The following is a 288358-nucleotide window of genomic DNA, read 5'->3' on the forward strand; positions in this document are numbered from 1 at the left end:
AATAATCATCAAAGGCAATCAATCAGTCAAGCCATGGCCAGTTATCCTTATTTCAGCTGCAGACATTCACACCTACAAAGTTTATTCATCTGCCTTATGGCTTGGTATGAAATTAGTTTATTCATATTAGTTAGTATCAAGTCAGTCAACTGAGTGTGCTGGGGAAGGAGGCAAGGAGACTGTAAAGCCTGATCTTTACAAATAATATCTCCCCCATACATAACTTAGGAGAGCATTGAAAAAGCAGTTATCCATACAGTGGCGGATCTAGGATTTTTAAAGGGAGTTTCTGAAAGTTGGTAGCTATAAGGCACCTGATGACATTTCTTGAGAAAGTTTTGAGATGTTAGAAGCTCTGAGAGTGGATTTTAGGCTACTTTTAGTTAGCAATTACAATAAATGCAATGCTTTAAACTGTAGCTAGAGGATTCCACGAATCACAAACCGCATACTACCCCGCATACGCTAAAAAATTTCCCGGTTCAGATGCGCTCCTGGTATAGCGCACCCTCTAGCGCACTATAGCAACAAACGTTCTCAGCCGCCCACGCGCTTGATCACGCTAAGGAGTACGAGTAGACCTACTAGGTTAGGTGACTAGTGTGCAGAGATCAGTCTATATAGTAGTGTAGTTCTATTCAACGATTTATCAGGGAATCAAGTTTTTTAGTTAGTTGGACCATGAGTGGCTTCGTGGGAGACTTATCGTCTGAACAAAAGGCCGCACTTACACAGGTTAGAACATGTCCTATTATAATCGTATTAAAGTGTACTGAACTACTGCGTACTGGTTATGTTACCACTCCCATAGTCACACTTTACATAGTGATATATTAAGCCTTTCATGTGGGAGTAGCTTTGGCACGGTAGACTATATACTAATTCATGATGTACAGTATCTATTGCAATTGTGTCAAGTAACCAATTCTTTGGTTGAATTCTCATGGACACATCAGACAAATATGGAATTTCTTTGCTCAGTTATGAAGCCTTGGTCAGTTCTCACTTTTCCTGCTTGTGTCATTCGTTAATAATTTAATTATCACACAATATTGAGGTAGCTATACTGTCTTGAACTTCCTATGAAACAGTACAGTTATGTCTGATGCAGGTAATGCACTTTTAAGTTTGTTCTAATGTACTGTTGGTTAGTCTCGTGTGGCCAGACCGCTTTTTGTCCATGTATTGGGTGGGGAAAAAAGGGTCTGGTGCAACTCCAATAGCAGTTTACTTCTGAGCCGTCCCCAGACACTGGGGACGCTAATTGAATAACATCGGCCGTAAAGGAGGCGTCGATGACATCAGTAAGTAAACTTGAGATGGCTTTGATCCGTTTATCCTTTAAATGAATCTTAATTTGCTCCGATGTCTCTTTTATAGCGTCTTGAAAGTTCATCCTCATCATGTAACAAGACTCACAACCGGAGGAAGAGTGTACGAATATTTCATTGTTTTACTGACGTCATGGTGCCTCCTTTGTGGCCAATGTTATTCATTTAGCGTCCCCAGAGTCTAGGGACGTCTCAGAAGTAAACAGCTATTGGAGTTGCACCAGACCCTTTTTTTCCCATCCACTACACGGAAAAAAGTGGTCTGGCCACGCGAGACTAACTGCTGGTTGGGGTGGTGGTTAACAAAATTTAGATTCAGTACGGTGTTTTAGCAATCCCAATTTTAATATGTCATGGCTTAATGTGTTTTTTTACCAAGTCCAAAGTTACAGTAGCACTGTATAGTAGGGATCTTGGAGGTTCGGCTTTCTTCACCCCCAGGCAGCTTGGCAGTTTTGCTATGCATATATAATCAAACCCATATTATATGCTTCAGAGCAATCCAAAATACTTTCAATAAGTTTCTATGAAAAATTAAATATTTTTGGGGCGAGTCTGAGCAAACTATGTACTGTATGAACATTACATGTACAAATGTGACTGAATTTGACAAAACAAGGCTTCGATGCACAAAGCTTTGTTAGGAGATATGGCGATTTTAAGGAATCATTGTGTAATAACTTCCCAGTGCCTACAGCTGTGCAAACAAAATTTGCACCAATTGTTCATCTGTTCACTAGCTATCACTGAGTGGGTGTATACATTTCTGATACCCAAAATTTGCCCTGTTTTGAGCAGCTTTTTTCGAGTGGGTAATAATATCACAGGTGGTAGTAATAGGGTGGGAGGGTGGGGATGGACGGTGGTCTTAATATACGGGTATAAAATGAAGTAAGAAGACGATTGGAATCCAGAGGCCAAGTTTGGGCTCTCCATGGCCCTCAAATTACTCCAAATTGACTGAGAACACCATTGGCGAGCTCTCTGTGAAGTCCCAGCTCACTACACACCATTATCACAAAGCCATGGCCATTTAATGGTGCCAATCTCACACTCGTGGCTTTGACAGGGTCGGAAGAAAGCTGCTACAGAAACCAGACTTGCCAGTGCTGAAGGAAGTACAGTGTGAAATATGATAGTGTATTAGACCAGCAATCCATTTCTGGTAAAATCGTAAGTTTGATTTTGTGTGTGTGGAAGCCTTGTTATATGAAATCCGGTCACAAATATTGAAAGATGAAATGCAATGATCATGGTATACCTCAGGGAGCTTTGGTTGGGCTAAACTTTGGCGAATAGCAAGCAAAATTGCTTTTGGCGAGCGAATTCAAGCTATATGTTTAGCTATAAAGACTTACTTTGTCCTCCTTTGTGCCTCATTTCTTACTATTCTTCATTTGTACCACTGTATAACAGGTAGTGAAAACAAAACGAAACTGCCACTTCTTGTTTCAGTAATAGTTAGGTGGGCTGCATGGTCATCTCACAATCAAGTATTGTAATATTGGTCTGGTAACATTTTTGATGTAGTATGCAATGAAATATCGGCATGTCATTGCAAAATAGGTAAACAAACAAGTGTGAGGAAAGATTAGAAATTTTACATTTGAGTAGCGTCATAGAAAGAAAGAGCAATAAGCAAAGAAGGTCTGCAGCTATACTAGTTACTAGTAGTACCTGCAGGCATAGATGACCTCCCCTCTTTATTTTTTCTTGCACTTGTTAGTATACATGTGGTGGCAATGCATTGTGGGTTTGAGTTTATTATAGTTAGGCTAAGTGTTTTCAAGGGAAAGTGCTCTCAAGTAAAGCGTTGGTAATCATATTTTAGCAGCTAGGCGTCACTGGCTAATCGTTTTCATGTTTTACATGGCACATTTCAACCACATGACAAGGTGGTTCAGGCATCAGCAACAGCACCTTAGCGAGGTTGTTTGGCTAGAAATTGTACCATTAAAACTTGTTAGGTTAGGTAATCCAAAGGCTGCAGCACATGTTGCTGTCAGACCTTCAGTGCTGGTCACTGTAAAGTACTACTAATAATAAATACTTAGGTTTAAAGGAAGAAAATCCAACCCTCTTGGAGGAGACTGAGTGTGGTGCTCAACTAGACATTGGGTGGCCTGCAGTTCGAATCCTGGGGTAGGAGGGATTTTTTTTTCCTTTCTTTGGCCCTTTTCTGTTTCACCTTATTGTTAGCTAGGTTAAGTAATCATTTAAAGTCTCCAGTTCTTGTTAGGTTAGGTAATCCAAAGGCTGCAGTACATGTTGCTGTCAGACCTTCAGTGCTGGTCACTGTAAAGTACTACTAATAATAACTAATAAAAACCAGCAAAACCCACAGTCACTTTTTAGAAAGGGATTGTGTTCAGGTTGTATAGCATAAAAACGAGTACCATACCCACAATTTTATCCCACAATCAATGTTTAGATACCTTTGTGTATAACTAATGGGATAATTGTATTTCTCTTTTCACTCATCAGGTGTGCATGCCCAAGTGGTATATGTATGGTATATATTACTTATATCATTGCCACATGGGATTCACCTGATATGCCTAAACACTTGTGCCTTGGGCTTGGGCATATGTATCATGTGACCATGGTATAACTATTACACAAGCTCTAGTATACGCCCCAGTAGATAATATCATCCAAAAACACAACCTCACCTTATAGCTCTGCAATATTGTTTAGGCATAGCCAAGCCCATAACTGTCTTCAGACCAACTATAAACCCTTCGAACTAATTTCTATGAAATTTCAAATGACCAACTGATTTCAAGCCTAACTTGACAAAGGATAAGGCTACAATTGTAGAGGTGCTTCTTGTTACTGTTATTCATTTGTAATGCTGTATAATGGGTGGGGTTTTAGGGTAGGGCTGAGTGATTTAATGACATATCACAATGTTATCAATATTACAATATTTTTTTTAATAACTATGTATTGTAACTATATACAGTATCTGTGCATCAGTGCCATTTTAAAAACCATTTGTAATGCATATCTTCAAAGCAAGTGTTACAATAACTGTTACTGTAAACAGACAGAAACTGCAGCACCTATAGAGGCATACTGAACAACACGATATAGCAGTATCGCTTAGCCCTAGTTTTAGGTGGAAAAGAAACAGAATGATGACTTTGCATTTTAATGGCACATGATTCTTTTTATGTAATATGTGATGGTAATGAATTATGTTACTGCAAAAGAGTAAACAAACAAGTGTAAGGAAAAAGTAGAAAGTTTACATCTGAGTAGGAATCATAGAAAAAAAAGCAGATATAAACTTGCAGCTATACTAGTTATACTCTCCCATGTGGGAGGGTATTGTCTAACTTGTATTAAAGTGGTTTTGTCAGCACTTTCGAGATGGTGGTATTACTAGGCAAACAATTTGTCAGTACATGTTCCTTATCAAAATTTGGTCTTATTGTCCACCAAGATTAGCCTGCGTTATGATTAATAATGTGGCATCACAAATTTCTATCTCCTTTTCCCTAACACTACATGAATACAACTCGATAGTCTTTCTCTTACAAACAGCTTTATTCCATTTGGCTTAATCACTATCCAGCTCTGAAGGTGGCCACTTCTACGTGGCTATTATACAGCTAGTTTATATAACTCATGGTTGACTCTTGGAGAAGCAAAGTGTTTTGGCTACTTGTCCAACTTTGGAAATTGTCGAATTGAGATCTTTCAAAATTAACTAAATATAGGATCTCTTTAGCTCATACAGGCACTTACCGGTACAGTGTAATTAGTGCAACTCTATAAGTACTCCAAACATATCTAAGGATAGGTGAAGCATTTGACTTTGGAAACACTAGAAGGCTAAGTTCTGTGTAAAGGGAGCAAGTGGGTGTGTTCTTACTGTACAAGTCAACAATGAATAACAGGCAATCAAAACTACTCCATGCAATTGTGCAGCCACTTGATTGCCAGCTACATTACATTACGCCAAGTGAGTCTTACAAGCCATGCAAGCAAAGTGTTTCATTTTGAAATTGTGGTCCTTTGCTTCTTTCAATGTGTTCAATGACTACAACACTAGGTTGTTAATCAATAGTGTTGTTAATATAGAGTAACTGAAGAAATTTCTTCAGAGCTTGTCAATCATCACCAACTAGATCACTGGTACATCTGTATATGAACAAAGTTAAATACTTTTCAAAGTTCTCCAAGAAGACTAGACCACATAGTTGTAGTGATTCTGTTGAAATCATGTGCTGTTTTATTTTGAGATTCAATTTGTATGTGATTGAAGGTGTGGTGTAAATAAAGGTACTAGGGTTTTCCAACACATGATGATGTCAGAATATCCAGATCAGGATACTGAAATATTAACAGTTTCAAAGTTAGTGTGGTCAATTGTCTAAGGAATGAGATGATTGTTTACAAGAAATACATAGCTATTAACTATACGTAGTTTCTGCATGTCTTCATGTGTGCACAAGAATGAGTACCTTTGATCATTATGAAAATTGTACTGTATGCGACACAAACTATAAGCTACACTGCATGCTAATGGTGTAAGAGTATCTGCACTTCACAAGTTCTTTATTGACATTTAATTCCATATCTACAGTATTCTATTGACAGGCTGAAGTACCTGTATGCCAGCTAGTATAGCTGCAAGTATAGATGTTTCATTGCTTGATCCCTACCTACTCAAATGTAAAATTCCTAATTTTTCCTTACATTTGTAGTTTTACCCCTTCAGTGTAGAGTGTACACCCTGTCCAATATAATCACTCGCACATACAATTACGGTAGCAATGTGTTTCATGTTTTTTCCTACCATATTGTACATGGGGGTGCTCTATAGGCTACAGAAACAGACCATAAGTATTCAAGCCTATCATGGTTAGCTAAAGACAATGCACATTTCATCAATTTGAGGCTTAATTTACTGAGTAACAAAAGCTTACCTATTTTTGATCAACTGGTCACATATTATTATACTCACAGTAGGGATGGCACCCATTAACTGCCTGCTTTACATTATGGTTGTTTCTTATCATTATGATTGGATTCTGGTACTGTATATACTGTACAGTGTACATATGATACAAGTGTGCTACTGTATATATATACATAGTTTCGAGCTGCCATTGCTGATCTCAAGACACCAGAAAAGACGGACAGTTACTTGCTGACATGGCTAAGAGGTAAGTAGATGCTCTGTAACAGTATACTAAATTGTATAGACAATAAAAGTTTGGCAAGACTACAGTACTATGGTACTAAGCTGTATAAAATGGTGTGGTCTTAAAGTTGGGAAATCAAAGGTGGTAGCCATTTAAATCTTGGCTGCTTCTTTTAATTTCACAACTTTTTCAAAAGTAGACCAGCTACAGTCAAGAAAATTATTAAAGAGGGTGCGTTAACTATGGTAGTACTGTTTACCGAAAAGTGATGTGTCCCACCTAAAGTGCTGCCTTTAAAAACCTTCCTAGAGACATGGTGCATGACGAAAATCACAATATAGGTTAAGTACAACTTAAAAAAACAAGAAAATACTTACAGGCGTCTGGATATAGAATTTTTTTTAAAAATCACAGAAACTTGTATTTCGTCTGCCTGCCTGCCTGCCTGCCTGCCTGCCTGCCTGCCTGCCTGCCTGCCTGCCTGCCTGCCTGCCTGCCTGCCTGCCTGCCTGCCTGCCTGCCTGCCTGCCTGCCTGCCTGCCTGCCTGCCTGCCTGCCTGCCTGCCTGCCTGCCTGCCTGCCTGCCTGCCTGCCTGCCTGCCTGCCTGCCTGCCTGCCTGCCTGCCTGCCTGCCTGCCCACAGTTGCAAGGCTGGTGGCCTAACGAAGCAGCGCACGTCCACCATTTTTCGTCACAATAACAAACTCACCCACCTGTAGCTTGTGCCTTTTGGGGTTCCGATGAGTGTGTGTCCTCTGTGCCTTGTCTTTCCTTTTATCTTAATCAGGCTGGTCGTTTTCTTGATGCAATGAAACCATATTGAGGCATGTAATTTCACATATAAACACCTTCCTTGAGCAGCATATTTAGACGCCACAAAATAATTTAAAGCGCTTAGATAGCTGTAACTTCGAGTCAACGCCCATTATACCAATCTAGTAATGATCGAGCATGGGGACCATACCTCTTAATAATCCATTTACTTGATCACGATGACCACATCCTTGGTCTACCTGTATTCACAAAGCTAGCACAGTAAAAATATGAAATAATGACATGCCCCCTGGTAGGTGAAGGCTGACTTGGGATACTCTGATACATAAATCACCCTAATAGAACAGTCACACTTGTATAGTTGTATGCTACAATATAGCAAAAAACCAAACTAGTAAATTTGTTAATTTAGAAAAGAAGTAGGGATCCAAGCGATAAAAAGTAGTGAAACAAGAGATGAATGATGGTATTACAACAGCATAGCTTGGTGGGAAATCCCTTTTTGTCATCAAACAAAATTTTTTGTTATAGCATGCCAATGTAGGGATTTTCCCACCGAGCTATGCTGTAATACCATAATTTATCTCTTGTTTTTCTACTTTTTTATTGCTTCGATCCCTACAGTATGTATTAGTTTACAGTATCATGTACCACGGTAGTGGTACATAATAGGGATCAGGCAGAAATTTTTCAAAACACTCTAATAGAACGCACGCCAAAAGCAGCCTTCCGGGCTTTAGATTTTATTTCTAAAACATTCTAGACCTTTCTTTTGTGTTTACAACACTAGCCAACAAGTATTAAAAGTAAGGGAAATGGTTTTAGGTGTTTTTTAAAATTTTGAAAATGGTTAGATTCTCCATCTTCTTCTTTCTTTCTTCTTTCTTCTTTCTTTCTTGTTTCGCGCGCCTACAGCTCGTAGGAAGTAGATATTAGCCCTAAAAACGTATGGCGTATTTAAAAAACATTCGTACCCAGGTCTGTGTGGTATTAAAATCTTCCCTCTCTAATGCGATTGCGAGATATAGAGCAAGAATCACTCTTCGAGACGCCATTCGATCGAGAAGCCATACAGATGATAATATAGAATTGTTTAAAATTCCATTGCTTTAGCTCACAGGACTAAAATGCATCAAGTTGTATCACACTAAACATTAAACATAACTATTGTTCACTGAAACTCGGGTTTTAGACTTCCTTCATTACGAGACAGTGAAGGGGGTGTGGCCCGCACCTCGTCACTTAAACTATTACTGTACGCCTTTCGTGTATACTTTCTATTATATTCTTCAGCTGTTTACCAGCTAAGAGTCGACATAACAAGGCTTGTAAGCTATTGGAACACACTGGTAAATTTCGAATTGAAAAGGGGTGTGTCCCTTCCGTACGCGATTGAAAAATAAAAAGCGGGATACTCCGTATACTCAGCACTTTAATTGGAGTCGACCACGTTTTGTCAAGCGTGTGTTTTACTCGTGTTGAGATTTCGCACCGCTTCGTTGCAGTAAACGGTCACACTAGTGGATTTATCTACTCGTCAAAGGAAAGTGGTATTGTTTACTGTATTGTTAACTGTATTGTTAACTAATTGTTTATTAAACTTATTTATGTAATTGTTTATTGCCAGTTGATATTACAATGGGTTTCTTTATTAAACAATCATGTACTGTTGAACGTATATTTAAGAAGTAGTCCATGTGCATGGACATGAAAAAAATCATGAAACTAGTGGGGCAAAAAAATTGTTAATTTTCAACAAGTAGAATAGGGATCAAAGATTTGATTTTGAAAAAAACTGCGTAAACAAGAAGTAATAGGGATGATAATCCACAAAATTCTATGCATCATCAGTTCAAAGCAAGTTATTTGAATAGTGTACACTCAATTTGCGATTCCTATTTCAACTTGTGGTTAAATTTTGTTAAAATGTTGAAATAGGAATCGCAAATTGAGTGTACACTATTCAAATAACTTGCTTTGAACTGATGATGCATAGAATTTTGTGGATTATCATCCCTATTACTTCTTGTTTACGCAGTTTTTTTCAAAATCAAATCTTTGATCCCTATTCTACTTGTTGAAAATTAACAATTTTTTTGCCCCACTAGTGTGATTATGTATTGATGCTATTAATATACAATTATGTCTTTGACAGCACGGAAGTTTAATGTTCTAAAGGCAGAGACTATGATAAGGAATGTGAGTGATAAGCTAACAGAGGATGCACATGCATTATATCATTCTGTACCTGTGCTAGAAATGTGGTCTTTGGATAATTATACTGTGTTTGTATCTCAGCATACAGCATGTACAGTATCATACTGCTTGTACAATATCATAATATGCGTAGCAGGCATGAGCCAAGTACATGAGCACTAGAATTTGTGTTCTTACTATTAGTATTTAGAAAAATGTGATTTGCAACATGCAATGCAGATTTGCTAATGTACTGTAACTATACAAGTCAAGCACAGGGACAATTAACTCTTCATATTTCCTATTCCTTGTAAACATCTAGAATGCAGTACTTGACAATGTACTGTACAGTACTGTATGTACAGTACACTGTACTCCATTTTAAACATTAGGTAAATATGTGCTTTGCTTTTATTGTACCAACATAGTTTGTACTGTACTACCTGTACTCAAATTTGGTGAAATCCCACTCTTTATTAAGTACATACATGTACTGTAGTTTTCACATGCCTGGTGCATACTGGTATACATACTGTACCATAAATATTTGGATGAGTATCCACACTGCATTCTTAGATTGATAGCATGTCATGTAGCTTTCAGTGAATTATGCAATATATGATGTATACAGAATCATAAAATAGACACTTTATATCTATTTTATGATTGAGAATCCCAAAAACCCCATTATAAATTGGTTTTTTAAGATTCCCTAATTGATAAGTAAATTATCAATTTTTGTATTATGAATGGCAAGTTCTATTCTATTGAATTGAATAGAATTTGCCATTCTGATTTAATAAATGGGTATTGCATAGCCATTTATTAAATCAATGAATGGGAAATGGATAATCTTTCATGTACACTGTGTGAGAAAGAGAGCAAACGTTGTTCTACCCCGTATCTGAGGTCAAACTTTTTATCTGCTGTTCCATTTGTTTATTGCAAATGTACAGTGGAGTTAAATATATAATTAATTTTAAAATCAAGTAGGGATCCAAGCGATAAAAAGTAATGAAACAAGAGATGAATGATGGCATTACAGCATAGTTCAGTGGGAAAATCCCTACAATGGCATGTTACATGTTTCTAGTAGCGATGCTATGATATGAAAATTTTAAGTATATGTTAAAGCATAGCTGCGAGTGCTTTATTTTTCATATAGCACGAGCAAGGCAATGCTTTAAATGATTTATGGAACTTTCTAGTCTAGGACTCGTAATTAACACATGTTGCACGAATTATTAGCAGCCTGAACACACACAAACTAGTTTAACAAAGTAACTCACGCGTAGTTCACCATAGTTAGGTATGGTAGACGTTCATCGCGTATTTTGGCAGGTTTTGCTCGCAACCCACATTCGATTCTATTGTGAGTCACATGGTGAAGTATTTCCGTGATATCTCCAGGACTTGTCCGTTTACATTAACAAACGTAACAGCAACATTACCTTCTCCCACCCATCATCGAAGCATTTAGGTATGTCTATAAAAGCAATCCAGTGGTATAACTCGTATTGGCCGGGGTGATTGATCACTCAGCGCAGCAAGGCTATCAGCCTTCACCGGCTTGGGTGATTAGTTGTACTGGCGCACACCCCGCAGGCCATTAGCCTACACTAAGGCACGTGGGCAACTGTGCTTTATTCATTCAATAAAGCACTCTTTGTGGTCGATGAAGCACTATTGGCCGGCTGAGAGTGTACTTTATGAAATTTAAAGTACACTTTTTCCTTTGATCTCGCCCACACAAAGTTCTATAATATCACGATATTATGTGACTTAAATCACAATAGTCACTTTAAATGAATTGAATATGTTAATGTTTTCACAGGACAAGTTTCATTCAGTCAATTATACTGTACTTTTTGTATAACAATGATTTGACAAAGTTGAAATTTGTTGTTTATTCTTCAGCACATGTAGCCAGAGTAATATCCTCATATTTCACAAATATCAAGTCACTTTTTACAATAATAATTTGTATCGCAATACAGCTTTTCCCTATCACAAATGTTCCTATCATGATTATCACAGTATACGATATATCGTGGCATCACTAGGATGGTGTTTAAAGGTGGCATTTTTGGCAGCACATATCACTTTTGGGGAATCCCTACTTAAACAGCACAAACTTACTGTTTGATACACACAAAACACGCATAAGCAAGCAAGAGCGCGCGCGCACACACACACACACACACACGCGCGCGCGACTGAAGACCACCAACTCATGGCGATGTCTTTCTACTATGTATGGTAGCAGATGGAATCAATCTTCAATAGTTTATGTACACTTGTGTTCACGTACACAATGTTAATATTTATAATTTCTTGCAGAGTATGGCGTTCAGAAAAGAAATCGGAGCTGACACAATTCTTGATGATTATGATCCTCCTGAGGTGTGCACATATACAGTGTACATTAGTTGTATTCTATGCATGTATCTGTACTCTGTAAACCATATTGTATCAACTGTACATAGGTCTTAAACTGTGTGTCTGTTCTACTGTGTATTGTGCCACAGGCTAAAATAGTTGTAATCTGTGGTATATCAAGACACACAGTAGTGTGTCGTCCCAAGAAGCTCGCGTGCCACATCATGAGACAGGAAGAAAGAAAATGCAATTTTCACACATACAGTATGTAGTCCATAATCCCTTAACCGATTGGAACCAGTTGTGCATTAGAGTTGCCTGCCAGGTAGGGAGAATCCCTTTGATAGCCCCTTTAAGTGTAACAATTTTCAGCTTTGGGGTATGTGTTTGTGATTTATGGTGGATTTTGCAAGGCATGTGAAAAGAAGTAAAAACCTCCCACCCACCTGAACTTTGGCCACACGTATCTCAGAAATGGCTGAGACAATTTCCTTAAAATTTGGTATGTGGACTCTCCCTCAGTGTCAGTTGTGGTGCAGGGTTATGGCCAATTATTCGCCTGAAATAAGATCAAACTTTTGTCACACCAACAGGGTAAACTGCTTTGAGAAATCAGTTGAACATTGGTCTGTAATTAGAGTAACTATCGTAGGAGTACCGTTTGATGATTTTGAAAGAAATCAAGATTAAGACTACGAAGATGCAACACAAAAACTAACAGTGTGTAATAATCATACGATCGAGTTTTGTTAATAAAATAAATTTTGTTGCCATGCCTAAGAATGAGCTGAAAATCAGTGCATGGATGGATTAATCATCGTGGAATAACCTTTCAGTAGTTTAGAAGAATTCACAGCACAAAATAGTTATACTGCAAAATCCAACAAATGTATCAATATACCCCCCTGTACTCTAATAGTGCAGTCACCCTATTAGAACATTCAGTAAGTACTGTAGCAAGTAATTCTGTACAAGGTTCAGCTACCCTGTAGAGAATTGTTCAGCTAGAAACAAGTCACCCTGTAGAGAGCACAGCTAGAAACATGTAGAGTTCAGCTACACCTGTAGAGAAGTGGGCAGCAAACAAGTTGCTCTGCAGAGAACAAAAAAGTCAACGTGTGAATTAAAAGTCACTCTGTAGAGAATTCAGCTATGCGTTAAAATAGTGAGTGCAGGTACTAACAAGTCATTCTGTAGGAAGTTTAGCTACATAACAAGTCACCCATAGAGAGTTCAACTACAAACTATTCACCTTGTAGAGTTTAGAGAGTTCAGTTGCCTGTATGTATGTTACAAGTCACTCTGTCTGTGTTACAAACCACCCTGTAGGGAGTTTAGTTAGTTTAGTTTTATTACATTATAAGTTACCCAGCAGATACTTCAACTATAAACAAGTCAAACTGCAGAGCGTTCAACCATGTAAAAAGTCAACAATCAATTATGTAACAAATCACCTAGTAACTACAGTACATGATTATCATTTTAAATATACAAATATTTTAATTAGACACAAAGGTATGCTTTGTCTTGTTCAACATTCCTGCAGTAAAGAGGGAAAAAAAACAATTTAAAAGAAGGCCCCAAAGCCAGCTTAATGCCAGCTTTTGGCTTGCAATTGCAAAAAGAAGTGATATCTAAACCAAAACAGCCAAGCTGTAAAAGAAAGGCATGGCCCTAAAAAGGCTAGGGTGAAAAGGTTATGAAATCGAAAGTGGCAGCCAAGGAATGGCTGTGATGGTAGGGTAATGGTAAAATTTTTAGTAATGACAATTCAGGTGAATTTTCACCTGTAAATAAAATACATTACGTAGGTACAGTATGGTATACTGTATTTACAATATGTTACCATTGTCACATCTAGGTATTAAAAGAATGCATTCCTGGTGGAACATTTGGAGTAGATCGAGATGGCCATCCAGTATATTACTATGCCATGGGGAATCTCGACTTCAGAGGTGATTAAACAAATATAATTGAGTGTAAATTACAAGGGGATGTGCGTGTGCATGTGTGTGTGCGGGTGCATGTGTGTGTGTGCGTGTGCATGTGTGTGTGCGGGTGCATGTGTGTGTGTGCGTGTGCATGTGTGTGTGTGGTTGGTCACCTTAACAAGTTACTGTAGGACATGAATACCCATCATGTAGATGTGTTCTGATTTTATAGTATAAGGCTTTTCTGTTTATGAACCCATTTCCTTTAGATGTTTGTACTCTGTTGGTTAAATACCTTTGGTTTGACTTGTATGCTGTAGGTCTGCATCGGTCTGCAAAAAAAGAAGACATGGCTAAACATCGCATTCAGACGGCAGAACAACTGCTCAAATTATGTGACCAACTTTCTAAAGAGGTACAGTGCGTAACAATTAAATAGATTGGTACATATATACAGCACTATACAGTACCTGCATTGTACAATATTCTATGCATACATATGTGTGTACACCAAAAGAAAAGGCATTGGCTGCCATGTAACATACAGTCATGTCTACCCAATCAAATAACATGTGCACTAACTCCTGGGAAGCAGGGCTATATACATGTAGTATTTGAGGCTATACTACTGTGTGTCTTGTGGATGAAAGTTATATTTCCAAACATCAATTCCCTATTGATACAACCAAGAGTATATAATGTGGGACTCCCACATTATATACTCTTGATACAACTGAGTAGACTGGATCATGGAGCAGTGTGAGTAAAGACTTGGCCATTCATATAAACAAACATAACAACATTACCTGCTGCTAAATGTCATTGAAGTCTTTGAATCCAGTGATTGTACTTGTAGTGAATGGTCACCCGTGCTATTAGCCTGCAACGGCTTGGGTGACTGGTCATTGGCATGCATTTCATGACCACCACCTTTGATTTTACAACGTTTATCACCTTAGACTTTTTGAAGGTCACACCCTTTTTATACAGTTTGGCTGTTTTTGCATGGACTTTACTTCTTTTTGTAGTTTAAATATATACCCAAAGCCAACCAAAAACTGGCTTTGAGGTTTGTTTTTATACAGATCATTGTTCTTATCTACAAATGCAATGAGTGCTCTACCAATACAGAAAAATACCTACTGATCTGATACTAAAGCCAATTTATACTGATATAATTTTGTGCTTGCTTGTTCATGGCTATATAAAGTTATAATATATATGTAGTGCCTGTATTTATTTGCAATTACAAAGTTAATTCCTTCCAAGTTAAGTATACTATTTGTCTATTAAGATTTTGCGGTGATTGTTCGACTATTAGTGTATCTCAATTTTTCATGCAAAACATGATAAGTTGCAGTTGCTCAATTTTTACAAAGCAAATCCTGCACCATTTTTGATAGAATACAATTTGCAGCCTGTTTTATTATGATGACAATTGGCGTGAGTAGGTCTTAATAGTGGTGTACTACTCTGCCGATGTGTACCAAAATGGCTATAATATTGGCTTTGATTTGATGGAATACTAGAGAAGTTGTAATAGTATTGTATTACAGAGTGTACTTTTGTATTGCTGTAATAGAGTGCACATTTTTATTTTGAAGATTTCTAATAGATTTTCCATTGGTAGATCTATGAAATTACGAGCTTTTACTATTTTTTGGTTTTGCCTTGCAACTATAGTTGTCAATGCAACTTCTTTTAAACCACGAAAGGTTTGAGTTATGATGGTTAACCTACATGCACATGCATACCGATTTTAAGTTACTCCCATAAGCGGTTTACCCTGTAGGCGTGACAAGTCGGCCTATTTACTGCAAATATTCATCCATAGCTCTATGGCTATTAATCAGATTTGCATCAAACTTGGCACGTGGTTGTGCCGCAATACGTTCTTAAATTGTACCAAAGCTCAAGAAAATTGAACTACGCATTTACATTTTATAATGGTTTTTGTAAAATGTGCGAAAAGAATAATCTAAGCCCCCTGAGCCCCCTAAACGAAGAAATTAAGCCAAATTTTGAAGGCTTATATTTCATGATTGCATTAGGCAATCTTGCTCGAATTTGGTATGTGGGATGAGGACATTTGTAGTTTCTTGGCCACACAACAGTGATATGTAGCTGGCAGCTCCTTTGAAGTTTGACATCATCAGAAGCACTATGTGCATATTCAAATGTGCATAATACATTATTTTATTAGGAATTCATATGCTGTATGAAATTGATTGTTGTTGGTGTTTTACTGTACAGCATGTACAGCATGTACTGTATTTAAGAAAGTAGCATGTAGGGCTGCACCGATTCTAGTATCGGTATTGGTATTGGGCCGATTCTGCTGTTTTCATAAAGTATCGGAGTTGGCCATTGTACTGTTGCAGATACCTATTCTTATCACGTGTGAAAATAAAGTAACGTTTGTTTGTACTTGCTTATTTTACTAGCACAATGGACGTCTAAAAGCATCAAAATAACTACCAGCAAAATTACTGATCTATGCTGAAGCTTACGTACCTGTAAAATCACTGTACTGAGAAAAAATCGATATACTCTAATAGAACAGTCAACAACTCTAATAGAGCAATCAGGTAGAAGTGACTGCTTTATTAGAATATTGTGTTTTTGTAAGCACCATTATGAATTTATCCACACTTATCCAGCTAAAGTATAGAAGAATACTGGACTATCCATTTAACTGGTTTGCATTTCAGTGACTTTTCTTTGTGAATCTTGATTGACTACTTCATCATAAACATGAATCATAAAAACTTGTACAAGAATACCATGAAATACACTACATGTATATATGGTGTTACTAATAAATGTGTGCACTATGAAATAGCTACATAAGGTACTTGGTATCGATACTTGTACTAGAGTTTAGTACAGAGTGTTATTCTGGATCCACCACTGTACATGTCACCAGAGCTTGCGGACTACACATGCATACAAGGATCAAGTATTGCTCACCTACAGTGGAAGCTTGATTTAACCGAACACCAATTCAACTGCTAAATTAGGGTATTATCAACAAGTGTATGCTTTATTAGAGTAGTTGAGCAAAGCTCTGTATATAAATGTATTGATGTTCGATTTTACATACTATTTGATTGTATGAACACCCTTCCTCCCAATTAGTTCAGATAATTGAGGTTACCCACTGGTTTACAGGATAAATATATGATAGGATTCAAATTGCATACGTACTTACTTAAGGAGGGTACTAAGATTTTCTGTGATGTAAAATTGCACTAATATCATTGTTGTAGAAGGAAAGAATAATAGACAATTGGACGATAGTTGTTGATCTGGAGAACCTCAGTTACCAACGACACTACTATTGGCCTAGTGAGTTATGTATGGTCTTACTGTGTACATGTATGTGGGTGTGTGTGTGTGTGTGGATGTGTATGATATTGTTTCTTACTTCATTCCCATGTAGTGATTCACATTGTCAATGAGGTCAGTTGATCAGACTACACTGTATATTAATTGTACACTATACATTTGTCGGCAGTCATTCACCATGTTTGATGCTAACTATCCTGAGAGGTGCCGGAGGGCCATTATAGTAAAAGGTAATACTTGCATGTACAGTACAGTGTGTGACATCCTCAGTTATGACCTTAGTTACAGTAAGAGTTCTTTATTGTCTTTCATGTAATGTTTTTCGATATCTTTTTTTTTTTCTACTGTACCAACAGCGCCAAAAATATTTCCAGTTGCTTACAATATTGTAAAACATTTTATTGATGAGAACACAAGAAGGAAAGTGATCGTTGCAGGAGGTAGATTGCAACTTGTAACTTGTGACATACTGTACTGTTACTGTTGTACCTTAGCCAGCTGGAAGGAAGAACTACAGAAATACATCAGTCCTGATAACCTACCAGAGTACTATGGTGGCACTAGAAGAGAACCAGATCCCACATGTAGCAAATATGTATGTATGTACTGTAGTATTTATAGTAGTGTAACGTGTTGCAATTGTATGTATTTAACAACCTGGGTATGAAATTTAACAATCACCATTTACATTTTTTAGAATCAGAATTATATCCAAGGCTTAATATATATATTACTTTATTTCAATATTGGAACAATTCACAAGTACAAGGAAAAAGTAATTGATTTGGGATCATAGAAATAAAATGCAGTGAAACGAGAGAGGTCACCTACACCTGCAAATATAGTAGTAGTAGACATCTGCAGATGTAGGCAACTTCCCTTGTTTCACAACTTAGTATTCTATGATCCTTAATCAAGCTTAAAATCCCTTATTTTTCCTTGTACACTGTATATGCTTCTTCACTTTTTTGTAACTTAATTATGACCAGTAAACCTGTGCTTACACCATCAAAAGAAAAAATAGTGACAGACATGCTACAAAATTAATTTTACGTCTGAACATGAGCCCAATTACTTGGAAATGAAGTGGCCATTATGCTTCATTTTCAACTATGTTTAGGCCATAACACAGCATTGCAAATGAAGGACAGTATGAAAAGCATCTCAGCAAACAATCTAGTTACTACAGAAAATACAGATGATTCACCTTATAAACATGATAGCTAGTTAACACAACTACAGGGAAACCATGACATAGTATTCAAAGTTTACACCATCAGTGAAAAGAAATAGGAGGTCCATGATGTGTGTAGATTGTACATACTTTGGTATGCCAATGAAGCAACATCTAACAGCGAAAAAATCAAGCCCGCATTAATTTAACTATTATTGAGTTACAGTACATTAGCTTGTCAGAATAATTAGTCAGTCAGTCAGTCAGTAGAAAATTCACAGAATTATTTTTTATAACATCATAACTTATATCAGATTAAGCTGAAGAGACTTTTGGGCTTGGTCAGTGTACTTTCCAAGATAGTCTTGTGTGGCTAAACTACTTTTTTTTCCTTTTTGAGTGATGGTTTCACCCGATTATTGCTCAAAAAAGGAAAAACAAAGTGATCTGGCCATGTGAAACTAGCTGTCAAGCCACCATGAAGGTATTGTAAGGCTGGTTTCTGACCAATGCTTTTCAAACCTTCTATTAGAGTATTTGATTGTGTTTTATCACCATTTGCTTTTTGTTTAACTCCATAGCTACAGTATGTATTGCCCTGATTAATATTTTATAAATACAGATTTTAAATAGATAAATCAAACTGTCCTTATCGCAAAACCTAATCTCTAAGAAAATGTTAGGGAGTTACTGTGGCTACTAGGAACCCCTTGAATTTGTTTTTAAAACTAGCCCTCTTAGTATTATGCTGTATTTATATACTTCATTGCACATGTACCATCAATAAAACACATAGATTTTGCTATTGCCAAAGTGCAATCAATAAAATAAGATGTGTATTTTGTTACAGATTCAAATGGGTGGAGATGTTCCTGAGAAATATTTTCTCACAAATTGTCTTGAAAATTCTAAGGAAGACATGGAAGTGGCTGCAGTCAATCGAGGCTCTTCCAGCCAAGTACAATACACAGTGGATACTCCTGGAACAGTCATAAGGTAACTACTGCATGTTGTATGCACATAGAGTATTATAGTTGTATTCTGAGAGAAGGAAAGACAGCACGCCACACTGTGAGGATATTTACAAGAAGAAATAAAATACATAAGTGCTCCCTTCTCAAATTGGGATTATTTTTATACTGCAAACACGCCTTCAGCACCCCACATACCAAATTTGAGCAAGATTTCTTTGAAATATGATCCTTCAAAATTCAGCCTAATTTTTTCTTCTTTCTTTCTTCATTTAGGGGGCTTGGGGGACTTAGATTATTCTTTTTGCACACTTTACAAAAATGCAAATGTGTAGTTCAATTTTCTTGAGCTTTGGTACACTTTAAGGATGTTTTGCAGCACAATCACATACCAAGCTTGGTGCAAATCTGATAAATGGTCATAGAGTTATGGATGAATAATTGCATTTAAAAGGCTGACTTGTTGTCACACCTACAGGGTAAAGGTTAACCGTCATAGCTACAACCTTATGTGATTTAAAAGAAATGCATTGACTGCTATAGAGTTACAAGGCAAAAACCGAACAACTATAAATTGCAAGGTCGATAGTACAGTCACCATGGGGTAAAAAAAGGTGCATGGAAATGTTGAAAAAAACTTACCTGTGTTTGAACCAGGGACCTCCATACTGAACACCCATATCTTTAACCACTGTGCCTCTGCTATCACAGCTGTTCACCTCATTTTTATAAGAAACTTCTAAAATCTACTCAATAGTAAAAGTTTGTAATTTCATAGAGTTACCAATGGAACATTCTACATGTGTTGTGTTGGAAATCCTCGAAAAAATGTGTGCACTACTAGAATATTACAAAAGTAAACTCTGTAATGCCATACCATTGTAACTTCTCTTATTCCATCGAATCAAAGCCAACATTGTAGCCATTTTTGGTACAGATCAGTGGGGTACTATTAAGACCAACCAACTCATGCCAATCATCATCATCATAGTCATCACAATAAGTGCTATGCTAAAACAAAACTTGTTGTGACAACAGGCTGGAAATAGTATTATAGCATAAAAGATGCAGGACTTGCTTTATTAAAAATTGAGCAACTTCAACTTATCATGTTTTGCATGAAAAATTGGGATACTCTAATAGAACAATCACTGCAAAATGAAATAGTACAATCATGTATACCTAACTTGGAAGTAGTCCTGGGCGATACTAGAGCTGTGAAACTTAACCGGTTAACTGATTAATCGACCAGTTATTTTTAGAAAGTCAGTTATCAGTTATTTTTTCTCATAACTGGATAACCGATCTCTAATATTTTCACTCAAAAATGTATGGTTTGGACATTCTTTTCATTCTTCAACATTGATAACCACTCTTGTTGCTGGATTCAGCTTTAGCTTGTTGCCTACTATTTGGCCACTACAAGTGCAATCTGATAAGTTATACTATACGTTTTGAGGTGCATGTAGTTTGTAATGCCCAGCATTAAAAATTACAGAAAATTACATTCAGTTCAGTTAACTGGATAACCGGCAGTTATGATTTGCCCAGTAACCGATTATGATATTTTGTCCAGTTTCACAGCTCTAGGCGATACTAAAAATAATTGTATTCGATATTTTGACAAGCTTATATTCACGATATGATTAAATATTGAGTATAATTAGATTTGTCAAGCAGTGAGACTATTAACATTACATAACACATTATTGCATCACATTATATCATAAAATGTGAAATGGCGCCAGACAACAGCTGGAATTTACCCATGATCGAATTGCCTTTCCTTGTATTATGATTAAAGTACTTGGTAAAGGCAGAGCCTGTATACCAGAAGGACTTATAAAGCCCTAAGATGTTTATGCTAACTTCACTAAGTATGTTTGAAAAGTAGGAGAAAGAAGAAAAAGTGCTGGTCACTGTAAAGTGCTAATAATAATAATAATAAATCCATGAGCAGCCTTGAACCTGCAGCCATCCGATTAACGCTCGAACACTTACAGGAGTCTGCCAGGTGGTCAGGATATTTTCTTCTTACTATTTTTATGTATTTGTATTGTAGGTATATAGCAAGTGCAAGAAACATAACCACTAGTCAGATGTAATTTGGCGATTATATTGTCTAGACGATATTATTGTGGCTCTATAATTTACCTCGTTACGATATATTGTGTAGTTCAATATTGCGATATTGCCATTATATTGAAATATTTCTCAGCTATATCTATACCAAGGCAGCCAAGCTGTAAAAAAGGTGCAGCCCTCCAAAAAGACCAGAGTACACGAAATCAAAGATGATGGGTAAGAAATGACCGTGACAGCACATATGTTAATGGAAAAAAAATTTAATAATGATATCTAGGTGAATTTGGTGCCGAATCCTTGGAGGAGGCAACACAAATTCAGTCATTTGCCATTAACCTACCATCACAGCCATTTCTTGGGTGCACCTTTAATATCACAACTTTTCACACTGGCCTTTTTTCTTTTTTTTTTTTGAAGGGGGGAGCACCAGATACTAATTCGATTGGTTAAAATGGTAAATAGTATGGCATGTAATTCAAGTAGAAGCATAGTGATAGATACCTCTTAACACGACAAAATTGTGGTTGCTAGGTAATTGTTGTTATAAGGTGAACATCATATTGGTGCCATAGCAATGGTTGTTAGTAACCCTTAAACCAGAAAACTGGATTTAAACTTAATAAATACACATGCCTTGCACTAGAGCTGTACCAATATGAGTTTTTGGCATGTACTGATATCTGATATGGATACCACCAAAAGATGCCGATAACCGATAGTCGATCCGATATTTGCATTACAAACAAAAGTCATAGATAATCTATGCAAAAGTGTACATTTACCTACTCTACAACAACATGTGGATATATTCATTGCTCATCTATGCCTGTGGTGATAGTGACTTGGTTTCTATTGTGCAATCCAGACAATTAGGCATCCACAAACATTTTTATGCATATATACTCCCATGAAGCCTTAAACGGATATTTCTGCATTACTCCGCATTTTTATTGGCTTGTGTGAAGGCTGGTACAGTAGGTTTCCTTGGTTATCCTGTGACTGTTCTTTACTATATATAGTATATTAAAAATTATAAATTTAAAAATGAAGTAGGGATCCAAGCAGTAAAAAGTAGTGAAACAAGAGATGAACGATAGTAGCTATTATAGCATAGCTTGGTGGGAAATTCCTACTTTGGCATTGGACACAAAATACTGCTTGGATCCTCACTTCATTTTTAAATTTATACTTTTTTAATATACTAGTTTGTTAAATTTTTTCTTAATGCATACAGCTAGCTATAAACATGTGACTGTTCTATTAGGGTGACTACTGTATTAGAGTATCTTGAGTCAGTCTGCAAAGATGTGCGCTTGCCCAAATGGGGCATGGTCATTGTGATTTCGATCTTGTGATTTCGATCGATTATTAGAGTCAGCCTTCCAACTTGAAGGTGTGTTTCAATCGATAGATCGATAATGCGTAGAATAAAGAATGGGCGTGATTATTTGATCTTGTGACCTATCGTGAAGATACAGGTAGCTATCTAGTACCAGTACCTCCATACAATAGCATAGCATAGTCTAAGCGCTTTAAATAATCTTGTGGCGTCTATTATGTTGCTTAAAGAAAGCGTTGATGCAGAAAATTAACACCTCGATATGGTTTCGTTGCATGAAGAAGAAAGAAGAGATAAGGCGCAGAGGACCTACACTCGTCGGAACCCCAAAAGGCACATCCCACTGATAAATTTGTTATTGTGGCGTAAAATGGTGGCCATGCGCTGCTTCGTTTGGCCTCTAGCCTTGCAACTGTGGTCAGTGAGTGAGGCAGTGAGGCTAAAATTCGAGTTTTGGCAATTTCTTAAAATTTTATATCCGGCCACCTGTAAGTGTTTTGTTGCATTTGATGCTGTTTTATGTATTATATGGACTAGTACTATTCCGTAAAGGTGATTTTGGTCGCATAAAATGTCTCTAGGGTGATTTTTAAAGGCGGAATTTTGGGCGGCATGCAAAAGTTTCACTACAATCCCTACTTTGTTTGATAACTGCTTCATTTAAGACTGATAAGCTTTTCCAGCAACAAACACTAGAATTGTGTGTATTTGTATGGCTTCTTGCAGCATAGCGCTTGCTATAAAGTGACCAATAAGCCACTGCCACTGAACAGCCACATGTGTAACGTAGAAAACCAATATTATAATCCATTTATGTACAAACTATTGCTGTATATATCGGTAGCAATATCGGTCCTCCCACTGTTCTGTACCAATGCCGATATTGGTATAAAATGCCATATCGGTGGCCGATATTTTGGCCGATCCGATTTTTGGTACAGCTCTACCTTGCACAAAGCACTGTAACTTTCGATCTTATGGCTACGCAATTTATGTCGTTCTACTTGTGATGTAACAAGGGTTAAAATGATACCTAGGGTTTTACCCTAACGCTAAATGATGAGGCCAAAACTAAATAACTTTTTGGTAAGGAAATAAACAAACCCTTACATACCTTTATACAATTGTCTATATACTGTAATTTGATGGTGGTTGCTCCTATCACCTTGTAACAACTCCATTCGATTCACTGTTAAATTTTATCAGGCCATATATGACTAAACCCTCAATCGAAATTAAACACGTGGCAAGAATTTTGAAACACGAAGACGTGACTTGCTGTTGTTGTTCATCACTTCATAAACAAGTAGGCCCTGTAGTTACAGTGTTCATTTAAATTTCTCCAAGTAGCCCAGTGAACAGACTTTTAATGAGATGTGTAGTTTTAGGCTAAGTTATCCCACCTAGTGTTGCCATGCATGCCCATATTGTGTAAACACACTTTTCCCAAAAGTTCTGTGCGGTTTTAAGAGTCAAAAGTGATTGGCCGTTCTCATTCTGTTGCTTAGTAACAATTGCTTTGGTTGTATAAAATAGGATGGCTGGTTGTGGTATTCAGAATAGTTCTCACATTGTCAACAGTAAGGAAATAGTGCTCAGCTTTTCCTGACTGTTACCCTATGCTTACACTATTAATCTCAAATGTCACAGCCAGCCATCCTATTGCAGATACTTATCAAAGGTTGTTGCACTTTGTTAACAGCAATACTGGGTGTATGTGTAAACACCACTTGTATATACACTTGGTTTGTTTTCTCATCATTGTATCATGGATAAAGTTACTATATTTCCTGTTTTGTTAGATGGGAAATAGTTACCAAAGGTTATGACATTGGATTTGGTCTGTTTTACAAACCATTGGGTCAGACTGAAAAGCTACATGCTGGAGAAATGGAAGTCAAGGTAAAAGTATGTTTGCAATGTGCATGCATGAGCAACAAAAAGATAGTACAGGCAGTTGATAAGCAATACTTACAAGTTTTGAACAACTTTTAAAAAAAAAAACTTTTGAAAAGTTAGAGACATGTGTGACTATGGCAAACTTTGAGTCTTCCTACACCCCATCAGCTTTGGTAGGAGAAGAGGTAGGAGGAAGTATCTTTGAGTTCTAGTAGTTAGAATAATAATCCACTAAAATGTTGATATACTCCAATAGACACTAAGTCCACAAAGTAAAATTTTATTGCATGCAATATTTGGCAAGTGTATGTAAATTAGACTCTCCACAATAAATACCTGTGCTTATTGCTTCACACTGTAGTGTTACAATCAATCCATCTTTAAAGCTTCAATTCATTTCATATATTTATGGCACTTTATACATGCTAACTTGTACTGTATCTGATATCAGGAGTGTATCAAATCCTATGGACAAGGGAGTGTGTAACTCCGTACACTACCAACACTACGGACGAAATTCAAACATGGCGTCCAGTGTTACTATGTATATAATTGGTTACATCATTCTTACGTGCAACAGGGATACACTGAATGGGCTGCTACTCCATCGCCTAGTGTGAAGGTAGTAAAGCAGCTTTGATAGGAAGATTGTCGAGTCAAAAGTAAAGCTTGGAATAGTCAAACAGAGATTTTTGCGTGATTATCAACTGTAGAAAGACTGTCCTGCTAAGCCTGTGCTACTATTCCTTCGTCGTGCCATTGAACTTCATTTCCATAGCTTCGCTTCGTCACAGTGGAAACGTGACGTATTCGAGCATGCACCTCCACATAATATCCTAATTAGGAAATTTTAAAAGTTACTTATTATAGTACACGGCAACCATGTTTGAATTTCACTCTTTATGAAGGTACATGCTCCCTTGTCCATAGGATTCGATGCGCTCCTGCTGATATGGAGTTACTGTACTAGCTGGTTTGTTAATTTGCTTGTTTGTTGTTCTTGTTGTATTAGTTAAAGCTTACAGGGGTATACTTATGTTGTAGTTAAAGCACCGCTGTGCGTGTGTACGGAAAATACAGTACTAGGGTGCGTGTCGAGAGGCTAATACAGCACGAGGCAAAGCCGAGTGCTGTATTTGCCTCGAGGCACCCCCTGAGTGCTGTATTTTTCGTACACACAAGCATAGGCGGTGCTTTAAGTGTTATATTGTACTTCCTGGCCATAGTCTGGCTCAGAGCGATTTTCTCTAGTACTCAAACCACTGCGGTGATCAGGATATCAGTAAGTGTTTATATAATCTATTTCGAGTCGTACAACGAACTAATAGGATTAGTCAGGCTAGTTCTAGCGATTTACAATGTCACGTACGTGCTGTCTTAGTGGAGTCGTGTTTAAATAGCTTTGTGATCAGACGATCAGTAAGTGTTTATACAATCTATTTCTAGCCGTAGAACGAACTGGTAGGATTAGTTTGGCTGGTTTTAGCGATTTATAGTGTGTTGTTTTTGTAACATTCTGTAAATAAATTCTCCACATAACTGTACTGTATTTGCTCAAGTGTACTATTTGCCCAATTAAGCACATAGTTATGTAGCTAATAAGTACTGTATGAAGAATACACTATGCAGCATTGCTTTGATCCTCCCACGCAAAGTACAATATGTGACCAGATTTTACAGAACCGATCCAAATCGCACATCAGGCAAAATCAAACTAACACCACCAGTGGATAGCTACACTATCGTACTACAAGTTTTGACCCTCAGCACTACTCAAACTACACGAGGCTGGTTTTTACACACGTCTTTTCTGGGTGGTGTGGAGTGCTCAAATGGCGGTTTCAGGCCTTGTGAAGGACCTGGCTTGGCAAGAGTCAGTGGTTTACTGGTGGACAGCCTTATATTGTTGGCCAGACGTGTTCTCTGTTGATCTTGCTACATATCAGCCACTAAGGAGCCAGCACAGCCCTGTAATCTCGTGTCTGGACTCCAATCGTGGTCTGCCTCCATTTTGAGGTCTATCTCTTGCCCTCCCCGCCACCCCCCAGCCTCCACCCCTTTGTGAGCACTCGTGATACTATTTCGTTCGTCCAACTGCTCAGATTTTCTATCTTATTTGGCGGGAAACTGTACAAGCAGCTACAAGTACTGGAAGTGGCTTGAAAGGTAACAGATTGATGCATCTTTTGTGTAAATTTCATACGCGTGCTTGCTATCCTTGGAGAGTTATGCTGGCTTCAATTCTTTAAAACCGTTTATCTCGGAACTTCTAATGTGCGATTTGGATTGTTTTTCCAAAATCCAGTCACATATGTATTAGTAACTTGTTTAATAGTTGTGCATGCTCTACTTTTGCTTCAAATTCAATGTCATAATACCTGTTCTTGGATGGGGTAAGCATGCTCCAAAACCCCATACCAAATATGCTTCACACTGAGTGGCACTTTTTTTGTTTATGCAAGTCAATGCCTGTCTTAGAAGTGAACAACTTTGATTTTCCCCCTCAAAGTTAGAGGTCTAACAACAAAAAAATCACTAGTGTGGGTTATACCAATAGGTACGTACAGCTGTACGGCCATAGATACAGTGTATATGAATGAAATTATAAACATCATTGTAAAATTATTTAAATTACAGACTGTATCAATACAATGATGTACATTTGATGCTTAGATTGCTTTTGCCATTTTTAAGTATTCAAATTTCTAAATTTGCATGCTCCTAGATCTCAATAATCTATCATTTCATTGCTAAATCCAGCCCTGTCTTTGTAAACATGTCAGTTACCTGGTTAAACATCATTGACTGTTCCATTGAAACTTTTTTTAGCAAGACTGTATGATTACATTTACATGCAGATTCCATCAGACCGAAAGGATTCTCATATAATCCCTGAGACTGGACTATACACTTGCACTAAACCTGGGATATGTAAGTTGGTGTATTACATACAGTACAGTACAGTAGCACAGAGACATACAAAATGTAGAGCAACTTCAGACTCCCACACAGTGGCACACACTCACACACACAAACAGGGGGTGGTGGATATACATGTACATATATTGCTGGAATGCATATCACACATACACTATGTACAGCAGTGCAAGTACAGTACATACTGTAAGTTGTGTGATTGTATTGTATGATGCAAGAGTATTTTATAGTATCTTTTCTTAAGTTATGCATATGCCTGTCTAAACTTTTCACTATGAAGCTGTGCATGTATCAAGAGCAATGCTAAGTGGGCATTCCACACGGGGTATGAGAAACTCTAAAATTGTTGACAATGTACACAATCTATCTAATGCATGAAAAATGCGTAAACTAGGTGTTACCATCATGTATTGGTTACAAGCTATTTGTTTTGAATTTGTACAGATGTTGTAAGATTTGACAATACATATAGTTGGACAAGAGCCAAGGAGGTCTACTATTCGGTTAAGCTATTCCCACCAGACACAGAAATATGCAACACCACGCCAGATGAAATAGCTGATGAAGTACGGAGGATATCTGTCACATCAATAGAGAGTGTAGCATCTGACGACAGTTTCCATTCCACAACAAGCCAGGAGGGACAAGATTTACTAACTGAAGACAACACATTAAAAGGGCTCACAACAACTGTGTGATGCTATTTTAGTGTACTATGTAAATTATTTATTGTATAGACTTTAATAACTGGCACATGCATTGGTACCCTGTACTTTAATAAAATAATTATATAAGTCACTATAATTGATAAGTACTGTACTCACAGGGTTCTGTAATTTACTGAGTTACAGTGTATGTGGATAATATGTAATTGACAGAGTGATCACTGGTACTTCCTCTTTGTAATTTATGAACAGCTGAAGCTAGTCCTACAATTGCTATAAGCATTACATAACATTGTTGCTCAGCTGACAGATATCACTCAAGAGTTTTTGTACTGAAACAACACTACTAGTATGATTGTTCTATTATACCATTGAATGTTGTACTATAACTGTGTAGTGCATACCGGTAATTTGATGTGATCAGGACACGTACGGCCACGAAAGCTGGCACACCACACCATGAGTATATTTACAGGAAGAAACAAAACGCGATTTTTACTCATACATAGCTCTGTGCTCCCTTCTCAAATCGAAAATCATTTTTATACTGCAAATTCCCTCCACCCTCAGCACCCACATACCAAATCGTGAAATATAAGCGTTCAAAATTTCTACATTTTTTTTCCCTTCTTCATTCTTTACAAAAACCATGCAAATGTGTGGCTCAGTTTTCTTGAGCTTTGGTACAATTTAAGAATGTATTGCAGCACAATCATCTATCAAGTTTGGTGCAAATCTGATTAATAGCCATAGAGCTATGGATGATTATTTGTATTTAAAAAAAGGCCTGACTTGTTATCATGCCTACAGGGTAAACTGCAACTGAGCTGCTGCTATCACGGCTGTTCACCTCACTTAATTTCTACTTTATAATAATGAATAATGAAAATTCCAGCTAAACTCTACTCAATTGTAAAAGTTCATAATTTCATAGATCTACTAATGGAAAATCTAGAACTGTGATCCAGTCTGGGAAAACCAGTCTTATCGCCTATTTAAAAGTATTGAGAATTGCTGGTTTTAAGTATTTAGTGTGCTGTAGCTCTCCAATGGTTGAAGCTATTAGCTATGTGTACCAAATTTTCACACGTTTTACACCAATTTCTTACCTTCCAGAGCATTCACTGTGCAAGTAGCCAACAACTAAGTTTCCCACCATTTTAGATAGTGGAGTTGCACAGCCACTTACAGCTATCCCCAGGGTGACCAGAACCCCAAAAACCGTATGTACAGATCACCACTGGGCTTGGGAAAAGCAGCCAGCAAAAGCACACTACTTGAGTCTAGCTGATTTTGATAATGAAATTAGATTGTTTACTCATGTAGCTTTGTGTTCTTGGCAAAAAATTGAATCTGCTGACATGGATGATAAGACCGGTTTCCCAGATCCAGTCACATTCTATGTGTGTTCTATTAGAAACCTCAGAAAAAAATGTGTGCTCTATTAGATCATTACAAAAGTAATCAAACTCTAATATAACAAGTGGAACAAAAAATTAGGAATTTTCAATATGAGTAGGGATCAAAGTAATAAAAAGTACTGAAACAAGAGAGATTATCTACCACCTGAAGTCATGCTAGTACACACGTAATCCCTACTTCAGTGCCATTATATCTTAAATCTTGGCAACTGAAGTAGGGATTACGTGTGTACTAGCATGACTTCAGGTGGTAGATAATCTCTCTTGTTTCAGTACTTTTTATTACTTTGATCCCTACTCATATTGAAAATTCCTAATTTTTTGTTCCACTTGTTTGTGTACTTTTTACAAACATTGCATGAATCTTATCTTTTATGTGCATGCAGTTTCTATTACACAGGACACTAAAGTTACTTTTGATGGTAGTATTCCCTTTGCCTTTCCGCTGACTCAATGCGAGACTTTGCCAAATCTTTGTTAAAATGATGTTTTGGTGGCTTCAGCTGATTTCTCACGCGACTCTGTTACATTTTTGTAGTACTCATTAGCATGACGCTGTGATCGGCATTCACTGCTGTACTTGTCCTTTCTCTCTGAGAGTATAGACTCTGTATGAGCTTCATAGTACGCCCTGTTATTCTCCTTCTTTCTACTCTTCCGCGCCGCTTCCTTCGAAGGCATTGCCGCACCCAATATTGCCTCAGAGAAAACACACAAAGCAATAATAACCACAATACCCTTAGCTAACGCTATTTTGCTACGAATTATTTCTAATATCGCTCAAATACTTGAGGTAGATACATTGTTTACAGCAAAGAAATGCGTTTACAAACGCAAGCAATATTAATTTTGCCGGTTAACTTTGCCAGAAACAAAAGATATAAGTCGCTAAATATATTCACTTACACGTACAAAGCTTCCCGATTGTGAACAGCTCGCTCTTCCTGCTCAAAATTAACTTCGAACTTTCAACCACGTGTATTCGAATATTTTACCGCGAAGATTATGATTACTCTATTTAGCGAGCACTCTTATTGAAACGGACGGCGCCGTACATTGAAGCATAGAAGCCATTTGTGGAATTATTAACACTACCTGTAGTGAATCCAGGACGATGGCGACATTAAAGAACGATGAAAGGTAAGACCCTAGCGCAAGGATTGTATTTCTATCGGTCTAGGAAAGGTTTAATCTATAGGCAAAGCGAGCCGTTTTCATGCAAGAAGTAGGACTGTAGCTGTTGCCATCTTCCCGCTAGGCCTGGCTGAAGGCATCAGTTAGGGAGTCAGTCACTAGAAAATTCGATCAGATAGAATTTTTTTAAAAATTCGTGGAAACTCATAGGATGCATTTCGTGTCGTTTTGAAGGCGAAATCGTGCTTCACTTTTGTAATACAATACTGCTAAATCGCCGAGATGGTTTTGCAAGTCTGCTTTTGGTGCGTAATTTTTTGGCGGGAAATCGTGAACCTTGACGATCCCTACCATTAAGTACTAGCGTACTTAATGATACTATTGCAACTTGTCTAGTATTCTATCGAATCAAAGCTACTATGTGACCGAATTTTGAAAAATCACCCTTATGTGGGTGCATTAATAATACAATTACTTTACACCACACTTGTATGACCAATTCTAGACTATGTTTCTATCATATGGACTCCTCATCAAATGGGAAACATCTGTGAGCTGGAAAATATTCAAAGAAGAGCCACAATGTTGATACCTACCCTTCAAACTTACCTTAGGCTGACAGACTACAAAGCCTCCACCTGCCTAGTTTCGTAATTATGACATGTAAAATTTTGAATGGAGCAGTATTAGTAAATAAATTTATTTTATTTTTACAATGAATAATTGAGTACCAGTTACAGTACTAGATCTAATGGATTTATGATTTATAAGAAATTTATAATTAATAACTGGAATTCTTTTACCCTATGCAATTGCCCTTTCCCCTAATGTACTAAGCTTTAAGACCAATTTAGATCATTTTTTTTGTATAATCAACGTTTTTCTTATGTATGGTGATTTAATTGAGATTGGTTCTATAAGACTCTGTCACCAATTACACATTATAACAAAAGCTCATCGAGATTCAATGTGCTCCTGATAATAATAATAATTAATTCGATACACTAAATATTTAGTTCTGAAAATTGAATTCCTATCTGTAGAATAAATTTTAGATATCTTGAATTACAAGAAAAATTTAGAAAGTGTTTAACAGCACAATGCAACTGACCCCAAACTATTCTGTACTGCCCTCTGGCACTTTCTTTTTAAACTCATTGTTGCTTTGTATTTATCTGCTATTGTACTGTTTTATTTGTTTTTATTGTATTTGTGCATGTCCTTGTATCTTGTACTGTTTTATTTGTCCTTTCGGGGGCACGTTTGCAGGCCCAGCCTTTTGTGCAACCCTTGTCATTTGACTAAAATTGATAATAATAACTGTTGTCACAGTCCCAAAGTCATGTTTACCTTAGCAACCATATTGTTGCTATGAGGCATCTACCACTATGGTAACACTAGTTGTCAAGTTGGACATTTACTTCCAATAGAAACCACTATTTTAGTCAATCAGATTAATATTACAAATTTTTGTCAAGGGATCTTGACAAGCAAGTGTAATACTAATTCCATTGGTTAATCACTTGACGTATTTCACAATAATACGTGAAGGTGCTATTGAGAGTATTATATCGTAACACATTCATTCAGTTGTCGGATTAATGTTGAAAATTTTAACCCTGAACAAAATCTGACTAAACTAGCTATAGCGAGCCATGTAAGTATGGCAAGAACTGCTCATTATGGCTAGGGTGTCAACAATCTCAGGGTTAATCTTTATTATGATGAATCTGTTACACTATAATATATAACAATCCATAAATGGATTTGGAAAAAAAAGTACATCAAGACACACAGTAGTGTGCTACGTAGCCAAGAAAGTTGGCGCACCACGCTATGAGTATATTGACAGGAAGAGAGTAGTCACCATGGGGTAAAAAGGCACACAAAACTGTCTGAAGAAAATTACCAGAAAACTTACCAGAGTTCGAACCAGAGACCTCCATACCTAACACCTGCATCCTTGACCACTGAACCGCTGCCATCTTGGCTGACCACCTCACTCAATTTCTGCTTTATGATTAAATCTGCTTATAAATAAACGTTTGTAATTTTATATATCTACCATGGCAGTACTAGAACATTCTATGTATGTTCTACTACAAGTCATAAAAAATGTACACTTTATTAGAGTATTACATAATTTGAAGTAAAATTATGCAATAATTCTACCAAAAACGTTCTATTAAGTCCTCAAAATGTGCACTCTATTAGAGTATCACAATAATATCATCAAATATTGAAGTAAAGCATGCAAAACAATACATTTATAAGTCTGTCTTCAGTAATCATCATTATGTCTATATAGAAATGAAGAAAAAGAGTAATAACAAACCCCAAAGTCTAGTTTTGGGGCCATATAAAGAAGCAAAATCCACACAAAAATGATCAAACTGTGAAAAATGAGTTGTGATCATGAAAAATGTCCTTGTTGTGTACAAGTCATTTTTCCTTTGGTTAAATGAGAAGCAGGATGATATTTTCTAGCTATATACTAGACATATAAAAAAGAAATAGGAATCACTGACAGGGATCACTCTTGGAAATAGTGTTGACAACAACTGTGGTTGTATCATGTAAACCCACAAATCCCTAGGCCTATTTTTAACACTAATTATTATATTAAAAATAATATTTAATTAAAACAGGGAGTTGTGGGTTTACTTGACGAAACCACATTGTTGATCTACTCCAGTGATCTCTTCTTCTTCTTCTTATTATTATTATTTTTTCAGTGATCCCTATCCCTTACTACGTGTCTAGTTTATCCACACAAAAACAGCCAAGCTGTGAAAAAATGGTGTGGCCTGGGTGAAAAGGTTGTGAAATCAAAGGTGGAGGCCAACAAATGTCTGCCATAATGTTAATGCATAAATAATTTTAACAATGCACATCATTATTAAAATTTGTTAACATTAACATCATTGCAGCCATTTCTGGCCACCCAAAATAGATCTTTGCAAGCATCTTGTGTGAAGACTCATGCAAGAAAGGTGCTTACAATCTACACTTGCATTGCTTGCAAGAATCTTGCTTGTAAGACTTGCAAGTCTTGCACATCATTTTCTCCCTGGGAAACCTCAGTTAAATGTGAGAGGTTTCAATCTGTTGTGTACAATTAAAAGAAGGTGGAGGAGGAAATACATCAACAACTTGTTTGTACTTCTCCTTCTTTTTATTCCCAAACCAGCCACTTATTTTTCTTTACATATTTTGTGACACAATCTCCACTTGGTTCAATTTCTGATGCATATAAGCACTTTGAGAGTTGCACAATTTTATGGTCGCTTGTTTTCCTTGAGTTGTGCTTATTTTCTTCATTTGTTCAGCAAAATTTAATAATGATGAACCTAATGACTAAGGCCATACCAATTGGTTATGTTTCTGGTCCTTTGAAAATCATTTTTAGATGCAGGTGGGTGGAATTCAGCAACAATGAAGTAACTGCTCAATTAGAGTATTTTTATGGTTTATTGTAAACTGATTGTTTTATTAGAGTATATTGATCATACTATGCACTGTGTCTATTATTTTCTCTTGCAGGTTTTTACTGTTAACACTAAAACAGCATACTTGCTGCAGCCCAATATGTATTTCTAAAATCTGGCTTTTTTCAAAAAGCTGATGCATGCAATTTCCTTTCGTGTGTTGTACACCAAGATGCTCAAATTTTTATTATTAATGCCTTTCAAGGAAGTATCAAATTGTATCAAATCAAAAACTCCAAGCTTTTTGATTATGGGCTTCAGCAAGAAATTCATAATAATACACTCTGATTACTGTGGGTTTGAAGTTGACAGTCACAAAGATCACCACATCAACACTACAAGCTGACATCAGAGTCACATATTTAGTGCATTTGCATTAAACCTCTACATGATCCATAGCTGTAAGGATGCTAAACAAAAAAAACAACATAGTGTCTACATGGGCTGCAACCACGTAGTTCTGGTCTTTCGGATTGTTGTCAAATCTAAAGGGGAACCACTTAACTGGTACTCTTCACCTGTTTCACATCTGTCTGTCCTGTCACATACAGCAACTTTGAGTTTGTGGCAGCGTCTGCCACCTGGGATATAGTCAAGTAATCTTCCCCAGCATCTTTGCTTGCTATAGATTTATAGCAAGTGTACAATACACAAACTTGTACACAATTTCAAGAGGTAAACTGAAGACCACAGAACACCTTGTTGTCCATAAAAACAATCAATGAATCATTTGAAATGAACACAATCAATAATCACCACAGTAATAGTTAGTTCATGGATGATTAAAGTCCACTATTTGTAAATATGCTTTTTGTATATTTTTGTGTTATAACATTTTTTCAACAGTGAACTGTATGGGGAACATGATTTTTCGAAGGCTCTCTTAGCCCTTGATAATAGCTCATACAAAGTGGCTATGTTTACACAAGTGGCGGGGGTTTAGGGCTACAATGGGAGTTATTACAATTATGTTTTACTGCTAAAATATAGTAGTATATGGTGTTTTACTACTATATTTTATCATAGTTTTACTATGATAAATCATAAGTGGAGGATCTATGTATAAATTCACCACAGCAATATTGAATTAAAAGGAGCGTTCAACTAAAACCACAGAAACTCACCACTGATCTGATCTGCATCCATTATCAGTAGAGGCATGGTGATGGTGTGGATATGATAAAAAATAATCCTATGGCTGTGATTTTGTACAGACTATACTGGCATTGACTCTCTCCCTAGCCTGCACCATGGGTCCCCTGTAATTATTATATATGAATTTTTGAGCACCCTTAGTACAGATTGTCTAATGTAGAGATTCTTAGGGGTCAGCCTGTTCCTAGTATCTAGGGAGAACATTCAGCCAAATCCTTGATCAACCACTGCATTAGTGCTGCGACTCTGGAAAAACTCTATATCATATAGCTATCACCAAGGTTTTGTCGCGGTAATTATGAACATATATCACGACATACAACTAACTGTAACAACTGCAAGCCAAACATATATACTCCTAATTGTAAGTTAAAACTTTAGTTGAATGTATACCACAAGTAAAAGTTACTCATGGTAACTAGGTTTCAAGTATATTTTACTACTGCTATACGGTTGAGAAAAGTGGCTGGCACTGCATAGAAACCTTAAAACCTCACAGTTTACTTTGAGGCTGGCCTGTGACCACTACAGTACTACACCATCAACACATTACTTAATTAAATGATCACACAACCATCAATATAACTGATTGGCTATATCATACCATATCACCACCTTGTTATATCGATACTATTGATGTATTGATATACTATTGTGGCAGCACTATGCATATTATTTGATGTGTATGCAAGATATGCTAGCTATAAATAAAGAAGGTAAAGGAGAGAAGTGCAGCAAATAATCTAATAGAATAGTTTTTAGCAAGTTTTGAATGGTATCAGAAACCACTCAGTTGGATTTCAATGACCTATCCACTGAATAAACTCAGAGTATTAGGACATTTTGTGCCCATTAAATCAATACACATAATCTGTAGAGCCTGGCTTCCTAAATCTTCACATGTCACCAGGGTGCACCCCAAACTTATCTACCTCCTGGATACAGTCCTGTCATTCCCAACTACAAACTACAGGGACATATTGAAATGACTAGTGACATATATTGAAATGTGAAAATGTTTGTAATGTCCATGTTTACAATTGTTACTCACCACCCAGTTGATTTAACCGATAGCAGAAATGACATTTAAAAATGTCAAATATAATAATTCACTGTATGTTTACAACACGTCCATTAAAATATATACAAATATGATTGAATAATCTGTATGGTTTATGGTGTGCATACCAGTGATAATTATACTGATGCTAATCCACCATTGTTGGCATTCGTTGTAGAGCTTTGTGTACTCTAGTCTTCTGTATTTGTGGATTACTCTTTTCGTGTATGATAAATCGTGCATTGGCTACCCGACACTTTGGGACGGTCTCAAACAGTGCTGCTCTGTTCTGCTGCTCACCACGTTTCACCCAGTGTCCATACATGCCAAATGCACATGTATCCAACGACCGTCTGACATACTTAAACTCATATGGGTTGTTAGACAGCATTGCCATGTTTAGGATGACAACTGGCTTCTTGAGAGTTTGTAGAAATAAGCAGATGTAAATGCAATGTACCATAGCCTGTTTGTGAAGTGTATACAAAGCACATAGCACCTAGATTAATTAACATACCCTAAACTTTCTTCTTGGGTCAAATGGAAGTTCCTACAACAAACATGTACACAAAACAGTTTAAAAAATGGCCAGATTTCCAGTAATGCTGTCATTGTATAGAAAAGAAATATTTTTATATTCTCACCATACATATTCAAAATGATGTCATGTAAACCATGAAAGTTTAATGATACACGAGGGTTACATGCATGTGAGGCACATGTAATCTACACAATACAGTGACACGCATGTTACAGTAAGGGTGCTATAAATTTATGTACAACTAGCTACGATACCTGCCCTTTGTGCAGGTTGTGCTAAATGATTGATATAATAATGTGCCTGTTGTATTGTTTGCATGTACTTAACCATACATGTACGGCTGCAGAAGCAAAATACACTCTAGTGTACATGTCTGTGATCCATTTAGCTCACCAACTGTAACTGTAACACTAATAATATTATTGATGCAGCTGGCATTCGAGTTGATGTATAATCTTTCTGACATTCACACACACACATGCACGCACGTACACACATGCACGCACACACACACACACACACGCACACACACTCGCACATTATAAAAAATAAAACAAACAGCAATTGTACATATGTGGCATATGGAGTTGGTTTGTGCGTCCATGTGATTGAAGGTGAATTAAAGTTGCCAGCTGATCATGTGATTAAGGGTATTAAAGCTAGACTAAAGGCGGGCCTGCAAATACTCGTAGTTTACCCATCTGCTGTGCCCAAGTGCGAACTACAAATTCCATCCTACTCACTCAGTTTCTTGGCTCACTCGTAGCCTCGACAACTCCCATTTGCTTCTTTTCAGCTGCGGTACCTGCCCTTCGTGCAGGTTGAGCTGAATGATTGATATAATATTGTGCCTATAATGTATTGTTTGTACTTAACCATACATGTATTGCTGCAGAAGCAAAATACACTCTGGGGTACATGTCCATGATCCATTTAGCTCACCAACTGTAACAATAATAACATCATCGATGCAGCAGGCATTCAAGTTGATGTATAATCTCTGACAGTGACTCACACATGTTGTAAAAATAAAACAGACAGCAAGTGTACATTTGATTCTGGGCATTAAAGCTAGACTAAAGTGGGCCTGCAAATACCCACAAGTTTACCACTGTTATCCATCTGCTGTGCCCAAGTGCGAACTATAAAACTATCCACTCACTTGGAAGTTTATTACGTACGGTAACTCCAGTTTCTCGGCTCATGCCTCACTGTTACTCTTGTGATTCACCTATTTACCATTCTAAAAGCACAGAAACTCACTTTCCTTCATTGAAGATTGTTTAGAATTTTTCAACACGTCACATGTGTCTGACGTCATTACTATTGACATAGCAATGGGATTGCAAGGTAAGCATATTTCCGTAAATTCACGTTATATTATACTTCGACTTTCCTGTCTGTTTGCTTTCTTGCTGAATTGTTAGGTTAGTTCACTAGTTGTTGTCGTGAACTGACTATTATAGTTGTAATTGTATTTTTTATGTAATTATGTTAGAATAGACGTATGCGTGTATGCTAATGTTTTTGGGCTTTTCATGAAGAGTAGTAATGACTCTCCTGCCTACTGCTTCTCTCCTGCTTACCGCTAGATCGGCTTAATCTCTCCTGCCTGCTGCTTCTCTCCTGCTTACCGCTAGATCGGACCTCTCTTGGTGTTCGTCGGATCATACACGACATTATTTTTGGTTCTGTGACCAGGATTTTTTTTTTTTTAATTTATTTTTTATTAATGCTTTACAGCACAAGTGCTGAAGGTCTGTAGGACACCTGGTCCTACAGCCTGCTCAAAGACTTTAGCTACTTAAGGTGTGTTTGAAAAGTTAGAGAAAGGAGAAAAAATCCATGACTGGACGTAGGTAGCCTCGAACGGATTGGTTCACCTGTGCTCATAACCCAAGTCACAAACGTCATTGTACCGTGGCACTGATAACAGTACCACAAGAGGTAAGCTCATCGTTCAAGTAGTACGTATTTGTTGTCTTTGTTCACAGTGAACCAAGATGGAGAGAGTGGCCAAGCTGAAGGCATCGAGAAAGGCATTTCACTCCCATTTAACACGTATCTACGGAAAAATTGAGGAACTAAACTTGACTAAGAAGGACGAAGAAACTACTACTCTCACCTTATCCTACATAGATCAGTTACAACGGAAAGCGGAATCGATCGATGGTCTAGACTTGAAGATAGCAGCTGGAGTCGAACACCCTAAGGATTTGGAACGCGAGATATTCGAAGCTGAGGAAATTAAGGACACTCTTATTGAGAAGACCACCTGCCTGAAACGTTATTTGGAGTTACACAAGACTAGTAATGAACCTACTCCTCCGAGAAATGTAGCTCCATCAACATCTGCAAGTCGTCTCCCTAAACTGAATCTTCCCATGTTTTCTGGGGATCCAATCAAGTGGCAGTCCTTCTGGGACTCTTTCGAAGCTGCTGTTCATACAAGCAGGTGTAGAAAAGTTCAATTACCTGAGAGCACAACTGGAGGGTGACACTACTCGAACTGTGAGTGGATTTACTCTAACAAATGCAAATTACAAGCAGTCCATTTCATTACTTAAGTCCCGATTTGGCAAGAAACAACGAATTGTCAATGCACATCATCAAGCTCTGCTGGATCTTGAAACCCCCACCAATGCTGCCCATAGCCTTCGGAGATTTCATGACGCAATTGAGAGCCACATACGGGGATTGGAATCCTTGGGGAAATCCAAGGACTCGTTTGGAGACTTCCTTGTGCCCATTGTTTATAACAAGCTACCCCCAGTAATCAAGCGAAATCTCACTAGAGACCACACTTCTGATGAATGGACCATTGACGAGCTCCGGGTTGCCATTGACAAGGAAATACTAGTCCTTGAATCAGGATTGGACAGTTCAGGTGAACGCAACTACTCAACTGTTACCAGCTCATTCCACACTGGTATCCGAAAGGGAATTACAGGAGATAAGAAAGTGGTGAGTACTAAACCAGTGTGCTTATATTGTAAGGGCTGTCATGTGTCGATTTGTTGTGATGTGGTGACTGATTTAAGGGCACTAATGGATATCGTTAGGAAGGAAAGTATTTTAACTGTTTAGGCAAACACAAGGTTTCACTTTGTAATTTGAGGAACAGATGCAAGAAATGCCATAGAAAGCACCACACAAGCCTTTGTGATATGAATACTAGTAGTGTTAATAGCCCAAGCCTTACAAGCCCAAGCCTTACAAGCTCAACCACACATGGGAGCCAGTCAACATTACAAGGGAATCAATCAACCTTACAACAGAGCTCTCAACCTGTCAGTTACCTTAGAGTGATGACTGAGTTTAAAATGAGTGAGAAATAAGTATGTAGGAGTGAGACATGCTGGTGAACATCCGACAGTGTGCAAAACATACTTAACTAAGGGGTCTGGTGGCCATGTACCCTGGGAAAATTTTGAAAAATAGCTAGATTATACAGATTTGAGAGCATCTTAAAATATTATTATTAATGTAAGTGATAAAGCAGTAAAAACAACTCACTTGCATGGTACAACTATACTATTTAGCTACAGTATGTAACATAGTCTATAGAGTTATTGTTTGCTACTGTGAGCTTTATTGTATTCAATACACAAAGAAAACACCATAACCGGCAATGCTGGCACAAAGGCCACTGTGAAAGGGGAGTAACTTGTACTGAGCTAACCAGATATTACAAGTAAACAACCACTGTGAATAATATTGGATGCTATTCACTATAGGAAGCCTTAGAGATAAAAATTAAATTTGCTGCAGCATCACAGTGCAGCTGCACGTGTATTTGCATGTGATACAAGAGAGCCAGCGCCGTTCACTACGAAATCTCAAGTATGAAAGTATACGGATCGTTGTCGCGGGGTACAAAGATTGTAACGGGCTTGGATTGTAAGTTAATAGAGACTACATTATAAAGCTAGACAGTCTGTTTCTGAAAAATGCGTGAGATTTTTGCAAAACCATGCGTGAGTTGCAAAACCAAGAGTGAGATTGGAGTCAAATGCGTGTGTCTCACGCGCAATGCGTGAGAGTTGAGAGCTCTGTTACAAGGAAATCCATCAGTCTTACAAGGGGGAAAATCAGCAACCGCACAAAGCCCTCTACAGCCCACAGCAGCAATTTTTGTTCTCATTCAATCTGTTTCTGGTCTAACAGATACCACACAAAATGTTGGTTCTAATTACAGCCCCACATGTCTCCTAAAGACAGCCATAGCAACAGTACGAGTTGGGTGTACCAGAGCTCAGGCCAATATTTTATTTGATGAAGGGGCTCAAAGGTCCTTCATAACCCAGGCTTTAACAAACCAGCTAGGATCAATTCCACATTCCCAGGAAAATGTGCTTTCTCGTCATTTGGTAGAGATACCACTAAGCAACAAGTAGGAATTGCTCGTCTTACACTTGAGACTAATGTGGGTGATGTTAATATCTCTGCTACGGTAGTACCCACTATTGCTGCTCCACTTCAGGCTCTAAGCAATTCAGACGTTTGTCTTCTTCCATACCTAAGTGGTGTGAAACTTGCTCATCCAGTCAGTGCCACTTGCAAGTTTGATATTTCCCTGTTAATAGGAGTGGACCACTATTGGGAGATTGTTGGGAACCACATAATCAGGGGAAATGGTCCCACTGCCATGCAGTCTAAATTAGGCTATCTACTCTCAGGGCCATTACCACAACACTCCCAGTTGACAACTGCTGGTGTGCTACATACTTCAATCACACATGACACTACTGGATGCTCAGCCATAAATTCTACCATGTCAAACTTATCAGTCGATCCCCTGGATTCCTCACAAGATTTATCACAGTCGTCTGAATCATTCATGGAATATTATCAACACAATCACATATCACGAGACAGTGATGGCTCTTACATAGTCAGCTTTCCGTGGAAACAAAACCACCCCACTTTACCAACAAATTTGAATGTCTGTGATCGTCAGACACGTTCCCTAGCAAGGAGGTTGGGACGTCATCCTGAGTTACTCAAACTCTATGGCACAATCATAACTGAACAAGAGAAACGAGATTTTATCGAGAAGGTTCCACCATCAGATGTACAGAACAACAAGGTACACTACATACCACACCATCCAGTACACAAAAACTCAGTAACAACTCCAGTTAGAATCGTGTACAATTGCAGCTGTCGTCAATCTAAACATGATGTCAGCCTGAATGATTGCTTGACGATTGGTGATACACCCTTAAATGATATTTGTGGTATACTGATCCGTTTTCGTGCACACCATTACGCCCTATCTACTGACATTGAGAAGGACTTCCTTCGATCATGTTAGACTAGATGAACAAGACCGCGACTTCACCAGATTTTTATGACTATTGGGTCCCAATGACCCAGAAAGTACATTTACCACGTATAGATTCAAGGTGGTACTCTTTGGCTCAACCAGCTCTCCGTTTATGCTTAATGCTGCCTTGGATTATCATCTGACCTCGTACAACTCGACAGTATCAAGTAACATGAAAGTAAACCTATACGTAGACAATATCATATCAGGGTGTCAAACAGAAGAGGCCATCCTACATTACTACACAACAGCTAGAACTATCATGAAAGATGCCAACTTCAACCTGCGATCATGGGCAACAAACAGTCACAAACTACAGGAGAGAGCCTTTGCGGTCCAGACACTAGATACTGAGACAACTGTCAATCTCTTAGGCCTGAAATGGAACACTTGCACAGACACAGTTAGCCTTGTGAAGAAGCAAATTCAAACTGATGGTGAGATAACTAAGCGCAGTGTGCTACAAGCAGCATCAAGACAATTTGATCCACTTGGGTGGCTTTCCCCCATTACCATACGAGCCAAATTATTCCTCCAAGAGCTATGGAGAAAGAAGGTACAGTGGGATGATCCACTAGAGGAGGACCTACAAGACATCTGGAAACAAATAGCCACTGACATGGAAGAAGCTGCTGATGTCGTACTAACTTGAAGATATTCTGCACTATGTACCAATTCTCCATTATTTCTCCACGTGTTTGCTGACGCAAGCACTAAGGCTTATGGGGCAGTGACGTATCTCCAAAGTTCTACCCATGTTGCCGAAGTCTCACATTTCATCTACGAAGAACATCACTTTACCCAGACTAGAGCTTAAGGCTGCGGTAATAGCTGCTCATCTTGCTAAGTTTATATCTACGACACTACAACTTGCCTTGGAAGTAAGACTGTGGAGTGACAGCCAAATTTCTCTCCATTGGATATTTAGTAACAAACAACTGAAACCCTTTGTTGCAAATCGAGCCCAGGAAATCAATAACCTTTTCCCTAGTAACAAGTGGGGATATTGTCCCACCACAGACAATGCAGCAGACCTCTTAACGAGGGGCATTACATCCACTCAGTTCCAATCATCGCAGTTGTGGGTATAAGGTCCACCTTGGTTACCATTCGTGAGTAATTGGCCTACATGGTCACCTGCATCTGTACTTCATATCACTACCTCTGAAGAGATAGAGACCAATCATACAGATGCTGGAGGATTGGTCGACACAGAGCCCGGAATACAGCTTGTTGTTAACATTCAAAGACACAGCAAACTGACTAAACTTCTCAGAGTAACCGGGTATGTCCTACACTTCATACACAATGTAAGGCATCCATCGCAGAAGGTGACTGGTCCACTAACTTCTAAGGAACTACACTATGCACAAAGGTTGTGGATAGGAGCTGTCCAGAGGGAAATATTTGTTAAAGAGTACGCAGCCCTCAAGTAAAAAACACCCACGCGACTTCTGTTAGTTCGTCAACTACGTCTCTTCCTGAATAAGGATTCTCAAATCTGTTGTGGGGGGAGGATACACAACGCTCCAGTTTCAGACTCAATGAAGTTTCCCTGCCTACTCCCTCGTAGACACCCACTTACTGAACTGATTGTCCATGATACACATGAAAGGAATTTTCATACTAGAACAAACAGTACTGTTGCATACCTCCAACAGGCTTATTGGATACCCTCTGCCAGACAATGCGTGAGGAATATTTTAAGACATTGTGTTGTGTGCAATAAACTATCTGGAACCCCTTACAGGGCACCGAACCCACCACCACTACCAAAGTGCCGATTACAAGAGATGGACCCTTTCAGTGTCACAGGCATAGACTTCACTGGAGCACTATATATTAGAACACCAGAAGGGGAGAATAAGGTGTACATGTGTTTATTCACCTGTGCCAGTACCTGAGCTGTCCACCTGGAGGTTGTGAATGATTTATCTGAGGAGACTTTCATGCAAGTCTTTCGACGCTTTTCCAGCAGGAAATCATTGCCAAAACTTGTACTGTCCGACAACGCATCAACCTTTATGTCAGCTGCAGATGACCTGAAGGCATTATTTGAATCAAGAGCAGTAAAGGAAACCCTAGGCAACCAAGGTGTCGAATGGAGATTCATTCCTCGTCGTGCTCCATGGTATGGCGGATATTGGGAATGCCTTATTGGCCTAACCAAGAATGCCCTGAAGAAGACACTTGGTCGCACCTTTGTAACACTGTCAAGCTTACAGACGCTGATAGTTGAAATAGAAGCTCATCTGAATAACCGACCATTGACATACATTGGCACTGACTTAAATGAGCCTACGCCCTTGACGCCTTCTCATCTCTTATATGGGAGGATGATCAGTACTGTACCACACCCAACAGTTATGCAAGATGAACCGAATGATGAAGATTATCATGACAACAAGAACCTTCACTACAGCCTCAGTAAGAAGGCCAAAGCCCGTTCCTTAATAATTGATCACTTTTGGACGAGATGGAGGAGGGAATATCTTACCTCACTGAGAGAGGCTCACACAAACAACAATGGATCTAATACGGAAACTATAAGGGTTGGAGATGTGGTAATCGTTCATGATGACTGCCCACGATTGAAGTGGAGGTTGGCCATAGTGAAGGACTTGCAGCGTGGTGGTGATGGGTTTGTAAGATCGGCCAGCATCCAAACTGCTAGTGGTCACATCGATCGGCCTATTACAAAACTCTACCCATTAGAAGTCAACATTGAAACTAGTACAGATATCCACCCAGTGAATAACAATGCTCAAGAGACTTACCAACAGCCTGTAGATGACACCGGAGTATCCTCCCGTCCAACAAGAGCAGCAACCATTAAGGCCTGCACACGAATGACAGAGTGGACAAAGATGTTGCGGCGGCCGGAGGATGACTATTATAGTTGTAATTGTATTTCTTATGTAATTATGTTAGAATATATGCATGCATGTATGCTAATGTTTTTGGGCTTTTCATGAAGAGTAGTAATGACTGGCGTGTTAATTGTATCGGCTTAATCTCTCCTGCTTACCGCTAGATCAGACCTCTCTTGGTGTTCGTCGGATCATACACGACAGTTGTAGGCATGAATTTCACCACTGGATAAACAATTTGGGGTAAAGAGTAGGCATGTAGAGTTTGAAGTTAATTACGGATGAAATGTGGGCGTGTCACGTGTCAGTAAATGTTCAAGACTTTTATTCCATTGTGACGTTGTAGCGGTAGAATTCGCCATGTAACTACCACCAAAAGGTATGTATTATAATGTAGATCAATGGCATAAGGCTGCAATCGCCATTGCATTTAGTGGGAAGTAGCTGTGCTCGAAATACCTATTTACGAAATTGCGGTAATGGCGATTTTTCAGCGCTGTACAGCAAACGGGACATGCTACAACTTCTATTAATAAACTCCTTGGTGCCAGCTAGATGGCAATTTATTAATATGCAGCAAATCCGGGGTCAATCGGTGCTACTGTTCAGGAGTCACAGACAGACAGACAGCATTTCAGCTTTATATAGTAGATGACATAATTTGTTGGTGATTTTGTGGTATCCAGCTGTATCTGGGCGAGGTTCAAGTGGGATTTCCAGTGTTCACCCATAAAACAGCCTCCTGTGGGTTACTAGTCCTGAATAGATTTGCATGCATTGACCCTTAGCATCTAAATAGTGCAGTCTTTCTGGACAGGCATGACCATGTATATGGCAGTCAAAGCCTTTGCTTGTGTGTGTGTGTGTGTGTGTGTGTGCGTGCGTGCGTGCCTGCACGCGTGTGTATGCATATGCATGTGTGTTGGGGTTTAGGGGAACAGTATCAAAGTTCACCTGAATTGGTCGGATTTGTAGCCATGGGTGTTGTAGAGCTTCAGTGGCTGTCAGTCGTTCTGATGGATCCAACACAAGCAGCTGACGTATCTAGTAAATACATGTAAGGAACGTACACCACAAAACACATAGAGCAGTTGAAACCCACCAACTCTTTTGGTCCCTCAGAGATGTCATCCCACTCTGGACTGACAAACTCATACTGACACTCCATGATGCTCCGTAACATCACCATTCTCTTGCGGTGCCAAAAAGGTGGGAAACCAGCCAATCTGGAGTGACAAAGGTACCCAATATTATCAGCAAAAGAAATGTTGAGGAAGTTCCATACAAATGTTCATTCATTAAATTAGTGCACACAAGCCAAACATTTACTATTAAAACACATGCCTTGAGTGCAGCCTTCAACATACAAACAAAACTTCCCACCCAGGAATTACACAGTACACACAAACACATTTTGTTACGACTACTACTTACACCACAGACAACACTTACAGGGTATACATGATAACCCCGCACGCCCACCTGTGATGAAAATACAATGCAACTAATTGGAAAGGGATTGTCACAAATACTCACATGTCTATCTCTTTGCCATAACCCTCAACTTCTGGGTTGCCAACGGAAACCTGTAGCATCTCAGGTGCCAAGTAGCCAGGTGTACCAAGTAATTCTGTAAAAGACAATTTTTCTGTTTTACAATTCTTTCTAGAAATGACATCAACTAGTTGTGAAAACTTTTTCTTGACATTTCCACAGACTCAGTTGTGTGCTTGTACATGCAATGTACATACCATGATCCCTGAACTTTATAAAATTAACCCAAATACAGACAGTAAACAGAAGACCATAGAAGCCAATACAGTCATCTAAAATCCTCTATGACACCAATGTATGTAACTCCTCCCTCTAACAGAAGCCATAGCGACCTGCCAACTAAGAGCACTGGCTTTTGTTTAGGTAGAATAATCAACAAGACAGGTTGACTATCACAATCTTGCTAGTCAAATCTTTCTACTGCTATGGTATGGTGGGAATCAACAATGCAGTGATTGTTATCCATATAGGTATCACTGGGCACAAATTTTGAAGTGAAGTGCAATGCATCAATTGTTATAAAAATTTCAGTATGGATATTGCTTAAGTACAGATTTTATCAAGATGTCATTAATTTTCTATGCATGTTATTCAAGTACCATGTACCTGTACTCATATATCCCAATGCGTGGAAAGATCAAAGTGCTATATTGGCTGGGTGATAACTAACTTATCACCCCAGTGTGTGGGAGCAAACCTCAAAACCAGCCATGCCATGTAGGCAGAGGCAGACTGGGTAAGATAGATACATTGTTAGCAATTACATAGAGTGCCCATGATGTATATGTGTTTGTTATACTTCTTGAGTTGCTTTGTGATGAATGAATGATGATTTATGGATTGCGATTCATGATACATCGGAATATATCCCGGTACAATTGGGCAAAATCATAGTTATCCTTGTACTGGGGTATAACTAGTACATCAAGACACACGGTAGTGTGTCATGCGGCCAAGAAGCCAGCACACAACACCCGTGAGTATATTGACAGGAAGAAAGAAAACGTGATTTTCGCATCTCCGTAACTTTGTGCTGCCTTTATGAAACAAGACAATTTTTGCTGTGGACGCGCCAACGTCAGTACTCCACATTCCAAATTTGAGTGAAATCACTTCAAGCGTTCCTGAGATATTCGACTTCAAAAATTGGCTTAGTTTCTTTGTTTGTTTTTTTCCTTCTTTTTTCTCTGTCTTTTCACACACTTACAAGAACTACCATAAAACGCAAATGCCATATCCGATTGCTTTGAAATTTGGCACACAGAAGGGGGTATAAAGGCACATCTTGGTACCAAGTTTGGCTGAAATATGATAAACAGTGAAGGAGTTATTAGCAATTATTCACGAAAAAATAACACCAATATGTTGTCACGCCTACAGGGTAAACCGCTTATGGGAAGAAGCTGAAAATCGGTGGGTGAATAGGTTAACTATTGAACCTCAAACCTTTTGTAGTTTGAAATAAATCAAGCTAAACACCACAAAGATACAACGAAAAAACCAACAGTATGTAACAATTATGCAATCGAGATTAGCTAATAAAAAATGACTACTTGCCACACCTACCAGATAAACCGCTTGGAGTAGTGCTTTGAAAATTGCTGCACAGATGGAGTAATCATTTTAGAAAGGCTCTTCGATGGTGTAAAATTAAAGCCACAGAGTTATAACATGAAATCCAACTTGGTGTAGCAAGTGCGAAATCGAGATACTCTAATAGAGCAGTCATCCTAATAGAGCGGTCACCATGAAGAGAGATCAGCTACAAACAAATCACCCTGTAGAGAGATCAGCTAGAAACAAGCCACCCTGTAGAGACATCAGCTAAATACAAGTTACCCTATACAGATTGCTGGAAACAAATCATGTAGAGAGATCAGTAAGAACAAGTCACCCATTCAACTAGAAACAAGTCACCCAGTAGAGAGTTCAGCTAGAAACAAGTCACCCAGTAGAGAGATCAGCTAGATACAAGTTACCCTATAGAGATCAGCTACAAACAAATCACCCAGAAGAAATATGTGCTGGAAACAAATCACCATGTAGAGAGATCAGTTAGGAACAAGTCACCCAGTAGATAGTTCAGCTAGAAACAAGTTACACTGTAGAGAGATCAGCTACAAACAAATCACACTGTAGAAAGATCAACTGGAAACAAGTTACCCTATAGAGAATCAGCTACAAACAAATTACTCTGTAGAAACATGTACTGGAAACAAATCACCATGTAGAGAGTGCAGCTAGAAACAATTCACCCTGAAAAGAGTTCAGCTACAAACAATGAGAGCTTCAGCTACAGTTCAGTTATGTAAGAAGTCACCTTATTAACTACAGTATGTGATAATCATTCAGTGTTAAATATACAAATATTTAGTTAGACAAAAAGGTATACACACAATTACTTCTTTTGTTCCACAATTCCTGCAGTAAAGAAAAAAAAAAGTTAAAAGGAAGCACCAAAGCCAGTTTAAGGCCGGCTTTGTGGCTTGCAATACAAAAAGAAGTGATATCTAAACCAATACAGCCAAGCTGTAAAAAAATAGTGCGGCCCCCAAAAAGGCCAGGGTGAAAAAAGATGTGAAATCCAAGGTGGCAGCCAAGAAATGGCTGTGATGGGAGGTTGATGACAAAAATTTTAATTACGACAATTCAGGTGAATTTGGCGCTGAATCCTAATGGAGGAGGCAACGTAAATTCAGCTGAATTGTCGTAATTAAAATTTTTGCCATTAACCTACCATCACAGCCATTTCTTGGCTGCCACCTTGGATTTCACATCTTTTTTCATCCTGGCCTTTTTGGGGGCCGCACTCTTTTTTTATACCTTGGCTGTTTTGGTTTAGATCATTGTTACAAGTGTTACCAGCAATTAACACAGCTGAGTGATATGTTGGAGTGCAATATAACCATGATAAAAACTAATATTTCATGCCACACAAGTGGGCACTTTGGTAAGAGCACAAACAATGACCCCAAGAGGTACATAAATACTGAGGAATTTCTGTTATTTCAAATCTGTTCTCTCTGACATATATGTAGTCAACTACAGTTAGCACTTTGTGTTTACCATTTAGTAGTTCGCCCTCTTTCACAATAGTAGCAAACCCAAAATCAGATACCTTCAACACCAAGTCATTATCCAACAGGATGTTTTCTGGTTTCAAGTCACGATGGACCACGTTGTGATTGTGTAGGTGTTCCACAGCTGAGAACAATTGTCTCATCAGTACCCTGTGTATATTGTATTATTACTGTATATAACACATGTTACTCTAATATAACACACATAATGCACATGGACACAGACACATGCACGCATCATATCACAGTACACACAGAGACACCTTGTTCTTTTCTCAGATAACTTCACATATTGGGTTAGATAGTCAAACAGTTCGCAATTAGCCCTGACATAGACAGATAGTATACTGTGTACAGTAAAATTGATTCTTACAGTTCAAAGACTAAGAACACAAAGGCTTGTGACTGGAAGATGTCTTGCAGCAAAACTAAAAGGAGAATACAACAAAGATTAAAGATCAACTGTATCTATACATTACGGGAGAAGATTCTTGTTTCATCAACGATTGGTAGGTATTACAGAGCAGTATTCTGGATTATAGCATGTACGATTTGCCCATTGAGCTGAGCCCCAAAAACAACAGCTAAAAATAAAAGTGGATTTTTCCTCAAGAGAAATAGTATTTAGCCAACCAGATAATTACACACGACAGTAAAGGTGTCAAGAGCAGACATCTACAATTTGACAAGTTTGAGAAAGGATTGCAATAGACTATGCACTTTTATAGTTTCTGAGATTGATCATAAATAATGGATGAAATATTCTTAGTGGTACTACAAATAAGCCAAATTTCAAGAATTCATGTCACTGCCAGCCACTGTGGGCACATCCTTGACATATTATAGTCATACGTGCCACAGACTTAAGTGTATACAAAATAAAGAACACACTCTAACTGAAAACAAAAGTGCTGCCTATGTATTCTACTTAGACAAACTACAACACTACTGGTAGTTCCCTCATGATGAAAACCCTGTCAAAAGTCATAATTTTATTGGGTGTCCAAAAACATCCAACGAAATTCAAAAATTTGTGAGAAAAAAATAAGTACAAGACACGACTTACACAAAACTAATGGTGATATTTTTGCCAATGCTTTTCTTTCTGGCTAGTCAATGGACAGGGGTAATCCAAGGGGTTTTCCCTACGAGTAACTCAACAAATAACAGGAGGCAGTAGGATCATGTGATTACAACCATTAGCAATCATCTAGCCGCATGGATACTGCTTAGTGATAGTTCAAACAGTATGGAGTACTTGTTAAGTCAGCAATTTTTTTTTTTTTGTTGTTGTTTCTAGGTTAATAAGTCAAGCGGCAGGACATAGTTAATATGTGATAGAAGACTAAAAGCACCTTGTGCTTTAATTCAAGTTTCTTCCTAGTGTGGCATTAAGACACATGCAGAGATGTATGTAACAAGCAAGAAGGCCAATAGCTAGTTAGTGTTTGCTTCGAGTAAGGTTGCTTACATACAGTAGTGTAGGTAAATTATATGTACGCAGTGATGCATAACACATTTTTAAAATGCTGTATTGATGTACTCCATATAAAGATGGGCATGTGTATTTGTGTTACTGAATGGCTAGCTCACCCAGTGTGTGGGCATGGAAAAAGTCTGCATGGCTATACCACTGGATAAGAAAGCAAAGTATACTTTAAACTTGAGTTGTATTTTAATACTTGCTCATGTACTTGGCCTATAGTAAAGTGTGCTACATTATATTGGAAGGATGGGACAATTGGATAAACAGTGCACAATCACCATATATAACCACTTCAGACAAAAAATTCAACATGGGAAGATCAGTAATATAATGTCAATCGTCTGTGGAATTAGTTTCAAGTACCCTTGATAAATAACTAATTTATTACAAATCTACCGGAGAGCAGAACTAACTGATGTGGGGGTGTGGTGGTAGGTATCGTAACATTTCCACTTCAGCCTTGATCGACTCTGAGATGGCATTATCAATTGATCGATCTATAATCTTCACAGCATACTCCTTCCCTGTTTCTCTGGATACACACTTTCTTACTGTACTGGACAAGCCTCTGTTAGTGGGTGAGAAGTAGGTCACGTGATACTACAAAGCACTAATAGTACCCTCTTACTTTCCTAGCAATTCCAGTGGTTCGTACTTGGCATAAAACTCCTCTTGTTGCAGTTCTTCGTTATCCATGGCCACGTCCATAACGGCCTCTCATGCTGGAAATTACTACGGGTTGGTGCCCTAAACAATTAGAACATGGTCACATGCTTAGGCAGGAATGGATCGAGGGTATGATCGCGAGTTTATTATCGTGGATAGGACGAAGTTGACGAGAGAGGGAGACCAGTTTAAAGATGCTACCGTATTTTACCACCACCCCACCAACTCTATGGCCGAGGTCTGTTGTTTGCTGCAAGTATAGCAGGAATAATACAGCATACATCATGAATATACTCTGATATGAATGTGTGCAGCACGCATACAACATAAAGAACACTTGTAAACTATTGTAATCTTTCGTAGCTGGAGGTTGTGGACAAGTATTCACAACTAGTGGGACTGGTGACGCTCCATTATGACTGGTTTGGTAATTTTCCATCCTACATCAAGATACACCCAGTTGGTTGTGCAGTGAAGCAGCTGGGCCAGAAATATTTAATGGTGAGAGAATGTCACCCTATACATTTTAGAGTGGAAATTGGGTCTAGAAATGCGTTTGCACTTGTGCAGTGTGTACATGTTAGGAATTCTAGCAGGTGTCCATGTTGTTTATAGTGGAAATTTGCAGTTTGTAGCATTTTGCAATTTTCATATAACTTAATACCATTAATTGATCCATTTGTTGTATATTGACTTGAAAAGATAATTTTAACCATGCACTGTGTGTCTGCGTGCATGTATGTATGTGTAGCATGTGTGAGTGTGTGTGTGTGTGTGTGTGTGTGTGTGTGTGTGTGTGTGTGTGTGTGTGTGTGTGTGTGTGTGTGTGTGTGTGTGTGTGTGTGTGTGTGTGTGTGTGTGTGTGTGTGTGTGTGTGTGTGTGTGTGTGTGAGTGAGTGAGTGAGTGAGTGAGTGAGTGAGTGAGTGAGTGAGTGAGTGAGTGAGTGAGTGAGTGAGTGAGTGAGTGAGTGAGTGAGTGAGTGAGTGAGTGAGTGAGTGAGTGAGTGAGTGAGTGAGTGAGTGAGTGAGTGAGTGAGTGAGTGAGTGAGTGAGTGAGTGAGTGAGTGAGTGAGTGAGTGAGTGAGTGAGTGAGTGAGTGAGTGAGTGAGTGAGTGAGTGAGTGAGTGAGTGAGTGAGTGAGTGAGTGAGTGAGTGAGTGAGTGAGTGAGTGAGTGAGTGAGTGAGTGAGTGAGTGAGTGAGTGAGTGAGTGAGTGAGTGAGTGAGTGAGTGAGTGAGTGAGTGAGTGAGTGAGTGAGTGAGTGAGTGAGTGAGTGAGTGAGTGAGTGAGTGAGTGAGTGAGTGAGTGAGTGAGTGAGTGAGTGAGTGAGTGAGTGAGTGAGTGAGTGAGTGAGTGAGTGAGTGAGTGAGTGAGTGAGTGAGTGAGTGAGTGAGTGAGTGAGTGAGTGAGTGAGTGAGTGAGTGAGTGAGTGAGTGAGTGAGTGAGTGAGTGGTATGCACTTGTTACAACCACCTATTCCATAGATGCTGGCTAGTAGGACAGAGGAACCACAAGAAATGACAATGGAATATTTGAATGTTATCAATGATTTGTTCACATTTTATCACCAGTCAGTGTCTAGAATTTTGAAGGTGTGTCCTCAAAATGTAGAGTTATTAGCATTAGTTATTAAGATTTTTTTCCTTGTGTCTTGACTTATTAGCTGGCCAGGAGAGATTGGGATCAGTTTATTGTCCACATGGAGGAGATCTTTGCCACCATCATTGCTCTAGTCTGTCATGTGCCATTTCTCATTCCAACGGTCTTTCATTCTTTACCCTACCTTGAGCTACCAAAGGTTTGTTTACAGTACTATACATACTTGTTTGTTTACTACAGTATGCTGGATGCATTGACCACTCTGACATGTATGACCACAGATACAACCACAATATACTTACAGATGGTATATACTTACACAAGCTAGTAGGGATTGTTTCAATATCAAGTGTTTAAACAAGGAGTATTACATTTGGTGATGATCCAAGCACTTTAATTCTAGTACTATAGTACGTTAGTGTATATTATTTTTCTAGAAATCTTTTTTTATGTGTGTGTCCTGAGCCAACACACTGATCCAATATTTGTTTTGTGTATCTTGTGTGTGCCTCAAGTTGACAGTTCTCTATAAAGTTAAAGCACTGCATAGGCTCGTGTTATACATCAAATATATAGCACCAAGAGTTAATATTAGTGGAGATGCTCTCCACTATTTGGTAACTCTTGATAGCACTCAAAGAGTGGTGTTGAGACTAAATATAGTACTTTAACTCTTACATACGTATATGTATGTATGTATGTATGTATGTATGTATGTATGTATGTATGTATGTATGTATGTATGTATGTATGTATGTATGTATGTATGTATGTATGTATGTATGTATGTATGTATGTATGTATGTATGTATGTATGTATGTATGTATGTATGTATGTATGTATGTATGTATGTATGTATGTATGTATGTATGTAATGTATGTTTGACTTCCATTACAGAAGGGGATGCCTCTGTTTGTGTCAGCTTCTCGTTTACTTCGGGAGTGTCAGTTGAATCGATTTGTGATTGGAGGCTTGATAGTGCATAATAAAAAGTTTGTAAATGAGCATACACCATGTGACATGACTTGCAAACTCAACATGCAAAGTGTTAACATGTGTTACACATACTGTACATAGCACTCAAGAGATTGTATTTGTGTGTATATACACTATCCATAGTGTTATGATTTCATTTTGATAATGAAAGCTGTGGCTAGTTATTTGTTAGTGGCATATTGATATGAAAGGTGCACCGATTTCAACTTTCATATTGGTCTAAAACAATCACAAAAAGTTATTCTCATACAAATACAAAGTCATAGACAATCCACCATTCATATTCATTGAAATCACACTATTTATGACTGTTAAAACACACACACACACACAGTGGTTCGATATACCATCTTGCGTACTGGTTATTTCACCCACTAGAATTGTGTGTTCTCAGCTGCCAGCTGCCATAGTGAAGAAGTTATGTTTAGTAGCACAGGTAGAATATGATGTACGACACTCTGGCTTAGTCCATGACATGAGCAAGGTGAGTATTACATGCCATCCTTGCACTATTAAATCATCATGGGTGCATTATTACAGGTTTTCAAGATTGGACTGGAAGGTATGCATTTAAAATAGTTTGATTCCAAATGTATCTATGTTGCGAGTACGATATGTAATGGGATAATTCTGTAGGTGATGTTGCCCTAAAGCTACACAATCTGTGGGTGCTAGAAGTGTTTCTAACAGAACAAGAGGTAGCAGACATCAAGCAGTGCCGTGCTAACTTGCTTGAGAGGAGTACAGCAAGGCATTCGGTGATTGACAACACCAGTAAGAGGTTGGAGAATACACGGTCACCACGTCCTTACGGTGCATGGCGACGTAACAGAACACCTACTTTTAGAACAGGTATGGTGAACACTGCAGAACAAGCAGTTGCTGAATATGGCAGTGGACGAGGCAGCTTGACCTCCCCCAACTGGATACTGCGAAGAAAAAATATGGATGCTACCCCTTCCCCAGTTCAGGGCTACCACATTGAGGCAGAACCACAAGAAAAATCTCCAAAAGAAACAACACCAGCAAGTGGTGAACCAAGTACTGAGCCAACCAATAATGATAAAGTTGATGGTAAAGCAGACAACAACAATGCCAATGCAATACCTACTGCTCGACCACCAAAGAATGGTAATGAAGGATTTCATACACCCCCTTTGGTGACACCTCCTAGCCATCATTCAATAGTAGCTGAACCAATTTTGGAGGCTGTGGAAGATGTCACACCTGATGAACAAGCCAGTGACTTGTTATCAAGCATGGAGGCCCGCAGCACTAGTACCTTAGTGAAGTCTGCAGAGGTGCCACACATAACCTCTGGAGTGTCTAACACACACCATCAAGCACAACATGACAGTAGCAATGAAGAAGATGATAACATGTTAGCATCACCACTACCACCTGAAGACTCAATTAGTCTGGCCACAGCAGAAGATGGCAGTGTAGATGGTGACAAGCCTGCTACTCCTGTTGGCTTGTCAGAAGAAACATCCAAACTCAAAGTAGATAATGATGATGCAGACACAGCAGTCAACTCTGGTGTTAAAGTGTGTGTGGTTCATGAGAATGGATGGGCTTCACTGGATCCTGATAGTGAAGAAGTTGGCTACCAGGTAGAAGCACACATGCCATTGTCAGTTACAGAAGGTGAAACTAAACACATTCATCCATTGCCTAAAATTGTCAACAGTCCAATCTCATCATCAGAACTACACGATAATGGTGTATCTCATGAAGACATGAAGGCTAGTGAAAATCTACTGCCTGTTGACAGGTATAATGATGACCCTACTACACTATCCAATGGTGTAACCTCACCAAGTATTACATTAACTGAAGGGGATCTCCCTGATCGTTGTGTTCTCCCTGAAGGAAATCTCCAAGTTAAGACTGATCATGATGTTATTGTGGATCCTGTTGTTAGTGGCAACAGCGAAGATGCAGGCGTGTCACCAACGCTGTCAAGTGTTTCATGTAGTGACAGTCATGCCAGTTGTCATAGTAGCAACTTGTATACCCCACAGACTGCCAGCTCTGAAGTGCAGGACAATGAAGTGAGTTGGCTGATACTAGACACATGTACTGGAAATGCTCCCGTGTACCTACCTGTACAAGAGGCATCAGTTTGTACCGGGTGTTTTATGGCCAAAACAACAATATTGTAGCATAATGTACATTCATTTCTACACTATTACTCTTTTGCAGGCTTCAGATGAAAATGACAATTCACACCTTATCCAGTTGTGTGCATATGTTCAGTGTTATCAGGACACTGTCACCATTCTGTTGGGAGACTCAGAGCTGTCTGAGGACATTAGTGGACTGGAAGCTTTGGTAGGTTTATAATGCATGAAATTTTTATGTATATAGAGAATGCCCAGTTATGTTGCATGTGTATCTGACATTGTAGTGGAAGAAGATAATGCCAACACTGTATAATATGCAGGCAGAGCTGAAAGACTTACTTAATGTGTCTGGCCAAGAAATGGCATCATTGGTTGGTAGAGTGCTGTTTATGTATTTGTGCATGTGTGCATGTACTGGGTGTAAATAATTTTCAGTGACATTAATTAACCCACTGTAGGAGAATTGTGCTGTCAATGCTCCATTCTGGGCTATCTCCTATTATGACAAGTGCAAGAGGTGTAAAGGTAACAAACAGTACTCGAATAACCTGCAGCATTCTTAATGCATCCTTTCCTTACAACAGCCTCCCCACCTGTGGTCTCCTTCCAGTTTCGTCATGCTGTACGAAGCTGCCACTTGGAATATAAAAGTGACCCAAGCCTAGCTCAGGTCACATTATGGTATGTGAGACTGAGACCCTCATGATTTAACCATCATGTGTCAATATTTGCAATCTTTACAGGAAGGATCAGGGTAGGTTAGTCAGTCAGAGGGTGAAAAATTGTGAGCACTACTTCTATCCCAATACTGGCCTGTACAATGAGCACTCTTCAACACATCCCGTCACTTCACATGTAACTATGGAAAGTCTTGCTAAAGTAAAAGCCAAACAAACCAATAAGATTTTTATATTGTGAATCGCTTTCGTCTCACATTTGTGCATATTTTTATTGTAAATGAAAAGATCACAATTTTAATTTTGTATGACATGCAGGTACCATATAGGCTAAGAGGGGTATTTTCGAGGTTAAGCAATGTACTAAATCTCAAAATCTGGAGGTCTAAAATATTTCAAGGGATAAAATTTTCGCCCAAAACTTTACGCCCCTAATGACTAAGTGGCACTAGTTAGAGCAGTAGTAGTCTCGTGCCCAGACCGCTTTTTTTCCTTTTGTGTGGGGGCGGGAAAAAAGCCCCCACACAAAAGGAAAAAAGCGGTCTGGGCACGAGACTAGAGCAGTAGGCCCTGCGCTATAAATACACATTCGCGGTACTCTAGCGTTTTCGGCGGTGAATCCACGATGTGCGGAAATTTTTGGAAGTCGTCCCACTACCAGCAATGGATACTAGACGGACAAGAACTAGAACTACACAGACGCCGTGACCTACAAATGGTCACGCTGGAGGAACTCCAAAAGACGCACATCTTCCTCGCTAACTACATCAAGGCATTGGGGGAAACTCTTAAAATGAGACAACAAGTGATAGCCACAGCAACCATGTATTTCAAGAGGTTCTACTCTAAACACTCCCTCAGTGACGTAGATCCAATGCTAATGTGTCCAGCTTGTGTCTACCTTGCATCCAAGGTGGAAGAATGTGGTGTGATATCATCAGTCAAAATGATGAACGCATTACGGACTGTAGTAAAGAAAGAGTATGCTTACATCCTTCCTGATATACCATACAGCATGGGACACATCCTTGAATGTGAATTCTTTCTACTAGAAGTCCTAGATTGTTGTTTAATAGTCTACCACCCCTACCGCTGCCTTACTCAGTACATTACTGACATAGGACAGGAGGGTACTCTGCTAGCTACAGCATGGAAGATTGTAAATGATTCATATCGTAGTGACTTGTGTTTGTTGCTGCCACCATACCTAATTGCACTAGCTGCTATCCACATGGCTGCTGTAATACAGAAAAAAGATTTACGGCCATGGTTTGCTGAGTTAAATGTAGACATGAACAAGATCCTAGAGATTACTAAGACAATGTTGGCACTCTATGATCTATGGAAGAAGTTTGAGGAAAAGAAAGAAATGCCAGAGATCTGGGCTAAAATAGCCAAACCTAAACTGACTAAATTGAAAGACCAAACTCAGGCATCCTCACAACCAGATAACCCAGATTCTAACAAACAACAGCAAATCACATGATAAGTTGTGTATTATATTACATTTTATTGTGCTTTGAATTTTTCTGGGAGTTTGACTTCCTGTAGATTATGCATCCCAGACTCTGGTTCATCAGCTATTAATATGTCAATACACTTGTGACATATGGTGGACACTTCTGTGTCTTTTTCCCATTTGTGCAGTTCTCGCATGATTATGTAGGTATGTTTCTTTTTTATGTACAGTCGTCCTTCCCTTGTTGAACACAACTATGTGAAAAGAATGAAACAAAATATTTTAACATAAGCTTAACATCACATTCACATACAGCTGTTATGGTGTTAAGAGCCCATAGTGAAGGTATCATATTACACAAGTTCTTAGAAAAATATCCCTTTACACTACTCACTGTAGGCAATCTACACTATCCGTTGTACAGTACATACTTGCATGACAGACTCAATGAGCATCTTGCGGATATCAGGGTCTTCCTCCCTCTTCTTATCATCTCCAAGATATTGCAGGTCCTCAGGTAATCCCTCCATTTCATCCTCACTGATCTCCTCTGATCCAGCTAGGGGTAACAACAAGAATGGTAAGATGTCCACATCACTGCCTAGCAACCAGGAATGGGAACCTAAGAAAGAATACAAACATTATTGACTACACTATCAATGAGTACAGAGGTTTGTCATGCATCATAGCCCTGATGTGTAATTGAGCAAGCAAACATGGCACCTTGAAATTCGTAGTATGTATTTTTGTCACATTTACAAGTATATATAATGTAGCATTTGTTTTCTTAGCTAGGAAACCCGCACAAAGTGTTGGGTGGCTCAAAGAAGGGCTCTGGTGAACCATAATTCATTTGAATAGTTTGTATTGTTGACATTGCTGCATACTCAAAACACCCCTAAGATCTATTGTATACATAAAAAGTTTCGAGGTAGGTAGATGAATGACTATGGCAAGATTCAGAGGAAAACTTTTGTAGCTAGGCAGTTACTATGGCTAATCATCTGCTGGATTCGGACATGGGTGAAAGGTGATCTACCAAATTTTCCACCTCGAAAATTTTTATGTATGCGGTACCAATGCTATTCATAGTTTGACCACTAGCTGGTAAAGTCAATGGACCAAAACTTTAGAATGGTTATGTCACAATTGCAGGTAGTATACATCATAATATCACCAACAGTGTGGGATCATATCCCTCTGGATTGGAAACTGTGCTGCACGTCCATACATTTTGTACAAGAACCAGTGTCCTTAGGCTGGTTTCACGCCTCAACAAATTTAATCCTATTACAGCAGAACAGTGGCGTTACGAGAATGACTTGTGGTGTTGTTGTGATAATTGTTTTGGTTAGTTTGACCAATTCCCGTCACTTTTGGTTGGAAGGCTTACAATGGTGGACTACATGCTTTGTTGGAAGCACATTCTTGGCTAAACCAAGTGCTGTGGGTAGAAAAAGAAAGTATCACAAGGTTAACTATGCTATAAAGAATTGCCTCGGCTAAATAATATGCCTTCCCATAACTTCTTTGGCAGTTTTTTGGGATGGTATTTTTTGGGAAAACTGGAAGCACATTCTCTGTGATTCTAAACAGTATCACTACATAATTTATACTACGAAGTCATCAAATAATGCTCCATGGTATGGTCCGAGTGTGAAGGGCGTAGCGTACAGGGTTTTGGTGTTTTCCTTGAACGTGTCCAAACCATCACATCTCGTGTTCAGTTTTGCTTCTACCATTCGTACAATAAAGAGCCAATTTGCCTCGAAACTTGCTGTTGGCTTCCAAAACATCTTGAGAAAGAACCCTTTACCAGTGATGTCTTGGTTTGCCCACAGAAACTTATCTTGTTATTGAAGGGGGCGCAAAACCAGCCTGTAACCAGTGGTGCTTACTAGTTTCCAATCCAGGGGGGTATATTATCTATGGTGGGATTAAGAGAAGTCTAATATACAATGAAGGCTTTGTGCAATTAAGTGTCAGTCAGATGATAGAAGTGTTTCTGGATTATTGGCTTCACCACATACATGACACTTGTGGCAATCTGGGTGCTTGTAGTTTCTTTTGTTACAAATTCATACTTCAGTACAACCTTTCATAAGATTCTCACAAACATACATGGGATACCTGTTTCAAAACACAAGTTTCTGACAAGTCCAACGATTCCACCTCGTCGTATCAGGGAGTCTTGATAATGTATAAATGGCAGTAGTCTTTGCAGCAGACATTGTTGTCTGTCTAAAAATAGTTTACGTCCACTTAGTAGTTGTGAAATGTTTGAAAATACTGTTGCCATGTAGTGAAATTTTGCTGCTCTGTTTGTACAAAATACATTGATTAGTTGGTGTAAGTTTATTGTAGAATTTTCATCCTGCAACACATCCAGGACTGTCTTACTTCCTTCACTTGATTGAGTTAAATTTGATATAACCATTACTACATGGTTCCCACATTTGAGATTCAAAATGACTCCCAAAAGTTTAGGTATCACGTGCAATGAAATTAGCTCACGAGCCAGTGTTGTGTCTGCTGCTATATTAACCAAAGAAAGGTAACTATCATTCTCTACCGCCTCTAGGTCGTCTTCTGTTAACTCTAGAATAGCTGGTAGTATAACCTTCCTGTGCTTGAGAATACATTCTAGTCCATCTGGGCTGGCCGTTAGACCCAGTACATAGCTTAGAGCAGAGACTTTCAAGTCCATTCTAACGTCCTTTTTGAGGAACGCTGCAAGCTGTGAAACCTCGTCCATTCTTTTCGTTTACACGTGATCCTGCTTATTTCGCGGATATTAATTCGCGAGTTTTGTATAGTCCACTAACTACTATTACATTCACACAGAGAAAGCATTAACTTTCTTAGTTCTTTAATGAGTGGTTTCCTACACCAGCTAATCCCATGTACCGATCCCTCAAAACAAATGCTGCACTCTTTGGATGCCTCTGACGTGTTAATACTCCCTTCTTGTTGCCAACCGGCCTGTCATCCTCTAAACAACATGAAAACCTTCAAAAACTTTTAAAATCATGAATTGAATTACTTTGTTCTGTCATGAAGTCTGCAAAGTTCCATATTAGTTCTCCCACAAGGAACTGCTTGCTATACTTGTCAAATACTGAGAAGTGCTGCTCCAGAACCTCAACCTAAACAATGACAACATCAGCATGTGTGTACTGCCAGACTTCCTGAAGGGGTTCAAATGTGGTGGGAACACAACTACAACAAAGGAACCTTGGAATTACACCTGGCTGACTATTTCATATATGGTAATTACATAACATGTCTTTTAATGGCTCCCAATCAGCATAAGTGTTTTGTGCGTGGGCAGAAAAGAAAGGTCTGGTGAAAATAGTCCAAAACTGTTGTTCTGTGGCTGATAGATTCTGAGGGCTCTGTATTACCAGTGTTGTTGGTCTACTCTTGATTTCCGAGGTTGAGGGCCTCTACAACTGTTTTGTCCATATTTTGCCATTAATACACTCTTACTCTTTGAGAGCTCAAATGATGTTTCTCTATTGTCAACTTATCACTTCAATTCTTCCTGCCCACACAAACTACTTGAAGCTACATTTTCTCACAGTATACCATCATAAACACAACAGGTACTAGTAGCCTTGTTATTATATTCACTGTTTATTATATTATTGTAATATCAAGAGTTCATAATATTTGTGAACTCTTGGTAATATCGATCATCAAAAAAATGAGGCAGTGGCAGATCTAGGATTTTTAAAAGGAGTTTCTGAAAGTTGGCATAGCTGAATAAGGCATTTGATGACATTTCTCCAGAAAATTTAGAGATTTTAGTAGCACTAGGATTGGATTCTAGGCTACTTTTAGTTAGCAATTACAATAAATCCAATGCAGCTAACTATAGTACAAAGATAGTGACTATAAGCTGTAGTTTTGATTGCTCTATTAGATTAGAGTAGTTACTTGACTGCTCTATTAGAGTATCTCAATCGTTTTTAATGCAGTGGGAGTTGGCAAATGAAATGTTGCTGAGGGTTTAATAGCTATAAATGGTGTTAGTTAAATGCAACTGCGTGCACTGTACTAAAATACAGTTGTTTGCTATGATACATTGTCAGTACAACAATGTTTATGTATTTAGACTGCCACTGAGCTAAATTTAAAAGGGGGTTTCTGTTGAAACCCCAGAAATCCATCTAGATCTGCCACTGTGAGGGGTACAGTTATAAAGTACCCAAAATATGACAGCAACATTTGAACAAATTTTTTTGGTCAAAACAGCTGAGCTATGGCGGTATTATGATGAACAATTTCATCATTTTGACGCTTTAAAACTCAAGAGCAGAAATTCCAAATGATAAGGTAATTTTAGTTAATAATTGTTTAATGGATCAATTTGCACATATTTTGCAAGAAATTATCACACAGCTATACCCCAGGCCTGTGCATTCACAGCAACAGTATACTACCAGCATAATGTGGTTTATACTTTAATGTCTAAGTAGCAAAACTTACCTAGAACCACTACATAGATCATGGGAAAATTTAACACGTGGGTGGCCCTGTAGCACCTTGGAAGTTGCCACAATTTATGTTATACAAACTCTTGAGAGCACATAATTTAAGTATCTTAATTATACACAATCATTTTTTTGCCAGGTTTCCAGCACCCCATTACATATACCGGTATATACTTACTAGACCTGTTATATATTCCTGCTAGAGAAGTATACGTGATCACAATGTGTGGTTACAATTGCATAAACTTAGGACATCCTGTATGATTCTTGTTACCAGACAAAACCACATGACCACATTACCTGGTATTCTTCTGTGAATGCAGTGGATGGGTTCTAACATTGTAACACACAAATTAAACATGGGTACATTTTATTTTGGTTGCTCCCACACCTCATGGAAGCCAGCAATAGTGCCGGCTCCATATTCTGATATGATCATTGGCTTCTTCTCAATGTTGTGCCACTGTTCAAGGTCATAAGAGAACTCATAGGGTATCAGGTTAGTATAACCCATGTTCTTGTACCAGCCATAGTAACGATTGATGCATATCACATCAGCAAATTTTGTCTGAAAGAAATTATTGTGAATCAACAGCCAAGATACAAGACATTGATGAGAGGAAACAGCACTGTACAAACTCCAAAAAATGTTTTCTCCCATCAATCGCTTCCTCTATACATACAACTAAATCTGTATCATAATCATGGCTGCAAGTAAATGTTAGTGGTCTTGTGGGGTCCAGCTTGTGAGCGTGTTTGAAGACTGTCCTGGACAGCAAAAGGAACACTAATAGAGTAAAACTATGAGAAACAACTAACTCAAAGTATGATTCAGATTCTTTCAGACCAGAATTTGGCTCATTGGCTAGTGACCACATTACAACCGATGGGTGATTCCTATCACGAAGAATCAGCTCTGTAGTTACTTGTAGATGATGCTGTAGTGTTTGATTAACAAAGTTGAAAGCCCTAAGGGATAAACAGTGAGTCTATTCTAACACATCTATGAAGGGAAATCAGTGGCTAAAAGCAAAAGTACTGCAACACAAAAACAAGGCCAACATACTCATGCAAGCCAACAGCTGGTGTCTCATCGATCACGACTATTCCTTCCTTGTCACAGAGATGCATCAACTCCTGAGAATATGGATAGTGACTGGTACGGAAAGCGTTTACCCCTAGCCACTTCATCATGTTGACATCTTTTAGTATCAGTGGAACATCATAGCCTTTCCCACGGATCTACATGAAACCTGATATGATAGCAGACACTCTATTACACATGATATTTAAATTACATCAGCGTCTTCATGTTTATTGACACCATGAAAGTAGAATGGCTTTCCATTTATGAGGAACTCTGTTCCCTTCACCTCTACTGTCCTAAATCCCACTGGCTGGCGATAAATATCTTCTCCATATTGGACCTTCAGACAATTGATTTTACAACGATGCACATAATTACTTTAGCACACACACAAACATCTGTTATAAGAGTAAAGCTGAAAACATAGCCACTACAAGCACAAATCAATAAAAATAATTTACATGTAGAGTGTAGAGGTATGCCACTTCTCCATACTTAGACATTGTCCATGGCCACCACAACTTGGGGCTGTGTACCCTCAGCACAAAATCAGAATCATCTCCACCATACCGTGCAATCATGGTCCCATTTTTGTCCAATAGTTGAACATCAAATCCTCGTGGTCCCCCTGTCACATTTAGACTACAGTTAAGAATCCATTCTGAAGAGCCTTCACTGGTTGGCATAGTAACCAGCAACATGTCTTGAACACGAGCTGCAGACACTGAATGCAAGAGAACACGATGTTGGATGCCGGCATAATTGAAGAAGTCAAACTGCAAGTTTTGAATAAAAAAGCCACCGGGAGGATACCTGCAACATGTATGTCAATTAACACACAAAACAAAGATATATAACAAATGAATTTACTCATACATACCCTGAAATACAATTTCCTGAATTTTAGCACGAAGTGTGCTATTGTCTATAAATCATTCATAGCTTCATGAATGTATTAACTATAAGTATTTGTTAATTGGTACAATAATTAGAGAGCACATGTGTATGTGCAGATGTGCACACACATGTCTTGCATCTGTTTGGATGATTGTATGTGTGTAAGGTTGTAGCCAACAAGTGGTCTATAGAAAACATACACACAGTATTAAAATACTACATACATTGGTCCACTGAGATATTCCACAGTACCACAGGGTAAGGTGGTAGGGGTCAATGTATTGTTCACGGCAACAGTAATACGATAGGGAGGTTGCTGACTAAATAAAATACTTGTTACATCGGCCTCAAATGGTAAGTGAGCTCCTTCGTGAACCAATATCTCCTGACCATTCAACCACTACAATGTAAAAACATGACAAAACTGAAAACTGTGTTACTTACAAAATTACATTTAAAGCCTTGCGCTGAGAGGCAATGAAATTGTGGTAATGCCAGATACACACACCAGCAAAACAGGTCATACAAAATATATCTAATTCCTCTCAGTCAAAAAAAGCAGAAACAGAATGGAGACATGGAGATGTATACTATCTAATATAATATATACGTATATTAGTGATCTATATCACTGCAGGCAAACCACTGTTTCAAACTCTCAAAGTCATGAGATATCATGCTTAATGGTAATCATGCCTCTATGTTTGTGTGTACCTGGTATTTAGTTACACTGAAACTGCTAATAACAAATTTGTTGTACAATAATAAGCAGATGACACTGAAAATAGCAAGTCATGCTGTAGTTACTACAACAAACTGTCACAACACATGACATGCACATCTGGTAAGAACGAACACATAACAGTGAAATTTCTAGACAGCTTCATGTTAATTGTAATGAAAAAGCCAAACACATATGTGCCATGAAACTCTATAACTCCAATGAATGCCAGGTACATCATGATGGTCTACCTTTACTGTTGTTATCTGCAGAAGATCACAGATGATAACAGTAAAGGTGGACCATCATGTGTGTGCAGTGTACATAATTATGTCTGTTGTGTGCAAGGGATCAATTAGTGCACACTCACAACTATGCAATAGTAGTGTACTCCTTCAAATCTCAGGTAGAGTCGTTGGTCAGCAGCTCCTCGTGGTTGTTGATAGAAGATACGGTCATACCATACCCACCCGATGTGATCCCTAATACTACGATCTTGCGTTATGTCATTGTAACTGGATGGAACTGGCATATCAATAACCGGACCAGCCTGTAGTAACATCAGGCATGCCGATTACCATGAGGATAATAATAATAAATCAAATCAGTCAGCAAGAATAAATACCTCAGAGAGCGGTTGCATGTACCATTTCTCAGTAAATCCTTGATCAGGATCCGTGGACACCCGGAAATTCCATATCCCAGCCAAATCAACTATGATTCGACTTTCTGATTCCTGTGGGTACAGACCGGCTGCGGAATTCGTTATCAGACCACTGCTTATCACAACCACAAATAGCACTAATTTTACAGGGAATTCTTCCAGATGTAACATACTCTCGTACCAACTGCAAATTATTCGGTCACAGTGGGGCGCGCGTAAAAGGTCATAATTATTTTATGCTATTTGGTTATTTGACAGCTAGCTATTAGTTTGCATGTCAGTGCATATGGCTTCGTATTATGGTAGCGTGACTTCCTGAAAGAAACCCGAGACAGAAACCCTTTGCCCTGATAAATAGTGTTTGAGTAGCATACAGTGGCAATGTCTATGGACAAGAACGACTCTTTCTCATCCCTGGATAACCTGAATATTGTTGAAGAAGACGAGCCAACAGCAGCAATGCCAATAGTTGTCACAACGGACAGCGCCTTGACTACGTTCATGTCACAGTCGCCGCTCAGCCAGGGATACTTGTTCAAAGAGTCCAGCGTGCACAAGGCGTTTAACAAGCGTTATTTCGTACTCTACCAGCATTTGCTGGTGTACTACAGAGAAATGGATCAGTTCATCAAGGGCAGTACTCCTGAAGCTAGACTGGTAAGAACAACGAATGCATTTTACATGTTGTTGTTGTTGTTTTGTAGTTAAGGTAGCTAGTTTTGTAGTTAAAGTACTTAGTTTGGTAGTTAAGCTAGTTAGAATTTTGTATTTAAAAACTCTTGTAATGAAAGTTTTTTTTTTTTTTTTTTTCAGCTTTTACATGTTTTATAAGCTTTTTTGGTGATTTGTGTGTATGGTGTTACCCGGTGTTATATAACCCAATATGCCGCCCAGAAAGGCATTGTTTTTGCACACAGAACTACTATAGGCGTGGCGATATCACTTTGCTGTGGTTGTATGCGGAGATCTGGGTCGTTAACTTCCAAATTATGTATTGGTGGTCAGTGTAGATTGCATTTGTATGGTTTCTTTGTTATCAGTATAGACACAGTCGTTTTTGTCTGTAGAAACATGCCAGTGGTGTTATCTACTTGTACGATTGCTACCTTACCAAGCCAGATACATTACCTTATGGAGCAAAATTTTGTTTCATTTTACACACACCTCACAAAGAAAACAAAAGAAAGTAAGGCTGTTTGTGATCAAAATAGTCTTGTTGAATTGATTATCCTTTATACGTTTTAGGTCATTCAAGTTAGTATCAAAAACTAAACAAGACAAGCACATGTGGATTAGTTTGCTGCAAGCACAGAATCCCAAACTGTGTTGTGATCCATCCTCTACAACACATCAGTTTCAGCAAGTTTTCAAACAATCTGCATCAGTGTCATCTATTGATTCAGATGACTACAAAGAACTTTGTATTAAAGTGGAATCCTGTCATATCAACCCTCGTACACATCGGAGCATGTCTGAAGTACTTATCAGGAGAAAAAGTACAGTGCAAATTCGACACAAATCTTCTGACTGTGGAGCTTTATGATTATTTATATTTTTATATTCTATTAATTTATCACTTATTATAAATAGTGAATTGTGTATTATTCGTAACTGGATTTCTTGAATTCTTAACGTAAATTAAAGCGGAAAGGCTAGCTTCCTATCGTAGTTCTAGTTAGAACTGTAGCTTGTTCAGTAGTGTAAAACAGGCAAGGATGGCGCAGTCACAAGGTCATTGTTCGCTGCCGTCGAAAAAGATGCCGTTCGACATCCAGAAACCAATCGTATGTGGCCATCTTTACAAGCAGAACAGAAAAGGAGGCTTCTTCAACAAACGGTATTTCGCCCTGTATCAACACTATTTAGTCTACTACGTTCACGAGGCAGATTACAAAAAGGATAAGGAGTCAAACACATTACAGGTCTGTCTGAATGATTAACACATATTAAGTTTTACACACGTTGTCCTTACAGCACAGACATGGCGCGTACAATTTGGAAGGAGTTTTCTTGGGGCACTGCGAAAAGAAGCCACAAGGCGCCAAGTATTGCTTTATCATGCACACCCCTGCTCCGTGCAATAAGAGACGGTAAGAATGATTGTACGCGATGTCACTTGTGCAAGTCTCACTGTATGGGAGCACAGTTTGAGAACATTTGTGTGTGAATTGCGAAACATCAAGTGGTGAATTGAATGTAGAAATGCCATAAGGCTATAACCAAATCAACTGTGAGATGGTTACTATTTTTTTTTTTTTTTTGCAGTGAAGTATTGCTAAATTGCGGTTCTCAAAGTGACCGTAAAATTTGGATGGAGAAGATCCAGGCACAAAACGCCAAACTGACATCACATCATCATGACTCATCATCAGGTTCTGATAGCTCGCTAACTGTACCAAGAGGTCATCAAAGACAGCCCTCCGTTGGTGGTGAAGGTAAGGCCACTCCAAATGAATTCTCTGTTTCCCATTCTGGACTCAGGCATATTTGTATACGGACAGGCGGTCCATTTCCATTATAAGATTGGCAGCTTTACAAGCCATTATTTTCCTGGCTTAACCATGCATAAAAGTATTCTTAAGCTTTTATTAAGTTGCAAAAATAGTACAAACATGAATCTGCACCAACTTGATAGAACTGCTGCCACTTTTACAAGATGGGTTTTACTGCAAGAATAACTTGAATAATGGAATATTTAGAGCTGACAGTAACCAGATGCGGGTGGTAGACAGGAAACAGAATTTATTTGAAGTGGCCTAATGTATAAGTTGTTTGAAAACTGGATTGGTGGTGGTGCCCTATTCAATGACAAAGAGAAAAGGTTGTTTGGCTACAAGTGCACAGTAATACATACAAGCCATTGTGTCATCTCTACCAAGTTGTAAAACTGATCCCACGCTACTGTCTTTGTATAATTGTTTATGTCCCATAAGGCCATAACATTGTGTTACCAGTATATAAATATAATAGGCTGGGCTTTTCCTGATATGAGGACTTTTGTTTCCTTCAAGATAAAATTTAACACCTTGTAACTATTGCAGTGCATTTTATGCTACCACAGTAGTGTCTAAGTTGTTTACCATTAGCTATTTGCTTCCTTTGGGACTTCCTTAGTTATCATCTGGTGATTGGTCTTCTATGTATTTGCAGTAAATATGTTGTATATGTAATTGAGGTAGTAACAGCAGATCCTAATTACGGCCATTCCAGTTTGCAGTGACGGTATAACTGGGAAATATCTAATGATAATAATTCAATCTCTATATCAAAGCATTTGTAATAACATTTGAGAGTATGAGGTACATTGGAGCAAATCGTTGGACTGTCCTTCACTGAAACTTTTGCTGTATTGACATTATATGCATTTGAATCCTGGATTTTTTCCTTTCCTTGTCCCATTTTCTGTTTCACTTTACTATAGCTACTGTAGATTAAGTAATGTTTAAGTCTATAGTTTCAGCTTGTTAGGTTAGGTAACCCAAAGGCTGCAGCACATATTGCTATCAGACCTTCAGTGCTGGTCACTGTAAAGCTCAATAACAATAGCATACATGTACACAAAAATAGCAGAAGCCATCTACTATACTTATTCTAATCATTCACTAGAGTGAAACAAATGCCCACTTTATAAAACAATACATAACAGCTCCATAAATATAATACCTATTGTCTCTTTGTAGGTGATATGAACGTGCAAGATGGTGACAGTGATGAGGACTCAACACAATGTCAACTTGAATAATGTGCCACAACTTCCAATTATTTAACTGACTAATTTTTGTATTGATTTAAAAAAATACCTAACATTGTACATATAGTGACAGTCAATATTATGCATCATGTATTGCTAATCTAATCTCGTCCAAGTTGGTGGGTTTCTTGTGGTCGATCAACCCGGTATATTTTCTCAGCCAGTACTAAGATGGCATGGTACTCCACTTCTTCTGGGGTGGTGTCATAGTGGTAGTGGCCTCCATCACCATGGTTACTGAAACAGTGTGTGTGTTCAATCCGCAGGTCAAGATCCTGCAACAACAGAAAACATGTAGCTTAGCTGGTTTTTAAACCCTAGAGTACTTGAGTTGTCCTGTGACTGGCTGAGTGAAAACCAGTTATTTTCACAAAATTTTATTTTGCTATAAAAACATATTGAAATAAATTGGGTAAAAACACATGTGCTACATAATTTATGAATATTTTAATTGCTTTAGCATGCACTGAAACTGAAAAAAAAATCTATATGCCAAAGTTGCATGCACCCTATAGAAAGTTCAACTACATTACAAGTCACCCTGTGGAGAGTTTGTTTTGTGTTTGTATAGCAAGACATGTACACATGAACTATGGGGACTCATTTACGAAGTACCCGAAATAAAGTTTAACGTCACCATTTCTTTGCTAGAATGGCCTTCTTTGTTCACACAGGGAAAGCTCTATACCTTAATTGATTTTCAAGAATAGAGAGCTATGTCATGTCTTTGTAGCTTGTTTCAGTTGTGAATTATGATCAGTTAATTAAGCACCTGTAATTTATTTACTGTATTGCTGCTGTACTATGACTTTTCCAACTGTCAGCACTATAAGACTATTCATAAAGCAGAATCTTTGGCTGTCCACTCCTTTGTTAATATAGATAACAGAGAAGAAAAAACAAGGAATGTGAGAAAATGACCAATTTTCGCTCAGCCAGTCAAGTTCAAACATTCATTGACCTGAAATTGACAGTTGTTTTTCATATACATTTACTACAATCTCTGGACAAATGTACGTCTCAGAAATGTTTTCTTAAATGGCATGCCGTTCCTAATAATGGTTTGTATGGTGGTGTGTTCATCGTGTTTTCATCCTAGCAGTAATTTATTTAACATGCCAGTCTGTATAGCATAAATGCACTAGTAGCAAGCATGACATTGCACACTCCTATACATTGCCTTTTTTCCATGCCACAAAAGCTGCCTATTACAGAAATTAAGCATTACTACTAAAAGGCCTAATAGGAAGTAATGGAGATATTCATTGCTCCATTAACTATGTATGCATGCATCACTAAAACACCAATAAGCAGATAGAAATACCAGTATCTTAGCAATGACCACCATGCTGTAATAATGTATCATATCCTTGTGACATATGTTTTTTATACCACAAAACACATCACTGGTGTGTTGATGTTCTGACTAGTAATACAATATTAATAGTTTCAGTGTAAATGGGTGGGTACGTTATGTGAACTGTTGTTTATAAGTCACTGCTGAACTCTAATCATATCGAACTCACTATCAGAAATGCTATATGCACATACAAGAAAAATTGATGTACTCATATTTCAGTATGAAGGGCTTTTGTTTGGAGCATCACTACTTACAACACCTACATATCTAGAGTTTAATCCTAAGGATAAAAGATGGAAATCTCTGCCCTAAAAGTGTTCTATGTCGTCTGAATAGCACCAACTCAGTAACCAACATATAAAGTGTCACAAATCATTGTTGACATCACAGTCAGATTTCCCGAACATTTCTCATGTAATTTAAGTTGACAGTGATGTACTTCTAACATCAAACCATTTTAGTGCAGAGAACAGATTGTACACTAGTTAAACAGAATAGTATAATTCTACCCTATGGCCGAGAATGTAATTTGGTAAACCTGATTCGATATGCACCCATCCCCATTTGACTTTCCTGAAAGTAAAAAGAGTCTATTCTTACCAGTTAAAATAGCAGCCATGTACTGGTCAGAAGTGCTTTTACTACTGTCACTACTGAGATGCCTGGTAGATAAATTGGTATTAAGTGACACTATAATTATGATGACATGTATTTCCATCAGAAAACATTACAGTGCTTCAATGATGTGATCATGTTAACTAACACAATTACTGTAATTGCTGTAATGTTGGGTGATACTGTAATTTAATACTAACAGTAAAATACACATAATTACAGTAACTTCCTATAGTTATGTGCTGCTTACCGGGTCATGTGATACAAACTCACAGAGACACACCAATGGGGCGGACATGTCATGGAAGGTTAGCCACTTGTTAATCTCTTCGGCAGTATTCAATGGCTTGTCTGAAAAATCTGGCTAAGTGAGGTAGACAAGCAACAATACATTTTGCACAAATAACTGTATTGTAGACATACTGTACACTTTGTTACAGTACAATTTACACCACTTATCCTCACCATGATGTGAAGGTTAGCCTTGCCTTTGGCAATCAGAAATACCCCTCCCATTGCCACCGGTTTGTCACCATAGTGACTGGCCAACTGTTTTCTCATACAAGTGATGAAATTTTCTGGACCAGTCCGAGACTTTACCTTCACTTCCAGTACCTGGTGAGGAAGCATGCAATTATACAACTATGTGTAAAAACAAGGAAAAAAGTCTTACAGTGAAGCCTCACTTAGTGGCCACCTCGTTAATAAGGCCACCTTGTTATAGTAGCCAAGTCCAGAAAGTCCAGATGTATCTTACATACTATTCCAATGATTTAATTTTTGTTAATAGGGCCACCTCATTATTAAGCCCAGTGGCCACATACTGCAAGACCAAACTAGTAAAACTAACACAATATTCCCATAATAAAGGGGCCAGCTGAACAGAAAGTCAACGCATCACTGCAAAAGTTGCTGCTCGTGCTTCATGCTTTTAGCAGCCATTATCCCTCAAGTAATGAATGATCCTATCTGCATATGAAACCTATAGCATATGTATATAGCTGTTACAACAACTATATAGCCACTGCCAGGTGTTGATTTGTTGCACTTTGTTTATGGCTGGATTAATGAGGTTTTCATTAATAAGACCACCTCACTAATAGGGTCACTTATTGTGGGTCCCAAAGGTAGCCTTGCTAACGAGGTTTCACTGTAATGTTAAAAATATACACCATATGTGAGCGATCAAAACAACTTGCAAATTAAAGAGTTTAGCACCCAAGTATCTTTCCCAAATGAAACAGGATGGATGAATACTTACAAGTGAAATGGGTTCCACACCCTTTGATTAACAAGTTTTTTTAATTGCTTGCATTTAAGTTTTTTTTTTTTTTTGGAAAGACAATGACAAGCAGAGTAGGTAATTGCAGATGTTCCATAACACAAACATCATAGCTAAATAAGCATGCATGCTTATGAAATTGTCTGTTATATGTAGGTACATACTGTATAGCCAATGGAATTACATATGCTGCTAGTTCCTGTGTTTGTTGCATACTATACAGTGAGAGTAGAGATGGTATGGATGTAAATCATGAAAAGATAAGACTAGACATAATGATGGGTACACAGCTCAATAGTAACAATGGAGAACACATGCTCAATTATTCACCATCAATATGGACAGAGGAAACGATATTAATTCAGGCTAGCCAGCCAAAGGCCAGCTATGGGGCATGTGCCTGGTTGCTGGAAAAGGTATGCGCGTGTACGTGTCTGTGTCTATGCCCTTCTGCCCATGTAGGCAAAAAGTTTGTGGTAAATACAGCCTGCATTTGAGAAATGAAAGCTGTACAGCACCAATATTAACCTTCCAGATACGTAGGTCCCAGCAACTACAGGTATCAATCTAGTAGGGTTAGGGTCAGGTTCAGACTTTTGGTTTCTTCTTAACCATTCTGCATAGGTAGTGGCCAAGGGTAGGGGATCTGCTTTAGTCAAACTTTTCTTTTCCATTTTCCCTACATTTTTGTTGGATGATGTCAATAGCTTTTGTTATAATACCAACAATCAGTGACAATAGTCTCAGCCAAATAATAAACACTATCAGCTCTCTCCCCTCCACACACACATGCATGCACACACACTTGGTACCTACTTGGTACTTGGTAGCTGTCCACTGTACAGTGTACTGTGATAGCAGAGTTCTAGGATTCCTCCTAAATTAGTGACGTGATGTGTCTAGTTAAATCAACCTGTCTCCACCACAAGGACAACAAAAAGTCCATAAGGCCAAATATTGTAAATTGCTTGTTTTGCTATCCTAGTCAGGCAAAAATACCATGCGGGCGGGCGGCTATTATTTATTATATTGTTAAAATCTATTATTTAATATCAAGGAGCCCATTAACTCCTAATTGCCTTTTCTCTCAGATTTAGTAAGATTTGTTGTGATTTCACTGGGATTCATCAAGATTCAAAGATTCGAAGTGTTGCAGACCCCTCATTTTCTCTGAGTATGCAGCCACCAAATCATGAAGGCTTTTATAGAGTTTGCTGGCTGGGTGTATCATTCTTGTGGTACTAATACCATCAACTGCAACAGTACGAAGTTTCCATATGTTCCACACACGAGATTGTCAGATGAGTGGGACTCCTGTTCATTAATGTATCTCGTTCACCAATGGCTACTTGAAGAGATCCGGTGCTTGTAAACAGTTGGAATGGATTCAAACTACGTTGTTATCCATGCTTTTTGGCATTAAACCACACCAGAAACTCACTACCTTTCCAATAATACACCATGTGCTCACACTAGTACTTATAAACAAAGATAATTAGGCCACATGACTATCAAATGCAATAATAAATTTGTATGCGGCTATAAAATTACCATGCGGGCAGGTGACAGGAAACAAGGAATCTACAATTGGTGGCCTAAGTTGGAAAAGATGTTAGCAGCACAGGTCATTGTTCCTCTGTTCTGTGCTAGAACATCTACAGCACTGGAACACAACTCCTACCACTGCTTCACCAACAAATACGAATATCACCAGAATTTTCCACTAATGAGTGAATGTTCCAGGAACAAATTTGTCATTTCTAAAACGTTTCCATATCATACGTAGTTAGACAAAGGTTAAGTAGTAGGACTAGCCACTCTCTTTTGCAGACCAATAGTTTTCTTTGGAATGCAAGGCCAAAGGAAGAAAACCACAATTGGACACTCCACACGAAAATTATGGCTTGTTGGCTTTAGCCAGTATCTGCAAGGTAGCAGAAACTGTTGCCCAGGAGTCACCACTAGGAGGCACCAACAAACAAGTCTGTAAAAAGACTGACCCACACACGCATACACACGCACACACACATTTTTGCTTGCACATATGACGCACACATGTACACACACATACATATACAATCAACACACATACCATGCCTTGTTTGCCTTCTGAAGCAAACAGATTCATCAGTGGTCCTCCTTCTAGTGACTGGTAAGACTCTACCACGTACTTAGTCCTCTGCAGACAAACACAAGCAGTAAACACACTACATTATACTGAAAATCTCCTAATATAACACATGCTTATTCACTTAAGTTTTGTATGGTGGATGGTATCTCTACAGCATACATTGTATCAGTATTATAGCTGAGTAGACACATATCCCTATGGATACCTAATGATCCAGGTACCTCTGAGATACATAAATTACAAAGTTTGTCTTCTGGTCTCCTAGTTTTTCTGTTCCTTTCAAAGCTCACAGATGATTTAAATTTGGAAGGTAACAACTTCCAAACTTTGGAGAGAATGATTTAGGCATGAGGCTACTATACTATGCTCAACATTATGCTTGTCAAAATCACCTATTATGCTTTTGAGAAATGCCCATTATTCCTAAAATTACATACAATATGTCACCATCTTTGGCCAATAATGTCAGTTCATTGCTACATTAGACCATGTACATTAATGTTTCAGCTTCAAATAGTCTTCTATTCTAAGATAGTCTTTTATTCCAAGTATTTCTTGGATGAATGTTCTATTAAAATTTTAGAATGTTTCATTAAAGTATTTTAATCTATTTTTATGGAATTGCGCAAATAGCAGATTTTCCTACTTTTATAATTACTTCAAAATGCCATCATAATTCCCAATTCTCACACATATGTGACTGTCTCTGGGAAAACCGGTCTTATCGCCCATTTAAAAGTATCGAGAAACGTCGGTTTTAAATATTCTGTGTGTTGTAGCTGGCCAATGGTGGTAGCTACGCATACCAAATTTTCACACGTTTCACAACAATTTCTTACCTTCCTGATCATCCACTGAAGAAGTAGTCAACAGCTAAGTTTCCCGCCATTTTAGATAGTTTTTAAACCGAGCTTGTCTGTATCAGGCGAGCTCCAGAAGGGGTGGGAGGCGGGGGCCCTGGAAGGCGGGCAAGATGGTGTTCAAAAATTGAAAAGAGACGTGCTAGGATGAATTAGGCCAAGTTATAGGCCATTCAGGGCTCAGAACTGGCTAAAATGAAAGGAAATTTACAGCACAGGTCATTGTCCAACACCACAGAGCTGTACAGCCACACACAGCCATCTCCTGGTCGGCCAGGGCTCCATCAATACCCCAGACCACCCGTACGGCTCGCCACTGTGCTCTAGAAAAGCAGCCAGCAAAAGCAGACCACTTTACTCTGGTCGACTGTGGCAGTGAAACTTGATAGTGCATTCATTAAGCTTTGTGTTTGTGTGAAAAAATCAAACTTCCTGTCTTGGGCGATAAGAACGGTTTTCGTAGATCCAGTCACATATACTGTACTTATTATTCCTGAAACCATGTCGGCATAATTGCTCCATATCTAGAATGATCAAATTAACACTTTGTTGGTTACACATATATGAGACTTTATACAAGTTGTCACAACTACTGGACAAATGGCTAGTAAAAATCTTCTGAAGATGAAGAAGTTATGCCTTACAACATGAACCAAACGTGACTTGATGATGGATTTCATGATGTTAAATTTAATTTAATAATCACAGCCTCATGATGAAATATATGATTTGACTGGCATAAACATCATTGCAGTAGTTTCTTGGACTAACATCTTTGAATCTCACAACTTTCGTAATTCAGGATTTTAAAACCCACACTATACTGTAGTTGCTGGACTGAGAAACAAATGAATCAAGGATACAGAAACGTCAAATACACTAGATTTCACCCCTGAACTTGGAAACATTTCTTCAAATATCAAGTGCACCAATGCACACAAAAGTTAATAACTTGAGTGGGTATAGCAATGTTTCTGTGGTGACAACTTGTAAGTGCGATTAAAACCATTATAACAAGTGCAACATTGCTGAAATATTGATTTCTGATTACTAATGAGCATTTTCAAAAGCCTGTGACTTTTAAGATGTTAGTAAAAGCCTAAACTGCTCAGTGATTTAGTATAGGTTTAGAGGTCCATCGTTAGAACCGTGGGACAGTTTTTTATTGCTTGGTTTGGTGGCTGTACTTAGTGTACCTTGAATGAACAATTGTTAAAAATAGTCTGATTTAGCATAGAACTGTGTGAACTCTTTTAAACCATCAAAAGACATTGTTACAATGGTTAATCAAACAGTACACTAGTACTGTTTAAGTAGGGATCCCCCCAAAAATGACGTGTGCCACCTAGAATGCTGCCTTCAAAAATCATCCTAGAGACGTCTATGCCACAAAAATCACCTTTACGGAATAATATTAGTCCATCTAACATGAAATACAGCATTAAAAACAAGAAAACACTCACCGGTGACTGGATATAGAATTATAAAAATATCGTCAAAACTTGAAATTGGGTCTGCCTGCCTCACTCACTGCCTGACCACAGTCGTAAGTTTAGAAGCCAAACGAAGCAGCGCACGGCCACCATTTTTACATCACAATAACCAGTGGGATGTGCCTTTTGGGATTCCGACGAGTGTAGGCCCTCTGCACCTTGTTGTATCTTCAATCAGGTTGCTTGTCTTCTTCTTCATCCAATGAAACCATACCGAGGCGTTAATTTTCCATATCAACACTTTCTTTCAGCAGCATATTTAGACGCCACAAAATTATTTCAGAGCTGGATTTCAAAAGCACTTTAGTCATGGTGCTATTATAAGAGGTATACTAACTAGATATCTGCAATTTCACGATTGGGATCCCATTCGCGATAGGTCCGTGACCACACCCATCAAATAAAGATCTAATAGCAATAGAGTGTGGAGACTACAACCTCTTAACAATCTAGCTATTTACTTAACAGTAAACAAGATGACCTCACCTCTATATAGCTAGCTGCACCTTGGTTGACTCAAGATACTCTAATAGAACAGTCACTCTAATACAATAGTCATGTGTGATATTCTAATAGAACAGTCACAAGTTACACTGTAACTAGCTGTGCTACACTGTAACTAACTGTGTTACAGCAAAAAACTAAACAAGCTAGTATTTTAAATTTTTTAAATTACTTTTAAAAATCTATATGCAATAAAAAGTAGTGAAACAAGAGAGGAATGATGGTATTACAGCATACCTCTGTGGGAAAGTCCCTACTTTGGCACATTATATAATGTGCCAAAGTAGGGACTTTCCCACTAAGCTATGCTGTAATACCATCATTCATCTCTTGTTTCACTACTTTTTACTGTATATAGATCTCTACTTCATTTTTAAAATTTTATAATACTATCTATCTACAGATTCAATAAGAACTTTAGGCATTAAAAAACCAGTGCTTTAATACTCTGGTGAAGGTGGAGGACATTTGAACTGCAAAAATTGTCCCATTTCAAGAAGGGATTGTGAAGCTATTACATTATATGTGTGAAAATAGCAGTGTTGTTTTAACACACTGGTATAGTGCCAGACATCATGTTTCCAAAAATGCGACGTGCTATATAATTTGATGGACCACTATGGTTATAAACAAAGCTTCAAGTGTTTATCCTATGACTATATGCAATCAACATCATTTTACTTGTGATGTAATAAGGATTAAAATGACACCTAGGGATTTACCTACAACGAAAGCATGAGAACCAAAACACACTGAGAATACAAAGTTTAGTTTATAAGCATGCAAATTCATTACATAATGATCCATAACTCATTCCCAGTTGATCCTATTCACTCCAAACAACCGTTGACTGATTTGCCATTCAATGGCAAGGAGGCCATGTATAGCTCACGTGATACAAATACTAATTAACATGGTGGATGAAACGTGGAATGTGGTGTTATGATAAAACCAGTCCCTGTTCTTCATTACCTTATAACAAGTAAGAGTCCGTTTGGTAAAAAAACGCATTCCTCAAAACTTTTGTGTGGCTTTAAGAGGTTAATGCTGGTTCCTCTTATGTTTTGAAACTATTACTCTTGACTAAATTAGATTTTTAAAAATCTGTTCTTGTACATTTTTTGTACATGTTTCATTATGTCTGTGTACCAAAACTCATAGCCATTGCTGTAAGTTTGGCTAAGAAAAAGTGAAGTTTGTGTTATCCTTTAATGCATTGAATTAAAGGATAATATCATAAAGTCCATTCTCGTAGAAATTTAAAGCTATCACTGTACTCCTTTCCCACCAAAATTCAGCTGTGTAGTTTGCACCAACATGGAGAAAAAGTTAAGAATGTAAATTACTGCATCTAAGTAGTTATTACATCATTGCGTGAATATTTCACATTGGTATGGCTTCAACATTAGTTTGTGTGACCACAATGGGTACATGTTTCACCTGTCCAAATTTCAATGATATTGACCAACCCACCAAAAAGTTATGGCATCACAAACACAAAAATAACTTTTGGAAACTTATGATGTCCAGCACTATATAGCATACCAGTTTTCTTGGCCAAACAACACACTAGCACGTGTTTTAACTAGATAATGTCACTGTCCGAATACTGAAACTCTTAAATTATAGCAACCCTAACATTTAATGCATTACATTTCACTTCCACCAGATTATAAACAAACCCTTCTAATAGAACATTCACCTATGATTAATTAAAATTGTACTACACCCTTGAATAGTACCACAATGATAACCGATACCCACTCTCATGATTTACTCCATCTTGAGGCATTGCTCTGGTAAACTTAAACAGCTGTCACATAATTGAATTCCAGATATTAGTTAGTACACTGACCGCATAACACGAGGTGTGACGTGATTAATTGACTGCGCTATGATGACAGAAAAATCTTCTACTGTATATAAAACATGCACAGTAAGTTATAAACCACAGTATAATGTTATAGGATAGGTATTAGTAAGCAGTGGTCTTATTGAGAGTTTGCTGTCTTGTTCTTACTAGTTCCAGGGCTCAGCAGTTATAGTTTGTAATTTACTTGAACCAGAGCGGTGTCATGAAACCCTTTTGGCCAAAACTTGTAATGAAGATTCCGTATTTACTTGATTTGTACTATTATTTTTTTTTGTATAATAATTCTCTAACTCTTTTCCGGCACTGCCCCGTCGTTCTTGGTCGGATTCCAATCGGATCGGTACCGTTCAAATCTAAAATTTGAGGCGAATCTTTTGATCCGGGATTGGTGACGATTCGTTAAACTACGGGAAATATCCTTTAAACCACCGTAGCTACCCGAGGAAGACACGAATGTGTCCAAAACTTTCTAGAGACCTTTATCGTGTTACCAGCCTTCCCCATCCCAGCTTACACCAGACGTTTCTCTCCCCCTGTGGATGACAGAACGAGAAATGGAAAATCGAGGCCATCAAATTTTTAAACAAAAACTCCCTGGTTTTTCCCCCGATTAGCTTCAAACTCGCTAGACCAACTACCCGTCCAAAACAATGTGGTTTTCGTGTCTGTCATTACGTGCTAACCTTGTTTGCGAGATACTTATCACTGTCAATGGCCATTATAAGTTTACGATACGCGTATACGGCGTTCCGGCATACACGCGTTGCCAATAGAAAATCAGATGACGTATTGGTCTAAAAGCTTACAATGAAATAGGATCAATCACTTTTTCATGATTTAACCAATCACATCAGCGAATTTGATTATGTGATCTGGTGTGTACTCTATCATCCAGCAACTAAAAAATATTTTATTTTATCACACCCACCAGTATAAAAAGAGAGTTTCGTAGTGGGTGTGACAAGTCTACGAGCTATGATCGGGCTACTTGACAGTCTACAGAGGGAAGACTCGCCGGGAATACACACTCTGCACCCTGCTGTGCTGTCCACTACAAGGATAGAGAAGTGTCAGCTACTGCGACACGAATATAAGCATGTCAGGGACTATAGACAGACCTAAAACGGAGGATTACCAGCAACACCACTGTAAGGGAGAAGGAAACAGTCGAAGTAGGTGTGGCAATTTAACGAGCTATGATCACTCCAATCAGGCTACCTAACAGACTACACAAGGAAGATTAGCCATTATGAGAGATGAAAAACGGGAGATTACGTTCAACTACTCTAATAAAACATACATCTACCTTACCAGGCTACGAATCGTGGACAACATCATGAAGTGACTGTTGCAGTCTTCAATGTGTAGGGAGACACAAGACACGTTTTCACTCCTTGGTAACTCCACAGGGACAGCTGAAACTTCTAGAAGCTCTATTACTTATCTCCGTTGAACTACCCTAATAGAACATACATCGCGATATCTACCCTAATAGAACACACACAACCTCTCTACCAACAATCAATAAATCAACCTCTCTAGAGTAACCACTCTTCATATGAAGGATTCATCTTGGTAATGCACCTTGATTCAGAAAGCAACAAAAGACAACTCTTCTCTATCCAAATCCACATGGTTGTGTTGACCTTGCTCAGTACAGCTGATAAACTTGAATACCCATACTCAATACTGTACTGCATACACACTTGGTCATGCGATAAGTAAACATTACAATACCATGACTAGGATGTAGAGATAAAACTACAATTCAGTTACTCAAATTGACTACATAAATATACAAAAAAATGAATGTGACAAATGCAAGTTGAATTAGAACATAGCTCATTATGGTGATGCACCAACTATTGGTAAATTGATCCTCATATCACACTCAAAGACTTTATGTTAGTTCATGCAACATCACCGAAATGAAGTTGAGTACATCCCTGCCATTCAAAACTAATCTTTTTCATGTATGTGCATGGTTGTAATGGGACACATCTTGATACGCCACCTTCATGAGAACTGTGTTCTGCATGAGTACTGTACAGATGTGCAGAAATTCCAGTGCACAAGGCCACCAACATTATAACTAGATGTCAGTGCCACACACAATTGAGGAAATTATGTATGCACATCAGTAGCTATGCGTAATCATGTCTTTGTTGGTATGTAATGATGTGATTACTCCTTGATCATTAGTAATGTTCAAATTTAAGTGTATTCACACAGTAGGACATAACAATTGTCTTAGTATCACGCGCATTTTGCACGGGTAACACTAGTAATAATAATAATAAGGCTTCAAATAGTGTGCTACTACAGTACTATTTTAAATCTACCCATGCTCATCACTTATGTCTCAGCTATAGATATATCTGTTACCATAAAACTAAACTAGTACTGTTATGTCTGCATACATGAAAACTAAAAGGAATACAGATATGGATAGGACACCTTGATTAATCAGTACACCTTTCCTACCCATAAGTGCCCATAAGATCCTTAAGTAATTAGACACTTTCCCCAAGTATATTTCAAGACAGACTGGTCATGAGACCTGCTCCTAGCTATCATACCCATATGGTAAGCATGACACCTCTTCCTAACTCCTATATAATCAAGGTCCATATCAGACCAAGTGGTTTATTATCTCACCACAACAATAACCATTACCAATGGTGCTGTGGGAAACATCACATTTTTCACATGATAGATATACGTATATGGAGTTAAGTATCCCATTGTGTATATATCTATATATGTGTATCAGTTATCACTATCTCACACACATAAGAAATTACTGTAGCCAATACAAAGATGGGCAATAGACTTGGATATTGCACACAAGTGCACACAAGTACATACCAATTACAGTATTATAATAAGGAACTGACATACACATAACTCACATCATTGTCATCAGGCAGCTTGGCTATCCAGCTCTTAATATTATCACTCCCACCTCCATCCCCAGCCAACTTGGCATTGACAATCATCTAAAGGAAGTGAGATGAGCAGTGTGATATAATGTATCATACAGTACTAATGAATCATCCAAATTCTGTCAATTATAAAGAGTCAAACAATGTATATACCTGCTGGCCAGCTGGAAACATATATTTTATGCACATACACTCACACACACACAATTCTCCCCAGTTTTTACTGGAACAGTATACCATATCATGCACTTTCAAATTTTAATTAACTAAAAAGAACACAAATGTGTCATATGAACACAAATGAGAGTTCAGCCATGTGATTGACTTGAACAGTGCTCATGTGTAACTTGTACACAAACACACACCTACTATAGGAAGAAAGGCCATTCAATGACAATACAGAAACCAAATAAACAGGTAAACAGGCATAGTCAGATACAACAGCAACCCACTTATGATAGTCATACCCTGCATGATAAATCATGTTATGCACCTCCTTACCTCACAGTTCTTTCCCACCACGCGAGAGGATCCTGCCCCTGGACCAATGATGAAGGCACCAGGAAGGTCAACTAGTCGAGCAACTTCAGCCAAGTTGTATAACTACAGGAGATGAGCACAACACTTCAACATTTTTTCTCTCAATGTGAATTATATTGTTCATTTCAGCACATGTTGTATTAAGATCAAAGGAATTATATGTACACTGACAAGAAGATCAGCCTATGAGTGGGTTTGGTTTATTAAACTATCATAACAGTGTGTGTACTTCGGGGCTATGTATCAAGCTTTTCCTTAAGAGTTGCTCAGGAATGGTAAATTTGTTGTAGTACTTGTAGGAGTAAAGTGATACACACCCCAGGCATTGAGAACATTCTTTCCTTCCTTATAATCATGATGTCGATGTTATCTTTCTACTATATATTGCGGGGGGATATCTGATATACAACCATCTTTCTTTAATAACCAAATAGAACATATACCCTTATTGGTATGTCTCTATTATATAACCTATGCACTACTATAAATACACCCACACCATTTTCTAAGTCAGTTAGAGACTGCCCACTCAGGATTTTAAAAACCTCAGCTTCATTCGAAGATCCTCATGGTAGGTCTCTAACTCAAATTCACAAAAATGCCATTTTACATAATGGAATAACCCACTGTAAATAACTAGTGTTCTCAATGTGCTGACATATTTCAGGCAGAAAAGTAGTTTTTGGAATTAGGTATGCATCAAATATAATCAACAAATGTACAAAAGATGGTAGCCTTAGTGACATTAATATGATCGCCTTTATCACAAATACACAAAGTCAGGGTTCATGCTAATCAAATTCATACACACAAGCCACATACACACACACAGAGGGGAAATCAATAATAAGAAACCATTGCAATATCCACAGGAAGCAGGAAGAGCTAGTATAAGGTTATCATGGCTGAGTGTTTCTCAGGATTACAACATGTGGGGACTCCCACCACACACAACAGATAATGCCTAACCAATGAGATGTTTACGCTATCATTACAACAGGCCTGCCAGCATAATAAACAGTTGGCAGTACCACAAAGAATGTATTCACAAACATGGAGAGTGAATGATGATATTATGCATCACAAACGGATGATATGCATGCCCACATTGAAAGAGAGTTAAGTTCTTAAATCCCTCCTTTTATGGTGTTACAAACACATGCCATATGCTTCAGAATTACACACACAGGGGGATATGCTGTTAGGTACATGTCAAATACAGAGATTAATCACCATTTAATGGTAGCTCCCTAACAAGGATATCCAGTGTAGCTGCCATAGTAGTACCAGCCTAGTGGAACCTCTAAAACATGTCCTTATTATATATAGACAAACAAAGCTTGTGTTTTTTAGTTACTTGCCTTACTGAAACAGCACAACACACTTACTTTAAGTGAACTTGTTGTACACATGATTCTACAACACTTGAATAGGACGAACACATAGCATATTCGGAAAAGTATTTAGTGAAATGTGTAACCATGCATTATCTCAAACTGTTGGTATACAGTATACAAGAAACAAACTATATGTCCCCACATGATGATGGAGGAAGGACATGTAACATTAACAACTGTCACAGTAAGATGTTCGTGGCCGTGGATGAATTTTGACCAGATAAATCACGTGAACAGGTTCCGTGCTCAATAAATATCCCATGCCAGCACAATACATTGGGAGGAGTACCAATTCTCTTATGATGAAACTTCACCACATGAAATTATTATTACTCGACAATAGGTAAGGGAAAATGGTAACTCTTATTCATAGAGTGACCACCAGAGCGATTGTGACATCTTGCTACTTTCATGATTGTAGGATGCAGATTACAATAACTATCACAATGTTATAACTACATCAGTACCATAGTGTAAGCACTACTTTGTATGTTTTAACAATACATGGTGAAATTGTGTACAACTGTTAATTCAACACAATTAAGGCCATAGGGAGTTACAGTTTAATACAAACAGCATAATGAATTATAGTATCCTTAGAAGTTCAACGGTTTCTAATAGGTACAGTAAAGCCTTTTAACTACGTAGTAAGACTGTTGTTTAACTCAAGGGACCACTCTGCAACTGATATGGCTTGTATCTTCAAACTGGTCGTAACTAGACTATTCTTATGGGGTGGGTAATAATTTAACTTCCCAGGATTGCCCTATGTGACTTTATTACTGTACGTGTGTGAATAATCCTTGTGTGCAGTTGATTCTCTTGATGGCTTCATGCACACCTATAGTAATTGGCATCTTATTGCATTCCAATCGTCACGTACTTTATTGCTAGCCAGATGGGATGTGCCTGGCTCATTAGTGTTGAGAGTCCTGTGGAAAACTGTGTTTCCAAACAAAAGAGGCCTATTGCACAAGACACAAAAAGGTGTGGTGGAATTTTGTTGGTTGCAGAATCCTTTTTTGTAAGTGGTCCTGGTAAAATGTTGTGAAACAATGACAAGAGGTAAAGTCCATGTTATACACATGATGTAGATTATTATAATTATAAACTCAATACAAAACTAGAGGGACTAAATTTGGCATTTGGAACATTGTACAGGAAATTTTTGAAGCCTGTGAGTATTGCTTTCTCCACCCAGGCACATATTCTGCTGTCATACATGTAGTTGCTATATACTGTGCAGCGGGTGGGGAAAAAGTTTTCATTATTGATGTTCTGTTCATGACATTTTACTCAGGAATTGTTGCTACTGTAGCTGGTTTTTCAGTACACTATTATAAGCTGTTGGTACTAATGATTCGTAAATTTTGACCAAGTATATAGTCCATTGTAGCACCAGTCTTGTGGTATTGTTCAGTTGATCAGCTGTATCTATATCACATTGAAGGGGGATCCCCATGGCAGTTAGTACCATTTTAATATCACCCATTTTCCATCCTGTGACTGGTCAAGTGGTATGAATATATATACACCTGTACTTATACCAACAGAACACTGTGAACTACACAGTATCTTGTGGTTACATACTCTCTTCTCTGGTATCCTTACTGGTTGTCACCATGTAAGCCTATCAACTAGCATGTACTGTAACTGAACAACTTGGTGGTAGTGCTGGGAGATTATACTGATTGTGGGATTAATTGTGATTGTTGCATCATGATGTTGATATGTATATAATTGTGATGTTGTGACTTCACATGCAAATGTATTTTGGTAATGGTGGCACATACTGTTGTGGAAGAACACGATCTGGAAACAAGCCTACACTTCTGAGACAGATCATTACGTAAATTACTGCTGCATGCTTGAGATGCATTGGACATGGCTACCCCCCATATTATGTGCAGTAGGTGAGGTTTCACAGAGATACAAGACTATCATCTTCCTTCCATCTCCCAGGTACTGTGCAATGTGCCATGACAAGACAATACAACTCTGCAACATAGCAATTCTTTTAATTTGTAGCCAGTAACCAAGGCAACTCAATATTTTTACCACCCTACAACATACTGTAGCAGTTAATATGATGGGAATTCAGACTGGAAATCCATGCAATAGTTTTACATGCCAACACTAATAAGTACAATTAAAATGCACATACTGCACTGCAACGATGTACTGAGTAATGCATAACATACACCATATATATAGTGACCTATGCCCCATTAACTAAGCAATAATGAGGTCATTTACACCAACAATATTACAGGATATCTTATCACAGTTATACTGGGTAATATAATGATATATATTGACACTGAATCTAGATACTTGTCACCAGACAACACTCATCAATATTTATCATTATTGTACATAGTGATAGTCACACTTTCTGGCTTGGCAAGGACACACAGCATATACACACATAGGACTGTACACACACTCTAGCAGTGTACAAAGTTATAAAAATATGCACTATTGATTTACCTTGGATTTATTTGGAACAGGCATCAAATAGGGCACACCTCCAATATCCACTATCCTAGGGGAGCCACAGATACCTGTAGAATAAGATTATGCACTCTGGTCACAACAAAATAAACTGGGCTACATTTAACACAGTTAGGTATCCATATTAGTACTGTATGAATGGGTTATATCAATGAATGGTATAGTAGGTAATAGCAACCATGCTCAATACATACGGGAGGATGTTCAAGGGAACATTATGGGTTCTATTTTACCTAGTGAGGTACTAGGGATTTGTACCTACTGTATTGTGTATCTATTCATCTTACCATTAGATAGCTGTTGGGGCTTAAGAACAATGACAGGAACGGGCGCATGCATGCACATCTTGTATTAGAGATCACAGCAAGGATTGCATGCACCATGACACTATTATGAGATAAAAGTTTTACTGAAAAATTACTGTATAGTGGTCAGACTCTGTTGAAAACAATTTCTAAAAGTTTCTAGAAGATAAAGATTACATGTTTATACTCCACTTTGTATCATGAAAATTTAATATAATTATTATAGTGATACAATGGAAGCAACACAACCATTGTTGCAGTTCTACGTTGTATGGATGTACATGTGTACACATATCATTTCTCTCCTTATATACATGTATATGAATTATCAAGCATAATTCTGTATGTACGTAAGCATGCATCCTACGTATACAGTGTACTGGGCTTGCAACATATATTGAACTTTAAACAGTACGCAACACCAGTTTCCCTGAGCATGCATGAACTTATACTGTATAGAGCCTGACATTACCCTTGTAAAGACTATTGCTTGCATGTTAATAGCCTTCTGCAAGCCTGTCAATATTATATGATGCATTCCTGCGGCAGATCTCTCTGACAGAATTGCTGCAGGACAGTTGCTATACATAAAATGTAGCACAGGCCTGTTGTGCATGAAGAGTCCAGGACTCTCATTTAGTTGCATGGGGTGATAAATTGTAAATAGTTGTTGCCACACATCTCTGAAGGTTTGGCTTCGTCAGTGAACTAAAATATAAATATGAGACTAAAGTAACTAATATTGGTTGTTGCCAAATACCAGATTCTGCTACCTGGTTTGGAAAGGTCATGTGTAGTTATATCAGCTAATGCAGCTCTCAGTATATTTGTGTTTGTCAAATATAAAGTTTTCAGAAAAAGCAGCTCAATGTGAACAACAGAACAGCTTTGGGCACAGTGGTTAATCTAATGAAGGTAATGGATTTCAAGAAGTGCTAGCGCATAAGTCGTTTCATGCAAGTTTACACCTCAGGTTGAATGAAGGCTTCTCTCTCTACACCAGTCTTGCTCAAGCTATACGAGAAAAGTAGTTCCCAAAGAGTGGTCTTGAATATAGTGCTCGGCTTTACCCTGGGCTGTACTTGTCTCATGCCCACTCTTTTGCACTCTATTTTTTTTTGCATACATCACTTGAGGCAATGCTTTAACAACACCAACAGGTGTCAGCTACGTACTTTTGCTCTTAATAATGCCAACCTGCAACATTATTGGTAGATTTACCTACACATGCCCATTGGCTGCATTAATTAGTCCAAAACCACCTGTCTAAAGTGGTCACATTAAATGTCCAAATACATATAAAACGAAGCATTATTGTGCAAAAAACCCTGGGGAAATCGAATAAACATATATAATGAATGTATTATCTCCAGATTTGTAGTGCCAGGCGACAACACGTGGATCAGCTTTGCTACTTTGTCCCGTCTCTATAGTAGGGCCACACTTGATTAGCATACAAACCTAATGAACAACTTACAGTAGCTTTAGCAGCAGCGAATAGCGTAGTAACTTGGTCTATGTGATACAACATGTGGACCATAGTCTCGTTAGACACTATAGTATGTTCACGTTGAGCTGAATCCTCAAAAACATTTAATAACTCATGGATGCAATTACACATGATCTTGAAATTTGGCTCATTTGTAGTACTGCTTGACCCGCTAAAAATATTTCAAAATCTTTTTGTTCAAATCTTTGACATAATATTTACAGCCAATCTAAATTTTCACAATACATTTCTTATGGGGAAGCCATATAAGTACAGTGTCTATTACAGCCCTTTCCGGAACTGGTAATGGAGCCAAACCATACGTGTCTGTTGCTGACACCTTTGCTGTTACCAATAATCATCTGGTTGGCTGAAATGTTAACTCTGTTGAGAAAAAAATCCAATTTTAATTTTTAGCTGTTTTTCAGGATTCAGCTCAACGTGAACATACTATAGCCTGTTATAGCACACTTTACATCGCGTGATCCATAAAGACTTGTTAATTTAAAGAGCCAAGAAGCTTCTAGTCTAAATCTGAGGGATCCACAAGAAGCCTGGTCTGAATGTTGTAGATTGCTGGTAGACCAAAAGATTGGCAATTGGATTAAACACCTACAAGTGCATTACTATATGCAGCCTGCACAGTCTAATATTTGCGACACCGAGGTTTATTAATGAGCTTTCACAGGGGATTCCAGGAATTTGTGTGAAGCTGCATACTAACCCAAAGTCATTTCCCACTTGTTTTGCAAAGATTTCTGAAAATGTCGATACAAAGGGTTTTAAAATAATTGAGCTGGGGTTATTACAATAATACATAGATCTAGAGGCTTCTCCATCTGTGGGCATTTATCTTTGTACAGGGCTGGAGTTTTGCATTACAAGATCAGTTTTCCATTACAAGATCAGTATAGCTACCAGTTTTGCCTCACAACTACTACTGCTAGCAGTTACAATACTCCATACAAACATGACACCCACCAGGTGATGCTAGATCCCATGGTGACTGGGTGAGGTCCGGGCACGTGATAACGTCCACAGACGCGACCATGAAATTCTTCTTCAGTCCATCCAGTAAAACTGAATTTTAAATAAACAACCAAACAATCAAGGACTCGTAAACCTTTTTTGACTTCGTGGAAGTCTGGCACGTGCGTGTCCTTGAACTGCAAGGGAAAAGATTTCTCATCGGGTTTCGCCATAGTTGATTATTGTGATGATGACGTAATAGGAAGCCTAATAGGGTCTTTGTGCAGTTCATTCACACCCCAAGCCTCACCACAGGCAGTCTTAGTTAGCACTTAGGAGTGTCCGGTTAAAAACATGGCCGGTAAAGGTGTAAGATCGCGGGTCCTCTTTGACTACACGAAACCAGAGCTTCATGGATACATGTACAAGCAGGGTGGTGTTCACAAGGCGTTCAAGAAGAGATATTTCGTGCTGTACCCTGGTTATTTAGTCTACTACACTGATGAAAATAAATACAGAATAGACGTAGTCAAGGGCAGCCTACAGGTAAGTACTTACGTACACGTGTATATATTTATAGCTCGTTTAGCAAGTGATTGAAAATGTGGTAATTCGTTTCTTTAGCATGCATGACTTCTAAAACGTGTATTTGCATTGTGTAGAACCGGTTACACGCTGTTCGTATAAGAGGCGGAGAGTGCCACCATGCTAAGGAGTCGAAGAGTGCACCCAAAGGATGTAAATTTGGTTTTATTATCACCGCTCCTGACCCCATAAACAGGCGACAGTAAGTAGGCGTGTACCAAATATGCGAATTATGGTTTGCGTGCTAAGAAGAATCACAGCTAGAATGTACTCTCTTCTGCAGGAATTATTTGCTGAATGCTGCCAGTCGAGAAGAGAGACGAACTTGGATAGATGCTGTTAAAAAGTGTTGCCAACCAACATCACCCAATTCTTCACCAAAACCAGGTCGACATGGTCTAGTTAGCTCTGTGAGCACTGAAGAAGAAAGTTCAACTCGTCAAGTAGTTGATAGTACTACCAGTGAAGATGACAGCTCCACTGTTGATAACACTAGTATGTTATGTATGACTGTACATACGTACACCACATGCACACATGGTGACACAAGTTTTCTTTGTTTAATCACCAGCTAACAACAATGGGTCACCATCACTTGAACGGACCTCACCCAATAGTACCAACTACCCCAATGCCATTCGCAGAGAAACAGGAGTAGCAGCTGCTCTGATACCCATAGCCAAAGATGATAGTGAAGATTCAGATAGAGAGTTAACCTCATTTGACGGTCCCTATGCTGATTCGGATGATGACATAGGTAAGGTAACCCATACAGTATGCAGAAGCCTCTACAATGTCTATATATGTGACCGGCTAAGCAAAAACTGACTGTTTTTGCACATTCCTCAAATTCCGCATCTCTGTAATCTATAGTAACAAAAGAGTGGACAGCCTAAGTTTCAGCCTTTTATGATGAATGGTGCTTTGACAGTTGGAACAGTGATAAACTCGATTTGTACAGTAAGTATATGGGAAATAAATTACAGGCGCTTAGATAATTGATCATAACTTATGACTGAAACAAGCTACAAAGATGAGACTTGGCTCAATATGTGCACCATATGTATGAACTGGTAAATCAATCAAGGTATAGTGCTTTCCCTGTACTCCGTGTTGACAAAGAAGAAAGCCATTCCAACTAAGAAATGATGATGGTGAATGCCGTTTTTACTGCATCATAAATAAGCACCCATAACTCACGTATCCTTTGCTGTGTGAACACAAAAAAATCATTTTCTTACTCTCCATGAACAGGAGAATCCATTGGTGTATAGGTTTTATTGATTTGAGCTTCATTTCAGTGTATACGAATGCGATTATAGCATGTATAAATTTTTCATGTAGCACGCGTATTGTATTTCAATAGTTTTTTTTGCGAAGATGGCTGGTTTTTGCTCAGGTCTGGGTCACATATTATATTGTATGGTTTTATTGATTCTAGGACCTGATCCAGAAATGTTGGATGGTGAAAATTTTAATAGTAGAAAAAGCAGCAATGAAGGTCCACCACTGCCAAAGTCCAGTGACATCAAATTCAATTCTTTGCCCAATGGTCATGCTGTAACAGAAAGCAATGAAATGACGCAAGATAGTGCATCATGTGAGTCATGGATTGTATTGGTATTATGAGCTATTAATATTGATACTTAGTAGCACACACTACATCTCCTGAAGGAGACAGTTTAGTAGCAGCTGCAAAGGCAGTAACACCCGATAACACATCGCAGTACACAGTTGCTGCAGCTACAAACAGCACGTCAGAAGACACGGATGATATCACTCCCCTACCTGTGGGGGGTCACGAAGACAACCCATCAGACTCAGGTACTACCTCTGATGATGAAGATGAACCAAGTAACACTACAGAGGTAATCATGTAGTTACTATAATAATAATAATACAGTACCACTATATTGCTATTAATTTTGTAAGATTATATACAGTACACAAGGTTAAGTTACATGTTGTACTTTTTGAGATTGCATTTCAGTAAATAACAGCAGTATATTTGATAGTGTAACATTGTGTCCTGAATACTAACTAAATCAGAACTGTCTTACAGACAGAGTATTTGACCAATGATAACCTAATCTATGTAGTACAGCTTCCAATCAAATTATCAGTACTTTAACAATAGTAGCACATCACTTATTAACATACAGTAAGTCCCTTAAGTGCTGAACTTATCAATTACAGAGGTAATGTGTTGAGCTGGTAGTGAGATATCCATGCATGTGCCACTGCTGATATATAACTTTGTATTGACCACTTAAATATCTTTGATGGGTATTTTATACCAGTGATAACCAATAACAACAGGTGATATATTTCATTACTGGCTTCTTTGATCCCCTATTTAACACATACCGTAAACACTTCACAAGTTGCAGTCTGTTAGTATGATGTGTATAATGGCTCAAGGAATAGAAAGTGTTTTCAATGGTTGAACAAAAGCTCACAATAGTATATTATAATAATAACATGCTTTTGATGGCAATGGATAGGGTGTATCAATACTGTACATTATACAAGAGCATGCATGCACGTACGGTACATGCCACCTGATGTGTATGTATGTATGTATGTATGTATGTATGTATATACCGATTTAGTGTGAGTGTTCAAAGGCACTGCTTGGGGTTTAACTCTCATATTGCGTGGAAACATGGATTGCTCATGGCTTGATGCTCAACCAGTTCAAAGATACTGTATGATACGCTTTAACTTGTTATATAGTGAGCGACACTGAGCATTTAATTATGGCTTTGGGTTTACAGGTTAGGCTAGGCTCAGTGTAGTTGCTAAGTTTTGACAGTCACTAAATGATGTATGATCAAAATAATAGTTTGGTCAATGCGTGGATGCGTTACGAGCCACTGAGCAGACCACAGAAAAACGCAGACAGACAAAAATAGATTTAATATAGGTGAGTAACATATAGTCCTAAATACTTAATAACGTATTGACTGTCCCAATAGCAAAGTTAGTAGGCTTAACGTACAAAATGCTAAAACTAAAAAACACTGGATCCCACAATTGCAATATTTTGTAAGCATAATGACATATAAATAACATTCTAACAGCTATTAGCCCACACTATTAAAGCCACTATCGATCATCAGGTACTGATGTATAAAAGGAACAGGGTGAGCGTTCTGTGATTCTTTCACCCATCAGGTAAATGTGCCTAGCATGATTATATCACTTATACCATGACTGCGTCAGGTTTTGCTGATATATACACCCTTAACCCTCGGACCTGCAGCCCTCATGCTTCTGGTGTATATATCAACAAAATACCTCGTTGCTGTGGTATAACTATTAAATGTGCTGTGTACAGCTGTACATGTAGTATTTGTGTAGTGGCATGATATGTATGTCGCTTTAAAAGTTGTGTTATGTTAGCACCCTTTTTGCATACATTTACTGTGCAATGTGTACATGTACAGTTACACACATGCATTGCCTTTTTCCCTGCCTGTCTGACCACAAGGGGGTAGGACAAGCCCACATCAATCCGTAATAGCATTATGTAAGGCCCTTAGCGCTACTAAAATATATTCAAAAGAAACGGATTCTTCTACCTCTCTATAGGGATATATCCAACACAGACGATTGTTTGTGGTTGTTTGATAAATGCGGAGACTGTTAGTGGCGATTTGGTGATCGCCACGTGTTGTCATTTCGGAACGCTGATTTCTTCGTAACGGTTTTGTATTTCTTCACAAAAATCACACCTTCATAAAGTACAAACATGGTAGAACTCAAATATCTATTGAACCTTGTCAAACCTTTCCATCGATATATTGTACAGTAACCATTCACTCACGTAAAATATTTTCAAGTATCACTTAAATGCATTGCGTAATGTACATCAGTTCACGTGGGCTTGTCCTACCCCCCCTGGTCTGACCAGTTCTGCATTTGTATTCATCTATGGTATGTACAAGTTGAGCTGAGCCCTAAGAAAACAGCTTTAAAAAAAAGTTTTTCTCAAAGGAAATAACAGTTGTGATATGTACTTTTATGGCTTCAACATGGTGAAAATTATGTGGTAGCCATTTGAATTAAAATATTTTGCAATATTTTTTAGTGAGTCAAGCAATACTACATATAATTTCAAGAACTTGTGTGATTCCATCTATAAGTTGTTGTTTTTTTTTGAGGGCCCAGCTCAATTACTATACCCATAGTCCCATATGTGACCATCTCAGCGAAAACCCGTCTAGTTCGCACAACCTCCGATATTTTTTAAATTTCTCAGCGCTATCTGCATTGTCCAAGGAATGGTTCACCAAAGTTTCAGCCTTCTGTGGTGAGTAGTTTTGGAATTACAGCGCTAGAAAGTAGGAAGAACAAGGAAATTGATTTGTACAGTGACTATACTAAAAATAAACTACAGGGTTTGCATTCGCAGCCATAACTTCCCTTTGGATTAGTCTACAAAGTTGAACTTTGGCTTACAATGTTCATTAGATCAACCAAGGTATAGTTTTTAGCCCTGCAGTCACTTGTGCATAGGCGTATGAAGGCGGTTTTGTTGAAGAAACGGTGACGATTTTGTTTACATCTACCACATCATAAACAAATGCACATGACACGCAAACCATTGGGGCTACAGAAATGAAACAAAGATTTTCGGACTCCCCATGAGTAGGCGATTAAGATGGTGTATAGTTTTAATCGATGTGAGTCTTCCTTCTTCGAGTACTGGCCCCATGGCCCGAGAAAAAACTTGTGTATTTTTTCTTATAGCATGTGTTATTTTTACAAAATATTTTTAAATTTTGATTTTCTCGATACGCATGCTTGTGCAAACTAGATGGGTTTTCGCTGAGACGGTAACATATACATACTTGTAAGCTTTGACTTTAAGGACCCCGGAGGGCGGATAGGCCACAGATAAAAGCAGAGACCTGGGTCAGTGTCCTGGTTGGAAGTAAAAATCATCTCCTACAGTAGAATTCATGATGTATTGTGTATGTGTAATGTAAGCTCCATTGACTAGTGCCCTGGCCTTTCCTTACTCTCCACCACACGGTCAGGGACAGTGGTACTGATATCACTACCACAACTAAGCACACACACACGCACGTGTGCAAAGTAAAGCCTACGGCAGCCGTGTGAAACAACTATTGCTGCCCAGTGAGCCAGCACTGGGATGCCTTCTCAGACACTTGAGCCTTGTGCAAGCAAATCCTCCTGGGGCAGGGCTAGTATCTCACAGGAGGACGGTCCAGGTCTCACAGAAAGAGGCCGTGGAACCTGAAGATCCACAACTACCCCAACACCACTAAGCAAGACAAGGACAGCTGGGCATTTGCATCTCCAGTAAACACCAAGTACCCATTGATGTTATAGCTGGGTGGGATGCTTCCCCAGATGATACCAGGCCCTTACAATATACGGCTGAGTAGACTGGAACAATGTTATTAAAATTCTTGCTCAAGGAAGCAGCATCAACACTAAATTGTTATAACCAGGCATTGAACCTGGAGCCTTTTGATTACTGGCCTAACCACCTGGCTAGGCTGCCACGCATGCATGCACACACCCACACACACACACACACACACACACACACACACACACACACACACACACACACACACACACACACACACACACACACACACACGCACGCGCACACACACACACGCACGCGCACACACACATTATGTATATATTTTGTTGTTATTGTAGGAGCCAACACCTAATATCAAAGTGATCAACCCATCCATGCAAAGGAAACTAATGCCATCTAATTCATCTCCATCTATTCCTGTTGGCACGGAACCTATACCAAAACCAGCAGAACCTGTGCGAAGAAGTACGTTTATAGTTTGTTCCTTATTGGTATTTTGGCAGGACAAAGTGTGTACCTACTGCAGTACTATAATACAAATAATATTATTTCCATTAGATTCTAGACATCTCATGCCTGTTCAAATGTTTTCTGTTACATTATTACAATGAAATGAGATGCAGCAGAACAAACACTTTGGAACCAAGAGTTTTGGTCAAAAGATGCCTCTTTCATTAAATATGAAGTAGCTTTCTTTTGGGTCCTTGTTTCATTATCAGTGGTTTCTGCCATTTTGACTAAAGCTAAGTTTCCAGATATAGCTGAAGGAAAAGTAGCATACTGCATTTATTACACACAGTGAATACTCATGTAAAATACTTGATGTAGGTTCTGCACCATTCATACAAAAGACAGGATACTTACACAAGCGAGGTGGCAAGCGGCAAACTTGGAAGCAGCGGTACTTCGTCCTCACTCCTGGGATGTTTGCCTACTACAAAAATGAAGTGGTGAGTGGTTAAATTTTATTCTTCAATGGATTGAGTACTGTGAATGTATTTTGATTTGATATGCAGCAAAGAAATAAACCTATTGGTGAAGTTAAGTTAAAAAATAGCAGTGTTCATCTACCAAAGCCAGGTACATAGCGTTATAGTGCATGTGTGGGTTGTGTGTTTGTCCATGCATTCAATGTTTATATCTCCTTAGGTGAACACAAAGACCAAACCTATCAGTTTACAGTACACACAGAGAGCCAGTGGAACAAGAGAGCGTAAGTAAATGAACATGTTTGTCCTTACACTGGCACACATTATTTGCTACAATGTACAGTACATAATATTTGCAAGTTGATTGTGTGCACACAAACAGTGGCAAGACATCGTCTTAATGCTGGAAATGTTTGTGTACTGTAGTAGCAATATGAAGCTAAGACTTGAGAAGTCTTAGACTAATGTGTATAGGAATTTGTATGAGGAAACCTTCACCAAATTGTGTTCTGTAGCAACAACATGGATTAGTTTAGGTTCTTGATTTATCATGTTCTCCTCTCAATATTCCCTCTGTACATTGTGTACTTTCCTTTTGATCTTAAATCACTTTTCAAGTTAGGCTACTGGAAGTATATGGAGTACAGCATGACATAGCTAGGTTTCAAGTCATTGTCTTCCCATTAACTTGATTTCAGGGAAAACCGTGTGTCACATATTTGTCGTATTTATATCTAGACATTAAAAATTATCAATTGAAGGAGGTAATTAATCTTTATTCACCAGTCTGTGAAACATTAATACTGGAAGCCCGTCATGTGTATGGGAGAAGCTTTAATAAACTATCAACTTTTAGACAATTTCCTGGTAGAGTGATATTTGTGTTTGCATAATACACTGTACATGGGCTTGGCAATCATGCTGTATAATATTCTACACACAATCTTTAGTATTGCCTTATATACAGTGTACACATATGGTAATTCCTGTAAGTCGGCCCATTACCTCAGAGCAGGTGTATAATGATATCAAGTGTAAAATCTAAATCATTAATGGGGTCAGTGAACTGTTCCCAAGTGAGACATGTAAGTTACAGCAAATTACTACACCGTGTATATCATGCAATTACCTTATTGTAACCTTTTTATGTGTTGTGTTTTGTGGACTGAACTCACGGACTCGGCTGAAAACAGCCTCTCAATAAATCTATCAATTATCTACAGCTGTAGCACTTTTAATTCTGAAGCTAGCACCATGATCAAGAAACAATTGCTGATACTGCTATTCTTTATGGATCCGGAAGATCACACGAACACCAATTTATTTAATATTTATAAAATCGCATGACTGTGTAGTTGAGTTATATACGGTGTATAGCCTTGTAGGGTGGTACGTGACTATTCCACATGGTTTAGGCAGAATACTATTCAGTATTGAGCGGGCGGGCATGGCACAAGACTACGTGGTTATATTGATCTTCATGAAAGTCACACGTGCACTAAATTATAATGAAACGTACACTAGTAGTGGTAGAGGCTATTGTTGTATTATACAATTAATTTCTTTGTTGCTACAATACTGGTAAATCCTAATTTCTATTGATAAGTATTGTAGCAACAAAGAAATTAATTGTATAATACAACAATAGCCTCTACCACTACTAGTGTACGTTTCATTATAATTTAGTGCACGTGTGACTTTCATGAAGATCAATATCAGTAGTTGTAGCTTGATATTGGTGACTTAAGAATTACAAGACCAGATAGTGTTTCCATGCCAGTCTGTGAGTCCAGTCCACAAAATACATCAGTCTGTGTATATGAATTATAGCATAAATATTTGGTTAACTAGTACTCAAAAGTGTACACTTCACTTGTTAGTTGTCTATTTTTACTTCTAGAAACTACGTCTTGGCTGCCACTTCAGACTTCGAGATGAACCAATGGGTACAAGCTTTTAAGGTATGAATGAATTGATGGCTTCTACCATTCTAACACTTTCTTTCATCCCATGCAGGAGGCAGGCCATCGAGTGGTGATGAGAGACTCACTGTTACACACACCTGAAGAGAGATCTAAAGATACCACTCGGTAAACAAGTGACGTCATTTTATCCATGCAATCAATTAATTATGAACTTATTTTACGTCAATTTTTACAAGTTCTTGTAACCTGAGTCTCACTTGTCATACTTATATCATAATCTATATTATGTGTATTTCATGTGTTGTGTGCACATGTAGATGTTATTGTTTAGTGTTATATTTCACTTAAAAGTATGCACAGAGACTGCTTTATTCTTGCGTATGTTTTGAATGTACGTATAATTTATTAGTATAAAATAAGGGTTACATCATATGGGGGGAAGGGTGTACTTTTATACGTAGGAGGTACTGCATAGGTTGGGTATGCATGTACAGTACACATGCATTGCACTCCACGTGGGCAAATGTATGTTGTTCACCACACTTATATGCTTATCACATACTCACATTACATATATACAAGCAACAGAATTAGTAATATACAGGGTGTAGGGTTGTTAGGGAGGAGAGATGCTGGAAGGAGTCAGCAGTGTTTCTTCCAGGCCTCCTCAGAAGATAATTGCCAGGAAACTATCCATCACTTTAAAATGTATTGCATATTTCTTCCTCAAAAAATCAGAAGTAGCTTTGGACTAACTATAAGAAGTTGCTGAATTATAATCCTCTGGTCAGGATGAAACACTGCTGTTAGTAACAGAGTGTGAGTAAACTATGCGTCTGTCTGCATATTTGTATTGTACATTATACCTGTTGGTTGTAGATCCCATTACTTAACACATGACTCTTAAGAGGCTTAAGACACTTTATCACTCTGTACTTACCAGTCTCATGTTACACTGTAACCATAGGACAGGGAAGATCCACGCACTTAACAGATTACTAGTAAACTACTTCTATTTTATGGATGCCTTCTAATTTCTAAACATGGTTATGTAGTAATGTGGTGATTTGTAATGTACCCATCTATATACACATGTGTTGTCTTCTACAGAACTGACATTGTGAATAATTTGGATGGTGATCTGGATGACGGCCACACTAAAGATGATAGTAAACCCAATTTCGAAAGAGTCAAGTTTGAGAAGGATGATGATGATGATGATGATATAAAAGATATTGATGATGCTGATATTGATGATGCTGATACTGATGGTGATACAGCTGATGAACTTGAACAGGACACTGAGCAACAACAGATACAAGTTGAGGAGCACCGATTAAAGGATCGCAGTGAGAGTAGCTCTAAGAAGAGAGGCAAAATAAGCATGTGGATGTCACCATTCCGAGGTATTTAATTCTTCTTTTGTAATTGTGAAAAGAAAAATGAAAATCATTCAATGTATCACAAAGTTGTAACAAATTTCAACTCTGCGCTAAGTACAACATGTACATAAGTACAACATGTACATACAGTGTATGTGCAAGTTACATGTATATACTGTACATTAGATGTGTGTATACAGGCATTACTGAATACTAGACTAGAGTGGCATATTTTAAAATATTCAACTATATGACAAAAAAAAATTAAGACAAATCATTGAAAACTCATTATTATGTGTAATTGCCAATTTCAATTGTCATAATTTGATGATGTGATTGACATTGCCAACAAAATAAACACAATTATCGTGATAATTAAATAATTTCCCATCCCTATTCTACAACACTTATACACTCTTTACCCTCGTTTATAGTATTGCTGCAGGGAATGTGTTAGCAAAGGTAACTTAATTGTTCTTCAAATGATATAGAGCAATGTACTGAAACTCAAGCCATCCATCGACATTATTACATACAGTACTACTTACTAGCTAAACTTCTTTTTAATATACAAAATCATGACACAACTGTAGGGTTTTTTCTGCCATAGCAACTTGCATACATGTGCTAGCTGGCTTACTACTGTGTACAGTGTATGTGACGTACAAGGTTGCCATGCTATCATTGGTTAACCATCACTCGTGTTCCCTGCAGCTTTGCTACATACAAGGTAAGAAATCTGTCAGTGATGTAGAGCACATATAGTAGTGAAATTCTTAGAAGACAAGTTTTTTGTTTGTTTGCTCCACTGGTCATGTTCAGCTTTTAGCAGAGCCCCTGAAGGTTCTTAGCTAGAATGATATTCATTGTATATTCAAACTGTAATCCATTATGTATACTAATAAGTCTTGTTACATTATGAGTTGTACAAACTGTAATAAAGAGAGTAAATTTCGTCGGAAACTGTACAATATTACACATTAAAGTGCCATTTGTCTAATTACGTCCGTTATCATACATATGCATTTCCTCTACATGCATGTTCTAGAACGCAAGTCATCCAAGTCACGTGGTGGCTCTCGTGAAGAAAAAAAAACAATGGCTAAGAACTTGCGAGGAATGGTATCCAAGCAGAAGAAGCGTTACCAGGACAGCAGTTATGACCTAGATTTATCTTGTATCCATTTTCACATATGGTATACTTGTAATGAAGTCACAATAACCTTCATATTCAGACTGAGATTATAAGTAGTACTGTATAGTAGGGTTTGCATTTTTCCTACCAAAATAATTAACCAAAAAAAAAAAAATCACTGCCTTCATGGTGCCATGGCCATATTGGTTACAAACTCAAATGTACCCTAGTAACGAGACATACAGTATCCAAAATACTTAATAGAATTTTCTGCTGACTGACTTGCTGTATTGTAACTAACTGATGCTTTCAGACAAGCAATACACCCTGGAATATTGGTTAACACTACACGCTTGACTTTTCTTTGTTAGACATTGTTGACACATGCATGCCTTTTGGCATCACAGGAGGTATGTACAATGCAGATGTCATCTTTGTATTTCTGGTGGTACAATGGTGCATGTACATACAGTAGGTATACACCTGTAGCACATCAAGTGTTATCATGTTTAGTCATCTGTATGTACAGTAGGACTGTGTAATGGGCAGTACAGGCTCAGTGTTGGCAGGATCACTGAACTTGTAACAAAACTTGAACTGAATTGAACTTGAATTGGATCACTGAACTTGAACTGAACTTGTAACAGGTTTGGCCAACAAGGTTCAGTGTTGGCCGGATCACTTTTCAGCTACTTGAAATTTGCAAAAGATCAAAAATACTGTATTCTAATAGAGCAGTCAATGCAATAAAAGTAGTCAGTTATAAGTTTTATCTCCGACTTGCACTAGCTGTCAGAATTGCTCAATCTCAAAGAAATAAAAATTTCCTTGAGAGGTAGGAGGGCATGCCCCACATGCAGATACAGTATCTGCCTCTTCATTCACAACACAGATGATAACGGCCTGACTACTTTTTTCACCTTAGTTATGTCTGCCTATTCAGGTGATGATCCTAGGCCTCCTAAAGCACTTTTATTTTATAATAATAATTTTAATAGTCTGATTAAAGTGCAGATGGAGGTATTGTTTAAATTATAGTAACTTGCATCCCATGGGGGGAGAAAATACAAGAGAGTAGATAAAAACAAATGAATAGACTGTGTATCCTTAATATTGCCCACTAGATATCACAAATCAGATTATTGCAATGGGGTTTCCTTCAGAAGGAGCTGAGAGCATGTACAGAAACAAGTTGTCAAGTGTGGTGTCTTTTTTGGAGAGCAAGCATCGCTACCACTACAAACTCTATAACCTGTATGTGATGATTTTAATAGTTTCATGCACAATGAAGATGGTGCTTTCACTGCTTTGACAGGTGTTCAGAGAGGGTTTATGCAGCATGTAAGTTCAAGAACCGTGTAGCTTACTATCCATTTGATGATCACTCTGCCCCACCGTTGATGTTGATTGAAGCTTTCTGCATTGATGTTGTGAGTATGTCACATGTAGCTTTGCTTTGGAATGGCAACCTCTCAAAATGAAACAAAAATGGTGTAAAGAACCTTTTTTTTATACTTGGTACAAAGTTTTATTAATTATACCATATCTTTAAGATAGCATGACTTGAGTGTGTTGTACTGTATTTGTAGGTTGCATGGCTAAAGTTGGATGAGCGAAATGTTGCCGTGGTTCACTGTAAAGCTGGTAAAGGTCGGTCTGGTTGTATGATAGCTGCTTATCTATTGTATAGCAAAAGGTATGTGCATTTGTTGCTAGTGTTCACAAATGTGTGCATGTGGTGTTACTTTCCAATCTGTTGTCGAAAGCAAACTCCATGTATGCTCACCAGCAACATTGAATGTGTTCTAGATACGTAGTAGACAGTAATCGAAGGATGAGCCATTCACCATCCTAAATTACAGTAACTGAATATATGTCAGAGTCGTATCTTCACTGATACTTTATCCACCTAAATATTGAACATTCATTGCACATGAGAAAAAATTGCATTTCTGTTTGTGACAACGGATTGGAAACCTTCCAATCCAGATTGCCATGGGTATGGTGTGGCACATGTGTTTTGGTGAGCACATGTGTTTTGGTGAGCACATGTGTTTTGGTGAGCACATGTGTTTTGGTGAGCACATGTGTTTTGTAACCTGATGACCTATGGAAATATGTGTTAATTGTAACACATGTACAGGTGTACATATATATCTTGTTTCATCTTGGTAACTAGAGTGCTTATCCAGTACACCAAGAGAACATTTTGTAATGTCTGAAATGTGCCACTGTTGCTAAACAAACCTGCAGGAAGGATAGAATTTCATACAGTAGAAACTTAAAACTTGTGTCATTTTAGTAGCTTCCAGAGTAAGTTAATGATAAAGTGAATGATAAAAGAATAATTTTTTTTTAAATTTTTACTCTTGATAACAGTAATTTGTGTTCACTGTTGGATGAAGTCTTGGATGAAATCTTGCGTTCTCGACTTGTGAATTATAATACCACCAAGTTGTCTCCTTCCTATACATACCATGCTTATGATCAGCCACTGATCTCTTGTATTTCACACAAACTGTTATTCCATTTTAACAAGTATATAAAAGTACTAAGCTAAATAGCCCTTGATTGAATTGTTTACTGATAGCTACTATAAGAGTTGTGGGACATGCATATAATGTGTTTAGCGTTATTGAAGGCTTTTCTCCACTGTAGTGTATGTTGGTGTTACCATTTGTCCTTACATGATGAGCTCATCTCCAATTCTTCTTGTCATCCTCATCTTGAGAGGAAACCATACCAAGGCATTATTTTTATATATCTACACATTCCTTATAGGTGCATGTATATATAGACACCACAGGTTATTTGAAGCACTTACACCAATATGAAAATGAGTAGATAGCTTCACTCTGTCACTACAAAAAAGCCGGCATTGTGAGTCTTTGTGACCATAATTTATCATGGGAGGTCCAGAGATGACATGACCCTAGATCAGGATATACCCCTTAAAATGCAGTCACTCTAATAGAACAGTCACAATTCCTGTAACTACTGTAAGTGTACAATCATGTCTCTTTGTTATGTCAAACTTTGGCACACAAATATTTTAATTTGTTATCAATACCTGTGTCCAAGACAATCGGATTATAAATTTTTTAAGACTTGATCCACATGAGTAACATGAGTCTGTGCTGGATTGTGCATATTGATTATAATATCTTGCTTGACAGTGACAATGAAAACGTAAATCCACAAGGTACTTAGAAATGAATCAATGCTAGGTAAGCTAGTACTTTTCAGTAATACTGACCTTAACCACTTTAGAAGAAAATCCCTACTTTGAATAGCTTGTAGCTAGTAGGGTACAGTCTTCTTTGTACTCATGTGGGTGCAAAAAAACAGACATGCACACACACAACACACACACATGCATGCAAATGTATGATATTCCCAAAACAAGCAAGCACACACCCTCAACTAACCAGTAGTTGAATAGTGTTGCTCATGTGTTGCAACTTTGACAATATTCCCCACACATGATGTACTTCTTATATTTAACTAGCCATTCCTGTAAATGATAAGCCCCAGATATTTGTATTCACTATACATATCTCCCCACTTTTGAGTGTTATACATGATGCACTGTACATTTACAAGACTTCATGAAATACTGTAATCTAAACCTTGAATGCTCAAGCCACCACTGTGTATAGTACTGTAATACATGTAGTGTTATTATGGCACTCACTGTTATCTGTTTTGTGATTTCAAGCTGTGAAACTGCTGAAGAAGCAATGAAATTCTTTGGGGAGATGAGGACTCACAATGGCAAGGTGGTTATCATTGTTTTTGTTGGGAATATCAGAACAGCCATAAAATTACTATTGACATGTGCAGTCATTTACATATTGTACCCTACAAGTACTGTTAGATTGCTTGACCCAGCATACAGTACTATAATATGTACCTCTTTAGTGTGGGTATTTAGAGGCACTACTCAGGGTTTAACTCACATATTGCCCAGACAATATCATGGAGAAAATGGTTTACTCATGACTTCGATGCCCACCCAGTTCAAAGATATGAAATGCTTAGACTCGTTATATTGAGTGACTCAGAGCTTTATATTAATTGTGGACTTCAGTTAACAGGTCTAGCTAGGCTCAGTGTAGTTGCTAAGTTTTTATTACTGTAGTTGATTGTTACTACAGTAACTATGATGAATGATCACTAAAGTAATCAGTTGGGTGGTGCATTGAGCAGACCATGGAACAACAACTAAGATATTTAATATAGTGGCTTACATGCTGTCCCAATTGCACTGTTAGTGGGTTTAATTTAGAAATTCCTTCCCACTATCATAACTTTTCTAGTGCTATTTTGCCCAAAAGCCATTCTCTTTACTGATTAATTACGGTAACTTACTTTGCCTAAATGCATTATAGGATTTGTTACATCATTAGTTTGCAATAATAGAGATCAATAGAGCAAAGATCAAGATACTCTAATAGAACGATCACTTATTGTACTGTAACAACTCTAATAGAACATTCAGTGGTAACATAAACGTTGGTTGTACCAGTGCATAATCAAGGGCATGGGTCTAATTCAAAGACCTTCACTTGCTGATGTAGCTATCTAGTCATGCTGTATTTCGATGATAGTCACTATCATCAAGAGTTCATAATATATATACTGAGGAGAGTGTCCTACTCTCATATACCCCTGTAGAAGGACGTATCGTGAGGTTATGATGTAACGACAAGATGTTGTGGTTTGTGACGTATGGGCAGCCCTAAAGTGCAAGAATCATTAGCACCATTTCACACAACGCTCAGGATAACCGTATTCGTGAATGGCCTAGCAAGAAACGCCTACGAAGCGGTCTTAACCCATGAAGGAGCGATTGTAGTTTGGTGAGAAACGCTTAGAGCTGGAATTAATTTGGTTGCTAGCGACGTTGTTAGGCACACGTTCAATTGATACCATGTTCAACTAATGACATCATTAATTATACAAAGAAAAACGGGCAAACTCAGAAGTGCTACGTCATAACTTCACGAATGCCCTTCTACAGGGGTATATGAGAGTAGGACACTCTCCTCAGTATATGTATTATGAACTCTTGTTATCATGTAGGAATACTCTTATTCAAGTACAGTGGAACCTCTTTATTACGGACATTTCGGGACCAAGAATTTTTGACCACGTTTTGCTGCAATATAGAGTTTTTCCTCTTTCAGAGGTAAAAAATTTATTAACCAGACCTGTTGGGACCAAACTTTTTGTCCTGATTATGGAGGTTTTTTTCTATTGTGTCCTTAATTTGGGGAGTTTGTTAAGAGAGGTTCCACTGTACACATGTACCACTGAAAAATTAGTGAAACTGCTCTCAGATTCACATTCTGAAAGCGATCGAATTTTAAACACATGTCCTCAGACCCCTGATAGTATGTTTTGCCTGCTAACAGTCACAAAAGACAGCTACCCCAGATGACTAGCCCTCCCCCACTTTGGAGTACTGTTCTCTGCCCCAGATATGTAGTGTACGATAACTTTTATTGATTCACATCATCAATATAGTATTCTACATGTTTGCTTATTGCATGTCTTGATATTATTTTAAAGATCATCTTGTTTGTACAGGGGGTGACAATTCCTAGTCAAAGGCGATACGTCCAGTATGTGGAGAAGGTATTATCGTCACCTGATCTTTCCTTTTCATCAAAGTCATTACGACTACTGTCAAAGGTGGTTATGCACACTGTTCCTAATTTTGACACAGCTGGTGGCTGCAGTAAGTAAACTATTTTTTAGAACATTATCTTAGCAACTCACTGTATGATAAAATATTTTCAATGCATTCTCTGTCTTGTTAAAAATTCACTATGTCTATTAAGATTTGCAGTGTGGCTTTGTCTGTCAGGGATGTGTTTAATGGTACTAAATATAAAAGCTTGTCATGTGCAATGACCCTACCTCATGTATGGGTCCTCAAATACCATCTTACATGTACAGTTTTGGTAGTCAATGTGAAAGAATGCTGTTTGATCATTCCTTCTTGAGTATATCAGAATTTTAATATCCATCCTTAGTGAAATGTACGACTTAATTATTATTAGCAGGCTTGTATTTACTATCTACTTTCTGTGACTGTTGGTAATATATATATATATTTTAATTGTAGATCCTTACATTGTCATTATTTGCAACCATGAAGAAATATACACATCCAAAGTGAGTATCATACTATGTATTTGCTTGCTACTTGGAAGGTGTTGGTATTTACAGTACTCTATGGCACTGCACAGGAGCAGTTCTAGGGGGAGAGAGGGAGGGGTCACCAGTTTCAGCTTTTTAGCACCTTTAAGACTGACATACACTAATAGAACTGTCAATAGAGCAGTCAAGTACTCTAATAGAACAATCACTCTATGACTAGTGGGGTAGTTATTTAATGGTAAGAATTTACAGTTTTACAGCTGTAGTATGGGGGTAGTTATATTTTTGAACTATTGTACAAAGGTTTTTAAAATGGACCAAAAGTCAAGTTGAGAAAACTCATACCCTGCTCATAATGTTATCGTGTGTAGACTAGGCTTTGGGTATTCTCACTTGTATTTTTGAAAAACAGTTAATAGATCTTACTTGGGAATTTGTTATGGAAGAGAAAGACCTCAATATCAAAATAATAAAAGCCCTTCCGAGTAACCTGCTGTACTGTGGGCAGAAGTTTATATCATGTATTTGATCACACATCTTAGTGTATGCAAGCAGCAGTTATCACATGATAGTCATGTTATGTACTAACTCAATCCTTTTCTTCCTTGCATGCTTATGACACAGTAAATTAAGTAACTATTGTATTTCAGAAGTAGAACCAGTCAACAACATTTCTTTAACTGTCCCTGGCAATACATGTATGTAAGTCATCTCCTTGATTTTGTCTCTACAGAAACCAGATAGTAGTGTAGAGAAGAAAAGGCACGAGAATTTTGTTGTGTGGCAGTGTGCTGTGACATTAAGTGGTGATGTTCGTGTGGAATTTTGGGATCATGACAGATTTAGTGATGTTAGTGCTGACCATACACTGTGTGTGTTTGTGTTCTTGTGCAAAACATCATGATCAAACACATGACTCTTGTGATATATCTTGTAATTAAAATGGTTGTAGCTAACAGCTCACCAACTGATGCTGAAAATGATCTTACAACGACAGTCAAAAATGTGAAGGATTCATGTAAAATATGCACGTGATTGCATTTTATCATGTACATTTTTCACAAGCATCCTAAAAAACACTGCATGTAGTAGAATCAGTTATTCAAATCCGAGGCCCAACTGATATTTAAATAACTAAAGTACAGCGTAGGTATATGAGGTAGACATTTGTCAATTCGTATAATCTCAGTGATTTATGTATTTCATGTACTTTATTTCACTGTCTTAGGATGACCTCATGTGCTGTTTCCACTTCAATACATTACTGATTGATAATGATAGGGTAGTTGTAACAAGGAAAGAGGTGAAGCATGCATACGTCTACGAATGATTTAACCATCCTATTTTCACAGATGGATCGTGCTTGCAAGAACAGAAAAAGTTTTTCAGACTCTTTTGCTGTAGAACTGATATTTGCTAAACAAATGAAAGGGATGTTTAGTAAAAGCACTATCAATATAACCTGATGATTTTTAAATAAAATTTTTACCATGGTCATTTGTACAATATTTTTATTTTATTTAAAATGGACACTTTTAGAGCAAATGATTATTTTTAAAGGCAGTACCAACTGTGTATATTATCAATGAATTTGAATGTTAAAGTAACAAGAACAATTGCACTGGGACTTGCTGAACCTCAAAAACAGAAACAAGTGTTCAATCTAGCCAAGATTAATATCAACTGATGCATAAATTCACACAGTTGGGATAAAGATTGTAACAAATTTAGGTGGAGTCAAAACAACACCTTTGATTTGTTTCTGAAGGTAAACTATTAATCCGTCAGTTGAACACATAATTATTTGCATACTTATATAAGGTAGGTAATAACATGTTTGTTAGAGAGTTTATGTACAGAAAATAGTACACATCTGTCTCAACTAACTTGCTTTAAAATTCCTTCTGGTCACTTCTCAAAACTGCAAGTAAAGGAAAAACCAACACCTAACAATAGAACCCACACTATCCTGTAAAACTGACAGAGAAACTTCAATATGAATTGAACTTGCCTTTAACCCTACAAGGATCATGTTTTAAGAGAAAATGATCCAGTGTATCCCAGCCTCCACCTACTCTCACCATTATCTTGTCCCTAAGAAACTGCAGAAGAAAAAAAGAATGCTGACTAGCTAGACAACCAAGACTCACTCTGGCAAAAACAATAAACTCTTTACCCTGTCGCTCTAGACGGAATTTTCCTTTTCCATGATGCTCAATAAATATCTGTGGATTGCACTGACACTCCTTGATAACCTTGATCACCTGCAGAATATACAGGAAGTGGCCAGTATTAAATAGTGTCCATCTAACAACTTACACTATCAACAAGGTTGGGAGGTAGTTTTCTCTTCTTTGCTGGTGGAGTCTTAGCATCGGGAACCTTTGGAGGAGGAGGAGGTGTGGCTGGCGCTTTGATGTCCTCATCATTATCAATGGCTATTTCCATCATGGCGAGTTGGGTGCTCTGCATACCAAGCTTAGCTATCCGCCTAGCCACTTCTAGCAGTGTTAATACCACTAGCTTCTCATCCTTGTGCATCACCAAGTCATCTGACTCAAACAATATCGCTTCTCCTATCTTGTATGTCCTGCACCATTTGATGAAGTTTGCTGCATTGTCCCGTGCAAAGAAAGACCCGTGCTCCGCTGATTCCTTGTATTTAATTGCTGTCATGGGCACCGGCTGTTCCAACTTTGGTTGTTCTAGTTTACCTTCTTTCTTCAAGCTCTCCGTGTGCTCTTGTATGGCTCCTACTAGACGGCATAACACCACGCCAGTATCTAACACTGTCATGAAGTTCTCTGCATTAATATTGATCTTAAGTAAATTCGACAACCACTCGGAAAGATCTTCTTTAATTACGGTTAACGATTCAGCAGCCTTTACAGCAAGTCCTTTCTGCAATAACGGTGATACGGCATCCACTTCGTCCTCGGCTTCGTCACACATGTCTTTGTTGACTTGAGGTGCGACAATAAATTATTCAACGAACCGTGCAAATCAATTTCGATTGTGGTATAGTTACGGATGTGGGGTTTCAGCTATTCTGACTTGTCTGTTTGCAGCACGATCTCTGTAATTTTGCCGTGTATGATTTTATCCGTTGCGTTTTGTTGGTTAGTAAAGACAAGGCGTGTTGGCGATGTACGGATATCTTCGTGTCCCAATCCGGATTGTGCTAGGTGCAAGATTATGCGCGAGTTTGAGCGGACTAGATGCGCAATGAAAACCAAACTATCAGATCTGCTCCGTGATCAACCAGAAATGGGCTCATCGCTCACCAGAATCCAACCAATGTTACATCAGTCTAACAATAACAATGTGTGGTGCTTGGATGGTCTAAACCCTCCTCCATGGGTATGCCAGGGTGTGAAGGATCCTGATTTACTAGAATTGCACCAAAAATTAAGTTCACTGTTTCTCAGTAGCAAATTCCCGAAGCTGTTGTTACTAGACTATCATCAAGCTGAACAAAATGTTGACAAATGGAAAGTGAACAATGTGCCAACTGGGAAGTGGAAAGTTTATCACTTAATGGACCAGGGTGTTTGGCAAGGGGACAGAACTAGTTGTTGTCCCAATATTATGCAGTTACTGGGGAAGATAGCATCACAACTGATGGTCAATAATGTTTATGGGAACATATTGTTATCAGTGTTGGAACCAGGAAGTAGTATTGAACCTCATTCTGGGCCATGTAACTACAGACTTCGGTGCCACATTCCCATACTCCCATCTACTGGGTTCTATATTAGGGTGGGCACAGTAGTTCATAGTTGGGAAGAAGGAAAGTTGCTACTATTCAGTGACCACCATGAACATGAAGTCTGGCACAACCAACATGCAGGCAAGGAACCTACTTCACGAGTCGTCCTGATTGTGGATATCTGGCACCCTTCAATTACAAGTGAAGAAAAACTCATACTTAATCAGTTATTTCAAGTTACAGCTATGTAAAGCAGACCAGCCATTGATTTCAAAATGATTAAAATTTTAATTGTAATCAACTGTACAATTTTATAGGTATTGTTCCATTGGGTTCAAAGGTCACTGTCAGAGGAGGTCTCTTCACCTGACGCAGTGTCTCCCTCATCAGCAGAGTCCTCAACACCCTGTATGGATAGTTCCATCAGTACATTGTCCAGGTAATTTGGATCAGGGTAACCATGACCAGAATGATTAGATGTACTCTCTGTCTTGTGGTGTATTTCATTCCACACTAATGTATCTGTAGCACCTGTTGTAACTGATGTGCCTATTGTGAAGGTAAGCTTTCTGTCCCAGGCCTTTCGCAGTAGTTTCAACACCTGCGGATTATGTTGACAATAATTGATACTATTTATATATGGAGCTACCTTTTGTCCACGTGGTGAATCAGGTAAATAGCATGTTCTGGGAAATCCATTAGTTAAATACCTTTTGCCATTCTGCATAATAAAACCTTATAATTATTCAACAGTTACTCTCTCCTTACATGCACTCTGCTATGAAAGTCGTACACTATTTGTATAGTGCCATGACCATCGTGTCCTGGGAGGGAACTTGACACATGCGATACTGTCATTCTGCCAGGGGGCATGTCACCAGTTTTGACACCATATATTTTCTTGCATGTCGGACATTGAAAATTTCCCTATAAATATACTAAAACCTAAAACAAATATTGTAAAATACTTAACCTTTGAAAAATTAGAGTTTTCCACATAGGCAGCCACACAAGGGGTGTGCATGATGTGTCCACACTTTGTCAGCTTGTAGAGTCCACTAACATCATCTGTCGACCCATCTGTGAAACCTGACATTTCTGAAAGTTCTGACATGCAGATGGGACAAGGACCATCGTCTTCCTTCTTCAACTGAGAAACCTTTCTGAGATAAGGCATCTCTGGAGAAAACACCTTGTCTGTTTGGAGAGAACATGAAATTTAAAGTTTTCCTGTAAAATTACAACTTACTGTTGGCTGCTGGTTTTTCAACTTTTGCTTTATAACGCTTTGCAGGTGACTTTGCTGTTCTTCCAGTGGCCTTTGATGGTGGCTTAGATTTTGATTCTTTTGCCTTTGAAGCAGTTGTTGTTTTGCTAGTCCCTTTACGACCTTTGCCATGTGAAGTTGTCACACCAGTTGTAGAACTGGCCACTGTAGCAGTGGGACCTGCAGGAGCTGAATGTGTACCAGTTGACGTTAAACCAAATTGTGATGTGGTACCAAATGTTGTAGTAATACCACTGGGGTGTGGATACACACTTGGCATACTTATAGTATAAATGTTTGGTGTTAAGCTATTGAAGGGTGTACCCAGTGGTGTACCATGAAGAGGAAAAGTAGTAACAGTGCCTAGTGATGCAATTGCTGGAGGTCCTGATACCAAAGGTGATGCTGAACAGCCTAAAGACTCGGTGGCCAGATAGAACTGTAATGGTTTGCTCAATGCAGTCCTACGTATTTTCCTCTGTGTATTGTAGTAGTGTCTAATTTGGTACATTCTATTGAAGTCAATAGTGTAAGGCAGTTGACTGGGCTGTTGTGACAAGTCCACTGAAGGTTGTTTAAGACTATATGCTTCTTCAATCTCTATCATTGCATTGATACTGTATAAGTTATGATGTAGTGATCCATCTTGCCACTCCCAAACTGCATTACACTGTGTTCCGGATATTTGTATAGGACTTCTCCGAATACTCCTAACCATACCAGTGTTCGATCTTGTTTGGGTACAATTCTTCACGTCTAGCTGGTAGGGAGATAGCTCCTTCGAGAGTGTCCCTAAGTGTAGGGTATTTTTGCCATTCTTTCGCGCCTCTTCAATAGCGTGGCTCACTTCAGGATGGTAAGGAGCGTATCCCCCATCGTCTCTTTGCCATTCCCAGATGACTGCATTGAAAGTCGCCACCGCCATACTTACAATTTAAACAAACTGAAAAATTCCCCTTCGAAAGAAAATTCACGTGATATAACACGTGATGCCAGGTCAGCGTGCCAATGCAAGCGGTGGTCTTCTTACTGTAATCGCGACCTGTACATTGCAGTTATCTATTTAAACGACACCATGTCAAGAAGTGAGTTAATGTAGTCCATTATACGGTGTGCTTATCAGCGTTGTTAAGGGATACTTGGCAACGCACGTGATAATGGGCAATGGTGCCTTTTAATTAGAAATTTGCATAACTACTTGCTTGTTTCATCAGTTACAGAAGAGTTAGTGAGAAAACGAGCCGAGCATAACAATTGTGAAATATCCACCCTTGAGGAGATTTCACTACATCAACAAGATATTGAAAGGTTGAAGTACTTGTCATTTTATTAAAACATTTAGCTATGCAATCCTTTAGGATAGAACATCTGGACAAATGGTGTAAGGATTTAAAAATATTGTATTTGCAGAGCAACCTTATTCCAAAAATTGGTGAGTAATACTGTGCAGCAATGGCATTGTACTATAACCCATATAGAGAATGTGTCCAGACTGAAGAAATTGGAATACCTGAATCTTGCTCTGAATAATGTAACAACAATTGAAAATTTGCAAGGTTTGTTTTGAGGATATGAACCACCTTACATTGCCCCTCCAGACCTCTATATTTGAAGTGTTCTATTCATTTAGGCTGCGAGCGGTTGCAGAAATTGGATCTCACTGTTAATTTTGTTGGTGACTTGTTGAGTATTGAATCCCTCCAATCAAACTTACACTTACAGGAAATGTAAGTAATTTGGGTGGGAGTTTGGCTGGTTCAAAGTGTTGTGACTTTTAACGCACGTGTAGGAATTGTGTATGCTAGTAACAGTTCCTGAAACCAACTTAGAAATACTGAAATGTCTTATAATTATATTGTTCCTGATTTAGGGCACACGGTGAGATGCTCATGTGATCCAAGAGGCACTAAAAATCTCCAGTAACAAACTCATGTGGTGTGCATACTTAAAAGAGAACTGACTAAATATCCTATGTCACATTGACCACATCAGATTAAAAGTGATCAATGGCATAGAGTATAAAATGGGAGGGTATGAAAAGCAACTCCCCAGCTCATTGTTTGTTGAACATTGGTGATGGGTCCCTTGACATATTATTTTAAATGGCTTCCCCACACTTTGCTGATACACATGACCTTATACTCACTGTTTTCTTGCTCAAATTTTACCTTAACCCACTACCTGTAGTGGGGAATATCAGGACATCTATTTAACCTGGTGTACTATGTTTGGTCTAATGTCCTATTTATATTTGTGTGTGTGTGTGTGTGTCATTTTTAATGGATTATTGGTAGGTTTTTGACAGGAAATCCATGTACAGATTATGATGGTTACAGAGAATTTGTCATAGCAACACTCCCTCAGCTGCAGTGGTTGGATGGCAAGGAGATTAGCAAATCAGAAAGGATCATTGCTATCCAGGCAAGCGCCTATCTAGTTAGTAAAAGTAGAATAAAAATCTGCCCTCCTGCACTGCTATTTTGAGACTATTTGAGTATAAGAGTATGATAATCTAATAATTAAGTTTATGTGACTTTATTGTTATATTTTGGCACATTTTACTAAGGTTTGCAGATAGTAACATCTCCACAAATTTTGTCTCTTGAGATCTACACTGTATGTTATTTGACTTCTTTTAGAAACTGCCACACTTAAGAGAGAAGATACTGGAACAACAAACAGCTTATGAAGTGAAACGGGTATGTACACACATTATTGTTGATCTAAGAGTGGACACTTTATTTTGTGTACAGTTGTTTTTTTTTTTTGCCAGCTAGCATTTTGCACTTATTACAGTACTTGTAGTTGATAGAGGGCTTAAGAATGACTATGTACCACTACATGTTAATCCTTTATACAGGCTTTGGAGAGAGAGATGGAAGAAGAGAAAGCTAGAAGAAGAGCTGAAAAGCAACCTGGATTTGATGGCAGGTGGTACACTGATGTCAATGCACACACAAGGTTTGTTACACTTCACCATGTTATATTGTCACCATACACTGTACATGTGTCTGTATCTCCTATAGTATTGATGATGATGAGGTGACTGGTTACACTCCAGAGTCACGTATAAGCACACACCGCCACATTGCTGAGAAGAGAAGTGAAACAGGACAGAAGAGGACTGAGTAAGCTAGCTTCTGCATGTGAGAATTGTCACCTTGCTAGTGGGCACATCTGTAGACCACAGCAAAAGAAGAAAGAAAGATTACTTGTAACAGAAGATGGAAGAATTCTAAATATAAATGAAGGAAAGTAAGTTCTTGTATTGTTTGCAGTCCCCTGTACAGGATATATATGCACCAATATCTTGTACTATATAAATAGGTTAACAATTTCCTCGAGCAAAAATACACCAGTACTTATTATGTGTTCTATTAGAATATTTGATGATCCTTTTGTGTAGTGCATGTGCTTAGTGCTGTTAATCTGTTCCAGGTATGACTTTAGTTTGAAAGACAGTAATGATGACAATCAGTTTGAGCTTGACCTGGAGTGCCCAAGGTTGGCCCATGTATAATGTATAATGACATGACTTTGCTGTGTTCAGAACTACATAATCTTTTGCTTATAAGTGACAGAGAGAATTAGTAGTATTAGTAGTTGTAATATTCACTAAACTAATGGCACAGAGAGAGAGGGGAGAAGCAAAGCCTTCAGCTGCTGTGCTAGCATGGTCACACCTATCCAGTGGATCAGCACTGGGACACCTGTGCACTACTCAGGTACTATGATTCAGCGTGGGTAAAATACTCCGCAGGAGGCTGTGCTGTGTCTCACAATTGAACCTTCACCCACTATGTGAGACATGGACAGGTAGCATCTGCTTCCCCTGTGTACTGGTAATTGAAAGGTTCCCCCAGTTATGCCAAATCATTGAGCAAGAAACTACATTGCTTCATCTAGATGTTTAAATGTCAACAGGGGGACCCCCCTCCCCCCCACACACACACACACACGTGCATACAACATGTACATGTATACTGTACGTACCATATATAAATCATACAGTATATAGTACTGTATGTTAGGGATCATTGAGATGTTGCTTCAGCCCGACATGTGCCTTTTGGTATGCAGCAGTAGCATACAATGCATACTTTATGGACTTATAACCTTTGTCCTCCTTTGTTATTTATGTTCGCTAACGACCCAAGGTGTTATTTGCATTTACTGTATGCATGGCTTTCATGTGGCCTCACCTGTGGCTTTGCTGACTAGCTACTGGGGATTTCAATTTCGTTTGAAAATAATCAGTTTGTGTTTAGTAATGTAATGTAGTTGTTAAACTTGTTGACATCATCACACAAACAGCATGATTTTCAAATGAAACTGAAATTACCAGTATTGTGGTTATTGTCTGTATTTTCCATAGTGATCAGATTAATTGCAGAGACACTTCTTGTACTGTGCAGAGACACTTCTTGTATTCATAATTGTTCTTCATTTAGACTAAACATAGCTGAAAATGAAGCGCAATGACCACTTTACTGCTCAGTGATTGATCGTTGGGGTGCACGTTCACATGGAAAATTAATTTTATTGCATTTCTAGCACTATTCTTTCTTATGATGTAGTATGTGTGGGTTCACCAGTCCATAATTATATTACAGGAATTTTTTTAGGAATTAGGACAAGGGGGTTGCTTATACTTGGTACACAAATCTCTAATTCAGTTTGGCTAGTGAAGTAGGAATTAATTTTTTTTTTTTATTAGCTAGTGGTTCTGAAAAAACAAAGCTTATAATACCACACATTACAATATAGTAAATCTACGGAAATGTCCTATAGTGTATATCTGCAAGTGTATAGGCAACCTACTTTTATATCTGTGAACTTGGAATTCCTTGCACTTGTATATATATTATAGAGGGAAACCTCCACATTACCTACTGTAATGTACTTCCTTATGAGACATGTATTTATTATGTACAATGCTGTAGGTTCATGGATACTTCACTGATTGACTGTGTTGTAGAGCCAACTCATGTCAGGGTGAAGTTAAAGGGAAAGGTGAGAATGTATGTAATAGTTATACCATGGCTGCGAGGGATTTTGCTGACATATACACCCGCAGCCCTCGGGCCTGCGCGAGGGATTTTGCTGACATATACACCCGCAGCCCTCAGGCCTGCGCGAGGGATTTTGCTGATATATACACCCAAAGCCCGAGGGCTGCAGGTGTATATGTCAGCAAAATCCCAAGCAGCCATGGTACAAGTGATATATATCACTTGGGGCGCACTCACCTAATAGGTGAAAGAACTAACGAGAACTCATCCCATTTGTTTTATACAGTAGCATCTGAAGATCGATTGTGGTTTTAATAGTGTGGGCTAATAGCCATCAAAACGTTGTCCATACGTTAAAACGTCATTAATACGTTACTATGCTTCAACACACACTGTTAGAAAACTTGCGATTGTGGGATGGAGTTTATATTGTTATCATTTTTGTACTAAGTTAAGCCAACTAACTTCGTTATTGGGACAGTAAGTAAGTTAAGTACTTAGTACTGTAAGTTACTAACCTATTTCAATGTAGCAGTAGTAGCTTTGCTGTTTCATGGTCTGTTCAAAGGCTGATACGCGGTGGGTAGAAATATGCATCCACCATCGCCCAAACAATTATTTTGTGTCTTCATTATCCTTTAGTAACAACCAACTACTCTATCTTAGCCTATGTACTAAGCTTAGCAACCTCTACAAAACCGAGTCCCACAATACAAAGCTCTATGTCGCTCAATATAACGAGTCAAAGCGCATCGATTCTTTGAACTGGCTGGGTATCAGTCATTGGCAAACCGCTTTCCCATGAGCTAGTTAAACACTGAGCGGCGCCTTTGAACGCCCACGCTAAAGTGGTATATATTAGAAATGATACCAGATAAGTGATGTTCGACTGTAGACAACACAGTGTTCATCACACGGGAGGAAAATGCGTTGATAACTCTTACTGATGAGAATGTTAGAGCATAAGACCACATAACTTATTGGCTTATCATCCACGAATAGCAATGCAGGAAAACAGATTAAAATTTTATTTTTTACACTAACTACGTAGTGGAATTACATAGCTCACCTAACCCGGAATGCAATTTTTAAAATCTATCAGCTGCATGCAACCAGAAGTAATAAGTTTATTGATGCAACAACAATGAGAATGTAAATATTGCATTTATGTGGCCTAAAGTATCACTATTTTCTAATTTCCGAGTAATCCAGTTTTCTGCAGCAAATACTATTGCAAGATTTCTTCTGTAGTAGTAGTATACTCCTGTCTATTCTTTCAATGTGCATATGTGCAGATATTTCAGCTGGTACTACCAGAAGAGGTCTCACCTGACAGCAGTTCAGTGAAACGATCACAGACCACTGGCCACTTGCTGATCACCATGCCTAAGGTGGGTGAGGCTTATAATGGTTGGGCTCACCAGACATGTTGCTTGTTATGCAGGTACGAGAGGTTCTTAAACCAGCCAAGGTGGTTAACAAAAGGCTGCCAATGCAAGAAACCAGGTACACACTATTGAATCTGTTTTTGTATTATCAACTCAATGATGTCATGGTATAGATTAATAAAAGCATATCAAACGGTGGTTTATTTACTGTAGGTACTCATACTCTAGGTGCTAGTTATGGACTAGTGGTCTGAAATATGTCTAAGTGTTTGGGCTTTATTCTGTCTGCAATCAGCTATACTGTAGTGTAGTAAGTATGTAGTACTGTTTAAAGGGATCCCCCCAAAAATGATGTGTGCTGCCTAAAATGACACCTTTAAAAATCATCCAAGGAAACACAGGCAGCCAGATCTACAGGTAGGGTTTTTAAAAAATCACTGTAGCTCAAATTTTAGTCTGCCTGCCTGACCACAGTCACAAGGCTGGAGGCCAAACAAAGCTGTGTACAGCCACCATTTTACACCACAATAACAAAACTCACCAGTGGGATGTACCTTTTGGGGTTTCAATGAGTGTGCCTTCTGCAACTTATCTTCAATCAGGCTTGTCTTCATTCTTCTTCATGCAATGAAACCATAATGAGGGGTAATTTCAATACCACAGCTATTAACATGATCTTGGTTGATTAATAATGATCAAGCACCAAGACCACGCCTCTCAAAAATCAGTTTACTCAATCACCCTGTTATTATTGGTCTAGCTGTGTTCATAATGCTGGTATATGAAAATGTGACATACCCTGGTAGGTGTAAGGCCGACTCGAGATACTAGTATATTAATTTAAAACGTAGGGATCCAAGTGATAAAAAGTAGTGAAACAAGAGGGTATTACAGCATAGCTTGGTTGGAAAATCCCTACTTTGGCACTGAACAAATCATTGCTATAACATGCCGATGTTGGGATTTTCCCACCGAGCTATGCTGTAATACTGTCATTCATCTCTTGTTTCAACTTTTTATCACTTGGATCCCTACTTCATTTTAAAATTTTAATAATCATGCAGGGATGTAGATGAAGTTAAGATGAACTACTTAGAAGTTGATCCCTCCCTGGCAGCAAAGAAGCCAGACATTTACAATGTGGTCAACTCCAACTCATCCAGTAACAAGACACACAATGGTTCAACATCACAGTCCTCGGAACAATGTAGCACTAACAGTAGCAATGACACCTTTGTTGACAATCCTGAAGTGCCACCACTAATCTAGCACTACATGTTTATGTACATCTTGTCCACGAATCACTTATTTTGTATATAATTCTGGTATTTGCTATATTTCTTTCAATTTTTCTTCTCAAATACTCGACCTTTGCTAAGCAACAATTAGAACTGCTGGGTAAGATAATAGCAGTTGGTGGGAACAGTTTAGTTTGTCTAATTAGGTCTGCATTGATAGTCAAATAAAGTATATATGCAAATCTCCCTCCTGTAATTCCCACCCTGTTATCATTAGAAGATGAAGTGCCAATGGCACCAGCCTCATCACTGTGTTTAAAAAAGGTTTTGCTGTATCAAAACTACTATTCAAACTGGCATTGTGACTGAACATACGTTAACCAGTAAATAACACCAATAAAACAGTTTACTTCCACAAGCAACATACACAAAGTAGTTCCACTGACAATCCAACAATGAACACACACATTTTATAGTATACAAAGCTGCAGGAAATGCTATAAACAATCTATTTTCTTCATGTATAAACTGTTTGGGGCTCTTTAAAAATTTAAAAGTCTTGTGCATCACCTTCTAATGGCATTAATAATGCTACTCTTCATCAAATAGATTGCAGCATGACCTGATGGGCCAGCTAATATTTCAGCAAACAGTTTAGAACACAAAGACGGCTTACCCAGCCGCAGCAAGATATAATCAAGTATCAACGGAGGCATGATTTTGGCTTCATGCATTTGACAGTAAGCAAACAGGCTTGGCAGGTCAATGTCACTACTGTCCAAAGGAAGGCACTCACAAATTCTCTCCTCACATTCAATACAAAGATTAGTTAACAAGAATTGATTGGCACAAGCAAGTGTCTCTAAGCATTGCCTGGCTTCTTTATAACATTTCTTCTCTGTTCCTTCTTCCTGTTTGCTGGGAAAAATGCATGATAAAAGATTGTCATGTTCTAAAGGACTACTAGGAATGTTATCCATCTTTAATGAAGAACAATTGTTGACTGTACTGTTGTTATTAGTGTCAAACCAAATGCAGTCCAGGAAAGTATCTGACTCTTGATTTAGTTGTTTACAAAGTTGACAGCAGCCGTACAAGTGGTGTAAAATGGCAAGGAAGGCATGAGGAGACACACCCTTAAGAACAATCCTTTGTGACTTGGACTCGGCAAAGCTGCCCCCTAACATGGCAGCAAACACATCAGAGAGTTTTGCAAGTAGTTCCCTGTGTGCTGAGAATTTGTAACCACCTCTATTAGCTCCACTTGGGTACACAAGGATCTCTACATCAAAGGGATTTCCTGAATTAGACACATACTGGCATTCTGAACTCTCCGTAAGGTTAACATTAGCACTTTTACCTGTAATACAATTATTACATCATTGCAAACATGTACAGTAACATCAAAAAATACAACAAACAGCCTTGGCGATCAAGTGGCAACATCAACTCCAAATTTTTTAATAATATTATATGCATCTTTACACTTTATTTACATAGTCCAAATTGCACTGTAGACAGGAATTATCATTGTCTACAGTAGAAGCAGTACTCCTCTTTCCGTTTACAGAGGATCAATCTTTGCCCTTCTCAGCTGTGCATGTTACAGCACATTGTTCTTTAATGTTGACATATATACATGTCAGCACATACTGACACCAAAAGTAGACATGTAGGAGCCCTAGGTGCAGAAGTCCACAAGTGTTGCATGGTTGCAAATTTGAGTCTTGTGTGCTTATTATGGGCTAGCATACATACATGGCACTGGAACATGCAACTGGCATGCATGTGTTTAGATATTAGACACAACTGTTGTTTAAGTGCAAGCATCATAGGACATGGATGTTATAGCGAGGGGCATATGCATGTACTCTTGATTTAAAATGCACTTATGAAGATCTTCAAGTCCACTTAAAAGTTACATACCACACAGTGATTTTGAACTCACTGTAGCTGTGTTGCAATGATGACTGACTCCTGACTGACTGTAGCAGGAAGACAAGTGATGATATGGCGGTCTGTTGGACTATGTTATCATCTGAATTAGAAACCAAATCAATCAAAATGTCCAATCCATCATAGTCCAGCATTAGTCTGCGTACTATCTGTACAGAACTAACAAAAACAGTGATGGGAATACAACTTCTAAACTGCAACCTTTAAATGGTTATATTATATGAGGTAAAATTAATGGTAGAGGGAAAGGGTAGATTATATATTACATTATGGTTAATTCATTAATCCTAACACCCCTGCAAATGCACATATCAGATGTGAACTTTACTTTGGGTGGGAAACATAAGACTGCCACACCTATAACATGTTCCAGTACAAAACAGGTCAGTGGAATGATATGAAATGATTCTGTAATGTGTACCATTAACATCATGAACATATGTGACCCAGTCTGAGAAAGCCGGGCTTATCGCCTCTTTAAAAGTATCGAGAAACGCCGGTTTTAAGTATTTAGTGTGTTGTAGCTCGCCAATGGTTGAAGCTATGTGTACCAAATTTTCACACGTTTTACACCAATTCTTTACCTTCCACAGTATCCACTATGCAAGTAGCCAACAACTAAGTTTCCCGGCATTTTAGATAGTTTTTTAACCGAGGTTGACTGTATCAGGCGAGCTGCAAAATGGGTGGGAGGTGGGGGGGGGGGGGGGGGCTGGAAGGCGGGTAAGATGGTGTTCAAAAATTGAAAAGAAAGGCGTAGGGATGAATTGGGCCAAGTTTTGGGCTATTGAGGTCTCAAAATTGGCTAAAATGAAAGGAAATTCACAGCAGATGTACTTATTCAACACCACAGAGCTGTAGAACCACATACAGTCATCCCCAGGCTGATCAGAGCTCCATTAAGGCCCCACACCGCATGTACGGATCGCCACTGGGCTTGGGGAAAAGCAGCCAGCAAAACCAGACCACTCAAGTCTAGCTGATTTTGATTGTGGAATTAGATAGTGTATTCATGTAGCTTTGTGTCCTGGGTGAAAAATCGAATCTGCTGATATGGGTGATAAGACTGGTTTTCTCAGACTGGATCACATATAAGCTTGCACATACTCTCCTGAAAACGTTTAGTGACTTCTCAGGAGCACAACATTATGTACACAATGATAACTGGAGTATATGATCCACACAAAACAGCCAAGCTGCAAAAAAAAGGGTGCGACCTTCAATAGCCTGGGTGAAAAAAGTCAAAGATGGCAGCCAAGAAATACAGTAGCTGCGATGATATAAATTTTAAAAACGGCTGTTTTTTCCACAGCTTGGCTGTTTTTTTTTGTGTGTGGATTTCATTTCTTTGTGTACCCTATATGGCCCCGAGCTGGCTTTGGAGTTTGTTTTTACCCACACTTATCTACAGACACAATGATGATGATTGTATATATTAATATTATTGTAGTACTCTAATACAGCACACTTTTTTGACAGAATGCACATAGAATTTTCTAGACAATTTCCATTGGTAGATCCATGAAATCATAAACCTTTACTACTAAATAGATTTTAGCTAGAAATTTCATTTATAAAGTAGTGAGGTGAACAGCCATGATAGCAGTGGCGCAGGGGTTCAGCATGGAGGTCCATGATTCAAATTCTAGTAAGTTTCTGTCATGCACTTTTTTACCTCATGGTGACTGCGCCCACGATTTACTTTGCTTTGTAACTCTGTAGCTGATACTTATTTGTTTTTCTAAAGGCACTGTTATGATGGCTACCCTATGTACACACCAAATTTCAAGTTATTCCCACCCTGTAACTGTGACAAAAATTCAATTTTTAAAATGCGAATAAACATTTATAGCACTGTAAATATTTATCAGATTCCTTGCAAACTTAGTACACAAATTCAACTTTATACATACTTTGTCTGTACCAAATTTCAAGGTAATCGAATTATGCATTGCATGTTATAAGTGTCTAGGTCCAAGTAGACCACTTACAAAAAAAATTGAAACTTTGGCTGCCCATACATCTCATGATGGCTGGAGAAAGTTTAATCAAATTTGCTGTGCGGCCTACCCTCCCTGGCAGACAGCTATAATGCAAAAATGGTGTGCTTTGGAGAAGGGACCATAGAACTATGCAGGCATGTAAATCATGTTTTCTTTCTTCCTGTCAATACACACACTGTGATATGCACTGGCTTTCTTGGCCACATGACACATTAGCATGTGTTTTGGTCTTGATCTATGCTCTTGCTAACAGTACTATTACATCTACAGAACACCACAGTGCTAATATACTGACTTTGTATTATAAACACTGTACTGATTTCACTTACTGGCACATGAAAGGAATAGCAGACACACAAGCTTCCTTCTCTCTACACCCTCCCCTTAGTAGTATACTGGAGAGCACGCCAGTGCCATATGGAGACTCTGCCACCTTGTTAAGCGTTAATAACAAGTCAGCCCCTCTGTATTGAAGTGAAGTGGAATAGTCGACAAACACCTGATCTTGTTGTTCTTGCTGGGGTGGGGCATTAACAAGTTTTATGAGGTAAAACAGAAACACTTTTGGTTCAGAAACATTTCTTTCGTCAGATTCTAATGATATATACTGCAGATTTTCTGAACAGTTTTGTAAAACATTTTTTTCTTCAGACCATGGAAACGTGCACATATCCCTCCAAATGACAGAAGGAGCAGAGGCAAATATGGCCTTCTCAAAACATTTTGGGTTCTTCAGCACACGGTGCAGAATCTTTAAACAGTATGAGCTTCCAGGTGAGGATGTACAGAGGTGTTTAAGAATTGGCATGATTGTTTCAGATGATGCAAGAAATTCTTGACACTGTGATATAAGTGATATCCGAGATAACAATAAGCTGACCTGATAAGAGGATGAGTAATTGTAGCAGCCAGTTGGTGAATGTAACAAAGGACTCTTGTATGCCTGAGGGGATGACAAAATCGATTCCACAAAGTTTGGTGGAGTATGAATGGTGTTATTTATGATATCAATATGTAATGGTTGCTTTTTTTTCTTTGATGATGGCATTGACGATGATGAAGAGTTTATATTCAAATCATCAGATAAAAATGACGCAGCAAGTTTTTCACTCTCCTCAGTTTTAGCATGTGATGTAGATGATTCTGAGCCTAGTGAATTCTGAGCTTTGTAACTCAGTATGGCAAGGTTGGAAGGGAAAGTACTAATCTGGTCTTTTGACAGATCATCTTGTAGAGATGCCGGAGTAGACGAACGGCTTGCAGGAGATGATGGAGAGCCCAGTGTTAAACTGTATGGATCATCAACACTCATCTCATTTTCACTGCTGTGCACACTACTCTTGTCACTTGTATCAGCAGTGTCTGCAGTGCTTAAACAATTAACAAGAGTTTTATGCAGATCTAGTCTCTCCACCATGTACCTGATAGTTGTTTCATCAAAATAATAATGAGTTATAGCTGATAAAATGTTAGTACGCAGCTGCACATATTCACAGTCACTCAACTTTGCGATCAAAAGTTCAAGACCACCAAAATCCTTCATCTTCTGTCTACCAATCACATCATTACATGAAGTACAAAGTATTATCAGCATCCGAGGTAAAAAGCTATTGTATTGAGGGTCACTAGACATCTTTATCAATGCTTCAATTGCTCCAGAAGTTCCCACATCCCCCCTGCACTCTGGCATACCCACACATACAGAAATAATGCTTAGAGATGGCTTAAAACATTTTGACTGTTCAGTCATCAGCTTTACAACTGTAAGCATTCCACCATTGGTACACAATTCAGTGGCAAATTCTGGTTCTCTACTAGATAAGAATGATTCAGTAGCCATGAGAGCTGCTGTAGTAACCTTAACATCTTCTGACTTTAGACACTGAAGTAAAGCATTAAACCCCTCATTGTCATAAATAACTTTTCTACAATTCTTATGCATCGATAAAATGTTGAGAGCTCGAATGATGCTCTGTTTGCAGTCAACATCTTCACATATTGTAAGGCCTTTAGCAAGTTCTGGCAGTACTTGGGATTCTTGCAATGCCAAGACATTTTCTGGGTCCTTAGCAATATTCCCAATCAAGCGAGCAAGACAGTTAAAAATTTTAGTTGAAGTTGTGTTTTTTAGTAGAGTTGCTGTAAAAGGTGGTTTTAAAGAAAGCAGTCTAAAGTACAATATGCGTTCTTACCAAACCAGATCAAATCATCTGAAGCAACCTACATGGTACAAGTGAAGGATACAAACCATGCATTCCACACTGACCTTGGTTCTGGCATCCTTGCTAAGTGCACACACATTGGCAAGACATCCAATAGCTGTTCCCAATATGCTATCTTTAATACGCCCACACAACTTCGTGACATTAACTAATTCCTGTAATCCTCCGAGTTCCACAAATTCGTTAGCACCATTGCTAGTCCTGAGCAACTTATTTTTTAAGTCCAATATTATTACCTTTAACTTGCCGGTACATTCACTAGTCTTGTTAGCGCTCAGTGAATTCCCAAGCTCTTCGATAGCTTCTTTTATTGTGGCTGGGCGGCGCCCACGTGATACGTCGGCCATATTGCAGTCGATGCAAAGTTCACGTGAGTACGAAATGCCACAGGGTTTTTTGGTGTAGCTCGTGGTAAACTGTTCTCGACACTGTTTGGACAAGAAGTGACCGACGAGGACGTTTGAGCACATTGGACTGTAGAAACATAGTACCAGTCTACTGCATTTTCGACGGGGCATGGCTACTTTGCAGCTGGAAAAAGGTGGTCCAGATTTAGAGGAAGAAAGAGCGTCGACTCCATTGTCCTTGACATGCAAAGAGGATTATGCAAATGCGACGGACTGTTTGTCTGAAGGAAGGTCGACGTCAGTCAATGCTGCGGTTGATGGAGATTTGCTTGTGAGGTGGGCCTATATATTCCCCGGCCACGTAGCCACTTGTGGTAAACTCTTAAATAAACTAAACCGCATAACACCTTCCCACTTCCGAATAGTGCGCAAGCCGTGTACGAGAGCGTAAGCCGTTTCACCAATACTTTTGGCATATTATAGAGGGTAGGTATGTGAAAGTGAGAAGTGGTGATATGTTTGGTGCTGTGTGAGAAAGCGGGATAGCTACCAACTTGGATGCGGAAACTCGGAAATTCATATTCTTTGCTCCTTGCAGCTTTTGCGGTTGTGCATACTTGAGTCAGATTATATATATATATTATATGCTTGAGCATTATTTTATGCAGTGCTAGCATAAGTTATAACAAAAGTGAGTACACTAATTGTATGTAGGTATAAAAACAGTATTACAAAAATGGTTTTAAATGAATCCTTTTGTAATATCCTCCATTTAGCTTGATACGCTGTTACCATGGTGCTAAGGTAACATGTTGAAAGCTAATCTGTTGTAGCTCTATGTGCATGTTGATTTTAGCTGCATGTAAGTATGTTATATATCCTTAAAGTGATACAGTAATGTGCATTGTACTAGAGATCCCGTACATCAGACATTATGACTTGTTCTCATAACTACTAGGATTGTGTGAAGTGTTGAGTATTAAATAAAATGCCTGTCTGTGTAGTTAACTACACCTTTGTTCATACAAACTTACAAATTACATGTTTTTTACACGTACACACATTAGGACATATATAGTATACTGTATACACAACATGTATACACTCATGCACTGACCAGTCATCTTCTGTGTACAAACTTGTGTATCTGATCAAGTACATAGAAGCCTGTATGTCTTAAGTCCCAGAGAGACTGAATTGTTACTAATCTGTGTGTGTGTAAGGCCATGCCATGTATTGTGAATATGAGTATACAAAGCTGATGAAATATGTTTAATGATGGCTCGTTTTAAGACTGGGCCCATGCAGTGTTAGAGTATGTTAGAAGAGTTAGGAATTCAGTGGGCCTGTAAGGTAGCACATTAAACCCCCACTGGCTCACCTAAAATCAGAACGTGTGCTACACTGTAATTTGCACTGACATCATCCCATTCCAATCACCATTATCATACTGATCTCACGCTGGTACTTCCTGGTGATCACATCCCTAATTTGCAATCCTACCTCAATGGGGGGGGGGGGGGACTCTCCATCTAGTTCATGGAAACACCACCATGTGCATAATCTAATTACACGGTTAAAACTAGAACTGAATCTCTTGTTGTAGTATAGTTTTAAGTGGTAATTTCCTTTTGTAGTGGTGATGTGCCAGACACTACAGTGGTGGAAAAGAACACTGCTGCTACTAGCTCACAACAGTTAGATGATAACAGTGAACTGCCTGGCGCTCTCAAGGATTACTACACAGCTGAGAAGAGTCTTTCCCAGCCAACTGTGAAGGTCGAGAAGGATGATGATGACAGTGATTCCTTTGCCAACTTTGTGGCACAAGAGCTTCATGAGCATGAAGATGACAACACAACAAGTGTATCTTCAACATCTCCAGCTGCATCACCGACCATCCCTGTGACACAGACCGAGGCACTTCCTAATGGGTTAATCAGCAACCTGGCTGCTGTAGGTGGTATAGATATAGAAGCTCTGAGGATCCCTGTAGAGGAATGTATAGCAACAGTAAGTGTCTGTGTATGGGACAGATATCTTTGCATCAGTGGAGTGTGACCACAATGATGTTATGTGTTCTATGTTTGTGTTTGTCTGCAATATACTTGTTTTGGCTGTGGTGTAATGTATTTAAGTGGTCTCTCTTCAGTCTACTTGGCCCCAGAACGTGACATCTGTTTAGTGTTTTTAGTACTTGTAACACAGTTATAAGATACTTCAGGTCCCTGTGTCAGATTTGTTATAAATTGACTCTTCCTTGTGGGTGGACATTATTGCATTGTGTGCGTAAGTAACTTAGTGTGTTCTTGCTTGTTATAGCCAATGGATATGACTGCAAAAAATTTTCCCAAACGTAGCAAGTAAGAATCATTTGTTTGCTTGTTTCGTCTTTAACACTAAAATTTATTCTTGTATCAGGTATGCTCACCGTGCAGCCATTTCAGCCATGCATCCTTACAATCGAACCAGGTATGTGTCTGTGTCTGTGTGATGTTGAGTGCAAGAGATAGCAATTATTGTGTTTTGCAACTCAGAATGATGACCTGCCGTGTACCAGATTTAGCACAGGACTGTTTTTTTCATTAACTCTTAAATTACTACAGTTCTGTTTTCAAAAGTTGTGAGCCTCTGAAAGAAAAGGAATGCTAGTCTCGAGTGGCCAGACTACTATCTCACTTCCTCTCTTTTTTTGTGACATCATTGGTCGGTGAGTTAGGGTATGGTGAATTAGCATTGACTAAGTTGTATTTTGCGGGTGAACAGTTACCATAGTTTCTTGCTGGGAAAATGCTACGTAGCAACAGTATCAGCCCTGGTCGAAGTTTGGTAAACTTTATGTTCTGCACAGCCAGCCAATTAAATCAAATCCACCGAATTTCACAACTTAGTCAACACTAATTCACCAGACCCTATCTCACTGACCGATGATGTCACAAAGAAAAAAGAGCAGTCTGGCCACACGAGATTAATGGAATGCAACTTGCTATTTGGCTGAAGGAAATTTCAGGTGAATGTTGATGTTTGAATCACTACTGAGTTTGAAAAGCCATTTTCCTGTAGTAATTTACTAGACCCTGCAAGTGACACTTTCTTGAGGTGTTTTATGTTGGTATTCTTTGGTTGGCATGATGTGTTTGGCCATTTGGACGTCTGTTTTGGTGGTTTAAACATTTGATGAGTGTGGCTGCAGGGCAATTTCAACCAATCCTATATATGTGGTTTTGGTATGCTGAAACTATGAATCATCCATATTTTTCGTGTTGGCTGGATTGATTACAGAGGCGCTTCTTCTGCTGTTCTTTGTTTGTAGCACTGTGTAACAAGCTGAACATAGCTGAAAGTGAAGTGTAAAGGCCACTTCCACTTTTGACTCAGTGATTGATAGCTGAGGCGCACGTTCAAAGAAAACATTTTCTGGTGCCATTCTTTCTTTTGATGTGATATGCAGGTCACCAGTCACAATAATGTTACACAAAAGTAAACAAACAAGTATAAGGCAGAAGTAAAAGTTTGATTAGGGATCATAGAAAAAAATAGGGAAACAAAGAATTAGGGATTGAATATTCACTAGTATATCTGCAGGTGTAGGCAACCTCCCTTGTTTCCCTACTTTTATTCCCTAATCGAATTTAAAAATTCCTAAGTTTTCCTTTTACTTGTTCAAAATAGTAGTGCAGGAGAGCAGATTTTATTTTTATTAACTGGATAGCTGAATTAGCGAGCTAAAAGGACTCAGAATGTTATGCTATAGGTGCCAACTTTAGTAGGTACTGCATGACTGCACTCTGCCACTGGTGGTACAAATTCCTTGATGCGGTAAGGAAAACAGTGGTGTGGGTGGGAATGAGAAATTAATAAGTTTATGTAGCCTAAACAAACTACACAGTACCAACAAAAGTTGTCAGAAAATTGTATTCCAATGTTTTGGCCATGGTAGGAATAGTCATTGCCAAATACAATTCAATTACCTGCCTGGTAGCTAATATGTCCACAATATTAAGAATAGCAAATAAGGGATCCTAAAACTTGAGGTATGAAATTGCAAGACTTTCGGAGCTAGTTAAAGCATTGTGATTAATCTTAATGTGGGCACTTTGTTTTAAAAGTCACAATGTTTGTTTGTCTCTTACTGCACTTCTTAATAGTTATGGACAGCTAGTTCATATGATGACATGTCCAAGATCATGTGATTTATTAACCAGAAAATATTGATTCTGGTTGGTTGTCCACGCACTCCAGATATTCAAAATGCTATGTGTATCAATGAAGGTGAGCATTTAAATTGAATGCTACTGGTAGTATTAGCTACTTTAAGGCATATGATTTTTTTGCATTTGAATTTCGTGGTCTACCATCCTGTGATCAACTGTAATGTGTTTGATGAAAAAATCAGGGCCTACTGTAAGACTTGGTGGTGGCATGTAGTGTGTTATGGCTTTTGGCTTTATCCTTCGTTTTTATACTGACTACAAACTAAAGAGATTGTAATTTTATGAAAACTGGTACTTAAAAGGGGTTGAAGGTTTATATAACGCTAGTTTCATGGTGGCCATGTATGTGCAGTCGTATTATTGTGTAAGACAATTCTCTACCAACCATGGATATGTATTTCATAGCCATGGGTCTTGTAGTTTATCTTATTGTTATCTGTTGTGTGACTGCAATGATGATCTCTGTGCGTTACTTCTTCACTTAATGCACTTTCATTTATCTTTCATTGGGACCAGACTGGCCTACAATATGTGGTGGTCTCAAATTGGACTAATAAACAGACTGTGATGGGGGTATGTACACAAACAACATTTGGATACCATAATTATGTGAATGCGACACAGGCAGAATTAAAGCTACCTGTAGATCAGACACACTCCTGCCTTGTACTGTTTGGTACATTCAAATACCAACAACAATGAGCTTTTTGGAGGAAAACAACATCTTTATAGTAGAAATTCCTACCAATTGACTCATTGAATTAAACTGCTTTACACTGGTATTCACTGGAAGTTGTGAAAAGATAAAATAGTGCTACAACTAATGGCAAGTTGATCAATTTGTAACTCATCCAGTTAAACCCCTTGGATTTATGATGATTAAAGGAGGCAGGCACATACTGTATGTGGAACAAAACAATTTCATAAAGAATGGGTTTCTTGAAGCTGGAATTACTGCAGCCTTATCTTCACGCATACCTCCAATATAAGCATTACAACCTTATGTAAATCATGTAAATTACGATTATTGACTATATATATATATATATATAGTGAGACATTATTTGCAATCCTACATTATGTACACAGTTTTTCATAATTTACAGGACAGTTGGGAATAATTTAAGTATCATTTTAGATAAGCTACAGAGGAGATGTTCACATATTGTATTAACCAGACTTAGACTCTATTTAGGCTGTTTTGGGTGGGTAATAAATCTCTAATATACTCCACGCCTTCAGGCACAATATAACATATTCAGAACTAGGTTTATCCAATCAGTATGCATTTTTCATGTGCAGTGATATAACGAGGGCACTTATTTTGTCACATGAGCATGTATAGTTGCCATGGCGTTAGTATTATCGCAAGAAAACCAGCCGCTTTTGCCAAGCCTACAGCAGAAGCAGCTGTGGATGAGGTAAGTAATCTGAGTGTAATGTGAAATAGAGTCTAAGGGCACAATGTGGAGTCCATGAAATTTATAAAACCTCAGGCCCTTAGTAGCACCCTCGCTTTGCTTGTGCGCTACAGCCCAGGCCTTCGAGTTTATAAATTTCATAGACTCCACATTGTGCCCGTATAACTATTATATATATACACTGTACCAAACTTGTGCTATTGGCAATTGCACATTCACTTTCCCTCCGCTAACCCATGTGACACTGCTCTTTAGTAGTTCTGATGGTCAATTGGCTCAATCTTTACCACTGTAGCTACACTAGTAGATGCAGATGCGGTATTTATTAACCATCGTCCAGGTCATTAAATTACTTGTAACTGTCATTGTCATACTTGTCAGTATTACTAGTATCTTTGGTATCATGTAGGTTGGCAGCACAAATTTAATTCTTACTGAGAATTATTTGCAATATGTTCACCAATAGTCCAATACCATCTTGTTTGTCATTAATACAGCGATGAGATTTCTTGGTTGGATTCTCCCACCAGTGAATCTGTACATGCAGGTTAACTCTAGATCACCTTTCCTCGAGTCTGTAGAGTATCTTTGTGGTTCGGTCATGGTGGCTTCACTAATGCCACTCTATCATAGAACTAGAGAAGAGGGTGCAAATCCACGAAATTGTACGTGTAACATGGCTTACTGTACCACTACCAGTTTATTTAATGCTATAGCAAAAGGATTGTAAGAATGTCTTTTCTCCACATTTCCAACTTACCACTCATCCATGTGCTACAGGATCAGGCCAAACATCCCTGTAGATGTGATATCCACATATCAGACTAAACCTGGGCATATCTTTGCTACATGTGTCAACACTTGTCCATTTTCATGGGATGAAAGTTCTAACTAAGAGTATATAATACTACTTCTAATACGATTCTAAGGTGTTTATTTATAAAGCAATTCACACTGAGCATAGTTTCTTCAAATTGCTGTTTACCTCCATGTGTAAAGAAATGCATAGACACCACATCCTGTCTTAAAAGTAGCTCTCCAATGACAGGATGTCATACCTACTAGTCTTCTTTTAACATTTCCATACTCTCATGAGTTGCTGCATTTGGCGGATCAAAGATTGACAGATTATGGATCACGTGATGAACATATTCCACTGCTCATTGGAGATGTTTTACAGCTAGCTGCAGCCCATGCCGCAGCTGTAATCCTATGATCATTCTATAATTTACCTTCTTTTCTCATGGGAGGAGAGTGTGCCATAGGACCACTGAATTGACAGTTAAGAATCTTCACTTCAATAAGGAAGATTGTCAACAGCTAATCAGCTCGCCAAGTTAACTTACTCAGAAGTCAATAAAATCCATAGTCTCCTCAAACACCTGCCTATCCATGGCTAACGATGAACATGTGCAGTGATGGCTAATGAGGCCTGTGATTTCTATAAACGTTTAGCTTCCTTGCTCTGTGAAAAATGGTCTGAACCTTATGCTGATGGCTTCGATGCTGCTTGTCTTTCTCTTTGTTACGTTCTACCATCCGATGTGTGAGAGGAGCTCTTCTGCAGGCTCCTTTGGTAGACCAGTCTTGACAAGCTCTGTGGAGTTGGTTCAGGTAGAAACAGGACTCACTTCTTTAATCTCGTAATTGTTGTTTATTTTTGTGTGCTATTGTTTTTATGTTAATTTAGCCAAAAGGGAAAAAAATCATATATTATACATATGACCGTAAATGGCCGTAGGTAAATCTGGAACCGGTGCGTGGGAATTTCAGTGATGAAGTGAAGTGTGCAGCGTTTTGTCATCATTAGTAAAATAATTATTATACCAAGTATACTACAACACATTCCAATGAGCAGTCATGGAATGTGTTCATCACGTGATCCGTAATCTGTCGATCCGTGATCTGCCAAATATAGCAACCCTACTCTCACACAGTAATATGTAAAGGATCTGTTTACCCTAGTAACTGGGACCCTGTGGACGTGTTGGTTTCAGGGTAATTGTACTGCATTGTTGAATGCAAAGAAACCTCGTGTGAAATTGTACTCAGTGAATTTGTTGCTAGATTAATCTGCCATGAGATAGAGTGTAATAGCTAACTGTTACAATTAATTTAAGAATGAAGTAGAGTTTCAGCAATAAAAAGTAGTAAAACAAGATATATGAATAATCTGTTCGAAGCCAAAGTAGGAATTTCCCACATAAATATGTTGTATCTTGTTTCACTACTTTTTTTTATCACTGGAACCCTAGGCTACTTCATTGTTAAATTAATGTACTAGTTTATTAACTTTTTTGTTGTAGCATAGCTATGTTATACATGTATGGCTGTGACGTCGACTGCTTTATTACAATATCTCGATTTCCCTGATTGTCTTGAGTGATATTAAGGGGTGTGGTTTGCCTGTCTAGATGTGATTTTTTTTAATGTTGAATTAGCACTAAGACTATTCCACAAAAGCGATTTTCTTTGCATACGTGATAGTGTTTAACTGTAGCACTTGGGTGGCGCTCGTAATTTTAGGGCACAACCTACTAAACAGTACTATTGCACCGTTTGACACTGATTACTATTAAAACAAGTTGATGTTGTGCTACTTCTAAAAACAAGGTGCTATGCAGCTAGCTAACTCATCAGGAGTTAACCAAGTATGTATTACTATGTTGTTATTGTAGCTATCTAGTAGGTTTCAATAATACATCAATTAATTAATTCATGAAATTTTCAATTACGTTGCTATGCATTGCTACGGAAGCACTTGTTAAACAAACTGCTTTTAAAAACATATTACGCACAGAAGTATCTTCTAAACTGTTTTATATATGTTGTTTTTTCCCACAAATTCTCTCCACAAAGCCTCAAAGCTACTCTTCATTTTTGTTCATGTATGGAGACACACTTCCTTTCAACTTGAAGGGATATAGGCTATTCCTGGTAGTCTACGAGGCTTGCACTGTTGTTTTTCAATTGTTAAATGCCAAAGGGAAGGTAATTCGCAAGGTTTGAAGAAAGTACGCGCACGCACACGCACACACACACACACACACACACACACACACACACACGCACTGTACATTTTTACGAAAACAATTTCAGTAAACCAGCACGTGCCTGGTTTAATAACATCGATTTGATATTGATCCAAATTATCAGTGAAATGCTAATTAAAACCCAAAATTTATATCGTTTGCTATTATCATAAAGAAATTTCTACATGCGATCATATATTCCATATTTTAAGGATTTTAAGATAGAAATAACTCAACCATCCCACATATTATTAGTTTTAGTAAGAGTATATAATGAGGAGGGACAATATCGAACTACAATATAGGCTGTGAAAAATGAGCCTGTAAAGTAACCCACATACCTTGTTTCTTCTCGTAAACCTGACTGCTGTTGATTGCTCAGAGTTAACACCTTAAATGTTTTGACAGGTGGTCCACATGGAATTGCAATGGCTGAAATTCCATCACTTTCGCTAGAACTGTCAAGCGAGATAGGGGTTGGCAACCATGATGAAATTTTGACCTCGCTCAACCATGATGAAACTTCCATGTTTGCTTTCCAGGTTAGCTGCTTGTGTCTTTCCCTTTGTACGGTGAGTACCTCTGCATGATGTGCCATACTTTTCTCGAGTACACCGTTCTTTCACTCAGTCAGTACTATAGTCATGTATGCAAAGCGCACCCTGTGCGCTTATAATTAGTCACCAATCAACACAAATCACTGAGTCATTTGAACGAATCCATAGGACTTTACGGGCTCATTTTTCACAGTGTATAGCACAGTTCGATACTCTCCCTCCCGATTATATACTCTTGGTTTTAGTAGGAGCTCATCGAGTCCGTAGGATGAGGGAGCATGTAACTCCGTAAACGGCGAAATTCAAACATGGCATCGCAATTTATTAATAGTAATTTAAACAGTAACCATATAAGGATAAACACATACCGCGCATGCTCGCTAAACCCATTACTACTGGCACAATACTGTAGTCTTCTTGCTCCAGCAGTGAGCGATGAAACTCGATTCCTTCAGTATTTACTGCAGATACTCTGTGCTGCCGCCGTGGACTGATAGCCGGCCCAATTACATTACACGGTAAGCAAGAATGTTTCCTAGCAGTCTCCAAAACATCTTGTCACTATTTCATTCCGTTAGTTAAGCCCTTTCCTCGACGTTTCCTTCCTTGCCATCTCTTTCTTTCATGAATTAATCCAGGCGCTGCATATTTGTGGCACGATTATTACGTAATTCTTTACCCTACGATATAACTTTTACTATATAAGGAATATACTATGTTAAGATATGTCCGCCATGTTTGAATTTTGCTGTTTACATTGTGAGTATGCGGAGTTACATGCTCCCTCGTCCTACGGACTCGATGAGCTCCTGGTTTTAGTCAATGAAATTTCTGATAATGATGAAATATTTTTAAGACTTGCTTTATAAATGACATCATCTTATGAACACCTAACATCAGTACAGGACACCATTCAAAACTGTTGTTACTTGCACGCACCTGAAAGCTCCTCATAGCGGTATACTACAAGGCTGATGTAAGGGAAGCAGCAAAGTTACTGTATTTTGATTTCGCTGTGCTGCACTATTTGTGCTCCAGTTGTGCCATTCTGCAAACCACTTTGTTAGTCTGGAACAGTGATGAGGCCTCTAAAAAAGAAAACCCATAAGGAAGGCTAAAATTATGTTCTGCAGCTCTTAGCACTACTGGAATTGATCACATGACACACGTTAAACCATATGTGTGTATTCTAAAAAAATTAATAGATTACCATTTAAGGAAGGACCCCACACAGTGTAGTAAAAAATGTATGATGTCAACATATGTCTTAAAATTATATTATATAAAAAATTTTTATGATGCTACCTAACAATTAATATTCTTATTTTGCAGAGGGGGTGGTGTCAGCATTGTGAAAACGCTGGAACTTTTGAAGGCTGTTCTGCAGACATCCTTCAACCAGGAAGTGAAGCAACTCTGTGAGAGCTACTTGGATGTAAGCAATTCCAGCTGTTATTTACACTTGTAGTTCTTATGTTCTGTTTGTTAGTAATTGAGTGAATCATACAGTACGGTAGTATTGTATAGTAGGAATCATGCAGAACTGGGCTTTTCCAGCCAAGAATATCACCTTAAAACCAGCCTCGATTTCCCTTTGCAACTTAGCGGTATTGGTTAGGCACAGCCAAGCCCAAAAATGTCTTCAGATCAATCCCCAAACCCTTCCAAAAAGTTTCTATGAAATTTTTTAAAACTTTCTATTTAACAGAATTTTATTCTGACTAACTGATTCCTTCAGCCAAGCATGACTCGACAATGGATATAGCTATGGGCTTGATTTAATTTCTTTACTGTTCGATGTCGCTTCATCCCAAGATGTGCCTTTTCACCAACCACAGTACGTATAATACACACATCATGAACTTTACTTTGTCCCCAGTTCTATTCGCTGACAATGCAAGGTGTTCATTTATTCACTGACAATGCAAGGTGTTCATTTATTCGCGATAGCACATTAGTGGCTTCCTGCTAATAATTTATTTTGTATGTGTTGCTGAACTTTTTGTGCTAGCCGGTATGTTTGTTTCTCGTGTGTTTGAGTTCAACTGATTGTTCCAGATGAGAAGTGTAGGATAAGAACTTGTTTTAAGCAAAGAACAGACACATGCTGATTAGTTGGCACGGTTTAATCACTTGCATTAACGCTCTGCTTTGCTGCGTAAGTTCTTTGTACTAAGGTATTTCATTCTTTGAACACTATTGATTGTTTCTTTCTTGTGTGTTTAAGTTCAACTGACTGTTTCAGACGATGGGTGGATAAGAACTCGTTCTTAGCAAAATAGAACAGGGACATGCCGATTAGTTGGTATGGTTTAATTGCTTTCATTTCTTACAGGGGCGTGATGATGGGGGGTTTCCAGGGGTTTCAGGAACCCCTGCTAAAATTTATCGGTAGTAAGTAAAGCCCAGGCCATAGTGCTACTGTTGATTTAATTTGTTTCCAAACAAAAAATACGAGTATAGCTACATCATGTACAATAGTGCAGATCCATGCAGGAGGAGGGGGCACATTCCCTCCCCCCAAAATGGTTATACAAGATTGGAATACTCTAATAGAACAGTCACCACATATAATACTTAAAATCCTCTACAGTTGCTTATGAAAACTTGCATCAGTCTGCAGCAATATCCCATTAGCCTGCTAGGATTATTTTTTGCAAATGAAATGTACATGGTCCTTTGTACATATTGTTTCTTAACTAAACTACATGTGTACTCATCACTGTCACTGATTACCACAGCTCTTGATATACTGCATGGGTAAAGTATTGTAATGTTAACTGGTACTCTGTATCTAATCTGTTAGCTAGCTACTGTAACTATAGTCAGAGAACTAGGAATATTATACATGTATTTTACTGCACAATATTGAAGGAGGCACAATTATAACTGCTACACTATATTCTTTATGTTATAATAACTATGTCAATGATACAAGGTATGTGTGTGTGAGAGAGAGATTGTAAGATCAGGCAAATAATTATATGTCAGTTCAGCAGCTAAAATAAGCCATTATTTGATCTAGCTGCCAGCATTGCAATATTCTGCTCATACAGAAATTTCAATGCTCGCTCCTCATGAACTGTGGGATCTGTCAGATCTGTTAAACTAATTAATAATTGATATATGTGTGTGTTTTGTTTCTATTTGTGTGTGTGTGTGTTTGCCTTGCCAGGGCTCCAGCTGCTTTAAAGCTTCTTGGTACCCCTGCGTCTAGGCCCCTTATTTATTTCCTGTACACTTGTCTTAAATCATCAGTTGTATAAATCAATCAATTAAATCAATTGTTGTAGAATATCAGTACACCAATCTATGTGCAAAATCACAGTTTATGTTCAACGAAACAATTGATGGCGTCTTCTTTGATTGACTTCCCATAGCTACATCAATCTCATCTTTATGAAACAATCTGGTTACGTAGATTGTTCACCAGTTCTATGAAACAAGTATAAGAAAAAATTAGGAATTTTAAACTAGAGTAGTATATGGTGCAGCAATAAAAAAGTACTGAAACAAGTATATTATGACAGCAAGTTATTGTAACACAAAAAGAAGTGAATATCCCTATTGTACATTTCAATTATGGAAACTCCATAGCACAGTAGGGATATTCACTTCTTTTTGTGTTACAGTAATTTGCTGTCATAATATACTAACTCAAACTTGTTTCAGTACTTTATATTGGTGCACTATATTCTAGTTGATCCCTACTCTAGTTTAAAGTTCCTAATTTTTTCTTATACTTGTATATTAGAGCAGTGTGCTGATTCATTTTGGTATACAGAGCACTGTTCATTTACTCTAATACAACATACATGCTAGAGTTGGAGCTAGTAGAGTGTTATGATCTATTGATGTGTTGGAAATTGGACTACTGTGCAAAAAAATTATTGTTGATGTGCACACTTTTATTCATACAGTGAACTTGGCACTATTTTTTATTGCTATCTTTATGTTGTTCCTGTAGATATATAAGCTAGCAGCTGGTAATATCTATGATAACACCAAGGATATGGTACCAAGGGAGACACTACGTACTCTTGTGAGCAAGATGTTGGATGAGGTAAGTATCCCCAGTTGCTTGTTGGGGTTAGCTAACTCAACAGATCAGTATTAATTTAAAATGCCTTGATTTTCTACAAGTCAATTTACAGGCTAAACAAGTGGTATAATACCTTACCTAAGTAGAATGATAACATAGCTTCCCTTAGGCCATACCAATACTATTTTACCCTCTAGTAGTGACCCAACAAATATCTATAGCTGGCTGTTTTATTAGAGTATTAGTTGATACATTTATGCATAAGCCTCACGCAAGCCTGGTGATTTCAAAGAAGGATTTAATATACATGTGCTCATATTTTAAACTTATGAAAACAATACGTTATAGTTAAAGCACCGCTGCGTGTGTATGGAAAATACAGCACGAAGGTGTGTGTCGAGAGGCTAATACAGCACGAGGTGAAGCCGAGTGCTGTATTTGCCTTGAGACACCCCCCAAGTGCTGTATTTTTAAAGCATAGGCAGTGCTTTAAGAGTTATATTGTACTTCCTGGTCGTCTGGCTCAAGCAATTTTCTCTAGTACTCAAACCACTGCGATTTTCAGTGATCAGGATATCAGTAAGTGTTTAACTAATCTATTTCTAGTTGTAGAATGAACTAATAGGATTAGCTATAGTTTGGGTAGTTTTAGCAATTTACAATGTCACGCACATGATCAGTCATGCTGTCTTTAATAGTGGAGTGGTGTTTAAAAAGCTTCGTGATCAGATGATCAGTAAGTGTTTATACAATCTATTCCTAGCCGTAGAACAAACTCGTAGGATTAGTTTGGCTGGTTTTAGCAATTTACAGTATGTTGTATACGTAACATTCCTTAAATAAATCCTCTGCACAACTGTACTGTATGACTCGTACAGTACAGTTATGCAATTGATTGGTACTGTATGGACAATACGATATGTGGCATTGCTTTGATCCTCCCACGCAAAATACAATATATAATATTAGAACCTTATCGTGTACTGTTGGTACTAAGTAATTGTACAGCAGTCCAGTAGCCTTATTGCTAGCCACCATACAACAATGGTCATGAATTCAGCTAGCTCCATGTCATTTTGCCCACGTGAGCAAACAGTTTTGTGGCCAAAGCAGCCTGCATAGTGAGATGAAGGCTTTGTAATACACTTTCAAGTAGTTAAGCTTTAAGCTGAGGCCACTGTTTCGAAATTTGAGTTAAAGAACACATTGTGAACAACTTTCCTGATGGGCTATATGGATGTAATACAACCAAAAAAAAATAGCATACGGCTTTGTAGGATACCAGAAATAATGAATTCCTTTGAAGAGAAAGGGGGCATGTCCCATCCTTACGCGAACAAAATGAAGGGCAGCCTTGGGAAGCAATTTGCATGAAAAAACACGATAGATACAGTTAAGAAGATGCTTCTGTGCGAAATTTGTGGTTTTTAGAGTTACGCTTCCTTAGCAATGCATAGCAACGTGATTACCAAATTGCAATATAATTCATGAATTACTAAATTACAGTATTTACAAATTTAATTATAATCATCTCTCTCTTGCTTGCATGCACGCACGCACGCACGCATGCACACACACAAAGCAAAGCCTTCGGCGGCCATGCTAGCACAGTCACTCGTACCCAGTGAACCAGCACTGGGACACCTGTGCACTACTCAAGTGCTAGGAGTCAGCGCAGGCAAATCTAGAGTAGGACTAGTAACCTGCAAGAGGCTGTACCATGTCCCACAGGTGAAGGTGTGTGCATGCGTGACACACAAATGTACAGTAACCAGGTGCACGTCCTTTAATCAAATACCAGTGCCACCAATAGTGGGGCTGTGAAGTCTGATTGCTTACATTGTGAATAACCTGAGATACAGATAACCTAATAAATACAGATAACGATAACCTGAGACTCCAATACTACTGCTTTCTCATATGGCATTTCTCATATGGCATCGACCATACTAAGGTATGGATCACTCTAGAGGTGTACTGAATAACCACTGATTTGGAAATTTACCAATATTCCAATAACTGATGTAAGTCAAATCCATGTGATCACCTATACTGACTTTTAAGTACCTTGTGTCCTTTGAACACTATCAGCTTATATTTTGGATAGGTTTTAAAGTGCACTTTGTTTGCTACATCATAACTCGTTACTTTTATCCTTGTAACTTGGTAGCAGATACTTTTGTAAAAGTAACCAGTGGATAAGTTACTCGTATGCTTATTTGTTAATGTTTGCATGATTATTTCTACTCAGATATGCCTTGCCAAGGGAAGCATCATATTAGTTACCTACAAGCTAAGTGGCCATTTTCAATTAACATCCTGAATCATGAAATATAGTACATAGAGCATATCTACCTAATTTGGCTGGAGCATGTATGATGCAAAACATTGCTGAGCATTTTAAAGCATAGTAACCTGCTACCATGTAACTATTGTAACTATAGTTACTGTTATACTTGACTACTTCCTGGACAATTGTAACTAGTTACAAGAATGTAACTACTTATGTTACTTAGTTACTTTAAAAGGAATATATTACATAACTTAGTTACAAAAGTAACTAGTTCTAAATTCTTAATACACAAAAAATGATCACATTCCTGTGGGCTTCATATACTGTAACATTGTGAGTAATCATTGATCAAAATTACACAAATTTCTATAAGCCTTTTCCATAATGATGTCACTATCTGAAATTGACAACCTCTATTGGGGCACTAATGTTTTCAAGTATGTGATAAATGAAAATCAATTGTATAGAGAAGATATGGAGCTACAACTAGCAGGTATGGGTATGAGTGAACAAAATTAAATTGTTTTAGAATTTCAGCTGGTATTGTAAGTTGAATGGAAATAGCAGTCCTTTGTGTGATAGTTGTAACGCACCTGGTTGCTTTGCTTAAGTATTTTCTTTAAATGACTCATTAAAAATTTGATGTCATAGCAAACAGTACTTGAAGAGTCCCCTATGTAGAGAATCAGTGTGACGTCATTGTGGAAAATGCATATATAACAGCTGCTGTTGAGAATCCCATAAACTTTCATAATAAGTTACTCCCAAGTGCAGCAGTTTCTTCTTAATTGCTCGCTTAATGGCTTAACTGCATATTTGTTCTTATAATGGACAAGTCAGTCTCAGGAAAATGTGTGATTGGCTATAGTGACCACCACCTTTCATGCTGTGTATAGTTATGTAGCAATGCACATCATTTCAAAATTGGGAGATAAAATGTACTGAGTTGCAAACAACATGGTCGAAGCCATAAATGTTACCTCTTTCAAGCAGTTTCATCAGTTAACTCAAAGAACAAACTAGTAATTATCAAATGGCAATTCGGTTTGCCACAAATTAGTATTGCCAGTAGTAAGAGTACAAGTCAAATAAATTATTTGTTCCTGTAGCTATGCTGAAAAGAGCCAATTATCTATAAACCATTTTAAAAAGTGACATAGTAATTATATACTAAAACAACAATAGAAGCCTTTTAATTACAGCAAACAGTGATATTTTAAGGCTCCAGGCATTTAAGTGTTCTATGAATGATGCTGTGCCACACAGAACTGGATTGAAATGCTATGTGCAATTCTGGCTGTGTAGGTAGAGCTGCAGCAAGGAGCTATCAGTCCAGTGAGAAGTTTAGCTGATTCCATCAAGTTCTTACTCTGTTGTCTCCTGACATAATTTTTTGCCATAGCTGTATCTGTATAGTACGTGTACTTTTGACTTGACATGGCACTGAAGCTTGATAAGATACAGTAATATGATGCTCCATCTGCCCTATGTGAACACTAAGTGACCTACCACACACCCTATCACCTCTGCTCTTTTTTTGAGTAGCTGTTTAACTTTGTGACAAACCAACTTGGCCCACTTGTGGAGCAGTAAATGTTTCAAGTCTCAAGTAATTATCTGGCTTGCAGGACTCTATTACAACCAACACTTCAAGAATTAATCAGAGCTGTTAACATCGCTTACTGAGATCTGGTGTCATTTATTTATCCCATCATTTCATCATCATTTTTGCATTTCCTATGATTTCATCTTTCATCTTCCTTTATGCAAAAGTATTAGTTGGCAAGGCAGAATGTCTTTGATGGGACTGTGTTGTAAACTGACATCTGCATGTTTTGTTGTGAGGTTGTGGTGTATGACTTTGTACTGCTTGAAACCTTTGTCTGACAATCATTGAAACAACAGTATCCTTATAACAAAAAGTATCCAAATGACTGATTATAGTTTTCTCGTTTTAAATAACGATATGTGTGGACGAACCTCATGTGATTTATTGCTTTTAGTGTCTAAAAGAATATGACATGGAGAATGCTAATATCTGAGTGTGGCATATGCTTGATGCAGTGGTTGATCATGATTTGCAATTGGGACTTTCACAAATCTTAACTCATGTAGCTGTTGGTAATAGCCTGGTCAAGCATTTCACCAAGCTCTTGGTGTATGTGCAGTTTTATGCCAAGAACTTGCTTGTTTTACTGGGGCCAGGCTTTTACTCACTATCTGTATCTGTATCTATTTATGTGTGGGGTAGTGCTAAAAGCTGGAACGGAATGGAATAGAATGGGGCGCGCACCGAGTTAATTAATTGTTTTTGCAGATTGTACACTGTTTCTTACTATCACATAGTGACTAGAATTGTGCTGAATTTAGTTTTCTTCTACTTGTAGGCATGCTAGAAATCGTTTGGTCGAAGTTTCTATTTAATTCCCTCTGCAAGAATGCATTTTGCAATCACCTATGCTGAAAAACTATCATTTAACCTGCTAAACTGTTATTTTGTAAGCACTGTAAGCATATAATTCACAGCCACTAACATACACGTGGTTATAACTCTCGTAAATTATTGCCAATGCTGGCGGACTTCAGAAAACCATCCTCACTATTACTAAAGACTTGGACACTGAAAATACTACAGTAGTTTACCTTTCAGAATGATAAGGAAGTAATTCTACATCAGGATTAAACAGAATTTGATGGGTTGGTAGGAATACAATGTGCCACGTGGCGGGCATTAAATAAAAACTTTGATAGTGCAATTCTAGCATGCCTATAAGTAGAAGGAAACAAACTCTAGCACAATTCTAGTCACTGTGTGGCAGTTGGAAACGATGCAAAATCCACCGCAAACGAATTTTCTTCTTGGCGCGTGTCCCTAATTGGTTGCATTCCATTCCGTTCCAGCTTTTAACACTACCCTCATGTATGTGATCCATCTATGTACGAAGCCTAATAGCTGCTGTTTAGTCAGAGTGCAAAATCCATTGTCAATTATGGGGAAGTGTGCTCTCCTGATTTCCTGAAGCTGTTTCTGAGAAAGCTACAGAGGGAAGACTGTTGTATAGTGAATGCTATACATGTTGTATGAATTGACAGACAGGTAGGTATTGCTGTGAGAAAGTTCCTTTGAATCAGCTTCAATAGTTGGTGTGGTGGCTGTTTCTGAGAATGTGTGTAGCTTCGGTTGGTATGTGTGCGTCACTAGCCATTTAGGAATAAAACCAATAGTGGGTGTGATGAGTGGTGTTTTCAGTGCTTCCATTGTGGTTAATTTAAATGAATTTCATTTTGTCTTCAACTTGTCACTTACCTTACTACATACATACATACAGTATATTATGCAGGTTCTCATGTGTGTACTGTTCAAATTATTATTATTAATTTTAGAAGCATGTTTCATTTTAAATTGTGCTGTTTGCACATATTTAAACTCCTCAGGATGAAATTTTGTTAATGATGTCAAGTTTGCCTATGTAATTTTGGTCACAATGAGATCTTGCATGCAGGAGAAATACTTTTTTGTGAAGCAAGCAGCATCAGGTTATCTTTTATGTGCTGTTTTGCTTATGTGTATCTCCTAGCTAGGTTGTACAGCAGGAAGTTGTATGTCTTTAGAGTAGATAGGTATTGCATGCTGTCATTAATTCATTACTTTTACACACTTATGGTATCTTTTGTTTCCCAGTCTTGTTCTATATCTTATTCCATTCTGGACACTATATGCCTGCCAGTCACAATGAATGAGTTTACAACATGCCAATAACTTTGGGAGTTACAGCCCTACAAAATAACAACAGAAAGATCAATTTGTATAGCAAGTCTAGGGGAAATAAATTACAGATGCTTACTATAATGATTGCAACTTATGAGCAGAATGACATACGAAGTTGAAATTTGCACCATCATGTTTGCTATGAATAAGGAAATCGATTACTGGGTAAGTTTTTTACTCCTTGTATTACCTTTCTTTATTACGCACAAAAAGGAAAACGTTAGTGAAGAAAGGTAGATCTTGTACTATTGCTTCGATGTGACATAAACAAATGTCTGTAACTTACGTGTACTGCAAAGATTTTCAAGCTCAGGTGAATAAGATGATATACAGGTTTTTATTGTTACATCTATCAACAAAGTGTTCAAATATTTACAGAATTTTTGCAAGTATTTTACCCATTGTATTCAGCGCTTTATACTGTAAATTTAGGCTTGCACAATTGTGTTGAATTTTTGCAGATCCATTTACATAATAGCCTAACAGTAGGCTCAGTATAAGAGTGGTGTTAATAGAGTGGCAGATATATGTGTGCAATTGTGATGTGTGCTGTAATGCTGTTCTAACAATTTTTGCTTGTTTGCAGGCTGGCCAGTGTTTTCATACGTCACGTTATGAGCTGACCAATGGGAGGGTAAGTTATTGTATGTTTATATTGTTTTGTTTTGGTAGTAGCATTGGTTATATATAGTAACTTTGTGATGTTTAGTTACCAAGGAATGATAAAGTTACTGAGTTGTCTGGATCACCAATGACTGCTCGAAAGGTAGTTATGCATAATATGTATGATATGCATGCGTGCGTGTGTTCGTGTGTGTGTGCGTGCATGCGAGTCTGTGTGTGCGTGTGTGCATGTGAGTCTGTACGTGCGCGTGCGTGTGCGCGTGTATCTATGTGTATGTGTGTATAAGTATGCATGTGTGTGCTTGTGGGTGTGCGTGCATGCATGCATGTATATATTTGGTATATCACTTACACTGTGTCTATGTGTGTCTGTGTGTGTCTGTGCATATATTTGGTATATCACTTACGTACACTGTAAGGAAAATGGAATACTGTGACCACAAAATATGTATAACTATTTATGGTCAGTGTCATGATGTCATGCCTTATGATGTAAAATGCTTAAGGCTTTTTTTTGTTATTTGAGGTGTTTTATCATACATATCTTTGATTGTGTTTGTATATGCAGGCCCTAATAATGTTTGCTAGGGCTTGTTTTTGCCAGATTGCTTTCTAAAGGTATGATGGTACAATACAATTACTTTGTTGTGTCTCTAACTCATTGAACGTTGTATTAGAGTATATGACTGCTCTATTAAAATATTGTAATTGCAAACTTTGTTATGTATGTCTGGTTTCATGTGGGTAGCCTGATTCTTCTCCGCTTAAAGGGTGTGTACCTTGACTCTTTATTGATGTGTGTAAGAAAATTCAGCAACCTGTAGTTTTCTTGAGTAATAGGTAAGACAAAAAAAATTATCCTATTTTCTGATTAAGGATATGAGAGTTATAGTGATTTGGAGTAGTTACAAGAAGTAATAAATATAGCAGTAGTAGCAAGAGGTCATAATATACATACTGAGGAGAGTGTCCTACTCTCACATACCCCTGTAGAAGGGCGTATCATGAAGTTATGACGTAGCACTTCTGGATTCGCCCATTTTTCTTTGTATAATTAATGATGTCATTAGTTGAACATGGTATTGATTGGACGCGTGCCTAACAACGTCACTAGCAACCAAATTAACTCCAGCTCTAAGCGTTTCTCACCGAACTACAATTGTTCCTTCATGGGTTAAGACCACTTCGTAGGCGTTTCTTTCTAGGCCATTCGCGAATACGGCTATCCTGAGCGTTGCAAGTGTGAAATGGTGCTAGTGATTCTTGCACTTTTATGGCTGTCCATACGTCACAAACCACAACATCTTGTTGTTACGTCATAAATTCACGATACGCCCTTCTACAGGGGTATATGAGAGTAGGACACTCTCTTCAGTATATATATTATGAACTCTTGGTAGTAGTGGTGGTAAAAGGAAAGTTCTAAATGTGAAGATGTTTGAGATGGCTGAGCTGATTGGCATGGAAAGTGCCCAGATACAAATTCCACTGGTTTCTTTAATTTTTTTGTCTGGATATAAGGCACATAAAAATCTCATTTATTTCTATGTAAATATGTACGTGTACTTATCTGTTACAATCCTGTGCCTGCTTCCTTTGGTGACTAACATATTTATTATGTTATAATTTTCTTGATACGCATGACATGTTTAATAGCACAAGATGGACAGGGATGTTAATCACAAGAGGCCTGTTAAAAAGGTAATGTGATCCACTTGGTGACCTTGTTGTAATGTGCTTTCAATTTGCATTTCATAGCCAAAACGAAATGTAGAGAAGTACGAAAGGTAGGGCATATGTTATTTAACAGTCGTATTATTTATTGATGTGTTGTGTGATCGTAAGAAAATAAATATATTGAAACAAAGAACTTTTCTGTGTGGTATTCCATATTTTAATCTCTACTGCATGTTCAACTAGATGATTTCCACTCAACGTTTACTCGACATATCGTGGATCACCTGAGCCATTCCTAAGAAATTTGCACGTCTGAAATTCTTATTGTACAGTATAGGAATCTACCACATATTGAAGACTGAATACATTAGTAGAATTCCTTGAGTATTATGTGTAGAAACAATCGGACTACAAAGAAATTAAGCCTAGTCCCAAAAGTACAATTTGAATCTAGTTGTGACCTTAAAAAAACAGGCAATTTTAAAAAGATACAAAAAAAAATCAAGGACAGCAGCCAAGGAATGGTTACAGATATGTAAGCTTGAAAACCTATTAACGTTATTGCCTTTTGCTGCTGCCTTGAATTTTGCTTCTCTGCTGTTTTATATATAGCTGGAAATAAGGAAAGTTAGAGAAGCTTTAATTTTAACAAAGCTGGAGTATACATGTAATAGTTGTAACATGGGCATGAGGGCTTTGCCTGATATGTGGCCTGAGGGCAGAGGGCATACATATCAGGCAAAGCCTGAATACCCCGTGTTACAGTTAATATGTAACACTGACCAGGCTGATAGCCTGTACAGGGCGATCAATCACCCAAGCTAATATGAGTGCAGCCACTGGATATATTGTATATGCATACCTAAAATTTTCGATTATGGGTCAGCAGTTAGTACGTTCTGGTTATGTTCGGTTATGATGTACAGACATATCCTAGAGATATCACGGAGAATTTCGGTTACGCGAGTTTAATGTTTTTATCAGTGCTATTGAATCGTTTATGGAAAAAGTACAGGGTTCACTAAAGGCCTAGATAGGTAAGCTTGCTTGTAGAGTGGTTACTCCGTGCAGAGTGATAGCTTCAAGATGGAGGCGTGTCCATATCCAGAAACATGTGGAAACAATTGTGAATAAGCTATAGCACTAGTTCTTACCTTAGCCCAACGTTTTGACTCATATGATGGCGAGGATAATAAAACGCTCTCCGTCTGAGTGGTTTTCATGGCAAAATCCAAGTTGTGCATCCTAATCACATGAGTATTAATCGATCCCCACAATCGATTTCGGCCTCAACATCTATGTAAATACTGCCCAGTTGTAGCCCGGCTACATTTTGTATGTAGCCTGGCTAGCTGGGCTACATACGAAATGTATCCCGGGCGGCTCCTTTGATCTGAGGTGTGAAAGTGTTACATACAGTACATAGCAATGCTTGGCTACTGACACAGAAAACTCTGGTAGTTTTGTAGACAAAGGTGCTATGGTCACCCGATATGGAGCATGCCTCCAGCCAGTCACAGTTTCACAATTTTGTAAAACTTTTCAGATCTTAGTATACATAGGTTAGGAACCCAGCCCAAGATTCTTCATGGTTTTAGAAACTGAGGCGAACCCAAGGTTTCTAAAATTATGGATAACCAAGGGTGTGATTAACCGGCTTAAAACATGGCTCGGTTTTAACCACATTATATTGTTTGAAACCCACAATCAAAAGCAAATTTTCATAAGTAAGTTTTAAGTACATTTTGCTAATTTTCATACAGTGAATGTGCTTGAAGTCTGAATAAATTACTCAGCAGGTATTCAAGGAGTTTTTAATATGCCAGGAGGTTTCTTAGTGATATTAGAGAATATCAAAGATCAAAGCATACTATGCATGTCATTTTCTAAATGGGCTTGTTAGCCAACACAGGTAATAGAGTGGCCAGTGTTCCAGTTGTAAGTTTCACTGCTTTTTTTTTTTTTTTTTTTTTTTTGAAAGGAGAATTAATAGAATTATCCTATTAGGTAAGAAACTATTTCAGCCTAGGTGGCTTAACACTAGATTATTAAGCTATATTGAAAACTACGTTATCTTGTAATTTTCTAGTTAATAAAGTGTGATGTTCAACAAAACTTGGTGTGACTATAGACCCCAGTTATTTAGTTGTAAATCACTTTGTACACAAGTAAAGGTGTGGGACATCCAAAAATATACGTCATTAACTGTATGACTATATGTAAACCTGTGACTTATATGACTTTGCATCTGGTTGGAGGTAGAAGATTTGGTCACACAAAAACTGATTGGAAGTTCTTGTACTTTAGTTTAAGGCATGTGCTCAGAATTAACTGTACCTAACCACTACTGCTTAATTTCAAAAACAGAATTTTCTGGTTGTCATATTATCTCATCTCTTAAGTGTTACCATCGAATGATCAATTTGCTTATCAGGGGCGTAGGAGAAATTTTTAAAGTGGTAAGGCAAATCCAAGTCTCTGAAGACCCTGTGCAATCGTATAGCTTAAATTAGGTAAATTATGTATTATAAGAGTTGCCTGTGTCTGGGGGCATGCCCCCCCCAGGAAAATTTTGAATTTTAGCTAATCTGAGAGTGCATTTTGGACCATTTCTGGGCATATTTTCCTGCTACTGATTTAGAATAATAGCTGTATGATTATACCTAATTGCATGCATTGATACATGCTTATAGTATTATACTAGTAGGACATGTTAGTTAAGAAGCTAACTAGGTTATAAAACAGTATAGTTAATTAGCATTATGTATTCAAAGTTAGCTGTGCATATAGGTAGGATGAATACTTTTACTAGTTCAGGCCGCATACACGTTTATATTATTTTTTTATATACAGAATAAATGATGTGCTGCTTAGTGTGCATTTGAATAGTCAACTAATAATAGCTTGGGGAATCCCTCCCGGGTAATCACACTAAGTGTTAATCGAAAACCATTTGCGTGACCCTCGTGCGTAAGGCTTTCTTGCCTCAAACGATTACTTATATCACCTAACAGTCCTTGAGTTTTGAATCCTACCGATTGTTCTTACCGATGCGTATTCTAGCATAAATCAAAAGTATGCGTATGCTATGCTCCGCAACACTAGCAATACAATTTCCGGATATTTCTAAAAAGTGGATCAAAATGTGATGAGGCTCTTGCCTCACTTGTCACACTGCCTCCTACACCCTTGAATATAGTATATCCAGAAATTGTTTTTGTGGATTAGTATTTAGTATTGGATATGTAGCACCTAAACCATGTTAATAGAGTACTAAAGTGAAACATTACAAACACATTAAAGTTTAAATTTTTTTTCTAATGTCATTACCTTATTATTTTTCAAAAACCAATGGGTACATATGTTGTCAAGACCCATGAATTTATTATATACATATGTTAGATTGTACATATTTTATCACAGTGTCTATTTGTCCAGCAGCCAGACAAATTGTCTTCATCTAGCAGTCATTCATCATAACTTCAAGTTGCAAGAAAACTATGAAGGTAAGTTTTTGGGCAAGTTCAAGGTGAGCTAGGGTTGGAAGGTGTAAAGTTAACCCTAGATCACCTCAAACTCACCAAAAACTTACCTTCATACAAACGGTGAAAGATATCATTACGTTTAACAGGTAAACCTCAGTTAGCATTAGGATTAGAGTCTATGATTTCTTCTTCATCTTGGTGTAGTTCTTATATAGAGGTTTCTTCTTGTTTCACATTTGAAACCAATAAGGGTGGGTAGGTTTAGCATAGTGGTGGATTCACACTCAGGTTCAGTCCTCTAGTCTTAATCACATGACTGCTGGACGATAGACACAGTGTAAATTTATAAATTTTTATGTGTATAATCTTTTGTAGTATGTACATACATACATACATACATACATATCTACCATGTTGCAGAAAGTTTGGCATTGGAAATGTTTGGTAGAATTTTCTGTGAAGACCGAGATGAGTTTTTGAAATTTATGATCAGTCTAAATGGGTTTGTAACAAGTTGGACAATTTTCGAGTGCTTTTTCACTTGACAACGTTGAAGCTTTTCTGCCATGCTTTCCTGCTGTATGGTATCTATGTATATATGGTTGTTTGAAACTTGTAACACACAAACACACACAAATATTTTGTTTTTTGAAAATTGGTTACACCTTGTTTTGGTCTGTGTTTTTGCCAGATCATTGTGAGATGTAGCCGATGATGAAGAAGGCCATTTCATCCTTGGATTAATAGAGTAATTTTCAGTTGTATTTATTATGTTTGTTGTTTTAACAAAAGCTAGTAAGGTTTTTTCCTCCAAAACTTCATCACTTTTATTTGCTACTATTGTTGTATATTTTTATTTTGTCACATTTCTGACACTGGTATTCTGTAAATAAATTTTTAATATGTGTGTGTTTGTGTGTGATTTTAAATATTTTAACTATATATAAATATTCAATATCTTAATTAATGTGGAGAGTGGTATGGTAAGCTGTTAGTTCAATAGTGAAAGTTAGCTTGCTATAATTTTTAATGCTTCCCATGGAACTGATATAAAACAAATTTTATAGTTGATTAGAACCTTGTCTAATGGTGCTGTGTATGGTGGGAATTTCAGCATTGGTTTGTTGACTTTTTGTGAAATTGCTTAGGTTGCACAATTTGGCATATAAAACATTGAGCTTGCTGTTGAAAAGGAAAACGTGGATTTAGTAAAATTGAAAACTGATTTTTTTGCCCATTGAAAAATTTTCTCCATGTGATAATTGACTTTAAAATCAGCATTTTTTGTTGTTCATTTTCTTTCTTACTGCTTGTGACGTAGACCAGGTGGCCATTTGGATTGCTTGAACAAGCAGCTGTTAATTTTAAACTCACGCTTAATTTATTCTACATGTAAATGCCATGTTATCTAATGTTTATTTTTATATGTGAAGTTGCGTGTGTCTGTTGCTTAGTTCCAAAGTTTTGTATCAGTCATTACCACTTGTATGATAACGGATGTCTAGGCCATAATTAAATTACTATCAATTTATCTTTGTTCTATAGCCGGCAATTTGCTCAGGCTACAACCCACATGCATTTAAAGTAAACTCCATTTTTATTGGTAGTGGGACATGTTTATTTATGTGCCATACATCACAACATTCTTCACTGCTCCTACATGTTGTGTATTGACAAAAACTATCAAATTTGGCCTTTGACAATTATGGGATTGTATGCACAACATGTTGATGTGACATAGTCCTAACCACAAATTTACAGTGGAACAACCCCTCTGTATAATGGGACCAGCTGATTTTGATGAAATTTCACTATTACAAGTTGGTCAGAGGTAATATTGTACTGGTAGACATCTACAGGGACATCAAAAACTGTCCTTGTTAAATGTGCAGTGTCCTTTACACAGAAGGTCCTTAAAAGAAATTCCACTATACCTGGTATATTGTATCAAACATTCTTATGAATACATTTTCATACATGTATTTCATTATTAATAAATGGTAAAGTTTCCATTGCGTATACCAAGTTCCTGTACCATTAAGAGTATTATGCATAGCTATGAGTGGTGATGTCATTCCCAGATCTATGTTAGATATAGAAATGTGTTTGAGAGGATTAGTTTACTGTTATTGATTGGCTAAAATGCTTGAAACTTTTTTTCTGTTTGATTTTCCAAGTCTCGCCTATCACTTCAGTTTTGTGTGTTAATGCCAGTGGTCAAGAACACATACAAAAGTTGTTTAAAATGTTGCAAAGTGAACGAGATGAAATATGCCTTCTTCAATAGGTCACTAATAACTAAATCTTCTAGATTTAGGGATTGTAAAAGATTTGTAAATATTGAAGGTAGGAGATATGAGTACACTTAAAACTTAGTATTGGATATAACAAGTATCTCTATCAATCTTGTATTCATCTTAGCCTTAATAAAACATTGTTGGTGAAGCCATTCGGTTAATCTGCAAGGCAAACAGTGAACTCAAAGGGAGGATGTGTTTATTTAAGTAGTATATATACACTCTGTGGAATCTTGTAGATATCAAGGTATTGTACCCTAAGGCAAAAAATGATCTTATGCATAGGTTCTGTAACAATGGTAAGTGCATGGTCTATGATATCATTGTTGATGGAATGGGGATGAATAGCTATGGTTTAGACCTCCATTACATAACATATGGCTCATGCATAGTTTTAAGGTTGCGTAGCTCGTGGGTATACTGGTACATGGGGGAATTTGTATGCTACACATAATCCTGACATGGTGGTCATAATGGAACTAGTGTTTGTAAAGGGTGAGTTGTGCCAGACTGTAGCATTAAAATATTTTGACTAAGCATGATGCGATCTGAGGTATTGGAAATAGGAAACTACTAGATGCATGCTTTTAATACCATATTTTGTTTCTGGAATATAATTAGTTAATAACACATGGTGTTCCTGTGCATTTTAGCCATGTATTTACATGAATGTGCTCCAAAAAGTTGTCAAGTGTCAAGATCAGCTTGCAAAAGTTACGTAAAGTTTGGACCAGAGCACTTCTCCGGCCATAAAACTATTGTTCATGTGTTTTATCACCAAAGCTACTGATAGGATTGTATTAGCAAATATTCCTAACATGTAGTACCTTGGTATATTTGTTGTGTGATTTTAGTCATCATGTGGCAGAGACAAATGTAACATTTGCAGTAGACTGGTCATAATGTCCTGTCATGTGCAGGCTTGATCGGTCAGGTAGGACAGAGTGGGACATTTCAACTAGGAGTTAGATTGTACATGGTTATTAATTCTGGTATCAACTGTTCACATCATTCATTCATTGCTCTTGTGAGCTTCCTATACCATTGCTAATCCAGAGGTTGCAGCACATGTTGCTGTCAGAACTTCAGTGATGTTATATAACTTCAACCAAGGGCCTACATTCTGCTATAGTACTACTCTTCAGTACATTTCTTCTTAAATCATTGAATTTCCTATTATTATTATTATTTTTATTTCTTGGTTTTTAATGACAGTGCATGGATATGTCTGGCCTGACTATGTATAGGATTGATACAAATTATTTTCTTAATTCCTAATTAATGATGTAAACTTATCCACCATCAGTTACTATTCTGATTATTTTGGTATCTGATGTGATTTGTAAAGTAGTACCACCCAGTACTTTGCTAGTTGCTATAATATGTCATCCTCAGATGTGTACATCTGTTTCAGTAATAATGTGTGAATATATGAGCGACATGGTACAGGTGAAGCCATCACTGTTAAAGGAATACTGAAACTAGAAACAATCATACTGTTCATGTGGGATTTACAAAAATAGCTAGTAAAATATGTGACACTATCAGCTGTGCATCCATTACTATTAACTTCCAACACAGGCATTAATTGTACTCGCACTGAGATCTCATGTTTGTTGGTACCATTGATCCTGATCTTTTTAAAATATAAATACTGCAACAGCTGTTGTAATGGAAATTCAATTCTATAAATTTATTGACTATATAGTTATTAAATTTGACAGCTTGGTCACTGCATATTAGTTCTGTCATGATTATAAGACCACTCCCTTAATAGCTATGTACTAAAAGTGCTTCCAAAAACTGCCAAGATACTGTACCTATAATGAAGCAATGCTGACATTGGTTTAAAGACCCTATAAAATATTTTACTCACCGAAAGATGTTGACTTTATGATAACTTTTAATGTAATGGTTTAAAATAGTATTTTGTGATGAAGTATATGATAAGGAAGATAATGCTAAATTTTCAGGCTTCTAATGTCTTTTTGCTTTGACTCAACTTGAAGTACTTTTCATCTCAATTAACTGTAGTGTCTTTGTGACAGTAAATGGCTTCTAATTGTTGAAATCTAACTTGAAATTAGAAGTTAAAACTAATGTGTTTTGTGTAAACATTCATTTTAGTCTGTAATAGTAGATAGTGTTGTGTTTTATTACAGAATCCATAGACCTTTCTAGTGTCATTGCTTGCATAAATGAAGCAAATTGTGTCTACTATGATTATTAGGCCTTTTGTTTTGTATGGAGTGTATTTGTACATGTTAATGTTGCTAGGTCCATTCCTCGTGCGATATTGGAGAAAAGAAGGGCTGTGGATCCACATAAAGTAAGCATAAATATGCCTTCTTGTAATTGATCTGCGTAGTCAATTCTTTGTGGAGTTAAATATGTATTGCATGTAAAAATAGTATTTTACATTTAACTGTTGTTATAGTTACAGCAACCTTGTTGCACCGTGTATTTGCAACTACGCAAGTGCTATTCATGTTGCCATAAAATTGTCAATGGTTAGACAGGTGTGCGTGTTTATGTTATTACTGCGTTTTGTATTGTCCAGACTTTCCCAATTTATTTAGTTTATTAGTAACATTAGTAATTTACTTGCATTTGAAGTGGTAGTTATGCAATAGGATCAAAGGCAGTTGCTCTTCTGGTGGTGCAAATACGATAACGACATAAGAATGGTTGTTGTGCATGGTCCATAATCTCATGACTTGTATTTACTCATTTTAGCTTTTTCTATCTGTGAGTTTGGTCTTGTGGGAATCCCTCTTCTGGCCACTAGTATGTGTTGTGACTTTACGATGCTTGTTTGTACCTGTCTGTCTCCTTAGTTTCCATGCAATGTTGTTAATTACCCCCCACATTGGTGTTCTGTTCAATATGTCACTCAATTTTCAACAAATGTCAGGTAGCGTTTGATGGATGCATTGATCTGTAGATCTCCCTGGTTACAGTGATATGTTTATCATTGTTGTTATGAGCGTCTAAGATGATGTACCCTGACAGGTTGTGTGCCTGTTGAAAGAGTCTCCGATGATTTCACCATCATCAGGTGTTATAGTGCAACTAGTATCTTGGCTACACAATTTTAATAGTGACATGGCCCTCTGCAAGAATGGTACTTGCTTGTATAAAGGAAGTACTTATATAATTATTGAAGCTTAAAAATGCTATACTATATGGACTGGTAATGATTCTGTTTGCTTTGATTAATATTATGCTAGTATCATAACACTAACATCACAGCAGAATTCTGCTGAATGTGCTGGTTTATCATTTTACAGTGGCAACCAGATCAGATCAATTTGGAGACCTTATTTGTTCTGGGTGTGAATGCCAATAAGTGAGGTATATCATACTGTAGTGACTTGTTGTGATTCATGGACACAGGGCACTGGGGCATGGAGCAAGCCGTGGGAAGATCTACTATGCTCATCCTGAGTTATTCAAAGTAATTTATGTTGGGTACTTTAACATTACTATTTCATCATTACCATTTCATCATATTCATAGTATCCTGCAGATGGTAATGACAAGACATGGCTGTATGATAACAAACATCTTCCTGTTCACGGTGGAAAGGTCAATTAAATATAGTTTTGTAACTGATATTAATTATTTTTCATTGTGATACTGTGTATAAGTAGTATTGTGAGGTTTACATTTTACAGGCATTTCTGATGTTTCTTGATGAGCTTAAGACTATGGTGGAGTCTAATGACGGATACAAGTTAGTAATTAATGCAGCTGGTGTTGGAATGTCAAATATATATAACACATTATTAGACAGCAGTTGCATCATCACTTCAGGGCTGGGTCAATTATTTTTTGTAGGCTATTTTTGTGCAAATGACTGACTAGAGAAATATATTTTATATGATGGTAGATGTAAGATTTCTGTCTCCCTATCGTATTCACTTACTAATGGTGGCTATAATACATGTATATAGCAACACCGTATGTGTGTTGTGTGTTTTCTTGTGTAGGGACAATGAAAACGTTCATGTACATGAGATGGAAGGCTTCAAACTGCCACCATTCCTGCTTGCAAAAGTTCAGCATTACATCAGATCACTACAAAGTAAGTGTTGATATTCATTGAAGAAAAAGAGGAAGTGCACCAGAGATACCTGCGCATGTACCAGAGCACGTATCCATCCATGCGTAAAGGAATTTCAGTGTGATATCGCAGTTGTAGTTATGACAGCCGTTGGCTAGGGTAATAATGTATGCGGTTGAAACAGAATAGTGTCTGAAAACAGAACTTTGTATTCGTAATATGATTATAAGTGTAAAGGAAGTTCATGGGTGCCGCTGGAAACCCTTTACAGTAGACAACACCTTGATATAGAAATTAAACATTTACTGCTATTATTCTGAAAGTAAGGCACATTTGGACCATTCACGAGATACGTCATGTTTCAAAACATTATACTAATTCTCAATGAGTGCTGATTACTACAGTTACCACTAATTATACTTGGTCCATATGACTTAGCAGAGAAACTAGTATATACTCAGTTTAGATGAATAGATACTGTAGCATTATAATTGTCTTGGGTATTGTATTGTGCTATGTAGTCTACTTCAAGTTACATCCAACATTGTTCCCATATTAGTGATCTCTGAGGTGTGCGCACTCATGTGATCGACACTTATGCAAACAATATGATGGACAAGTGTTGAAGTACAGTATATACGCGGTTGAGGAGTGCTAGCGGTTATGATTGATGTGCAGTTTAACCACTAGGCAGCTGTTAAAATGATTAACACCATATAAATAGCTTGCCATTGGTCACACAAACAGTTTTGACATTTTGAAATTGAATTGAAACTGAATGTGGAATGTTCAGTGGTATTGAAAAATGTCATTGGTTTGTACTATGGCGTCGTCTTGCCTGTTTATGAGGAAGTTTTACAATCTCATTTGTAGATATAAAGCTTTATAAATAACTTTGTAAGCTGACCAGCTATATTGCTATGAGGTACACCACTAAAGTTCAACCCATTAGCAATGGTTGTGTGGTAGTACAATACAAATTATAACTTCAGTCAGACAAGCAATGTGCTTACACATTATACATAAGGATGCTTCATGATCTGAAGTGGGGATATGCAGCATTGTGTTTCATTAAGTGCATGTTTATAACTTTGATATTTAGCAAGTGAAATAGTTCACCTTTAAATGAACAGTTTCTGTGAGTAAATTGAAGCAAAGTTGTGCAGGATTGTTTTACCTTTACGTCTCACTTTGTAGAAGATTATTGTATTCACTGAATGAGTTAATTCACTTTAGTTGGGTGTGATTGAATTCCATTTCAATCCTGTAGAATGAAACTGGAATTCACATAGCTCAAAGAATTTTTCTTTTCACAAAACCTTATAGTTTTAACAAACACTATAGTGAATCTATTCATTTAATTGGAACAGTGCATCATGTATTGTGCACAATGCTTTGTACTATAACCTTGTACTTTTATAAGGTATGAAAATGGATGTTCAAATAATGCTCTGAGTTTCAATCCTTGTTTGGCTTGGCATGTTTAGTTAAATAAAATAATAATGTTGCAGCCTATAAGGTTTGAAGAGTGCATGTTAATGGTATTCATATAACAGAGTATGTTTATTTTGTAATGAAGCGTTTCATTCTTATATAGCTATTCTTGTATTCATTGTAACTAGCTCTGGCAGTGGTGACCCAACCACCCAAACTGTGATGTGAATTCATGAATAATTGTATGCTTGCTTGCTTGCTAGTATTACTAGCTGTAGATGCACTTGGCTTCAAATTTATGTCCAGCACATTCCTGTAATATATAGAAGTATTTCCTTGTATGTGCTGTCTGCTTGGAGCAGTAATGAAGTTTTTGACACGTGTGAAGGGTCATTGTGTAATAACAAGGAGTTCTGTTAATAACATCTTTTGGTAATTGGTTTAAAGCATGTTAGTGACTTCGTACTCTGGAATCCTTCAAAGAAAGCACCCTTAAATTTCCTTCATAAAAGACACACTTGAAAATTAATGTACATAACTTAATTGCTACTTGGAACACGCAGCTGCACAGATAGTGTAAACCTTTTGTAGGACACTTATAGAAAAAGGGTGTTGCTCCCTGTATGCATGCATGCATGTGTGCCTATCTGTTGCAATGAAATACCATGATTCTTTTTTTTCATACTTGTTGATGTATATTCTAATAGTAATTACAGCTATGGAATTCATAACTTTGTTAAGGTGAGCAGGATGGGTTGAACTTTCATTTGTTGGAACCTCTGAAGCCCTCTTAAACTAACTAACCAATGATGGTTTTTCTTACTTTGAGTGGGCACATAAGCTGCAGACCAATTTGTCTTGGCTGTTTTCTTTTTTATTACTCAAGCTTAGTGTAAGGTTGCAAATTACAGCCTATTAATTTGAACTGGTGCACACATTCCATCCTGTTTGTCACGGTATACAAGACATTGTACAGTGTTTTATAGAATATCATGTTGACATAATTCTTGTTGTTTGGGCACATAATGCCAATTTCAGGTATAATTGATGATGGACATGTAAAGATAGTGTGATTCATTCCATCTTTGTATAGAACACCACAGTGAGAGGACCTTTGAGAAAGTGCAGAAGCCGTCATCTTCTAAGGCTTATGAGGACCCAGACGAATCCATGGAAGAAGCAGAAGCTGTGTAACAAAGTGTAGTGGAAGGACTTCATTCAGTATTATAACTTCAGCAGTCATTCATTGCTATAAGCCCTCATATCATGTTGTAATATATACCAGTATATTCATCATATGTAGCTATATATCTGTATATATCTTTCACCAATTATACTCACCATAATTGTTTATGTACCCCTCACAGATACATTTATCAATACAATTATCATGACTTTGTTATATTAATGTACAGGATCTTGTGGCGAGTTTATAATATATACAGTATGAGATATGGTTAAAATAAATTATCCACAGCGGCATGATGTTGCTGTCATTTTCGGCAACTCTATAACACTGTGATTACCATGTTCATCTTGTATTAAAAGACTAACTGGTTCATAAGAGGCAGGTGTACAGCATGGTGATGATGATGAATGTATCTCTGCAAGTGATTCAGAATGTGAGGTTGTTTTGTCGGTGCCTAAAGGACACAGTCCATCACAGTAATTCACATGTATGCTTTCAGGTAATTTCACGAATCCCCATCCTACTTCTGCAAAGTTAAATTGTAACTCTTTTAAACAGCAGGATTTGGTAGTATTTGCATTACAAAACTGGAATCTTCCATTATGGTGGTTACTTCGTTTTCTCCTTGCGTGCTGTGGCCTGATATAAGTCTCTATTATAAGGTGAGGTTGTCTCATTGGCTTAGCACTTGTATTAAAATGTACCTGCAGCTCAGTTCCCAGATCACACTGCCAAGAGTTGATACATTTCACTGTTAGTGCAAGGTGAATTTGATGTAGGCCCTTTTGTATCCATCTAGTTGCAGCTCTTGTGACATCAAACCTTATGTACCCCTGCTGGTCAAATACGTTTACGATTCTTACGGCTACAACTTTTTTTGGATTCCATCTTTCTGTAAACTCAACTAATTGAAACAGATCTGTGTTACCATGGAGTTTTGATCTCTCTTTGTACACTAAAAGTTCTACTCTGTAAACATTCTGTGGAGAAATTTTGGTATCAATAGTGAAGTCGATATTGTAAGTTGCCAATGTAGTATCATCTATATTGTGATCTCCAGATGCTACATGCAGTTGAAAAAAATTCAATGACATGAAAATTCATGTTATGATAGTATTAACGTCACCTCTTTTATCAATCCCCGAGCCTGACTCACTGCTACCTTGCAAACTCAGCGGCTGGCCCCCTATTGTAAGGATACTTTTTGCGTGTGGATCTTGTTCACTACATTGCTCATATGTACCATCTTCTCTGTGCATCTGCATACGATACTCAGTTAACTTATCTTTAGGGGTGTCACTCTCAGAGGCATTTGGAGGAGGTTGGCTGAAGTCTAGTTGATTCAATATATACTGTGCTACTTTTTGTACCTTCTGATTTCTATCCACAGATGCACCACTTCTACTCACCAGGAAACTGATGATGATTAACAAAACAACATTACCACGCAGCATTGCTCTATTATAACGACTGTTAATAAGAATGATAGTAATTGACCATGATCTTATATAGCTATTCCATTATCTAATAAAGGATGTCACGTGATTCAATACTAAACATTCCAGAGAAAGTTAAACAGTATGAGGTTTTTGTAAACGACAGACAGGGCTGATTTGAAAACAGTTTTGGATTGTAGAGACAAGTTGGTAACTCAGATCGCTTCATACCACAACCTCAAGACATGTATAGAGAAAATAAAACAAGGTGGGGATGAAGAGATGAAGATGCTAACGGACCTAGGTTGTAACTGTTATTGTAAGGCAAAAGTTACTGATACCTCAAAAGTATTCGTTGAAGTCGGTTTAGGCTTCTTTGTAGAATTTACTCTAAATGAAGCCCACCGATTTATCGAAAAAAAACTTGCGTCGTGATTGTGACGCATTAACAGAAGAAGCAACACAGATCAATGCAAAGATTAAACTGGTTTTAGAGGCACTAAATGAAATTCAATTTGGATCACTTCAGCCAGAAGGCCAGGACATGAAAAGTTGAATCTTGGAACTTGTTTAACAATAAGGCCAATGATTTTGTTGTTAGTGTACACTGTTTGTGTTTGTCCCATTTTGAATATGTTGTCTTTTTATGGCTACATTGAAGCAAACTATCTTGCGTGACCCAAGCAAGACTGCAAAATAGATGCATGTAAGGAGCAGTGGCCTTTTCCATCACAATATGTGGGTGCCAAGATCTGTATTCATTGAAAACTCGGAACAGTTATTAATATCATGTCATCATTATTATATGTGTTGTTGATTAATAATATCCCACATAGGACCTGCAGTAGGGCTGAGTAGTTGTAATCCAGTAGCAGTCGTATCTCCAATATCTGGAATGGCATTTGCTTGTAATCAGTTCTGTAGTCCATGGTACATTTGTTTTTACAAGGCTTGCTACAATATTCCGTTTGCTTTTTGAAATGTTATACCACTACCGAATACTTTCAATGAGTATTATGTATATATAAGTTAATTGAAGCATTCATAACTTGTAGAGAGGTAATACTGCCTGCGTAACTGTCATGCTATTGTATGTGTGTATCATGCAGTCCCACATGTGACTTCTGGCTTCAAACAACTACTTATACCTCTGTGTTTACATATAGCTTCATGAATTTGATTAAATGTGTGGTATATATAAACGAAGTCATTGTAGTTGTGTCGGAAACATTGCCATGGCTTATATTAAGCATCTAGAAGCCCATAAAGGTTATCTGGTACAACACATTACTATATATATATATACACCATGTGATGATTATATAGCATCATTTAATTTTAAAAAATCATTTGAACAGGTAGACTATAGCAGTCTCACATATGCAGAAGTTGAGAACTTAATATCACAAATTTGATTTTGAAATAGTCTGGCTCAGTTCTTCAAATTATTGTATTTCTTATTGCAGTGGTACATTGAAACAAGTGACATATGCATAAATTGTGTAAATCAAATCAAAATGGTGACCTAGCCAGAAGCTATAGCAGTGATTAGTGTGCTGTACTTTTAAATTACACACAATGTTATGTGAATTCCACATGCTAGTTTACTCAAATGTGAATTACATAAACTGTGTGTATAGTTAACATGTGAACATTCAAAAACTAGAAGCAACTATCTATGATCCTACAGTATAGCAATTTGGCCACTACTTATGAGTATCTTGTGTCCATTAGGAGAACCAGTAAGAAACTAGGATCATTAATTATAGTTAGATCTCATTACCAAACTTGATTGGTTACAAAAAGCCAAACAAATATGTACACATATGCCACATCATATGTTACAGACTGTTAGATGCCAGCCATGTAGGCTATGTGCTTCTAACAAGTAAGTATGACAGGTATGTATTGGTCTGATTGCTATCAAATTACAAACTGATAAGTAATTGAGTGTTGCTAAGTAGCTATCTATCATCAGAAATTTATAGAATCAATTTCATTGTGTTGCCAAAAAAAAAATCCACTGTGCTATCAGTGCTGCAATAGTCACCTGGAGTATGGTCCTAGCTACAAGGACGGCTCTAGGAATTTTGGTGACTGGTTTCCAAATTTTCTGTTGCATGCATACTTATAAATTTTGGGCTAGCTCCACCAAGAAATTTTTGAATATTGTGTATTCTAAGATTGAACCTGGTAACAATTTTTATCCAAAATGTCTTTATAACTGATTAAAACATATATGTTATGTTAGATACAGGTTGCTTTTGCTGGTATAGTATCAAAGCATGCTAAAGAGTTTAGAGTTAATGTGAAGTTTGAAGCATACAACGGACATGCATGCCATTCTGGGACTCTGACTTCAAAGAAACACTTGTGGCAATACTCATCATGTGTACACTCAAATAGTGTTTGTAAGTAGGAATGGTTTGTATCATATTATCAAGAGTTCATAATATAATATTATGAACTTTTGATATTATCGTTTTTTTATTTATTATTTTTTATAGTTACAAAATCTATGCGATGTATTCATTGTATTGGGGTAACAGTTGATTGTGTTGGGTTAGCTATTCAGTGATTGTTCTTGGATTTTGAGGACAGTTAAAAACACCATGTAGTACAAATATTCAAGTAAATATAACTGTAACTTGTTCAAAAGTAATGTCTTTAAAAATAGCATGTCATACACACATACTAACGCTGTTTCACTAATGCTAACACCAGCAATGCTATTGGATGTAATAATAATTGTCTAGCACTACTAGTGAATCTACCAGGGAAAACATCTGGTATTCTTTGTGTAATGGTTGCTGCTGAGGAGGGAGTACTAATGTTGTCGTCACTGTGTGGTAGAGGTTGATGACCTCACTGTTGAACTGCTCTCAAGTTGCTAGCACATCCCCCCTCAAAGCAAAGTCATTTTGTGCACTTGTCTACCGTCTGAAAAGCTTGACAGTTCAAATGATGCTAAGCTTGGGGAGTCAGTCACTGTAATAGTTACATCATTTCCACTCTACTAGCGTAACGCATGTATATTTCTACTAACAAGTAAACAATGATTAATTGAGTATTATACCAGTACGCAAAGAATACCTCTTTTTCATTGATACTGCAGTTTATGCACGGAACCCCTTGCAGAGAATATTCTTGCTATGTTGCATTATAAATTAGAGAAATTTTGCAATAATTAAACTATTACATAGCCGCTTAAATTTGGAAGTTATACAATTCACTCTACTGGAACAACCTTAAACAGAGTGCCGTGTTACACGGCATGCATTTATATCAATACAAGCTAGAGCTTTACAATACAGTGGAACCTCAATTATCCGAATCCCTTGAGACCAGGGGTGGTCCATAAGTCTGTAAAGTCCGTATCTCTGAAACTGTGCATAAATAGCTTTTTTTTAAAATCAAAATTGTCAATATTTTCTAACGGAATAGTCACTAATAGAGCAGTCATTTCTGTAATTCTGTTAACCGAGAATCTGGATAAGTGGGGTCCAGATAACTGAGGTCCCACTGTAATGAAATTCAGTTCAGGGTTGATGGATGGTTAACAACAGCTGCAGATAAGCAGCATATATAGTTTTGGCACAAAATTGTATGCGAGACCTTATGAGAGATAATTATCTGCAAGTGGAAAAGTAAACAAGGAGCTATTATGTTATTCAAAAAGACTCTGGAGAAGCAAACACAGAAAGCAGTTCCAGCACAGAGGATTAAAGTACTGTTTGTGGCATAAAACATTTTTTGTACAAGACATATACCTACACGATTACATGGTACTATACACAGTATTAAAAATATATGTAAAATTACATGTAGAAGTTAATCACACTTCACTGAAAATTGTTATCTCAGTATTTTTGTTTTTGTGGGTGTGTTACTTTTGTGGAAGCTAAATTCTTCACGTTGCCAATTATGTAGCATATACATAGTAAAGCCACAAATTTTCAAGGTTGAAAATTTTGCCAATCAACTTTGAAATCCACAACATTTATGGTATGTTGTATACAACAGTTGCTAGTGGTTGCAACCAAATTAGAATGTGACCACACGTTGATATAGGTTTTGGATATCAATGAATATATTTATATCAAATGCTCACAGCAGAGCTGGGAGACAACCCCAGAATCACTGAAAAACACTTGAATTTCCTGGGAACACCAATAACTTATGCCCATCAAACCATATGGATGTAAGTATACATTGTATGTATCACCCAAAATTTGGGCACTATAAGCATGTCTACAGACAGCAATGTACAAGTACATAGGCGTGGCTCCGCATATGCACAGAGACAACAACATACATTTCTGGTTAATGAGTGTGTCTCTGAGTATATATACAACCGTATTACAATTAATTTACTATCCCACATGATCCATCTGTGGCTAAGACCATGATAATCTATAAAGAAAATGAGACTTGCTTAACCAAAGTGAACCCGACACAGTTTTCAACCCAGATCCTGCTCGTACTGCAACCCAACCCAGGTACATCACATGCACTATACACTATAGATTTAAGTGAATGATGTGTTCAATTTCAGTTTGACGTAAATGCTGCTACTTGGAGCTTACAAAACTAGTACAAAAATTGCAAATGTTTTTGTAAGGCCACACAGCACAGTCTTAATTATTAGTTTCTCATCCTCAAAAATAGCAATGCAGGCAGTTAGTATATTTTATAGTAGACAGCTGAATTAGATAGCTTGTGTGATTCAAAATGTGCTTTGTTTGTCTACTCTAGCTAGTTACTAACATTGCATCTTGTCACCAATGGTTCAGAAATTATTGATGCGGTAAGAAAACAGTGACTTGGAAGGGGATAAGAAACTGATGTATAAGTTTATGTGACCTATAATCACCACATTTGACATGTTGCTACATACATCCTAACTGTTAATTATTTAACTACTATTTGATTTGCATGATGGCCTTTAGGGTTTTTGGTGATTTATATATTCAATACATGAAAATTCATGGTATGATAGCTAGTATTAATGTCACCTCTTTTCAATCCCAGAGCCTGACTCACTGCTACATTGCAAAGTCATTGGCTGGCCCCCTATTGTAAGGATACTTTTTGCATGTGGATCTTGTTTACTACATTGCTCATATGTACCATCTTCTCTGTGCATCTGCATACGATACTCAGTTAACTTATCTTTAGGGGTATCACTCTCAGAGGCATTTGGAGGAGGTTGGCTGAAGTCTAGTTGATTCAATATATACTGTCACTTTTTTTGTACCTTCTAATTTCTATCCACAGATCAATGGCGGATCCAGGATGGGGCATTTGGGGCAAATGCCCCCCCCCCCCTTCAAGAAATTGCATACAAGATCGAGATACTCTAATAGAGCAGTCAATTACTCTAATAAAGCAGTCACAATGTTCATGAGGCAGTGCAGCTTACTTATGAAGCTATAAATAGGATTTTATTTTACATAACATACGTGATATAATATATTTGGTAAAGGATAAATTATTGTTGTGACCTTTTTTTTTTTTTTTTTTGCTCTTCAACTTTTTTCAGCAAGGTGCCCCCCCTCTTTCCAGACTCTGGATCCGCCCCTGCAGATGCACCACTTCTAGTACTCACCAGGAAACTGGTGATGATTAACAAAACAACACTACCACGCAGCATTGCTCTATTATAACGACTGTTAATAAGAATGATAGTACTTGACCATGATCTTATATAGCTATTCCATTATCTATAAAGGATGTCACGTGATTCAATACTAAACATTCCAGAGAAGGTTAAACAGTACGAAGCTTTTGTAAACGATAGACTGAAGGCTGATTTAAAAACAGTTTTGGATTGCAGAGATAAGTTGGTAACTCAGATCGCTTCATACCACAACCTCAAGACATGTATAGAGAAAATAAAACAAGGTGGGGATGAAGAGATGAAGATGCTAACGGACTTAGGTTGTAACTTTTATTGCAAGGCAAAAGTTACTGATACCTCAAAAGTATTCGTTGAAGTCGGTTTAGGGTTCTTTGTAGAATTTACTCTAAATGAAGCCCACCGATTTATCGAAAAGAAACTTACGTCGTTGCATCGTGATTGTGACGCATTAACAGAAGAAGCAACACAGATCAATGCAAAGATTAAACTGGCTTTAGAGGCACTAAATGAAATTCAATTTGGATCACTTCAGCCAGAAGGCCAGGACATGAAAAGTTGAATCTTGTTTAACAATAAGGCCAACGATTTTTTTTGTTGTTAGTGTACACTATTATTTTGTGTTTGTCCCATTGGATTTATGTTATTTGTTTATGACTACATTGAAGCAAACTATCTTACGTGACCCAAGACTGAAATGGATGCTTGGCAAGGAGCAGTGGCCTTATCCACCACAATACATGAGTGCCAAGATCAAAATTCGGAACAGTTATTAATATTATGTCACCATTATTATATTTGTTGTTGATTAATAGTATCCCACGTAGGATCTGCAGTAGGGCTGAGTACCATTGCTGTAGTCCAGTGTAATCCAGTAACAGTCATATCTCCAACATCTGGATAATGTTATTTGCTTATAATCAGTTCTGTAGTCCCTGGTACATTTGTTTTTACAAGGCTTGCTACAATATTCCATTTGTTTCTTGAAATCTTATACCACTACTGAATACTGTCAATGAGTAAATGTATATATATATATATGTCAATTGACAACTTGTAGAGAGGTAATACTGCCTGCATAACTGTCACGCTATTGTATGTGTGTATCATCCAGTTCCACATGTGCCTTCCTGGCTTCAAACAACTATTTGTATCTCTGTGTGTTTACATATAGCTTCATGAATTTGATTTTATATATAAATGAAGTCATTGTAGTTGTGTCGGAAACATTGCTATGGCTTATAATAAGCATCTAGAAACCCATAAAGGTGGCTATATAATCTGGTACAATTCATTACTATATAACATATGAGAATTATATAACACGTTTAATTTTAAAAAATCATTTGGACAGGTAGACTACAGCAGTCTCACATATGCAGAAGTTGAGAACTGAATATCACAATTTTGATGCTGGCTCAGTTCTTCAAGGACATATGTATAAATTGTCAAAATCACCCTGTGTGTAAATCAGAAATCAAAGTGGTGTCCTAGCCCAGAAGCTATAGCAGTGATTATTGCACTGTACTTTTGAATTACACACAGTGTTATGTGAATTCCACATGCTAGTTTACTCAAATGTGAATTACATAAACTCTGTGTGTAGTTAACATGTGAACATTCAAAAACTAGAAGCAACTATCTATGATCCTACAGTGTAGCAATTTGGCCACTACTTATAGGTATCTTGTGTCCATTAGGAGAACCAGTAAGAAACTAGGATCATTAATGTAGTTAGATCTCATTACCAAACTTGATTGGTTACGAAAAGCCAAGCAAGTATATACACATATGCCACATCATATGTTACAGACTGTTAGATGCCAGCCATGTAGGCTATGTGCTTCTAACAAGTAAGTATGACAGGTATGTATTGGTCTGATTGCTATCAAATTACAAACTGATAAGTAATTGAGTGTTGCTAAGTAGCTATCTATCATCGGAAATTTATAGAATCAATTTCATTGTGTTGCCAAAAAAAATTTTTCACTGTGCTATCAGTGCTGCAATATAGTCACCTGGAGTATGGTCCTAGCTACAAGGATGGCTCTAGGAATTTTGGTGACTGGTTTCCAAATTTTCTGTTGCATGCACACTTATACAGCAGACATGGATGCCATTAGGCACCAGCCTATTATGCTGGGATAATTTTGAGCATAATAGGTGCCTGAAAGCATCAAGCATAATGCTAGCATAATAGGCAGAATAATTGTCATACTGTAAGCAAAAATGCACACCACAGAAAAAGGTTGACTTACACAAATAGAACAGTCAATGCCATTGATATGGCATTCAGTAGTTATTTGACACGACTGTTATTATAGTTTACAAAGTAACCAAATTCTTAACAAACAACGAGTAATTTTTACATTTAACCAGTTGTTCATAAGCCAAAGTTTATCATTATCCATTAGAAAGTAACAAAACATGGGAACTGTGGCAAAAATTTTGAGCATAATAGGCAAAATTTTTGAGCACTGCAGCATAGCATAATAGGCAAAATCAAAAGCATAATAGGATGGTGCCTAGATGCCATTCTGGGACTCTATTTCAGGTCTTAAACACTCTGATGTAGAAATTTTATACTGCGTTGGTCAAGTAGAATAACTTTAAGAAAATACATGTACAAAATATGTGACTGTTCTATTAGAGTATTTCGAACTGAACCTTTGCAAATCAATTAAACATATAATTTTAATTGCCTGAATATACTTGACCAGTTTCTGAAAATCTTAGAAACTCCCCTGGATCTACCCCTGCAGCTATAATACTAACTTCAAAGAAACACTTGTGGCAATACTCAGCATGTGTACACTCAGTGTTTGTATGTAGGATTGATTTGTATCATATTGTTTTTTTGTGGTTAGGAAATCCGTGTGATGTGTTCATTGTATTGAGGTAACAGTTGATTGTGTTGGGTTAGCTATTCAGTGATTGTTCTTGGATTTTGAGTACAGTTAACACCATGTACGTACAAATATTCAAGTAAATATAACTAAAACCTCCTATTAACCTGTTCAAAAGTAATGTCTTTAAAAATAGCGTGTCATACATACATACTAACACACTGTTACACTAATGTTAACACCAGCAATACTATTGGACGTAATAGTAATTGTCTAGCACTACTAGTGGATCTACTAGAGAAAACATCTGCTATTCTTTGTGTAATGGTTGCTGCTGAGGAGGGAGTACTAGTGTTGCCGTCACTTGTGTGGTAGAGGTTGATGACATCACTGTTGAACTGTTCTCAAGTTGCTAGCACATCTCCCCCCTCCCTCCTCAAAGCAAAGTCATTTTGTGCACTTGTCTACCAGCTGAAAAACTTGACAGTTCAAATGATATTAAGCTTGGAGACAATGGGGAGTCACTCACTGTAATAGTTACATCATTCCACTCTACTAGCATAACGCTACTGACAAACAAACAATGATTAATTGAGTATTATACCAATATGCAAAGAATACCTCTTTTTCACTGATACTGCAGCTTATGCATGGAACCCCTTGCAGAGAATATTCTTGCTATGCAGCATTATAAATTAGAGAAATTTTGCAATAATTTTGAACTATTACATGGCCACTTAAAATTTGGAAATTATACACTGAATTATCTCATTCTTTAATATACAATTCACTATCTACTGGAACAACATTAATACTTGTATAGTAAACAGAGTGCTGTGTTAAATGGCATGCATTTATATCAATACAAGCTAGAGCTTTACAATACAGTGGGACCTCAGTTATCTGAACCCCTTGGGACCAGGGGTAGTCTATAAGTCTGTAAAGTCCGTATCTCTGAAACTGCATAAATGGCATAAAGAAAAAAAATTAAAATTATCGATATTTTCTAATGGAACAGTCACTACTCTAATAGAGCAGTCATTTCTGTAGTTTGGTTAACTGAGAATCTGGATAAGTGGGATCCAAGTCCCACTGTAATGAAATTCAGTTCAGAGTTGATGGATGGTCAACAACAGCTGCAGATAAGCAGCAATATAGATTTTTTGGCGTTGTATGCGAGACCTTATGAGAGATAATTATCTGCAAGTGGAAAAGTAAACAAGGAGCTATTATGTTATTCAAAAAGACTCTGGAGAAGCAAACACAGAAAGCAGTTCCAGCACAGAGGATAAAAGTAGAAATCATTGGTGTAATAGCCTGTTTGTGACATAAAACATTTTTGTACAAGACATATACCTACACGATTACATGGTACTATACACAGTATTAAAAATATATGTAAAATTACATGTAGAAGTTAATCACACTTCACTAAAAATTGTTATCTTAGATGATTTCAGTACTTTTATTTTTGTGGGTGTGTTACTTTTGTGGAAACTAAATTCTTCACATTGTAGCATATACATAGTAAAGCCACAATAATCACAATTTTTCAAGGTTGAAATTTTTGCCAATCAACTTTGAAATGCACAACATTTATGTACTGTAATGTTGTATACAACGGTTGCAATAATCCTGGTAGTTGCAACCAAATATATGAGTTTGACCACACGTTGATATAGGTTTTGGATATCAATGAATACATTTATGTCAAATGATACGTTGTATGTATGTATATATATCACCCAAAATTTGGGCACTATAAGCATGTCTACAGACAACAATGCACAATTACATATAGGTGTGGCTCCACTTATGCATTGAGACAACAACACACATTTCTGGTTAGCGAGTGTGTCTCTCAGTATATATGCAACTGTATTACAATTAATTTACTATCCCACATGATCCATCTGTGAGTCAGACCATGATAATCTATAAAGAAAATGAGACTTACTTAACCAAAGTGAACCCAACACAGTTTTCAATCCAGATCCTCCTCATACTGCAACCTAACCCAGGTACATCACATGCACTATACAGTAACCAAACTATAGATTTAAGTGAATGTGTTCAATTTCAGTTTGACATAAATGCTGCTACTCGGAGCTTACAAAACTAGTACAAAAATTGCAAATGTTTTTGTAAGGCCACACAGCACAGTCTTAATTATTAGTTTCTCATCCTCAAAAATAGCAATGCAGGCAGTTAGTATATTTTATAGTAGACAGCTGAATTAGATAGCTTGTGTGATTCAAAATGTGCTTTGTTTGTCTACTCTAGCTAGTTACTAACATTGCATCTTGCCATGCACCAATGGTACAGAAATTATTGATGCGGTAAAAAAACAGTGACTTGGAAGGGGATAAGAAACTGATGTTTTGACCTGTAATTGCCACATTTGACATGTTGCTACATATATCCTAAATGTTAATTATTTAACTACTATTTGATTTGCATGGTGGCCTTTAGGGCTTTGGTGATTTATATATTCAATAAAGTACTATAATTTCATACATTTGTTTTTAGTGTAGGCCACTCCAAATAAATTCTCTATTTCCTATCCTCCTCTCAGGCATGATAATATGTGGGCAGATGGTCCATTTCCATTATGAGATTGGCAGATTTTCAAGCTATTATACAGCTATGATATAAACATTTTCACCTTGTACCTTCATATTTTATGTTGCAGGAATAACACAAACGTGAATTTGTGACAACTTAATAGCATAGTGACACATGAGCTAACAACCTTACAAGATCGATTTTACTAGTATGCAAGAAAAACTGAAATAATAGAACTTTTAGAGCTGGGAGTAAGTAGATATGGGAAACAGAGAATTTATTTGGAGTGGCCTTAACTAGGAGTATTATAGTTACTATAATACAATGTAAATCCATCACTAGACTAGAGAGAGAAACCATCATGAAAACAGCACAGAGTACAATTACATAATATAAGTGAGTGAGGTGAATCCTCGGACACACACTTCCACAGATGGGGCACTGGCAGTATCAAGTGGGTATGGCAAGGAAAGAAAAAAAATTACATTATATACAAAAAATAGTTGTCCATATAAATGTTTGAGTATCTTAGCAGATTCTCTTGCTAATTGCGGTATTTTTTTAAGCAGCAAGGATCACTCCTTAGTAGGTTGATATTTGTCATTATGGGATTTGCAGATGATTGTTAAGTCTTGAAAGCTGTGTAACAGGCTATAAATATAAATACTTAAACACCAGCAACATGATATTTTTTTTAGAGGCGCTTAGTGCATATGAAGGTGCTGCATGGGTGACAGTTGTTTTAACCATAGATATCTATATTTTAACTTTGGTTTCAGTAGTCCAGCGCCTAAGCCAAATATTCGTTCACTTTTTGATAAAAGCACCAATTTTTTACAGAGTATATGGAGCGTGCACTAATTAGTGTTTTAAGAAGGGGAGGCACGTAAAAAGTCCTCAGGAACACCCCTTTCTGCACCCTGACAAGAAAACTATTTGTTACTATTAAAAATCAATCATGTTTCTATCAAGTTAACTGCTGGGCCTAGTATCATAGTAGTACAAAGCATACAGCTGGAACATAATAGCCTATTAGTAATCTATAAAAAAAACAAATAGTTTTCTCACCTAGGCAGTAAACAAAATCACTAAAATTTCCATTTGCAGGGATTCTGTTAAAGTTTTGGACCTTCAATGCTGACGATTGTGTAGTACTATGTACAAGGATCATCCTGATGTGTATCGTTTCCTTATTAAAGGGGTATAACAAAAGTTATTTAATGCTAAAGTCACAGGTGGATATCTCAACAGAAAACCATGAACTACAGCAGTTCAATTATCAAGCACAGAGCTTGAACAAAAGGTCCCTTGTCTTGATACTGGGCACCATATGAAAGGTAATTAAATTTCTAGTTTAATGAAGGCAGTTGCAAGTTGTTTCAACATCTTGTTCTCAAGTTACAGTGCTTTCAATTCAATGTAATATAGCATAAGCAAGAAAAGCACAAGGGTGTGTCATAAGGTACTTCTTAGTGCTCAAAATCTCACTTCATTGGAACCCAGCTCCTTTATGTTTATTTTGAGCATTATCACAGCACTAAGAAATACTTTAATACTCACTGTGTGCTTTTCTTGCTTATACTATATTACACTGAATTGAAAGTGCTGTAACTTGAGAACAAGATGTTGAAACAACTTGCAACTGCCTTCATTAAACTAGAAATTTAATCACCTTTCATATGGTGCCCAGTATAAGGACAAGGGACCTTTTGTTCAAGCTCTGTGCTTGATAAATGAACTGCTGTAGTTCATGGTTTTCTGTTGAGATATCCACCTGTGACTTTAGCATTAAATAACTTTTGTTATACCCCTTTAATAAAGAAACGATACACATCAGGATGATCCTTGTACATAGTACTACACAATCGTCAGCATTGAAGATCCAAAACTTTAACAGAATCCCTGCAAATAGAAATTTTAGTGATTTTGTTTACTGCCTAGGTGAGAAAACTATTTGTTTTTTTATAGATTACTAATAGGCTATTATGTTCCAGCTGTATGCTTTGTACTGCTATGATATTAGGCCCAGCAGTTAACTTGATAGAAACATGATTGATTTTTAATAGTGACAAATAGTTTTCTTGTCAGGGTGCAAAAAGGGGTGTTCCTGAGGACTTTTTACGTGCCTCCCCTTCTTAAAACACTTAGTGCACGCTCCATATACTCTGTAAAAAAATTGGTGCTTTTATCAAAATGTGAACAATTATGTCAATTTTAAGGGCTTGTGTACTGCACTACAGGTGAGCTTGCAATAAATAGTGGTAATTTACAGTTTTCATATGAGTTACATAAATTGATTTTGGTCTGACAAGGTGTATAGCATTTCTATCAAAAGAAGTAGCTATGGCTCTTCCACAGAGGGGGGCCCCAAATTCCCTATCCTGGATCCGCCATTGTATTGTATGATAAATGCTGCAGGAAAACTGTTCTTAGTTGGACTATATTAACAAGTTAATGAAAGGATACAGTCAAGGATTATATCTCACCCAAGTCGAGCTATTCTCGAATTGAACTGAGACAGAGAGAAACATAGTCTGACAGTTACACGTTAGATGCTGCAGGTGCAGCTGGAGTATAGTCTTGCATAACCAGAAACTTTTCTTTCTTTTGTGTGGGGGTGGGGAAAGAAAAGGGTCTGGTGAACATAGTATAGCATCATCGTTGGGCTATCCCAAGATTGTGGGGATTCTACTGCGCAGCTTCCGGATTGTTGTTTGGTGCAAATGACATGATCTGTTGCATTTGTGTCCTGTTACCATAGATATTTCAGTAGTAGCTATGGTAACAGGATGCAAATGACCAAAATATTAGCAAATCATGTCATTCGTGCCAATAAACAATCCAAAAGCTGCACAGTAGAATCCCTACAATCTCGAGATAGCCAATGATGATGCTATACTATGTTCACCAGACCCTTTTCTTTCCTCGCCCCCACACACACAATGCGAGACTAACTGGAACATGGATTGTCCACTTTCAGAGCTGTGTAATCTGTCTTGTTGGATTAAACTTGCCATCACTAAAATACCGGAGGCGTCATGGGGATATTATGATTTATCAACTTCTACATAATAATCTTAACATAGATTCATCGGAATTATTAACCATCAATAGTTTATCAATAACTAGGGGTCATACTTACAAACTATTTAAGCCACAATCATCTGCTAAAGTGAGATCTTCCATTTTTCACTGTGAGAGCCATTAATGAATGGAATAGCCTACCTCAACACGTAGTTTATGCTCCCTTGTTGAATAACTTAAACTTGACTATAGCTGGTCTACTTTTTTGTATTACTAATTAGTTGATTGATACCATCATTGAAACAACGATACTACCGTTTTAGCGATATATCGCGATATTTTGAAAGTATCGATATCGCGATATTTTGTTATTAACTATCGTGATACCATGCCTGTACATTACTGTCATTAAAAATCCATTTGTTATGCAGTACTAGGCTATATATAAAGTCCACCCATCTGGTTTCCCCTGCAGAGAGGTGTGAACACCATAACAACTTCAAAGCATGTGTTAAAATAACTGTTACTATAAACAATGATGATAGTGGCTAGTTTGCTATCACCTATAAGGACTTCCTGCAGGAATGCTGAGCAATATGCTATGTAGCACCAGCTATGATTGACTTATTTGTAAGTATCGTGAACTATTCAGTATCGTGAATAGTGGCTTTAGTATCGATCGTGATACTAAAATGGCAGTATTGCTCAGCCCTAATATATACATACAATAAAAGAGTGAATGTGTCCTCGGTCACTTACGACCACAGTAGCTAACTCCTGTTGTATAATCTGTATAGTTTTTATGTTGTAATTATTAATAGGTTATAATTTTTGTAAAGATCAGACTTTACAGGATCCTTGAGCCTCCTTACCTGTAAACTTAATAGATAGGCATGTGTAGTAGTTAGCCGCCCGCCCGCATGGCAAAGTTTGTTTGATCATAGACCCACCGGCCACTCTGGTTTGATTATACCAATGGCGGATCCAGGATGGGGCATTTGGGGCAAATGCCCCCCCCCCCCCCCTTCAAGAAATTGCATACAAGATCGAGATACTCTAATAGAGCAGTCAATTACTCTAATAAAGCAGTCACAATGTTCATGAGGCAGTGCAGCTTACTTATGAAGCTATATAGGATTTTATTTTACATAACATACGTGATATAATATATTTGGTAAAGGATAAATTATTGTTGTGACCTTTTTTTTTTTTTTTTTTTGTTCAACTTTTTTCAGCAAGGTGCCCCCCCTCTTTCCAGACTCTGGATCCGCCCCTGTATACTGTTCCAAAAAAAAAATCAGTATGCAGTAGGGCCACTCCAACTTGACTTCCTGTTTCCACTACAGGTGTACAGTACATCTATGAAAAAGAGCTAACCTCGGCAGTGCTTGGGTGGGTAGATAATCCATGCCTCGGTAGAAGCGTGATCACAGATGACGTCACTCATCCTTACTTCTAGTCTCTAGCAGAAACACGGCACTTTACTCTAGCATGAATGTCACCCGGAAGAAACTGTCTTAAGAACCTTATCTCAGATACAAGTATATACATGTATGCTAACGTGTACTGTGCTTGTCCTAGTATCCTTGCACGTGATTAAATGCGTATCGTCATGGTAACTACGCATGCGCACAATTAGCGTCAAAGCGATTAGGGGCAAGAGATACTTACTCGTATCCTAAAGCGAACTGAAAGTTGTTCAGTGCTTGTTCTGGTGTTTTTTTAAAAAAATCTTTTATCAGCGATTTTTGCTATTTGAACTACTGCGATGCCGGAACCGTTTCGAATCAACGAATCGGGGGCTGTCTGTAGGATGTACGTTGACCCGACGCAATGGAATATCCAGCCAAAGCAGCAACGCCCCCCACAAGAAGTGAACGGATACCTTCTCAGCTATGTTATCGGAAGTGGCGCGTACTCTAAAGTGCGACTGGCCATACAGAGAGGAACTGGCCAAAAGGTTTGTCCATAAGTTTCTTGTATAATATGTTATAAACTTTGCTCCAGGTGGCGGTGAAGATAATTCGGAAGCAACATGAATGTGCTGAGTTTACCGACAAGTTCCTACCTAGAGAACTTAAAGTGCTTCACAAAATGAGAGGTTTTAGCCATCCGAATCTCGTAAGTGAAACATATACACGTGCGTTCTATTAGAGTGCTTTACCACAACAAATGTACGTTCTATTAGAGAGTTTTGTGTGTTTCTGTTACAGATCAAGATCCACGAGTTGTTCACTATTATGGACAAGGTGTATGTGGTGATGGATTATGCTAGAGGTGGCGACCTTCTGTCTTTCCTGAACAAGTTTGGACCAGTTTATGAATGGAGAGCCAAGAAGATGTACCACCAAGTATTGTCTGCGCTGGACTACTGCCACTCCAGGAATATTGTCCACAGGTATATAGTCAATAAATATATTCACATTGTACTCTTGTGTTCCTCATCTACATTTTTTGAGTGACTGCGGTATGTTTGTATGCATGTACATAATTTATGTACGTAGTATGTATGTAAGTATGTACATATGGTGTGTGTGTGTGTGTGTGTGTGCATGATATTAGATAGTTTATGTAGCTGTGTACCATGAAAACTAACCTTTATAGGGATCTCAAGTGCGAGAACATTCTGTTGGACAAGGACAACAATGTGAAACTTACTGACTTTGGGTTTGCCACCAATTTCAATGGTACCAAACTACTGGAGACCTACTGTGGATCCTTTGCCTATGCTCCTCCTGAGATTTTGCGCCAGCAGAAGTACAATGGATTCAAAGCTGACATCTGGAGCTCGTGAGTTATCATCCTTGCATTTTCGTTTATTCAACTGTCATCACAACACAGGGGAGTAGTCCTGTATGCCATGGTGTGTGGCATCCTACCTTTTGGTGACAACCAACTACACCGCCTGATTGACAGGAAGGAAGTCACCCTTCAATTTAGATCCCCACACAACCTATCTGCAGGTATGAATAACACATTGTCACATTAGTACCATAGTAACCCAAAACCCTGTTCTGATGTTAGATGCACAAACAAATACCTCTACTTTACACTTTCTCCTCTGTTCACAGAGTTTAAGAACTACATCAAGAGCATCCTCAAAAGGGAACCCTACAAAAGACCAACTGTCAAGCAGCTATTGAGTGCTAACTGGCTGCAATTGGAAGACCACGATGTATCAATGAAGAGTGGAACTGGTGGTGACAATAACAGCAGGGCAAGTAGTCCAGCTGGAAGTAGTGATGCCAGTTCTTGTTGGAGTCTGTTAGCTGAGGCTTCTCTCTTATCAATTGGATCAGGTAAGGTTTGTTTATATACGTATATTAACACCTACTAATGCTGTTATATGATTGTACAGATACTTCCTGCAAAGAGGAATCCAAGTCAACTGCTGTAGCGACCACAGATCTTGTCACAAAAGAGGTGCCTACTGATTGTATTACTAAGATGAGTAGCCCACCGCCAAAGATTTACCACTCAAAACAAAAGTGCCAAAAGAAGAAGAAAATTGGATCTTCTTCATCAAAGGTCAAATTGCCTGCATGTGTACCTCCACAAGTTCCTAAAGTGCAGTACATTACGGTGCAGCCTGCCAAACCGAACAAGACTTGTTTAAACGTTTCTCCTCACAAGAAGAAAGGAGTCAATGATATCCTTCAGATTACGCCTGTGAAGCCTTCTGAGCCAAGGCAAAAGCTGAAAGCATCACCAAAAAAAGTTGCCGATGCTACCAAGCTGGAACCACTGGAAGAGTCCTGCATAATGAGAAAGAAGACATTTGTTGTCCCGCCTACCTTGTCAACTAGTGGCAACAGCAGCAGCTATTGCAGCAAAAAAGCCGATCCATTCGACAAGTATATTCTTCAAGGAATCCCTGTTCCTACAAGTAACAAGGGACCTACATCTTTGAAGGCTAGGGGTACTGGAATTGATCCATCTGGAGCCCCAATAAATCTCTTCCGGCCTAAGACAAAGTCCTCCTTAAAGAGACCCGTAATAACACCATTCACTTACACAAAGCCACGTTCAACACCAAACAACCGAATGCCTGCCATTGTCAAGGCAACTACAATTAACCCTCTTGGGAGCACTAAAGATAAATTTATTCTCAATATGCTCAACAATTTTGGATGAATTTCTCTTCTCAATTGACCCTTTTAAACTATTTTTCTGCTTTAATGACAATTGAATTTTTTGTTGCTTGTATGTATTTAACCCAAAATAAAACTTTAAAATGTTCATTTTTGTAAGTATTTTGAACAAAAAAATTTAAAAGTTTGTGAAATAGGGCAACCATACACACACTGCACACTAGTGCACAAACTGCCCTAGGGCAAACACACATGCAGTATAATAAACATTAAATTCCCTATATCCTAAACACTGGGATTCACATACCTTATAAGCACCAATTTATTTTGCAAATAATTTAATAAGGAAACACAACTATGAGTACATGGATATTGTCATTTCTTGGAGATAATCCAGAGTATGTTTATCCCGGCAAGGCCAAGGTTGATTTGCCTACAGTGTAGTATAAACAATAACAATCATACTAGAATCAGGTATATACTCTTTTACTACCATAGCTATCACACGAGGGGTAGTATTCCTACATGTATGACAACTATGAGAGGCTCACAGTTGCATGTTTGTAATGGCTCAAGTGAAAGGAAACAAGCTGATAATATTCTCACTGTTGAATATAATATAATTATTGCATACATCGTAGAAAAGGGCATATGGAGCATTCTTCTTGTAAACAAAGTATGTTTTGATATAGAGTAATTCAAGTTTTAAAGAATTTTTGTCACTGTTGTCACTACTCAGCCCTAGGACCCTATGACCCTAGGATTACAAAACACTTATGGCTTACCCCAGCATTCCGTTCTGTTTGGTTTTGATGCAGTGGAGAAAGTAGATGATACAGTGGAACAAGTTGTTACGTCCCTAAGGAAAAGTGGTGCATGCATGGCACGTGAGTACAACATTCACACATATACCACGCACACACACATGCATGTGCATGCCCACACACACACACCATACACACACACACACAAAAGCAAAGCCTTCGACTATCATGCTAGCACCATTATTCCTACCCAGTGAACCAACACTGAGACACTTGTAAGCTATTTAGGTGCTACAGTATCATGCAAATCCTTTTGGGCAGGACTGGTATCCTGCAGGAGGCTCTACCTTGTCTTACAGGTGAAGGTGCCAGGTGTGGGCACCCAAAGTCCCACCTGGATCTTCACCCTTTATGTGAGACATGGACAGTTGGAATTTGCTTCCCCGGTTAACATCAGGTTACTAGTGTTGTACGATATAGAATATTTCATATATTGCCGATCACAATTATTACACAATAATAAGATAAATTATTATAATATATATCAGCACAAAACCATGGTAATAAATTACTGACAAATGTAGCACTTATATATGAAATGTAGCACTTATATATGAAAAGTAGCAATGCAACACAACTTGGTCCCTCCTAACCTACTGGAAGTCTCTATTGAAGAAAATAAGCTTTGCTGAATAGACTTTGTGTAAAAGGGCTACAACACTATGTGTCATGATAATATCATGATATGAAAACAATTACTTTTATCATAATCATGATATGCGATATTATCAATACATTGCACATCACTATCAGGTACCCATTGATGCTACAGCTGGGTGGGCTGCTTCCCCAGGTCACCTGGTCATTTATAGCTAGATAGACTGTAGCAATGTGAGTACAGCTCCTTGCTCAAGGAAACAACAGGCATAACTGGGCATTGAACCTGGAACCTTTTGATTACCATACCAGTGCTCAAACCACTTGACAATGCTGCCACACACACAAACACATGCTCACACTCACGCGCGCACACACACGCACTCACGCACACACACATACCTTGGGTACATCAACAATGGAGTTCTGCAAGAGTAACTGTAATTACAATAAGAAAACACTGTAAGTGCTTAGAAGTGCAAGTTTCCATTACAAATAACCTAGGCAATAAAGCGGCAACCATACCTGATAGTGAGGAGGATAACTGGATGACTGATAAATACAAATATCCATCTTCTTGTCATCCGGCTTGTGAGGACACTTGAGAAAGTATTGACTAGAGAACACCCTACCGTTGGGGTGTTGTGGGTTAGGTGGAAGGTGACCATCCATGTAGCTACACAAAAGGTGCATAACAATCTAGAAATTTAAAGGGTTTAATGTGTCTTTGGTGATTACATAAGTGGTTGGCTAACTGACCTGAGAGTCTGTGGGAAGGTCTTGGTCCCATTCCCTATTTGCCCAAGTCCCACCTGTGTTCCAGTAAAATGCTGCCAACGAGTCTCCCTTGGCAAGTTCTGTACAAAAATCAATATTTACAACACACAATATAATCTCTTATTTCTCTAAACCAACATACAGCACAAATGGAAATAACACTCATTTAACAAAAAAATAATAAACAAATAAACATCTGGACATAGTAGCTATAGCATTATAGCTTAATTTAAATAGTAAAAGGCCTAACACATTAACAGTACAGGTGGAGTTCATTAAGTGTTAATGAACGTCACAAAACAAATAAAATAAAAGCATCAAATATTTCATATACTGAATATGGCCACTTCCAACTTGATTAGTTGTTTCACAGGAGAAAATCTTGAGAGGATGAGGTCGGTAGGTTAGCAAATAAAAACAGAAATCAGCACAAAAGGAGTACAAAGTGAAAATATAAGTAGGAGCATAATCTCAACGAAGTGGCACAGGCTTGTTTGATATTTGCAGGTGTGCAGTAGTGGAAAGTTCAAGAATTTATTGTGGTGGTTTAGCTTGATTTTCTTTTTACTTATGAATAATATGAAAAAAGTAGGTCGGTCAGGCCCGTGAAACAACTAGTCAAGTTGACATGGTCTAATGCATACTATAACAATACACACTATGGAAAATAAAGACAACTAACCTCTTAACCTCTTCACCAAATAGTCTTGTTTAGAAGTGATGTCAAGGTATGGCATCACCTGTCCCAGTGTGGGAACATGCTCGATTTTGTCCACAGCAATCTGCCGCAGTGTACTCATGCTAACAGCTACCAAAGAGAAGGAACCTCCTTAATCATATAGAATGGTTGTACTGTACATTAGGGTTACATTTTTCACAAAAAAAAAATATTGACCAGAAACCATCCTCACAATACATACTTTCAAGGCACCTTGGCAGTAGTGGTGAGGTATATCCAAGCCCAAAAGTGCTTTCAGTGTGCTACAAAACACTTCCAATAGGTTGCTATGAAAATTTCAAAAACTTTTATTCAGTGAAAGTTTCTGACTGACTGACTGACTGATGCCTTCAGACAATCAATAATGGCAAAGGCTACAGGCTTGATTTTTTCACTGTTTGATGTCACTTCAGTCTGACAAGTACCTTTTAGTGGCATACTGCACTATGTACTACAGCTGTATGCAAGCGTCATGTCCTCCTTTATGTCTGATTTCTCTTTGCTGACAGCTCAAGGTATCAATTTGCAGTGGTGACTTCCCTATGTTTGCAACAGGAATTGTCCGAATTTTCCATAGAGACCAGATTGATTGCAGAGGTGCTTCTTGTAGCGTTCTTTGCTTGTAATACTGTAAACTAATGAAGCATAATGGCCACTTCACTTTTCGGCAATTGATAGTTGGGGAGCACCTTTAGATGAAAACAATAAGTATGGCACCATCCTTTCTTTTGAAGCGGTACTGTATGTGTAGGTTCACTAGTAATAATAATGTTACAAAAAAAAGTAAACAAACAAGTAGAAGGAATTTCAAGTTCGAATAGGGATCATAGAAATAAATGAAACAAGGGAGGTTGCCTACACCTGAAGATACACTAATGGGAATTTATACCCTAATTCAGTCATGGGTATATCTTCAGGTGTAGGTGAACTCCCTTGTTTCACTACTTTTTACATCTGATCCTTAAAATTCCTAATTTTCCTTCTACTTGTATAATAATTATTTATGAGCCTATGTTTTTTTTTGCTAAAATTCTAATAGAATACACACCTAAACACCACCTGAGAAAGGGGCCCCCCAAACCACAAAATACATTAAAAGTTAATTTGGAAGAAGTATAGGTCCACTAGTAAATATGTACTTTTTTTCTGAAATATGCCATTTTGTTCATCTTTATTATTAGGCTTGGGGTACATGCAATCACCAACGGATCAACCTAACAATAAGGCATGTATGCACAGTACATAGCCAGCACAGTGTGGGTGGGTGGGTGGAAAAGATACACATGCACAGCAACACAATTCTAGGGGAATTGACTGGCGTATTAATATGAGTGATATATTTTACAGTATGGAAGTACTGTTCCCCTTCCAGAAAGTAGTTTACTGGTATTAGTGCCACACAAGACTATGGAAACAAGACTATCAAGTGTATGTCAAGCGAACGCAAACTAAGAAGCAACTTTTCAACCACATTGCTTTTTAAGCAGGCATGATCATCAGCTGCCTTCACCCTGAACTGGGTGTAGTTCTGTCCATTGCTTTGTGTACAGAACGATATGTCTGCTCAATCACCAGCAAGAAAAGGTCTCATATTATATGCTTGTGCCTTCTTTAAACATGCCAGTTAGTGTGTTGCCCTAAGCCTTGTAGTTTTCGCAAACATTAATTATTTATTTATATACACCAATGGGACAACCATACAGCAGAGCAAGGCCCTAGTATGAGAGAATAACCTTATTAATTTTAAGACTAAATACAAACAGGGGCCTAGACTCAGGGGTAACATGCACTGATAACCACAATGTGGTCAGCACAGGAGCCCTGGCAAGGTACAGGGGTGTGTATAATTATGCTAATTTAGTTACAATACAAAAATACATAAATTAAAAAAATTATTAATTTAAAAGTGAAGTAGGGATCCATCATCCAAGCAGTAAAAAGTAGTGAAACTAGATAGTATTACAGCATAGCTCTGTAAGAATCCCTACATTGACATGTTACAATAATATTTTGTAGAATGCCAAAGTAGGGGTTTTTCCACAGAGTTATGATGTAATACCATCATTCATCTCTTGTTTCACTACTGTTTATCAATTGGATCCCGACTGAGGCACGGTCACTATTCTTTATTTCACTGTGCTCATACAGCTAAACCAATAAGGGGTGTAGTCATCGTGTTCGAGTAAATTGAATGTTAACAGGTGTGTCTCCGTGTTCAATTGTTATGATCGCTAATGGGTGTGGCCTCAAACTCATCGTTAAGTTACAGGCATCTACCGGGATTACCCCCTAGATTTCTTTCCACTCACTGGTTGCATTTGTTCCGCAATACTTAAATGGTTAGCTTAATAAATATAAAATTTGAATTACAAATGAAAGAATGTAGATAATTCTTTGAGGTGAAAGGAGGCATGTCCTGTATTTACGTGAACAGAAATAAAGGACAGCCTTGAGGCTTTCTCTAACAATTGGTATCAAAAAACATGATAGACAGACCATAAAACAGTTGAGAAGATACCTCTGTGGTTCATTTGAATTACGCTTCCTTAGAAGTGGTATAGCAACGTAATTACCAATTACAAAATAATTCATGAATTATGAAATACATTAAAAACAATTATCTGGCAAAATAGTAATATTGTAATATTTACACTAGAAATGCACTCATTTTCAGTAGAGCCAACAATTACAGCATACAAACTAAATTATATACATGGGTGATTAATCACCTGTTTAGCTAGAAAGGAATAGTACTAATTGCATGGGCACCTTGGGTTTTTAGAAGTAGCACAACATCAACTTGTTTAAAATTATTTGTATATAATACAGTGGTATTTAAGGGAACTTTACAATAAAGTATGATTATTGGAGCATAATCATCAGTTCAGAAATGTACATTCATAATACTACATCAATGGCCACTACAATTCACTATTAACAGAACTTACTGCCAATCTGGAGTTCTGAACAACCAATTCTAGTCAGCTTATCATTGATGGAGTTAACCTCTTTCACTAATCTTGCCAACACAGTTTGTGACAACCACTACAGAAGTAAACATTATTAACTTTCTTATCACCATTTTATACCTTCCTACAACGTTCTGTCCATCTATCCAAATCATCTTCTTTAATTCCTAACTATTAACCCACAAATTGACTATTGAACTTATCAAGCAATAAAACATACTGGATTGCTCTCCCACACCATACCAGACATACTGTCGTCATCCTTAAAACCAGGAGACCTTCTATAGATACAAAACATAAGATATTGCTGCATCACACAATTGCTGTGAATTAAAAATTATACAGTACCTTGTTGCCACATGATAACTACTTATTGCAGGGCTGACGTCCATGTGGGGACTGGTACCATTCCAATTAGCTGTACTAGCAGCTGGAGATGCTGTGAAACAATGAAAACAGTTATCTGAAAACTGACAGTGCAGTACACCTAAACCAGTAAGGACCCTCAAGAAGACTAAAGTCAGTAAATTCAGGGAGTACATCAGAATCTTTGTGATAAAACTCCAATAGTGATGATGTACAATGTACCAATTAATTAATTATTTAACCATGATAATTTAATCAATATAGTAACAACTTCAACAATGCAACGTACAAAGAATGGTCTTACAGTGATTATTGGAACATCAAACTATATTGTGGCAATCACGATGACAAAATAGCCCTCTTGTGCCACATGAATAAGACATGGAAAGTGGAAGCACCATTAAGGCACAACAGACAAACTTCATAATAAGGATAGGCCCAGCAACCTGACTCATAGATGTCAATGCCTAAAGTAACCTCTCCAAAAGGATATTTATAGGTCATGAGACACGACATTTTGAAGTTTGAATTTTTACATACATTGTCTATGTCAGGGGCAAATATTGTTTCTTCTGGGCAATCACATACATAATGTATGGGATTCAAAAACATCATTACTAAAGATTACGAAGTTGTCATAAACAATTGTGACATCTTCTCGAAAGTGTGATTGCAAGAAGAGTAACTGCAAGGGTGAGGCATACACCTATGTGAACTTGTAGACAAAGTTTATATACAGCAGTACCTACATGAACTAATATGGCTATAGTTTTCTTAACTATGTACATAAACTTGTGAGGTTGCAGTTAAAATGTTTAATTAGTGTGTGTCTCACCTTTATGAAACTAATTGCACAGCTCAGCTCTTTTGCGAGGCAGGTGAAACTATATACAGTAAAGTGATGGGCACATCAAATACTTTATACTGTTGCTGCTCTATTGTGTTCTAAATCGACGGTGCTAAGCGAGTACATCAAGTTGTGAGTTCTTGGTTTGCATTGGAAAGGACATAAAATTTCCACAATTTGAGATATTTTACTCTTGGACTCATTATCTCCCAAAAGATCAAAGGGTTTTATACATAACTGTACCAAGTGTCTTCATGTGAAGTTTTGTAAATGCTATACTTGAACAAACTTTTTTACCATTTCTTCATGAAATTTTCTGTAGGCAGCAATATTTTTATTCCAAACAGTTGTTTATAGTCTAGTTCCTTATGGTTTTAATCGTGATTTACTGGACCAAAGCACCAAATTTGGTACAGTGACTTCTTAGGGATACACATGTCGAGCTGAGCCCTGTGAAAAAAGCAAAAAAGAAAAGTGGATTTTTTCACAAGAGAAATGGTATTTCAATCAAATACATTGTAGGTGATTAGTGATGACAGTAAAGATGTGAAGAGCAGACATGTGTGATTAGGCTCCATCACAAGTTCAGGAAAGGCCTGTAACAGATTGTGCACTTTTTTATCTTTCTCATAGGACATGTATGGTGAAACCTTTGGTCATAAATAGCTTGAATAAAAATACTTTGAAAATTTTTAGCAGGTCACGGAGTATCACAAATAAGCCAAATTTCTAGAACTTTTATCCTTGCATTATTAAATGCTTTTAAGGGCTCATCTCAAGATGTACTTATTACAGTACTGTCTACTTAGAAAGTGCAACTTTAGTAGTAAAGTATGGAGGAACAAGGTACATAATATTGTGGATATGTGACTGGGAAAACCAGCCTTATTTGCAAAAATAAAAATGCCGGTTTAAAGTATTCAGGTTGTTGTGTGTGTTGTAACTTGCCAATGGTCAAGGTAATTTTCACAAGTTTTACACCAATTCCTTACCTTCCAGGGCATGCATATTAGCACCAAGAGCCAAGTTTCCCATCACTGTAGGTAGTTGTGAACATATCAAGTAAGCTCCAATAGGGTAGCCCAAGAGCTTGCCAGTGAGCTTGATAAGAGTAGCCAGCAAAGCAGACCTCTTAAATATTGATAGTAAAGTTTCATAACATACTCATGATCATGTAGTTTATGTTTGCGGTGAAAAATCAAACCTGCTTCCCAGAACCAGACACATACATAATAAGCAGCATAACAGGCTGAATTATAGAACATTACATAATACGACAGGTTGGTATCTTTCTTTAATTTGCACGAGTTGAGGAATCTATGACAGGTGGCCTTTAGGTGCTGCCAGTTGCTCTAAAAACCAATGTCATTACTGGCTTAGGGTGTGATTGATGGAATATGCATTTAGGCTGAAGGTTGTTGCTACTGCATCTGAGAAGAAGTTGTAGAAGGGCTCAAGATGTGATTAGACACAGGTGTGTTAGTATCAGATCCAGACACACAGCAGGGAGCAGCAATAGTGTTTTTCATGTGTTCTAATTGCCATTGAACATTTAGATGTTGCCAGGATTTATTGAGGCAAACGTTTAATGCGGCATTGATGATTGATTCCGTCTACTATACAGCAGAAAAACATTACCAGGCACATTACCACAAGATGATGACCTTCACTCAGTTTTACTTAAGTCTGTGTATGCATGCTACCAACCTTCTCACGGTGGGCCTGGTAACATGCCACTCTAGTGGTGTAGCAGCCCTGGCCCTAACTGTGGGCAGGGTCAGGGTGCCGTTGCAAGCCAACAACAGGACTAACCATGACTAAGAAGAAATTCAAGTCCCTGCATTTGTCAGTGGCCCATCCACCCTCCTTTGGAGTCCATTTATTCATCTGGCCTAAATAAATCCCCTGTAATCAGGTTACCCAGCATCCGTTGGCTAGGTGGGTGGGTGACGGGATTGAAGAAAAATCCAGGACAGGCAGTCAATAAGTCAAATGCGTGCATGTGTGTGTGTGTGTGTGTGTGTGTGTGTGTGTGTGTGTGTGTGTGTGCGTGTGTGTGTGTGTGTGTGTGTGTGAGTGTGTGTATCTAGGAATGTATCTGTGCAAAGCAAAAAAAAGCAATTATGGCAGCCATACGAAATACAGCTATTGCCACCCAGCGAAACAGCACTGGGATCCCTGTGCACCACTCAGGCGCTTGAGCCTTGTGCAGGCAAATCCTCCTGGGGCAGGGCTAGTAATCTGCAGGAGGACTGTCCAGGTCTCACGGAGAGAGATCGTGGAACCCAAAGTTCCACAACGACCCCAACACCGCTAAGCGAGACAAGGACAGTTGGGCATTTGTTCCCCCAGTTAATACCAGGTACCCATTGATGATGCTACAGCTGGGTGAGCTGCCTCCCAGTGACACCAGGCCACCAGGTCCCCATTAACAGCTGGGTAGAATGTGAGTAAAGTTTCTTGCTCAAGGAAACACCAAAGTGGTGTAACCGGGAATCAAACCTGGGACCTTTTGATCACCAGGTAGATTCCCTAACCACTTGGCTATGCTGCCTCACTGTATCTGTGGAGACACGCATGCATGCAAATATAGTATGCATATAATCAAGAGTGAATTATTTACTCTTGATATAATACACATAGCATCATATGCATCTATTTGTCAAAAGTACAGTAAATAAATACTCAATTTTTAACACAAACCTCTAAATAACAATTGCTCTCTTTCTTCTTCAGATTTCAAATAGTTGTCCAGTGACTTAAAGTCATTGATGCAGTCACTATTGGAAACTGTAATTACCATATAATTAGCGAATTACATAATAATTCCCTTACATGGTGAACCTCCGCCTGTAGGTGTAGAAGGGTAGCTGAAAGAAATACATGAAATACAACAAATAACATCAGAAATACAGAATTACAATTGTTTAGATGGTGACATGGTCATTGAATGAGAGGAAGGCTGCATGGAAGGAAGAAAACAGTATGATATACTTGTACTAAAGAGTAATGTACAATACACACCTGTGGAGTGAGCTGCTGCAAAGGCATGTGAGGGTGGCTATATGGATAAGTGGGTGTGGCTGTTGTAGTTGCAAGAGTTGTGGACTTTACTGCAAAAAATAACATAACACACTGCATTCAATATTTAAATTCACACCACCAGTGTAAGAATTTTTAACTGGTCCTGGAAGAATTTTTAGTAACTAGTGATACTCTTTAATTCTGATATTTTAGTAATGATACTCTTTAATTTTGATCAGGAAATAGCCTTCTTTTGGGATTTCTGTAACTTTTGAAATTTGAACACTGAAAAGGTAACTACTCACAAAACTGTAAATTTTGAACAAGATATCTAGTCTAGTGGAACAGTCACACATAATGTTAAATTCTTCACGCAGATTGGAATAAAGTAACAGATCAACTGAAGATTGTGGCCATGGTCTTTCTGAACAGAAGAATCAATCATGTTGAGCTTACACTTGCGAGTCATATGATTACCATATTTGTGGAAAAAAATGTTTATGTGAAGACTGTATCTGCCATGCTTTACTGTATGAAATATAGCACACTTCGGCACTTTGATCCTCCAACGCAAAGTAAGTTTCCTTGTACAGTTATGGAAGAAACAGTACAGCTGGACAGATACAGTACAGTATACGGTGGAGCCTCTCTATTATGGACATTTTAGGACCATGAATTTTTGGCCACTTTTTGGAGGTTTTCCTCTTTCAGAGGTAAAAAATGTATTAACCAGACCTGTTGGGACCAAAATTTTTTGGAGATTTTTTCTATTGCGTCCTTAGTTTGTTAAGTGATCCTAATTATATTTTTTTTACAAAACAGCCCACTAATAGCAAGGTTGAACACTAAAACCAGCCAAGCTATTTACTCTACGACTACAAATAGAATGTACAGACACTTACTGATAGTCTGATGGCAAAAAAAACTGAAGCAGTGTGACTACTAGAGATGAAAGATAATATCTCTTAAAGGATAAAGCACCACCTAAGCTTGTGTGTACAAAATAGTCTTGAGACTAATACAGCACTTAGCTTTACCTTGTGCTATTTTAGCCTTTCGATACACACCCCTCACGCTGTATTCACGTGCAGCGATATTTACATTTTGTATATTGCTTCTTGCTGGCTATCTGCTCAACTGGTTGCCTATGTTGAGTTAACATTTGGTCCCGTAGTAAGTAAATGCTGGCCTTATTAAATTAATCAAGAATAGCATGAAAAATACATCTGGACTTACTGCATCTGGTTGCTATAACAAGGTGACCGCTTAGGATTTTTATCATTAAGTAGGTACTGGAGGTGGTATTGTATATGTAGTGGTGGAAAGGATACCTTTAGGTTGTGGTAGAGGTAGCTTGAGCCATAAGAACAGCATCAAGTAGCCTGTTGTGAAGAAACTTGCAAGTACAAGTATCATGTATTCTGAAAGAAAAGGTATAGCAGCAGGTGAATGTTCGTTCATACATGCACGCACACACATGTGAACCACTCACCTAAGTACCAAAACCAAGATCCTGGGCTACTAAAACACCACGACACTGGTAATGGATACCTGCATAGTGACCACACTGTATTACAGCAACTCATGACCATTTGTAGAAATACTCAATCAAGTGCAACCACATGTACTAGAACCGTAGATTCCATGCTCTAGTACTTGTGGTGCAACAAAATGAAAGTGTGTTAGTTCATATGGTTAGTAAAAAGGCGGGTAGTGGACACGTGCTATATTGTAATACTCGATACTCACATAATTATAGATAGCCCTAAACAGATAAACAATTTTTTCTTCGTCTTCTTTGCTTCATCGCTAATCACTCTCTTCGAAATGTTGTACTGAAGAGATTCGTTCTGCCCTGGTCCAAGTCTGCGCCGCATTTGATTATTAGCGCACTGCAATCACTTGGCGCATTTAGTGAAGGTCGGAACCTCCTGCACTCACACTCGGCTGATCGGCTCTAAGTTTACAGGTTAACCCGCACATCATGAAAAGTAAATATAGACATATTTGGTAGCAGTGTATTTTTACCAGCCTGGAAAATATAAGTGTCATATGCATATAGCTAAAATCAATCAGATCAGTCAAGTGGGACAATGGGAGTGCAAGTGGTGTGGAAGAGGGAAATACAGGATGCAGGTGGTCAGGGAGGAGTATTTTTATTTATCTGATTTGTCCAAAAGACGGCACCAAGTACGAGGGTGCTTCCCAAGACGCAAAACACAATATGAAGGCCACATAAACTTAATTAGAAATCAGTATATACCTGGCGCCATGACTCAGTCCTACAGGTTTTTGTTCATGGCCTACAGAAGAACGTACCACCTTGTTATAAACTTTATGCCGATCTCCCTGGTCACTTGGCTAGCGCTTGCCTGCCAAGCACTGTTCCACCATAGATAATATACCCTATCTATGGTTCCACCAAGCTTCTCATCATCAAGTAGGCCGGATATAGTTTTGATTTCCGATGATGGCATTATCTTACTGGAGCTGTCAGTTGTTACCAATAGAGAACAACACTTTGCAGGTGCCAGCTGTACGAAAGTAGCTCATTATGGTCCTTTATTTTCAGACCTTGAGCATACTGGCTTATTTGTTGAACTAGTTACAATCGAAGTTGGGTGTCTAGGTCACTTCTTGCCATCAACAATATCTAATTTATGTAGAGTTTGTCATCTACAAAACGTTTGGTTAGATATATTTTCAAACAAGCTGCTCGAGTTGCCATTTCATACTCCTATAGGATCTTCAAGTCTCACCCATCAGAATTGTGGGGATATTACGGAATTTTAAACTGTTTTTTAGTTAATGTAATTGTGTAGCTATACTGTAATTTGCGGTTTTGTCTTGTCAGGGATCCAGCTACCTGTGTTTCAGGTAGTTGTGTACCCCTGAGTCTAGGCCCCTTTACCTTACCTTGTATATAGCTATTCCTGTACGTTGTCATTATCATGACGTTCACTATTAGTTTCTCAACCTCCTGTACTCAAAATAGCAGTGTAGGAGTGGAGACTTTTTTACTAACTAGATAGCTGAATTAGCTAGCTAAAGTGACTCAAAATGCAATTTTCTTAGACTACTCTAGTAAGGTAAAAGGTGCTAATTGGCCTCCCTTAGCCAGCAGTGGTGCAAAAAAAATCCTTGTGGTAAGAAAAACAACGATGCGGGTGGGGATGAGAAGCTAATAATTTGGCCTAAATACAAAATATCTAAATATTAACAGTACAGTTATAGCTATCATTTTTAAAAAAAAAATAATTACTGAAGTTAGCAATGACAAAACAATGGATGAGTAAATGATGAAGCATAGTTTGAGGATCAATTCAAGAGTATGCATAATAATAGTAGGCATTCCAGCCTGATTAATTTGGATGCTCAATATATAGAGTATTGATTGCCTATCTCATAGTTTGTTGGGTTGGAATTAGCTACTTTGGCATGCACAGTGCTTTATAGTATGTACGCATTAAGCTGGATCCTCAAAAACATTCAATAACTCTTGGATACAATTATACGTGATCTTGAAATTTGACTCATTTGTAGCACTGCTTGACCCACCAAAATTCTTTTTGTTCAAATGCCTGACACAATATTTACAGTCAGTCTAAAAATATTCACCATACATTTCCTATGGGAACCATAAAAGTATAGGTCTATAACAACCCCCTCCTAAACTTATAATGGAGCCAAACCACCTGTGTCTGTTGTCAACACCTATACAGTCACCTCTAATTATCTGGTTTGCTGAAATGTTAATTTTCTTGAGTAAAAAATCCAATTTTCATTTTAGCTGTTTTTCAGGATCCTATAGTTTGTACATGTATTGAGAGTAACTTCAGGGTTTATGGGATCTGTATGCTTTGTGGTGAGCAAATATGTTTCACCTACTGTACACCTGTAAATACAATGGTGTATACCCATAGGCAAGCAGCTATCTCAAGTAAAAGATCAAGTTAATAACTTACGGTATGTACCGCTCAAATGCAATGTTGTCTTGCGACAGTGCAAGCACTTAAAAAACTAGCTAATTAAAGGGCGTGGCACCCATTGCATTTGCGAGTATTCGTCCTGCCTTGTTTGGGATGAATAGTTGCAAGCGAAATGGGTGCCACACCCTTTAATTAGCAAGTTTTTCAATCATTCGCACTCTCTAGGTGATGTTGCATTTGAGCGGTACTGGTAAACAACTAAAGTGAGGTGTCTTAATGATGCAACAATAGGTGGAATTGTGGTTTCAATTATGTCATTGTTTTGCCAACTTTGAAGTGATTTATACCTTTGAGTTGGTACCATCAGAAAATTATTGTGTAACTGAAAACCGCTAACCCAAGCAAAGTAACTACATACTATTATGTAAGCATCAGTGAATACCTTATATCTGACAGTACATTTCAGCAGATGAGGTACAATTCAGGAATGGTAGAGGGGGTGGCATCACATTACATTCACCTCTGCTACCTGTTTAATATATTTTCTCTAATAAAGCACCATCCAACCCCCCAGGTTGCAATTGCCTTATTCTTGTATTATTATTATTGTGTATAATTAATTGACCTTGTATACATGAGGACAATTGTACTTATTATCATTAGCAATGTGACTTCCTCTTACTATGATGGGGAATGCAGCACACTGGCCCTACAAAATCACTATCCATACATACTGTTGAAAATAAGGTAACTAATTGCAAGTCAATTTAAAGCAAAGCCTGCATTCTCAATGTCTTACCATCCATGTGGCCAATTCCCTGTGCTCAAACTTATATATACTGGACTCGGTCTATTTATACCTTTAGAGGTCATTTGTTACTACATGTGTATTGTTATATGTAGGCATGAGGCAACGTAGCCGAAAGGAGAAAAGTGCTGATAAATCTGTTGGTAGGTCTGCCATTTTGTATATATTTGTGGGCTCTGTATATACTATATACATAGAGCTATAACTATAAGTTAGTATATGAAAAGCTTATAGCAGAAAATTAAAATGCAATCTAGAAGTTAGACACACTGTAAAGAACATGTAGTTTCTTCGTTTTATCTGTACCATTATGTACATGTAGACTCAAAGCATCCTCAACATGTACAACAACCAGTTGGTCGGTCATGTTGCCATTTCATGATACTTGTGGTACTGATCATGATGGGAGTGTCTGGAGTTGTTGTGTACTTTCTACCTTCACTGATTGGTCCTGTTGGTCATGGGTATGTTTGTGTGTTTTATTCCTTAATTCAAACAGAGGATCACAAAAAGTAGGAAAGGGACCAAAAGTGGGCTAAACCAATGGAAAGTATCTGATGAAGATTATCATACATATGGGTTAGATTTTTACCAAAATACTTGTACCATAAACGATAATAATTGACTAAGTTTGACAAATCAGCACATGAAACAGGTTGGAGGATAGTTTGGTGTATTTTCCATACAGTCATTATATAGAAAGCTGATTGGCAAATAAGTTTGGCAAATTTCCTTCGATTCACTATATTTGTTAAACTTTAGTCACACCAAACTTTTGTCATTCTTTAGCATTGCTGTATCCTTCTGATAAAACAATCATGATACTCTTAAAGAGCAGCAAAACAAAAAGCTTCAGCTATATAGCTACTAACTACCTGTAAGTAGTAACTACACATCACCTGTAATGGTCCATGTCATCTGTGCTGTGACTATTGTGAGGTCGAAGGTGTGAGCTCCTGAAGCTATCAAATTTTTGACTGCTCAATTAGAACATTTTAGTGACTGTTTTATTAGAGTACCTCAGCTAAAGACTATAACTGCTGCAAAGAAATGTTATGGTGTAAAATTTAACCCATATGTTGAGATGGTGACCATTTTCATTGGTTGTTTTTCCATTTATGTTTTTTCCATTCCTGATTTCCTAGAAGTCTACATTTAGCATTTCACATCCGTACTAGTTGCATGCTATGTAGTCTGACAAATACAACTATCATGATATGAAACTATTGTGATAGTAACTTTTGTATCGATATATTGCAATATTGATACCACTTTGACACCTCAGATCAATAGAAACCACAAGGCTATATTGCCCTGCATGACTACAAGGCAATATGAATATCGCACATCCCTTCTACACAGCTGCATAAAGACATGAAGATGGATATTTATATATTATAATACCGATGCTGTAAAATTCCAGCCGGCTTTGGACCTTACTAGTTTGCTTACTACATATCCATGCATTCCCCTTTGAAAATAGCCTTTTTGCCTGCCCCACCTATCACTCCAGGGGCAGATCCAGGGTTTGGCAAGGGGGTGCACCAGATGGTAAAGTATATGGAGCAGGGAGCCTTTGGGGAGGGGAGGGGGGCAGCCAGAAGCTAAAGGTATATTTTATACTTTTAAGACTAATACTTTATGTAGAGTAGTTTTATGCATGAAGATCTAAATTAGTATTAAATTACAGTGGAAACCTCGATTATCCAAACACCAATTAACTGAACACTCGATTATCCAAACACCAAATCTACTGCTCAATTAGAGTATTTTGTCAACAAGTGTATGCTTTATTAGAGTAGTTGAGCAAAGCTGTGTACATAAATGTATGGATGTTCAATTTTACATACTATTTGATTATATAAACACCCTTCCCCCAATTAGTTTGGATAATTGAGGTTCTACTGTATGATTTCTAAGTAGTCTGTGTTGTAAGGAGTCAGTGGCAGTCATGAGTAGTTCAGTCAATAGTTCAATTACGCACTTAAAGAATGGCACATACCTTTAAATGACCATGTGCATATCATTTGCAAAATAGGTTAAATGCGCCCATGGGATGGTGCTGCAACTGATACAAGTTTTTATAGTCAACAACTGTGGGGGGGATTCTGAATGGTGTGATATGCAATGACTGTTCTATTAGAGTATTTGACTGACTGTTCTATTAGAGTATCTCAATCTTGTGTAACTATTTGTTTTTGGGGGGAGGGGGCATGTACTCCCTTGGATCCACCACTACATTCTGTTTGAAGCTTACCTAATACTCACAACAAAACTATCTAAAATGGCAGCTGTTTTCTACTTGTGCCTTGGAAAGTAAGGGACTGGTATAAAAATTTGGACCAGTTAAACTTAGTCTCAACCGTTGGCAAGGCTACAACCCTAACCAACATTTCTCAATACCTGTTAGACCTGTACCAGTTTTCTCAGACATTTTATTATAGCAGTTGCTTTGCACCATTCAGCAAAATGTATATGTGACTGGTTATAAAGGTTGAGATGGCTATTAGCACACCTGTTTTACCACTTAGTTCAGCTACAAACCAGTTTATGGATGCTTAGCTACATCTTTAGCACATAGATGAATAAGTAAATGAAGTGTTTTGTTTATGCTGTGTAGACCTGATGATGGTCCACAGTTCACTGGAGTATATGCTGTCAACAATGAACTGCAGAATGCTAAGAGAATCTTTGAAGGGGAATTGTATGGACCAGAATCATTTGCATTGGATAAAGATGGTACTTAATTACCACACGATTTGCTAGTGATATTTTAATATTAACCAGGTTACCTGTATACTGGGTTAATGGATGGACGTGTAGTAAAGATTAATCTTCATAAGGAGACCTATACATTAGTGACCAGGATGAATGATCCTCCATATGACAAGTGCGGTAAGTGGCAGTATAGTATTACTTAGTGAGTACAGTGTGACCAACATCATTGCAAAGGGTGGTTATGCTGCCTTTAAAAATCATCCTAGTATGCGACACATTCATTTTATGAAATAATAGTAGTCTTTCTAACATCAAATAACAAGAAAACACTTATAGATGGTCAGATATAGATTTTAAAGAAAAATCACTGAATCTTGAATTTTTGTCTGCCAGCTTGCCTGCCTGCCTGCCTGCCTGCCTGCCTGCCTGCCTGCCTGCCTGCCTGCCTGCCTGCCTGCCTGCCTGCCTGCCTGCCTGCCTGCCTGCCTGCCTGCCTGCCTGCCTGCCTGCCTGCCTGCCTGCCTGCCTGCCTGCCTGCCTGCCTGCCTGCCTGCCTGCCTGCCTGCCTGCCTGCCTGCCTGCCTGCCTGCCTGCCTGCCTGCCTGCCTGCCTGCCTGCCTGCCTGACCACAGTTGTAAGGCTGGAGGCCAAACGAAGCAGCACATAGCCACCATTTTACACCACAATAACAAACTCAACCCGACCAACAAGTGTGTGCCCTCTGCACCCTGTCTTTTATCTTCAATCAGGATGGTTGTCATCTTTTTCATGCAATGAAACCATATGGGGGCATTAATTTTCCATATCAATACTTTCCTTGAGTGGCATATTTAGACATCACAAAATTATTTTAAAGTGCTTATGCACTCAGTAACTTCATGATAAGTTCAAGACCACATTTGAGTATTGAGACCACATCTCTTAATAATCTACTTACTCAATCATGATGACCACACCCCTTATTATTGGTCTAGCTATATTTATAATGCTAGCACAGTAAAACTATGAAACAGTGACACACTCCCTTTTAGGTGAAATGCTGACTTGAGATACTCTAATAATACAGCAGTCACCTTAACAGAACAGTCACACATGTGTAGCTAGCTGTATGCTATAACAGAAAAACCAAACAATCTAAAAATTATTAATTTAAAAATGAAGTAGGGATCCAAGTGATTCATACCAATGTAGAGATTTTATCACAGAGCTATGCACCGTAGTACCATCATTCATCTCTAGGACTGAACTACATAGAGAGGTACTCCTGTAGTACATCCATCCATGCAACTCAGAGGTTTAGTATAGGTAAGACATGCATTGCTAGGATTCTTCAGTGGATATAAACAACCCCAAAGGGGAATGATGTTAGTTAGTAACCCACAAAGTATACAGTTTGTTTGTCAAAATTGTGGCTAGTGTGCCTTTCCTAGAAAGACACCTGTATACTTTGCAAATATCAAAGGATTCTCTGAATGCTATTGGATGTCCCCGTGCATGTACTGTAACAGAGTACCCATCCTAAATGTATGAAATGTGTATAGAGATTGTAGGATTGTAGGATTTTTAGCCCATGAAGTGTTTGCAGTGGGCTATTATTTGGTCTTTTACGAGCAAATAGACATGTTGCAATCTAAGGCATGGTCAGTAAAACATTGCTACAGCTAACTAAGGCTTTGGATTTTGTAATGTTTTATGGGAAAAGTGAGGGCAAAAGTGTCGAGTGTTCTATCATAAACCAGAATAACTTGCCACGGCACAGATATGTTATGTACTTTACATACTAACTTACTTTGTAGTACCAATACTCTATTTTTCAATACAATTCCTTCACAATAGCATTTCTAGCATAAAGTACATATGATTTTTGTCCTAAAAAAAAACAATGTCTCATTGTGCACATGTGATTTTATAGAGTGCCACACCCTAGATTGCAACACATCTATATGTATCATTCCTGTCCATTTTGAAACAGAAAACTCCATCTTTGGTGGACATTTTGTGCACTTATCTACCAGGTAGGGTTTCACTGGTTTCAGTTTAAAAACAAAACTGAAGACTGACACACTCTAATAGAGCAGTCAAAGTAGTTCTAACTAGAGATTACCTATTGTACGATGTAAAGTAGTGGTAGTAGTAGTAGTCGTAGTAGTAGTGGTAGTGGTAGTAGTAGTAGTAGTAGTAGTCATAGTAGTCGTAGTGGTAGTAGTAGTGGTAGTGGTAGTAGTAGTCGTAGTCATAGTAGTAGTAGTGGTAGTCGTAGTCGTAGTCGTAGTCGTAGTCGTAGTAGTAGTGGTAATGGTAGTAGTAGTCATAGTAGTAGTAGTAGTAGTGGTAGTAGTGGTAGTGGTAGTGATAGTGGTAGTAGTAGTAGTAGTAGTAGTAGTGGTAGTGGTAGTAGTAGTGGTAGTAGTGGTAGTAGTAGTAGTAGTAGTAGTAGTAGTAGTAGTAGTAGTAGTAGTACATGATTCTGTTCTTTCTCTGTACAATTGTGTGTACATGTAATTCTTTTAATGAAAAGTAGTAGTAGTAGTAGTAGTAGTAGTAGTAGTAGTAGTAGTAGTAGTAGTCGTGAGGCGTGAAACAACGCTGCTGGTCAGCCTTCCCCCAAGCTCCTTTTGGGTGTGCTTAGCCGTTCCTGTGAAACTATGAAACTTCGTAGCTCAAGAACTGTCCGGTCACCGAGTGCAAGTAGTGAACTTACACCTGTAGTCCGAATTAATGCCCACCTGGATACTGAAGTCTCCCATCGCTGTGCGTCCGTGGAAGCCAGCGACGAGTCCTCTGCAAGTTTTCCTGGTGAGCGCGTCGATGCTGGGTTGTCGGGAGCTGAATGCCTACCGTCAGACACAACTCATGGTCGTCGCAAGTGGTCCTATGCTGAGAACATCGAACTGATGCACTGCTTCTATCTCGCCAAGCGTGATGGAGTAGGTTACCGGAATCGACTGAAGGCTATTTGGGATACTAGAAATTCATCTAAAGCGTCGATAAGTGTGAATACTCTTTGCTGTCACGCTAGAAACATTCAATCGTCTCACATGCTCTCTGAACATGAGTTATCTAATATCGCAACTTCTTGTACCAGATCGTCAGTGGATATCACACATGTGGTGGCCTCCCAGCCAACTAAGCCTGATGTAGTGGATCCTAAGCCAGCTGCCTATTCTGAATCAAGTTTACCAGATTCTCCTGAGAAGGTCTATCCTGAATCAAGTTTACCGGATTCCCCTGAGAAGGTTAATTGTCCAAAGTCTGAGGATATATCTGTTGTGTGTGTGGTGCATTTTCCTGAGGATAATGTCTCACAATGTTTGGAACACAAGTTTTTTGAGGCTTCTGCCCAGGGGTTACTAGCCCCTAGTCTCCCTAGAGTTACCATCAACAAACCAGTTTTGGATCTTGTCACCAGTGTAAATGACTCTCTTGAAAAAGTTTTGGAATATTTTGATCCATCATTGCAACAGTGTGTGCATCTTCTATATGCTGCTGCTGCCACTGTGAATACGCTGTTATCGGGATCCCCAGCTCGACGATCACACAATTCATGGAAGTCACGTTTGGAGAACACTATATCAATTTTAAGAGGAGATTTGTCTCGTTTGGTGGCTGGAGGTTTCCCTCCTAGTGGTAGTAAGAAATTTATGCATAAGTTAAGACAATTACATTCTAAACATTGTATAACGTCATTGTCAGATTTTTCTGTAGTAATTGAAACTCTTAAACAGAAAATTTCAAGTTATGCAGCCAGGTTAAGGAAGTATAAGTCAAGATTATTGAGACAATGGCAAAACAAATTGTTTCGCCAGAATGAAAAGAGATTTTATTCTGAGTTGTTGAGGGGTAGGGATGAAGTTCACCCATCCCCTGATTTGGCTGCCTTGGAATCTTTCTGGAAAAACATTTTTGAGAATCCAGCAAAAGCAAACTTGGATACCTCTTGGCTCAGTGACCTTGAGGGCAAGATTGCAGATAAGTCATTTATTGTGGAGCAGTCTGTCATTGATGAGGCTTGTTTTAATGGTTGTGTGTCTAGGTTACGCAACTGGGCTGCTCCAGGTCCTGATGGCGTTCAGGGCTTTTGGATTAAACGATTCACAGCTTTGAGGTCAGTGATTGTCTCCCATTTTAACAACATGTTGAAGGATGGGTCTCTTATACCATCATGGTTTCCGAAGGGCAAAACTATTTTAATTCCCAAAGCTTCTGATACAGAACAGCCAAAGAATTTTCGGCCAATAACCTGTCTGAACATTTTGTACAAGCTGTGGACAGGATGTATTAGTGAAGTAGTGCTAAGGCACTGTGTTGTTAATAATGTTTTACATCCAGCACAGAAGGGGTGTGCTAGAGGAGAGCTTGGATGCACAGATCATTTGTTGTTGAATAGTCATATTTGGAAGCAGGTCAAGTCTAAGAATCGATCACTTTCTGTTGCATGGCTTGACTATAAAAAGGCCTATGATTCTGTACCCCATAACTGGATTGTTTGTTGTTTAAAATTATTTCGATTTGACACCACCATAGTACAGTGTATTGAACAATTGCTCTCACTATGGAGTACTACTTTGTACCTTCGGATGCCTACTTGTGACCCAGTGATGCTGGCAGCAGTCTCTATTAAGCGCGGTATTTTCCAGGGAGACACACTTAGTCCTCTATTATTTTGTCTTACTCTTACACCATTGAGTATGCTGTTGGATTCCTTGAGTGGGTATCAGGCCACCACTACGAGAAGAGTAAATCATTTGTTGTATATGGATGACATTAAATTGTTTGCAAAATCGGATATCCAGCTTGAAAGGCTACTTCACACTGTTTATATGTTTTCCAATGATGTTTGTCTCACCTTTGGGCTTGACAAGTGTGCAAAGTCCTCTGTAGTGAGGGGAAAGGTGGTTTCATCTGATGATGTTCCCCTATCAGACGCTTGCTCTATACGTGTATTGGGTGTTGGTGAGTCATACAAGTACCTGGGTTTTTATGAATCTGATGGACTAGATTGTGTCAAGAGTAAGGAGATGCTTACTTATTTATATAACCATCGATTGAAGCTAGTATGGAGCTCATTGCTCAGTGGACCTCGTAAGACAAGAGCTACAAACTCATTTTGTGTCCCACTCTTGTCCTTTGGCTTTGGAATTGTTCCCTGGACTAAGAAAGAGATCCAGCAATTTGATGTTAGCACAAGGAGGATCCTATCAGCCACTAACAATCATCATCCTCGTAGTGCTATTGAGCGTATTTATTTGCCTCGCTCTGCTGGAGGTGTTGGGTTGGTGAACATTGAGAACTTGTATAACAGAAAGTTAGTCTCACTTGCTCATCATCTCTCTGTTTCTTCTGACCCTCTGGTCTTATTATGCTGTGAGATTGACAGTGATTTGCCAAGGCGGAGTTCTGTGTTGTTCAGGGCCAGGGAATACTGTGCATCTCTATCTGTTACATCAGACTTCCAAAACATCTTGTTCTCTTCACTGAAGTCTTTGATTCGTGACTGTCAGTTTAGCCGGCTAATGTCCTCTATCATCGACAAACCTCTTCATGGTCAGTATTATGCACTTTTAAACAAGAATTCAATTGACAAGACTAGAAGTGTGTGCTGGCTAAAAAGCCATGTTCACTCAGAGTCGGAATCTACAATACTTGCCATTCAGAATCAGGCCATCACCACCAGAGTTCTTCAGGTTAAGATTATGAAGATGAGCATTCCTTCTATAATGTGTAGATTGTGTGGAGAGCATGAAGAATCTGTTGTTCATTTGTTGGCAGCTTGTCCATCATTGGCTGCCACTGCTTATTTATATCGTCATAACTTAGTAGCTGGAGTGGTGCATTGGCATTTGATGAGGCTGCATGGATTTTTACCTGGTTCCTCGTGTTGGTTCACTCATAGACCCCCTGCTGTGGTTGAATCATCGGCAGTGAAGATCCTGTGGGATTTTAGCTTACAGTCTGCCAGTCACCACCTGAGTAATCGTCCAGATATTGTTTTATTTGACTATAACCTTAAGAAGATCTACTTCATTGAAGTTTCTTGTCCAGCTGATGTAAATGTGCCCTCTAAGGAGCAAGAAAAGTTACAGAAGTATCAATCATTGGCACATGATTATCACATGATGTACAGAATGCCGGTGATAATTATCCCTGTGGTGGTTGGATGTACAGGTGTTGTATCTTCTAACTGTATTACTCACCTTCGTCGTATCCCAGACTTTTCTAACAATTTATTTTGTACCATTCAAAAGGCAGCCGTAATTGGAACTGTTCATGTCTTACAGTGTACAAATGTGATTTAATGAACATTATCTTATGTACTTGTACATGATTCTGTTCTTTCTCTGTACAATTGTGTGTACATGTAATTCTTTTAATGAAAAGTAGTAGTAGTAGTAGTAGTACTCGTACTTTTGGCATTCGTACATCTGCCAACAGTTGGTATTCTCATCAGCCACTGCCTGTGGTAGAGAATGCCACAATCAAGATATTGTGGGACTTTGGAATGACCACCGTGTCCCGGGTTGTGAGCAATCGCCCAGATATTGTTGTTTTTATGAAGGAGGCTCCGGAGAAGATTTTGCTTGTGGAAGTGTCATGTCCGGCTGACATTAATGTTCTTGACAAAGAGAATGAGAAGGTAACCAAGTACCAGCGGTTAGCAGGGGAGATGTCAAGGACTTATTGTCAGCCGGTAGTGGTTGTTCCAGTTGTTTTTGGAGCCTCTGGAATAGTTTCAAAGAATCAGAAGAGCCATCTGAAGAAGATTCCAGCCTATAATGAAGTAGTTTTTGCCACCTTGCAGAAGGCAGCCATTCTTGGAACAGTTGACGTTCTTAGGAATGTTAATTTGTGTATGATGTAGCTTAGGCTTTGGCTTGTTACATCATTACTATTGTCTGTACAATGTGTTGTACATGTAGAATTTCATTAAATCCGTAGTAGTAGTAGTAGTAGTGGTACTCCGATTCAGTCAATCTTGTGTCGCTTGTGTCAGGAACAGGAAGAGACAATCCAGCATATACTTTCTGGCTGTTCTGTACTGGCAGCAACTAGTTACCTTCGCAGGCATAACATGGTGGGCAGGGTGCTTCACTTGCACCTCAGTAAGTCTTTCAAATTGCCGATATCTGCCAAGTGCTGGTATGATCACCAACCTTTGCCAGTGGTTGAAAATGAGGTTGCAAAGGTTTTATGGGATTTTGGTTTGTACACTGATGTCCATGTTTCATCCAATCGGCCTGACATTGTGTTGTTTTTAAAGAAGGAAGAGCGAATAATTTTCTTTGAAGTTGCTTGCCCTGCAGATATCAATGTACTAACTAAGGAGCAAGAAAAATTGAATAAGTATCAAACCCTTGTCCGAGAGATTTCCGAGTGTTATGGTCAACCTGTTGATCTTGTTCCTGTTGTGATTGGCCATTCTGGTGTGGTATCAGCTAACCAACAAACTCATTTGAAGCGAATACCTGACTAACGAAACATTGTTTAATAACCTCCAAAAGGCAGCTATTCTTGGGACTGTTAATATCTTAACATCTATTAACTTTGGTTGTACTTAAGCGTATGCCTGTATTACCAATATTATTCTGTACTATTGTACATGTGTGTCATTATTGTTCAATGAAAAAAGTAGTAGTGGTAGTAGTAGTAGTAGTGGTAGTGGTAGTGGTAGTGGTAGTAGTAGTAGTAGTGGTAGTGGTAGTAGTAGTAGTGGTAGTGGTAGTAGTGGTAGTGGTAGTGGTAGTAGTAGTAGTAGTGGTAGTGGTAGTGGTGTTGGTAGTAGTAGTACAAAACTTTTCGATCTAGCAATAACTTAAGTTGTCAGGCTCGTGCTATACTCCATTCAAAGTTATTATCTGAATTTGAGTTGTGTGAAGCTCAACTGTGTACTTCAGTAAGTGTGGATGCAACGCCATATAACTGTGATGGGAATAGTGGTACAGCTTTCAGTACTAGTTGTTCTGACTTTTTACAAAACAGTTCTCCTTTGATACAGGATTGTATAACTCCTGTTATACATGATGATGTAGCAATAACACCTGTTATACATGATGGTGTAGCCATAACACCTCCTTTGATACATGATGATGTAGCAATAATGCCTCCTTTGATATGTACATGATGATGTAGCAATAACACCTCCTGTTATACATGATGATGTAGCCATTACACCTCCTTTGATACATGATGGTGTAGCAATAATACCTCCTTTGATACATGATGATGTGACTGTTGATGATATACATGATACTGATGATTTACCGCAAGTTACCATGCATTTCAGAAAACAATGTCCATGATTTTGACTCTCTTCTAAGCTGTGTTCAGTAGTGTGCTTGTGATGAACATGTATCCTCAAGCTACAGAATGTTTTCAATCTGCTCTATTCCTGTCTGTCTGAGACAGGCAGTCTGGATTTTAGTGTTCGGCATGCTCTACTAAGAATTTCAGAAACTATAGTATGTTCACGTTGAGCTGAATCCTCAAAAACATTTAATAACTCATGGATGCAATTACACACGATCTTGAAATTTGGCTCATTTGTAGTACTGCTTGATCCGCTAAAAATATTTCAAAATCTTGTTGTTCAAATGTTTGACATAATATTTACGGCCAATCAAAATTTTCACAATACATTTGGAGAAGCCATATAAGTACAGTGTCCATCAGAGCCCTTTCCCGAACTTGTAATGGAGCCAAACCGTACATGTCTGTTGTTGATACCTTTACTGTTACCAATAATCATCTGGTTGGCAGAAATGTTAACTCTGTTGAGAAAAAATCCACTTTTAATTTTTAGCTGTTTTTCAGGGTTCAGCTCAACGTGAACATACTATAAATCAGTTAAGCATTGGACCAGGTTGTTAATGACTGTCTTCACCGATGTTTCCGAACAGAATGTATTGATCTATCCCAGTGTGACTGCTTGGTATATGTCAGCTTCTTAACAATTATTACACTATCCAGTGTGGGAAAGGGTGCTCAGGTGGCCCGTGGAAAGAGAAATGCCTGGAAAACTCGCCTTGAGAAGAAGATTCAGATGATGAGGTGTCACCTTTCTCAGTTGCTGGCCATTCAATGTTCTAAGTCACTTTCAGCTCGCTTGCGTCACTTGAAGCGTCACTTGAAGCGTCATTTGTTTAAGAAGCATAACATTGTGGACAGCTCATCATTCTTGAAACTTTGAAGCAGCGTGTCACTGCTGTGCTTCCAGACTTCATAAATATAAAACCAAAGTAGATAGCTATTGGCAAAACAGCACTTTTAGTCGAAATCAGTGGGCTTTCTACCGTCATGTTTGCTCTAGTACACCCAATTATGTTGGATGCCCAGAGAATCAGGAAGTATTGTCATTCTGGAGAACCATCTTTGAAAAGAGTGCTAATGCTAAGCTGGAATGTTCTTGGTTAGCTCATTTGAAGCAGAAGTTAAATTATGATATTTATGTGGATTCTGTTATTCCCAAGATCACACTTGAAATGTTTAGGGAAACATTACACAATTTAAGAAATTGGGCATCACCTGGCCCTGATGGGGTCCAGGGTTTTCGGTGGAAACGACTATCATCTGTCCACCATTTTTTGTGTACAGTGTTCAATCAGCTCCTCTTTGGTGATAACGAGTTACCAATGTGGTTTCCAGTTGGGGGAACCCTATTAATTCCTAAAAGTAGCGATTTAACAAACCCCAAGAATTATTAACCAATATTACATGCCTAAATATAATATACAAGATATGGACTGGCTGTTTAACCACACTGATGGTGAATCATTGTGAAGACCATCACATCATCCTCCCAGCTCAGAAAGGATGCTCCAGGGGTCAGCAGGGGTATGTTGATCACTTATTATTGACTAATAGTGTAGGTTCGCAGTAAGAATCGGTCCTTGTCTGTTGCCTGGATTGATTATAGCAAAGTGTATGATTCAGTGCCCCTCAACTGGCTCCTGGAGTGTCTACAATTGTTTAAGTTTCCATCTGTGTTGGTAGTGTGTTTGAAGAGACTTGTACCATTATGGAAAACAGAATTGTTCATTCAGTTACCATCTTGTGATCCCAAGTTTCTGTCCAATGTGTCTGTCCGATGTGGCATTTTTCAGGGAGATACCCTAAGCCCACTACTGTTTTGTTTGTCACTGAATCCTCTTAGCTATTTGTTGGATGAATTAAGTGGGTACAAGGTGGCTAACACTACTACCTTGACCCACTTGTTGTATATGGATGACCTTAAACTATTTCTCCTAATGATGTGGGCTTGCAGAGGCTAATTGATCTGGTTGAGACATTTTCATCTGATATTGGAATGACTTTTGGAATTCAGAGGTGTGCTAAATTGACTATCAAGATAGACAAACCTGTGTCTACAGGCCCTGTAGTGACTTTTTTTGAGTGATGAAATTCATGAGTTGTCTTATGGGAAAACATACAGGTACCTAGGATTCCAAGAATGTGGTGGTATTGATCATAGACAGGCTAAGACATCTCTTACTGAAGAATTTAGTAGACGTCTCAAGATTGTGTGGAAATCATTGTTGTATGGAAGATTTAAAGTGCAAGCTACCAATAGTTTCTGTATACCTCTACTCTCGTATGGATTTGGAGTGGTTGGCTGGACTAAATCTGAAGTTTTACAGTTTGACCAGTTGGTACGTCAGGTGATGACAAATGCTAACTGTCATCACACTCGTTCATCTGTGGAGCGATTGTTCCTCCCTCGTAAGTTGGGTGGAAGAGGTTTACTGTGTGTTGAAAATTTACTGGAGCATCATCTAATTATGCTCTCCTACCATCTAAATACATCTGGAAATGCACTGGTGAAGATGTGTTGTACTCTTGATACTCAATTGCCATCACGTGTCTCTATCATGTCCAGAGCTGCATTGCTTGTCTCCAGCCTGGGCCTGGATGATATGTTGAGTTACTCCTGTGGGCAACTGACAGCTGCCATAATTGCTGCTCAGCAGAAGAAACTGTTGGATTGTTTGTCTGCTAAACCATTACATGGAAAGTTTTTTAATTGGATCCGCTCTGTGGATATAAATATTGATTGGAGTTTTAGATGGCTGAACAGATCTTTGCACAGTGAGTCGGAAAGTGCAATATTCGCTATTCAAGATCAAGTGATTAGTACTCGTGTTTACCAAGCTAAAATAATAAGGTCTCGCATACCATCTGTGTTGTGTCGCTTCTGTGGTGACCAAGAGGAAACAATTCAGCATGTCTTAGCTGGATGTTCAATACTGGCCCCTACTTGCTATCTTAACCGACACAATTTGGTGGCCAAGGTGCTTCACTTTCATTTATGCAAATCATTTCACTTCCCTGTATTAAGTAATAGCTGGTTTACACACCATCCACTTCCTGTGGTCGAAAATAATAAAATCAAATCTTGTGGGATTTTGATATGGTGACTGATGTTAAAGTATCCTGTAACCGACCTGATATTGTGGTATTTCTTAAGCAGGATCAGCGTATCCTGCTCCTGGAAGTTTCATGTCCAGCAGATGTTAATGTTGTGGAGAAAGAGAGAGAGAAGATAAGAAAGTATCAGGCTCCGGTTAGAGAAATGAACTGGTGTTATGAACAACCAGTTGAAATTGTTCCAATTGTGTTCGGCCACACAGGTGTCTTTTCAAAACATCAACGGCAGCATTTGAAGAAGATCCCATTCTTTAATGACTTTGTTTTTGATAATCTTCAGAAGGCAGCATTATTAGGAACTATTGCTATATTGAGATCTATTAATTTTTCTTGTGTAACTTAGGTATTTTTACCTGTTATACAATGTGTGTCTGTACAAATGTACATGTGTAATTCTTAAATGAAACCAAAGTAGTAGTAGTAGTAGTGGTAGTGGTAGTGGTAGTGGTAGTGGTAGTGGTAGTGGTAGCGGTAGTGGTAGCGGTAGTGGTAGTAGCAGCCTTTAGTCACCAGATTACTTGTGTTTGTCACAAAATCATCCAAACTTACTCTTCAAGTGTACAGGTATCTATTATTGCTTTTATTTAAAGTGTTGTGGCTGTTTTGTTAAGGCTTCAAATCTTTCTGTAAAGGCCTAGAATATTAACATTCAACTGTGAAATAATAAACCCATTGCTAGCTAGTTAGGCTATAGATCTATAACTATAGGCTGTGTCTAGTTACCTTGCTGTGTAGGGTTGACCATAGGTGTGACCTTGCAAGGGTAAAACAGGTGCTCTTCTACTTAAGAGTTTGGAAACCAGTTAGCAAACTTTCTAAAACAGCCCCTGTTACCAGACTGAATTCTAATACATTAAATTGCATATCTGTGTATTATTTTATTGCTTCATATTATGGCCAGTCCTGCATAATTATGCCTTGTCCCGTTTAGTTACCATTAAGAGCTTTACATGCTGGGTGTCTCAAATAAATACCTAGAGTTGTCATAGTTTCTGCAATTCTGTGCATGGAAATTCCACAAACACTGAAGTGAAAAGTGTCCTATGGCCTTACTTTCAAATGTAAATCTGTCAGGAAATCAACAAGGTAGGTGCAACATGGAGGCATGATGTTGATTCCTAGGTAATACATAAAAGCTATAGTCTTGTATATAATGCCTTGTTTACTCACTGATCAGTGGCCATGGTGAGAAGGTGCTTGAAATGTAAATGCCTAGTCCAGTTTGTGACATCAACTTATACACCTATGCTGTTGATTTTCTACTGTATTTTAACAGTGAGAATAAATCTATATCACTCACATACAACTGTAGCAGCTAGCTAATGACTACTACATTTAGTCAAACTCTGATCTCAAAACAGATGAAAGCATATTATGTTAGAGTTAAAGCACCGCCGCGCGTGTGTACAGAAAATACAGTATGATGGGGTGTGTCGAGAGGCTAATGCAACACAAGGCAAAGCCGAGTGCTATATTTGCCTCAATACACCCCCCGAGTGCTGTATTTTTTGTACACACGAGCAAGGCGGTGCTTTAAGTGTTATATTGTACTTCCTGGTCATCTGGCTCAAAGTGATTTTCTTTAGTACTCAAACCGCTATGATTTTCAGTGATCAGGATATCAGTAAGTGTTTAACTAATCTATTTCTAGTTGTAGAACGAACTAATAGGATTAGTTTGGCTAGTTTTTGCAATTTACAATGTCACGCACGTGATCAATCGTGCTTAGCGGAGTCGTGTTTAAAAAGTTTCGTGATCAGGCAATCAGTAAGTGTTTATACAATCTATTTCTAGCCGTAGAATTGAACTTGTAGGATTAGTTTGGCTGGTTTTAGCGATTGTTTACGTAACATTCCTTAATTAAATTCTCCGCATATCTGTACTGTATTTGCCCAATTAGCTGCATAACTGTACTGTATGACTCATACAGTACCGTTATGCAGTTGATTAGTACTGTATGGACAATACGATACGTGGCATCGCTTTGATCCTCCCATGCAAAGTACAATATATGATGCTAAAGTGACTGACACTAGAAAGCAGATCCCACAATTGAGTAGCTCATTTGTGTCATCACTATGTCAAGTGAACAGAGCTGTACTGTGTGGTATTGCTGTTCATATCGATGGTAATTAATGGTTAAGAATAATGTGAAAACTGGTGAGTGTCTCTACCATTGTTGCCCGATATTTCACACAAAGATTTTATGATAATTCATGTAATCATTTTCATAAGTGAATAGAGTACATACTTCACAAGGTTTGGATATACTATGCAAGTGCACTGTACTGTAATAACTGTTAAAGTTGTAATGTTGTAGCCACAAAGTAGTTGATGTGGGCATTAAATTTAAAATTTATGCAGGGTCTGTGACCTGCGTTTATGTACAGAGAGTAATGCATGACACTTTCTTTGTTATGTAGATTGATCCATCACAATATTTATAAAATGAAATATTATAGAACTATACTTACAGTGTGATATTGTGATTATTACACTATATGTATTGATTTAGTTTGGTGGGTTGCACACTTATCCCGAATGAAGGCATGTTGTTAGTAGCAACGTTATATGTAGTAGTGTGCACATGTTTGTGTCTGTTTTTATTGGTATAGGAAGCATAGACATGCTGCCTGTTTGTGGAAGACCATTAGGAATGAAGTGGGACATAAATGGCAAACTGATTATAGTTGATGCTTACAAAGGCCTTGTTAGCATCAATACTACCACTGGTGAACAAGAACAACTTAGTAATCCTGAAGATATTAGTTGTACATTCTATAACAACCCTGTGGTGCTATCAAATGGCAGTATATTCTTCTCTTGTTTTAGTGTTAAGTTTGGTTTACATGACTTGTTTGCTGAGCATTTTCCACTGGATAATTACCAGTGGGATCACTCACAGGAGTTTGATTATGGAATGTTACTACACTACAATCCTACCACTGGCAAAACTGTTGCAGTGGGAGAAAAACGACTATTTGTACCAAATGGTGTGGCTAAAAGTTCTGATGAACAATTTTTGATTGTTGCTGAATTAGCTAGAAACAGAATTGCTAGGTAAGTATAGACTTGTTTACTCAGTGTGCTATGCATTTCAAATTTTCTTATTCGGGGCCAATTTTGTATTAGTATACCAGAAAAACTCATTGATCGATTGATCATTATGTTGTGTGTTACTAACTTACTATATACTATAGCCAGTTAGGCACTTGCAATTCTGATGTTATGAGTGTCCATTTTAATAGTGTAGTTTCTATCTCCATGGTTACAAAATTTTATTATTTATTTTACGTGGCTTAATATCATCAAGAGTGAATAATAAAATTATTCACTCTTGATATCATCAGGAGCTCATCAAGTCCGTAGGACGAGGGAGCATGTAACTCCGCATACTCACAACGTAAACAGCAAAATTCAAACATGGCGGACATTTCTTAACATAGTATATTCCTTATATAGTAAAAGTTGCATCGTAGGGTAAAGAATTATGTAATAATCATGCCACAAATATGCAGCGCCTGGATTAATTCGTGAAAGAAAGAGATGGCAAGGAAGGAAACGTCGAGGAAAGGGCTTAACTAACGGAGTGAAATAGTGACAAGATGTTTTGGAGACTGCTAGGAAACATTCTTGCTTACCGCGTAATGTAAGTAGGCTGGCTATCAGTCCACGGCAGCAGCACAGAGTATCTGCAGTAAATACTGAAGGAATCGAGTTTCATCACTCACTGCTGGAGCAAGAAGACTACAGTATTGTGCCAGTAGTAATGGGTTTAGCGAGCATGCGTGGTATGTGTTTATCCTTATACGGTTACTGTTTAAATTACTATTAATAAACTGCGACGCCATGTTTGAATTTTGCCGTTTACGGAGTTACATGCTCCCTCGTCCTACGGACTCGATGAGCTCCTGATATCATGTTGTAGCAAAAAAAAAACACAATTATTGTCATGTGCCAATTGTCGACTAGGCATTATCATCAACATGTTCTTCAGTCCATGACATTTTTTTCTACCCAATATTATATTCTGCATTTGGATAGCTATGTAGTTTTTATGGAGATGAAATTAGTTGTTTAAGTTATTTCCAGGTTACAAGGAGCATACTAGTTTTATATTTACAAAGCTTCAAAGCTTACACTTTAGCAACAATAGTCACTTGAAGATGTTTCAAATGTAAAAATTGTCCATTGTGTTACTGGATAGCTTTTACATACTTCATAGTCCATTAATTTAGAACTTGTCAATAATTGGTGCCTGTCAGTAACTAGTGACTTACGCTAGGCTTGTTAATAAATAGATTTCGCATAGAATTACCTAGGTATGGTATAGGAAAACACCATACATGAAATTATTTCTAAAACGTGTGGTAAAATTAAACTGACAGAATTCGAAGTGAATAGAAAATTCTCTCTTACTTGAAGTACATCTAGAGTATGGAAAGAGGCCAGCTTCATATTACCGTTGTGATACCTTTGTAGTATTGGTTGGGTACGGTCAATCCCAAGTGCACTTTCAAACTGACCTTAAGTCCTTCTGATCAGTTTCAGTAGAAGTGTTTACTTTTTGAAATTTCTACTGACTGAATGACTGACTAACTAACTGATATTTCAAGCAGGTGCTTTTTATAAATAGCTAATACTATGCATATAGGACTTGTTCTTCAGTTGTACGTCACTTGGGCCTGACAAATGTCTGTGGTGTACTGTGGGAGATACAGTCCATGTATATAAAATGAATTGTGTTTCATCTCATGATGTATTTCAATTGAATGGGTATTGGTAGCATGTTAATGGCTTTGGGGGCACATTTAAGTCTGGTAACCTTTTCTTTGATGTAGTCTTGCATGACCAGACTCTTGTTTGAGTGATGATGGTGGTAACTCATCAAGGGGAATAGCCATACTGCTATACTTGCTTGTATTGTATTTGTTGTAGGTACTACTTGAAGGGACCTAAGGAAGGACAATGGGACATGTTTATTTCCAGTTTGCCTGGAGTGATAGACAATATTACTCCGTCTAAGAAACATGGTGGATTCTGGGTTACAATTCCTATGGTAAATCCTAGTGCTTTGCTGGACTTCTCGCAGCAGTGGTCTTGGTTGCAGCTCATTTTGGCAAAGGTATATATAGCTATTTTAAAGTTATTGAAGTAAAAATGTTTGTTTTACTCTTTAGTATGTGTATATCAGCATATGCAAACTGGATTTTATGTTGTTTCCTTGTTCTGTTTTCTGTCTCTGTCTAACCTTGGTACCCACCAATAGGTATATATTTAACGATACTGTAAAGAAAGTGTATAATTGTAAGGCTATTGATTGTTGCAGGGCAACAGCCACGAAATTGAAGATTTCAAGTGGTTGAGTTGAGATTTTACAAATAGGAAATAGATGATTATATATAGGGGTGGATCCAGACTTTTGTACAGTGGGGGGTTAAATGACACTACTGGGTAGTAAAGCTGTGTGATAACAGTAAACCTATATCTCGATAAGTGACAACCATTTTATCTCGATAGTCGATATTATTTCAAGTGACATACAGTTTTGTACACACAATTTTACATATTTGTTGACATAAAGTCATGTAATGCTTGAAATTTTATTACCTTCCAGCTAGTTGGACACAGTTTTCATCTGACTGTGGTTGATTTACAATAGATTTACTATTATCTCAATAAGGAAATTGATTATCTTATTTACAATAGGTGATTTAGGTATCTAGATAATCTTTTTATCCTGGCATGCCTTTCACATGCCAATCTTGTGGCATCATCTCCCTCCCAGGTAATTTTTGAAGATTAGACTCTGAGATGGAATCTTAGAGTAATTTCAACATGGATTACATATCACAATATAATTTAATAATTATTTAACTATTGTATTAGTGCATATGAATGCTTTGGTATCTCGATTTATAGTAAGCTTTTGACTAACAGCGCTGCTATTGTCCAACTAAATACATAAATACATGCCACCCAGAAAATTTACCCTCTGAAATTGAATGTGTGGCTGATTTTTTGCAGTTTATTAGAATAGCTATTGTTACTGAATTATCTGATGGCTGTGCTATAGGGTGGCTGTTCTATTGGAGTGATCTCTTTGTCAATAGGCCAGGGTTCTGGATACCCCTTGCTGAATTCTTTTATACAATAGTTCTGCACAGTACACACATAACTATACAGTCAAATATGATGGTAGTAGCTATACAGGATCTTGCATGCAGCTCCCATGAAAACAGTGAAAAATAACTCTGAATACTGTACCATGTAGTTAGCTGTTTAGACAATGATCAAAAGAAAGTTACTTTATGTGTTAAAGACTGGAAAATAGGTTAAATTATATACGTTATAGATTCATGTACACACAGCTATAGGTGTGTACTTATGTGCAACACTTAATTGTGGGTAATTGGCATGTAGGCTAACATTTATATGACAGAGATTGGTGGTGTTTGTGTACCTAAATGTGAGAAATAGAAGGGTAAACCACTACTGGTTGAGATTTTCATACACAGCACAATTGACATACATACTAAAATTTTACAAGAGCCCCTAAATCCACCCCTAATCTGGTGTGTGTGTGTGTGTGCATGCGCACGTGTGTGTGTGTGTGTGCACATGTGTGTGTGTGTGTATATGTGTGTGTGTGTGTGTGTGTGTGTGTGTGTGTGTGTGTGTGTGTGTGTGTGTGTGTGTGTGTGTGTGTGTGTGTGTGTGTGTGTGTGTGTGTGTGTGTGTGTGTGTGTGTGTGTGTGTGTGTGTGTGTGTGTGTGTGTGTGTGTGTAATATATAAACTATGGCTACAAGGTGTGTTGCACTTAATATACATGTGATTCTGAAGTCAAAGGAAATTTACTGTTGATAAACCCTGAGGCAAAGCTAAGGGGTAAATTTCCAATGATTAAGTAACCATGGTTCATATGATAGACAGTATAAAGAAAAATTAGGAATTTTAGGGATCAAAGAAAATAAAAGTAGGGAACTAGTGAACACCTGCAGATATACTAGTGAACATTTAATCCCTACTTCAGTCTATAGGGATTAAATGTTCACTAGTATATCTGCAGGTGCAGGCAACCTCCCTTGTTTCCCTATTTTTTTCTATGATCCCTGATCAAATTTAACTTTTTTGTTGTTGTTTGAGCTGATCTATTAAGGTAGTTTGTGTGTATACGGTGTATTAGGGTATATAATATTATGGTAGTGCACATGCAGAGCAATACACCCATAGCATATAATTATGCTCCATACGAAGGCATGCGTGCAGAAGGTTTTTGAAAAAAAGTCTAAAATACTGTAAGAATTTAGATGCATACTGACAGTGGCACAAGTCCTTGAACGTAATAGTATTGATCATGCAACAACTTTTTGTGCATGAGAAAAGCTTGGAGAACACTCCAAGTGGTCTTCTGCTAAACCAGTCAGTTATCTTGTTGACCACTTATTGGACTGCTATGTTCTATGGAATGTACATGTAACTAGACATGCAAATAAATGTATAACACAATATTAATGGTAGTGGCACATTCTGGTAAAGTAGTTAATTGTAGTAGCTATAAAGAAATTAGTAACAAATATGTTGATCTAACGTGTTTTTTTTATTGTTGCAGCTTCAACTTGTTAATGAACTGGACCATCCAGGCCCATTGCACAACATGATACTGTTAGTTGATGAGGAGGGGAGGGTGGTTAAGAGCTTACATGATATGACAGGCAAAGTGGTGGTTAAAGTTTCTGAAGTCTTCGAGATGGATGATGAAGTAATAATAGGATCATTTTTTACACCATTTTTAGTGAGGATGAAGGAATATTGAACTTTTTTATTTATTTGCTATATAACTAAAACTCACTAGTGGGTGCTTCAAGCAGCAACAATGTTAGCTGTATTGGGGCATTTAGAGTACATGCATGCACATAGACAACTAAAAATTTTATGCTATTACTAAAACTGGTTTTTGACAGTTATATGTGTGTGCACTGTAGTTCTATACATGTTTGCATAATAGCTACTACACTAAGTATGCCATATAGCCATGGAAACAGTACCTGTATGTGGATACACACGAGTATGCCGTCTAGATGTTTTACAAAACTATTGTCTGTTGACCACTTCACAAAAAAAACAGCGTATTTTGATGGGGAAATAAATGGATCTTCCCACACCATCCTCACCTAACCATTCATGCCACTCATAACCAAGTCATGAAGTCATTTAATTCTAACTTGTCTGTGTCTTTACCTACAAAAAGGAACCTAAAAACATCATGCCTAAGTGGAAACCTAAGTGTAATGTTTCTATTACAATCTGTAGTGAGTGACTGTTGTATGTTAAGTGTAAATTGTGCAACTGCATCCCTAATTACATCATCTTGAGGTGAAGGGTGATAGAATTTGCTAGAGAATGAATGAGAGAGTCAAATTGAACACTACTATAACAGTACATAACTGCCGAACCAATGTTATTGGTGATCTGCCACTCGTTGTCCTATACAGGATAACCTTTCCATAAAATTAAAAATTCTGGTGGCAATCACTGCAATAAAAATGCTAAATTTTACCAATTTATATTACAGCTTTGAAGATAACTGCCTCGAGCATGTATAGCATAAATCATCTATATTACAGCTTTACAGTGACCAGCTCTAAAGGTTTGACAGCATCATGTATAGAACAAGCATCATGTATAGAATGAACTCATAAACCATAACCATCATTTCTTGTATACTTTTTTGTTTTGTATCCATCATTTCTTTGGTAGTAGTTGCATACAGTTATAACTATACAAGAGTTCATCATATAGTCACTACAGGAGCATAGGGAGGGGGGTTCCCAGGGGTTCAGGAACCCCCCCCCCTCCCCCCATGCATATAAAATATAAATATTCATTATGTTAAGGAACTCCATTAGTGGAGTTTTTCAGACATTCGAACATTTAATAAATGCAAAACTGAGCATGACCTTAAACTACACTGTATCACTTACAGATGTCTATATGTGTCTCTATGTGTTATGCTGACTGTTTCCACTAGGTATAGTATCGTACTGTGATACAAGACATGAAAACCTTTCAACAGATATATAAATTGTTGTATGGTGATTATACAATTCATTCAGCAAAAAAAAAAAATGACCAGGAAGGGAACCAGAAACATAATTATTATAATTAACTTTCATGGCCTAAGGTTAACCAGACTCTTCTGTCAAAGGGATGTGACCCCTACCTTTAATATTATTTGTCTAGTTTGTTTACCTTTTGTCCATCACTGAGCAATAAGGCATGTACAGATTCTATATTATACTTTAACAACCTAGAAATTATAGAGTATACATAGGTAGCTAGCATTGCATAACATTGTTTTCAGGTTTTTAATTAGCTGAGCTATATACTGTTGATGGATCATTGCAAAATTAGGTCAAAGACAGAGACCAATTACAGGAATGTAGCCAAGATTTTTTGATGGGGTGGGGTGCACAGCCCCCAGTCGCTGAGAGCTCGAGACTTTTATTATTTTAATGAATCAAAACTATATTTTATGCAAAAAATATATAATGCATAGCTATATAAGTGCCCCTGGAATGAAGCTTGTAGTACTGTATAGTAGGCAGTGGCGGATCCAGGGGGGTTTCATTGGTTTCCACGGAAACCCCCTTTGAAAAATGATTGCGTAACAATTAAATGTTTTAATTATCGCGGCGTGCGTCTCGATCGAGATACTGTAATTAGAGCAGTCACAGTAGCTACTAAAGTAGTGTGTAGGAAGTTTTTAATATATTTTATGTACTATTACTAGGCTGTGACCTTTTTTTTTTTTTTTTTTTTTTTTTTTTTTTTTTTTTTTTTTGGTCTCACCTTACCAAACCAGACGATGTAGTGCAAACGTTTGCGTATCTCATGTCAATATATATCTCCACCTTCTAAACTGGAAACCCCCTTTATAAATTCCTAGATCCGCCACTGGTAGGGACCATAAAGGTGTGGGCATGGCCCATGAAATATCATCAAACAGTGAAAATTCAAGCCCGTAGCTTTAGCCGTTATCAAGTTGCGCTTGTCTGAAGGCATCAGTCTGTCAGAAAATTTCAATTTTAAAAATTGTAACAATTTGTTGAAAGTGTTTTGGGTCAATCTGAAGGCTTGTTTGGGCTTAGATTTACCTAACCAATACTGCTCATTTTTGTCAGGGAAAAGTGAGGCTGCCCAAGAGGTGCCTTTTGGCAAGCACATGATGGCTTCCCTTCATAAACAGAAAATGTCCATATTTTTCATAGTGGCTACTTTGATTGCAGAGGTGCTTTTTGAACAGTTCTTTATTCGTAATGCTGTGTAGCTAACGGGTTGAACATAGTTGACAAAGAAGTGTAATGGATACTTTATTTTTCAGACAACAATTGATAGCTGGGATGCATGGTGCCATTTCTTTCTTTTGATGCGGTATGCATGGGTTAACCAGTCATAATAAATTTATTTTACAAAAGTTAATCAACAGAGAATTTTCAACTAGAGTAGGGACCATAGCACATTGATAAAAAGTACTGGGAAATGCACAGTAGGGATATAATATTGTTTCACTGTGATTTAATATCAATCATGCACTACTCCAGCTTGTTTCAGTACTTTTTATTGATGTACTATGGTCCCTACTCTAGTTGAAATTCCATGTGTACTTGTTCTTATAAAGATGCACTAACTTTATTCATTAACTTTGTATTTCCATGTACTGCTATGTCAAATAGAGTGTGCCACATCAAAAAGTTGCAAAAAAAAAATACCTGGTCAAGTTTTGGGGAATTGAGAAATCTACAATTAACTTTTCACAGCCTTATTTTTCCTGTTTTGCCGTTTCTTTAATAATATATACCTAGCTATTCCCCCTTTTAAATTTTTTCGATTGTTAAAAAAATTACTTATATTAGGCCACATAGCTAAACTTACTTTAGCAGTTAGTTTCTCATCCTCCAATACACATAATATAGCATTTTGGGTAGAATTTAAACTCTTTACAAACCAGGCAGCTGAATTATTAGCTCACATGACCCATCTGCTTGGCGTTGCACTTCTATAGTAGCTACCACTTAAAGCAGATAATAGCTAGCTATAGCTATGCATATATTGGTTGGATCTTGCAGTGAAGCGAGGCATACTAGCTACATATACGCCACCACCATACAGCCAGTAGCATATCTGTCTTTAATCTATAATTCTTTTTATTTACCTAAACGATACCCCTGAGCAGTTCAGTGAATGTAATTATGTACAATACAGTAATGGCAGACTCTGCCAGCCGGCTATGATGCATCAGTTGTTTTCTAAGTTAGTAGCAAGGGGTAGGAAACAACCTGAAATTTCATAGATTATCTCTGAAATTATTGCCTGAAATTTGTGCAGTTTGAAATTACAGAGAAATTTGGACTGAAATTTGTCTTGAAAGATGAGTCATATATCTGAAAGATGAAATATGGGCAACCATCTTTGAAATTCCATAGACGATTTTGGTTCATTACCCACCCCTCAGTTAGTAGCTACACTTTATAGCTACAGAGGCTTGCATTTAGGTATATCTTTCAGTTTTTCTTTTAAAATAAACTAATTTTTAAAAAAACAACTGGTGGTTCCCATAACAACCTTTGCTGAGTTACTAGTTATTGTTATTGTTATTAATGCTTTACAGTGACCAGCACTGAAGATCTGACAGCAACATGTGCTGCAGCCTTAGGATTACCTAACCTAACTTCAAGGAATAGTCTCATACTGCGTGACATGACCGAGTGACAGTAAGAAGTAAGAAATGAGATGCACTACTGAGCTAATAAATTAATTAGCTCAGCAGTGCATCTTGGCATGCACTTCTCACTTCTTTCTGCCACCATGTAGTAGACTAGTAAGTCAGTTAGGTTGCATTGGAACACTTGTGGGAACCATCACCCTTAGCTCAGTTTTTTTTGTTTGTTTCTTTTTTAAATACTGAAAAATATAGACTATATAACAGTATTTTGAGTATGTATTAAAGCGAAAACAAATGGACCTAAATAGTGAGCCTCTGTATAGCGATATAACAGTAAGCAAAAAAAAACTGAGTTGGTTGCGTGGTCTAATGCACCTATCAATGTTAAGCCACATACCCCCCTCCCGGGCTTACTAGGGGATTAGTGCCGGGGGGAATTTGACCTGATTTGATCCAAAACTCTGCCCCACTAGTGGGGCATTTGACCGCTCAAAATTTTAGGCGTTTGTTTTAACTTGCAAGCTAATGGAATTGACCTGTTTCCTAAAGTACCTAACAGCCATACTACATGGAGATTTGACCACTAGTCGTTCCCCCATGGGTGGAGAATTTGATTTTTCAAAAAGTCAAATCCCCACCATTTCCCCCACTACGCCCGGGAGGGGGTAGGCAGGGGAGGATCCAGAGTTTGGAAAGAGGGGGGCACCTTGCTGAAAAAAGTTGAAGAGCAAAAAAAAAAAAAAGTCACAACAATAATAACTAGTTATCCTTTACCAAATATATTCTATCACGTATGTTATACGGTAAAATAAAATCTTATAGTTTCATAGGTAAGCTACACTACCTCATGAACATTGTGACTGCTTTATTAGAGTAATTGACAGCTCTAATAGAGTATCTCGATCTTGTATGCAATTTCTTGAGGGGGGGGGGGGGGAGGGGGATTCGCCCCAAATGCCCTATCCTGGATCCGCCATTGGTAGGTGGGGGATAACATTGATAGCTAGGTGCCAGAGGATAGGTGCATAACAAAATCATTATTAAGCGCATGCAGCTTCAATCCGGGCGCCAAGGCAAAACGATAGCTAGGTCCAGGGCTGAGACTGCTTCTACTGTAGTCTCGCGTAGCCAGACCCACTCTTCGCGCGGCGCTTATCGATTGAAAATTATAAGCGCCTAGCAGCTAGGCGCTTATAATTATCAATCGATAAGCGCCGCGCGAAGAGTGGGTCTGGCTACGAGAGACTACTTCTACATCTACTGGTTGAAACGGTAATACATGTCTATGTTTATAATAATTTATGTGGGTCTATTTGCCACCTTGCAACTGCTCTGGTCTCGATCAGGGGCATAAAACGAGTGTTATTGGTAATTGTGGGTTGAAAGATTGGCTAAGCCGAGAGTATAACGAGGGGTCCGCAACGCAACCTGAATCTCGTACACCTTGAGCCTGAATCTTTGTGAATCTTTGAATCTTATCACGAGATTTTCCGGAGATTTTCGGGAATTTCCCGGATATTGATCACGTGATCTACAAAAAATTCGCGATCAGCTGGAGGTGTTACCTCGTGTCGTTTGAGGTGTCGTTGCACTGACTTGGCTCGCGCAAGAGCTCACCTTTGTCTGTTGCTAACACTGGTACGTTGTGATAGCTGGCAATAGCTCAGGTGTTGACTGTGTTGTACAATAGTTGGTTATTCGATCAGTGCTATAGTACGTTCGCGTTGAGCTGAATCCTGAGTTGTTGATTAAGAAGCCATACAAGATCAAAGGCTTTAAACATAATGTTTATGACGCATTTATTCGTAAACCCATGTTACGGGCGCGCACTTAATTGTTGAGAATATGGCGTCCAGTATACCGTCAGCGAGTGCGGAGCGAAACCCTTTTGGGAAGACGTTAAACAGCCAAACGAAGTATCTACTTATGAAACTATGGGAGTACTTTAAGCAAGAAGCGAAGAAATGTAAAATTTCTATCAACATCACGGAGAGAATCTCGAAGGCCACCGGTATTGTATCGTGCCTTCTTTGCTGGGTTTTGGCATACATTACGCCACGCAGGGATTTCAAGGACATCCATTAGAATGGAGCACCGCAAGAAAGGCGATTTATTTACGCCAAGAAAAAGGTACAAAATGCACTTTGCACAAGCCCGCTCAATTCTGTAATCGTCAGGTACAAATGTTCACGAGTCCTTGTTGATACAGACAGTTTTAACCCAGATACTATCAGACAAGATCCATTCATTGTACGGAAGGGAGGAAATCTATCGCTCTCAAAGATTTTGGTAAGTTAAATTTTGAAACCTGGAACTTTGTCACTTACTCCGTCTTAGGCCAAACTTAAGAATGATGGTGTTTTCTCTGGGGGTAGAACATTGCTTTAAAGAGTGTTGAGTGATATGGGATTTAAGTACAAGACGATTAATGACAAGAGGTTAGCATTGAAACTGTTTGTGCTTTAATTTCACTACACGTATGTGCAGGGTATGCTATGAGCAGCCCTGCACAGTCCATCAGTATCATAAATATTAAAGACGAACGAGGTGCAACAGAACTGAAGGAAGACCAGTTGTGTATTTGGATGAGACTTGGGTAATGAAGAACTTCTAGAGCAATTCCTCATCCAAATCGGCAGTGATAGTGAAGATGGTGATGGTGGTATTAATGAATTGTCCACTAGCAGCAGCAGGTCCAAGTCTTCTTCTGGGCTTACTTCATCTGATGTAAGATTGTTTGATATTTGCAGCATTGGTGTTATAACTTGATTTTGTTCCCCAGGAGTCATCAGGTAGCTGGGATTAAACTCTGTGAAGTACATAAAAATACAGATGAAGTACGTGTAAGTGTGTGCACTTTAATAAAAAATATCATTGCTTTATTGTGCTATCCGAAGTTGAACATACCATCCCTTGTATATTTAATCAGTGCAGGAGTGTTTGGAAGTCACTACAGGTACTATCAGCCCAAATTCATACAAACAGTATTATTTCATTTGTTGAAACTTTTAGAGTTTTTTGGGAATGTATCTTCAAAAACAAAATGCTGGCTGGAAAAACTGTGTACATGTGTGGTGAAGTGATGAGAAAAGTATTAAAATGACAAATTGACTAAATGGGAACAGAAGACGATAGTCAGCTGTGGTGAATGTGAAGTAAAATACATGTTGTTTGGCTCACTTGCAGGAACGCAAATGCTACATAACGGATTTTGAGCTGTTATAATTTGGTTTTTTTCTCTTTTGAGGCTGAAGAAGTTTTTACCTGAATATAAGCAGGCCACTTATCTTCTAAATACAGTGCAACAGTGGCCCCAGCTCTTCTACTTATGCAACTCTGTTTTACACACACAAAATCTGTTTTATTTTTCTTGTAAAAGTGTATTACAGCCTCTTACATAAGGGATGGTGAAATCATGCGTGTTGAGGGCGGGTATGTGACGTCTGGCTTCGCCACAAACATGTGTCAACATGACCATCAAAGGGCCGCGCTTTAGAGGCTTCCCCATTGAAAATGTATGGCGAAACTTTACAGTGCCATAACGGGAGTGTCTTACATTCGAATGAAGCGCTTTTAATATATTTTTAGCGGATCGAGAAGCGCTACGTATCGAGCTATACAGGAGCCCCATGCGATGTAGCAATCGTAAGTTATTAATCGTTTTTGAGGGTTCAGCTCAACGCGAACGTACTATAGCTCGATGTCTGAAGCTACAGTGGATTTGGCTCAGGACTTGGACAGATGCGAGGGCAGCTCGGAGCGAGGTGTGGAAGGCAGACTAAATGATGACAGGTACATAGAAAACAAACCACTTCGCGTAGACGCGTATGGAGGACAAAACTTTGCTGTTAAATCCACGTTTCATCAACAGGTTTTGTCAAGCTAGGTGAAAAGCCTAATCCTTGAATAAAATCAACAGGCTTAATAGTGTTGAGACTAAATTGAGGACTGAATTGCATGCCATGTTGTGCTTTTTCAATAACACCTAGCTAACAGTCAAGGTTGAAGTGCCAATTTCCCTAATATTCATTCTTTGCAAGATACCCTGAAACAAGATTTACAGAAAATGACACCATGCAATGCCCACAGGATTGACATCGTTGCAGATACTTTTGGTAAACCGTAATCATTGGGTAGTAGCATCGGCTAGTGGAAATGCTGATAGTGCTGATGTTATTCTATATGATTCTAAGTACTCTTTGCTCCATGAGCACACAAGATTACTGCTGTCGCAACTTGTGTTTACCAAGAACAAGTATTTTACCATTGGAATTGCTAATGTTAACAAACAATCTGGAGACAATGATTGTGGACTGTTAGCAGCCGCTTATATTACCAGTATTGCCCATGGACAAGATCCATCATCAATTGTGTACAATCAAGGTTTGATGAGAGAACACTTATACTTACTTGCCTTGAGACTAAAAGAATGGCCCTATTTCCGACTATCAGGGAGAAAAGAGTGCTTCAATCAAAGATTGTGAAAACAGAAGTGTATTGTTACTGTAGGTCACCAAATGACAAGAAAAAGGAAATGGTGCGATGTGGCAAAATGACGTGTAAAGAATGGTTTCACTTTGAGTGCATAGGCACTGATAACAATATTGTACCAGGACAAAAATGGTTTTGTAAAAACTGTAAATGAAAAGTGAAATCCTTACAGTTAATATGTTATGTTAGTGTACACATGGCATGATTACTTGTCATGCATGATCTTGATGTCGGTGTATAGATGCATATAGTGCATAGTTTTATTCTGAATCTCAGTCCAATTAGCCATCTCCATGGCATGTACTAAAACTGGTGAGGTATATTTATATACATGATACATCTGCTACAAGAAATATTACACTTGTACATATATGTATAATACGAGCAGCTACAACTGCAAGTTGCCTAATGGCACTAGTGGCAGCCTATATATATATATAAGCTGGACATTCGGTAGTTAAATTTTGGTACCAGGAATCATCACACTGAGCCAGTATGAAGAGCTAGCTAGCTACTGAGTCCATGCTGCTTGATCAGTGTTGTCCAAGTTACGTAGCTACAATGCCAAATTTAAACTTATGATATTCACTAGCTGAAGAGAGAGAGAAACCATCATTATTATATGAGACACAAACATTTACACTAACATTAAGGAATCCTCAGTCACATGCGACCACCAGACAGGGTTGGTTAAAAACGCCTGGGTGGGCATGGCAAGGGAGTACAAAACATAAAGTAAGTATACATGCATGTACATTTAACTAACTAAAGAGTCAGTCTGGGGAGGCAGGAAACCACTCACGACAATCCCTAGCCATAAATATTCTTTGAGATGCTGTAATGCACTTCGGCGAAGCAGAATCCAAAGCTTCCCTTAGAGCTGCTTTTGACACTAATATATCCTGGTGAACATATTTAGTCGCTAGAAAGCCGACCTCTGAGATTTGGCCGGGCTAAATTTGATTGAATCCTCGAATCTCGGGTGAATCTCACTGAATATAAACTGAATCTCGGGTGAATCCCACTGAATCTCGAGTGAATCCCACTGAATCTCTAGTGAATCCCACTGAATCTCGAGTGAATCCCACTGAATCTTGGGTGAATCCCACCGAATCTGCATGAATCCCGGAGAATCTCGACTGAATCCCTCGGAATCTCTGAATCTCCGGTGAATCCGTAAAGATTCTGAATCTCGTACGTGATTTTGCTGCGTTGCGGACCCCTCGGAGTATAAGCTTATAACTCAGTGTTTGTTTTTTTCGCAAGCTTTTAAATCGGTCAGATGTGTGATTTAATTGTTACCTGTAAGGTCTCTTAGCAGGGCCGGAGCCCATAGATTTTGAGTGGTCAGGCCATCCAGTAGTCTGGCACCGCCCGCCCCTTCGCAAAAAGTAAGGGTCTGGAGAAATACAAATACCTAATCATTTCAAAAGGAATTCAATTAGACAGCGCACGTAATGCTTGTTACGTCAGATGATTGCACTTCAATTCAAACAAAAGCATTGTGTTGCCAAGGCGATTTCTGTATGAACGTCATTGGCATGCACTAATTGGCTAGCGCCAAATCTGGGCGCTAGAAATGATTTAGTATCCGTATTTCACCAGACCCTTACTTTATGCGAAGGGGCGGGCGGCGCCAGACTAGCCATCCAGGAGGTCATGGCCACATGCACACTCTGATTTTCATCAAAGTGAAAGTCAAAAGTCAAGCTTGAACTTTGCAGTTGGTCGAAGGACAAGCACAGCTTGAAAGGTTTATACCACTATTGATACTTTCAGATTAGCAACGTAAATGTATGCTAAAATTTGGTCTCAAAAGTAAAGTGTGATTTTTAGTGAAAGTCAAAAGTCAAAACTGCTTGGCTACAAGGGTCCAGGGCGACATTCCAATATGTGATCATGACTGGATCTGGGAAATCTGGTCTTATCACCCATGACCACAGCATAGATATACTAACCCCAGGTACCTGGGGTTAGTATCTATGACCACCGGTTTGATTTCAAAACTACATGAATACACTATCTAATTCACTATCAAAATCAGCCAGGCTTGAGTGGTCTGCTTTTTCCAAGCCCAGTAGCAAGCCGTACAAGTAATCTGTAGCTGGGACTTTAATGGAGCTCTGGTTAACCTGGGAATGGGTGTATGTGGATGTGCAGCGCTACTCTGTGGTGTTGAATAAAGACCTATGCTGCACATTTCCTTGAATGTTGGCCTTATTCATCCCTATCTGTTCTGTACACAAACTCTTGCTTTCCCTGCCACCCCATTAGTGTAGGAGCTCACCTAATACGGCCAGCCTTGAGTTAAAATAGTGTTGGGGAAACTTAGCTATTAGCTACTTGTACAGCGGATACTCTGGAACGGGATTGGTATAAAACTTGGTACATGTAGCTAAGCAGCTTATTCTTTAGTTGCAGCCCACTAAATACTTCAAACCAACATTTTTCAATATGGTGATTAGACCATTTTTCCCAGAGCCAGTCACACATATTCTGTATACTCTGTTCTTTATCCTAAAGCAAAGTGCCAAAACATAAACAACATTTGGGTAAAGGACAAATTGTATATTATAATTAATCATAAATTAAAGTGTACGCCAATGATTTTCACTACAATCATCTGTTAGGCACTAGAAGTGCACTTACCATACCATTCAACGTAATTTGTGCATTGTGGTGTTTCAAGTTATATAGCTGTTGTGTGTGTTCTGCAATGGACACATTTTCAAATTATCAAATGACCGCTCTTCCTGCTTTTTGCACAGCTCTTACCTGCATGAAACAAATCTTCAATCAGTTTGTAGGAATAATCATAGAAAGCAGGTGCAGTTCTAAGGAGGTTTCACTGGTTTCCGGAAACCAGTCAACTTTTTGAGATCAAAAATAATTAAAATGCTCAACAAACTTTAAGCCTATAATAACATATTTAACTACTTGGATACTTTATTAGTAAGTATTAGTGATCAAATTACTCTCTTCACTACAAAACAATCCAAAATGCTTTTTTGTCCCTTCAAGTCTCTTTAAACAATTCTCGTTCTTGATTTCATAACTTTTGTAACTGCTTGATAAGGTCTTAAATCTCTCTATTTAGGCTTAGAATGTACACTTTAGGGTGATTTTCACTCATAGTTAACTAAATAAACTATATAGTAAGTTCTAATACCACTGTATGGACCCCGCCCCTACCCTAAAGTTGGAAACCAGTCAGCAATTTTTCTAGAACCACCTCTGGATAGAAAGCTTCACTTCTGTTTATAGGTACAGTGAAATCTGCTAATAATGTGGAGCCACTGTGGACAATCCATGTACTTAGTGTCCCCTACAAATCAGGGCATCTTGATCAAGATGCTTAAGTATAACATGTTGGTATGCACATAGGCCTCCATGTTAGAGCAAGTGGTTGCTATGCATGAACACCACACCAGTAACACTGATATTTGCAGTAATAGTAATATTTATGCATTAGCTGTAAGTCAGTAACTATGATGGAGTTGGCAATTTACATGTGGAGTCTTACATATCATCTTGTATAAATTGCTCACAATCTTTTGTATATAGCTACTGTATGTTTATAGTTTAGCAACAGTTTGTGATTATACCTTATAGCCATGAGACAAAGAAGTCAAAAAGAGAAGACTGATACCAGTAAAGTAACTGGTAAGGTAACGGGCCTCTTTTTATTTAATAGGGGGACAAGATTTGGGGCGAAGAGAAATGTATATTTTAGGAACGCTTGTATTCCTTATTTATTTGTTAGGGATTTTTCCATTTTTTGTGTTTAATCCTTTAAATTCCTATTTCTAAATTATTAATATAAATTTAATAATTTAGAAATAAAGAAATTTATGATAAAAGGTGGAGAGTTATTATTACTTTTAGGTGTTTTGCTCCCAGGGGTTATGGTTAACTAAGCGAGCCATTCCGTATACTCTGTTTTGTGGTTGGGGTTAGCCTATCTATGTAGTGGGTATTATTTTTGGGAGTGGGTCTGGACTTTTTTTTGCTTTTGTGTTATTAATTATTTATTTGGGGCTATTATATATATTTTTTTTTTTTTTTTTTTGTTATTATGATGTTATTTTTGGAACAAGAACAAAAATTTAATTAAAAAGTATTATTTTTTATTTTGGTTTGTTTTTGTGCTTTTCCGGTAATTTCTTCTAACCATAACATATCATTTCCATTAGTATGGTTCTGATAGTACAATCACATATCTGTTGAATTTAAGTTGGTATATATAATTCGATATGCTGTGAGAATAATGATATGTGTACACTTCTATAATTTTAGATTCAAAGCAACCTCAACATGCGCAACAACCAGTTGGTCGGTCATGTTGTCGTGTCATGATACTTGTGGTACTGATCATGGTGGGAGTATCTGGAGTTGTTGTGTACTTTCTACCTTCACTGATTGGTCCTGTTGGTCATGGGTATGTTGTTATCAAGGCCAATTTTTAATTATATTACCCTTACCATATATTATTTACCAGTGATATTTAAATTGATGCTATACTTGTATTATACACATACGTACCTTATCATAGAGAAGTTGGCTGGATATTAACACTTGTTGCTTATCTAGACCTGATGGTGGTCCACGGTTCACTGGAGTATATGCCATCAACAATGAGCTACAGAAAGCTAGAAAACTCTTTGAAGGACAGATAGCTGGACCAGAATCATTTGAACTAGGAAAAGATGGTAATTTATTTACCATACATACTCTGTAATGTATTTGTATACATTAACCAGGTCATTTGTATACTGGTCTGATTGATGGACGTGTGGTGAAGATTGACCTTGAGAAAGAGACCTATACTATAGTGACCAGGATGGGTGATCCTCCATATGACAAGTGTGGTTAGTTATGGTGTAACAAATGGGTGGACAATGTATGCATCTATTTGAGGATATAGTGAATGATTCAGTAATCTAATGTAGCTACAAGTATGTCGTACCAGAGGAGTCCACGGAGAGGCCTCACCCCTGTTGAGGGTGATGCATAACATTGACACATATACTATTTGCAAACTTTGTAAAGGAATATTGAGATACTATCATACACTTAGTGTGCATCTACTTTATACCCGCTCATATGGACTGCAGGCTGGGCCCCACTGCCTTGGACCCTTAAACAGAGTCATAGAACTTTGACCATGAAAATGCTGTGGTTTCCACCAGTCAACACTGCTTGTACTTTGGGCAAGTGCCCCACATTAGCAAGAGTTTATATCATTGTTCATTACATGGCATGTTCGTGTCTAAATACCTTACAAGTTCTTGAGTGTCACGCAAAGCCACAATGAAACTTCTTATCATCGTCAATGCCACAGATGAAGTTAACAGATTAGTGGAGTTCCTCATTTGTACTTGTCATCTTCAGTGCCACGGCAAAGATAGATTTCTAGACTTCCTTATTTTCGTCAATGCCACAGTGAATCTAATTTGGCATGTGTATGTTGAATCTTGAATAATTACTATCAGCCTCAATGCATTGATGAGATAAATCATTAGGATTATGATTATCATGGGTGATAATGTTAGAAATACTGTGATACATACTGCAATGGTGCTTGAGAGTATAGGTATGCACAGAGAAATAATTTTGTAGAATACACAGAGCTGCATACAGAAACAGATAGTAGATGACCTCCATTGTTTCATTGCTCGTTTTTTATGATCCGTACTCAAATATAAATTTCTAATTTTCCCTACGCTTATTCATTTACTATTTCTTTTTGTATGATTGGTGAACCAATGCATACCAAGATCAGTACTAAAAGTGTCTTTTCAAGCAATACAGTCACTACAGAAATTACAGACAATTCCAGCAGCGTCACACGCTACCATGAATCAATACCTATGCTGCAGTGGAAAAGGAAATGGGACACAAAGGAGAACAGTCTAAGTCATTGAATTAGGTAATCCTAAGGCTGCAGCACATGTTGCTGTCAGACCTTCAGTGCTGGTCACCGCAAAGTGTTAATAATAATATTAACAAGGTAAGTCCATAGTGCATGCAATGTAGCTGCTGCAGTTGAAAAGCCGCATTTTGGGCACTCCACTATTGTATTAAGTTAAGCAAAAGGTGTAGCTAAACAATTAAGGTTTATAACTAATGATCAGTCATTCAAAGTGTTAAAATGCAGCAAAACATATTTGCTATAAATGGGTGTACCTACAAACTTCAACATGTTTACTTATAAATAAGTTTGACTATAATAATGATTAGTCCATGTCATTTAATTTCGGAATGGACTGTACATTTTGTTGTTTTAGGACAGATAGATATGCTTTCTGTTTGTGGAAGACCACTAGGATTGCACTGGGACAACAGTGACAACTTAATTGTGGCAGATGCTTACAAAGGTCTTGTTAGTATCAACACCAAAACTGGTAAAAAGAACGTTCTGTGTGGTCCAAAAATATCTACCGATGTTACTTGTACATTTTTCAACTACCCCGTGGTAATATCCAATGGTAGTGTATTCTTCTCATGTCTGAGTGTAAACTTTGCTGAGCATGACTTACTTGGTGAATCTTTTCCATTCATGGATTATATTTTTGGCAAACACAATGATACTGGTATGTTACTACACTACAATCCTATTACTGGCCAGACCAGTGTAGTAAAGCAGCTCAATACACCAAACGGTGTTGCCAAAAGTTCTGATGAAGAGTTTTTGTTAGTTTCTGAATTGTCAAAAAGCAGGGTGGCTAGGTAAGAAATTCTTTTGAAGTAATATATATTTTAATAGTCCCTCAGATCTGTCAAGTTAGTGTAATTGTTACCCTAAGTAGAGAAAATGATTGTTTGATTGGAGTACACCAGCTTTTAACAATGACTCATTTTGTCATGAATTTACCATGAGTGTACTTATGAAATCATATAGAAAAATGATTCATGTTGAACCCTTGACACTTCTATGACCTTAACTTAAAGAAATCAATCAAATAATATTATTAAATATTTTTTATGGCAGATATTCATATGGATTGATGTTTGCAGGTACTGTACAGTAATCTGTACTTGTGTTGTGAGTACATTTCCTTACTTTAAAGACCATGTCATTGTTCATTGCTATGTGATGGAGATACCATGGGGCATTTTCAATCCATTCTATGAAAAATTTACATTTATTTTTCATACATTCATGGCAATGTTTCTACAGACATAAGTACTTGTACATTCTAAACTAAAGGTACTTGTTGTATGCTGATGAAGTAAGAGACTTGAAAATCCATGTAATGTTTGGATTCATTATTGTTGCATTGTATTCTAGCTGGTTCATATACAGTATACACAATAATTCTTTCATAAATAAAATTTCAGCAATATTTAGCGGGGTAGAAGAGCAGGGGGTCTGGGGGCTGCGAAGCTAAACCTATTCCATGTGTTTCAGGACTAAAATTTTGATGTAGAGTGGTTTTTTACAAATATCTAAATCATACTGCTTTCCAAGTTGATTACATTGATCAAAAGTTGTATAGAATGATGAGCAACAGTCATGAGCAGTTCAGTATATAGCTATAATTATTATGGACCTAAAGAGCGGCATACACAAGACCATGTGCTTCAAAATATCCTTAGCAGGCTAAGTGTGCCCATGCATGGGATAGTGTTGCAGATTCTATAGTTTTTTCATATTCAGCAACTATGGAGGATTCTCAATAGTGTTATATGTGCAGGGTGACTGTTCTATTAGATTATTTGACTGACTGCTCTATTAGAGTATCTCGGTCTATATTTTTGGGAGGGGGGCACGTACCCCCTATGCCCCCCTTGATCCACAACTGTTTCAAAACTGTACTGAAAAATCATCAATCAACAGCAAGTATTTCTGGAGGAGCTTTGCTTACCAAGAAATTTTCTTAAATTGATTTAAAGCTTGCTTTTTTGAAAATGCGTATAAAATAGCATTAAACCAAGCATTGATTGCCACTGTTTTGTTTTCTTAACTGAACACCATGGCTTATTATTAATAAATCTGCATTTATAGAATGCAAAAAGTTACATGTTGTAATGCAATTTTTGTCACTGATAGATTTTACTTGAAGGGACCCAAGGAAGGACAATGGGACATGTTTATTTCTGGTCTGCCTGGAATAGTTGACAACATCACTCCTTCAAGAAAGTATGGTGGGTTCTGGTTTGCAGTTCCGTTTGTAAGACCTAGTGCCTTATTGGACTTCTCATCACAACAGTCGTGGATCCAATTTATAGCGGCAAAGGTATGGATAGGGTCATGACATAATAAATACATACATACATACATACATACATACATACATACATACATACATACATACATACATACATACATACATACATACATACATACATACATACATGCATGCATGCATGCATACATACATACATACATACATACATGCATGCATACATACACATGCATGCATGCATACACACATACATACCTATGTACGTACGTACATACGAGAGTATATCTGCAGGTATAGGCAACCTTTCTTATACACTAATTTTAGCTATCATGAATCCCTTGTCACTACTTTTTCTTTGATCTCTAATCTAGCTTCTACTTGTTTGTTTACTTTTTAATACCATAATTATGGTAAGTGGCCATTATGCTTTGTTTTCAGCTATGTTCTGCCCGTTACACAGCACTACAAACAAATAACAATACGAGAAGCGTCTCTGCAATCAATCCACCACTACTTGACCTACCACAAATAGAAGAAGCTGTATCGTACTACCAGGAATTAACACTTTGTGTTGTCAACAAAAAGAACTGGGACACAAAGGAGAGCAAAAGAAGTCCATGATGCATGTATTGTATGTACAGTACTACAGTTGGCAAAAGGCATGTCTTTGGGCAAAGCAACATTGAACGGTGAAGAAATCAAACCTGGTAGCCTTAATCCATTGTCAGGTTATGCTTGGCTAGAGGCATCAGTTAGTCAGTTAGTTGGTTCATTAGTTAGCCATTTAGTCAGTAGGTCAGCATCATACAATATGGTATTACTGATTTTCTTGCCCAGTATTACCCAAAAAAACCTCACTTTTCCTTTATAACAGCTGTGCATAGCCAAGCCCATAAATATTTTCAGATTGACTAACAAATTTCTATGAACTTTCAATAACTAACTAAACTAAGCACAATTTGACAATGGATAAAGCTATGGGCTTGATTTCTTCACTGTTTGACGTCACTTCGTCCAGTGTTTTTTGTTGTGTAATGGGCAGAACATAGTTGACAATGAAGTTTAGTGGCCACTTAGCTTTCAGTAATTGATTGTTGGAGTGTGCGTTCAGATGCAAGCTTCAATGTATGGCATGCATATGCTATGGTGCCATTCTTTCTTTTGATGTAGTATGCATTTATTTTACTTTCGCTGGTGTTATCCAGCTGTCCAGCACTTGACAGCCAGTGCTGGGGGTGGTGGCAAGGGCATTCCGTCTAGCCCGGAGTAAAAATAATAATTAAAATAATAAAAGAAAAAAAGCAAATTCAGTAGTCATAATTACGTTATAAAAAGTAAACAAACAAGAAAACAAAATATTAGATGGATTGGAGATCAAAGAAAAGAAAAAGTAGTGAAATAAGGGAATAGTTAGTAGTGTATAGATAACCTCTCTTCTTTTACTAATTTTTAACTATTTCACTGCTTTTTTCTTTAATTTGATCCCTAATGTAACTTGAAATTTCTAATTTTTCATTCTACTTGTCAAATTGAAAATATTCATGGGAATTTGTGGGGTCACTCTGAAGATATTTATGGGCTTGGCTATGCCTAATGAATGCTGCCAAGCTGTTATGAAAGAAATATGAAGCTGTTTTTCGGGTGATATTGTTAAACCACCATAAACCCTAATATACAGTACTACCGTACTGTATGATATATAGCCTAAGTCTTCTATATCTCTGTTGTCACAGATATCGTTTCTAAGCAAGTTCAGTTATAAATTTGGCTATTTTAAATGCTAGAACTCTTCTGCTTTTTGTCGTGCTAAAGGTTTCTATGATGATTTTTGGTGGAAGAATTGGAAGGGGGTGGTGCCATTTTGTTTTGGAGGGATCCTAGTACTATACCGTACTGTATGATACGGAGTATAGTATTATGATAATCTTGTTGCAGCTTCAACTAGCCAATGTTTTCAACCATCCTGAGTTTTTGCACAATATGATACTGTTAGTTGATGAGGAGGGGAGGGTGGTTAGGAGCTTACACGATCCAACAGCAAAAGTGGTGTTCAGAGTTTCAGAAGTATTAGAGGTGAATGATGAGCTTATGATAGGTTCAATTTTTGGACCATCCATGGCTAGGATGAAGTTGAACTAATATAACTTGTATATACACTTTTAAGTAGTTTTGCATTTGTAGTTGTCATGATATTTGTAGTTGTCATGATATAATATAAGCTAGTACAGTACATGGATTCAGGTTGTAGCTAAGTTATATAGTTAATGCATGTTTGATTTGATCTATTATCTGATTATACTGCAACATTATGCCAGATCATACAATATCCCTGAACTAGAGGCAATTTCTTGAGAGTAGGGTTTATTAGTGATTTACTCAGCCTGCATAATTTTAAATGTCACAGTTACCCCCAGGTCATGCCGGCAGTTGCACTCCTGAGTCACATATCAGCTTAAAGGCTGTCCACTTTTTATAGTGAAAGTATCTACTAGTGAGCCACAGTCAATGAATGATAATGTAGCTACTGAACTATATAGCTATATAGTTATTTAGTAGCCATATGTATGTAATGTGTACTGTACTGCACAACAGTGCATTTATGACACTAAGAACATGTATAAATCCTAGTGGAGTATTATCATATGTATCTACAACATATGATTGTGATTGTTTTTTTACTTAATTACAAGTGAGTATGTGTTTGCAAATTGTCTTGAATTAACAACATTGCTTCGCAATGCAGAGTGTTCCAGAGTTTGATCGTGATTTAGCTATGTAGATGAGACATGATTGCTGTCTACAATATGTTAGCTACACAGCGGATATTAATTTTTTTTTTTTTAAACCATTTAATACTCATACCCGAGATCACACCCCTTTAAACACCATGATTCAAGAACTATGTGAGCGCATGCTGTTAGCGCTGGCGCTTTTATTTGGTAAAGCTAGAACTCGAGCTTCATGGCGGAAGCGAGGAAAAAGGAAGGTACTGACGGTGGTGCGTCATCAGGTTAGTGATTTAACATATCGATACAGACATGTCCATCATAGCTACATCATTCATGCAGGGAAAAAATCGCGTGGTGGATCGTGTTGTAGATTCATGCTATTCGGACTGTCCACCATCGTGGGACTGAGTGCAGTTGCCGTTTATTATTTGCCATCGCCAATTGATCCAGTTCCATACGTGTATGTTCTTTGTGTTTTGAAAAGTTTGCCCGTACGCGTGCTGATTGCTGCAACGGGTAGTGACTACCTCCTTTTTTTTTTTTTTTTTTTTTTTCAATACCCCTGTAGAACCATCTGTGACCGGGATCAAGGTTTTTGATTGACGAAAATGTATCTTGATTGCTTGATTTCGCCTGAAAAAGGACCTTGATTGACCATTAACACAGTTTCATAATTTGTTTTAAGCCAACCACTTTCAAGGACTTCTTGATCACTTAAATAAGTGCACATTTAACACTTGATCACTTGAATAAGTGCACATTTAATCCTTGATTGCTTGATTTGATTTTTATCCTGGTTGCAGATAGTTGTACAGGACTATTGGTAGTGACTACTCCTTGTTGCTGTATTGATACAAGCTCAGGGTGGTGACACACAGGCACTCACTATGGATAGATCTGCAAGCACAGTCAAACTCTTACGTCACAGGTCAAGGTCCAAATTTATGCCAAGTCAACGGTAAAAAATTCCAACCCACAATTGAAATTACTGAAATGTCATTGCTAAGTATACTGAACCGAAAATTGGTTCATATAATGTACCAGTTATTGAAAAACTAAAGACAAAAAGGTTCTTTTAAAAAAATGCAAAAAACATCCAGGGCTTGAAACCTGGACTACCAGTGTGTTAGGTCAGTGTACTACCAGCTGTGCTACTGCAGCTAGATAGCCACCTCCCCTAATTTTCAATCTTATAAATGTTACTCAAGAACTAACTTGTGTATAGTAAGAAGAGGTAAAGAAACCAAGGCTGAACTGTTAACTTGAGGTTTTCCTGTAAAGCACAATGAAGCCTTTCACTGTCTGTATGAAGGTAAATTTTTGGTGAGTTTGAGGTAAGCTAGGGTTGGCTTGGCTTTGCTGGGACGCTCACTTTGATTGCTCCAACCCTAACTCGCCTTGAACTCACCAAAAACTTACCTTCATGTAACTAGTGTGCTGATACTGGAGTAGTTTATGTTGTTCACGAAAATAAAATTTGCAATTCAGTAACCACTTCCTATTAATATTTGAAATTGTTAAAACTCGTGTGTGAGTGTTGTGCAATGTCATAGCAAAATTGATAAAAGTCACACATCACACACTGGAAAAAGCTCTTGATCAAAGGTCACAGCAAAATTTTGGCAGGTCAAGATACTTTGACCGTGGTCACAGATCTTCCTACAGTGCGTCCCTACATGACACACCCTTAGAACTGTGTCACGTAGGCATGCACTGTAGGTAGGTCTGTGACCACATGCATGGCCAAAGTCTTGACCAACTGAAATTTCACTTTTACCTCTGACTTTCTAATTTGTGATGTGTGACTTAGCAAAGTATGTACATTTCTGTATAATTTGTCCTCAAGGGATCTGACACTTTAAAAATGTGTACGAAATTCCTGATTTTTCCACTGTGATGTCTGATTTTCATGTACATTCTACTGATTTCCTCTCTGTCTAAATTATAGAGAAAGTGCTTGATTTCTGATTTCTACCACAAGAGCATATGAAATTTTCCCAAGTGTTGGACACCTCATTCATCCTTGACTGTTGACTTTGTAGGGGCCTTGACTGTATGTCACAGATTTACCTACAGTGAGTCCCTGTGTGCCATCTCCTTGATATCTTGGGTGATATGGCTACAGAAGGGATTGGTTTCTGCCCAAAAATGGCTAAAGAGAGTTTGAATGCTGAATGTTTTTGTTTTTTTTTGTGACGTGATGCATGGGTGTTGGATAAAGCTATTGATGCAAAGAGATATGCTTACAGAAAATGGTATGACTTTCAGAGTTGGGGGTAACTAGTTACTTTGTAACTAAGTTACGTAACGGATTACTTTTAAAGTAACTAGTAATATAACTAGTTACTTGCTTTGTAACTAGTAACTTGTAACTAGGAGTAATTGTCTGAAAAGTAACAATAGTAACTAGTTACAATAGTTACATTGTAACCATAAATAATTATGCTTTAAAAGCAAGAGCACTTCACTTTTTATGCCATATATACTACAGCCACTTTAAGTAGACAGATTCTGTGTACTGTTCTGTATGATTCAGCTTGAGTAACAGACGTAGCATTAATTAAAACTGACCTGAAAGAGCGACAGAATTGTTATTTTAAGTGCACATACTGTATGTATTGCATCCCTTAATGATACATTTCTGAGCAAAATTCATGTTACAAAAGCTAAAAACAAGTCATAATTTATACTACGAAAGTAACTAGTAACTAGAGTACTTAGTTACCTTTTGAAAAGTAACTAACTGTAACTAAGTTATATGGGATAAAAGTAACGTGTGACTAGTAACTAGTTACTTTTCTGAAGTAACTACCCCAACTCTGATGACTTTAATATACTGTACTTAGGGTTTGTATGCCTTGATTTACCATATTTATTGCCTAATCAATGTAAGCGAAGTGATTTGATGGGAACCACTGACATTCTGGCAGCACCAAACTTTTCTGTACAAAGTTTAATTTATGTGTTTAGGTGTGAGTGACGTGATTCTATGAAGCTATTAGCCTGGCTGTGGCACACATAGCAGTTTTTAAAATCAGTTTAGGTGATAGGAAAACTAGGCATGACGACTAAATTTCCCTTGTGAAAACTGTACATAAATTGCTGATGCTGTCAAAAAAAACAAAAAAAAAAACAGGTTAATGTTGTGCTACTTCTAAAACCCAGGTGCCATGCAACTATAGGTATAGCCTCAACAATGTATAAATTGAAGGGGCCAGTAGCAAAAGGGGACAAGTGCCTGTAACATGTGCTCACTTACTAATCGACTCAATAGCACATATGCGTGCAATGTGCAGTATAATTAGAATACAACTACAGAATGTGTCAGCATGATATAACAACTAGTGGTGCATGCACGAGTGTGAGTCAACCAGTTCAGTCCATACAACATCTTAAGAATAACGTTTTGGAGGTCTCATTGTAGTGCCAGTTTATGAACAAGTCTGAATTGGAGATCTTGGCAATGTCTGATGTTCTGCAGTACTTGCTGCTCCCTCACTTACAAGTTCATCTGGAAGAGGTGTATCTGTCTCAAGGTCTACATCTTTATGATACTGTGATGCACCTCCCAGCCTGGGTGCCAGATGATGACGGTTTCTACAAACTAAACCTGAGGAAGTCTGAACTGTGTAAGATCTAGGCATATGAGTCTTTGAAACTATTATCCCTGGTACTTGCCTTTTCCCTGTACACACCCAATCTGGAGTATTGGTGCTAAGCGTGGGGAGGGATTGAGTTCTGTGCCTGCGATTGAATTGCATTTGCTGTTTGGACTTGTAAGCTTTGTCAGCTTTCTTAAAATGCTTCAAGTAAGACCAGTGGGGAGTCAGCAGAGAAGCAAGTTGAAGTAAGTCAGTGGCAATTTTCTGTCCGAACAATAACTCTGCAGGGCTGAGAGAACACCATGGGAGTGGGGTGGCTCAATGGCTGAGTAGTGCCATGTGAGAATCTGAAGATCCTTTAAGTAATCCTTTAACAGTCCTCACCACCAACCTGTTACTTTTGAGGTATCTTGGACTACTTGTAACGTGATGGAAGCCATATTGTGAGGAAAACTGTGTAAAGGTACTGCAGTTAAACTGTGGTCCATTGTGTGTTAACGGTGTTGATGGGATGCCATGTCTTCCAAAAATAGATCTGAGGGCATTCACTGTAGCAGTTGAGGTGGTGCTATGCAGCTGGATGACTGCTGGGTATCTTGAGTAGTAGTCAATTACCAGGAGATGCCAGGTACTATCCAATTCAAAGAGATCTGCAGCTACTCACTCCCAAGGCTTTTGTGGGAGTGGCAAAACAATCAGTGGCTCTCAGGGAGGAATGTATGTCTTCTGACAGTGAGAACAGTTCTTCACATAAGCTTCAACAGCTTTGGACACCCCAGGTCACCATACAGATGACATTGATCAGAGGAGGCACCGGTTGATTCCTTGATGGCCATGTTCCTTGATGGCCATGGTGGATCTTGTATAGAATCTCATTACAGAGTTTGGCAGGTACAACAATACATCTCCCATACAGTAACAAACCATTGTATATACTCAACTCACCACAAAATGGCCAAAAAGGTTTAAGATCCTCTTGAAGTGAGGAGTGCTTAGGCCATCCTGATTGACAATAGGAGATAACTGTTTTAGTGATTGGATCCTCTGATTGCTCTTGACAGTAGACTTGTAAATGCTTCTTGCTGGCTGGTAGATAAGAGGTAATGCTTTGTATGAAATATTCAATATCCTCCTGCTGGGATAAGCTCTGGACATCCAGAGGGGTATGTGTTGTGGTGCCCTAGAAAGTAATTCAGCAGTGTAAAGATATCTAATCCAAAACAGCCAAGCTGTAAAAAAAGAGCTTAGCACCAAAATTCACCTGAATTGTCGTTATTAAAATTTCTACCATTAACCTACCATCACAGCCATTTCTTGGCCGCCACCTTGGATTTCACATCTTTTTTTCACCATAGCCTTTTTGAGGGCCGCACTCTTTTTTTACAGCTTGGCTGTTTTGGATTAGATTTCACTTCTTCTTGTATTTGTATACCCCAAAGCCAGCCTATGGCTGACTTTGGAGCTTTTTAAACCTATCTTTTTTTCTTTACCACAGGAAGAAGAAAAGATGAAGCAGATGTTAAATACTTTAAATATTTCTGATTTTATCAGTAAATGTGCAAATTATATATATATAATACATATATTTATTGCAGAACTCTCTACATGGTGGTTTCTTTGTAACTGAACTCTCTTCAAGGTAACTTTTTCTAGCTGATCTTTATACAGGGCAATTTGTTTGTAGCTGAACTCTCTACAGGTGATTTGTTTGCAGCTGAACTCTCTACATGATGGTTTGTTTGCAGCTGAACTCTCTACATGATGGTTTCTTTGTAGCTGATCTCTCTACAGGGCGATTTGTTCGTAGCTGAACTTTCTACATGGTGGTTTCTTTGTAGCTGAACTCTCTACAAGGTGACTTCTTCTAGCTGAACTATCTCTTTCCGTAGTTGAACTCCCTACAAGGTGACTTCTTCTAACTGATCTCTCTACAGGGTGATTTGTTTGTAGCTGATCTCTATACAGGTTACTTCTTTCTAGCTGATCTCTTGAATTCTCTTCAGGGTGACTGCTCTATTAGGATGACTGCTCTATTAGAGTATCTCAATCTCGCACTTGCTATACCAATTCGTGTTATAACTCCGTGGCTTTAAATCTAATTCTTCCACACCATTGAAGAGCCTTTCTAAGATGATTACTCCATCTGTACAGCGATTTTCAAAGCATTATCCCAAGTGGTTTTTCTGGTAGGTGTGGCAAGTAGTCGTTTTTTATTAGCTAATCTCGATTGCATAATTGTTACACACTGTTGGTTTTTTCGTTTTATCTTCCTGGTTTTTAGCTCAATTTCTTTCAAACCACAAAAGGTTTGAGGTTCAATAGTTAACCTATTCATCCAACGATTTTCAGCTTCTTCCCATAAGCGGTTTACCCTGTAGGCGTGACAACATATTGGTGTTATTTTTCGTGAATAATCGCTAATACCTCTTTGCCTGTTTATCATATTCCAGCCAAATTTGGTACCGAGATGTGCCTTTCTGTGTGCCAAATTTCAAGGCAATCGGATGTGGCGTTCGCGTTTTATAGTAATTTTTGCAAAGAGGAAGAAAAATAATAAGAAAAAACAAAACAAAGAAACTAAGCCAATTTTTGAAGTTGCATATCTCTGGAACGCTTTAAGCGATTTCACTCAAATTTGTATGTGGAGTACTGAAGTTGGCAGGCGTGTCCACAGCAAAAATTGTCTTGTTTCATCAAGGCAGCACAGAGCTACAGAGGTGGGAAAATTGTGTTTTTGTTCTTCCTGTCAATATACTCACAGGTGTTGTGCGCTGGCTTCTTGGGCCGCACGACACACTACCGTGTGTCTTGATTTACCAACAATATTGTAATTAGACGGAGTCTGAATCTGAGTACTTTCGGAGGAAGATTTTCCAGGCGTTTGTAGGTCAGCAGTGGTACAAAGGGTTTGTGATCTGTTTCTAAGAGGATCTAATTGCCAATAATGTAGCTACTAGATTTCTCACATGCCCAGGTGACAGCTAACACCTCATTTTCTGTTTGGGCGTATCTACGTTCAGTGCTTGTCATGGAACGAGAGGCATATGCAACTGGGTGCCAGAATGTACCCTTAGCCTGAAAGAACACTGTACCGAAACCAAAAGACAAAGCATCTGCAGATATTTTAGTTTGTACTTTAGGGTCGTACATTGTCAATATGTGAAGTGTTGTAAGTTCTGTTTTCAATTGATTAAAGGCTCTATTTTGGTCTGGCCCCCAAAACCAAGCTTGGTTGGTACAGTACTGAGTAGTGTACACAATGGAGCAGAGAGCTCAGCTGTGTTGGGAGAAAGCTTTACAAGTCAGTTGATAACTCCCATGAACCTATGTAGTTCAGTAATTTAGTGGGAGGAGGCATCTCTTTAATGGCTGAAAGCTTCTCAGGTTCAGCAGAGATACCAGATTGATTGATAATGTGACCGAGAAAGGTAATTTCTTGTTTCCCAAATTCACACTTGGCTCGGTTCAGAGTTTTTTTTATTCCAGCAGCACGAATTCTAAGCAGCACAGCTCATAGTTGAGCACCATGTTCAGTACTGTCACCACCAAACACTAATATGTCATCCAAATGACAAAGGACTCCCAGCAGGCCTTCTAAAATGCGGCTCATTTATTTCTGAAAATACTTTGGCACACTAGATATCCCAAAGGGGAGTTAATTAAAGCAATAACGTCCGAAAGATGTAATAAATGTGGTAAGATGTCTGCAGTTCTGAGCTAAAGACACTTGCCATAAGCCACTTGCCAGAAGCCACTATTGGCATCTAACTTAGAAAACACTTTTACTCCTTGAAGTTGTGGCAAGGTCTCTTCTACATGTGGCATGGCATGTACTTCTGTAAGCATGTTCTGGTTTAATGTCTTTAGGTCTATGCAGATACGAACCCAACCTGATGTTTTCTGGACTACTACCATGCCAGCACACCAATTTGTTAGGCTGGTCAACTTTACTTATAACTCCTGTGGCCTCCATTTGTTTAAGCTCTTATGTCTAAGGGGAATTGGCATACGGCAGGCTGAGAACAGTGCATATGGCTTAGCATTAATTGGATTTTTATTTCATATTCAGCTTTCATTGTTCCTAGTGCTTGAAACAGTTCTGGGAACTGGGAAGGAATACTGCTGGTAGTGTCACCAACAGCATCGACCTTCGTAAGGATGTTAAAGGCCATGATGGCTGGGAGGCCTAACAAATTCTGGTTCGGTGTTTTTACAACATACATCTGGTGTTTTATTTTCGTTACATAATCGGGTAATCAATCACTTGCTATGAAAGCGACAGTTGCTGTTCACGTAGTGTGAAATGGATTGATGCGCATTTGATCCACTCTCAGTCTGACCACAGCTGGATCCGCATTCAATGTGTATTAAGTGTGAAAAGGCTTTAAAACAAGCCATTCAAATTTTTTTTTTATGTAAATGGTGCATGTCCCGCTTTTCCACTGACCCCTTCAGTTACACGCTATGCTATTATTTATTTGTTTATTTGCATTCAGAATTATCAAATTATGCAATTTTGTAATTAGTGAATTATGTGTAATTCTCTAATTACGACACTGAGCACTATTTGAACAAACCACTTTAAGTATTTCTCAGCTGTTAAATGATTTGTTTATCATGCTTTTCAAATTCTCTCGACAAAGCCACAAGGCTGATTTATAGGGACCCACTGATTATGCTGGCATAATGATGAGCATAATAGGTGTCTGAAAGCATTGAGCATAATGCTAGCATAATAGGCAGAACACTTGTGCATTACCATAAATTCTTGCTTATCAATTTCAAGATACATATCACAGAAAAAGATCGATATACTTTAATAGAACAGTCAGAGAATATTCAGACAGTTGACTGTTCTATTAGAGTATATCGATGATCTCTGTGACATGCACTTTGACAAGCAAGGATTGGAGTCTGTGCTCATCAGCAACTTACTGTTTTCCCATAAAGTGCAAATGTACTAGAAAAACATGGGAACTTAGGTATAAATATTGAGTATAATTTGAGCATTATAGGTAAATATTGAGCATTAATTTAAGCATAATAGAGGCAAAATTTTGAGCATTGTAGCATAGCATAATAGGTAAAATAATGAGCATAATCGGTGGGTCCCTACTGATATACGTTTTCATTCACATAAGTACAGGACATGCCCAAGGGATAGACCATTCCTGATAGTCTACGAGGCCTGCACCGGTTTTTAGTTGTTAAATACCTGTAAAACCTGAAGGGAAGGTAGTTCTCAAAGTCTGAGGAGAGTTGCCACTTCTGTATTTCAGACTGCCGAAAAGATACCACCTCAGAGCAAAGTTTACTTGTGCGGAAGTTTAATATACAGACTTACGTGCAGGATGCTTTTACAGTAGGAAAAACATAGATAGGTACACACACACACTTTTTGGAAAACAATGGGCATGTGCCCACAGCCGGCTGTGGGCATACTCCTGTTTCTTTAAAAATTGGTCGAATGAAACATGTGACTATTTTTTTGGTAAAATGTGATTAAGAAGAAATGGCCTTTGAAGGCTTGTAACTCTGGGCATATTCAGCTCAAATTTGTGATAGGATGTGCTTTATCCTCCACAGCAAGAGTAATCCACTTGTCCAGGAACTACAAGTTGCACTACCAAGTTACAGATGTGCTCATTTATATTCCTGTATCACACTTGTTTATAGGCTGTGTATAGGACATCTGCATTAGCTTTCCTTGGCCTCACGATGTTATGTATAATTTTTATGATTTATTACTAAGGTAAGCTTACTGGGCTGCTGAAACTTTTGGAAAGCTGTGTAGCCTTGTGTGGAATACGTTTAAGAAATTATCTTTGAGGATTACAGAACTTCATGTGTAACTTTATTGTATTGTCTGTATCCAGTACCCTTGACTTTACTACTTGTATGAAATAGGGAATTTAGTACTGTGAATGGTAATTTAGATATTTTATTAGTGTTGCAGTTTCTGTTTGTAGAGTTTAGTGTTCATGTAACATTAGTACCTTGATGTAGTAACTACCTGTTGCAGTGCTGTATTAAACAATGTTAATGATAGATTCACTTTAAAATTTACCATAGTGTAGTAATGTAAGATTTCACTCTTGTAATAAACAATAAACAGGTTTAATGAGTCTGGTGAAGGCCCACCACCCCTTACTGGAGTGTATGCTGTACACAATGAGTTACAGAGAGCAAAGAAAATGTTTGAAGGAGATTTTGTAGGACCAGAATCATTTGCATCTGACAAAGATGGTTGGTGTTCTAATCACAGTTGAACTTGACAATGTGTGTGTGTATTGTCAGGTTATATATACACTGGGTTGATTGATGGTCGTATAGTGAAGATCGACCCCCGAGCAGACAGTTATACTTTACTAACTAGGATGGGTGAACCACCATACACAGACTGTGGTGAGAGTTACTATAGCTAAAGTTGTTTGCAAATGCCAGGTAAAAATTTAGGTGACAGGGCCACTGCACAATTTTTTTTTTAACCTTGTATTTGCAGTAGTGTCATTATGTACATATGTCATATTAGAACTAATTGAAGATTATGCTACCACTGTCATCAAATGCAGTTATAAGAGATGCCTGTTGTAAAGTATAATCTAAGAAAGCAAGAGTATCAGTAGATATACAGGTTGCTACTCTTGTAACCCATGTATGAGTGCACCCTCGTATGATCTTTTCAAATTCAGAATATTAGTATTTCAATAAATCGCCTAAGCAAGTGTTTGCAATACCATTATCACATGTATTTTGCCTTCACAATATTATCATATAGGCAATATTTATCGCATTTTGCAATAATTATTGCACTTATGATCTATTTTGTGTCTCTTCTAGGCCTCATATTTGATACAGTTCATGCATATTATTGCTATCTATGTCAATTGGTTAACTTGTTAGCCAAGAAGTTGTGTTTGTAAACTAATTCTAAACTAATTCTCAGTGAAAACAAGCAGTCATATGGACTTTTTCAAACTCTGTGGTTGTGTTTCAATTTTCACAAGCAATATTACAATAATCGCATTAAATGACACATGCAATTATCGCATGTCGCAAATTCAGTGTCGCCCAACCCTAAATTATACAGTAAGCCTTGCTTTTTAAAATGGCCATACACAAGAACAAACTAGAATGCAGGTACACAGATGAAGACATGTAGACATGCATAACCATGCATTCCCTTGTCACTGCTCAAATGTAGCTTTTATTTCATTGTGCATGTGATGAGTTGTTTGTATATTTGTGCATGTAGTGTGTTGTGTGCATGCAAGTGTCAGTTTGTACATTTGTAACTGTCTTCAATTATGTTTTTTATATGATTTCACAGGAAAAGAAGAAATGTTTCAAGTATGTGGAAGGCCTCTCGGAATGGAGATTGATAGCAAGGGAGACCTAATTGTAGTAGACAGCTACAAAGGATTGTTTCGTATCAACACTAAAACTGGTGAAAAGGCACGCATGTTTCAGCCCAAAGAATCTGGTGAACTTGCCTGTCCACTTCTCAATAACTTGGCTGTACTCAATAATGGAAGCATCTTCATGACATGTTCAAGTAGCAGGTTTACCCTTCACAATCACATATTTGCCACAGTTGAGGGAAGGCCCAATGGAAAGGTGTTTCACTACAATCCAATTGCCGGATGCACCACTGTTATCAGACAAGACATGTATTGGGTTAATGGGATTGCCAAGAGCTCTGGAGAAGACTTTTTGATAATTTCCGAATTAGTCAGGGCAAGGATTCTGAGGTAATGTGAGGCACCAATGATAGCATTTCAGGTTATCACTTATGTGTGTGCATCCATTATGCATTTCCTAATTGCATCTGTAATTGGTAATTGTTACTTCAGTATAAATGCATAGCGGTAGAGAATTCTGTATTGTAAAAGAATTCTATATTGTAAAACTGGTTAGTGCAAAGTTTGCCTATGTAATACTCAGATACTCTAATACAAAGTTACAAGCCCTTCAACAGAACAATTGTTATTGGAAGGCATTGTTGTTGTACATTGTCTTCTGTCTTGCTTTCTTGGGAAGTGTTTTTTTGTTGATGTTGTACTGTGATAATAATAATAATATACTGTTGTTCTGTTGTTTATCTGTTAGGTATTATTTAAAGGGACCCAAGGTAGGACAGTGGGACATATTTATTGACAATCTTCCTGCCTTGGTGGACAATATTACACCAACCAGACAAACTCCAGGCTTTTGGGCTGCTGGTGTTGTTACACGAGCTGAAACATTGTTTGATTTTACTGCTGACAAGCCTTGGATACGGCTTCTTTTTACTAAGGTACTATTTTTAAAACTAATAATTGTGTGTGCGTGCGTTTGTTCATGTGTGTGTGTGTTCATGTGTTGTGTGCAACAAACATATCACTCATGCGCGTGTATGTGCATGTGTATGCATATGTGTACGCCCATGTTATGCATGTACATTCATGACCATATGAGTAGAACCTCAGAATCACTGTATACTATCTAGTTTGCAGGTAGGTAAAAACAGTGGACCCAGGGACCATGGACCCAGAACTGGTGACCTGTGAGTACCCTACTTTTACAGGGTTTGGTTATGTACTTTATGATGTTTATATTTATTTAAATTCTTTACCTCACATTATATACTAGTTAACTCTGTAGGTTATGATCGCATATGTAGACTCTTGGGTAGATCATTTTTCTGTCATAGCACATACCAGTAAGTTTCTCTCCACACTAATCCATTACACGTTGTCTGCCAACCAAGCAGAAACTTTGATTTACCATCTCATTTTAGGAGAGTAGTTGCTTCAGTGAAGTGATAGCTGCATGCTTAGCACGGAATACAAAACCATGCAGTACCTTTGACAAGTTCAGCAATTGTCTAAGTCAAAAATGTAGGGATTTTCCCACATCAAGGCCAAGGAAAGTGGGGGGCGCGACTACCGTGAGTATTTGCATGAATGACTAATATTCCAATCTACATCTACTTGGCCGCAACTTGATATCAGTCCTTGTTCTTACCACTCGTGTTGAATAAGCTTGTTTGATTGATCCTACTTTGCTTGGCAGCGCCCTTCTTTTACAGCCCCAAGGCTGTTTTTGTTTTAGGATAGGTATGTACCATCATTCATATATCTTGTTTCACTGCTTTTATCACTAGAACTCTTTCGCCAATGCTTATAAACATCATTCATACAATAAAACAACAATTTACAAGCTGCCAGCTAAAAACCAAAGTCAATACCCGGGCCGGGGTAAATGCTTCAAGGTTGAGCAATGTTGTTAAAAATAAATTTTTCGCAGATTTGCAAACATTTCCAAAATGTATTAAACTATATGGAGGACTAAGGATAAAACTTTTGCTGGTAACCCCCAAAACCGCAAAAGCAGCAAAAATTTTCCCCCTCAAAATATTTTGGCTATACAGTATTATAATGCACTTTAAAATTTCTAATCAATAAGCACCGTGCTATGTGATTGTGACATACAGAGTGGCACATAAAAAGTGTATGAAGTTGATAAAATATTATTAAGGAAGTGGTTACTGAACCGAAAGGTTTTTATTTTTGCATCTAGTAGTTACCCCCGAGCATTCGACTTTAGGGGACGCGTCTAGTAGTTGCCCTGAACATTCAACTTTAGGGGACACGAAAAGTAGTATTGGTGTTACGGTTGGTTAGGGTCAGGTTCAGCTTTGGTTTCTTCTTCACCTTTAGGTTACATTCTTCTTACTATGTACCGAAACTACTACATTTATAAGATAGAAAAGTATGGGAGGTGAGTAGCTAGCAGTGGTACAACAGTGGTTAGTACACTTGCCTAAAGCTCCAGTAGTATAGGGTTTGAGCCCTGGCTGAGTTTTGTGAGTTTTTTTTTCGTTTAGTGACCCTTTTTTTGTCTAAGTTTTACTGTTGGTTCAATAGCCAGTACGGCTTATTGAACCAAATTTCAGTTCAGTATCCACTGCCTATTATTAATACCAGACAGGTCCCTAGCCCCCAAGTCCACTCTACCCCATTGCTACAGTGTACGAAAAATGACCTTAAGACAAATAAATAGGTGTCCTAATGAAACATTATATATTAAAGTAGAGTTCAGAATGTATGTTATATTGAAGCTTATTCATTTACAACAAAAATGTGCTTCTGAAAATGTTTTCTCAGATGTTGGCTCAATGCAAGGGTATCATTCGTGCATGGTATGCATTATTAATTATACATAAATGTTACCAAAATTTTCATTTCGTTTTGCTATGTAGCTGGGACTTCTCAAGGCACTGGACCATCTTTCACCTAAACGGACACTAGTAATGATGATCAATGAAGAAGGTTCAGTGGTCAAAACTCTCCATGATGACACAGGAAAAACAGTAACTAGAATTTCTGAGGCATATGAGTTTGAAGGGGAGCTATTCTTGGGTTCATATATTACTCCGTTTTTGGCTAGAGTGGAAATATGAGGAATTGAGGTTGTGTGTATAATATTATAGTGGTAGAGTACATTTTTTTTTTTGTTAGTTTATGAGATTGAAATATTAAAAATGCGATTACAGTAAGATCAGTGGTATTATATGCGGAAAATAAAGGGGCGGGGTATAATTAATCGAGGGTATTTACCTACCGTCAGTAATGCAAATGGCTTCGTTTGATAATAGTGTTCTTGGGTCGTTTCCAATTTTGAGGGAATCTTTGATAGAAGACATACAGCTTGGAAAACAGATTGGGAAAGGCGCCAACGGAAGAATTGTGGAAGCACGGTGGGAGGGATCCATTGTTGCAGTCAAAGAAATCCACTCCATTTTCAATGAAGCCAGCGAACAAGAATTTGAATCACTGAAAAAATGTTTTCTGAGAGAATGTGAACAAAGTATCAGCCTGCGCCACGCCAACATCGTTCGTTTTCTTGGTATTTTCGTACCAACCGGAGCCAGAGTACCAAGTTTAGTCATGGAGCGACTGTATTGTAGCTTGAACGAATTGTTAGAGGATCATTCGGTTATCCCAATGGAGATAAAATTAAACCTTCTGCATGGTACTGGCTTGGGCCTGAGATACTTACACAGCAGAAATCCCCCTATCATTCACCGTGACTTGTCTAGTAAAAACATATTAATTACAAAGAGCATGGAAGCCAAGATTGCTGATCTTGGAACAATTCGTTTTGCTGACCAATCAATGCTAATGAGCTTGGCACCTGGCACAGTAGATTTTATGCCCCCCGAGGCTCTGACAATGACTCCTGACCGGGAGTATGGAACTGGACTAGATATATTTTCTTTTGGTTGTGTTATGCTTCATCTTTTCTCACATAGATGGCCTAGAGCTATGCCACAGCCTTCTAATCGTATGCTCACTGAAATTGAAAGACGGAGTGAATATCTTAAAACAGTACCTGAAACAGTAAGTGACATTATTGTACCCATTATTATATCTTGTCTTGAAAACATTCCCAACGACCGACCAATAGTGGAAGAAATATGTGACCAACTGGAAACACTGGTTGTTAATAGGAAATACACTTTACCCGAGAGCATGCTTCATGCATACTTGATGCTACAAGAGACTAAGCAAGAAGTCAAAGAGCAAGCCATCAAGTTGATCAGTAAAGACATTGAGATTCAAATGAAAGATGCTACAATGGAAAAGCTTATGTGTGAAATGTCACAGCTAAAGATTGCACCATCTCGATCTCAGGTAAAGACAACCTAACAAGTGTCAACACTAATACTCTATATATGTACCCTTGTATAGACAAGCAAGAGCAGTACCAGGCTATGGAGCTCCCTTGAGTTAAAGTGGAGCCAGTGTGCCAGTTTACCCCTAAAATGTTGGGCAACCTCTGTTGCTGAGCTAGATGGAAAAGTGTATGCATCTATAGAAGGACCTTCTTGTGGCTATGTTGATCCCATCATGTTTGACTCTAATCTAAATAAGTGGTTCATATTACCATCATTACCATGTAGTAGGTATAGTTTTGCTGTTGTCCCAAACAAAAAACATGTGTTGGCTATTGGAGGAAGAACAATAAGTAATGGTTTACTAGAATTGAGCTGTAAAGTGTTCTTATGGGATGAAAAGTATGGAAAATGGCTCACTCCATACCCTGACATGCCCACAGCACGTTTTGACTGTTCTTCTATTGGTTATCAATCAAGTGTCATTGTAGCTGGAGGTATTAGTTGCCTAGAGCCATGGACCATTTCAAGAGTAGTTGAGGTTCTTCAAGTGAATGACAGTTTTCTTCCTGACTCACAGTGGAGTGTGGTTGAGCCACTCCCACACATCGTCCATGAAGCTGTCCCATTGATTTTTGGTGAAAAGGTTTATTTTGCTGTTGGGTATGATGAACACAGAGGTAGCACATGCACTATTGTCGCTGCTCACTTGCCAGCCTTGCTTCATGAACCTGCAGCATTTCAAGCATGGGAAAAAATCCCTGATTTGCCATATTCTTGTCCTTCTATTACATACCATGAAAATCACTTGTTAACATTTGGTGGAGATTGTTTAATAGAGCAACCAGAGGAAGACAAACCAGTTTGGGAGTACGTTTCACTGATAAACATTTATAACCCAGAATTAAAGTCTTGGTGCTGCGTTGGTGAAATACCTCATGGATATTACTTGGGGAAGTCAGTTCACATCGGTGGAAACAAAATATTGTTCATTGGAGGTCTTGTTGGAAAACTCTCTGTTTGTGACGAAAGCCTTTTAACTGTGTGCTCAGTGCTTACCATTACACCAAAGGATACAATTTGATATTTTGCTGGCATAATATGTTGAGGGTGAAACTTGGAGATGTACTATGTACTGCCTGCACTGTAGCTGTTGTTGCTTTGTGTAATGTTTATGTCATCCTATGAGCCTGTGCTTTTATTTATTTATTGCTTTTATGGTGTAAACACACCAAAAGTCTGATGGTAACCTGTACCAACAGCCATTTTTATACATTACATTACTGTACTTATATATTATACACATACATACAGTTTCTACAGATATAGTTCAGATTTGAGGTGGGTGGATGTGACTGATAGTGGTAGCATCTTGAAGATAGTGCAATGTGCAGTTATTATCATCAAAATTAGTTAGAAAATGATCTCAGAGAAATGTTTTCAGTTTTGGTTTTAGCAGATGAAATGATAAGTCCAAGGGCATGGCATTCCAGAGAGTTGGTAATCTATGTAAATAAGAATGTCTAAACACATTGTTTAAATGACAAGGGATAATCAGTTACAGGCACCAGATCTGGTGTAAAGTTGTAAATACTGAACTGTTTAGTTTGTATCTTTTTGATTGCAAATAATATACCTTGTAACTCAAACAAGTACAGAGAAGGATCCTTAGTTTTATTAAGCAGGTTTTGTACCTATTGGTGTAGTCATTCAATAGATATTTGGTGGCACGGTGTGGCATTGAATTTGTTCAATAGTCAGGATATCTTTCATCAGATGTAGACGCCATACGTGGGTGCAATAGATTGAACCATTGAGATATAAAATGTGACCATTGTAGAGGTAGAGTGATCATGAGTAGAAGCAATAGTACGACATATTGGTCTCAATACCCATAGTACGACATATCAGTCTCCATACTTTGTAGGCACAAGCAGAAATTGATTTATAGTGCCTTTTCCAACTTAAATTCTCAAATAACAAGTCCTAATATAAGTCTTTGTGTGAGTCATGCATTGAGTGGTATAGTCATATTCGAAATAGTGTAGATGGTTTCAAACTTGCATTCAAATGATAGATGAACAAACTTTTTTAGATTAAAATTCAGGTCTGTCTCCCTGGACCAAGTAAATAAAGCAATGATATCTTCTTGTAGGGCATTGGAGTCAGATACAGTACAGATGTACTTGAAACACTTAGTATCATTGGCAAATTTCAAAAGCTGGCTTTGATGAAAGTATGATGTCATGCAATATGTCATTAATATAGACTAAAAATAACAAGGGGCCAAGTATACTACCCTGAGGCACACCTGAAAGAACTACCCTGAGGCACACCTGAAAGAACTGGAAATAAATCAGAGTAACAGTTATTGATACAAACACTTTGATGACGATCTGTCAGATACTAAGCCCAGAGTACACAAGTAATTCCACAGTTTGTTAAGCAAAATAGCATGAGATACAATATCAAAGGCTTTACTGCATGATGTCAAAATAGACCACATCAATTTGTGAGGGGATGTTGCTGTGATGCTGAACAATTTTTGAATTGAGAAATCTTTCAAAAACGTTAGACATGTTGGATAACAGTGAGATGGGATGATAATTTCTTACAGAACATTGGTTGCCAGCTTTGATATGGGCATTACTTTATGAATTTTCATGGTATGGTATGACACAGAGAACAGATGATATAGTGGCTCACACAGGGCTCCAGCACAGCTTTGTATAGCTACCACTCTGGGGGTGATTTATCAATAGCACAAGATTTTTTGATATCTAGTGAGGTGAGGACTTCATAAACATCAGCAACTAATAGTAATGGAGTGTATGGATTCATGCATGGCTGAGAGATTATCAAAGTTTGTAGGTGTTGTGGATCAATCGTGAAAAACAGAGTGGAAATATTGATTAAACAGATTAGCATTGCTAAAATCAGTGCTGGCAGTTAAAGAGTCGAAGTTCATGACTGGAGGATGATTATTAGACTTTGTGATAGATTTTAGATTGTTAGCATTGTTTATGAGATGAGATTCATAGTTTTCTTTATTTTGTCTGGTAAGAAATTCTCAAGGGAGTCAATGGTATTATAAACGTGATATGATGGATGATGCTTATATCTACAGTGAAGAGTTCTAAGACATTTGCCTTATTTCTGAATTGAACTATATGGAGTGTCGGTCTGAATGAATTTTATTTACAGGAATAAACAGTTGCATGGCTGTAATAAGATGATATTCAATAATGTGCCACACGTTATCACTTGAAAAGCATGATGTAAAGTCAGAAAAACACAGATAGTCATGTAAACCTTGATAATCACCTCTGGAATAATTAAATGTAATGTAAGTAGTTGACTTAGAGGATACTGTAACACTTGTAGACAGTGAAAAGGTAATGTTGAAGTGATCAGATGGTAGGAGTGGAGTTGAATGGACTTGTAGGTCGGAAATATAGTTATCTAGACTAGTAAGAACCATGCTTAGTATGTTACCATGATTATGGATAGGTGTATCAATGAGTTGACTTAGACCTGTCTGAAAAACTAGGCCACAGAACCAAGAAAATAACTTGTCAATGAGTCCCAGTCTATGTCAGGAAAATTAAAATCACCAAGAATGATTAATTTATCCAAAGCATTGGACACATTTGAGAGGAAATTGAACAGGATTATTTCGTTATAAGTAGCAGTAATTATAATGTTTGGATGTGCATAAACTACACACAAGGTAATAGAATCAGTCTGACACATATGGCTTCCAAGTTTACTGGTGAAGTTAATTTCTGGCAAGAGATTTTGTCATTGACTGCAAGGAGGACTCCCACCACCACGGAATTGGTGATCATGACAACACATAATTGGAGGGAAAGATTTCATTATCAAATATACTGTCAGAGAGCCAAGTTTCTGTAAAGTCAATTAGATCAAACAACTTTGAGTAAACTACAGATTGGAATTTTTGGAGTTTATTTACAATACTTCTTGAATTGGTATAGAAAAAAGATAGTCAATGAGAGGTAGATGTATCAACAAGAATTGTTACTGGAAGTGTTTGATGCTTCAGTTCTGAGTTTATACCCAGGGAAAAATATCTTGCAAGGTTTCCAAGATTCTTGCAAGAAAAGGGACATTTTCAGTTCAAGATTCTTGATTTGCAAGATACTTGCAAAATTTGTGCAAGTTTCTTGCAAGATTCTTGCATGCAAGAGTCCTGTACAAAATTCTTGTAAGAAAAGGGACATTTTCAGTGCAAGATTCTTGCAAGCTTGCAAGATTAGTGCACGTTTCTAGCAAGAACAGTGCAAGAATCTTACACTGCAAATCTCTTGCAAGATATTTTTTCCTGGGTAGGTACAAAGGTTGAATCAATTATTTCACCGTATATTTTTGATTAGTCACATAGGGTTTAGTACCACGAATTTTAATGTGTTTTCTTTCTATCAGTTCCTGAACTAATCAAGCTCCAACGTTCCTTTGGTAGCAATTGCTCTCTCAGCTTTTATTCATGTCAGGTTTGACTTGTATGCCTCAGATGCAAGCAGTCCCTATTAGAATGCACGATGATGTCATTATTCACTTCCTTCATAATGTGGACACAAGAATCGATGTCTGACTTGGTACGAGGCTATGAGCACTCCTAGGAGTGGCGCTGGAATTCTCTTTTATGCCATAGCTAAACCACAACAATGAATTTATGATCTGTAGAATTGTCAGATGTAGGTTTGTTAATAGGAAGATGGCTGTTTGTAATAGTCTGAGGGGTGTTTTGTGAAGCCATTGACTGGGTGGCCGTGGGGTAGTCCTTAAGTTGTTTATTGAACGGTTCAAGGCGTGAGTTAAAATCAGCAACAGATTCAATGACATACATGCTAAAGTTCATCCTGGGTGGTTAGTTTAATTTGGCACATTCACCATGTTCCTACAGTCTGTACCCTGGCCAGTCACATTGGATGCCGCCGTCTTCAACATTTCACTGCATGCAACATACAGGTAGAGAGTGGTTTTTCCCTCCTTGGCTGGTGAGGAGTCACTTGTTTGTCTCTCACCAAGGTGGAGTCCTTTCGGAAGGCTCTGAAAGCTTATCTTTTTGGCTTGTTTCTGTGCTTATTTTTAGTTATCTGTATAATGTAAACTATGTAGTTGTGTGTTATGTATGTTGTAAACCAGTGGCAATTCTAGACCTGACCTACAGGGGAGGCCAAGTAGGGAACAGTATGACTATTGTTGAATGACTGTAATATAAAGTAGAATTTCAGGGGAGTCTGGGGGTGCAACTGCAGGATTTTGCAATTTGAAGGCTTGAAAATTTGATAGTAAAAACATGAAAAATGCTAAAAATAACAATGCCAATCTATACTGCAACTTTCCCCCAAGATTTTTAAAAAGTTATTTTTCAGCAGGGGGCTGGCCCCCCTTAGAATCGCCTATGTTGTAAACTATGTAGCTGTGTGTTATGTATGTTGTTTGAAGCACCCTTGTACAGGCTAAGCCTTTTGGTGCAACCCTGTCTTTTGAGACAAATTAGATAAAATAATAAATAAATAAAATATTTGTTTGGTATGATTAGACATTTAACGTAAATCCCGGGTCTTAGACACAGAGGTTTTGAATTTAAACTGACGAGATGTACAAGTTGAGCTGGATCCTGAAAAACAGCTAAAAATTAAAAAGTGGATTTTTTTCTCAACTGACATGAGTTAACATTTCAGTCAACCAGATAATTAGTGGTGACAGTAAGGGTGTCAACAACAGACATGCATGGTTTAACTCCATTATGAGCAGATAGTAAAGGACACTGTACTTTTATGGCTTCCAAATAGGAAATGTATGGAGAAAATTTTGATTGGCTACAAATATTGGGTGAGATATTTGAATAAAAAGATATTAGTGAGTCAAGTAGCACTACAAATAAGCCAAATTTCAAGGTTGTGTGTAATTGCATCTATGACTTATTAAACGCTTTTGAGGATCCAGCTTAACGTATACGTACGTACTATAGTGGTTACAGTTCTTCAGCATTGAAGTATCAATGGGGGCCCGGTAGCTATGACCCTATTTTAGAAACCAGGTCAATTTTCTTTTTTAGCTAGCTACAATGAAACACTGAGTGGTTATCTACCTTGTATAAAAATTTTGTGATGATATATTGATTCAGAAGCATTCCTATGGCATAACAAACTAACTTTTCATTATCAGTTTATAGAACTGTATATGATGTACAATTACAAGTTGAGCAGGATCTTAGGGCCTTCTGGTGTACAGGCTCTGCCTTTACCAAGTACTTTAACATCATAATACTGAAGTGATTTGTCATCAATTTGTCACACCTGATCACTATAGTGTGTGCTGAGCTGGATCCTCAAAAACATTCTATAACTCACAGATGCAATTACACATGATCTTGAAATTTGGCTCATTTGCAGCACTGCTTGACCCACTAAAAAAGATTTCAAAATCTTTATGTCTGGCACAATGTTTACGGCCAATCAAAATTTTCACCATACATTTCCTATGGGGAAGCCATAAAACTATAGTTCCATTACTACTCTTTCCCGAACTTGTAATGGAGCCAAACCATACATGTCTGTTATTCAGTGACACCCTTGCTGTCACCGCTAATCATCTGGTTGGCTAAAATGTTAACTCACTTGAGAGAATCCACTTTGAAGTTTTAGCTGTTCTTCAGTATGTTTGAAAAGTAGGAGAAAGAAGAAAAAATCCATGACTGGACCTGGGCAGCCTCGAACCTGCAGCCATCCGATTCACTTTGTTGACAAAGATTTCCATTCTTACCATCTAAAATGGATGAAAAGAGATTCTTGATAGTTTTATCATTTGTTCATTGTGCTTTTCCCCAATTGAATCACTTGTAATAGCTATTGTCTAAAGTGTTTGGTTTTGGGAATGAACCGGCAAATCATGCACCCAATTTGTAAGTTAATTGGTGTCCCACGCATTGTGAAACTGCTGCATGGTGTGATATAATTGACATAGCTATGGGTGTGAAATTTCACATCAAGAAGACTTAATAGTTGCTTTATCAAAATGTGCACAAAAAAAATTGTTTTCGTGCCGCGCCCGCGTGTTATGGCCCCGCAGGAGGAAGGCCCAGCCTAAAATGTAAACAATCGCGGTATTCGGTCAGCCAATCAGGCCTGCGAAAGGGGCATGTCTGTTTACTTGCAATGGTGGAAATTCATCGACACTGTGTTAATTGCGTATGGCGGCACTGTAAGTTTTCAGAATGCACTTTGGTGGATTGTGAGTATGGATGTGGAGCAGTTACTCATCAGTGCAAGCTGCAGGATCACGGGGAGTTGTGCCCGAACAGAATAGTTACTTGCATAAATGTGCATTACGGATGTGAGGAGTTGCTGCCACGATACAAGATTAAGTCACATTTAGCACATTGCCCCGCCTCTGTCGTTCGGTGCAAATTTACGTGGGAGCATGTTGATCGCAACATTTTGAATACTAGTGTCAACGGCGTCCCGCCGCACCACGGGACCCACCCCTTGACAACCCACGACAACAGTGGAGAAAATTTTGTAGAGAAATTTCTCCAAAGCAACTTGGAACATATTGTCAACAATTTGGAATCAGAGGAGTCCAAGGAGGAACTATGCTCCAAAGTGTTTAGTACAATGATAGAACCCAGTTCATCGTATATGGCCTTCCCTGAGGAGCCTTATGCTCGATATTGTTCTTACGGAGATCGTTTCCAAACGGAAGCTAAATTGACATTTGTTAGTTCTGCGACACCATCAGCGTGTTGTTTCTATATCACCACAAAGTCTGTTCAGCGTCTGCAGCTACGCGTCTTGGTGCAGTGTGACAAAACCTTGAGACGTGATGAGTTCGAGCAGCACTACAAAATGCAGCACATCAAAGTGCACAGTGCATTATATGGCTGGCTGATGCATCACTGTCCATTCTACGAGTATGGTTGCAACTTCAGTGTTCCACGGTTTTTGCCTTCTCCGCAATGCTCATTTGTATTCAACAACTGTTCACATGTCTTTACTGTCAAGCCAATAACTGGAGTTGTAGCAGAGGATTTGCCGCTGGTAGTCTACAGTGGTCAGCAACCAGTAGATAATGGTCATTGTGTGCCTTATGATTTACTTGGCCTATTACCTGTCGAATTACTATGCATTGTATTGAGTTATCTTGACTCTGGTGATCTGTTTTGCTTATCACTGACAAGTAGATTTTTAAGGAATGCTTGTCACAGCATGATCAAAGGCAACATGGTGGAGATGACATGGGAGCACCAAAATTGCAAGTGGAAGGAGTCAACAAAGGTAAGAATGCTAACTAGGGGTTTTCCTGCAATGCTTGTTTGAGTTTGTATCATATACTACGATAGTAGTGTATAGTAGGGACCACAAAGGAGTAGGCGTGGTGCACGAAATAACATCACCAGCTTCAATTTTCCCTGACAACGATGAGGCAGTATTGGTTAGGTAAAACTAAGCCCCTGCAAACAGGCTTTCAGATCGACTCGAAACACTTTCAACAAGTTGCTACAGAATTTTGAAGATACTTTATTTTCTACTGACTGCCTGACTGACTGATGCCTCCAGACAAGTGTAACTCAATAATGGCTAAGGCTACAGGCTTGATTTTTTCACTGTTCGGCATCGCTTTGGCCTGAGAGGTGCCTTTTGGCACACCGCAGTACATACAATGCATTCTTCATGGACTTACCAGTGTCCTCCTTTGTGTCCCATTCATCTTTGCTGACAGTGAAAAGTGTCAATTTGGCAATAGCATGTGATGGCTTCCCTTCGTAACAGAAATTGTCCATATTTGTCATAGGGGCTATTTTGATAGCAGAGGTGCTTTTCAAACAGTTCTTGATTCGTACTGCTATGTAACGGATTGAAAATAGCCAACAACGAAGCGTAATGGATACTTCACTTTTTTCAGATGATAATTGATATAACTGGGGCGCGCGGCACCATTTCTTTCTTTTGGTATGCAGAGGTGCTTTTCGAACAGTTTTTGATTCGAAATGCTGCATAACAGGTTGAACATAGCTGACAACGAAGCATAATGGATACTTCACTTTTCAGACAATAATCGGGGTGTACGGTGCCATTTTGCGGGATGTGTGGGTCCACCAGTCATAAATAATTTATTTACAAAAAGTTAACAAACAAGTACACAGAAAAATTTGGAATTTTCAACTAGAGTAGGAACCATAACACATCGATAAAACAAGCTGGAGTAGTGGACGATATTAAATCACAGTAAAATAATAAGAAGTGTTATATCCCTAGTGTGCTCAAGATACCATAATGCACAGTAGGGATATAACACTTCTTGTTTTACTGTGATTTAATATTGAGCTTGTTTCAGTACTTTTTATCGATGTGTCCTACTCTAGTTGAAAATTCCAAGTTTTTCTGTGTACTTGTACTAGTAGTAGTGGGTTTGCAGTCTCTAAGTGATTAGCATGCATGATATGTAGCTACATGCTGAAGGTAAAACAGTGCAGTGTAATAATAAAGTTCATAGGGTACATGCACCAAGTAATGAAATATACCCTAATAGAACAGTCATATAGAGAGATCCATAGCTATAGGCGTAGCAAACTATTTTTAGATAAGGGGGCTCTGTTTAGATGGTTATCAAGCACAGTCAACATGCGGATTTAGCCTTCTGAGATCAATTCTGAAGGAAATTTTACATAATGATTGCTCCATTAGAACAACTGACTGTACAACTGCACGTGCATGCCAGTGTGCTTGTGTGTAGCTTGCATTGTGTATGCCAACCATATGTGGCACTATCTGCATGTTCATTCATGTTTATCCTCAGATTTCAGCAAAACATATGTTTGTCACATGGATAATCAATTTGTACACATTGTTCCATTAGAGTATTTCAATACTAACAGCAGAAAATCATTAGGGGGGCTCTTGGGTTGCTACGCCTATGATAGCTAACAGGAAGCTTCTATGAAAGGGGAAAGAAGGGTAGACATATTTAATTGTTCACGAGTATAAAGAAAATTAAATACATAAAAATAAAACTTGAATTGAAACAAGGGAGGTTGCCAATACACCTGCAACTCTATCTTAAGTCATGACAGTAATATGACTGCATAGAGTAGAAATCAGTAGCGGAGGAAGTAGTTGATGTCAGAGGGGGCTGGCCAGAGTATAGAATCTCTGGCAGCAGGGGGTCTGGGGAGATGAAGACCCCCAAAAGCTATAGCTATTTTAGCTTTTACACTCAAAGATCACCAAAATTAATTTAGAGTAATTTTATAGGTACAATTTGAAGCATTACTAAAACACAACTTTTAGTCAAAAGTATTTAAAACAGGCTATGAGTTAATCAGGAACATATAGCATTTATAAGCAGTACAAACAGTCTTTAGACACCTGGAAACACTTGGTACAGTAGTAAGACACCAACTCTCAAAGTAATAAGAGGTACCTGGTTCGATTCCTGATGCAAGCATTTTTATTTTCATTTAATTTTTTTACTACCGTATAATGGGTTATTTTCAAAGGAGTTAATTTTCAGATTATTCGAAGAACATCGCTTCTACAAAAATTTAACTCTTCAAATATAAAGTTGCCTTGTGCTAGGTCAGATGAATTCTACAGTATCTACTAACACAAATTGCTTATCATCCCAGGTAGAAAATCAATAGATATCTCTTTTACATACCTGGTGAAAAACTTCACTTTCTTTATAATGCTGCAACTGGCAGCCACTCCCATGCCAAATTGATCATGAAGACCATTGGCAAAACCAAAATTCCCCAAGTGCAGCTATCCATATTTCTTTATAAATACAATAACCCTTAACGACTGTTTCAATTTCAATTGTACCACTACATGTGGTTGCCATCTGCACTTAATTTAGCTGCCACGCGTGTATGAAAATATTTTTAGTGGTGCTATGTACGACGGTAGAACATTCAAAATTTAAACATTTGAAATTTATTTTAGCAGCTGCTCTTTGAAAATTTCCCCTTTGAAATTAACCCAATATACGGTACTTTTAGGAACACATTTTATGAAGGCCTTGAATGCTCTATTAAGGTATTTGAGCATTCTATTAGAGTATATCACGGTTTCAGCCCCACTCCAAGAAGGACAATTTCAGCATGATATCATTCTGAGGGGGGAGACTAACCCCCTAGTCCCCCTTCCGCCACCCATGATAGAAAGAAATCATTTGTCCACTAGTATATAGCTGCAGGTACCACAGGCAATCTCCCTTGTTTCATGGCTTTTTATTTCTATTGTCCCTACTCAAATGTAAATTTCTAATTTTTTCTTTAATTTGTTTACTTTTTTCATAATTTATGACTGGTGAAAGAAAGAATAGCATTGCACAACAAAATGTGTTATCAATTACTGAAATGCAATGGGGCTATTCTGCTTTGTTCCTAGCTTTGTCTGCTCGCAGTATTACAAATGAAGGGCGTTATAAGATATGAATCAATCTACTCACTATGAAAAGTATTCTCTAATAGCCATCAATAGAAGCCATACCCACAAATCAACACGTAAAAGAGAAAGAAATGTTTGGGATACAAAGGAGGACAAAGGTAAGTCCACAATGCATGTATTGTAGCCAGGAGAGGCAGAGAAGGGGGCTGTAGCCCCTCTCAAAAAGATCATGGGGGACCTAGCCCCATGATCTGACACAATGGGCTATAATTAAGCTGTCATTGAGAGCCTAGCTCAATAGCATCAATAATTTGAGATACTTTAATAGAGCAGTCAAGATCGAGATACTCTAATAGAGCAGTCATAGTATTCTCTAGAGGAGCAGTGTAACAAGCTATGTGTGTAGTCATAAACATAATACTATATTGTCAGCAGGTAGTGACCTTTTTTTTTTTGGTGAATTATGTTTGGCTGAAGGCATCATTTAGTCAGTAGAAAATGCAAAACTCTTAAAATTGTGTAACAACTCATCAGAAGCAGTTTGACTCATTCTGAAGGCATATTTCATCATGAAGGAAAGGTAAGGCTGGCTTTTGAGTGATATTTAATGGCAGAAAACTGCAAATCATCATCATCCCTACTATACAGTACTACCATACTGTATGATATTTTCAGATGTTATAAGTTTTCAATCTGTGTTATTTGTATTTGTCAATCATACATACGGTACAGTACAGTACTAATATACAGTATGGTAGTACTGTATATTAGGGATCATGGAGGTTGGGGTTTTTCTGGCCAAAAAAGTCACCCTAAAACCAGCTTCACAATTCCATTCTAACAACTTGGCAGTATTGGTTAGGTAGTTAGGTCAAAAGTGCCTTTAGTACGACCCTAAATGCTTCCAATAGATTGTCATGAAAGTTTTATTTTTTTTTTGTATTCAGTGTAATTTTCTACTGATGCCTGCCTGCCTGCCTGCCTGCCTGCCTGCCTGCCTGCCTGCCTGCCTGCCTGCCTGCCTGCCTGCCTGCCTGCCTGCCTGCCTGCCTGCCTGCCTGCCTGCCTGCCTGCCTGCCTGCCTGCCTGCCTGCCTGCCTGCCTGCCTGCCTGCCTGCCTGCCTGCCTGCCTGCCTGCCTGCCTGCCTGCCTGCCTGCCTGCCTGCCTGCCTGCCTGCCTGCCTGCGATGCCTGCCTGCCTGCGATGCCTGCCTGCCTGCCTGCCTGCGATGCCTGCCTGCCTGCCTGCGATGCCTGCCTGCCTGCCTGCCTGCGATGCCTGCCTGCCTGCCTGCGATGCCTGCCTGCCTGCCTGCGATGCCTGCCTGCCTGCCTGCGATGCCTGCCTGCGATGCCTGCCTGCGATGCCTGCCTGCCTGCCTGCGATGCCTGCCTGCCTGCGATGCCTGCCTGCCTGCCTGCGATGCCTGCCTGCCTGCCTGCCTGCCTGCCTGCCTGCGATGCCTGCCTGCCTGCCTGCGATGCCTGCCTGCCTGCCTGCAATGCCTGCCTGCCTGCGATACCTGCCTGCGATGCCTTCAGGCAAGTGTAAACTTGATAACGGCTAAGGCTATGACCTTGATTTTTCACTGTTTGACATCACTTTGTCCCGAGACGTGCCTTTTGGCATACCGCAGTACATACAATGCACACATCATGGAATTACCTTTGTTCTCCTTTGTACCCCATTTCTTTATGCTCACAACCCATGATGTCGATTTGCGGTAAGGGCCGGGATAATGCTGGGTTTATGAAACATAAAATCATGAAACTTGAAGTGTCTGGCTCAATATATAGCTACTACCCTCTGGAAAGTTTACTGCAGAAACTTCCTGCATATGTATTCACAGAGTTCCTATACATGCATAGTTAGCGACTTGCATGTGCATTGTGTACCTACTAGACTTAGTCCCTGGCCTAAGAAGCACAATATTCTATATTAGTCCAGCCACAGGCCTATAGGATATTGGCATGTCACCATTTGTTAAGCAGTGAAGTACTGTGCAAACCAAGCATACATAATGAATGGATATAACTGTGACAATTATTTCAATATCTAGAATTAATGTGATATGTTTAGCTACTATATAAAAGAAGTTGAGATGTAACTTTGTCAGTGAGAATATGCATATTCACATGTACAGCAAATTAGGAGAGATGAAATATTACTACCCATGAATCAACAACACCTACATGGTAGTAGAGGAAGAAAATGGATGCTAAGGAGGACATAGGTATTTCATGCATCAAAGCATTGTCAGCAACTGGATGCACCACCAAACCCCTGCTCTGCAGTGATCACCTACCATGTCACACTTGAACCCTCTTTCAGAAATCCTGCCTGAAACCTGTTAAATTTTAAACCATTTTAATGTTCATTTCTGTCCAGCAGTTTTACATCCTAGCTATGCATGCCCTGCTTCCCTTATTATCTATTGTGCAGGTCATTATGTCGTTAGAATCCATTTATGCGTCAACCATGAGCATTCCAGATCTTGTACAGAATGCTATCTATCTATGCACAGACTGTTCTAAGATGTTGCTTTGTCTTGGATCTAGGAAAGGGTCTGGCATTTAAGTATACACAGCATCATAGAGTACAGTAGTACTGTATAGTAAGGATCACAAACATTTGCACTTTATTGTATCCTCACCTTTCCTTCGTAGCAATTGGCAATATTAGTTAGGTGCAATCAACCCTAAACATGACTTGATATGTTTCTGACAGGTTACTATAACTAAGTTGTGCCTTTTTGCTTTTTGTGATCCTTTCTTCTTCTACTACACCATGTAGGTGTCGATTCATGGGTAGTGTGGTAATGGCTTTTTGTGCTTATAGGCGGCTATCACTTATACTGTTCATTTACAATTGCTGTATATCAGGAAGAATATAGCTGAAATCAAAACAGAATTGCCAATTTGCTTTTCAAAGGATGTTCCTTCATAATTTATAAATAAGTCTGGTGCCATTCTTTCCTTTGATGCAGTATATGGTGGTTCATGCACCAGTCACAAAATTATAGACAAAAAGTAAACAAACAATTGTAAAAGTAAATAAATAACATGGAACAAGAGAGGTCACCTACACCTGCAGCTATACTATAATGGACGTTTAATCCCTATATGACTATTATATCAACTTGCTGTTTATGACTCCCTTTTTCGTGGCTTTAATTTTTACGAAGTGGATATACCGGTCATAGTTCACATATTTATTTAGCTGGTAACTTGTTGCATATGAACACTAGAAATTCATTCCAACGTGGTAGGATTAAGAACACCAATCTTATGATTAGCCCCTTGAATTAGGAACCATGCTAAACAGCAGTTTGATGAATGCAAGTAACTGGAACAAGTATGCTTTTATGTTGCAAAATGTTTGCGCACCTGAATCATCCATGCTAAAATTAATGTTACTATATTAATATAGCAGTTCAGGTGAACGTGAACAGACTGTAGAGAGAGCTTCGAGGCTGGCTTTTGTCTGTCTTTTTTTTATCTTTCTACAGGTAAACAGAAGAACTGCTAGACTTTAGGTGACTTAAAAATTAAATTTTGTAACTTCATGTTATTTCCTGGAGTACTACAAAAATATTAACAAACATTATCATACAGTACGATAGTACTGTATAGTAAGGGTTGGTAAAAAATCATATGGCTTCATGGATTTTCGCACCTCAAAAAATGGCCTTGCAATAAATTTTACCCGAAAAAAACCATCTGGAATGCATTAGTACTGTTATAATGATGCTGTACCTTGGGTAAACGAAGCGAAAAGTCGAATGTTTCGATGTACAGTGAGTTTTAAAAATTTCAAAATTCACCTACATTTCGTCTGCCAGCCTGCCTGCTGTAAGACCCGGTAGCGCTAGGTGTACGGCTCCAGAAATTTCAGACAGTTAAGGTAATGATGTCGGATTCACGAATCTGTTGTTCCGATTACGTTCTGTCCACTGCACCATGCTATTTGCTTTCATCAACTTCTCGAAGGATAATTAATAATTGCGGTGCTTAATAGTTGCGGCACACGCCACAACCCCAAACACATAATTTTAACGAAGTGTGAATACGTGTGCGTAAGATGAGGGTGAACGGGTGTAGTACCTAAGATGAGGGTGAACGGGTGTAGTACCCAAGGAGTTGTCTCTAGCATTTGTTAACGCTGAGTAGTTGTCTTTTGGTGAGGTAACTAGCTAATAATGTCTTTGAGGGGCGGATCTACTTTGGGATCCAGACTTCTAAAAGCGAGGGTTCCACTCTAATAATATTGGTGGACTCTCCAGCATTGTTTTACTATAAAATCATCAACATTTAGGCCATTAGAAATGCAACTGAAGCCTTAAACAGTTGCTGTAATAGCTTTAAAACAAGACAATAATTATTTTTAGAGGCGCTTATTGCATAAGAAGGTAATAGATAGCTGCTTCAAGTGATATTTATACTATGTGGAAAACAAAAAGAGTATTAGACAAAAAAAGTAAACAAACTAGCTATTTTAAAAATTTCAAAAGGAAGTAGGGGTTGATATACGTACACGCTACAAAAAGTAAGGAAACAAACTCAAAATGTTACAGCTGAAATGAGAAATGATCCAGCAGTAAAAGTAAGGAAACAAGATTAGACGACTACTTGCTAAAATGAGACATACTTTAATCCCTACTTTTGGCAAATTTGATGGTCTCATTTCAAGATGCTAGCCAAAAGTAGGCATTAAAGTGTGTCTCATTTTAGCAAGTAGTCATCTAATCTTGTTTCCTTACTTTTTACTGCTGGATCATTTCTCATTTCAGCTGTAACATTTTTGAGCTTGTTTCCTTACTTTTTGTAGCGTGTATATCAACCCCTACTTCCTTTTGAATTTTTTTTAAATAGCTATATGTACTAGTAATAGCATGGGTAGCAGTGAAAATTGGGACAAATACCACGAGTGTTGCATTTCAATGCAACAAGAGTGGTATTTATCCCAAATTTCACCGCTATACCCATGCTATTCCCAGTTAATACCATACTCGCTACATATATGCATGCTATGCATTAGCGTTGCTATGTATACGTAATTTGTCACTATGTACTAAGCACGCGTCAACACTAATTGGCGCTACATTGTTAACATAAATTCTAGCCAATGAAATTGCAATTACAACTTTTTCACTGCTACCAGTGAAATACAGGATAAATTTCACTGCCGGCTACTATTGAGACTTTTGTATGGGCAGTGAAACAGGTATGGTATTAATGTAACTACAGCATGTGATTAAGATATTTTAATAGAGCAGTCGGCAATAGTACAATTAGTTGTTACACCACTTAGGCAGCATAGATGAATTTTGTTGCACATCTTGGTAGTGGCTAAACAGAAATAGCTTATTTTTTCTCCTTTAGGATGAGACATTTCCATAGCTAGATCAATCCAGCTGTCTTCAAGATACACACTTCAAAGTCTGTCCTATTTTTCCTTTCTTATTCTTCAACTAAGTTTCTTTTTTGCAACACTTACAAAAAATTTTATAATTGCACAAGCTTTATTGGATTCTTTACAAATTTGGATGGTAGCTATAAACATCATCTTCCAATTTGTGCATGGATTGGTAGAAGTAGTGCCAAGTTACAAATGATTTTAACAAAATTAAAAGTGCAATCTTTTGTCACGCCTATGGAGTAAACTTTTTACAGAAATTCAGGCTGCAGATAGGTTAATCATCAAAGCACAAGCCTTTGTGATTTAAAAAGTGCTGAGAATATATACTAGCTAAGGATATAAAGCAACAACTACACATGTATTCTTGGTTTCTGTATAATACACACTCATTTGTCAGGGATGCATTGGCTTTCCTTGACCACAATACAGGCATACTATCATGTGCATTGATGTACAATGTATAAACTGTAATGCATTTTCATCTTAGGAATGTCGTAATGACATTTCAACCATTGTAAGTTGACAGGCATCAAGTATTCATGATAGTGCACCACAAGTATATTATAAAATATTTTCCAATCAAGTAGGGATTATAAAAATAAGACTGTTGATATTTAGTTGATCATTGCAAAAAAATAACTTAGAGCTGAAGCTTGAGCAGCAATAAAATTAATACTTGTGGGTTATGACTGCTCTAGTTGTGACAATTTATCTGACTGTTGTATTAGGGTGACTGCCTTATTAGGGTGTCACAATATTAGTGTTATGAATATTTCCTTTAGTAGATTTTGACACATTAAGACTCTTCTGTGAATGTAATTTTGATTGTGTGTAATATTTCTTAAATTGCAGCATACCTTTGTACTTCAAAATTTCTTGTACATCAGTGCTAAACTAGTTACATGGGAATAGATTATAATACATATACAAGTAAGGCCACCTAGACCTGTAGATATACTAGTAGACATTTTCAGGCCATGGATAAATTAGAGTTTAATGTTCACTAGTATATCTATTGACCTCACTGCTTTTATTTCTAATTAAGATCAATAATCAAACTTAAAGTTCCTTATTTTTTCTTGCTATTTTTATATACTAGTAAACTTGTGCATGCCACATCAGAAGAAATGCTTGATTAAATTAATTCATGTCTGAGTGCATGCCCCAATCATTAATTGCTACAAAGTGAAGCTGCCAGTATACTTCATTTTCCAGCTATGTTCCATTACACAGCATTACAAATAAAGAGCAGTACGAGAAGTGCCTCTGCAGTCACTATGGAAAATGCAGGTCACCATTATAATGTGTTGGTCAACCATAGGGAAACCATCATGTGCTATATACTGCAAATCAACGTTAACAAAAGAATTGGGACACAAAGGAGGACAAAGGGGATGCTGCATGGTAAGTACTGCGGTATAGCACCTGTCAGGCTGAAGTGACACCTTTCAGTGAATAAATCATGCCATAGCCTTAGCCATTATTGAGTTACGCTTGTCTGAAGGCATCAGGGAGGTTGCCTACACCTGAAGATATACTAGTGGACAAATATAATCCCTAATTCAGTCATCGGTATAGGGATTAGATGTCCACTAGTATATCTACAGGTATAGGCGGCCTCCCTTGTTTCACTACTTTTTATGGCTATGATCCCTACAGACTGAAAATTCCTATTTTTTTCCTTTCTAGCTATATATGCTTTACTAGTGAGCATTTCTAGTAGTGCTGAAACGATTATTCAGTTATTTGACTATTCGGTCAGCATGACACTATTTGATTCGTTAACACACTATTCGAATAATCTTTAGCACTTTGTACACGGAAAAGCCAGCTTGAAACTTAAGATTGTGAATGAAGTGATGTATCTACGCTGTAAAAAATTCTATTTTAGAAAAGATAGAAATAGCTCTTAGGATTTACCTTGCTCCCTAACAAAAGGTTTCAGTATTTATTCAATGGAAGTATAAGCTTAAAGAATAATTGAATATTCGGTTGATTGTTCACAACTATTCGAATAGTAAAAATTGCTATTCGTTTCAGCACTAATTTCTAGGACCATGCAAAAAATGTAACTTAGGGCCATTCCATAACCAAGCACATAGAAAATCAGCAACAAAACTAGACATTTACATGATGGATCATGATGAGCCTTCAGTTGTAATGGTGCATGCCAATGATGGTTTAGTGGCTATACATCTGGTAGTCCATAAAATAGACAATTCCCATGCATCCTCTCCACTTTACATTAAAGGTCCTCAATAATGATCTGCAGCTGCTATCATGTACTTGTGATTTCAGGTATGGAAGTACTCCTGTAATGTTCAAGTTCCCCACGACTGGCAGTTCACTGACAGTGGTAGTGAAATGAAGAAACATTTGCAACAGTGTCCTCATGCAAAAGTACCACCCTATGGCAATATACAACCATGGCATTGTATGCCCACCCAGCTAACATAAGATTGGATGTTGACAACTTACCAGGAGATATATAAGTTAACACAGTTTTTGTATGTGCAATAGACTTTGCATATGTATATATTTCACAACTATGTTCTATATAAGGACAAAATGAACATGCCATGTGATCCTTGCTGTTCAGCAAGCCTCTGTATTGCCTGTGACTAGTTGTCATTTGCAGGCAACTTCCATCACTGCATGCTACCACTAATTTTCATGATTGTGTTGTGTATCTCTACAATGCTCCAGAAGAACAAAAACCAACACACAGTTCATTGACAAAACCATGTAGTATTTGAAAGTGTGCATACATGAAGTCAGCTTATATTCTTCATCAATGATTTCTCACTTTTGGCATGACACTATAGTTAATGTCATCTCAGCACATGAGCCATTCCTTGAATCTTATAGTCAAATAGCATGGCTAGCTAGGTGTGTGTGTTGTGTGTGAGTGAGATAAATCAGTGTGTAAACCAGAACTTTTGCAACAGATGACTCAAGTACTACAGTGCTGCTTCATATTACACACTAATATTACTCCTAATAACCGATGGCATCCCTATACAATTTAAAGCGCAGGCATCAGACCAAGCTACTACTACTACTGTCACAACACTATTAATGTAATATATGAATGTTGACTTTAGTGATGTTGAATTAAGTTTTACCATGCACTATACAAACTAATGTATGTGTAGCAATATTATATAGATATATGCACATCCATGCAGGGGCACACAGAGAGGGTAGAAGTCTTAGAATCTAGAGAGGTCACATTCTATTAGAGTATGCACTACAATCCTTTTTTTTCTTTATTCAATGCTAAGGTATTGTAGTACATGCAGCAAGTATAATCAAGAGGATCATATATGCAGGGGAGGATTTAGTATCCCTCTTTAAATTATCTAGGAAGCTAGTATAGAAGCTACAAGTGTAACTATATTTCAAGCATAAGCATGCCATGTAAAGAGCAAGGAGAAGCTCTTCTTAGAATCAGTGAGAGGTGGTGCATAGGTATTAAAACTGAAATTCTTTAATAGAACAGTTAGCTATAGGATGGAACCATCCCTCCCCCCCTCCCATTCCCCACACACGTACACACACAAAGCAAAGCCTACGGTTGCCATGTGAAACAGCTATTTTTGGGATGCCTGTGCACCATTCAGGCACTTGAGCCTTGTGCAGGCAAATCCTCCCAGGGCTAGTAATCTGCAGGAAGACCGTCCAGAGAGGTCATGGAACCTGAAGTTCCACAACGACCCTTAAGCGAGACAAGGACAGCTGGGCATTTGCTTTCCCAGATGACACCAGGCCACCAGGTCCCCAATATGCAGTTGGATAGACTTAGCAATATGAGTAAAGTTTCTTGCTCAAGGAAAGAACAACACCAAATTGGCATAACCAGGCATCAAACATGGAAACTTTTGATTACCAGGCCAATGCTATGCTGCCTCACACACACACACGCACGCACGCACGCACACACACACACACAATTTCAAAGTTTGACAAAACATTGAAATACTCTATCAAGTTTAAGTTTCAGGTAGTATATAAGTCTAGCATCTGGAAGCAACCCCCAAACTTACAACCATTGCAAGAAATTAGCACTTTTCCACCCAATAAGTCACATAATATTATATGGAAATCCAGGCCGTATAGGGTTTATGTAATAGTTACACAGATATATACCAAAAGCTTGGTGTATATATCAGCAAATCCCAAGTACAAGTGATATATGTCATGTACTCACCTAATAGATGAAAAAATACAGAGGACTCAACCAGTTTGTTTTATACACTGGTATCTGATGATTAGTCATGTTTTTAAAAGCATGGGCTAATAGTCCACAGAACTATTCTAATATTGATAAGTACACTGTTTACAAAAAAAAATGGTGCTTTTATCCACCCTGTAACAATAATTTTGCTAAGCTACCTCACTATATATTAGAGGGGCAAAATTTTCAAGGTTGAACAATGTAGCTAAAAATGAAAGTTTCAAACACTCCCAAAAATGTATTAGACTATATTATGGAGGTCTAAATATTTCAAGGATAAAATTTTTGCTGGTAACCTCCAAAACCACAAAATCAGTGCAAAATTTTCCTCTCGAAATATTTAGGCTATACAGTAGTATGAGCATACATAGTTACATACGTTCATACATGGCACTGCTTAGTTTGTGGGCTTAATTTCTCTCAAAATCTGTTATAGACTTAATTTCTCTCAAAATCTGTTATAGACTATTAGCATTTTATTCCTTTCATGCTATTGTGACTGCTATAACATATAGCTCAGTAGTGAAATAGTCTAGCTGGTTCAGTACGTGTTACGGCTGGTTGCTGTGCCAATATCTATTTCAACCAGACTTATACCAGCCATGCTCACCACCATATACAAAATAGTCCATTGGTAAATTCCAAAGTCACTTTCACTTAGATGTATCCTTTGAGTTTTGGCCATAACTATAGCTCTAGTTCCTTCAATTCCCTGACCTTGGTTTACATCATTGTATACTACCTGCAACACACCATAGATATACTATCATACTAACCCCAGGTTAGTATGTCTATGAACACACTTTTGAACATCATGATTTAATGTGTCTTAGTAAGCTGTTAAGCCTTTGCTGCAACTTAATACCAACTTGGAAAAGTCTTCAGAATCTGGGTCATATAGAGCAACATGCTATGAACACGCATTCTCGTTATAGCTAATGATAATGTAACTTGTCAATATTAATGTATGTGTTATCTAATAGATACATATCATAAAATACAGGAGAAAATCTATGTAAATAAACATATAGGAATGACCATCACAGACATCACTTGTTAAAAGATACTGATGATGCTGGAATTCGTATAAATTCACAGTCTCCTTTGCCATCTGGAAAACACCGCCAAAGTTGAGTTTCATCATAACGTTGTACCCGGGCATGAAGACATTGTTGTATATGCTTGTTCATTGCACCATCATGGTTGGTGAGTTTCCAGTCAAAGGAGACTTGAGTGCTCCTTGAGTAACTCCACACCTGAAAAAATTCACTTACATACACATCTGAAAAGAAAAGTAGCTTAACAATTGCCACAATACAAATGTATGTTACAACAATAAAAATCAGTTGGAACCATAAGACCCATGCATGCATACTTCCAATTCCTGGTCTTTTTATGTTCGGAGCGTTCATCTCAAGTGCCCAAGCCACTTCAATTTTCAGTGAACAGTATTGGTGCATGACCACAGTAAGGTAGTTATAGCACTGTGTGTAGGCAGAAGAAATTAGTCACATAGTGCCCAACCTAATGACAAAAGGACAATTAACTGTTCACTAAAGGCTGCTTAGTGAGTCCCGAATAGTTTCACACTTGCTTTTGTTTAACCCCAGCTTGAGCTCGGAAATTATTTAAACCAGTTAAAGCACTGCCTTGCTTGTGCTATATGAAAAATTGAGTGGTTTTGAGACAAAATATTGCACTCAGCTTTGCCTCATGCTACAGTATATTTGTCTCTTACGCACTCTTTTATGTATATTTTATATATAGTACTTGCAGCAGCTAGTGCTTAACTAATACATATTGTACGTTGTGAGAGGATCAAAGTGCTGCCATGTACTGTATTTTCCATACAGTACCAATTAGCTACATAACTGTACTGTATGAGTCATAAACCGGATAATTGGGGCAAACACAGTACAGTTATGCAGAACAATCATGTAAGGAGTATTATAAAAGCAACCACACTCAAACAGCATGATTGATCACATGACTAGCCAGACTGATCCTAACGGTTGGGTAGTTGGAAAAGGTGGATTTGAACAGACATGGACACAGATACGGACATTTTCAAAAACGCTTTTGCATCTATACAGCAAATAATTTTTCATACCTAATGTTGTTCTGTACAGTAGTAGCCTTTGCTTCTAGGTCCAGACATGATCTTTGCGAAATGCTTATCTATCTATAAGCACATGTACAGAGGATTGGCTACACACTACTACAAGTGTTATGGACCATTTACTTTTGTACAAAATCTAAATTAGTTATGTAGCTGTAGAGATCCATCCTAGCTTACTCTCGCAGGCCAAATCCAGGAGCTCACAGCTTTCAGTATAAGGCACAGGCGCTTATACCTACTACGATCCTGGCTTGCAAGGCTAAGTTAGGGCATGCCAGCTGAATCTCTGTGAGTATGCATTAGATTTCTATAGCGTATGTACAACATTATTATGATGAATGGTACTCTGTAGCGTGCTATCCTCCGCACATGCACTTATAAATGGATAAGCGCTATTCAAAGATGATGGAAGCAAAAACTACTGTACAGAACAGCATTAGGTATGAAAATAACAGTTGTATAAATGTAAAAATGTATTTTGAAAATGTCCGTGTCCGCGTCCGACCATATCCGTCTTTTCCAACTATCCCTAAAAGTTGGTTTAGCACTGGTAGTGTAGCACTGTCGTTGCGTAAATTCTTCCATATGGCCAAACGTAGCACTATTTTTACTTTAATCTTTCATCACAGTAAAATGTAAATAAAGTCTTAGTGACAGACTACAATAAACTATTTTAAACTGTATAATCATACAGTACACTGATACTCATGATAACAGGAATGTATGCACAGTCACAGTGATGTATACATGTGTGTGCATACATGTTGTGTCATGTGCATATTCAGTCCACATGCACATGACACAAATATTAAGCTAGTCCTTGATTCCCATAACAGCCACCACTGTGTAATACTACTACCTTAAAGACTCTGCATGCTACAATCTCTGGGAACTGCATGTAACTATATGTGTAACTACATGTTACTAAGGACAGTAATCTTATTACTATACTACAATTAACAGTCCATTTTAAACTAGAAATTCTCATTCTGGGAAATTTAGAATATGTCACTCTGTCTTCTGATACAATGTGACGGCTGTAAAATGAGTAGCTTTGCCAAAATTTATTTAAATATTTCACTATTGCTCGTGACAAACCTGCCTAGAACACCATCTGCTTTGTACTGAATATCTTTGATGCATTTTTCCAATAAAGGTGCTTCCACTAGTTTCATTATCCTTTAGCTTAGCTACTTCTCCTGTACACTGCTCAAATCTGGAATTGATAAGTAAACAACTGTGAAATGTACATCTTGTCTGTACATGAGATTCATACAGTTAAAGTAACTGCACTGTAAGCCCTAACAAAGCCCAAGGGCTTGCAGGCAAATAGATTTCACAAAATACCTTGTTCTAAGTTCATACAGCTTCTTTCTCAAATCTTCAAGTGGATTGCTTAACTCAACTAAATGATTCTCGGACTCTTCAAGGTTTCTATAGACAAACAAAAATTCACACATGTGTATTATGTGTTTATTTTAATGTATGGCATTTGTAAAAACTATATACTTTATTATTTTGGAGAGTATTCAATTATGTACTTACAGAGCACTTTCAAATATACATATACATGGAATTCTGAAGTACAAGCTTTTCAACAAGGAAGTCACCTAAATTACTGTATAGCAAATTTAAAAGTTGCTTGCCCAGTGGTAAGTTAATCCACTAAAATTAAACTTGTGAGTATATCAAACGCTATGAAAATTACTGCACCCTGTACATTGACAGAAGTAACATTAGTGCATTTGTTATTGCTGATGCTTATTTATTTTTTACCTGAGATCAATTATTCTACGAAATCGCCTACCAATAAATAGCTAGTACTCCTTCACTTCATGATTTCAACACATAAATGAATAACAGTAATTAACTAGTATATTAAAATTATTAATTTAGAAATAAAGTAGGGATCCAAGCAATAAAAGCAGTGAAAAAAGAGATGAATACAGCAACAACATAGCTCGGTGGGAAAATACATTAGTGTTACAACAATCATTTTGTTCTATGCCAAAGTAGGGATTTTTTTCCACTGAACTATGCTCTTGTTTCACTACATTTTATCGCTTGTATCCCTACTTTACTTTTAAATCAATAATTTTATATACTAGTTTGTTTGGTTTTTGTTATAGCATACGGCTATATACAAGCACATGTGATTAGGGTGACTGCTGTATTACAGTCACCCTTTCATCTACCAGAGGGTGTGTCACTATTTCATATTTTCATTGTGCTGGCGTTATGAATACAGCTGGGCCAATAATAGTGGGGCGTGTCATTGTGATAAAATGTTAAGAAGTGTGGTCTTGGTGCTTGATTGTTATTAATCAACTAAGATTGCACTAATAGGGGTGGCAATGAACCTCAAATCGTGAAGTTACAGATATTTACAGAGCATAAGCACTAAATAAGTTTGCGGAATCCAAACATGCTGCTCAAGGAAAGTGTTTATAAAGAAAATTAACACCACAATATGGTTTCATTGCAAAAAGAACAAAGAAGGAAAGACAAGGCGCAGTGGACACACACTTGTAGGAACTCCAAAAGGCACATCCCACTACCTGGCCACTGGTGAGTTAACTTTGTTATTGTGGTGTAAAATGGTGGCGGTTCACTGCTTCATTTGGCTTCCACCCTTGCGAGTGTGGTCAGGCAGGCAGATTGGCTCGCAGGCAGACAGACGAAAATTTGAGTTTCAGTGATTTTAAAAAATTCTATTCTGGCCACCTGTGTTTTCTTGTTTTTAACGCTGTATTTGAAGTTAGATGGACTTATTCCATAAAGTTGATCCTCGTTGCTTAACCAGTACTACCATACTGTTTTGATACAGTGGATCCAACTAGACTTTTCCAGATATGACACCCCTGTAACCAATACAACTGCACAGTTTCTTCCCCCACACCATCAAAGAGTGAAAAAGCCTCCCAGATTAAATCAACAAAGCAACTTTTATAGTAACTACTCAATTTAGATTTAGTTTCTTTTGTGGGTCTAACCCTCCTCCTGAATGTTCACCTAAACCATCTTTCAGTATCTAATCATAATCATAGTCTAAAAACATTGTTTTTTCATGTTTGTGAGTTTACATAATACCGTATATGTACATATAAAATTTCAAGTTATGTAATTTTCATGGGTCAACGAATTTCAAGATTTTCATGGTTTGATTTTCGTGAAATAGCTACTCATTTTTTTCACTCAGGCAATCTGCTATTTAGCATAGGGATAGTTTTGATAATCTTAACTTCCATGAAAAGTCGTGGACAGCTCAACAACTGCGAAATCCGCAAAAATGCATCCCTTGAAAATTTGTATGCATACGGTATACAGTGATAATTGTGCAACCTTTGCAACACTGCTTCTCCCAGTAATGTTGGGTGGTTTCATTCTAGATGTGATAGCCCACTAGTATACACAGTGTGATGGTTGTAAGCACACTGCCATGTCTATACAATTCACGTGTGACTCAACAATTGTGTAAATTTTCATTTTACCTGGAAAGAATTGGTTTGTCAGTAGCCAGCACCAGTTGCAATAGCAAAATTAGTACAGCTAGGTTAAGACAATATAAGAGGCTTGAAAAAATGGTAGTTGCACTAAGATTGGCACGACACCACACATCTTGTACAAAGTACAACATTTCAGCAGAGGCAGCAGAAGGGGGCTTGACTCCCTTCCCCCAACTTTTTTTGCTTACAAAGATTTCGATATTCTAATAGAGCAGTCAACACATATTCTAATGAAGTAATCCGGTGTTTTAGCATTAAAAATGCTTTAAAACTGATCCAACAGTAAAAAATTCCTAAGGAGCATACCCCACTAGCTACTGATGCACTTTAGCAAAATACGTTTCTACTTTTGAGCTCCTCTCACAACTTCTAGTATCTCTTTCATCTCAGTTCAGATGCAAACTCAAATTGGCAAAAATGTTTCATTATTATTGTAGCTACCACCAAGAGTTAATAATATTATGAACTCTTGCTACCATAATACTCTGCTAATTCACAAAAGCTAAAAGTTTATATTTAAAATAAAACAAGCTTCCTGATCCAAGATACATATGTGATATTTAGGGTTGTACCATAATTAGGTTTTTGTGCAAAGGTTATAATCTAGTATGGATTGTACTTACTCAGATATAGACACTAGCTCTTGTTCAAGTGGAGCAATTTTTTCCAGCACTGAAGAGTACATCATATTAGCCTTTACCCAAGTTGCCAATGGAGCAGCTGCTGCACTAGTGCGTTTGGCTACCTACAGTAGTAAAACAAAAAGGAATACTAGTAACTAAGTAGCTCCACTGTTAACCATCTGGCTATTTATACTTGGCACATGTACAAAAGCTTGTGTGTGCATGTGTTCAGTGGATACTGATGTATGTGCACTACATTGCATTCACCACAGAGTACAGTAGACTGCATGTATTATGTCTTTTTTTTGTCTGATTATGTCATACATTTGCAAACACATTCAGATTCTCTTTTATGATGACTTAAAATGAACTGATCTCTGAACAGCATGGAACTGTTCAGTGCAACAATGGATGAAGAGTGATGGGGGTCTGAAAGTCCATCTGCAATCCACCAGTATGACTACAAGTTCCTGTTTCCTCCGTTGCAGTGGAGGATCATGTGACCAGTACGAGTCATGTCAAGACAAGACAAGTGTGTGTTGTATGTGCACGCATGCACATGCAAAAGTGTATGTCCCTTGTCTAAGTGTATGGCTCTATTACTGTACACACATAAATACAGACTATTTCTGGGATGCACAGTATGGTCCATCAACCGAGTCTTCCATACCCAGTGCCACAGCAAGATACTATAATCTGGTCCGGGCCAAGTTGTAAAATATGTACTCCATAACAGAAAATCACTGACTGCTCTAATTGACTGTTTGCTAATAGACTATTCATAGATTTATAACTCATTAAGTGTGAAAAAATACCATAGAAGTTGAAAGTAAAACACAGAATATAGACAGACACAAATCCTTGAATTATGTACCAGATTACATGTATGTATTGTGGGTGCATGTGTGTGCAGTACAATGCAATCCAACATGATATGAACTCACAGCAGGATCAAAAGATCTCATATTCTTGTCTAACAGCTCTTGAATGGTGCAGCGAATTTCTGGAGTGATTTTGTGGGCATCAAATGACATGATCTCCTCTTGCATGGTTCGCTTTGCCAAAAAGCTAAAGCAACAGAAAACATAAAAGGGATCACAGAGAAAAAGAAACATTCAAAATTTATCATTGTCTTTATCTATCATCAGTAGTCCTACTTCCACTATATACATTAGTGCTGAAACGAATAGCAATTTTTACTATTCGAATAGTTGTGAACAAAACTACCGAATATTCGATTATTCTTTAAGCTTAGGCCACTCCAAATAAATTCTCTGTTTCCCGTCCGCCGCCCACATCTGGTTACTGTCAGCTCTAAATATTCCATTATTCCGTATTCTTCTATTATTTCCTGGTTATTCTTGCATACTGACAGGCTCAGTAAAGCTCACGTGTCAGCAGTGCTATCAAGTCAGCACAAACTTCACGTTTGTGTTATTTTTTGCAATTTAAAAAGGAAGGAACAAGCTTAAGCATGCTTTTATGCAGCTTTTATGGTTGTGCCAGGCAAATACTGGCTTGAAAGAGCTGCCAATCTTATAGTGAAATAATGGAAATGGACCGCCCGCCCGCATGCGAATATGCTTGAGTCCAGGATGGGAAACAGAGAATTTATTTGGAGTGGTCTTATACTTCTATTGAATGAGTACTGTAATCTTGTATGGTAAAGCCTAAGAGCTATTTCTATCTTTTCTAAAATAGAATTTTTACAGCATAAAAACACAACTTCATTCACAATCTTAAGTTTCAAGGCTGGCTCTTCCATCTAAATACAGTGTACAAAGTGCTAACGATTATTCAAATAGTGTGTTAACGAATCGAATAGTGTCTTGCTGACCGATTAGTCAAATAACCGAATAATCGTTTCAGCACTAATATACATTACACACCTTACCTTCTCATTTTGTTCCAAGAAGTATCAGAAGTACCCATCAGTTTCAAAACAGCCCCCAAGATATTTCTAATTACACCAGGTGGCATAGGTAATGTCCTTAATTCAGACAGTGCCTCCTTCTTAATGTTGCCTACAGCTTCTTTAGCCTCCTTCACCAATGGCTCTATGCTGGATAGTTCAGTATCAATAGCTTGTTCTGTCTCATCCAGTCTAGCCCTTTCTTTACACTGCTGCCGTATCACCTTTTCAACTTCAATCTTTTGCTCACTGATTTGCTAGATAAGTTCAGATATAATATGTTAAGTGTCACTGGGCTAGCTTAATTTAACACAAATGCATAAATAAATCATATCATAATTACGGACTGACTAATACACATACTTGCATTGTTGCAGTAATATCTTTCATGACTTCATCAGCTTCTCTTTGTTTCTGGGCCAGCTGATCAGCAATAACATCTTTGAACTCACCAATTTCATCAAGTGTGGTCTGAATATAACATAAGTAGTAACTAATACAGCTTGATGACAAAATGGCAAATTTCCCATGGTTAATATATACATATATCTAACTTGGCAGGTTGAGAAAGACAGCTGATGGCTGTACCTGCTTGTTTTATTGAAACACTGCATTATACTGCTCTATAAATTAGAGTACAGTAGACAGGGAAGTTTTGCGAATTTTGTATTTACTATGGTAATCATACAGTGGTTTAGCTACATGTCTCACTGTATACTCTACTGAAGCACTGAAATATAGCTCATCTGCGGCTACACACAAGGCTGCTTGCATAATAAGAATGGCTGCAGAGTCTACAGCCATTTTTGGTAGATAGTAAGAACCGCTGCATTTATATAAGACTGTTTTTTTTCTATACCTACATTTGTGCACTCAGTATAAAAAGTTAGATTACATGGGCATAAAATATATAGTTACTAGATCTACACACGTAGTAATACCTTGAGTATGTTTAAGCCACCTAGTATTTTACTAATATTTATAATACAGTATATTCTATTCAAAACTCAGAGCATTTTATGCTAGCTTAGCATTATCATAGGATAGACCAGGAGGTATAACTACCTTGGCTACATCTTTCTCCTTCTTCTGCCATAGCAACTGCACCATATTACCCTTAACTGCATTGTAACAAGTTTCTCTCAAGAATCGACTGGTCATTGATAAGCAGAAGAGACCACTGGAGTCGAGGAAGCTGATAACCATATGTAAAACTTCAGTGGGTAATTGACTAAGTGGATCAACAGGTACATCACTGTAACCATAAGCTGCTAGTTCTCTTTGCTGTTGTAGCCTTGCTGCATACCAACCCTGAACTGCTTCTGAATTTTCAGAGTCCACAACTAATGACTTAGTTTCTCTGACAGCAAACGCGTGTGAACATTTATTGTAAACAAGTTCAAAATATTGTGGAGATGGTAATAGCCGGGAAATACTGAAATTACAGCCGTACTCGTACAACGGACAATGGTGTACCAACCAACCATATAGGCCACCGTGTATGATGTTGTGTTGGGTCTTGTAATGATCTTCAAATTCATCACGCCTCACAGTCTCATTACATCTTATCAGCATGTGCAACTGTTCACGATCAGTTGACTCTACAGTCATATAGAAGCAACAGAAAGATGGAGAAAGAGACATCATTGTGACTCCACCTTGTCTCCTGTGTGGGTAGGATCGATGGTAGGGTGCACCGATCAATAGGTGGTGAGGTGCACTGGGTTGTAGCATCATGCTTAATTCTTTGGTCTTTTCTTCAGATTCCAGTTTGCTTTCAGCTCGCTCTACATCACTAGCAAGGAAATCTTCTGCAAACTTCACACCCTCACTCCTGTCGCTCTCAACACGATCGTCAATAATATTACGATCAACTCGCTCCCACGTGAACTTGCAGTGAACAACGCTGGCGGGACAGTGCGCCAAATGTGTCTTCATCTTGTATCGTGCTAGTAGCGTCTCACAGCCGTAATGTGCGTTGATGCAAGGGACAGTTTTGCTCATACACATTTCCTCGTGATCCTCCATCTTACACTGATGTGCCACGGTTCCACATCCATGATCACAGTCCACCATAGGACAATCTGGAACTTTACAGTATCGCGAGATGCAGGTAGCGCAGTGTCTATGTATTTGTACCGTCGCCATAGAAAACAGACTCTCAGCTTAGTATTTTCTCGTGGTATTCGCAAAAATACGCTAACCAGAAAACGTCCAACTGTAATCCTGGTAATCTGGCATACCGAGTTGATATACTTACCAACTTTCGATTGTGGGTTGTAAGATGGAAGTGTGAGTAGTCGTAGTTGTGTTACTGTGTAGTGAAGTAACGCAAAATATCTTTTCAGGATAAACAAGAATGTTGCTCTTCTATCAAATTATGAGGTATGGTTTGCAAATCCACTTTCTAATGACTGCTACGTACAGTTTTGACCATTCAAGGTTTATGAAAAACTACTGGAACACCAGGAGCATATGAAGAAGAAGAAAGGCCCTGCATTGGGAAAGGCACAAAACCTAGCCACTGTTGTATACCAGGTTTGGTGATGGCGGTTGTATGTCTACTTGTCAGCCTTGCATACTTGTTACAGACTGCAAACTATTTGTCTTCCACACCATGTAAAGGTCAGGTAAGCAGTTGATTTTTAGGGGCTATTCTCTTTCATAAAACATAATGTAGAATCCTAAATGTATTGGAGAAGTCCTCACAGCACTAAAGAAATATAATTTAACGAAGTGAGATGGTATAAATATTGATCAGTTAGATAGATGTGTATATATGCATAAATTATACAGTTTAATTGATGAGGATGTAATTTTGCAAATTGGTGGAATTGGGTATATCTGCTAAATTAAATCCTTCAATATCATCATCGTTATTTTGTCTTGACTCCAATGCTTTGCTTATGACCATATATTGGGTTAATATATTTAAAGGGGAAATTTTTAAAGAGCAGCTGGTAAAAGTAATGTCAAAGGTTTTATTTTCAAATGCTCAAACATTGTGTAGCACCATGTGTCTAGTAGTTTTACTCAATGGCCCTAATTAGCACTAAAAGTTGACAAAGGATTTGACTCATTACGAAGGAGTGGGACCAACTATATGATAAGAAGACTTCAAGAGTTTCCATTTCTTTCAATGTGAAAAGCTGTTACATGTGACATACGAAAACTGAATGGTGTAGCCAATTAAAATGTCAATTCTGTCAATTTGTATATACAAATCAACATACAGTGAAACCTTACTAATAGGGCCATCTATGTGACCGCCTTGATTATGAGGTGGCCTCCTATGTTTGGGACATACTAACAGTAGGAATTTTAAGTTCAATTTGGGATCATAGCAACTTTGTTTCATTACTTTTTTTTTTTTGTTATGATCCCTAATAACATAGGGATTGAATGTCCATTGGCATATCTGCAGGTGTAGGCAATCTTCCTTCTTTTCTTTGCTATTATCCCTAATCAAACTGAAAAATCTTAGTTTACTTTTCTGTATTTGTGAACTAGTGAATCTGCATGTACCTTGTCAAAGGAAAGAATGGAACCAGACTTGATGTGAGCGTATACCCCAACTGGACATTACACTTCGTTTTCAGCTACTACAGATTTTATTTCTGTTTAAAAATTACATGACATGTGCATTTATGCACACTCAAGATTTAAAATATTTTGTTTCATGAAACAAGTTGCTGACACCAGGACCAAGATTTCCCAATGTTAGCAACTTGTTACATGAAATGAAAAAATTAGATCTTGTGTGTGAATTAGAAATGTAACAATATATCGATATATCGCGTATCGTATCGTTTTAAGACAATATTGCTGTATCGATACAAAGTCAAACCGTATCGATATATCGCATATCATGATGTATCAACATATTGTGATATATCGACATATCGTGGCTTGTTAACATGGCTGACAATCAAATTATTGTACATTGTGGAGTATGTAATGCTTCTCAAAAAAAATTAGCTCACTTATTTCTCTTAAAAAACAAAAACCATTGCTTAGACTCCACTTTGTATTGCACAATATATCGCTGTATCGTGATACACCAGAGGCAATACATTACGTCTAAACACTGTATCATTGCATCTCTAGTGTGCATACACATTATCAACTTTTTAAATGGAATTGAAGTTTGCAGTCTGTTCAGCCCATTGCAGAGTGTTACAAATGAAGAACACTTTAAAAGTGCCTCTGAAATCAACTTAGCCACTACGAAAAATAAAAATGAATTCTGTTACAAACATTAAGGCACTAGCTACCACAAATCAACACCTTGCATTGTCAGCAAAGATAAATGGGACACAAAGGAGGATATTGTACGTACTGTGGTATGCCAAAAGGTACCTGTTGGGCTGAAGTGATGGAGGATTTTGATCTGAAATTCTGCCCCACTAGTGGGACATTTGAGTTTTCGGCATCTGGTTTAACTTGCAAGCTAAGTAAGAATTAGCTTGTTTCCTAAAGTGTATTGTAGCCATGCTATGTGGGGATTCGACCACTAGTCATGCCCCCATGGGTGGAGAATTAGATTTTAAAAAAAGTTAAGTGCCGGGGGGGAGATAATATTGATAGGTACATATGTCAAGCAGTAGAAAATTATTCTGAATTTTTTTGGTAGCAACCTAAACATTTCAGGTGGTACTGAAGGCATTTTTGGGCGTGGTTATATATACTTAACCATTACTTGCATTGTACCGTGAAGGTATTGTGAGGCTGGTTTCTGGTCAATATGTGAGAAAGTGCAAACCCTCATGATCCCTAATATATAGTTACTACTACTGTACCATACTGTATGATAATGTAAGCCCCCCTCTTTTAATTTGGTCACCAGTTGATGACAAAGAAACAACTGATATAATTTTCAAGTGTAGATAGTGTCTGTGGAGCTAGTTGGTTGTAGATTTAAAACAGACCCAGTGGTCTTTAGAGTCCTTGATGGAGTTCTGGCCAACCTGGGGATGACTGACTGTATGTGGTTATGTAGCCTTTTCTGCTATACCATTACTGACCCACAACTTCTCTGGAATACTGTCATTACTAGTGTCTTTATCATTCACTTTGTAGTTGATTGCTGTTATTGGGATATTGTTTATGTACACATGTTTGTTTGCGTAGAGCCGAAAAGTTACAGCTAATAAACTTGACACCTTGTACACCAGTAGAAATGCAACTGGTAAGTACATTAAATGTTGGACATGTAACTGCTAGTCAATATCTTACAGGTTATTGAAGAAATGGATGAGCGGTTCAAAGATCAAGAGATAGATGAGATGTGTGAAATAATTAGAACTCACTTGCTTAAACCAAAGCCTGATGATAATGATGCACCAGCACAATAATAATAATTACAAATTTATTTGTTGGTATAATTTGATATAGCCAATTAGGAATTTAATGTTGTGCAATCCATTTTCCAACAAGGGAATTTCGAAAGTGTTTCATGAAAGACTCTGATTGGCTGGGATTGTCACATTTCATCTTTACACCAATGATGGATGTTGCCACGGTGACCTGTGCCTCAGCTAGGAAATAGTGAAATGTTGACACCTGCAAGAAACAACAGAAGGGCTTCAATGAGAAATGAACGAACAATGGAGTATCTAAATATTCAGAAATATGAATTACAGTAACAACTTACATGTTGGGCATAGAAGAAAAATTTTACCACAGGCTGATTGGCAGGACTGGATGCCATAGTAATAATATTGCTCAATTGCATTGTTTGTTGTAGCTCCTCTGGACTGGGTACAGCATCTAGTTCCAGCTTCATTTCATCACTGTGACAGAAATATAGATAAACTCGCTGAAAGGCCATCAAATTCTAGTGGACTGGACTACTTAATGAATTTGATTTATTGATTCTTGGAGTACAGTAGCAGAACATATAAAAATAAATTCTTGTACATGCATGTAAAACTCCCTAGCTAGATTTGTAGCTATGGCTATTTATTGTTAATTTTATGTTTCAGATCCCCTGTCTGCATTGCTGAATTCGGTCGTTGTTATGACATAATGCAATTTTTCACCATTATTCCATCAACTTGCTTAGATTGCTAGGCAATAACAAATCTATTAGCTAACTAGTAAGACAGATTTTAATGAATAATGAACCATCTGCCCGCATCGGTTTCTAATCTGAAGCATAAAAGTAATAATAAGGGACCTGTTCTGTATCAAAAACAGAAACAAAGTATAGTAGTCATTCGTGGGATGCAAGTTCCCGAAGGCGTTAGATAAATACATAATAGTAATGGCTATGCTGGACTGAGAAATGAGTCTAGCTATAGCTAGCTTTGGTGTATAGTCATATGCATGCAAAATATGATATAAATTGTGTAGGTGATTCCTAACGCATATGCAATACCTTATTTTCATATTCAGCCATTTCCTCTCAAAGTCTGCAGGACTGAGGGTGGCATTTGGGTTGAGCAGTATAGATGGTGCCACTTCCTCTTTTGCCAACAGCTCACCACTATCCTGTGAGGCAGAGACACCCAATAATGTGAGCAAGGCAGCTCCCTCACCCCTTACCAGAAGATTTCCTACAGCTACCCCAGCACTTGTGCTACTAGTGATACTATTCTCGTCTGGAATGTCCACAGCCACAAATCGACCAGAGTCAAAGCTGACTTCTACAAAAGGAACAACATACACACAAAGTAGAT

General features: G+C 37.9%; 27 protein-coding genes across 35 annotated transcripts in view; 16 read left to right on the forward strand and 11 right to left on the reverse strand.

The window, feature by feature from the left end:
• The first annotated feature begins 510 nt into the window (after positions 1-510).
• On the forward strand, positions 511-28324 carry LOC136243579 (SEC14-like protein 2). The gene is made up of 15 exons (XM_066035108.1): positions 511-735; positions 6439-6508; positions 9417-9460; positions 11798-11860; positions 13698-13791; positions 14088-14182; positions 17037-17115; positions 17210-17229; positions 17285-17345; positions 17472-17555; positions 17610-17710; positions 19140-19285; positions 24487-24586; positions 27442-27514; positions 27965-28324. The coding sequence occupies exons 1-15, from the start codon at positions 682-684 to the stop codon at positions 28216-28218; spliced, it is 1338 nt and encodes a 445-aa protein (XP_065891180.1). The 5' UTR covers positions 511-681; the 3' UTR covers positions 28219-28324.
• Positions 28325-36456: 8132 nt separating this feature from the next.
• LOC136242125 (phosphorylase b kinase gamma catalytic chain, liver/testis isoform-like) lies at positions 36457-52096 on the reverse strand. Its single transcript, XM_066033534.1, has 11 exons — positions 51932-52096; positions 51717-51871; positions 50191-50245; positions 50081-50143; positions 49804-49967; positions 46720-46813; positions 46636-46665; positions 46286-46409; positions 46138-46227; positions 36961-36993; positions 36457-36909 (listed from the first exon to the last, which is right to left on the reverse strand). The coding sequence occupies exons 1-11, from the start codon at positions 52009-52011 to the stop codon at positions 36592-36594; spliced, it is 1206 nt and encodes a 401-aa protein (XP_065889606.1). The 5' UTR covers positions 52012-52096; the 3' UTR covers positions 36457-36591.
• Positions 51923-57679, forward strand: LOC136242120 (uncharacterized). The gene is made up of 13 exons (XM_066033527.1): positions 51923-52207; positions 52333-52470; positions 53453-53560; positions 53632-53766; positions 54467-54561; positions 54944-55049; positions 55106-55127; positions 55202-56619; positions 56771-56899; positions 56976-57062; positions 57150-57216; positions 57276-57372; positions 57435-57679. The coding sequence occupies exons 1-13, from the start codon at positions 52088-52090 to the stop codon at positions 57607-57609; spliced, it is 2697 nt and encodes an 898-aa protein (XP_065889599.1). The 5' UTR covers positions 51923-52087; the 3' UTR covers positions 57610-57679.
• A 173-nt stretch (positions 57680-57852) lies between these two features.
• LOC136242133 (cyclin-C-like) lies at positions 57853-58927 on the forward strand. The gene has a single exon (XM_066033542.1). It carries the CDS (start codon positions 57994-57996, stop codon positions 58852-58854), a length of 861 nt encoding a protein of 286 aa, XP_065889614.1. The 5' UTR covers positions 57853-57993; the 3' UTR covers positions 58855-58927.
• Positions 58827-61636, reverse strand: LOC136242127 (protein HGH1 homolog). 2 transcript variants are annotated; one of them, XM_066033537.1, is made up of 3 exons: positions 60958-61636; positions 59259-59386; positions 58827-59081 (listed from the first exon to the last, which is right to left on the reverse strand). In XM_066033537.1, the coding sequence occupies exons 1-3, from the start codon at positions 61580-61582 to the stop codon at positions 58878-58880; spliced, it is 957 nt and encodes a 318-aa protein (XP_065889609.1). In that variant the 5' UTR covers positions 61583-61636; the 3' UTR covers positions 58827-58877. The 2 variants fall into 2 exon arrangements, with proteins under 2 accessions (XP_065889609.1, XP_065889608.1); XM_066033536.1 differs by having other exon boundaries at positions 59259-59449.
• On the reverse strand, positions 61602-66907 carry LOC136242121 (beta-glucuronidase-like). Its single transcript, XM_066033528.1, has 12 exons — positions 66654-66907; positions 66399-66578; positions 65532-65707; positions 64872-65223; positions 64622-64750; positions 64390-64565; positions 64143-64292; positions 64007-64091; positions 63715-63891; positions 63624-63656; positions 61871-61973; positions 61602-61819 (listed from the first exon to the last, which is right to left on the reverse strand). The coding sequence occupies exons 1-12, from the start codon at positions 66861-66863 to the stop codon at positions 61689-61691; spliced, it is 1902 nt and encodes a 633-aa protein (XP_065889600.1). The 5' UTR covers positions 66864-66907; the 3' UTR covers positions 61602-61688.
• A 28-nt stretch (positions 66908-66935) lies between these two features.
• LOC136242134 (uncharacterized) lies at positions 66936-68324 on the forward strand. The gene is made up of 3 exons (XM_066033543.1): positions 66936-67349; positions 67760-67878; positions 67938-68324. Exons 1-3 carry the CDS (start codon positions 67074-67076, stop codon positions 68233-68235), a joined length of 693 nt encoding a protein of 230 aa, XP_065889615.1. The 5' UTR covers positions 66936-67073; the 3' UTR covers positions 68236-68324.
• An 83-nt stretch (positions 68325-68407) lies between these two features.
• On the forward strand, positions 68408-70548 carry LOC136242135 (uncharacterized). Its single transcript, XM_066033544.1, has 4 exons — positions 68408-68614; positions 68667-68782; positions 68958-69127; positions 70373-70548. Exons 1-4 carry the CDS (start codon positions 68408-68410, stop codon positions 70432-70434), a joined length of 555 nt encoding a protein of 184 aa, XP_065889616.1. The 3' UTR covers positions 70435-70548.
• Positions 70451-91011, reverse strand: LOC136242129 (ester hydrolase C11orf54 homolog). The gene is made up of 9 exons (XM_066033538.1): positions 90875-91011; positions 90733-90831; positions 87934-88007; positions 84008-84109; positions 83474-83560; positions 75793-75879; positions 72884-73033; positions 72669-72782; positions 70451-70718 (listed from the first exon to the last, which is right to left on the reverse strand). The coding sequence occupies exons 1-9, from the start codon at positions 90951-90953 to the stop codon at positions 70545-70547; spliced, it is 966 nt and encodes a 321-aa protein (XP_065889610.1). The 5' UTR covers positions 90954-91011; the 3' UTR covers positions 70451-70544.
• Positions 90990-109772, forward strand: LOC136242118 (uncharacterized). Of its 3 annotated transcripts, none has more exons than XM_066033526.1 (23): positions 90990-91266; positions 91383-91507; positions 91589-91800; positions 91877-92062; positions 92747-92905; positions 92959-93173; positions 97009-97135; positions 97499-97620; positions 97687-97750; positions 97820-97883; positions 99500-99560; positions 99616-99689; positions 100635-100930; positions 101955-102083; positions 103166-103295; positions 103357-103471; positions 103631-103737; positions 105760-105820; positions 107634-107784; positions 108175-108224; positions 108943-109059; positions 109438-109512; positions 109562-109772. In XM_066033526.1, the coding sequence occupies exons 1-23, from the start codon at positions 91075-91077 to the stop codon at positions 109673-109675; spliced, it is 2946 nt and encodes a 981-aa protein (XP_065889598.1). In that variant the 5' UTR covers positions 90990-91074; the 3' UTR covers positions 109676-109772. The 3 variants fall into 3 exon arrangements, 2 of the variants coding, with proteins under 2 accessions (XP_065889598.1, XP_065889597.1); XM_066033525.1 differs by having other exon boundaries at positions 90992-91266; positions 92956-93173; XR_010694489.1 differs by lacking the exon at positions 109562-109772 and having other exon boundaries at positions 90991-91266; positions 92956-93173; positions 107634-107738.
• Positions 109773-109993: 221 nt separating this feature from the next.
• On the reverse strand, positions 109994-111353 carry LOC136242131 (growth arrest-specific protein 2-like). Its single transcript, XM_066033540.1, has 4 exons — positions 110529-111353; positions 110360-110473; positions 110221-110311; positions 109994-110130 (listed from the first exon to the last, which is right to left on the reverse strand). The coding sequence occupies exons 1-4, from the start codon at positions 111159-111161 to the stop codon at positions 110102-110104; spliced, it is 867 nt and encodes a 288-aa protein (XP_065889612.1). The 5' UTR covers positions 111162-111353; the 3' UTR covers positions 109994-110101.
• Positions 111192-112209, forward strand: LOC136242130 (aspartate beta-hydroxylase domain-containing protein 2-like). Its single transcript, XM_066033539.1, has one exon. It carries the CDS (start codon positions 111240-111242, stop codon positions 112167-112169), a length of 930 nt encoding a protein of 309 aa, XP_065889611.1. The 5' UTR covers positions 111192-111239; the 3' UTR covers positions 112170-112209.
• Positions 112183-114170, reverse strand: LOC136242122 (E3 ubiquitin-protein ligase DTX4-like). Its single transcript, XM_066033530.1, has 5 exons — positions 113168-114170; positions 112892-113115; positions 112687-112845; positions 112568-112639; positions 112183-112519 (listed from the first exon to the last, which is right to left on the reverse strand). Exons 1-5 carry the CDS (start codon positions 114108-114110, stop codon positions 112253-112255), a joined length of 1665 nt encoding a protein of 554 aa, XP_065889602.1. The 5' UTR covers positions 114111-114170; the 3' UTR covers positions 112183-112252.
• On the forward strand, positions 114110-120922 carry LOC136242123 (dynein axonemal assembly factor 11-like). Of its 2 annotated transcripts, none has more exons than XM_066033532.1 (15): positions 114110-114270; positions 114400-114493; positions 114544-114617; positions 114664-114741; positions 114816-114912; positions 115480-115606; positions 115825-115884; positions 116046-116146; positions 116212-116313; positions 116369-116440; positions 116624-116689; positions 118129-118198; positions 119493-119588; positions 119642-119703; positions 120650-120922. In XM_066033532.1, exons 1-15 carry the CDS (start codon positions 114261-114263, stop codon positions 120852-120854), a joined length of 1314 nt encoding a protein of 437 aa, XP_065889604.1. In that variant the 5' UTR covers positions 114110-114260; the 3' UTR covers positions 120855-120922. The 2 variants fall into 2 exon arrangements, with proteins under 2 accessions (XP_065889604.1, XP_065889603.1); XM_066033531.1 differs by having other exon boundaries at positions 114138-114270; positions 114319-114493.
• A 226-nt stretch (positions 120923-121148) lies between these two features.
• LOC136242117 (armadillo repeat-containing protein 5-like) lies at positions 121149-127364 on the reverse strand. The gene is made up of 5 exons (XM_066033524.1): positions 127049-127364; positions 126975-127002; positions 125112-126921; positions 122772-122938; positions 121149-122183 (listed from the first exon to the last, which is right to left on the reverse strand). The coding sequence occupies exons 1-5, from the start codon at positions 127349-127351 to the stop codon at positions 121390-121392; spliced, it is 3102 nt and encodes a 1033-aa protein (XP_065889596.1). The 5' UTR covers positions 127352-127364; the 3' UTR covers positions 121149-121389.
• Positions 127345-161670, forward strand: LOC136242124 (uncharacterized). Its single transcript, XM_066033533.1, has 17 exons — positions 127345-127687; positions 128989-129364; positions 129674-129714; positions 129773-129823; positions 137908-138010; positions 140543-140638; positions 147266-147313; positions 147389-147445; positions 148960-149004; positions 149062-149090; positions 157040-157091; positions 158053-158111; positions 158159-158219; positions 158282-158350; positions 158440-158498; positions 158755-158849; positions 161356-161670. Exons 1-17 carry the CDS (start codon positions 127521-127523, stop codon positions 161454-161456), a joined length of 1509 nt encoding a protein of 502 aa, XP_065889605.1. The 5' UTR covers positions 127345-127520; the 3' UTR covers positions 161457-161670.
• Positions 161527-162952, reverse strand: LOC136242126 (transforming growth factor beta-1 proprotein-like). The gene is made up of 2 exons (XM_066033535.1): positions 162578-162952; positions 161527-162514 (listed from the first exon to the last, which is right to left on the reverse strand). The coding sequence occupies exons 1-2, from the start codon at positions 162903-162905 to the stop codon at positions 161730-161732; spliced, it is 1113 nt and encodes a 370-aa protein (XP_065889607.1). The 5' UTR covers positions 162906-162952; the 3' UTR covers positions 161527-161729.
• Positions 162953-178728: 15776 nt separating this feature from the next.
• LOC136243381 (serine/threonine-protein kinase MARK2-like) lies at positions 178729-181094 on the forward strand. Its single transcript, XM_066034898.1, has 7 exons — positions 178729-178920; positions 178968-179081; positions 179174-179358; positions 179565-179750; positions 179802-179923; positions 180032-180259; positions 180319-181094. Exons 1-7 carry the CDS (start codon positions 178729-178731, stop codon positions 181092-181094), a joined length of 1803 nt encoding a protein of 600 aa, XP_065890970.1.
• Positions 181095-181372: 278 nt separating this feature from the next.
• Positions 181373-193088, reverse strand: LOC136242651 (transmembrane protein 209-like). The gene is made up of 17 exons (XM_066034095.1): positions 192923-193088; positions 192666-192724; positions 192505-192594; positions 191174-191262; positions 191071-191111; positions 190985-191019; positions 190853-190939; positions 187285-187375; positions 187157-187217; positions 187057-187107; positions 186916-187012; positions 183932-184057; positions 183232-183329; positions 182998-183171; positions 182875-182910; positions 181837-181910; positions 181373-181484 (listed from the first exon to the last, which is right to left on the reverse strand). Exons 1-17 carry the CDS (start codon positions 193048-193050, stop codon positions 181427-181429), a joined length of 1395 nt encoding a protein of 464 aa, XP_065890167.1. The 5' UTR covers positions 193051-193088; the 3' UTR covers positions 181373-181426.
• On the forward strand, positions 193024-218100 carry LOC136242652 (adipocyte plasma membrane-associated protein-like). 2 transcript variants are annotated; one of them, XM_066034097.1, is made up of 8 exons: positions 193024-193142; positions 196006-196053; positions 196233-196374; positions 198531-198649; positions 198698-198805; positions 212662-213106; positions 214985-215171; positions 217660-218100. In XM_066034097.1, exons 2-8 carry the CDS (start codon positions 196008-196010, stop codon positions 217861-217863), a joined length of 1251 nt encoding a protein of 416 aa, XP_065890169.1. In that variant the 5' UTR covers positions 193024-193142; positions 196006-196007; the 3' UTR covers positions 217864-218100. The 2 variants fall into 2 exon arrangements, with proteins under 2 accessions (XP_065890169.1, XP_065890168.1); XM_066034096.1 differs by having other exon boundaries at positions 193055-193164.
• Positions 218101-222967: 4867 nt separating this feature from the next.
• Positions 222968-236682, forward strand: LOC136242211 (adipocyte plasma membrane-associated protein-like). 2 transcript variants are annotated; one of them, XM_066033634.1, is made up of 8 exons: positions 222968-223044; positions 229876-229926; positions 230560-230701; positions 230854-230972; positions 231024-231131; positions 232551-232992; positions 234317-234503; positions 236388-236682. In XM_066033634.1, exons 2-8 carry the CDS (start codon positions 229878-229880, stop codon positions 236589-236591), a joined length of 1251 nt encoding a protein of 416 aa, XP_065889706.1. In that variant the 5' UTR covers positions 222968-223044; positions 229876-229877; the 3' UTR covers positions 236592-236682. The 2 variants fall into 2 exon arrangements, with proteins under 2 accessions (XP_065889706.1, XP_065889707.1); XM_066033635.1 differs by lacking the exon at positions 229876-229926 and having other exon boundaries at positions 222980-223044.
• A 646-nt stretch (positions 236683-237328) lies between these two features.
• LOC136243006 (adipocyte plasma membrane-associated protein-like) lies at positions 237329-251323 on the forward strand. The gene is made up of 7 exons (XM_066034526.1): positions 237329-237462; positions 237521-237641; positions 246899-247029; positions 247081-247188; positions 248114-248534; positions 248893-249079; positions 251027-251323. The coding sequence occupies exons 1-7, from the start codon at positions 237414-237416 to the stop codon at positions 251225-251227; spliced, it is 1218 nt and encodes a 405-aa protein (XP_065890598.1). The 5' UTR covers positions 237329-237413; the 3' UTR covers positions 251228-251323.
• Positions 251324-251362: 39 nt separating this feature from the next.
• Positions 251363-253691, forward strand: LOC136243005 (uncharacterized). The gene is made up of 2 exons (XM_066034525.1): positions 251363-252461; positions 252519-253691. Exons 1-2 carry the CDS (start codon positions 251397-251399, stop codon positions 253524-253526), a joined length of 2073 nt encoding a protein of 690 aa, XP_065890597.1. The 5' UTR covers positions 251363-251396; the 3' UTR covers positions 253527-253691.
• A 5861-nt stretch (positions 253692-259552) lies between these two features.
• LOC136243011 (F-box only protein 40-like) lies at positions 259553-280694 on the forward strand. Of its 3 annotated transcripts, XR_010694710.1 has the most exons (3): positions 259553-260748; positions 280109-280335; positions 280389-280693. XR_010694710.1 is itself a non-coding variant. In XM_066034533.1 (2 exons), the coding sequence occupies exons 1-2, from the start codon at positions 259630-259632 to the stop codon at positions 280133-280135; spliced, it is 1146 nt and encodes a 381-aa protein (XP_065890605.1). In that variant the 5' UTR covers positions 259553-259629; the 3' UTR covers positions 280136-280694. The 3 variants fall into 3 exon arrangements, 2 of the variants coding, with proteins under 2 accessions (XP_065890605.1, XP_065890604.1); XM_066034533.1 differs by having other exon boundaries at positions 280109-280694; XM_066034532.1 differs by lacking the exons at positions 280109-280335; positions 280389-280693 and adding an exon at positions 271580-271854 and having other exon boundaries at positions 259554-260748.
• On the reverse strand, positions 274466-283988 carry LOC136243008 (dynein heavy chain, cytoplasmic-like). The gene is made up of 8 exons (XM_066034528.1): positions 282744-283988; positions 282042-282149; positions 281661-281935; positions 280711-280834; positions 279767-279888; positions 276985-277071; positions 276736-276853; positions 274466-274774 (listed from the first exon to the last, which is right to left on the reverse strand). The coding sequence occupies exons 1-8, from the start codon at positions 283824-283826 to the stop codon at positions 274568-274570; spliced, it is 2124 nt and encodes a 707-aa protein (XP_065890600.1). The 5' UTR covers positions 283827-283988; the 3' UTR covers positions 274466-274567.
• On the forward strand, positions 283858-287088 carry LOC136243017 (DNA-directed RNA polymerase III subunit RPC9-like). The gene is made up of 7 exons (XM_066034538.1): positions 283858-283970; positions 284027-284063; positions 284121-284216; positions 284270-284308; positions 284359-284414; positions 286809-286866; positions 286916-287088. Exons 1-7 carry the CDS (start codon positions 283963-283965, stop codon positions 287030-287032), a joined length of 411 nt encoding a protein of 136 aa, XP_065890610.1. The 5' UTR covers positions 283858-283962; the 3' UTR covers positions 287033-287088.
• The window catches only part of LOC136243007 (AP-4 complex subunit beta-1-like), an 8189-nt gene continuing 6765 nt past the window's right edge, over positions 286935-288358 (reverse strand). Inside the window, exons 16-19 of the mRNA XM_066034527.1 lie at positions 288225-288325; positions 288058-288170; positions 287332-287470; positions 286935-287240 (exon numbers count right to left, since the gene is read on the reverse strand). Of these exons, the coding sequence (XP_065890599.1) occupies positions 287085-287240; positions 287332-287470; positions 288058-288170; positions 288225-288325 (509 nt within the window). The 3' untranslated portion in view covers positions 286935-287084. The remainder of the gene's footprint in view (positions 287241-287331; positions 287471-288057; positions 288171-288224; positions 288326-288358) is intronic.

Source organism: Dysidea avara, chromosome 13 (genome assembly GCF_963678975.1).
Source record: "Dysidea avara chromosome 13, odDysAvar1.4, whole genome shotgun sequence".
Classification (NCBI taxonomy): Eukaryota; Metazoa; Porifera; class Demospongiae; order Dictyoceratida; family Dysideidae; genus Dysidea; species Dysidea avara.

Coding starts and splice junctions, on each gene's coding strand:
- LOC136243579 (XM_066035108.1), top strand. CDS start 682: ATGAGTGGCTTCGTGGGAGACTTATCGTCTGAACAAAAGGCCGCACTT. Junction 17,230..17,284: donor TGATTCACATTGTCAATGAG/GTCAGTTGATCA, acceptor ATTTGTCGGCAG/TCATTCACCATGTTTGATGC. Junction 17,711..19,139: donor ATCCCACATGTAGCAAATAT/GTATGTATGTAC, acceptor ATTTTGTTACAG/ATTCAAATGGGTGGAGATGT.
- LOC136242125 (XM_066033534.1), bottom strand. CDS start 52,011: ATGGACGTGGCCATGGATAACGAAGAACTGCAACAAGAGGAGTTTTAT. Junction 51,872..51,931: donor CCACTGGAATTGCTAGGAAA/GTAAGAGGGTAC, acceptor ACCCACTAACAG/AGGCTTGTCCAGTACAGTAA. Junction 50,144..50,190: donor GTGTTCTTAGTCTTTGAACT/GTAAGAATCAAT, acceptor TGTCTATGTCAG/GGCTAATTGCGAACTGTTTG.
- LOC136242120 (XM_066033527.1), top strand. CDS start 52,088: ATGGATCGAGGGTATGATCGCGAGTTTATTATCGTGGATAGGACGAAG. Junction 52,471..53,452: donor TGGGCCAGAAATATTTAATG/GTGAGAGAATGT, acceptor CCTATTCCATAG/ATGCTGGCTAGTAGGACAGA. Junction 57,373..57,434: donor CTAGCTCAGGTCACATTATG/GTATGTGAGACT, acceptor CAATCTTTACAG/GAAGGATCAGGGTAGGTTAG.
- LOC136242133 (XM_066033542.1), top strand. CDS start 57,994: ATGTGCGGAAATTTTTGGAAGTCGTCCCACTACCAGCAATGGATACTA.
- LOC136242127 (XM_066033536.1), bottom strand. CDS start 61,582: ATGGACGAGGTTTCACAGCTTGCAGCGTTCCTCAAAAAGGACGTTAGA. Junction 59,450..60,957: donor AAACTTGTGTTTTGAAACAG/GTATCCCATGTA, acceptor ATTCTTTCTTAG/GTTCCCATTCCTGGTTGCTA. Junction 59,082..59,258: donor TCATTGAGTCTGTCATGCAA/GTATGTACTGTA, acceptor CTTTTCACATAG/TTGTGTTCAACAAGGGAAGG.
- LOC136242121 (XM_066033528.1), bottom strand. CDS start 66,863: ATGTTACATCTGGAAGAATTCCCTGTAAAATTAGTGCTATTTGTGGTT. Junction 64,751..64,871: donor CATACCTCTACACTCTACAT/GTAAATTATTTT, acceptor AATTGTCTGAAG/GTCCAATATGGAGAAGATAT. Junction 61,974..63,623: donor CATTCACAGAAGAATACCAG/GTAATGTGGTCA, acceptor GTCATTGTTTAG/GTTGAGGTTCTGGAGCAGCA.
- LOC136242134 (XM_066033543.1), top strand. CDS start 67,074: ATGTCTATGGACAAGAACGACTCTTTCTCATCCCTGGATAACCTGAAT. Junction 67,350..67,759: donor GTACTCCTGAAGCTAGACTG/GTAAGAACAACG, acceptor TTTTGTCTGTAG/AAACATGCCAGTGGTGTTAT. Junction 67,879..67,937: donor CACAAAGAAAACAAAAGAAA/GTAAGGCTGTTT, acceptor TATACGTTTTAG/GTCATTCAAGTTAGTATCAA.
- LOC136242135 (XM_066033544.1), top strand. CDS start 68,408: ATGGCGCAGTCACAAGGTCATTGTTCGCTGCCGTCGAAAAAGATGCCG. Junction 68,783..68,957: donor GCTCCGTGCAATAAGAGACG/GTAAGAATGATT, acceptor TTTTTTTTGCAG/TGAAGTATTGCTAAATTGCG. Junction 69,128..70,372: donor GCCCTCCGTTGGTGGTGAAG/GTAAGGCCACTC, acceptor GTCTCTTTGTAG/GTGATATGAACGTGCAAGAT.
- LOC136242129 (XM_066033538.1), bottom strand. CDS start 90,953: ATGGCGAAACCCGATGAGAAATCTTTTCCCTTGCAGTTCAAGGACACG. Junction 88,008..90,732: donor ATGGGATCTAGCATCACCTG/GTGGGTGTCATG, acceptor CTTATTCTACAG/GTATCTGTGGCTCCCCTAGG. Junction 75,880..83,473: donor AGCTGCCTGATGACAATGAT/GTGAGTTATGTG, acceptor GTTTGTCTGCAG/AGGACTAAGTACGTGGTAGA.
- LOC136242118 (XM_066033525.1), top strand. CDS start 91,075: ATGGCCGGTAAAGGTGTAAGATCGCGGGTCCTCTTTGACTACACGAAA. Junction 91,508..91,588: donor GACCCCATAAACAGGCGACA/GTAAGTAGGCGT, acceptor TCTCTTCTGCAG/GAATTATTTGCTGAATGCTG. Junction 102,084..103,165: donor TTATGACCTAGATTTATCTT/GTATCCATTTTC, acceptor ATTGCCCACTAG/ATATCACAAATCAGATTATT.
- LOC136242131 (XM_066033540.1), bottom strand. CDS start 111,161: ATGTGTGACGAAGCCGAGGACGAAGTGGATGCCGTATCACCGTTATTG. Junction 110,474..110,528: donor CTCCCAACCTTGTTGATAGT/GTAAGTTGTTAG, acceptor TATATTCTGCAG/GTGATCAAGGTTATCAAGGA. Junction 110,131..110,220: donor TGATCCTTGTAGGGTTAAAG/GCAAGTTCAATT, acceptor CTTTACTTGCAG/TTTTGAGAAGTGACCAGAAG.
- LOC136242130 (XM_066033539.1), top strand. CDS start 111,240: ATGTGGGGTTTCAGCTATTCTGACTTGTCTGTTTGCAGCACGATCTCT.
- LOC136242122 (XM_066033530.1), bottom strand. CDS start 114,110: ATGGCGGTGGCGACTTTCAATGCAGTCATCTGGGAATGGCAAAGAGAC. Junction 112,846..112,891: donor AAAACTCTAATTTTTCAAAG/GTTAAGTATTTT, acceptor GTATATTTATAG/GGAAATTTTCAATGTCCGAC. Junction 112,640..112,686: donor ACTTTCATAGCAGAGTGCAT/GTAAGGAGAGAG, acceptor TTTATTATGCAG/AATGGCAAAAGGTATTTAAC.
- LOC136242123 (XM_066033531.1), top strand. Junction 115,885..116,045: donor CAGCTTATGAAGTGAAACGG/GTATGTACACAC, acceptor TCCTTTATACAG/GCTTTGGAGAGAGAGATGGA. Junction 116,147..116,211: donor GATGTCAATGCACACACAAG/GTTTGTTACACT, acceptor TATCTCCTATAG/TATTGATGATGATGAGGTGA.
- LOC136242117 (XM_066033524.1), bottom strand. CDS start 127,351: ATGGCCGACGTATCACGTGGGCGCCGCCCAGCCACAATAAAAGAAGCT. Junction 126,922..126,974: donor AGATGATTTGATCTGGTTTG/GTAAGAACGCAT, acceptor CACCTTTTACAG/CAACTCTACTAAAAAACACA. Junction 122,184..122,771: donor ATCATTGCAACACAGCTACA/GTGAGTTCAAAA, acceptor ATTGTATTACAG/GTAAAAGTGCTAATGTTAAC.
- LOC136242124 (XM_066033533.1), top strand. CDS start 127,521: ATGGCTACTTTGCAGCTGGAAAAAGGTGGTCCAGATTTAGAGGAAGAA. Junction 127,688..128,988: donor GATGGAGATTTGCTTGTGAG/GTGGGCCTATAT, acceptor TTCCTTTTGTAG/TGGTGATGTGCCAGACACTA. Junction 129,715..129,772: donor AATTTTCCCAAACGTAGCAA/GTAAGAATCATT, acceptor TTCTTGTATCAG/GTATGCTCACCGTGCAGCCA.
- LOC136242126 (XM_066033535.1), bottom strand. CDS start 162,905: ATGCTGCGTGGTAATGTTGTTTTGTTAATCATCATCAGTTTCCTGGTG. Junction 162,515..162,577: donor CTCGGGGATTGATAAAAGAG/GTGACGTTAATA, acceptor AACTGCATGTAG/CATCTGGAGATCACAATATA.
- LOC136243381 (XM_066034898.1), top strand. CDS start 178,729: ATGCCGGAACCGTTTCGAATCAACGAATCGGGGGCTGTCTGTAGGATG. Junction 179,924..180,031: donor CCCACACAACCTATCTGCAG/GTATGAATAACA, acceptor CTCTGTTCACAG/AGTTTAAGAACTACATCAAG. Junction 180,260..180,318: donor TCTCTTATCAATTGGATCAG/GTAAGGTTTGTT, acceptor ATGATTGTACAG/ATACTTCCTGCAAAGAGGAA.
- LOC136242651 (XM_066034095.1), bottom strand. CDS start 193,050: ATGCGGCGCAGACTTGGACCAGGGCAGAACGAATCTCTTCAGTACAAC. Junction 192,725..192,922: donor TTAGGGCTATCTATAATTAT/GTGAGTATCGAG, acceptor GTCACTATGCAG/GTATCCATTACCAGTGTCGT. Junction 184,058..186,915: donor TTCAGAACTCCAGATTGGCA/GTAAGTTCTGTT, acceptor TCTCTTTGGTAG/CTGTTAGCATGAGTACACTG.
- LOC136242652 (XM_066034096.1), top strand. Junction 198,650..198,697: donor ATTTGCATTGGATAAAGATG/GTACTTAATTAC, acceptor AATATTAACCAG/GTTACCTGTATACTGGGTTA. Junction 215,172..217,659: donor TGCAGCTCATTTTGGCAAAG/GTATATATAGCT, acceptor TTATTGTTGCAG/CTTCAACTTGTTAATGAACT.
- LOC136242211 (XM_066033634.1), top strand. CDS start 229,878: ATGAGACAAAGAAGTCAAAAAGAGAAGACTGATACCAGTAAAGTAACT. Junction 229,927..230,559: donor TGATACCAGTAAAGTAACTG/GTAAGGTAACGG, acceptor CTATAATTTTAG/ATTCAAAGCAACCTCAACAT. Junction 231,132..232,550: donor TCCTCCATATGACAAGTGTG/GTTAGTTATGGT, acceptor TTGTTGTTTTAG/GACAGATAGATATGCTTTCT.
- LOC136243006 (XM_066034526.1), top strand. CDS start 237,414: ATGGCGGAAGCGAGGAAAAAGGAAGGTACTGACGGTGGTGCGTCATCA. Junction 247,030..247,080: donor ATTTGCATCTGACAAAGATG/GTTGGTGTTCTA, acceptor GTGTATTGTCAG/GTTATATATACACTGGGTTG. Junction 249,080..251,026: donor TACGGCTTCTTTTTACTAAG/GTACTATTTTTA, acceptor TTTGCTATGTAG/CTGGGACTTCTCAAGGCACT.
- LOC136243005 (XM_066034525.1), top strand. CDS start 251,397: ATGCAAATGGCTTCGTTTGATAATAGTGTTCTTGGGTCGTTTCCAATT. Junction 252,462..252,518: donor TTGCACCATCTCGATCTCAG/GTAAAGACAACC, acceptor ACCCTTGTATAG/ACAAGCAAGAGCAGTACCAG.
- LOC136243011 (XM_066034532.1), top strand. CDS start 259,630: ATGGTGGAAATTCATCGACACTGTGTTAATTGCGTATGGCGGCACTGT. Junction 260,749..271,579: donor AGTGGAAGGAGTCAACAAAG/GTAAGAATGCTA, acceptor TTGTGATTTCAG/GTATGGAAGTACTCCTGTAA.
- LOC136243008 (XM_066034528.1), bottom strand. CDS start 283,826: ATGGCGACGGTACAAATACATAGACACTGCGCTACCTGCATCTCGCGA. Junction 282,150..282,743: donor AGGAGAAAGATGTAGCCAAG/GTAGTTATACCT, acceptor TGTTATATTCAG/ACCACACTTGATGAAATTGG. Junction 276,854..276,984: donor CTGTATGAACTTAGAACAAG/GTATTTTGTGAA, acceptor TATCAATTCCAG/ATTTGAGCAGTGTACAGGAG.
- LOC136243017 (XM_066034538.1), top strand. Junction 284,064..284,120: donor CTCTTCTATCAAATTATGAG/GTATGGTTTGCA, acceptor TGACCATTCAAG/GTTTATGAAAAACTACTGGA. Junction 286,867..286,915: donor CACCAGTAGAAATGCAACTG/GTAAGTACATTA, acceptor AATATCTTACAG/GTTATTGAAGAAATGGATGA.